Genomic DNA, 288,358 nt, shown 5'->3' on the forward strand with positions numbered 1-288,358 from the left:
ACTTATCCCATGTCCTCAGGAACAGAAGTAACTACTCACAAAGCATAATCATATTCATGACCAGAGAGGCAACGAGTAGCATCAAGGATATGAACATAAACTCTTCCACCAAATAATCCAACTAGCATCAACTACAAAGAGTAATCAACAGTACTAGCAACTTTACAAGTACCAATCGGAGTCGCGAGACGGAGATTGGTTACGAGTGATGAACTAGGGTTTGGAGATGAGATGGTGCTGATGAAGATGTTGATTGCGACGAGTCCCCTCCAATGAGAGGTGTGTTGGTGATGACTATGGCGACGATTTCCCCCTCCGGGAGGGAAGTTTCCCCGTCAGGATTGTCGTGCCAGAGCTCTAGATTGGTTCTGCTCAAGTTCCGCCTTGTGGCGGAGGCGAAACCACGAAAAAGCTCCTCTTTTATTTTTTTTCCTGGACGAAAGCCTTCATATAGAAAAAGAGGGGGGCAAGTTGGCCAGCAGGGTGCCCACAAGCCCCCATGCCGCGGCCTGGGGGGTGGCCGCGCCGTGCAGGCTTGTGGCCACCCCCTGGTGCCCCTGTGGCGCTTCTTCGGCCCAGTATTTTTGATAAATCGGGAAAAAATCCTCGTTGATTTTTACGGCGTTTGGAGTTGCGCATAATAGGTATCTCAACTTTGCTACACTTTCAGGCCAGAATTCTAGTTGCCGGCATTCTCCCTCTTCATGTAAACCTTGCAAAATAAGAGAGAAAAGGCATAAGATTAGTACCATGAAGTGAAATAACAGCCAAAGAAGCGATACATATCAACGTGAAAACATGATGCAAAATGGACGTATCAACTCCCCCAAGCTTGGACCTCGCTTGTCCTGAAGCGAAAGCCGAGCTCAATAAATATGTCCACATGTTTAGGGAGAGAGGTGTCGACAAAACAAGATACAAACATGCATGCATCATGATCATGGCCAGAACAGCAACACCAACATATAATCTCTCATGCTAAAGTGATAATTCCTTCACATAGTAAAGCATGGATCAAGAACCTTACCGAGAAGTAACAACCGATAGCCTTTAGTCATTGAAGCAATTGCAATTTATCACAACATCAGAAAGAGTCAAATAAGAGCTTGTAAAGCAAATCCACATACTCAATCATTCTTTCGTTTTCTACAATTGCGACAACTCACATGGTACTCATGAGATCAAAGTTTCAGCTAGACACAGAGAAATATAGGGGCTTATAGTTTTGCCTCCCAACTGCTCACCTCAAGGGTAATGTCAGCAATAATAATTCATGAATGCTTACCTCCAAGTTGACATATGAATATAGATCTTTCCCAAACATATGACGATAGCCAAGACAAAGGAGAAATAAGGAATTGGCGAAGATCACCATGACTCTTTCAAGGGCAAAAAGTAAAGGTACAAGATAGGCCCTTCCCAGAGGGAAGCATAGGTTGTCATGCGCTTTTGAGGTTTGGATGCGTGTCCTCTTAGTGCGGAGGAACGTCACTTTATATTGCCTCCTGTGATAAAGAACTTTATTATGCAGTCTGTCGCTTTTATGTCTTCCTCATCACAGGTTCGTACAAAGCTTATTTTCCACACACTAATAGATCATACATATTAGAGAGCAATTTTTATTGCTTGCACCGATGACAACTTACTTGAGGGATCTTATTCAATCCATAGGTAGGTATGGTGGACACTCATGGCAAAACTGGTTTGAAGGTTTATGGATGCACAAGTAGTATCTCTACTTGGTGCAAGAGTTTTGTCTAATATGAGGTGGAAGCAATCGTCACATGCTAAGGGATCTCTAATCATATAACATTGTTCGGAGCCAGGCAAACACAATTCATTATGTTGTATTCCTTGTCTAACATCTACTTCTAGGCATGCAATAGTTTAGTGAGTGTTAACAATCATAGATGGTGTCAGAGATGATATATTTATATGTGAATCTCTCCTTCTTTATCACTTCCTATTAATTGCAACAATGACCAAGGTCTACGTTTTCCTACCCTCAACAAGTTTCAATCTTCATTCTTTTTATATGCGAAGCCATCACTTCCCATCAGTTCATTACATGATCTTTCATGCTTTCGTTCTATTCTCACTCTTTTGATCATGACAAGAGGCAAAGCCCTTCAACTAAGACACTCTTTATTATATGGCTCACGAGCAAGAATACATCAGGGGTGACACAAAGCAAAACTCAATACTAAAACACTAAGACTTTTAATCTACTAGAGAAAGAGAAAACTGAAAAGGAAAACTTAAAACAAAGGTAAAGGCAAAGGATGTGATGGTGATACGATACCAGGGAAACTCCCCCAAGCTTGGCACAAGCCAAGGGGATTACCCATACCAATGCTCAATTGTCTTCCTTTGGTGGTGATGGTGGAGGAGTTGTTGAAGCGGTCTTGAGATTGTTTAATTTCCACTTGAGCATGAAATTCTAATCCCTCAGATCATCATTTTCCTCTTCAAGCTTCAACACCCTTTTGCATAATTCCCGCTTACTCTCCTGCAAGAAACGAGAAGGGATAAACAAGGTCTTAGGCTTCTTCCTTGAGTCAGGGAGGCTCGACTTCTTGAACTCCACATGCGTGCGTCCAGGTTGAGGTAGAGGTGCCTCCTCTTCATCGGAACTCGTTTGTTCCTTCCCTTTGGGATCATAATCTTCTTCCTCATCAGAGGTCCAGACATAAGGATCAAAGTCCCCATAGACCTTGGGGTTAGCAAGGTAATTAGCCAGATAGCTCTCCCCCTCTGAATCCTGAGAAGACATCTTGACCTAGATTTCCGGCAACAAACAGGCTCGAAACAAAAAACATAGGAAATCTGCGTGATGCAGGGGTCAGACCAAACAAGAGTATATATAATGATTTTTTCCAGACCAGAAGGAGTACCGTGCACGAAAACGAAGTCCAGGAGGCGCACGAGGTGGCCACAAGCCCTCACGGTGCGGCTTGTCGCCTCCTCGCGCACTTTCCGGACTACTTCCAATTTTTGTATTTTTTCAAATGTTCCAAAACGGAGAAAATTTCCTACTGGAAAAGTTTTGGACTCTGTTTTCTTACCGAATCACATACCTCTTCGTTTTCAGAGTCTGAAACAGGCTGATAAATGTCCCTTAGGTATTCTTCTCGAGTTATGGTATCGATAATATTGCTTTCAACATTTATGGGAGTACCTGAGATATAATGCTTGATTCTCTGCCCATTTACAACTCTCGGACAATTACTTTCCGTGTTGTTGATCTTGATAGCACCGGAACGATATACTTCCTCAACAACATAGGGATCATCCCATTTAGAGAGAAGCTTGCCTGCAAATAATCTTAAACGAGAGTTATATAGCAAGACATAATCACCTACATTGAACTCATGCTTTTGTATCCTCTTATCATGCCACCTCTTAAGTTTCTCTTTGAACAACTTGTCATTCTCATATGCCTGAGTTCTCCATTCATCAAGCGAGCTAATATCAAATAACCTCTTCTCACCGGCAAGTTTGAAATCAAAGTTGAGCTCTTTGATTGCCCAATAAGCTTTATGCTCTAGCTCAAGAGGTAAATGACATGCTTTACCGTACACCTTTTTGTACGGAGACATGCCCATGGGATTCTTATAGGAAGTTCTATAAGCCCACAGTGCATCATCGAGCTTCTTAGACCAATTCTTTCTAGACATGTTGACAGTCTTTTGCAGAATTAGTTTAATCTCTCTATAGCTCTACTTGACCACTAGACTGAGGGTGGTAGGGAGACACAATTCTATGGTTGACATCGTACTTAGCAAGCGTTTTACGGAAAGCACCATGAATGAAGTGTAAACCACCGTCGGTCATTAGATATGTAAGGACTCCAAATCTAGGGAAGATAACTTCTTTCAGCATCTTGATGGAGGTGTTCTGATCAGCACTACTAGTGGGGATAGCTTCTACCCACTTAGTGACGTAATCAACAACAACTAAGGTGTGAGTATGCCCATTGGATTTTGGAAAAGGTCCCATATAATCAAAGCCCCAAACATCAAATGGTTCAATGACAAGTGAATAGTTCATAGGCATTTCCTAACGTTTGCTAATATTACCTATTCTTTGGCATTCGTCACAAGACAAGACAAACTTACGGGCATCCTTGAATAGAGTGGGCCAATAGAAACCTGATTGCAATACCTTGTGTGCAGTTCTATCTCCCGCACGATGTCCTCCCTAGTCCTCGGAGTGACACTTCTGTAGGATATGTCCCTATTCATGTTCAGGTACACCACGTCTAATAACACCATCTACTCCTTCCTTATAAAGGTGAGGATCATCCCAAAAGTAGTGTCTCAAGTCAAAGAAGAATTTCTTCTTTTGCTGGTACGTGAAACTAGGTGGTATATATTTGGCAATGATATAGTTTGCATAATCAGCATACCACGGTGCACTACGTGAAGCATTGATGACATTCAATTGCTCATTGGGAAAGCTATCATCAATAGGTTGTGGGTCATCAAGAACGTTCTCCAACCTAGACAAGTTATCTGCTACTGGGTTATCAGCACCCTTTCTATCGACAACCTGCAAATCAAATTCTTGTAGCAAGAGAACCCATCTGATAAGTCTAGGTTTAGCGTCCTTCTTCTCCATGAGGTACTTGATAGTAGCATGATCAGTGTGAATAGTGAGTTTAGAATCAACTATGTAAGACCTGAACTTTTCACATGCAAACACGACTGCTAAAAATTCGTTCTCCGTAGTAGCATAGTTTCTCTGGGCACTGTCTAGAGTTTTACTAGCGTAGTGAATAACATTCAGCTTCTTGTCAACTCTTTGCCCTAGAACAACACCAACATCATAATCACTAGTGTCTCACATGATCTCAAAAGGTAAGTTCCAATCAGGTGGTTGAACAATAGGTGCCGTTATCAAAGCCCTCTTAAGTATTTCGAAGGCTTCCTCACAATCATCGTCAAATACAAAAGGAATATCCTTTTGCAAGAGAAGAGGCCTAGAAATCTTAGAGAAGTCTTTAATGAACCTTCTATAGAAACCAGCATGACCAAGGAAACTTCTTATACCTTTGATATCTGTGGGGTATGGCATTTTCTCGATTGCATCAACCTTAGCATTATCGACTTCAATACCTCTTTCAGAAATTTTATGTCCTAAGTCGATACCTTCATTAACTATAAAGCGGCACTTCTCCCAATTCAAGACAAGATTGGTGTCTTTACATCTCTGCAAGACTCGATGAAGGTTGCTGAGGCAATCATCAAAAGAAGACCCGTAAACGGAAAAGTCATCCATGAAAACCTCAACAATCTTTTCACAAAAGACAGAGAATATAGCCATCATACATCCTTGAAAGGTGGTTTATTCAATTTCCTAAAATCAATCACCATCCTATAGCCAGTAATAATCCTCTGAGGGATTAATTCATCCTTATCATTAGGGACAACGGTAATGCCTCCCTTCTTAGGGACGCAATGCACCGGACTCACCCAATCGCTATGAGCAACATGATAGATAATACCCGCTTCCAGGAGCTTTAGTATTTCTTTTCTTACTACTTCTTTCATCTTAGGATTCAATCTCCTTTGATGATCAACAACTGGTTTGAAATCGGGATCAGTTTGAATCTTGTGCTGGCATAGAGTAGGACTAATGCCCTTAAGATCATCAATATTATATCCAATAGCAGCAAGGTGCTTCCTCAGAGTTTTTAGTAACTTATTTTCTTCATGCTCTGAGAGGCTAGCACTAATAATAACAGGATATATCTCTTATTCATCACGATAGGCATACTTAAGAGTATCAGGCAACTGTTTAAGCTCGAACACAGGATCACCCTTTGGTGGGGATGGATCCCCAAGCAGTTCAACAGGCAAGTTATTCTTAAGGATAGGATATTGTTCTAAGACAACTCTATCTATTTCATCCCTTTCATCCATATGCATATCATTTTCATGCTCGAGAAAGTATTGCTCTAAGGGATCAGTATGAGGCACGTCAATAGAAGCCAAGGCAATAGTTTCATCCTTACTAGGCAGCTCCTTTTCACGAGGTTGTCTACCAAACTTAGAGAAATTGAACTCATGTGACACACCTTCAAAGCCAACAATGACAGTTTGCTTCTCACAATCAATATAAGCATTGACAGTATTGAGAAAAGGTCTACCAATTTTTTTTTCGAGAAAGCGCAAATGACATTTGCGTTTTTATCATTGACGAGGCAGAGTTTGGGTTACATGTCCTCCTAGGAGGCACGAGTTACAAAGAAAAATAGATAGAATTTACTGGACATCCCAGGTCTGTGGGAGAACTACTCTAAGTCCATGGGCGCCCGCGTTGGCCCAGGCAGTGGCCTCCTCCTTGATGTTGCTGAGTAGTTGCAGCGAGGAAGGCTGGGCCCCTTCGAAGGCGCAAGTGTTGCGGTGTTTCCAGATCATCCATGGCACGAGGAGGGTGGCGGACGCGAGGCCCTTGAGCAGCGATTTTGGCGTATTCTGCCTGTCCTGCAGCCACCAGTCCATGAGTGAGGCCTCATGGTCTGGTGGGGTGGTAGTCATCCTAAGCCAGGCAAGGATCTCATGCCAGGTTTGGCGAGCAAATGGGAATTCTAGCATCACGTGGCGCATCGTTTCTGGGGCTCGATCGCAGAGCAGGCATCGGGGGTGGTGCTGCATTCCGTGGCGCGTGAGGCGCTCCGCAGTCCAGCATCGGTCCTGGCAGGCCAGCCAATGGTAGAATTTGACCTTTCGGGTAGCCCCATTCTTCCATATAAGCTTCCAAGAGGAGCACGTTGTGGAGCCCTGGAATGTTGCTAGGTAGGCAGAATGCGCAGTGTAGATGCCGTTGGACGTCCACTTCCAAGTTAGCCTGTCTCGTTCGGTTGAGAGCGTGACTTGCTGGGCAAGTTGCCAGAGCTGCAAGTATTGGCCTATTTCATGGACGCCTAGAACTCCGAGAATGTCTCGGGCCCAGGAGTTGCCAAGGAGACCCTCAGCAACTGTCCTGATCTTGCGCCGTCTCTTCGGTATGCATCTGTACAGCTGGGGCATTAGTTCGTAGACGGACCTGCCATTAAGCCATCGGTCCTCCTAGAAGCGGGCAGCGTTGCTATTGCCGACGGTCATGAAGGTAGAGGCGAACAAGAGCGCGCGTTCCTCTGAGCAGGACTGCAAGTCCAGGCCATGCCAGGCACGCTCCGGGTCTGTGCGGGCGAACCAGAGCCAGCGGAGGCGAAGGGCAAGGCCGGCGCGCTCCAGGTCTTGCACGCCAAGGCCACCATGCTGCAAAGGCCGGCAGACGCGGCGCCAGTTAACGTGGCATTGTCCGCCATTGGCTGCACGTCGACCAACCCACAAGAATCCACGCTCGATTTTTCGATCTGACGAAGCGTCTTACGCGGCGGCACGTACGCTAGGAGCTGGTGCACGGGGATGGCTCCGAGGACGGATTTGACCAAGGCAAGGCGTCCAGGCTTGTTCATCAGCCCTGTCTTCCAAGTTGGCAGGCGATCGGCGATTCTATCTACTAGGGGCTGAAGCTGGGCGGCCGAGGGACGCCTTAATGTGAGGGGGATCCCGAGGTAGGTGAGTGGGAGCTGGGTGATGGGGCAACCCAGGTTGGCGATGGCGGCAGTGGCTGTGTCATCGTCGCAGTGCAACAGAGTTGTCGTGCTTTTGGTGTAGTTCACCATCAGGCCAGAAGCTGATCCGAACAACTTCAGGATCTCACGTACAGCCCTTGTGTCATGTGCGGAGCAGTGGCAGAAGAGCACAACGTCGTCGACATATAGCGACACCGCGGGGATTGCCCTCGCAGGGTGCAGCCGTGCCAGAACACCAACCTCGATGGCCCTCCGGATTAGTCGTCCGAGTGTGTCTACAGCGAGCACGAACATTTGCGGAGAGAGGGGGTCTCCTTGACGTAGCCCTCGACGGTGCCATATAGGGGGGCCAGGCTCACCGTTCATCAGGACTCGCGTGCTTGCTGATGAGAGGAGGATGGCTATCCACTCCAAGAATCTGCTGCCAAAGCCGTATCCCCACAGGACCTCGAATAGGAAGGGCCAGGACAGGGAGTCGAACGCGAGCACCAGGTCCAGCTTGAGCAGGATCCTCGGTGCTCCGAGCTGGTGTAGCAGCCTCACAGAATGCTTGACAAGGATGAAATTGTCGTGGAGGCTTCGACGAGTGATGAAAGCATTCTGACTCTTGCTGACCAGTCCATCGAGTTTTGGGGCGAGGCGCAGCGAGAGGACCTTGGCGAAGATCTTGGCCACAAGATGGATCAGACTAATGGGCCGGAAATCATTGAGCGTATTGGCGCCAGCTCGCTTAGGCAGCAGGGAGAGCAGAGCTTGGTTCAGGCTAGCAAAGCCCCTGTCTCGTAGCTCAAACAGCGGCTGGAAGACGTCGAGGAAGTCCTGTCTCACCGTGCTCCAAAAGGCCCGCAGGAACTCTGCAGTGAAGCCATCCGGTCCTGGCGCCTTATGCGTAGGCAGGCGCTTAATCGCTGCCGAGATCTTGTCGGCGCTGAAAGGCAGGTCTAGGTCCTCCAGGTCCGTGGGCTCGATCAGCTCCGACAGATCCAAGGTGTGTTCGCGGTCGAGGGCGGTGCCTAGGAGGGCGTCGTAGTGCTCGTAGGCTGCCTGGGCGAGACCTTCCTGCTCGGTGATCAGGTGGCCCTCCACGGCGAGCCCAAGAATGCTGGACTTCTGCCGGCAATAAGAGCACTGCCGATGGAAGAAGGCGGTATTGGCATCACCGTCCTTCAGGTATGCCAAACGGGCACGCTGGCGAGCTAACGTGCGCTCCATAGAGGCAAGTCCGAGGTAGGAGATTTTGAGCTGCTTACGGAGCCACTCCTCATGGGGTGATAGTAGCCTATCCTCTTGCGCCTTCTCGAACCGTGAGATGAGCTCACGAGAGATGGCGAACTTGCTTCTGATGTTCCCAACAGATCGAGAGCTCCAACTAGTCAGCGACCACGCCGTTGCCTGGAGCTGCAGCATCAGACGGTGGAATGGGTTAGCATGGGTGACCGAATTCCAGGCTACGTCGACCGTGTCGTGGAAGCCGTCGAGCCGCAGCCAGAGATCCTCGAAGCGGAAGCGATGTTGAGCGGCACGCACGGGGAAACAGTCCAGCAACAGCGGGCTGTGATCGGAAACGACCGAAGCCAGGCAACGAAGGTGACATGCAGCATGTGCTTCCTCCCAGTCCAAGGTGCATAAGAATCTGTCGAGGTGCACGAGGCTGGGGTGGGGGAACTACTCATTCGACCAAGTGTAGCGGCGCCGTTGAGATATACTTCCTTCAGCGCGAGCTCATTGATCACCCGTCGGAATCTGCCCATCATGCGCCGATGGAGATTGCTGTTATTTTTGTCCTCGTCGCGGTAGATCAGATTAAAGTCACCGCAAAGCATCCATGGCCCAGGGCAGCCGACGCGGATATCACGGTGTTCCTGGAGAAAGGAGATCTTTGCCGCCTCATCCCGCGGGCCGTATACGACCGTCAACCACCAGGGCGTGGCTGTGCCGAGAGCAACCTTAGCGGTGAGTGCGTTCGTAGAGAACGTTGGGTCTGTGATGCTCACAGACCGGCTCTTCCTAGCGAGGAGGATGCCTCCGCGCGTACCTAATGCCGGCAGGTATACGTAATCGTCAAACTCAGAACCCAGCGTATCGAGAAGCACCGACGAGCAAATGAAATCCATTTTTGTTTCCTGGAAGCAGGCAATGGTCGCGCCCGTAGTCTCGATCAACGATCTAACAGCGTAACGTCGAATGCGAGAGTTTAACCCACGGACGTTCCAAACTACAATCTTACGGACGTGATCCATAAACAACGGGATCGACGGTCGGAGATTGCAGCGCGCGGGCTAAGTCTCGCCGGCGCCGGCAGTGGTCGCAGGGGTGCTCATCAGACGGCAAAGTCCCTCCGGTAGCTTTCGATCAATCAGCGCGGCCATAGCCGCGAGTACGTCGAGCGGGATGGGCGCGGCGAAGATGCCATCATATGCGCGCATCTCCGCGGAAGTGATTCGCTGGTCGATGCCAATGATCCCAAGTGTGCGCAAGACCTGCACCTGTGCCGTCCTTTCGGCAGTGGACGGCGCCGCTCGAGGGGATTTGGCAGTGGAGGCAGAGCGGCCGCGGCGAGGGACGGAGAAGCTTAGTGGATGTCGGGTGTGCCTCTTCCCCGGCGTGGGGAGAGAGGCAGCAATTTGTTTCGTGGCGGCAGCAAGGAAGTCCCCAAGGGTCCAGTGCATGTCGGCAGTAATACGTTCTCTAGGGCGACGGAAGGTAACCGGCAGCGAGGCGAAGCGGTTGGGAGCCGAGCGCATGGCAGCGCAGACTTCGGTGGGCCCCCTAGCAGTGAGCTGAGGAGGGGGCGACGATGGTGGAGACGGAATTTGGTCTTGCACCAGTCCAGCAGCTAGCATGGGCCTTGGCGGTGAAGTGGTGGGCTGCAGGGCCGACACGTGGGGGGGAGCAGCTTGCATGGCTGGGGGGGGGGGGGGGCGAAATAACGGCGGGAGAAACGCTTCGCGCGCCCTCCCCCTCCTTGGTCATCGCGGTCCCCGGGGACCGACCCTCAGAAGGCTCCAAAACTTCGGGAGGCTGTGACGCAGCCAAAGCACCAGTTTGCCCCGACCGGGCTGTGCTGTTGGCCGGTGAGGATGGGCCCGCCAGCTGTGAGTCTGGCAGCTCGCTGTCCGAGCCGACAGGGGCCAGATCCCGACGAGGCCTGGGGCTGCATGGGTCAGAGTTGGGCCTGCCAGCGCCGTCATCTCGGGCAGAAGGCGACACCGAATTCAAACTCGGGGTGGCTTCCGTGCCGCTCGCCGCCAATGCCGTGCCGCCAGCTGGCCCGCATCCTGGCGAATCTGTACCTGCTGGCCCTACGTCCCCGATTGCAGCAGTCGTGGGTGTAGGACCGTCTACAGGAGCTTGCTTTACTTTCCTTTTTGCCTTTCCTCTTTTGGCATCCCAACGTAAGTGGCGGGCCCCATCCCGGCCAGGCCATGGCAGCATGCACACGAGGGGACGACGGCCGGCCGGTGGCACCAACTCCGTGCAGGAGCCCCAGGGAGCCATGGCGACACCATCCGCACGCGGAGGTCGATCCTTGGCCTGCCATCCTAGGGAATCGATGGCAGTGTCATCGGCACGGCCCGGGGGTGGCGCGTCAGCATGACGGCGCTTGCGGCCGCGGCGGTGGGAGCGGCCAGGGTCTTGGCCGGCGTCCGGGGTGGTGCCGTTGCTATCCCCTGCGTTGCCGTCCCTATCGCGCCTGGCGGCGATCGCGGCACGGGCATTGGCGCGGTCAATCTCTGAGCGCGCGAGGCAGATGGAGATGGGGTACGACAGGATGCGGACGGTCGGGGCGGAGGAGCCAGCGCCAGGGAGCAGCTCGACGACCTCCAGAGTAGAGGCGCGCCGGATGGCATCAGGATCATGTGTGCAGCCAGCAAGTCGAAACACGTCGAGGTCGGCGCGGGACCGAGTGCGAGGATGGAGCCGCTCAATCCAAACTATCGTGCCGAGGATGTGCTCAGCCGTGGCAACATTCCAGGCATGGGCAGGGATGCCGCGGAGCTCGAGCTCGACACGGTGTTCGAACCCACCTGAGCTGGCATGCGCGAGCTTGCACCACAAGCGCAACGACAGGGTGAACCTTGGGCCATAGACGAGGTGCTCGCCGTTCATGCGGTCCTTGCAGGCTCTAGTGCCGATGATGACGATGAAGTCCTCGGGCTGGTGCGCGTGGATGGAGAAGTCCCCGACTTCGAAGCTGAAGGTGCTGTGGAGCAGGTCGGCGACCTCGGCGACGGAGACCTTCGGCCTGGTGCCCGTGATGGTGATCACCATGGCCCGGGCCAGCACTTCCTCTGCCTCTTCCATCTCAACGGTGCGCGCGAGGATGACCCGCGCTGGGACAGCGGCAGACACCTAGGCAGCCGGAGCTGGGAGCAGAGGCGATGGCGGGGGGGGGGGGGGGGTGGCGAGGGCGGGGCCGGCCGCGGGTGACGTACTGACTGTGAGTGCTTGGGAGAGCGCGACCCATACGCCGGTGGAAGCTCTCGCAGCCGCGGGAGTCAGGGCCGGAGATGAGGCACTTCTGGCAGCGGTTGTCGCTCTTGCAGTCCCGGACCCGGTGACGATGATCTAGGTAGCGGAAGGAGAGCCCAGCGATTGCCTCGGGGGAGGGGCTGCGCGGGCGTTGCAGCGCGGGCTCCGGCTCGGGCGCATGACGGGGGCGGGGACGGTTCTTGCAGCGGGGCTGATGGAAGCCGTCTTCATCCACCACGTCGCCACCAGCAACGCGGTGCACCGCGGAGCGGGGGCCGATGCGGGCCTTAGCCGGAAGCCGCGGCGCCGCCACTACAGGGCCAGGGGAAGGGGGCGCGGGGGCGGTGCTCCAGGAGGTAGACGCGGGGACGGCGCACAGGCCGGCTGGCGGCGTGCGGGCTACCTCGCTGTAGGAGCGCCTAGAGGAGTCGCTGTCAGAGCCGGACCAGCGGCCGTCACCGAAGGAGACGCGGTCCCCGGACATGGCGCACGGCGGAGGGTGGGGGGGGTGGCTGGGGAGGAGGGCCACCAGCGTGGATTCGACGGCGGCGAGGCTGGTGGAGGGCTGGGTCAGGCTAGAGGAGCGGGAGGGAGGTCAACGAAGAGTAGCGGAGTGGAGCCATCGTCTCGGTCTACCAAATATGATGGGAGAAAATCTATCTTGTGCAGTAGCAAGAACAAGGAAATCAGCACGATACTTCGTTTTACCACACAAGACTTCAACATCCCTAACAATTCCCATAGGGCAGATAGTATCTCTATTGGCAAGCTAAATACTGACATCAATAGGTTCTCTCAACTGGTGCAATCTCATCTTTGATTTCATCGTATAAGGATTGAGGTATTGCACTAACACTAGCACCTACGTCACATAAACCATGATAACAATGATCTCCTATCTTAAGAGGAACCACATGCATGCCAACAACAGGCCTATGTTTGTCTCTAACGTGAGGTTTAGAAATTCTAGCAGCATCTTCACAGAAGTGAATATTATGTCCCTCAACATCGTCGGACAGAAGATCTTTGATAATAGCAATGCTAGGTTCAACTCTAATTTTCTCAGGGGGTGTAGGTGTTCTAATGTAGCCTCTACGTATCATATTTAAAGCTTTAGAATGATCCTTTATCCTAACAGGGAAAGGCGGTTTCTCAATGTAAGCACTCGGAATGACAGGATCATTATAGGCAATGACTTTCTCCTCTACTGGAGTGGGTTTAACTACATTGACTTCTAAAGGAGGATGATATTTAAACCACTTCTCTTTGGGGAGATCAATATGAGCAGCAAAGGATTCACACAATGAAGATACTATCTCAGAGTCAAGTCCATACTTAGCGCTAAAGTCACAAAAAGTATTTGTCTCAACAAAGGATTTAACGCAATCAAACATGAAAATCATACCAGACTCCTTACCTTCTTCAAGCTCCCAATCTTCAGAGTTGCGTTTAATTCTCTTCATTAAATTCCATTTGAAGTCAATATCTCTCTTCATAAAAGAACCGATACAAGAAGTGTCAAGCATGGTGCGACCATCATGAGAAAGCCGAGCATAGAAGTTCTGAATGATAATTTCTCTCGAGAGCTCATGGTTGGGGCATGAATATAACATTGATTTAAGCCTCCCCCAAGCTTGAGCGATGCTTTATCTGTCACGAGGCCAAAATTATAAATATAATTCCGATCACGATGTACTAAATGCATAGGATAAAAGTTTTGATGAAATTCCAATTTCAACCGATTGTAGTCCCATGATCCAGTATCATCACATAGGCTATACCATGTCAACACCTTATCCTTCAAAGATAAAGGAAAGACCTTCTTCTTGAACTCATCCTCGGGCACAGCTGCAAGCTTAAATAAACCACAAACTTCATCTACATAGATCAGATGCAAGTCTGGAGGTGATGTTCCATCTCCTGTAAATGGATTAGCCAGCAGTTTCTCAAGCATACCCGAAGGAAATTTAAAGCAAATATTTTAAGTAGGTGCAGCAGGTTGAGGAGAAACTCTTTGTGCTTCCGTTCGAGGTGAAGATACCCCGAACAAGCCCCTCAAAGGATTAGTATCCATAGTGACAAGTGACAATAAATTTCAGCACACTATATGAATGTTTCCTTACCAATTTCCACTTACCAAAGGCGCTTCACTCCCCGGCAACGGCGCCAGAAAAGAGTCTTGATGACCCACAAGTATAGGGGATCAATCGTAGTCCTTTCGATAAGTAAGAGTGTCGAACCCAACGAGGAGTAGAAGGATCTGACAAGTGGTTTTCAGCAAGGAAATATGTGCAAGCACTGAAATTGTCGGTAACAAGTGATTGTGTGGTGAGATGATTCGTAGCAAGCAACAAGTAACAAAAGTATCAACGGTGCAGCAAAGTGGCCCAATCCCTTTTGTAGCAAGGGACAAGCCTGGACAAAGTCTTATAGGAGGAAAAATGCTCCCGAGGACACACGGGAATTTCTGTCATGCTAGTTTCATCATGTTCATATGATTCGCGTTCGTTACTTTGATAGTTTGATATGTGGGTGGACCAGCGCTTGGGTACTGCCCTTACTTGGACAATCATCCCACTTATGATTAATCCCTCTCGCAAGCATCCACAACTACGAAAGAAGAATTAAGACAAAGTCTAACCATAGCATTAAACTAGTGGATCCAAATCAGCCCCTTACGAAGCAACGCATAAACTAGGGTTTAAGCTTCTGTCACTCTAGCAACCCATCATCTACTTACAACTTCCCAATGCCTTCATCTAGGCCCAAATAATGGTGAAGTGTTATGTAGTCGATGTTCACATAACACCACTAGAGGAAAAACAACATACGACATATCAAATTACCGAACGAATACCAAATTCACATGACTACTATTAGCATGACTTATCCCATGTCCTCAGGAACAAAAGTAACTACTCACAAAGCATAATCATATTCATGACCAGAGAGGCAACGAGTAGCATCAAGGATCTGAACATAAACTCTTCCACCAAATAATCCAACTAGCATCAACTACAAAGAGTAATCAACAGTACTAGCAACTTTACAAGTACCAATCGGAGTCGTGAGATGGAGATTGGTTACAAGTGTTGAACTAGGGTTTGGAGATGAGATGGTGCTGATGAAGATGTTGATGGTGACGAGTCCCCTCCGATGAGAGGAGTGTTGGTGATGACGATGGCGACGATTTCCCCCTCCGGGAGGGAAGTTTCCCCGGCAGGATCGTCCTGCAGGAGCTCAAGTTCCGCCTCGTGGCGGCGGCGAAACCACGAAAAAGGTCCTCTTTTATTTTTTTCCTCGACGAAACCCTTCATATAGCAAAAGAGGGGGCAAGTGGGCCAACAGGGTGCCCACAAGCCCCCATGGCGCGGCTTGGGAGGGGGGTGGCCGCGTCCTGCAGGCTTGTGACAACCCCCTGGCGCCCCTCTGGCGCTTCTTCGGCCCAGTATTTTTGATAATTCGGGAAAACAATCCTCGTTCATTTTTACAGCGTTTGGAGTTGCGCAGAATAGGTATCTCAACTTTGCCCCACTTTCAGGCCAGAATTCTAGTTGTCGGCATTCTCCCTCTTCATGTAAACCTTGCAAAATAAGAGAGAAAAGGCATAAGAATAGTACCGTGAAGTGAAATAACAGCCAAAGAAGCAATAAATATTAACATGAAAATATGATGCAAAATGGACGTATCAAATACCTGCGCAAAGATCCACCGGAGGGGGTGTGCCAGTGGGTCGCAAGCCCATGGGCCGTGGCCACCCCCCTTGCCGCGCCATGAGGGCTTGTAGGGCCCACGTGGCACCACCGCCTCCAAACTCAGCTCTATTTAGTCCGTCTCGCCCGGAAAAAAAACAGAGAGAAGGATTCATCGCGTTTTACGATATGGAGGCGCCGCCACCTCCTGTTCTTCATTTGGAGGGAAGATCTGGAGTCCGTTTTGGGCTCCGGAGAGGGGGAATCGTCGCCATCGTCATCATCAACCTTCCTCCATCGCCAATTCCATGATGCTCTTCATCTTCGTGAGTAATCTCATCGTAGGCTTGCTGGACGGTGATTAGTTGGATGAGATCTATCATGTAATCGAGTTAGTTTTGACGGGGATTGATATCTAGTATCCACTATGTTCAGAGATTGATGTTTCTACTACTTTGCCATGCTTAATGCTTGTCACTAGGGCCCGAGTGCCATGATTTTAGATCTGAACCTATTATGTTGTAGCCAATATATGTGTGTTTTAGATCCTATCTTGCAAGTTGTAGTCACCTACTATGTGTTTTGACCCGGCAACCCTGGAGTGACAATAGCCGGAACCACTCCCGGAGATGACCATAGTATGAGGAGTTCATGTATTCACCAAGTGTTAATGCGTTGGTCCGGTTCTTTATTAAAAGGAGAACCTTAATATCCCGTAGTTTCCATTAGGACCAAGCTGCCACGGGAGGGATGGACAATAGATGTCATGCAAGTTGTTTTCCCTAAGCACGTATGACTACATACGGAATACATGCCGACATTAGATTGACGAACGGGAGCTAGTTACTTATCTCTCCGTGTTATAGCTGTTACATGATGAATCACATCCGTCATACTCATCCATCGGCGATCCACTACCTACGATTCTTTTACTACTGGTCCTTGCTACGTTACTTTGTCGCTACTACTGTTGCTACTAATGTTACTCTGCTGCTGCTGTCACTACAACTGTTCCTTGCTACTGCTGGTTCTACTGCTGTTACTTGCTACTTTGTTGTTACTTGTTGCAAGACTTTTCTGGAGCAGTTGCTGGGGAAGAATAGTCCCCCGTCAACGTGCTATTTACTGGCGCCATTGATACAACAAGTTAGGAATAGTCTGCCATCAACAAATCTTTTTCTGGCACCGTTGCTATCATACTACTTTGCTACTGATACTTTGCTTGCAGACACTATTCTTTCAGGTGTGGTTGAAATTGACAAAGTCAGCTGCTAATACTTGAGAATATTCTTTCACTTCCCCTTATGTCGAATCAATAAATTTGGGTTGAATACTCTACCCTCGAAAACTGTTGCTATCCCCTACACTTGTGGGTTATCAAGACTATTTTCTGGCACCGTTTCCGGGGAGGCACAGCTATATTCTCCGAGTCACTTGAGATTGACGTCTGCTGGTCACTATGAAGAATCCGAAAGATCCAAGAACTGAAATCTTGACCTCCACTACGAGGACAGGTAAGGAATTGCCATCTAGCTTTGCACTTGATTCACCTTCAGTTATGAGTAAGTTTGCGACATCACCTCCTGCTAGAAATCTTGATATGTCGCATGTGCTTGATGATGCTACTTCTATTGCCCGTGATGCTTATGATGATACTATGCTTGATACTATGCCTGATGATGCTATGCCTTATACCGCTTTGCCACTAGGTGCATTTCTTGATGCACAAATTGCTAGAGTTGCTGCTAGATGTGATGGTACTTCTGAAACTGATGATACTATTGAAGTAGAACCTGCTATTTTGCCTGCGAGAAGTAGCTCTCCTATGCCTAAATTGCCTGATATGCCTGATACGCGTTATGTTATGGAGGGAGAGATAGCTTAGGATTTTCTTGCGTGTAAGGATAGCTATGATGTTGAGAAATTACTGCGCAAGTGGAAAGAAAAATCTCTGAACGCTAGGATGAAATATGACCCGAAGTTTGCCACTTCGCCTATCTTTGTGACCGATAAGGATTATGAGTTCTTTGTCGACCCTGAGTTAATCATTGTGGTCGAATCTGATCCTTTTCACGGTTATGAGTCTGAAACGGTTGTAGCCCATCTTACCAAACTGCACTATATAGCCACCCTATTCACTAGTGAGGAAAAGATCCGCCACTACTATATCCTCAAGCTGTTTCCTTTCTCGCTAAAGGATGATGCTAAGACCTGGTTCACTTCTCTTGCTCCTGGTTGTGTGCGTAGCCCCCAAGATATGGTCTACCACTTCTCTGAAAAATATTTCCCTGCCCATAAGAAGCAAGCTGCCTTGCAGGAGGGTTCTGAGACAACCAAGAGTAACAAGATCCATAATGGATTAGTGGGGGGAATCAAATTTATCTTGGTTGAAGTGTAGATCAAGGCCCTCTCAACCAAACCCTAGTGTATCAACAAGTTTTGTTGGCTAGGGAGAGAGATTGGACAAAAATGGTGCTTGGAGCAAAAGTGGAGCTTAGGTTTGGGAAAGGCAAGGTACTCGAGCAAGAAGAACCCCTTCATATTGTGGGGGAATGAATTTGCCCGTTACCCACATGCTCTGCCCATACCAGAGCGGTACAACCGCTCATGGGAGCAGTACTACCGACGATAAGAGGTAGTACCACTCCAAAGTGAGCAATACTACCGCTCATGCAGAGGGCATTCGATCCCAGTAGGGGCCGGGCAGGGGGCAGTAGTACTGCCAGAGCAGTACACCCGCTGCCAGTAGTGGTACTACCGCCCATGAGAGGTAGTACCGCCTCCTACAACCGCTCGGGGATCAGCTGCGGTCCCAGCCCAGAAAAACCAAGGACTCCCAATGCGGTAGTAACAAGCGGTACTACCGCCCAACCGGCAATACTATCGGCCAGCACTACCGCAAAGTCCGACAAAAAAAGTGTCGAGACCCATGGGTAGTGGTACTCGCCAGCGGTACTAGCTGGGCAACATCCGCCCTGGAGTAGTACTACTGCCGGCTTGGGCGGTATTATCGACGATAAGAGGTAGTACCGCTCCCAGGAGCTGTACTACCGCATGGATCCTTCTGGGCATGGTTGGGCAAGGGAAGAAGCTCCATTAAGGCTGAAAAGAGGGTGCAAGGGAAAGTGTACGTGATGATTCCACCTAGACCTTTCTGAGGTGGACCCCCTCTTAATAGTATGACTTTACCTACAACTCTAGTCCACCGACAATAAAACATAAGATAGAAAGCTGTCTTCATATCAATACAACGAGGGGCATGAATCGTCTTTGTGCCAAATGGGGAAATACCTGAAAGGCTTAGCACACACGATTAGTCCGCAAAATTATTGTCATCAATCACCAAAACCACTAGTGTAGAAATATGCCCTTACACCAGCTCCATAGGCGTGCTCCGGTGGTGCTTTCCTCTGGCTAATGAGGCTTCCCCTCCAACAGCCCACTAGTAGACAAAGAGACATTAGTCCCGGTTCGTAAGGGCCTTTAGTCCCGGTTAGGCAACGGAGACTAAGGAATCGAGACTAAAGGCCCCCCTTTTTAGTCCCTGTTGTGTTACGAACCGGGACTAAAGGGCTCCATGTGGCCGCTGTGGAGCACTCAGGAAGGAGGACATTTAGTCTCGGTTGGTAACACCAACTCGGACTAAAGGCTGCCACGCATCACACGCTGCCAAGTGCTAGGGTTTAGGGTTTTTTATGAAAGAAGGGATTTACGGTTTAGGAGGGGTCGTGTTTCATTTTGTGTTTCCATTTTATTTTTGTGTTTACCTTTCAATAATTTTTTATTTAAAGTTTTCATGTTTATTTTATGTTTTCCATTCAACTCGACGCTATCATGTATAGCAATGAAGGAACCATTACACAACATCGTCAAAAATATAGAGAAGTGACCTCTTTCATCGTGCTTGGTCGAACAAAATGTTTTTTATATATATTCAACACTACTACATATAGTACACATTCATGCATATATACAATATAATATTTCTTACGACCCCTAATATCTAATTAGAAAAATTCCATACCAATTCCCGATGGTATTCTTCGGTTTTAGATATGACCTCTTGAGGTAAGAATCCCGCCAATTCCTCTTGAATTGCTTGTACCCGACCATTTGGTAGGAGTTCATCCCACATCCGTTTGATCTAATTTAAAGAAAAGGTTAATATATATGAATGAAACACAACACAATTGATGGTAATAAAAATAAATTGTGAATTTTGTTTACATACTCGAAGTTCTTCTAAAATTCTGCCTTCTCACACGTCGTGTGGCGAATGAACTCGCGAACGTACTATCCACATAAATTATTCCTATCTTCATGCCTCAAGCACTTTACGAGAATAGGTTCAATCAAAAATAGTAATCAAGCATGATAATGGTATCGAAACTAGAATCAAAGAGATGCACAGACCTAGCTAGTACTACTTACATTGAGTTGTCAAAATTGAAGCTCCACTTTCCATTCACCCCTAGTCTTCTTGGTAAACTTTTTCCAAACCCTTCCCGGCAAAGAAGTTGAATAAGGGAGTTATTAATTACTTGATATCAAATTAATGGAACTTGCTGATATATTGCAGTAATGATTGAACTTACCTCTCGAGCATTTCACTCAGGTCCACCCACATGTTAGGGTCTATATGTTTTGAGGCCATGACAAGTACTACTCCTTCGTCAACCTGAAAGACTAGCGCAATAAAGTGGAACCTGCGCATGCATAACTCATCAATTACACTTAACATCGAGTAAGCGAAATAGAATGTGTATAAGACAATAACACTCACTTGAAGTTATAAGGAAATAGTATTTCCCTTCTGGTTTGTTGTTCAATTAACAATCTTAGCAAGTTATCATCTGTTTCCTGGGCATTATTTTTTACCGTATATTCATGTATGTTATTTGGGTTAATGAACCCCATGTCATAGATTTGTCCTCTTTGCAGTCGAGAATCTTCATTATGCATGATATAGTGACGATAATTATACATGCAATGAACAAGGTGAGCTAGAGACTTAATTACAGAAATAATACTTACAGATAATACCAATTGACGATTGATTTGTCGATGGCGACTTGATTGTATAATTCAAACAATTCGTCATATTAAATGTACATCTACTCGTCTCCATTGAAGTAATGCTCATCTTTAACTCCCGCAATGAGATAGTTGATACCTTGACCATTTGAGGTTTCCATGTACCACTGATGCAATCTTAACATTTGTGTTGGTAGAAGCGGGACCTCCTCAAGTTTGATGAGAGGCTTCCCGTACTAGTATATATATGCTAACTCAACCACGGGGAACTCTACCTGCTCTCCTAAGTATTGACCAAGAGTAAAACTAAGATCACCGCCTGCTGCCTCTGCATCATAATCATTATCAGCAAACACGTTCAGCGGGGGCACGATTGGTTTTCTGTTCTCTTAGCTGGGGAACTATTTTCCCCCTTGCACTACTACTTCTCGACCGGTGCACATGCTTTCTATGGGGCTTCATAATAGAGCGGTCATAGTCTGATGGCAGCGAAGGCGGTGGTTGCGTAAGGTTTTCCAGAAAGCGCTTCACTTTTGTCTGATCTATTTTCTCTTATGGCTCGGGCCATTTTGGTGCAAGCTGGCGTCTCATATCAGCATCCACATCCACCTTTAGTTCCTCATCATTTAGTTCGTATGGTAACTTGGCAGGAGCCTCCTTGATGTTGTTCCTTATACCTGCTCTGGATTTCTTCGTAGTTGTAGTACTAGCCACCAAAGTGACTGTTCTCTTCTGCTAGTGCCGAGTCGGCGGAGTCTACAGGCGTGGTGCAGAAAGCTGAGGCGACGGCGGTGGTGGAGTGTGCTGACACGACTGAGGCGGCAGAGGCGGCAGAGTCTACTAATGCGGCGTAGACGGTGGAGGCGGCAGAGATAAAGCTCAATAGCCTTGGCGTCCAATGTGATAGAACGATGTGTTCCTTTTTCCATAGAATGGTACTTTTTCTCGCATCTCGCAATTCAGCCTCCTCTTCACCTGTAGGGAAGTTAAGCTCCAGCTACTCAAATCACTTGATAACTTCATCCACCTCAATAACAACATAGCCATCTGGAATCAGAGAGCAATGATAAGTTCCATTACATATAGGAGGTAATGCAAAGCAGGCCGCCACCTTCAAGGATATGTTCATGCATTTAGCACGTAGATCACAATGTTCCGTGTACGTGATGTCATCCATGGGGCAGCGAGGAGTCATGATATCATCTATGGGCCGAAAGAGCTCGTGGACGCCCTATTGCTTTTCTGCTGAGATGGTGGGCCTGTAATATCGAATGTAGCATCTTCGTGTCGTTGGGATGGGTTGATAGCTCGCTGGCTGCTATGCGCCTCTATTTTCTTCAACTCTAACACTAATTTTTATTGTATCTTCTTGTCGGTGAAGGATCGACACCTACGGGGCCTCAAGGGTCCCCTTTTGATGGTTTGGTGGGCAGAGGGATCGCGTCAAGAGCAGAACCAACAGTGAGCGCCCGACAAGGTCATTTCTTCTCAGGTTCGGGCCGCGTGGTGCGTAAAACCCTACTCCTGCATGTGTTTAATTATTCGTTTTAGGTTGTTGTAGACCCGTCCCTCTTACAGCCTTTCGATTGGTCAAAAAGATAAAAGTCCCTACTACTGAGCCTGGGCCTCCTTTTATAGGCGAAGGGGTCACCACAATGGCTCAGTGGGTGAACGGTGGTTCACGAGTGGAACAACGCCGACCGACAGTCACAGTGTTACTACGGTGCATTAAATGCTTCGACACGCTTCCCTAACCTCATCAGGGGGGTTTGGACACGTACCCACACATGGCAACTTCGGGGTGTTGCGCTGGCGTGCGGGTGGACGCCTGGTCCATGCTTCGGCGGTGGCGTGTTCGTCGGTGGAAGCATTCATAGGTCGCGAGGGCACCCTAGGCCTGCGCCTCTCCTCGGGCCTTCTCTTCCTTCCCGACAAGGATTATCTTGCCGGGGGTCTTCTTGTTCATCTTGGCAGGGAGGTGATGGCCTGCCGAGGCCTTGTCAATCATCCTGGCAAGGATGGCTTGCCGGGGCTCAGTCCTTCTTCCCTGCGGTAGGGTCTTGCCGTGGCATTGTCTATCCCCCCGACAAGTAGCTCCTGCCGGTGTCTCTTCTTCCTTCCCAGCAAGCGAGGGCTTGCCGAGGGGCTTGCAATCTGTTCTTGGTGGCTTCCGAGTCTTGCTTCTGCCCTAAGCCCAGCGACGCGCCTTGTCGCTGCAAAGAGGCTGCCGGCGTCCGCGCACTAGTCTGGGCACTAGAGACCCCAGTCTTTAGTGCACCAACAGGAGCCCCCGGGCCTGGTCCACACATGCATGCAAGGCGTTGTTGGGCCAGGCCCAAAGTGGTGAGCGGATTCGCAAGCGCCGGGCTTATCGGAATCGAGCAATTAAAAGCTTTCTTTCGCGCGCATTGAACGCGCGAAGTGGGAGGGTGTGTGGCGTGCGCATGATGGCCCCTTTATTCCCTGAAAACGCCTTTGCCATGTGTAGGACATGCGTAGAGGCGGTCGGGCTAGTGGCGATCGTGGCCTCAAAAGCCGCGGGCGTGGATGGACCCTCCCCTGCATGCATTGGCGCATCAGGCCGGTTATGTGTTCCGCTCATGACTTGAGGGAGATTGGGCGAGAGGGGCGGTGGCTTGTGGAGCAAGGAGGGTGGCCTCTGAGCTCTGCCCTATAAATTGTGGTGTTTGCGTGGAGGTTTTCCCACCCATCTCACCTTCGGAGCCTTCTATGCCTATCGCCTTGTCTTCTCTTGTTCCTTTCAGCCTTGCCAGTGGCACGTGACAGCCCGAGACCGACGCTCCAGAAGATTTCCCTTTTATCCCGTTGCTGTCGTGTGATTATTTTGGTTGTCGCATTCATCATCGCATCATTCACATCATCCGCATTGCATCGGCATCCGGTTGCTGCCAGTTTTCAGAACCTGCATCCGTTATTAGTTGCCGGTTCTCTCCGTGTTCGTCGTTGACCATGTTGAGCCCGACCACACACATATGCGCCCGCGGCACCATGAAAATATTTGTTTTTAAAAGTGTGTATAAAATATTCTTGGAATGGGATGAAACTTGGCGTGTAGTCTTATTTTTATATAGGTAGGCCGCCTGCCAATTTTCGTCTCAATCGGAGTCCGTCTAGTACCCGAACGGTTGACCGTAGCGGCGCCGTCCTTGGTTTGTCGTCTGACGTTTTTCGGTGTTTTTCAATCACGTTGCCGGGTGCCCTATTTCCCCTCTTATCCCCACCTAGCCACTCTACACAACCACTAAGACCTAACCTAGACAGAGCTCGTGACCGGAGCTGCCTGATCGCGATTCTGCGGTCCGAAATTGGACGAAAGCGGCAAACCCTAGCCCCAATTGCCTATATATGGACATTCCCATGTCCAAAAACGGCGTGAACTAATCCCTCCTCAGGTTCCGCGCCGCCCCAACCAGCCAGCCGCCACCTGAACCTGTTCCTTCTCCCACCTCGAGCGGGCCCACCCGAGCCCACCTGAGGCTCGCCCCGGGCCCAAACCGCCGCCGCGAGCCAGCCCCGCACCCAGCTCCTCCTCGAGCAGCTGCTCAAGCGCCCGAGGTGGCCGTAGCCGAATATCTCCTCCACGCCGCCGCCGCACTTCATGCCGCCGCCGGCCGCTGCCTTGTGCCAGCCATCGGACGCCGCAGCGCCGGCCGAAGCCGCAGCTAGCAGCAGCCGCCGCCGACCAAGGATTTGTCGCCCCATGCCGTTTTGCACTGCCGTCGCATGGATCCAGTACGGGCAGACTGGATCAACCCATCCCAGCTGTCCCTGGTGCCTCCCACGCAGGATGCCGTCCCCGTGCGGCTCGCTTTCGTCGGAGGGCACCGCCATGGCCTCCTGTCGAGCGAGGGGACGACCCCGTTGACCAACAACCGAGGCTGGCCCGTCCGCAGCGCCCTTGCCGGCCTCCTCCCACGGGCCACGGTGTGCCAATCCCTGGATCCCCGGTCGAGTCAGCCCCGAGCGACCTGCCTCTCTATCGATGGCCCGAAGGCCCAAGGTGAGGACCCCCTCCCCCCGCCCCCGGCATCCTTATCTCTCGCCCAGGCGAGAAATAATTAAACTGCGCTCCCTACCGTTCCGACCCGAAAGGGAGTTTCGAGCCATTAAATTTTTTTTAGGTTTTACGATTTATTAATTTCAGTAGAATGCTAGATGTTCAAATGCCCGTAGATAATTAACCGTGCGTCGGATCACAATGATTTAAATATGTAACTTAATTAGTTTTTCACGTAGAACATTATTTTGCAACTTGCATGCCTCTTTGAAGTGGTTTGCTTTGCCGTATGCCTAGATTTGCGTGCTGTCCTAATAGGGAATTATTCGGTAGCTATTTTCGTGTGCGTACGGATTGTTCAAATCCAGTAGTTAAAAATGTTGATGTTATTCGGGAACCTTTGCCATGTATTTTAGAGTAGTTGTTTGCATTTTTGCATGTAGATTCCATCGCTTGTTTTATGTGTGGCGCTAGTTTTATTTTTCGAACCCAAATATTATATATTTTCTCAGGGTAGAAAAATCCATAGAATTTAACTGTGCATTTAGTTTTGTGAGATTTTGCCATGTTGACCTCTTGTCTAATTTGTGAGATTTCTTCCGTGCGTGATATGCATGAGTTTTGAACTAGAGATATGCCCTTGGATATGTAGGCTAGCCTCTGGTAATTTTGGTTCCAATAGAAATCCATGTTTAGGTGTTGTTTGCTTGTTGTCAACATGTTAGGAAATAGTGCTGATCTCGAGATGCTGAAATCTGTTATATTTTGTTGTTGTCTTGCCATGAGTTTTTCTAGTGATATAAAGCTCCTTTGAGGTTGGTCCAATGGAGTTAGTTGTAGTCCTTAAGATTATCTAGCACGCTGTAAAATTTCATGTCATTCGGTGCCCTGTAGCATATAGTTTTGCTGCTGTCAATATGCCTTTAGATTGAAAACTTTACTGTCAAAAGTGTTATTTTCACTAAGTCTGAAACTGTGTGTGTGAGGCCATTTTGTGAGTTCTTTTCCTAGTGAGACATGCTGCCACGATAGATGTTATTAGCAGGATGTTGTATTGCATCTTGACTACTTCTGTATCATGCCTTGTTTGAGCATTTTAGATTTATGTAGCTTGTTGTTGTGGGGTGTAGGAAATGCCAAGTTGTTGTTTTTGACAGATTGTACCTAGTTCTTGTTTTGCTTGTAATTGTTGAACTGTTGCTCCGTTTTGATCGTGTCATATATGAAACTTGCCTTAGAATCTCGTCTAGTTTCATATTATCTTGCTACTTGTGTGGTTTGGATGCGTGTGGGTGTCATTGCATACATATTGCATTCATGCATCATATCTTATGGTGATCATATCTTTTGAACCGTACCTCCGTTGGAGATGATCTCTATGTGCAAATTGATTGGAACGACACGTAGAATCACGTGCACATATTTATTTTGCTGTTTAACAAATATTAAAACATGTTAGTTCAGATTTGGACATAATTATAAATTAACGTATGAGGTCAGTTCGGAGATGCTATAAGTCGTTTCTGACCTCATTTAAAAGGCCTCTATAGGTAGCTTATTTATGCTTCACATCTTGCCATGTTTAACCAACATTTAGTATTGCGTGTACTTAATCAGCATAGAATTAAATAATTAAAGATGGAGTTTTGTCGATATGCAACTCGTTGCATATTGAACTTCACTTAATGTGTAGTGGTTGATTGTTTGAATTGCCATGTCATACCTTGCGTAAATGAAACTGTTCTTGCATCATATGTGTTGTGCATCGTGTGGTGAATATCGTTTGTTGATTCTTGTTTCTGGGTTCCTTCTTCTCGATAGAGTTCCGCAAGCGTGTCGGAAAGTGAGGACCCATTCGACTACATCGGTTCGTCTGCTTCCCGGAGTCGTTCTTCTTCCAAGCGGGGTCTCAGGCAAGATGACCATTTCCCCAGATACCATTACTATCATTGCCATGCTAGTTTTTATCGTTTCTATCGTTATGTCAAGCTGCCTACCACCTGTTAAATATCAACCTCTCAACTTTTCCATGAAAACCTTCAACATGTTCACAACCTAGCAAACCACTGATTGGCTATGTTACTGCTTGCTTAACCATTGGTAGCGTTGATAGTTGCAGGTGCAGTTGCTTCCATGTGTTATCATGTGTTCCTTGTTATATCACCATATTAATGCTAGTTGAATTAATGCACCTATATACTTGGTAAAAGGTGGAAGGCTCGGCCTTTCTAGCCTCGTGTTTTGTTCCACCTTCGCCACCCTTAGTTTCAGCTACCGGTGTTATGTTCCATAAATGAGCGCTCCTAACATGCTTGGGGTTGTTATGGGGACCCCCTAGATTCTCGTTTTGGGATAAAGCTCGTCTGGCAAGGCCCAACATTGGTACTATATTTTCCCAACATAATAATTTTGTTACTACTGAAAAACATAGGGAATTAGCGCTACGCGAGGCCTAATTCAACATAATACAGGGAGGGCAAGTGCTGATGGTGCTGGTCCAAAACAACGCCATTTACGGGGCCAACCCGGGGAAACTCGGGTGATGTCTATCAGGCCACTGTACACTGTGCTTATCCGTCGTGTCCTGAGAACGAGATACGCGGCTCCTATCGGGATGGTCGACACGCTGGGCGGCCTTGCTGGACTTGTTTTACCATTAACGAGCGTCTTGTGCGAGGGATTCCAAGGATGCTTTGAGCTAACTCGAGGTTGAGGTTTTCCCAATAGGAATCCGAGGAGATCACAGGTTTCCCTAATCGAGGTCATTCCGTCGCAGTGTGTGATAGTTTGTGATGGACTAGTTGGAGCACCCTTGAAGGGTTAAATCTTTCGGAAAGCCGTGCCCGCGGTTTTGTGGCAACGTGGAAACTTTGTTTAACATCCGGTTCTAGATAACTTGAAGTTAATTTAATTAAAATATGCCAACTGAGTGCGTAACCTTGACTATCTCTTTCGTGAGTTCCTTCTCCGATCGAGGACACAGTGGGGTTATGTCTGACGTAAGTAGGTGTTCAGGATCATTCATTTGATCACCAGTAGTCCACGTCCGCTATGCGTAGATCATCCCCCTCTTTATTCTTGTACTTGTAAGTTAGCCACTAAATATATGCTTAGTTGCTTGTTGAAGCCTCACCACTTCACCATACCTCACCCATTAAGCTTTGCTAGTCTTGATACCTTTGGAAATGAGATTACTAAGTCTCCTGTGGCTCAAAGATTACTACAACACCAGTTGCAGGTACAGGTAAGGATATTAAGACGTGAGAGCGATGATTTTTCATTTGGAGTTTCTTCTTCTTCTTCTTCGTCGATCTAGGATGGGTTCAAGGCCGGCGGCCTGGGATAGCAAGGATGGACGTCGTTCTTTTCTCATTTGTTTTTGTCCGTAGTCCGACCCTGCTCTTCGTCGTGATATTTATTTATTGTACTCATGTGACTCTGATGTAGCTTGTGGCCAGTGTAAGCCAAATCCATATACTCTTCTCTTCAGTACATCACTACTGGAATTCAGAATTTTGCCGTCCGCCTTGCCTTTGCCGTCTGCTAACGCATGGCAAAGGTACTCTTTGCCGTCAGCTATCATAGTGCTGACGGCAAAGAGGTGGCTGATGGCAAAGGTTTAATTTGCCGTTGGCCACCTCTTTGCCGTTCGCTGGCGGACGACAAAGAAGCCCTATGCGGACGGCAAAGGATGGGCGGACGGCAAAGCCCCTCCCCCCAAACGGCCGAAACCCCACCCCAACCCACCCCGCCCCTTCGCCGTCTGCCTGGGACTCCTTTGCCGTCTGCCTGGGCGCACGACGGACGGCAAAGGGGACGGCGGCCCACCAACCACACTAACGGATGCCCCCACCCGATGCCTCCCCCATCCCGCCCCTTTGCCGTCTTCCTGGGACTCCTTTGCCATCTGCCTGGGAGCACGGCGGACGGCAAAGGGGCGGCCCACCAACCACACTAACGCCCGCCCCCTCCAACCGCCGCTTCCCACGTACCCACCCCCACCAGTGCATATGCGCCCCGTGCCGCCTGCCGATGAGCTGCACCGGCCACCCCTAGGTTTCGGCCTCAACCCTCCTCCTCGAATCCCGCCGTCCGGCACGAGGTGCTCTGCGCCGACGTCCCGCTGCTCTGGCCCAAGGAGGCCGCGCCGCGCCGCCCCGTCGTCGCGCTGCTCCGGCCCAAGGAGGCCGCGCCGCGCTGCCCCGTCGTCGCGCTGCTCCGGCCCAAGGAGGCTGCGCTGTGCCGCCCCATCGTCCCGCTGCTGCGGCCCAAGGAGGCCGCGCCGCGCCGCCCCGTCGTCCCGCTGCTCCGGCCCAAGGACGCCGTGCTGCGCCGCCCCGACTCCCCGACGACCGTCACAGCCGTCCTCCTCCTCGACCTGTCGCCGTACGAGCTACTCTTCTTCACCTCTTGTCTTATTATAATCAAATTAGTACAGTTGAAGGATGCGTACTAGCACAAGTTTTTATCAAAAATCAGTAAAAGTTTGAATTTTTCATAGTAAGGCAGCCCCTGCTCTTAAGAATTCATGTCCAAGAGTATTGTACGCTAATGATTTATCTTTTATTCCATTCTCCCATTGGTTGCTACACATATTTGAAAGGAAAATCAATGGTGTTCCTGGATTAACCTCAGATCTACTCCCCGCATCCAGAAATACTTATTGCTTATCGGAGAAATTGATAAAATTAGATGTATCTAGAATTAAAATACATCTAGATACATCCATTGCTCCGACCGGACGGAGATAGTATTAAGTAGTAATGTGTTAGATCGAATCCATACTAAACGATGATGGAGGTGACCATACTATATTCAGTATTTAAAAGGTCCATGTTGTATGGATATGTACTGTATTTGCACAAGCATGTGTTCATACAGAATTCGTGATCAACTTTATTATGCTTTATTCCAGGAGACAATTTACTTTTAGTTCCATCCACTCTATAGTTTATTTACTTCCCTTGCTCTACATTATTCTGGTGTTAACTTCTCCAAATGCATGGTACTACGAAGTGCAGAAAATCCTACACTCCTCAGTTTATCCAGTACCCCCAACCAACTTCATGATTCTTCATTATTTGCTACTATCATGCATTTTTCGACCATAAAATTGAGTGGACTCTTTGGGGAGGCTATTCTTTGAGAAGATCAAAGTACAGCATGGTGACTTGCTTTGTAACATTGCCTGATACCAGATTTTAACCGACCAGAACTTGATTTCCATAGCGTGAGCATACTTGACTCTGATTAACTCCCGCCCTTTCCTAGAGCAAACTCTTATCAACTACTCCCTCCGTCCCAAAATTCTTGTCTTAGCTTTGTCTAGACCCGTGGGAGGGGTTTCCTAGTACGTCCTAGGCTCAGCGCCCCCTCCACCTTCCCTTCACCCACTATTCCTGATCATAAAAAAGTGGTGTCATTAGAAAAGAAAAAGGTTTAGGGTTGAGCACATTATTCTATCTTCGAAGATCGACCCGGTACCCTCCCCAAAAAAGATCGACCCGGTCCGGCTGATTCATGAGCACAGTGACGTGGGAAGCACTATGTTGTGGTGTGTGTGCTTCCACCGGACAAAACAATGAAATTTTGAAACATCCCTGTCAACCATAATATTCTGAACAAAAATACTACTAGTACTACTACTATACGGTGCCATGCGCCAGTCGTGCGAAATTTCTTGGACCAGTAAACTCGTTATCGTTCAACCAAACGCTACCGAAAAGATCCACAGAGAAGTTGATTGAGAAGAAGGAAGAAAGTTGTGCTTGGCATCGACGAAGGAAACGAATCAGGGGGCGTTGTGCGGAGTTGGCTGACCGTGATGTATAGCATGGAGGAGGCGCCGATGGTGAGGTAGCGGCCGAGCCACGAGTCGGCGACGGCGCCGCCGAGCAGCGGTAGCATGGACGCGGCGCCGGACCAGGCGTTGACGGCGGCAGCGGCGGCGGCCGTCCGCTCCCCGAACGAGCCGGTCAGGTAGCTGATGAGGTTGGAGGAGATGCCATAGTACGCGAACCCCCGACCCCCGACGCCACTGACCCTCTCCTTGACCCCCGACCCCCGACGCCACTCACCCTCGACCCCCGACCCCCTACACGACCCCCGACGCCACTGACCCCCAACTCCCGAGCCCCGACACCTCTTCGGCCTCTTGTTGACCGAAAAGACCCCAACCCCCGACGCGAGTGACCCTCAACCCCCGACGACACTGACCCACATAGTTATGAGTTAGGTGACATAGTTATGTTAATTATAAAAACTTCATATTTGTGTTGATCGTGTGAATTTAATTGTGCAGTTGTTCGACGACCTCCACGTGCGTTGGACGAGCTCCGCCCTTGCGTTTGTTGGTGAGCACAAATGACTTCTCCTCCTACCCCCTTAATTTGCTGTGTCCCGGTCTTCGTGCCGATGAAACTTGCTAGCTATAGGTTTCTTCAATCATGAGTATGCGTGACCAGTATGCGTCTCCTGTTCGAAAGGGCGACATCTATAAATATGCATGTCTTTGCATATTTATAACCGCCATCCTTTTGAATTGTCCAACATTATCCATGGACAACCCGAGTATGTGTAGATTGGGTTCGTTTCCCGTATGCTGTGCTCTGGATCCGATGCAGAATTTCGTCAGTGCTTCCCTATTGTTCTCCGGGTACACATCCTCTCTGCTTATTACCGAGACGTGTATCAGGAGAACAGCGGGGAGGTGCTACCAAAATTCTACGTCGCATCTGGAGCAGAGCATGGGAAAACGAACCCAATCTACACATACTCAGGTCGGATCAGGACCTATCTTCACCTATTAGCGAGTAGGTTGCATGGACGTAATAAAACTGACAAACTTGATTAGCGCATGAATATAGATGATGAATTATATATTTATTTCTTGTGCCCCCATAGGTAGCTAGGGAACATGAGTGATCGTGCTTGGATGTACACTGGTCACCCTAGTCAGAAAGACATGACCCATGAATGGTTAACAAAAACCAGGGGGTTTGTGAGAGCCGCATTTGCAAATGGCCAGCAAAAAACATTGTGCCCCTGTCCCAACTGTGACAATTGGAAAAAGCAGACAGAGTTTGAAATGGGTAAACACCTGCAGAAGTGGGGTTTTACGCCTAATTATACAGCTTGGACTTTTCATGGTGAGTCTGACCAACGTGCCAGAGCTGAGGTGATTCGTCGTCGCAACGACGAGCATGGTACCGGGATTGAAGACATGGTGCAAGACTTTGATGATGCTCGGGATTCGGACGATGAGATGGAGGAATCTGCAAAGGCCTTCTATGAAATGTTGGAGTCTTCAAAACATCCTCTCCACAAGCAGACTGAGCTTTGTCAGCTGGATGCCATCGCGCAAGTAATGGCTCTGAAGGCTACAATTGAACCTAGGCAGAGAATGCTACGACGCGATGATGACGATATTTGGACGCTTTCTACCCAAAGGCCATGTACTGCCTGCAAACATGTACCAGTCAGAGAAAATCCTCCGTGTACTTAAGATGCCCTATGAGAAGATACATGCCTATGAGAATGGATGTACCTTATTTAGGCTTAAGTATGCGGCCTTGAACTATTGCCCCATTTGCAATTCTTCCAGGTATATAGTGGTAGACAACGGTATGGGTGAGAAGAATCAGACCAAAATCCCCATTAGTGTTCTTCGGTATCTGCAAATCGTACCAAGACTTCAACGTCTTTTCATGGTCGAAGTGACGGCCAGATAGATGACATGGCACAAATTGGGCAAAAGAACCGAACTAGATGCGAATGGGAACAAGATGCTGGTACATACTTCAGATGGTTTTGCGTGGAGGCACTTCGATGCATTACATAAGGATAAATCGGAAGATCCAAGGCAACCTAGAGTTGCCATGAGCACGAATGTGTTCAATGTGTATGGTATGACGGCAGCACAATACAGTTGTTGGCCTGTATTTGTCATTCCACTAAATTTGCCACCCGGAGAGATTATGAAAATAAAGAACATTTTCCTAACGTTGATAATTCGAGGGCCCAACTATCCGGGGAAGAATATGAATGTGTACATGCAGCCGCTTAAGGATGAGTTGCAAGAAGCCTGGGATAATGGGATCAAGACCTACGACGCGGCTACCAAAACAAATTTCAAAATGCATGTGTGGTACATGTACTCGACGCATGATTATCCGACGTTTGCGCTATTCGCTGGCTGGTGTGTGCATGGAAGGTTCCCGTGCACCACATGCAAGGGAGCTCTTCAGTTCCGTTGGCTGCAGGCTGGTCGCAAGTATTCTTGCTTCGACATGCATAGACAATTCCTCGATCCTGACCATAAGTTCAGAAAAGACAAGAAGAATTTCATCAAAGGTAGAGTTGTCAAAAACATTGCACCAGCTGCGTTGACACGCCAACAGACCCTTGATCAGTTAAACGCTCTCGAGCCAGATCCTTTGCGTCCAGGATACTTCAAAGGGTATAATACGGGACACGCCTGGACTCACAAGTCATGCTTATGGGATCTGCCTTACTTCGAAGACTTCCTTTGCCCACACAACATCGACGTGATGCACACCGAAAAGAATATTGCGGAGGCCATTTTTGGTACATTGTTCGGCATAGAGGGGAAGTCAAAAGATAATCCTAAGGCTAGAATCGACCTGGAGGCTCTATGTGATAGACCGTTGCAAAACTTGCGACAAAGGAAAGGAAAGTAAAGCATAGCGAAGCCAAAGGCATGGTTCAATCTTGAAAGGCCAACTATCAGGGAAATGCTATTGTGGGTGAAAATGCGGTTGATGTTCCCCGATGGGTATGCTGCGAATCTAACGAGGGGAGCGAGTCTTGAGAAATTGAAAATATTTGGTCTCAAGAGTCATGATTGGCACATATGCTATTTCTTCCGTTCTCTTTGTGCGAAAGAACTATCGCCTGGCTTGCTAGATGAAATGGAAGAGTTGGCGCTGGAGTTGATCTGCAAATGAGAAAAGATCTTTCCACCGGGCTTCTTTAAACCAATGCAACATTTGATTTTGAATCTCCCGACCGAGGCAAGAATGGGGGGGCCCGTTCAAAATCGATGGTGCTACTCAACTGAGAGGATGCAGAAGACGCTTCGAGCTAAGTGTAAAAATAAACGTAGAATTGAAGCATCGATGGCTGAGGCATTCATTACTAAGGAGGCGGCAAACTTCGTGACAGCACACTACGAAGCCAAAAATCATCATTTGCATAACCCAAAGCCTCAGTACATTGATGGCGATCCAAAAAAAGTTCGATCCAACCTCAGCCTATTCAAAGGTAAGCTTGCACCATCCGGTGCTTCGAAAGGGAAATCGTTGGATGTCAAAGAATGGCGGACCATTTCATTGGATATCTTCACCAACCTAACAGAAGTGCGGCCGTACATCGAGTAAGTTCTCGGTAAATTATTGTTCCACAACTTCTAATTGCTTTGAACTACTCTTATTACCGGATATTTGATTTAGTCGATACGTCGCCGAATTCTTGGATGGAGCGGTCATCGAAAAGGATTCCGTCGAAGAGTATGAGCTTCTCGCAAAGCATGGAGGCGACTATCCCGGTTTCATCTCTTGGTTCAAACAAAGGGTAATTAATTACCATTAAGGGCCCATTTGATTTCCTGGTCTAATTTGTGGCTAATGCATCCATTCTTTCGTATTAAACTTGTATGCTGATGCAGAGTCTATGGACGCCGAGTTGAAACAAGTCGCTAATGGTTTTGACTATAAGGTCCGTTCATTTGACAAATACAACATCAACGGGTACCACTTTCGTACCTTTGGCAAAGATCTATCTATGCCCGACCTAAAGACTACAAATTGTTCTGTCTCTGCTATCGGCGAAGGAGGTACCGAGTATTATGGAAGAGTTGAAGCAATTTATGAACTTCTATTCTATAGTGAAAACTCACCGCCCGTCGTAGTCTTCAAATGTTATTGGTTTGAGCCGAGGGAGACTAGAAGGACTCATGAACATATAGGACTAGTTGAAATCAACCAAAACACCCACTTAGATGTTCCCGATGTCTATATTACGGCTCAACAGGCGACACAAGTTTTCTATCTACCGTGGACCTGCAAATTGATCCAAATATCAAAGGTTGGGATGTCGTTTATGAAGTGCCTCCACATTTTAGACCACCTACCCTCAATGAAGAGGATTACGAACCTCACATTAACCCAGACACATATGAAGGAGAATTCTTCCAAGAAACACGTATGTCCAAGAAACGTTTCAAGAACCGCTCTACTTCACCCCAGAACATTGAAGTAGACAGCGATAGTGAATCCGTCTTAACCCCTGAGCCCGAACATGAAGAGCTGGAAGAAGAAGAGGTTTCTGCTGCGGATGACCTGTCACTTCTTGACCGATTACATAATGGTGGCCTTCCACATGTTCTTCGTGATAGTGATGATGATGCTGCATTTATTGATGATAGTGATGATCATGATGCATTTATTGACCCCGAAGCATATATAGACGAGCACAATTTTTATTAGTTCATGTGAGGTATTCAACTATTATACTATATATAAATTTTGAGTTCATGTTAGGTATTCAATTTTTATTAATCATGTTGGTATTTATGACGATGATACACTTAAATTATATACATTTTATTACTCATGTTGGTATTTATGTTGTACTAATTTCATTTAGTCTTTGTCATGACATGTGTTGAAAGATGGCGGGAAAGGGTCGAAAGCACTATGCAAGGAGAGTGATCGGATGGGTACTTCCATTCCTGCCTCGCCTCTTCGGAGAGTGTGCTCTCTACTATGCAAGGAGCGCCCCCCCCGTGAGAAGAGGTCGACCCCCCGCGAAGCCGAGAGGTACTAAAGGTACATGTTGTATTCATGTTGGTATTTATGTTGTACTCATGTTGTATGCATATTGGTATTTATATACATTTTATCACTCATGTTGGTATTTATGTTGTGGCTGCCACGCCTTCTAAGGTGGAGGCTACACGGTCTTCGCCACCACCCCAAGCTGATTCACCTAAGCACATGACTTCTAGGGTGGATTCGTCTGAGGTGGAGGCTACACGGTCTCCGGTTCACGAGCCTCGGGTCGACGAGCCTTCGCCCACGAGACTCGTGTCCCAGATGCTTCGTTCCAGGCAACTCCGGAGCAAAGCAGGGATGAGGGTACGTCCCTAGAGACCCAGTGGGATACCTGGGCTGTGCCAAGTGGCCATACTGGTAGCGAAGAGGAGCAGGGCGAGGGGGCTACCGTCTACCAGCGTGGTAGTTCGGGGATCCCGCTCCTGTCGGCAATCCCCAAGCAGAGGTGGTCAATTAGGCCAAATGGGGACAAGTAAGTTAATTTACTCGTATGTAACCTTTTCCCTTCACGTTTTCTCAAATATCTAATGTTTTGGCTTTAATTTGTCATACCGTAGGGGTTGGATTGTTGCCAAGGGTGTCTGCAAGCCCAACAATGTCCTTGGTGTGCTTTGCCGTAAAAACTTCCCAGGGTATGTTACGTTGCCTGGTCGGGAGCGAGAGGTAGGAATGACCTGGGAGCACTACTTGGGTGCCCTGGCCCCGCCGGAGGTGGAGATCGACGGTGTTTTGCACCACACGAGGGCCGACAGGGTGATCCGACAGTTCTGGGTAATTTCTCCTTCACACAATTATAAATCAACCATAGCTAGTTATTTTACTAATCGGTGTTGTCTCGTTTGCATACCTACTACATGTGTGAGGAGGGATACGAGGAGGACGTGGCAAAGGTTATCGAAACGGAATGTTGCTGCCTACTTCAAAACTTTCGGCACGAGGCTCGGGTGCAGGCTGTTCGAGACTACTATGCCACGCGGCGTAGTAGGAAGGACAAGGCGAAGTGCCATGATTCTAAGATGGAGAAGGATCATTACATGAAGGTAATTACATATTATTAAGGCTTTGTAGTTAGTTTCCTTGATTTGGTTCTACGCGCTGAAATTTCTCTTTATTAACTTAGGTGCCCCCGAGATGGTGTGTGGATAAGATGGATTGTTGGGAGGCCTTGGTGGATCAGTGGTGCTCCGAAATGTGGGAGGCCAGTCACAACAACGCGAAGGAGAGGCGTGGCAAAATGGTTGGTGTGCCACACCATCAAGGGAGCGTCAACTTAATCCAATTTCGCGAGAACTGGGTATGTGGTTTGCTTCATGCCTCATGCAATTCATTCTTAATGCTATCTTGAGCCCTTTACGAATACAATTTTCCTCTCTCTCTCTCTTTTAGGCGTGTCACAATAAGACGGAGGTGCCACAGATGTACGACCTGTATGCGATGGCCCATACTGCCTCGTACAAGAAGGTCAAGGCATTCTCTGAGTCTGACCTCGAGCATCTAGAAAACTTCACCAACATCTCCTCCCACCACAAGCTTGTGAAGTACAGAGATCACGGGAAGGCGAGGAAAGGGGAGGACTTTAACCCGAGCGAGGGGCTATTGATCCAGAGCTGGTGATGATAGCTGGCAACGGGAGGCCCCATGACTCGATCGCCATTGGAGACGGCCTTATACGTTGTCCTAGCACTCTTCGGTAGATAAAGGCACGCCAAACGAGCTCCTACCCGGAGATAACACCTCGTCCACGGCCAGTCAAGCTCGCCATCGAGGTTAGTTTAATGGACTCAACTATCTTTCCGCATTATGTTGTGCGTTGGAACCAATACGATTACAATTCTAGCAATGAGTTGTGTTGCAGGCTGCTTTTCTGAAAGAGAGAGAGGCAATGCAGATGGCTATGGCGGAGAAGGATAAGGAGATGAGGGAGCTGGAGGAGAGGACGACTGCATTGGTGGAGGCGGAGAGGGCATGGAATGATGCATCCAACAGGGCCATATACGAGCTCTTCGTGGTAAGTTTCTTCTTCATGTTATTTCAAATCTTGCATTTTAATGTGCATTTCATTAATAAATAAAAAGTTTGACTTGTCGAAACCAAATGTACAGTCTATGTGTGAGAAGAGCGGCCAAGTCCCTCCGCCGATGCCAGTCATTAACATGGCGGGGATGGTGAGTTTAATTTAAGTGCAGTGATCTTAAGAGTGTCCTCATGCTAACGACACATTGCAAACGATATTTGGTGCAGAATATCTCCCGAAACGCATCGCAGGACCCTTCTACAGTGGAGCCTTCTCCAGGGCAATCTTCTCCAGGTGAAATAAGCCAGAGCCACCGTGCTTCATCGCCGTGATGACGATAATTGTGTGTTATTTCTAGTGTTTTAATAAAAATTACATATACTTAGCTAACTTCTCTCCTAAATGACATAATAAGGCTTAGGTAGCTCGAAGATGACCTATTCCCCCTAACTTAGGTATTAAATGGCCTATAATTATCTTAGCTAGATCCAGAATGGCTTAATAAGCATAGTTTGCTCCGGAATGACCTATTTTACCCAAGTTAGTCCGAAATGACCTATAGTTAGCTAGGCTTCCACCTAAATGACATAATTAGCTTAGTTAGCTCCAAAATGGTCTATTTAATAAAACATGACCTATACATAGCTAATTATCCTCGAAATGACATAATTAGATCCAAAAAGGCATTCTTAGCTAATTTATCCCAAAGAAGGGGACAAGAGGAGAAGAAAGAGGAAAAATGAAAGGAAGGAAGAAGAAGAAGAAGAGAAGAAGAAGGAGGAAGGAGAAGGAGAAGGAGAAGGAGGAGAGAAGCTCCTTCTCCTTCTTCTCCTCCTTCTTCTCCTTCTTCTTGTCCTTCTTCTTTTCTTCTTCTTCTCCTCTTCCTTCTCCTTGTCCTCCTCCTTCTCCTCCTCCTCCTCCTTCTTCTTCTTTGTCTTCTCCTTCTTCTTATCTTCTTGTTTATTATCTTCTTGCTTCTTCTCTTTCTTATTCTACGTAGGTTATTTTCCCCAACAAAGACATACTTAGCTAATTATCCTCCAAAATGACATAATTAGCATAGTTAGGTAAAACATCATAAGAACCTTGGTTAGCTCATTAAAATGACTAATTTAGCTCCAAAATGACATAATAAGGTCAAAATGGATTAATAATCATAGTTGGCTACAAAATGACATATTTTATCCAAGTTAGCTCTAGAATGACCTATACTTAGCTAAGTTCTCTCCTAAATGACATAACAAGGCCATGTACCTCCAAGATGACCTATTCCACCTAAATTAGCTATTAAATGGCCTATACTTAGCTAATTTCTCTCCGAAATAACCTATATACTTCTTCATCTAGTATTATTCTTCTAAATTTCTTATTTGTCATTTTGCAGATTACATTCACTTCACGGGAAGCTTGGATTATCTTGACGGAATGCTTGAAGATGATTTCTTGTACCATGGCTTCACGGAAGCTTGTATTGAAACTATTGTAGTATATGGATATATATGAAACTTTGTATGCATGTGGATGAAACTGGTGTAATATATGGTTTGGTATGGATGGAACTTGCATAATATGTATGTACTATGGATGAAAGTTATATTAATATGGTTCTGAGTACGGAAAAAAATTTATTTTTGTCAAATATATATATATATATCCTGATTATTGTGAAAAATGTTGGATATAATAAGAAATAAAATACAAAGGGGCTGGTTCCCACCTTTGCCGTCTGCCCCCACATGGCAAAGGGGGGATGGCAGATGGCAAAGAGGGGAGAGAGAGGGGCTTGGTTCCCCCCTTTGCCGTCTGCCCCCACATGGCAAAGGGGGGATGGCAGACGGCAAAGAGGGGAGAGAGAGGGGCTTGGTTCCCTTCTTTGCCGTCTGCCCCCACATGGCAAAGGGGGGATGGCAGACGTCAAAGAGGGGAGAGAGAGGGGCTTGGTTGCCCTTTGCCGTCTGCCCCCACATGACAAAGGGGGATGGCACACGACAAAGAGGGGAGAGAGAGGGGCTTCATTCCCCCCTTTTCCTTCAGCCCCCTCATGGCAAAGGTGGGAGGGCAAACGACAAAGAGAGGAGGCCTGCCGTTAACACTTAACGGGACCGTTGGTGTATCTGCCGTCCCATTTAATTTGCCGTCTGCCCCCTCATGGCAAAGATTCTTTGCCGTCCGCTTTAAAAAAGCAGACGACAAAGAACCTCTTCACCGGATTTTTTTTGCCGTCCACTTTGCCGTGTGCTGACCGACGGCAAAGCCTTTGCCGTCCGTGGTTCCCCCCTTTGCCGTCAGTCATGGAAGACGAAAAATTTCTGAATTTCAGTAGTGCATGTACTTGTAACGATATCCATTCTTGCGAAACGACGAGATGCACTTATATCCCTGTCGAGGCTCTCACGCCAAAATAAGGATAGGGTCGCATCCTGGGCGTTACAAGTTGATATCAGAGCAGTACTGACCTAGGAGCCCCCTTGATTGATCGAACTTGGCCGAGTCAAGTCTAGTGAAAAACTCCTTTGAGTCTAGTTATATCGGAGGGTAGGATTCTTTTTTCTCCTCTTCTATGCTCTGGTGAGGAATCTTGATGTAATAATTTTAATTCTACTCCTCTTCTCACTCAATTTTTTTGGATCACGCGGATATTTTTGGAATATATATGATGTCGATATGACGGAGTTCTGTCTTGGTGCCTCCTGCCTGACTTGATTTCTTCCAGGGAGTTGAGCTCGAGGGGATTCTTGAGCACATAGTTATCATTCAGATTTCTTTGTATCTCAGGACGAAGGATATTCGAAATTGCTACAATACTAGTAGTAGCGAGAGGAGTCCGTCTTCCCTAGTACTGGTGCAGATAGATCCGGATGTATCGCCACACTTAGTATCGTCGTGATTACGAGGGTCTGAGATAGATGAAGTTCCGAGATTCTGGTTCTGTGTTGACGGATGTGATACACTAGACGGGTTAGTATAGGAGTTGAGTGATATATTACTCCTTGTATCCATGGACCAGATTGCATGATCAGAAATTTCAGAAGTTCTTAGGTGGGAATTCAAGTAGTTACTTATAGGACAATCTTCCAACAAATGCATGATGATAGGTTGGGGTTCGACATCTAGTGGATTCGTTTGTTCACGGTCGTTTTATAGTGTTTCTCATTGTGTCTTAAAGAGCCTTGTAGCTTCCTACGACTCGGGGACGCTTCATATGTCGTGTGCACTGCCATGTACACGATGGCTACTGTAGGATAGAGCCCGTGCGAGCCTCATCCACGAAAATATCGGACTTCTTTCTGGGGCCTCATCCCTTTGTTTTGTTGGAGTATGGTAATTCGAGTTGCTTTGATGTCAAATGGTGATTTCTAATCTTTTCCAAGAGGTGTTCTCATATATTTATGGGAATGCAAATCCTTTGCTCAATCAAATTGTCTTATCAATTCTTGTCAACCGAAGTAATCATGTCAATTCTTTTTCAACCGGTGCGCTTCTCTTCAAGTTATTCAATCTTCTTCAATATTTTGTAAGATCAATCTCTCATTTCTTTCTGGAGGTTATCTCATCTGTGCCAAGTTGTCTTTGTTTTCCCCACCCTCCCGCCCTTTTCTTTAGTGTTTCAATTATCATCCTAGTGCCTTCTTTTCATCAATGCTTCCGCTCTCTTTTCTTCCATATTGTTTCTGGTGATTCTTTGTGAAGATTCTCAGGAGTTTCTAGTTCATCATTTCTTCATTCTTGTTCTTTTTTCCGGTGGATTCAATTCAAGCTTTCAGTGTTCATCATATCCTTTTCTTTTGTTCAATGATTCCTGTGTTGTAAATCCATATTCATGTCTTTCTTGTTTTTCATCTCTCGTTATTCTATCCGGAGTGCTGAAGATGTCTCGGAAGTTGCTTGTTTTCAATCCTCTCAATTATTTCGAGGTGCTAACCTCATCAAGTTTTCTTTATATCGGTGCAATCTCTCTTTTCTAATCAGTTGTTTCAATGGTGGTTTTATTTAGTGGTCCCATAACCCACATGTTTTCCCAGGATCTTACCCCACTCTTGTAATCTTTTTTGGAGATCTCTAATTCTTTTCAACTATGACGTGAGTATGAATTTAATGAGTCATATTCATTCTTAAAGATCAATTTGAATTAATTCTCATATTTGGCTCAACATTTCATTCTTCATTATTCCGGAGTGTCTCAGTTATTCTTGGTGGGGTTCTTCTCATTATTTCAGCTTGGAAAACTGAAGGAGTGTTCTCTTAAATCTTGCTCCATTCTTTTGAAGATTGTCATCTCAGCTTCGTGTTATCTTCTTATTTGTTTCCAATCTTGAGTTCTCCTTCCATATCTATCCGGTGTATTTCTGAGTTGTTTTCATTCTTGATCCTCCGAAGGCCATCATTTCAGAAGTTTTCTTCGTTCTCAACTTTCAGCTTTCGTTCTCAAATTCTCCTCAATTGTTGTCTCTTCATTCGTCTCTCAATTATTCCGGTGCCTCATTCAAGCTTTCTGTTAGGCGGCTCAAGATCTCTTCATTCTTAAGGTGTTTTTCAAGATTCTTGTGGTCGTAGTTGTTATTTGCTTCTTCATTCTATTCTTGCCAGGAGCTAGTTTCTATTTTTTCTAACGGAGGCTTTGTGATGTTGCTCTCTACAATCTATCATTTTGTCTTTTAAGGATCATATTGTTCCCTTTTTCAATTTAGTTAGTTTGTTGTAAATATTCTCAAGATCTTTCCATTTCCTACCGAAGTGCTGCCGAAATTTTCTGTTAATTCTTGCTTGTTTCTCATATCATTCCTCATCTCTTTGCAACCTTCAAGGATCGTTGGTTTCTCTCGTTTGTGAAAAAGCAACTAAGTTTACCTATTGCTCTTTCTCTTCCCCTTTCATTCTTCGATATCGGGTCGAGATCCTCTTCTAGTGTAGGAGAGTTCTGACCGCCCGAGACCGACGCTCCAGAAGATTTACCTTTCATCCCGTTGTTGTCCTGCGATTATTTTGGTTGTCACATTCATCATTGCATCATTTACATCATCCTCATTGCATCGGCATCCCGTAGCCGCTAGTTCTCAAAACCTGCATCCGTTATTAGTTGCCGGTTCTCTCCGTGTTTGTCGTTGACCGTGTTGAGCTCGACCACACACACACACGCCCGCGATATCGTTAAAATATTTGTTTTTATAAGTGTGTATAAAAATACTCTAGGATTGGGATGAAACTTGGACGGGTGCAATCGGATTCCGTCTGGTAGCCGAATGGTCGACCGTAGCGGCACCGTCCTCGGTTTGTCATCTGATTTTTTCAGTGTTTTACAATCACGTTGCCGGGTGCCCTATTTCCCTCTTATCCCTACCTAGACACTCTACACAACCACTAAGACCTAACCTAGCCTGAGCTCGCGATCGGAGCCGCCCGATCGCGATCCCGCGGTCCAAATTTGGACGAAGTGGCAAACCCTAGCCCCAATTGCCTATATATGGACATTCCCACGTCCAAAAACGACCTACCCTAATCCTTCCTCGGTATCCGTGCCGCCCCAACCAGCCAGCCGCCACCTGACCCTGTTCCTCCTCCCACCTCGAGCGGGCCTGCCCAAACCCATTTGAGGCCCACCCCGGGCCCGAACCGCCGCCGCTCGCCGCGAGCCAGCCACGCACCCAGCTCCTCCTCGAGCTGCTGCTAGAGCGCCCGAGGTGGCCGCAGCCGAGCAGCTCCTCCAAGCCGCCGCCACACTTTGTGCTGCCCCCGGCCGCAGCCTCGCGCCAGCCACCGGACCCCGCAGCACCGGCCGAAGCCGCAGCAAGCAGCAGCCGCCGCCGACCAAGGATTCGCCGCCCCGTGTCGTTTTGCGCTCCCGTCGCATGGATCCGGTACGGGCAGACCGGATCTGCCCATCCCGGGTTTCCCTGGTGCCTCCCCCGCAGGATGCCGCCCACGTGTGCCTCGCCTTTGTTGGAGGGCACCGCCATGGCCTCCTATCGAGCGATGGGACGAGCCCTATTGACCAGGAACCGAGGCTGGCCCATCCGCAGCGCGCCAGCCGACCTCCTCCCGCTGGCCACGGCCTACCAATCCCCGGATCCAAAACCCAGTCAGCCCCGAGTGACCTGCCTCTCCACCAACGGCCCGAAGGCCGAAGGTGAGGACCCCCCCACCCCCCCCCCCCCCCCGCAGCCTTATCCCTCGGCCAGGCGAGAAATAATTAAACTGCGCTCCCTGCCATTCCGTCCCGAAAGGGAGTTTTGGCCCATTTGATATTTATTTTTTTAGGTTTTACAATTTATTAATTTCAGGAGAATGCTAGATGTTCAAATGCCCGTAGATAATTAACCATTTGTCGGATCGCAATGATTTAAATATGTAAATTGATTATTTTTTCCGTAGAACATTATTTTGCAACTTGCATGCATGTTTGAAGTGGTTTTCCCTGCCGGATGCCTATATTTGTGTGCTGTCCTAATAGGGAATTATTCCATAGCTATTTTCGTGCGCGTCCGGATTCTTCAAATCCCGTAGTTAAAAATGTTCATGTTGTTCGGACCCTTTGCCATGTATTTTAGAGTAGTTTTCTTTTGCATTTTTGCATGTAGATTCCGTCGCTTGTTTGTTATGTCGTGTTTAGGACATAATCTCGCATATATGTGTGGCGCTAGTTTTATTTTTCGAACCCCACATATTATATATGTTTTCGGGGTATAAAAATCCATAGAATTAAACTGTGCATTTAGTTTTGTATTTTGAGCAAATTAGTGTCCATGATATTTTGCCATCTTGCCCTCTTGTCTATTTTGTGTGATTTATTCCATGCGTGATATGCACGAGTTGTGAACTAGAGATATGCCATTGGATATATAGGCTAGCCTCTGGTAATTTTGGTTGCAATAGAAATCCATGTTTAGGTGTTATTTGCTTGTTGTCAACATGTTATGAAATAGTGCTGATTTGGAGATAATGAAATATTTCCAAGTCTGAAATCTGTAATATTTTGTTTCTGTCTTGCCATGAGTTTTGCTAGTGATCTAAAGCTCCTTTGAGGTTGGTCCAATGGAGTTAGTTGTAGTCCTTAAGATTATCTAGCACTCTATGAATTTTCATGTCATTCGGTGCCCTGTAGCATATAGTTTTGCTGCTGTCAATATACCTTCAGATCGAAAACTGCACTATCAACAATGTTATTTCACTAAGTCTCAAACTGTGTGTGAGATGCCATTTTGTGAGTTATTTTCCTAGTGATCCATGCTGCCATGATAGATGTTATTAGTAGGATGTTGTAGTGCATCTTGAATACTTCTGTCTCATGCCTTGTTTAAACATTTTAGATTTATGGAGCTTGTTGTTTTGGGGTGTAGAAAATGCCATGTTGTTGTTTTTGACAGATTGTACCTAGTTCTTGTTTTGCTTGTAATTGTTGAACCGTTGCTCCATTTTGATCGTGTCATATATGAAACTTTCTTATAATCTCGTTTAGTTTTGTATTGTCTTGCTACTTGTCCGGTTTGGATGCATGTGGCTGACATTGCATACATATTGCATTCATGCATCATATCTTGCGGTGATCATATCTTTTGAACCGTAGCTCCGTTGGTGATGATCTCTATGTGTAAATTGATTGGAACGACGCGTAGAATCACGTGAAGATATTTATCTTTCTGTTTAACAAACAATAAAACATGTTAGTTCAAACATGGACAGAATTATAAATTAACGTATGAGGTCAGTTCGGAGATGCTATAAGTCGTTTCCGACCTCATTTAAAATGGCTAGATAGGTAGCTTATTAACGGTTCACATCTTTCCATGTTTAACCAGCATTTAGTATTGCGTGTACCTAATTGGGATAGAATTAAATAAGTAAAGATGGAGTTTCGTTGATATGCAACTCATTGCATATTGAACTCCACTTAATGTGTAGTGGTTGATTGTGTGAATTGCCATGTCATACCTTGCGTAAATGAAACTGTTCCGCAAGCGTGTCGGAAAATGAGGACCCGTTCGACTACATCGGTTCTTCTGCTTCACGGAGTCGTTCTTCTTCCAAGCGGGATCTCAAGCAAGATGACCATTTCCCCAGATACCATTACTATCATTGCCATGCTAGTTTTTATCATTTCTATCGTTATGTCTCGCTGCCAAGCACCTGTTAAATATCAGCCTCCCAACATTGCCATGAAAACCTTCAACTTGTTCACAACCTAGCAAACCACTGGTTGGCTATGTTACTGATTGCTTAACCATTGGATATCGTTGCTAGTTGCAGGTGCAGTTGCTTCATGTGTTATCATGGGTTCCTTGTTATATCAGCATATTAATGCTAGTTAAACTAATGCACCTATATACTTGGTAAAAGGTGGAAGGCTTGGCCTTTCTAGCCTGGTGTTTTGTTCCACCTTTGTAACCCTTAGTTTTAGCTACCGGTGTTATGTTCCATAAATGAGCACTCCTAACATGCTTGGGGTTGTTATGGGGACCCCCTAGATTCTCGTTTTGGGATAAAGCTCGTCTGGAAAGGCCCAACATTAGTACTGTATTTGCCCAACATAATAATTTTGTTAATACTGAAAAACATAGGGAGTTAGCGCTACGCGAGGAGTAATTCAACATAATACAGGGAGGGCCAGTGCCGATGCAAAACAGAGCCATTTGCGGGGCCAACCCGGGGCAAATTGGGTGATGTCTATCAGGCCACCGTACGCTGTGCTTATCCGTCGTGTCCTGAGAACGAGATACGCGGGTCCTATCGGGATGGTCGACACGCCGGGCGGCCTTGTTGGACTTGTTTTACCTTTAATGAGCGTCTTGTGCGAGGGATTCCAAGGATGCTTTGAGCTAACTCGAGGTTGACGTTTTCCCAATAGGAATCCGAGGAGATCACGGGTTTCCCTGATCGAGGTCATTCCGTCGCAGCGTGTGATAGTTTGTGATGGACTAGTTGGAGCACCACTACAGGGTTATATCTTTCGGAAAGCCGTGCTCGCGGTTATGTGGCAACATGGAAACTTTGTTTAACATCCGGTTCTAGAAAACTTGAAGTTAATTGAATTAAAATATGCCAACTGAGTGTGTAACAGTGACTATCTCTATCATGAGTTCGTTTTCCGATCGAGGACACAACGGGGTTATGTCTGACGTAAGTAGGTGTTCAGGATCATTCATTTGATCACCAATAGTTCACGTCCGCTATGCGTAGATCATCCCCCTCTTTATTCTTGTACTCGTAAGTTGGCCACAATATATATGCTTAGTCGCTTGCTGAAGCCTCACCACTTAACCATACCTCACCCATTAATCTTTGATAGTCTTGATACCTTTGGAAATGAGATTGCTCAGTCCCCCGCGGCTCACAGATTACTACAACACCAGTTGCAGGTACAGGTAAGGATATTAAGACGTGAGCGCGATGATTGTTCGTTTGGAGTTTCTTCTTCTTCGTCATCGATCTACGATGGGTTCCAGGCCGGTGGCGTGGGATAGCAAGGATGGACGTCGTTCTTTTCTCGTTTGTTTTTGTTCGTAGTCGGACCCTGCTCTTCATCGTGATATTTATGTATTATACTTATGTGACTCTGATGTAGCTTGTGGGCAGTGTAAGCCAAATCCATATACTCTTCTCTTCAGTACATGTACTGGTAACGATATCCATTCTTGCGAAACGACGAGATGCACTTCTATCCCTGTCGAGGCCCTCGCGCCAAAATAAGTATAGGGTCGCATCCTGGGCGTTACATGGCACCCGCCCCTAACCATGATTAGGGGACGGGGCCGGCGTCCGTCGGCTGCCAGGGAGGAAAGGGGATCCCGCTTGGATCATGCTACAACTTCAGGGGCCGCAGCCAGCGGCAACCCCGTCGGCGTGGCGGGAGAGGTTCGTGGGGCTGAGGACGTCAGGGACATGGCCAAGGGAGGTGGAGTGCTACATCAGCGCCTCCGCCTTCTCCTGGGCTTGGCGGGCACTCGGACGGGACGGTGCTAGATTCGTCGTGGAGCTGCACGGCATCCTGCGGGGCCACCTGCATCTCCCCTGCCCTTCTGCTAGGGCGATGAAGGGCGCGAGGCCCCTATCTTGTGGTTGCGGGTGCATAGCTGCTCCCACGGCGCTATGCAGGTGCTCGTAGAGTACCCGAAGCGCCACTCTATGCTGCTGAGGCGGGGCTGGAAATCCTTCGCCCACTCCCACAACCTCGAGGATGGGCATATCCTCTGCTTCAAGCTAGCGGAGGAAAATATGCTATCCGTCAAGTTTTACGGGCGCGCAAGTGTCCGTCTCGGCTGGTGCAAAGAGATCTCGAGCTGCGCCGAGTGTTCCTCCTCGAGCGATAGCGACGAGGGGGACAGCGGCGGCAGTGGTGCTCTTAGCAGGTCGGGATCCTAGAGGGTCAAGTCGGAGTACGACTCCCCGAGCTCCGACTAACTGCTGGCCCTACCGTCGAGGCCCTCTCACTCCCTTCCCCCGCCCGACGGGGGTACCTTGCTGGAGCTGGCGTCGGTGCCTCGTGTTTGAGAGGGAGGCACTTCCGCAATCTCTGACTTCTCCATGCCCTCTGCTTGGGCCACCTCACCGGAGCAGGTGTTAGCCCCCCGACTCCAGGAGGAGGCACGCTCGCGGACTCCAGATCCTTCGCCCCTTCCCGTGCCCTGTCCTCTGGTATCCAACCAGAGGGGGTTCAGGTGGTTCTTGCCGGGGCTGATCCCGTTCTCGTCAGCACAGTGCTGGTCCCAAGGAGCCAGCCTCGGCAGCGCCGCAGGCTCCGCCTTTTTGTCTTCTTGAACTTCACTCGTCCGCATAGGTCGTCCCTCGTCAAAAGACAGATTCGTTAGGTTTGGACAACAATAATTTGTAAGTGGTATCAAATGTATCCAGAGAATTGAATTAATAGATCCATCCTTCATTCGACTCTCATTTTGTATGATTATTCCTTTGCACTTTCTGGAAGCTTGTCAGCTTGACTTATCCTGTCGCGAGTACTCCGAGGAGCGGATCCTCAGAAAACTCGGCAAAGGAGGTCGCCACCGGCAAGACTCCTTGCCGCACTCAGTGCAACCATGTAAATCGTCGAGCGCGACTCAAGGCAAAATAAGGTGCTACTAGCCATCCGAAACGTTGAATGAGTTCGAAACGAGACGAGGGCGCTCTTTGGCCGCTCAAGTTGTTGAACAGGCTTGAAACGAAGTCGGAGTGCACTGATCCTAGCAAGGTCCATCTGCGTGCGGGATTTTCATACAAAAGTCGATGCTTCAAAAGGATGCAACTAATCTACCAAGAGTCCGGCAAGAAGTTTGCCTTTGTACTTATGTGCCGCGTCGCGGCATTCCTAGCTGCAACGTGTGAAGGTGCTGTCGGGGAGGAATATCCGTACCCCCGGCAAGCTAATGTTGCCTCCAGCGGCCTCCTTGCCGACGAGGTTTTCGTCGGTGGCCTTTGGCCACTCTCAAGGAAAGAGGCACGCCGGGGCGTATCACTTTCTCATCTTTTTTGCAAGAGATTTGCTGGCGGAGCCCCCGAGCGCATCTTTCCGGCATCACAACGCTCTAAGGAGAAATGCAAGCCGGAGGGCGTGTAAAGGGGCGGTTCGGGGCCTCGAATGCGTCCTCGACGACCATGCAGCACTTCGGAGATGTGCGATTGTCGGAGTAAGCGTCGGAGACGTGGCCGAAGCCCCCGTGTCACGCCCTCGACAACAGCGCGACGTTCCAAGGAGGTGTGTTGGCCAGGCAATGTAGAGCTCGGGGCATCCGCTCCTTCTACCCGTGCTCGCATAACACCTATGGAGGCGCTATGAGCTCTCGCGCGGGCAGAGCATCCACTGCCTCCTCCCACTAAGGAAAGATGCTGCGGTGAACTGAGACCTGTGGAGCCGACGGGCGGCCCGTCGGATCGGGGCGCTGCTGATGCCGACCTGCTTCCGGCGATCCCCTTACGTGGCGCTCCAAAGATGTCGGTGAAGGATCAAAACCTATGGGGGCCTCAAGGGTCCGGTTTTGCTGGTTTGGCGGGGAGAGGGATCGCGGCAAGAGGAGAACCAACAGTCAGGGCTCTGCAAGGTCGTTTTTTACCTAGGTTCAGGCCGTGTGGTGTGTAAAACCCTACTCATGCATGTGTTTATTTATTCGTTTTAGGTTATTGTACCTCCGTCCCTCTTACAGCCTTTCGATTGGTCAAAAAGCCAAAAGTCCCTACTATTGAGCATCGGGCCTCCTTTTATAGGCGAAGGGGTCACCAAAGGGGCCCAGTAGGTGAAAGGTGGTTCACGAGTGGAACAACGTCAACCGATAGTCACAGTGTTACTGCGGTGCATTAAATGCTTCGATAGACTTCCCTGACCTCGTCAGGGGGGTTTGGACATGTACCCACACGTGCCAACTTCGGGGTGTGGTGCTGGCGTGCGGGTGGACGCGTGGTCCATGCATCGGCGGTGGCGTGTTCGTCGATGGAGGCGTTAATAGGTCGTGAGGGTGCCCTCGGCCCGCGCCTATCCTTGGGCCTTCTCTTCCTTCCTGGCAAGGGTTACCTTGCCGGGGCTCTTCTTGTTCCTCTCGGCAGGGAGGTGATGGCCTGCTGAGGCCTTGTCAATCTTCCTGGCAAGGACGGCTTCCGGGGCTCAGTCCTTCTTCCCTGCCGGGAGGGTCTTGCCGTGGCATTGTCTATCCCCCTGGCAGGGAGCTCCTGACGGGGTCTCTTCTTCTTTCCCAGCATGCGAGGGCTTGCCGGGGGGCTTGCAATCTGTTCTTGGTGGCTCCTGAGTGTTGCTTCCACCCAAAGCCCCAGCGACACGCCTTGCCGCTGCAGAGGGGTTTCCGGCGTCTGCGCACTAGTCTCGGGCACTGGAGACCCCCAGTCTTTAGTGCCCCGACACTTCTGCAGCCGGTCTGCATGGTGTTTCTTTTTTCTCCCTCGGCTTCTATAAGTGTTAGTGTAGTCGGGAAACCGAACCTTCCACACAACTCAGCCTGATGTGCCTCATGTTCGTCCACTGTGTTAAGCATTCCCGAGAGCGCGTGTCAGCTCGTCATTCTCTCTGTCGGGATTGAACTTTTCGTCCTACACGTCCTTCATTGCAGCTTTAAGGGCTTTGAGGAGTGTTGCAAGTTGATCTTTTGTAAAAATACACTTCCCTGTTTCTCGGTCCAACTTTCCCCATGCCCGTAGAACCAAGTCTTTTCCCTTTCGGCCCACTCCAATGTCTGTGGATCAATCCCTTTATCAATCAGCTCATTCTCAGTTTTCTCCCACTTAGGCCTGGCACCTTTGCAGCCACCTGACCCCATAACATGGTGATATTATTTCTTTGGAGCATTGTCCTTATTTATTTCTGGCATTTTCTTAGCTTCATCCGATGTCTTGTACTTCACAAATGGTCCCAATGATCTTTTATCTTCTCATATGCTCCGGTGAATGTCGGAGTCTTGTTTTTCAAGACATAATCTTGGTGCAATCTTTTCTTCCAGTTGCAGAATTATGCGACCATCTTCTTAAGAGTCCACGCCTTGACTTTTTGATCTATAACTTTGTTATTGGATCCACTTCTAGTGGTAGGGTCAAATTTGTCATGAGCATATTCCAAAGCATTTCTTTGGATCTATAGTCGAGATAAGTAACTCCATCCACATTTGGCTTGTTCCATTCTCGAATGGTTATCACGATGATGTCCCTAACAATAACCTTGCCCTAACTTACAAATGCTTTTGCGTTCCGCGGGGGACCAATCGATTTGGCATCTTCTACGACTTCTTCGATCTTGAACCTTTCATTATCGCCCAACCATTTTTGTGTCTTGTTTATTTATAGAAGATTGGCTCGATCCACAGGGCTAAAAGTAGAAGGAAGCGTTAATATATGTATATACAAATCAATTAATGCATCTAGTCAGCAGAGGCTTAATTAATATACCTCGTCGGACCTTGTAATAATTAAGGTTCCAACACGGGAGCCGTCATCTTCTCCCTCCATTTCCTCATCGGATCCGTCATCTTCTCCCTCTATTCCCTTACTGGAGTCGTTCATAAACTGTAAGGTGATATCATCTCCGTCGCGGATTATTTCCCCCAACATGTGTTCTTTTTCTTAATCTCTACCATGTTTCATAGTTTCTGAAAAGACTTGAAAGTAATTTCAATAATGTAAACAAATTATTAAAAAAACCAAAATTGCAAATCTATTTGCATCTCAATTAAAAAATCACATTATTAAAGCAAATTCACATAATATCACTAATACATCTCGAATAATCCAGTTGCAACAATATTATCTAACTGGATGTCGACTCGCGGTTCTTGAGGTGGGCGGTGAACACCCAAAAATCGTCGGGGACTCCTACGGCGATCGTTGGGGACTCCTTATCGGCAATCATCGGGGACTCCTCCGGCGATCATTGGGAACTCCTCACGGGAGATTGTCGGGGACCCCTCCGTCAAACGTGGGGGACTCCTGAGCGGCAATCATGAGGGTTCCTCCAGCGATCGTCGGGGACTCGTCACCGGCGATCGTCGGGGACTCCCCCGGCGAGCATCGTCTAAGAGCAATCACAACGTTTTTAACCAAATCATCTTCCCTTCATAGTAACATTGCACATTCATAGTGGCCAAAATAATTACATGATTGGTCCATTAATCTATCCATCTACGAAATACCTAGCACCGTTCATCCATCCATCAAGGAAATTATGTACTAAGAATCTACATACATACATCTTATCCAAATTCCACCATTCCATGTACATGACAAAAAAGAAGATGAACAAACCAAAGGAGGAGGAGAGGAACACCAGGCTCATTGGGGATGGCGTACGAAGAAGGTGGCTAGCGGGATGGGCTTGTTGGGGAGGGGGAAGACTTGGGACCGGCTCCTGTAGGGCAGCGGGCAGTACACTGGTGGACAGAGGGAGGATGAGAGGTACGGGAGACGACACGAATGTGGAGGAGCGCTAGCGCAGGCTCGGGCAGCACGTGGAGGAGAGAGGCGACGATGAGGTGGGCGCGCGCACGCGTGGAGGAGCGACAGCGGGAAAGGAAACGTCAAGGGCATGGTCGGGCGAGGGAATGGAGGAATATTGGGGGAGGGAGAAGGGGGAAGTTCTAATACCGCTAGGCCTTTAGTCTCGGTGGGGGCCACCAACCGGGACTAAAGGTAGGCCTTTAATCCCGATTGGAGCCACCAACCGGAACTAAAGGTATTTTTGGCCGCGGCTAAGAGGACACGAAAGGTTAGGCCTTTAGTTCCAGTTGGAGCCACCAACCAGAACTAAACATCCAAATTATTTTAGTTTTGTTTTGAAGAGATTCAAAAACAGTAGCATAGATGCCTAGTTTTGATTTAATTATTTTTGCTTTTAAAGTTTTTCTTAAATACTTTATGAAAATTTTAGTTGGATAAATTATACTTTCGATTAACTTTATTTTATATCAGAAACAATTTGTACTATTAGTTGAATTTATTTATTTGATCCTATGTTGTATTATTTTGATCATAAATAGAGTTTTATAAAAGTTTTTAGTTGATTCTTTTTGCTATTGAATAATATTATAAAATAATTTTTGTTAACCTAATTGTTTTGTATTTTCTTTTTTCTTAAGTTACTAGTTTAGTATTTTTCTTTGCTGCTAAATTTTATTTAGGACAAAAACTATTATTATTATTTGTAGTTAAGCCCCACACTTTCCTTAGGAGTTTTAATTTGGATATCCTTCAATTTTTGTTTTGCTTTCTATTTGGTGTTTCTTATTATTTTATTTATAGATTTATTCATTGATTGTATTTTGATTGCAAGAATACTTGCTAGATTTAATGCTTGTACGAATGCAATGTTTGATTATATAGATTTTCATCAGAGAGTGACAAATAGTTCTATCAAGTTATTTCTAAGAGTGATATAAATCTTCACCAACTAATAGTAGTGAAGTTCACTTTGGCCATATGTTCGGACCTCTCATTTTAATGCATTTAGTGTGACCTTCTCAACATTTCCTCGTGTAGTGATATTGAATCTTGTAGTGGGTAGAAGCATAAGGTAGGAACCCCCACCATTGTTATTGAGCCCCGGGAACATTATTTTTTATAACTCTATGCTATTCTCACAAGATTCTCTAATTTCTCATCCCTCAACATATCATCATGTAACAACCTGGAACCGATGCTCCAGAAGATTCCCTTTTTATTCCATTATCGTCATGTGATTTATTTGGTTTTTGCATTCATCATCGCATCACGCGCATCATCCGCATTGCATCAGCACTCCATTGCCGTCATTTTCCAAAACTTGCATCTGTTGTTAGTTGCCGATTCTCTTTGTTTTTGTCGTAGACCATTTCAAGGCCAACCACAGATGCACATGCCCACAAGATTGATAAAATATTATTTTTAAAAGTGTGTATAAAATATTCTCGGAATGGGTTGAAAGTTGCATGCGGTCTTGTTATCATGTAGGTACACCGCGTGCCAAATTCCGTTGCATTCTGAGGTCGTTTGATACCCCAAAGGTCAACTATAGCAGCATCGTCCTCGGTTTAATTATCACACGTCTTCGCGCATTTAAAACTCTGTGTCAGGTCGCAAACTTCCCTCTCTTCTGCAGCCGAGACGCTCTACACATACCACACGCCCACCTAGCCTACACCTCTGTTCTGGACCACCCGATCAAAATCTGACGGTCCAAAAAAGGAGCAAAACAACCAACCCTAGCCCCATTGGTCGATAAATAGACACCCCCATATCCATTTCACGCAAACCCTAGCCGTCTCTGGATCTGCGACCGGTCAACCCGTAGCCGCGAGCGCCCTCCACCTCTCTCCCACCTCGAGCCGGCACGTCGAGCCCATCACAGGTCCTCTCCGGCCCGAAGAGCTCAGCCGCCAGCCCGCGCTCCACCCACAGCTAGCCCCGAGCTCCGTGCCTGATGGCCTCGGCCATCCCAGCGTTGCATCCGTACATGTGGTGCGCTTTGCCCTCGTGATATATTCACTGGACCGGCCGTCGCCGCCGCCGAGCACCACATTGGAGGCCAGCCCGCGCCCCTCTCCTTCTCATCCCCCTTCTGCTTCCTCCTCCCTCCCTAATCGCTTTGCCCATCCGTGTCTTCGCGTAGGGACAACCGCTATGGACGCTTCAGGGGAGCTCGCCGTCGCGCTGGAGATGCTCCCTAGACGCCAGGGATGTAAGTATCCGGGTGCCCCCCTCCCCCCCCCCCCCCATATCCACCCTCCCTCGTCCCCTCGCCATGCCAAAGATTCCCTGCTGCGTCCCCGTCGCCAAAAGCCGTCGCCGCCTCTCCTCGCCAAATCGAGAGAGGATGGGCGCTTGCTTCGGTCGCGTTGACCGCTAGCTAGCGCGTGGGCCACACCAGCCCAGCTGAAGCACCCGGGCCCCGCTCCCCTCGATCTAGACATGTGGGCCGTACCTCCAACTAAGTCGGCCAAGGCCGAACCTCACCATCCCCCTCGACCGGGCTGCCTCCTCCTAGGGCCTAGATCCACTTCGGCCAAGTGGCCCGCAGGCGACGACCCAACCGTCTATCCCTCGCCTATTGCATAATATAACTAAACTGTGCTTAGTTGAACTATTTCTCCATTGCATCATATTCGACCCGTTTTACGTTTTTTTCCTGATGCAGTTTTAATCAATTATCGAGGACATCTTAATTATAGAATATTTCTTCATTTTGCATTGCTAATAGCAAATTAACCATGCTTCATATGTAAAAACTTTAGATACGTAAAATGTCCAGAATTTCGTGTAGATTATTACTATCCCACTTTCACACATGGTAAACATATTTAAACTTGTTGTTTGCATTGTTTTGCATGAGCCCATACTTAAAATGATTTAATTCATAACAAAATAACCGTGCCTCGGATCTAAAAACTTCATACATGAAAAATGCTTGCAATTTTGTGTAGCTTCACAATATCCAACTTGCAACCATGTTAATAATGTTCACCTTGTTGTTAGTAATATTTTTTCGTAAATGCAATGTTTAAAATGGTTTGTCTCATAGTTAATTAGCCGTAGCTCCGATTAAAATGATTCCCATATGTAACTTGGCTAGAAAGATGGGTAGAACAACATGGTTGCATTATTTTCCTATTTAACAACTCTAAAATTGTTGTTCGTTGTTCCAGCCTCATTTAACTTGACTGGAATTTCATGTAGTTTCATAATATCTTGTTGCATCCAATTTAGCATGTTTGTGCTGTCATTTGCATGCATTTTGCATTCGTGGCATATCATCTTGTGTTTCTCATATCTTTTAAACCATAGCTCCGTTTTAAATAATCTAAATATGTAAATCGACTAGAATGACGTGTAGAATCATATGGTCCGCTATATTTTGTTATTTAATAAATATAAAATCTGTTTAGTATAGATCTGGACCAATTTCGAAATTAACGTATGTGGTCATTTCAGAAATGCTATTTCTTGTTTACGACCTCATTTAAGATGCCTAGATAGTGCAATTTATTCATTATTCACCTCTTGCCATGTTTAACAACATTTAACATTTTCTTGTACTTAAATAGGAGTGAAGTAAGTAATTTAAATATGGAGTTTCCTCATTATGCAACTCGGTGCATATTGAGCTTCATTTAATGTGGAGGAGTTAAATTTTGTGCTTACCATGTCATGCATAATTAGATGGACATGCATCATAATTGCTTGCACATCATGCCATCATATGATGTGGTATTTTTTCTATGTTGATTGTTGTTTGTGGATTGCTTCTTCTCGATTCGTTCGACTATGTTGGTTCATCTACTTCATAGATTCATTCTTCTTCCAAGAAGGATCACAGGTAAGATGATGATTTCTGTAGATACCACTACTATCATTGCCATGCTAATTGTCTCGTCTCTATTGCTATGTCTCACTGCCCACCACGTGTTATGTTAAGCCTCCCAAACTTGTCGTGAAAAAGCCTCTAACCCCTCCAAATCTCACCAAACCACTATTTGGCTGTGTTATCGCTTCCTCGGTCTTCTTCTAGCATTGCTAGTTGCAGGTGAATATGTTTCGATGTGAAAACATGGGTTCCTTGCTATATCACCATATTATTTCTATTTTATTTAATGCACTTATATACTTGGTAAAAGGTGGAAGGATTGGACTTCTAGCTCGGTGTTTTGTTCCATCTTTGCCGCCCTAGTTACTTGTGTACAAGTGTTAGGTTCCATAATTGAGCGCTCCTAACATGCTTGGGGTTGTTATGGGGACCCCCTTGCCTTTCGTTTTGGGAGAACACTCTTTTGTCAAGGCCCAACATTGGTACTACATTTGCCTAATTACTAATATGAATCCATAGGTACTTTCCGGACCCCGTGGATAACTAATTAACCCCCCGGGCCAGTGCTCCTAATGAGTGTTCATCCAACTTGTGAACCGCCGTTGGCAGCCACGGGCAACTCTGTGATTAGCCTACCAGAAGTTTGGACAATCTGGTTGTGTGCTGATAACGAGATACGCGGCTTCTATCGGGTTCATCGACACGTCGCGCGGCCTTGTTGGATTTGTTTTACCTTTCTCGAACATCTTGTGCGAGGGATTACGAGGATACTTTGGGCCATCTCGAGATTGAAGTTTTCCATCAGAATTTTCAAGGAGACTATAGGTTTTCCGTTGTTGAGTTTATTCCACACAACTTGTGGTAGTTTGTGATGGACTTGTTGGAGCACCCCTCGGGGTTAAATCTTTCAAAGAGTGGTGCCCGCGGTTATGTGGCAACTTGGAAACATGGTTTAACACCCGTTCATAGAAAACTTGGAGTAAACTTAATTAAAATATGCCAACTGTGTGTGTAACCGTGACTGTCTCTACTTGTGAGTTCTCCATCCGAGAGAGGACATGGTGGGGTTATGTCTAACGTAAGTAGGTCTTCAGGATCACTTCGAAATCATTATTAGTTCACTTCCATTATACGTAGATCACCCTGCTCTTATTCTTGTACTTGTAAGTTAGCCACTCAAATAAATGCTAAGTCACTTGCTGCAGCCTCACCACTTAACCATTCCTCACCCATTTAGCTTTGCTAGTCCTGATACCTTTGGAAATTACATTGTTGAGTCCCAGTGGCTAACAGATTACTACAACAATAGTTGCAAGTACAGGTAAAGCGATACTTTGACGTGAGCGCGATGATTGTTATATTTGGAGTTTCTTGTTCCTCTTCTTCATTGATCTAGGATGGGTTCCAGGCCTTCAGCCTGGGATAGTAAGGATGGACGTCATTCTTTTATCATTTGACTTCGTCTGTAGTTGGACCCTGCTATTCTCCATGATAATTGAATGCATTGTTGTATTTAGATGTTCATGTTGTAGTTTGTGGAACGTGTACTTGTAATTATATCCATATATTCATCTCTTCTATACATGTATTTGTAATTATATCCATTCTTTTGAAACGACGAGATGCGCTTCCATCCCTATCGAGGCCCTCACGCCAAAATGAGGATACGATCGCATCTTGGGCGTTACAAGTTGGTATCAGAGCAGTTCCAACCTTGGACCCCCCTTGATTGATCGAACTTGGCCGAGTCGAGTCTAGCGAAAACGATGTTGAGTGTAGGTATATATTAGAGAGTAGGACTTTTTTTACTCCTCTTCTATGCTCTGGTGTGGAATCTTGATGTAAGAATTTTAATTCTACTCCTCTTCACACTCAAAATAAAATTAGGATCACACGTGTATTTTGGATTCTATACAATGTCGATGTGATGGAGTTCTAACTTGGTGCCTCCTGTCTCACTTGATTACTTCTGGGAGTTGAGTTCGAGGGGATTCTCGTCACACTCGCTATCGTCCAGTTTCCTTAGTATCTCAGGATGCAGGATGTATGAAATTGCTTCAATACTCTTTGTGGCGAGAGGAGTTTGGCATTTCCCAATACTGGGGAGAGCATTTAGAAGTACTTCCATAATTGGTATCATTGTGATTACGAGGGTTTGAAGTAGATGAGTTTCCTGGATCTCTGGTTATGTGTTGACGAATGTGATACACTGGATGGGTAGTGTTATTGCTAGGGGTCTAGTGATGAAGTTTACTCTTTGTATGTGTGGAGCCAATTGCAAAACCAGAAAAATTTAGGAGTTCGTAGGTGGGAATGCAAGTTGTTACCTAGGATTATCTTCCAACAGATGCATGATGTGAGGTTGGGGTTCGATATCTAGCGGATTCTTTTGTCCATTGTCTTTCTTACACAGGACAGTCTCGATATATGTCATCAAATATGCTTCCTCAAGACTTGTAGTTGGCTACGCCTAGGGAGCATATTCGAGCGTCATTTCAATATCACAATCCATTGTACGACAGATCCCGTTCGAACCTTACCACGAAAATATCAAACAGAATATGTGTCATCAATTTGTTTCCTGCTTGTTTAGTAAGCCACGTGATTTGTTTTATTGGACTATGGTAATTCGAGTTGCTTCGATGTCAAGTGGTGATTTCATAACTTTTCTAAGTGCTATTCTCATATTTTCATGGAAATGCTAATCCTTTTTCTTAATCAAAATGTCATGTCAATTCTTTCCATCTGAAGTGCTTCTCTTGAAGTTAATTCAATCTTCCCCAATATTTGCAAGATCAGTATCTCATTTCTTTCCAGAGTTCGTCTCGTCTATCCCAAGTTGTCTTTATTTTCCCCACCCTCCCGCCCTTTTTGCTTCAACTATGAATTATCACCACAAGTTACTTTGTTTCATTGATGCTTCCTCTATATTCTCTTCTGTAGTCTATCCGGTGATTCATTGTGAAAATTCGCAGCAGTTTCGAGTTCATCATTAATTCATTCTTATTTCTTCTCTGGCTGATTAAATTCAAGCTTTGGTGTTCATCGTATCCTTTACATTCGTTAAATGTTTTCCCATATTGGAAATTCTTATCCAAGCCTCGATCATTTATTCATCCCTCTCTATTCTATCCATTGTGCACAAGATATTTCAGAAGATTCGTGTTTTCATCAAATCCTTCAATTATCTCTCTTTCTAATCATTCTTTTCAATGGTGTTTCTCTTTTTAGTACGCCCATAACCCACAGGTTTTCCCATGTTCTTACCTGGCTCTTATAATCTTTTCCGGAGATCTGTAAATATTTTCAAGTGCGAAGTAAGTATGGATTCCATCAGTCATATTCCTTCTCCAAGATCGCTTCGAATTATTCCTCATCATTGGCACAACGTTTCGTTATTCATTATTCTAGAGTGTCTCAATAATTCTTGCTAGTGTTTCTTGCCATAATTCTCAGCTTGTAAGACCGAAGAAGTGTTTCTTTTAAATCTTGGCCCATTCTTTGAAGATTCATGTTTCAGCTTGTTGCTATTCTTTGGTTTTGGTCATGGGAAATTCCTTCCATATCTATACGGTGCATTTCAGAGTTGTTTTTATTTCTCGATCCTCCGAAGGCAATGTTTTCTGAGATTTGTTTGTTCTCAGCTTTTAGCTTTTATTTTTAAATTCTTCTCAATTGTGGTCTCTTTGTTCGTATCTCAATTATCCATGTTCTTCATTCAAGTTTTCCTCTCGGTGGATATTGATCTCGTCATTCTCATGTATCTCCATTCATTCTTGGTATCCTCAATCATTTGCGAATTCTCACCGGTGGTTCGTCCAAAGCTTCTTCAAGTTGTAATCGTATCTTTCCTCAATCTTTCACGAAGAATAAGTCGTATGTAAATCTGTTTCTTCTCATCAATTTAACTTGCTGAAGGATAAGCATAACATAATTCTTATTCTTATTTCATGAAAGAGATTTTGATCCTTCTTCCGGAGTTGTTCATGATATCAAATTCTTAGTCACAAGTGCTTCATCTTTTTTTTCCTGAGTTCCAACTTTTTTCTCAAGTATCTCTTTATCAAGCTTCATCTAAATCTTTGCAAAGGTCATAATCTTATTCTTTTAAACCTTCATTTATTTTGATCATTGTTTTGTACATGGAAGTTTTTCATGGTGATTCTTCAAGGTTTCAATTCTTTTTTGAAGCATTCCTTAAGATTCTTGTGGTGGTTCCTCAAGAATCCTTTCTCTTGCATTTCAAAGTGCAATTATTCCTCCATTTTATTCTTTGAGGTGGTGTTATAGCATGCTTGATTTATGAGGAGTCTTGAAGAGAGTTGGTTTCAAGAATGAGATATTTAAACCCACCAATTCTTTGATCATGGGATATTTTAAACCCATGATTTTTTTGATTGAAGTTATCTTGGATTACATTTCACCTAAAGGTTCTCATAAGGATTGTTGACAATATGGTGATTGTTGTTGATCCTCTTGGCGAAAGAAGTTTTGCATATCTTGTTACTCCCAAGCAATCTCCACTACAAGCTTCTTATTTTTGTTGTTGATTTTCCAACAACTATGATCAATTCTTCTTGTCAGGATGCTCTTCAATTCAATTGAGGTAGAATTTTTAATTTTATTCTTTGTCAAATGATATAGTTTCTATTCTTTCTTTAGGAGGCTTTGTGATGCTGCCCTCTGTGACGCCCTCGATTTGATCGTACACTAATCATACACGCAAATGCGTACGACCAAGCTCAAGGACTCACGGGAAGATATCACAACAAAACTCTAGACACAACAAAACATACAAGCTTCATATTACAACCAGGGGACTCAAGGGCTAGAATATAGAAGCTAGATAGACACATGAGTCAGCGGAAGCAACAAATATCTGAGTACAAACATGAATATGAGGTGCCTTAGAAAAGGCTAGGACAAAAGATACAATGTTTGAACCAGGCGAGGCCTCCTGCCTGGGAGCCTCCTAACTACTCCTGATCTTCAGCACCTCCACATCGTAGTAGGCATCGTCAGGGTAGCAGTCGTCGACGGCGGATACACCATCTCCTAGGCTCCACCATCTGGTCGCAGCAACGGATCAAGTGGAAAAAGGGGGAGCAAAGCACTGGTGAGTACTCTTCCAAAGTACTCGCAAGACTGACATCAAAACTATGCTAAGTATGCATCAGTATCAAAGGAAGGGGGTTATATATGGACTGACTGCAGCAATGCGAGAAAGAGAGAGATTGCCTAGTCCTATTGAAGACTAGCATCTTCAGGGGTCTTGCAGCAATAGACGAGAGTAGAAGAGGTAACACAATTAATAGTCATATTGTTGCAGCAATATTAATTAAAGTCACGCCCAGATATTCTTGCTCGACTCCCTGCGAGGAAGCAATCCCGGAGCAAACATTCCAGTTAAGTAACAGTTGTAGTTGTATAAGATAGGGTCACAACTCCAAGTCGTCTTGTAACCGTGGACATGGCTATCCGAATAGTTATTTTTCATCCCTGCATGGGGCACCAAGTTTCCCGTCACGCTCGATAAACTCTGGCCGGACACATTTTCCTGGGTCATGCCCGGCCTCGGAACATCGACATGTCGCAACACCACCTAGACTCAACAAAGAGTCCAGCCCGCAGGTCTAAATCCTAAGCGCGCACGGATCAAGGGCCTATCACCCTTTGCACTCTTGAACGATGTGAGGGCGGCCGAGGTCAGTCCTAGCACCCCTTATTACAAGCGCTATGCCTATCCGGACCACTCGGGCGCGCGCTGCTCCATTGCTGACGTGTGAAAAGATTCCACTGATACCACAAATTTGAGTACCCATAACTTCTCCAAGATAGCGGTTACTTCGAGAAGGTCTGTGACCAACCGAGATCAAATACCCAAATCCATTAACATTTTAATTAATTCATCAACACATCCACGTGGGAATCCACCCGCCTACATTTATTCATCAATGTTCCGAGTAACACGGTCAAGTAACTGTGTGGTTGTAACATCAGGGGGATCCGAGGTATCACCCTTGTTGGATTCCGAGCGATATAAACGTCAAGGTGGACTTAGAGGAATTACCCTTGAGGGTCTCACACTTGAGGGGTTGCACGGTAGAGTCATCATCGAGAGTGGTGAAGGAGGAATCACCCTCGATAACTATGACCGACTAGCTGCACTATAGAGATATCATCATGAGTACTTCGCGAGGTGTCACCCTCGGTGCGTGATAGTAGCCCTACAGCATCGTACAACTAAGGGGGGTGTAAGTGCTGTGTCGGGTCTTGGCTCATCGATCAGGGATCGAGACTTGATCATAAAGCGGGGGCAACTTGACTAAGGGTCAGAGGGGATGACTGAGCCACCTATACTAAACAGTTTAAAGTGTGGTACTGGAAAGTAGTAGTTTGTCAAAATTAGGCTATGTGTCAGATATACACTACAGGAATCAAGAATTTTGCCGTCAGGACTCTACAAACGGCAAACAGGTTATTACAAACGGCAAAAATTTTGCCGCCAGCCCATGACAGCAAAAAATGTCGTCAACCCATGTGCCCGCAAAGCGTACCTTTGTCGTTAGCGCTCGATAGAGCAGACGGCAAAATGTTTGCCGTCAGTGAAATTATGTTGCCGTCAGCTTCTCTCGTAGACGGCAAAAAAATGGTCGGAAGACAGAACGACCTAGCTAACGGGCGACGTTAGGCCTTTTTGCCGTCTTCCTCACCTGTACATGTCAGCAAATATGGCATTTTTTGCCGTCTTCCTAACCTATACATGACAGCAAAATATGGCATATTTTTTGCCGTCTTCTGAACTTGTACAAGACGGCAAACCACATGATGGGGCGCCACATTTGTTTGCCGTCATGAACATGACAACAAAGAGCATAAATAGACAATTTATATAACATAATCCATACAACATAAATATATATAACATGATCCATACATCATATATATATAACATAATCCATACAGCATATATATATAACATAATCCATACACCATATATATATATATATAACATAATCCATACAACATATATATAACATCCATAATCCATACATCATATATATAACAGCCATAATCCATACAGTATATAACACATCCATAATTCATACATCATATAACACATCCATAATCCATACATCATATATATAACATCCATAATCCATGCATCATATATATAATCCATGTCATAATATTTGGCATTACTACATAAAATTTGGCGTTATGATAAATGTCTTCATGTCAATATCGTAGTCCAAAGAACATCCGTATGACAACCTACAAGATGAAGTCATGCACATATCAGATTTTGGCACACAATAAATAAGATTTTCATGTCCATAACAACAAAATAAGGTGCGCTAAATCATGTGTAAATAAGGTGCGCTAAATCAATTTGACAAGAGACTTGCTAGGGACATCTCCTGCATTTCTAGGACACCAAAGGATATAGAGCATTAGAGTTGCAGTCCCGTGTAAAAATTGATGATACAACATCTCGGCAAGCAGGCATAACTTATTTTTATCTTTCCAGTACTTCATGTACGAAAGATCATGTGTTATTTCAAATAAGGCAGCTAGATTACTCATCTAAATAAAAGGCAGGTATTCATGTAAGTATTCTTTGTACAGGGTTTGAAGACATATTACTCATCTAAATAAAAGGCAACTAGATTACTCATCTAAATAAAAGGCAGGTACTCATCTAAATAAAAGGCAAGTATTCATCTAAATAAAAGGATCATGTGTAAGTATTCTTTTTTTATCACAACTAGTTGTTAGTTGTGCTAAATAAAAGACAAAACTTGAGAAAGACATAGGGTGTTATCTTCTCCTGTGAAGAGTGCAAGCATTTTTTTCTTGTCAGAAGATGAATGGTTTACAATTCCACAAGTAACTAACGATGGTTCAGAATTACGACAGTCCACATCCCAGAAATAAGCAAAGAACCAAACTGACAACACCAGCAGATGCTAGATAACACAAGTACTACACCTCCGTCTGGAATTACTTGACGCTCAAACGGATGTATCTAGCACTATATGTTTGAGCGTCGAGTAATTCCGGGCGGAGGGAGTAGATAGATAACTATTAAACAAAGAAGGAACTACCATGAGAGGTAAATATTATGAAGTGAATTGACCTTGAAAATATGAGAGAGAGAGAGAGAGAGCAACCTGGAACACCCATGTTGGGTTGTACGTGATGGTCAAAGGAGTTGTGCGACAAAGTAGGCGACAACATCCAGCTCCACCGGTAGCTAGTCATAAAAAACAATAATTAGGCTAAGAGGTTCATCACAATTACTCATTTTCGTATCAGTAAATTAGGTAAACACCATATGGCAAAAAGACAGGTTAATGATCATTAAAGTCCGGTAAATACACTATCGGAACAGGTCATTGATTTGCATTCGTAAATCGTGAGTCACCCACACCACAACAGACTTGTATGAAGTAAACACAGAAAATGCTGATTAAATAAAATATAGACAGCCCTCTCGAAGTTTAGATTGCACATAACTATTTCAGCAAGTGATCTAGCAGTCTATAGTAACAATTTTCTAATTAGGTAAACTAGTCGCCAACCCGTGCGACCTGCACGGGCTAGTTACTTGGTTTAAATGAGGAACTATATTGGATATACAAAGAGATATTATATATAAATATAGATAAAAGATGGAACCATTTTTTTTTGTATTAGACCCATGTGGTACATAATTCTTTATGATCCATTAGTTCCAAAATTACATAACACACATACTTACATGGCAAAACTATGATTGATGTTGAGAAGTCAAATGCGGAACGTCCATTTTAAGTCCTCCTAGGGAGACTACAGTCTCGATATATTGTTTCAAGGTACTTACTCCCAGAATTACCAAACCCAGTCTGCGTAACTGAACATTCATTTAGGAATTATCAAAAAAAACTTTTGTTGTCTAAAATGAAAATTCACTTTACAAACTAAAAGATAAGTGATACTTAACTGAATAGAATAGTACTCTTTTTGACACCACATCAGGGGAACAATCACTTGAACGACATGATTCTCATTGAATAATCTTGGAATAATTAACTTTGTGTTAACATTCACAAAGTCATAGACATAAAGTAAAAAATAAGAACGCTAAATATAGATTAGGAGAAGACAGGCAATATATATCTTACTTATCGGTGTTTCATATTACATTATTGCCGTGAGAAGTTCAAAAGGGATTAAAATCCCCTCAACTGACCTTAGTTGAAGTCACTAAAAGCATATGCGGTAACCTCTTTCTCAATCATCCAGTACCATCAGACAAGAAAATAGAACACTTGTGCAAATAATAGTGGCAGCGATACAAACTGATGACAATTTAAAAAAAGAATCAAGTGAAAAATAAGCTAAGGCACATGCGATGCGCTTTTTAGGAGGCAAAAATTCTTACTTTATTTGGTAGTAGCAGAATGCATATAAAAATCAACCAAATAGTTTTCTTTTTGTCATGAGATTCTCTTGCAAATCATGTAACGGAAAGACTTGGTTTCCGACTTCTATTTTAACTTCACTGTTATCTTATAATAACCAATTCAACATTTATGATACATGTAACAAACCTACTCAGGACTGAGCGTTTGATGATATCCCTTTTCCAAGAGAAGTAATCTGAAGTCCTGCGGAAATACAGTATGCAAGAATGAGATGTAGAAACAATTCTCAAATCATTAACATTAGCAAGAGCAGCAACCTTAAAAAATGACCCCGTATATAGAGCATCTGGACAGCTCGTTCGACAAGAAACACATATCAAAACAGCGTGCGAGTCATTTAATGGATTATACATCGAGAGTGAACCTTACTTCTAAAACTAACATAAAAAATCACCTTGTTTCCCTTTGCCCTGCATCCATCAATGTCGTCGCTTGACAATCAAATATATCCATTAACTCGATCATACTTTCAGAAATGTATATATCAAGTTTCAAACAACAATCAGTTTCTGAACTTCAAGTAGTGAGATAGGCAATTAGAACAGACACTCGTTCCTTCGCTCGTTCAGCATGAAACACATATAAAAACAGCAAGCAAGCCATTTAATGGATTATACTTCGAGAGTGAGCCTAACTTCTAAAATTAACATTAAAAAATCACTTTCTTTTCCTTTTTTCTGCATCCATCAATGTTGCTTGGCAACCAAAAATATCGATTAACTCATTCATACTTTCAGAACTTCATATCTTAAGTTTCAGACACCTATTAGTTTCTGAACTTCAATTGATGCCATAGAAAATTAGAACACACACTCGTTGTCAGCCAAATTGGATAAACGTTTTCACAAAAATCAAAAATATGTATACATAACATTACATTTACCTATTGAAACTGGTCTTTGGGCTGAATCTTCAAAAAAAGATAACAAAAAACTCCTGTTGGTCCACGCCTGTCTCAAAGTTGTCCAATCTGACGCCTGCATAAATCATGGATTCAGTCTGATAATAGATTACTTATTTGTGAACGTTGTGAGATACGAATAATAGGCTACATATTGTTGGCATGGGACACAACAAAGTGAGATTGTTTACTACGTGCGTGAGCTAGAGTCTACATAAATAATAAACAAGGGGCTTTCTTTTGAAGAACAGGGCATGTGGTGTGGTGCAGAGTAAGAGAGGAGGGAGGAGAGAGTGGTAACCAACCTCACCTCACCTCCATGGCGTCGGTCGGTCTGCACTAGTAGCAAACAACAACAGCAGGGTTGGAGGAGGAGCCTCCCTAGCAAGTTAATGACATCGGTCGGCCGGTCGTACTAGTAGCAGGGTCGTATCAGAGCCTCCACCGTGGTGGTCTTAACTGACTGAATGCGTGAAGAACCCATCGACGACCGGCGCCGCGACTGGAGAAGGCGACGAGGAGGCGGATCCGCACCTGGATGCTGCCGGTGGGTTGGGCGTGAACGCCCGAGGCAGCGGGTGGGTGGCGCTCCTCCATGTCGCGGTACACCTTCCTGTGGTTTTGGGATCCAGCGGCCATGGGGGTGGAGGGAGAGGGGGTGCGGGTCGCTGGCCATGGGGTTGGGAAGAGCTCGACAGTGTCTTTGGCATCGGCCATGGCCGCCGGAGCTCGTCGGAGGCACGCGATGGTGGAGACGAGGTCTCGCCCCAAACCCTAGCCGTGGGGGATGGGTTGGGCGCGGGTGTTGGAGGCGGGGAGGGACAGATCTGGCCGAAAGGATCAACGAAGCATGGCGAGGTGAACTCGGCAGGATCCTCCGTGCCGGCTATGGCCGCTGGAGCTCAGTGTTAAGGTCGGCGGGGGCGCCTAACCCTAGGTCGCAGGAGGGCAGAGAGGAGATGCGGATGCGGGGGATAGGGGCTTCGATGCAGCAGGGTGGGGTTCCTTTTCTTTATTTTCCAATTACTTTGTCGTCATTTGGACTAAGGGCAGACGGCAAAGCCATGGCACCGTTATGTGCCGTTCGCGTGCACACATGGCAAAATATCTTTGTTGTCATCAGTTTTTCTTATACACGGCAAAATATTTCTTTGTTGTCATTAGTATACTTTATAGACGGTAAAATTATATTTTTGCCGTCATCATTAACTTTTTACAAACGACAAAATATATTTGCCGTCATCTGATTTTCTTACGGACGGCAAAATATTTCTTTGCTGTTAGTTATTCTTTGCCTTCAGGTCAGTGACAACAAAATAATCTTTGCTGTCTGCCCCGACGCTTAGCTGACTGCAAATAATTTTTTTGTAGGCAAAATAGTTGATTCCTGTAGTGATAGGAGCTAACTACAATAGTAGCAAAATTGTAATGCAAGCATGAGGGAGAAAGAATAGGCGATATAGGGATGATCAAGGGGGGGAGGTTGCTTGCCTTGTTGCTCTGCAGCAAAGGGCTGGTCGTCAGGAGGGTAGTCGTACCCGGCAGCAACATCAGTCTCGGGGTCTACCGATAAGAAGAGGGGGAAGAAACAATAAATAACAACAACAGGTGTAACACAATGCATGACATGTGATACGTCTCCATCGTATCTACTTTCCCAAACTCTTTTGCCCTTGTTTTGGACTCTAATTTGCATGATTTGAATGGAACTAACCTGAACTGACGCTGTTTTCAGTAGAATTCCCTTGGTGTTGTTTTTTGTGCAGAAATGAAAGTTCTCAGAACGTCCTGAAAATTTACGGAGAATATTTCTGGAAAATATGAAAAATACCTGCGCCAAGATCCACCGGAGGGGATGGGCGAGTGGGCCACAAGCCCTGTAGCTGCCACCCCCTTGGTGGCGGCTAGCAAGCTTGTGGGGCCCACGTGGCTCTGCCGCCCCCAATCTCAGCTCTATAAGTTCACTTTCGTCCCAGAAAAAATCAAGAGAGAAGATTTCGTCGCGTTTGCGATACGGAGGTGCCGCCACATCCTGTTCTTCATCTGGAGGGCAGATCTGGAGTCCGTTTTGGGCTCTGGAGAGGGGAAATCGTCGCCATCGTCATCATCAACCTTCTTCCCTCTCCAACTCCATGAAGCTCTTCGTCGTTCGTGAGTAATCTATTCGTAGGCTCGCTGAGCGGTGATGAGTAGGATGAGATCTATCATGTAATCGAGTTGGAACTTTCTAGGACTGCCAGTGGGAAGCGCTACATCGACAGCGGCGGAGGGGCCTTCAGGCAGCGGTGGCATCTAGCGTAGCAGCGCGTGCCCGAGCATACTAAGGGCACTAGATGCATCTATGCGACGCACCGAAGCGAATGGTGGCACCGGTTGGACCATAAAGTCACCGGAGATGCGCCGGCGTCGAGCTCCGGTGGAACCGAGCACCGGCTCAGGTGGAATCGGGTGCCAGAGTACATGATCGAGCGAGCGAGGAGACGGGAAAGGAGCGGGGCGTCACCATGATCTTATAGGGGTGCAAAGTGGGATCGGGGGAGGCTCGACGGCGACGAATTGCAGTGGTGAAGCTCCAGCATCCCGAGGAGGAAGATGACGGGGATCTCGCGCTGCAGGGGCTCCTGGCTCATGTTATTCAGCGGAGTCGACGCAGTCGACCACGACGGAGCCCGTGGGCACGGTGGAGCTGCGCGGGGAGGCCGGGGGCTATGGCTTGCCGACGGCCATGGCGACGACGGCGCGGGTTTGAGCAATGGAGGAGACAGGGAGTGAGAGAGGGGGAGTGGGGTGCGCTATGGTTCCACGGGCGCGACACGACTTAGTAGCTATTGGAGGAGCAGTACGATGAGTGACACGACGACCGGGGAGGCCGGTGGCGGCCATCGTCCATGTCCACGTCTCCTCCCGTGAGCAGTGGGACGAAGACGGCGGGGGAGGTGGACTGGGCCGGCTCGACCACTTAGGCCCAGCCATAGAGGCCTTTTTCTTTTGTTTTACTTTTCTTTTCTGCTTTTCTTTTTATTTGTTGTGTTATTTATTTATTCTTGTGAGAAGATGCATTTTTAAAATTAGGGGACTTAGCCTAATAATTGTGAGATAATATTTGGCACTGCCATAAAGAGTTCGAAATCTATTTGAACATGTTGAGATTTTTCATAATTCAAGTGGGCATTTAGAATTGCCTCTTGGCTCTGCTTTCAAAGGTGGGGTCCACACCAACATCAAGGTGATGTTGTTTTCCTTAACAACATTTGTTTTAAGAATATCAAAAACTGTGCAACATTTTTCATATGCTGTTTGAGGATTTATTTTATCACATTAAAATCCTAGGGTATTTAATAGTAGAATTTCAAATGCGATATGAGATCCATATTGATCATGCACTGTTTAGCAAAATGATTAGGCACCGATCATGGTCATCACTGTGCTTAATTACATAGATCACTCTAGCAAAAGCTGAGGATGTCACAACTCTCCCATACTAACAAGAATTCTTGTCCCAAGAATTAAGAGGTAGAAGGAAAGAGCTAGGGGTATTCATCACGAAGATGATCCTCACGTTCCCAAGTGGCTTCATCTTCTGAATGATTTGACCACTGCACTTTAAGGAACTTGGTGACTTTGCGACGAGTTTGACGTTTAGCCTGATCAAGAATGCAGATTGGATGCTCTTTATAAGAGAGGTCTTATTGAAACTCAAGCATATCATGATCCACTTCACGAATAGGATCCCTGAAGCAGCGATGGAGCTGAGACACATAGAAGACATCATGAACCTGAGAAAGCTTCACCAGCAGTTCCAATCGATAAGCTACTTTTCCACGCCTGTCGGGAACAGTGAATGGACCAATATAGCGAGGCGCTAACTTGACATTGATCCTAAAACGGTGTGCACCTCTCATTGGTGTGACATGAAGAGAAGCCTTTTCGCCAGGTTGATAGACCATATCTTCATGATGACGGTCATACTAAGTCTTCTGACGAGACTGATGTAATGCCCCAAGAGTGTATCTTTCCCTTTTTGGAACCTTGCCCATGTGGGTCCACCTTCTCATTGACATGACAGGGTTCCATGCTCATGATTTCATGTGATGTCACCTTGTCATTCTTCCTTGCATGCATGCATGCCATATTATTTCATGTCCATGTCCTTGTGTTGTTGCATTGTGTTCTTATGAGGTGATGTGATGCCTTGTGATCTTATGTGGTGGTGTGATCCATGATGGTGTGGTGTGTGATGTGTAGCTTGTGTGGAGAATGCATGTGATAGTAGGAACAACCTTGTGATTTGCATAGGTTTCAAAACCATCTTTCCCCCTCTCTATTTCATCTCAAGGTCAAGTTTCACTTGACCCTTTTCTTTTTTAAAAATGTCCCTGATTTAGCTTATGATTGTGGTGAATTTGTGATGTGTTATTGCTATTTTGAATAGGTGTGGAAATGGTGCAAATAGATACAAAATAGAGTCCAATAGTTCTGTTTTGTAAATATTTAGTTGCCCCAAATATTCTTTTTGCAATTTATTCAAATAGGTCATGATTTATCATGACCAGGGATGTTATAGTTTTATTTTTAGCACTTATACTTTTCTCTGTGCTTTTATTTCTTTCTTTGGTTTATTTCAATGAGAAACAGCCCAGGGTTTTATTTCCTATCTATAATGCGCCACAGGTGGGCTCCCTCCCCCGTGGCGGCCCATCTTACCTCTCCTATCGCTAGAGCCCACCTCCCACGACCTCCTTCTCCTTCAAGCGCCGTTTCCCCCCTCTGAACGCTTTCAGTCAGGCAACAGAGAGAGCGTGTGTGCTGCCGTGAGGGCTCGGACATCGAGGGTCCCCATATAACGTCGTCGTCCGTGCCTCCCCTCTTCCTAGGGTTCCTCCTCTCCCATCCGCCGCCGCCACTCCTTCCTCCTTCCCCATCTCTCTTTCTCCCCCTACAGGTAGGCTCTGTAGTTTGCAGCAAGAGAGAGAGCAGCACCTCGCCGGTGTCTACCCCGCTCCCGTCGGCGTCCAGCGCCGCCGTCAAGTCCAGGGGCACGGAGAGGTGCCCGCTCCCCATTCCCGTCCTCGGTGAGGCCCGGGAGCGTCCTCACCGACGGCTAGCACCTCGCCATTGGCTAGGTCCCGGTGGTCTCCGTTCTTTGCCATTTGGTTCGGGACAGCGACAACTTCTTCCCCTCCAGCCTGCTTCCTCCTCCGATCGGCGATCCTTCTTCCTTCCCTATGTGAGCAGCCTCTCTTCCCTCCTTGCCCTCGAGTAGATCAGCCTAGGGTTCATGGTGTGCTCTGTTCCGAGAGGAGATCTTCATGCTTGTGTTTGTTCTATGTAGTGGTGCTTGTGTAGTTGCATCTCGGTAGTTGCAGTGTGTTACAGAGGAGACCCTCGCAGGAGGTGTTCTTCCTCCCCCTTCCCTGCGGGCGTGGTAGAGGCGCCAGTTGAGAGATCGCTCCGGTGAGAGTCTGTGTTGCCGGCTCGTAGGTGTAGATCAGAGTCTAGTGGTGGCGATAGTATTCCTTGAAGTAGTCCTCTGTTCTGTCAGACTCCCGTGCATAGCGTAGTGGCGCAGGGGTTGTGTGTATTGTGTGCAGGTTGTGGGTTTGAGTCCCAGGGGTTGCACCCCCCCCTTTTTGATTTTTTTCGGTAGCAGTGTAGCAGGCAACGACAGATCAGCTTCGTGTCTCCCCCTGTTCTGTCGAGTACTTGGTGCCTAGCACAGTGGTTTGTTGCAGTGTTGTGGCTCCAGGGGTATAGGGTTCGAACCCTCACCTCATTTATTTTATTTTTTTGTTCTTTTCTTTTGTTTTACTTTCTTCTTTGCATAAGCATGTTTGTATTTTGGCTCTAGCTACTAGGATAATTATGTGGCATTTATTCATGCCCTTAAACAACATGTGTTGTGTGTCTTGCTAGCTTGTAGATTTTATGTGCAAGTGTAGGATTGTAGTGTGTGTATGTGGGATAGTTGCCATGTATGTGTGGTGTATAACTTGTGTGATATACTTGGGATAGTGACATGTGAGGTGTTGATCTTCCTCCTAGTGATGAACTCTTGCACCAAATGTGTGTATTTGTGTGGATGGGTTTCCCCCTCACCACATATCTTGTGTGTGTGTGTGTGTGTCCTAACTAGTGTAAGTGTGTGTGTATATGGGTATGTGTGTACTCATGTGTGTGTGTCTCACCCATGTCATGGCAAGATATGACTTGAGGAGCACATGTTCAAGATAACATGTGTAGTGTACAAGTACTTATGTGAGTGAAGTTAGTAGTGACATCTATTCAGTTATGTAGGTGTTTTATCTATGTAGTTCTTGTCTCATGTGATGGTGTGGTGGTGTGACAAGGCACATGGGCATGAGGTCTACCCCTAATGTGTACCATTGATGTTGTGGTCATGTGCAAGTGCTTGTGTAGGAGTTGTTCTAGTGATTTGCACATGTGGTGATGCACTACTCACTACTTATGATTCCTTGTAGTTTTCCTTTTCTAGTTTGTGCCCTTTTGTTCTATGCAAGTACATAGTTATTATATATGTTTTTTGGGGTAGAATCATCCCAGGAATCCATTGGTGAAGTTATTTTCTAGAGATGACTTATTTCAGATTTGTTCTATGTTTGGAGCTTGGTTCCATGAGATGTGGTGTGCACAAGAGGTTGATTCCTTGTTGTGGCATTAGAGGGTAACCCCCTCTATGGCACCTTGGGTTTGGTTCATTCTTAGGAAGTCATGTGTGCAAGATTAGTGAAAATCTAGGTATGAGAATCTGTTTATATTTTCTTGTTGTGTTGATGAGCTTGTGCAGGTCAATGTGTTGTGATTCAGGCTTAGCTTTCAACTGGGAAGTTGTAGCTTTTATGTTTGTCTACATCTTGGTAAATTGTCATTCCATTTGGAGTCCTGTATATATATTTTTGGGTTCTATCAAAATGCTTCAGAGCATAAACAGATAGTGAGAATCAGGAATTTTCGCGAAGTCCCTGAAATCTGATATTTTTGGCCAAGTTAGCAGCTGTGTAGCTTCCTGTGTGGAACTCCTTTGCATTATATTTTTGCTTGTGCTTGTAGTACTCATGGATAGCTACTTCCACATATCTTATTTAGCATATTTGGGTGGCTGTAGGTGCCTTGCATGTGGCTCTCAAAGTGCTATGATGCTGTTTATGGCAGATTGTGTAGTTTTGGTATTTTGATGTTTGTGAGTGCATAGTTGATGTTGTGGTGATATTCTTCACACCACCCCATCCATGTTGGTTTGTTTTATGTCTTGGAAACCTGGAAATGCCATAGTTATGCCATTGGGGTGTGTTGTGATGAATTTGGCACGTAGCACTTCATTTCTCGTTTCGTTGTTTCCCGTTGATCCGTAGCTCCATTTGTAATGTTCTTTATATGCTTTTGCATCGTTTTCACGTGACGCATATGATCATGTCATTCTCATGCATGTCAAGTTAGCATCTGTCTAGGAGCATGTATTTACTTCTCATGCTTGTGCTAGTGAATGGAATAGAGATGCATGCTCATATTCATCTCATGCATCATGTGCTTGTTGCATCTTGAGGTGGTGTTGTTCATTGGATGTTATTTTTATGTAGGGTAGCACCGGGATCGGATAACGAGTACATGGATTCGGGAGAGTACGTGCAGGACGAACAAGAGCAGTTCCAAGCTGAGGATATCACAGGCAAGATGTTATGACCTTGATTCCATCTCTAGACTTGTTATGCTAGATTACGTTTCCTTGTTATATGCTCGTTGCCTACCACTGAAATAATTGCCTCTTGAATTGCCATGAAACCCAAACACTTATCCCTTCCTAGCAAATCTTGAATGGCTAAGTAGGGTTTGCTCAACTACTAATGTTAGTGTTGCTCAATGCAGGTGCAATTGTCTCATGTGATAACATGAGTTTGATATCATTATGCTAAATCTGCTATTTAATTAATGCACCTATATACTTGGTAAATAATGGAAGGCCTAGCCTTTTGCCGGGTGTATTGTTCCGTTATTGCCGCCATAGTTACCGGCTACCGGTGTTTGATTCCATAATGATCGCTCCTAAGACGTTCGGGGTTGTTATGGGGACCCCCTCGATAAATCGCGTAGTGTTAAGACTTGTCCGACATGAACCAACATTGGTGTTAATTTGCTAATCATTTAATAATAATCTGCATAGGGAATAGCTACCTCGAGGAATTTAATCTACAACCCGGGCCAGTGCTCCTCATGAGTGTTGGTCCAAACTAGAGCAACGTGCGGGGCCATCCCGGGGCAGCTTGGGAGATTTCTCTGGCCACTGTACGCTTCGCTTATCCGGCGTGTCCTGAGACTGAGATATGCGGCTCTTATCAAGGTCGTTGACACGTCGGGAGGTCCTGCTAGTCTTGTCTTACCTTAGTGATATATCTTGCATATAGGAATCCCGGTGAAGCTTTGGTTCTCCCCAGAGTTGAGGTTTTCCTCTATGGAATCCGACAAGATCACGAGATTCGTGATAGAGGAGCCCGTGTACGTTTGTGATGGACTAGTTGGAGCACCCCTGCATGGTTTAATCTTTTGGAAAGCCGTGCCCACGGTTATGTGGCAACTTGGAATATTTGTTAACATCCGGTAATAGATAACTTAAACATAAGCCAATAAAATTGCCAACTTTGTGCGTAACCGTGACTGTCCCCTTCGAAGACCACTCTTCGATCAGGAACACTGTGGGTTTATGGTTGACGGAGGTAGGTGTTCATGATCACTTAGTAATCAACTATTATCGACCGCTAGAATAGACCACCTTCAATTCATGTTCTACGTAAGTTAGCCACCATGTAAAGCTTAGGATGCTGCAACCTAAATACTCCACCTTTCCAACCTAATAACTTGACTAGTTCTAGCACCGAGGTCATAGAATGCTGAGTCCCCGTGGCTCACAGATTCCTTCACAATACCAACAGGTTCAGGTATCCCCGAGACAGGTGATCCCGACGGCACGCAGTTGGCGTGGCAGTATGATGAGGAGAACGACTGTCTGTACGTGAACTATCCAGAAGACTGAGGCGTGGTCGTGATCATGGGCAAGCATGCAGGGTAGCATAGTCATTTCTCGTGTTTTGTAGTCCGTAGCGGAACTATCTTGTTTGGATGCGTGATGTAACTCTGATATATTTATGAGATGACCGTTGAATCCCTTATTGTCATTCCTCTATTATTATGTATGTGCTATTTTACCATCTTTGCGAAACGCTTAGATGCGCTTCTTGCCAATTCGGGGCCTCGTTCCCCAAATCATAGAGGACCGCATCTTAGTCATCACGAGTTGGTAATCACAGCCTTATGATCATAGGAGCCTTTGTGTGATCGTACTTGGCCGAGTCAAGTCTAGTAAAATGTTTTGAGTCTTAGTTATATCGGTGAGTAGGATTCTTTTTTCTCCTCTACCTTGCTCTGGTGAGGTTCCCAACTTAGGAAATCTTAATTCTACTCCTCTTCTCGCTCAAAAAAAAATTTAGGATCACGCGGGTATTTGTGAAATCTATATGATTTCGATGGGACGGAGTTCTGTCTTGGTGCCTCCTGTCTGCCATGATTTCTTCCGGGGAGATGAGCTCCAGGGGATTCTTGCGCACATCGCCATCATTCAGATTTTTGAGTATCTAAGAACGAAGGATGTTCGTAATTGCTTCAATACTGGTAGTGGCGAGATAACCCCGATGTCCCCAGTACTGGTGCAGATTGTCCGGGAGTACTGCCATACTTTGTATCGTTGTGATCACAAGGGTCTGTTGTAGATGAAGGTCCGAGATTCTAGTTATGAGTTGACGGATGTGATACAGTTCACGGGTTAGTATAGGAGTTGTGTGATATTGCTCCTTGTATCCGTGTACCAGATTGCATGACCAGATATTCCAGGAATTCATTGGTGGGATATCAAGTAGTATCTTATAGGACTATCTTCCTACAGATGGATGATGTGAGGTTGGGATTCGATGTTCAGTGGGTATGTTTGTTCACAGTCGTCTTAGAGCGGTTCTCGTTGTGTCTTAAAGAGTCCTTGTAGTTTGCTACGACTCGGGGATACTTCGTAAGTCATGTGCACTACCTTGCACAGGATGTGTACTGTAAATTCGAGCCCGTGCGATCTTATCCACGAAGATATCAGATGAAATATCGATCATATGTTTGTTCCGAGAAGTTCTAGCTCATACTTGTTTGCAGTGGTCTTAATCAGAATTTTGTCGACCGTCACTTTAAGGAAGCATTCTTACTATTTTGTTCGAGTGCAATTGCTATATTCCTGTTCAGATATTCCTGTCATTTTGATTCAGCTTTATCTTCAATTTATTATGTGGGCTAATGTGTTGTCCGTCTTCAGGATGGCTCCACCTACTCGTCAGAACCCAGGGCGTGAGGATGTGCCGCCACCACCTCCTCCTCCGGAGAATCCTCCTCTGCCGCCACCTCCTTCTGCAGAGGCTTGGCAAGCGGTGATGGTTGCTACTAATGCAAACACTCAGATGCTGCTACAGTTGTTGCAGGAGAGGGGTAATCAACAGCAAGGCAATTTCCAGAATTGTGGCAATCAGTTTGCTAACCTGAGTCAGATCCTGTCGAATCAGCCAAGGACTTTCACTTCCTATGACCAGCCGTTTGATGCCGAGGATTGGATCCGTGATATGAACAAGAATTTCGAGTGTAGCAATGTTCGTCCTGAGGATTTCGTCAAATTTGCAACATTCCAGCTGAAGGGGCAAGCTTCTATCTGGTGGCAACAGTTGAACGATTCCAGAGGCGCTAGAGTAATCACTTGGGAGGAGTTCTGCCGTGACTTCAGATCCCACTACATTCCTTCCAGCTTCATGGAGGAAATGCGTGAGAAGTTCAGACGCTTGAAGCAGGGTGGTAACTCCGTGTACAAGTACAACATCGAGTTCCACGAGCTAGCCCGGTACACCTTGCAGGATATCCCTGATCAGTAGAGCAAGATTTATCAGTCCAGAGGTGACTCGAAAGAAAATTTTCAGTTAGCTCTTGCTTTGCACAATCCTGAGGATTTCGCCAAGTTCTACAACTTAGCTCTCATGGCAGAGGCAGCCTTGCTCAGGGTGGAGAATTCTAAGAAGCGCTTCAGAGATTCCAGCTCTTCCTCTACTCAGATGGTTCAGAAGAAACAAAAGTTTTTGGTGTCTCCTCTCCTCCTCGGCACTCGCAGCATCTCAAGCATTCTGGTGGCCGTGGTTCTTCCCACCCACCCAACCCAGTCTTTCAGCAGAGATTACAGCATCAGAAGCAAGGGCCTCCTTAGATTCAGTACCGGCAGCCAGCAGATGTTACGTGTCACCAGTGTGGGCAGAAGGGTCATTATGCCAACAAGTGCACTTCTCAGCTCCGTCTGCCGCCTCCTCCTCCAGGCAAACCTCCAAGTAATGCTCTTGTCAAGTTCAACCCCAGATCAGCTCGAGTCAACATGGTGAATGCAGCTGAAGCAGACAACTCCTCTGATGTGATCATGGGTAACCTTTCAGTCAATGATTTTCCTGCTAAAGTCTTGTTCGATTCTGGTGCTTCGCATTGCTTTATGTCACAGTCATTTTTCATCAAGCATGATTTTCCCTCAACAAGTTTGCATAGACCTTTGGGTGTTGTTTCTCTGGGTGTTCAAATGAGGTCAAATTCTAGAGTTCCTGATGTCAATGTGCACATAGGAAGTTATTCTTTTCTCGCTTCTCCGTATGTCTTGGGCAATTCCGACAATGACTTGATCCTTGGTATGGACTGGTTGGCCATGAACAAGGCATCGATTGATTATGAAGCTAAAGAAATGAAGCTTACCCACTCTTCAGAGGACGTGATTATATTCGCGACGCGCGATGGTACAATCCGTCTGTTCTCTTTGAATGAAAAGGGTGAGATTAATCCTATTTCGCAAGTCCTAGTGGTCTCCGAATATGAAGATGTGTTTCCAGAAGAGCTACCAGGCATGCCTCAGCATCGAGAAGTTGAATTTGTGATTGAGCTTGAACCAGGTACCGAGCTGGTGTGCAAACGACCGTACAAATTGGGTCGATAAGAGTTGAAGGAACTTAAGAGGCAACTCGATGAGAAGGAGCATTTGGGTCTGATCAGACCGAGCTCCTCTCCGTGGGGCTGTGGAGTTCTGTTTGTCAAGAAGAAGGATGGCACGGAACGGCTGTGTGTCGATTGCCGTCCATTGAACAAGAAGACAATGAGGAACAAATATCCACTTCCGAACATAACCGAGTTGTTCGAACAGTTGAAAGGTGCTAAGGTCTTCTCCAAGCTCGATCTCAGAATGGGCTATCATCAAATTTGCATTCGCGAAGAAGATATTCCGAAGACTGCCTTTAGGACTAGTTTTGGATCGTATGAGTATACGGTCATGTCTTTTGGTCTGGCAAATGCTCCTCCGACATTCTGTCGATTGATGAACTACATATTCTCTCCGTTCAAGAATGTCTTTGTCTTGCTCTATCTCGATGAAATTCTGGTCTTTTCTGAAAATGAGGAAGAACATGAAGAACATCTCAGATTGGTGCTTGATAAGCTGAGGGAGTACAAATTGTACGCCAAGTTTTCCAAGTGTGAGTTCTGGCTGAAAGAAGTCGTCTATCTTGGTCACATTATCTCTGCTGAGGGCATCAAAGTTGATCCGTCCAAGGTTCAGACAATTGTTGAATGGGAGCCTCCGCAGAATGTGAAGCAACTTCGAAGCTTTCTCGGGCTCGCAAGCTATTGCAGAAGGTTCGTTGAGAACTTCTCCAAGATTGCGAAGCCACTCTCAAGTCTTCTTAAGAAAGGTGTGAAGTATGCTTGGTCTCCAGAGTGTCAGTTGGCCTTCGACACACTCAAAGAGAACCTCACCTCCACTCCAGTCTTGGTTCCTCCGGATGATTCCAAGCCTTACCAGGTGTTCTGCGACGCTTCTCTCCAGGATCTTGGTGCAGTTCTGATGCAAGAGAAGAAAGTGGTTGCTTATACCTCGCGGCAGTTGAAGCCAGCGGAGAAGAACTATCCTATGCATGATCTTGAGCTAGCAGCTGTGGTACATGCTCTGATGACTTGGAGACACCTCTTGTTGGAACGTAAGGTTGAAGTGTTCACCGATCACAAGAGTCTCAAGTACATCTTCACTGAGCCTAACCTCAATCTTCGGCAAATGCGTTGGGTGGATATGCTCCAAGATTTTAATCCGAGTGTTGAGTACACGCCAGGCAAAGCTAATGTCGCAGATGCCTTGAGCAGGAAGGCGTACTGCAACAGTCTCATTCTGCAACCTCTCCAGCCTGGCCTTTGTGAGTCTTTCAGGAAGCTCAACCTTGAGTTGGTACCTCAGGGATTTCTTGCAAACCTTCAGATCTCTCCTACCTTGGAAGATTAGGTCCGAGCAGCACAACTTCTTGATGCAATGGCGAATAAAGTCAAGATTGGCGTGGCAAAGAGTCTTCCCAAGTATAAGTGCTTCGGTGTTGATTCCAGAGACACGTTGTTCTTTGATGATCGTCTTGTCGTTCCGAAAGGTGATCTCAGAAAGGTAATCATGGAAGAAGCTCAAAACTCTCTGCTCTCTATTCATCCTGGAAGCTCCAAGATGTATCAGAACTTGAAACAGACCTTCTGGTGCACTCGAATGAAGCGTGAGATTGCTCAGTTCGTAAAGGAATGTGATGTATGTCGAAGGGTGAAAGCAGAGCATCAACGTCCAGCAGGTCTTTTGGATCGTTTGCCCATTCCCGAGTGGAAGTTCGATCACATTGAGATGGATTTCGTCACCGGGTTTCCGAAGTCCAAGAAGGGTAATGATGCCATCTTCGTCGTCATCGACAAGTTGAGTAAAGTGGCTCATTTTCTTCCAGTCAAGGAATCCATTTCGGCAGCTCAGCTTGCATACTTGTACACTTTCAGGATTGTGTCTTTGCACGGCGTGCCTATGATGATCTCTTCGGATCACGGAAGTATCTTCACTTCCAAGTTCTGGGACTCTTTTCAGTCTGCGATGGGCACGAAGATACGCTTCAACACAACTTTTCATCCTCACACTAGTGGTCAAGTGGAGCATGTCAATCAAGTTCTTGAGGATATGCTGAGAGCCTGCGTTATCTCTTTTCGTATGAAGTGGGAGGATTGTCTTCCTTTTGTGGAGTTCTCGTATAACAACAGTTATCAACCTAGTTCTCGCAAGGCTTCGTTTGGAATTCTCTATGGCAGGAAGTGTCGTACACCACTCAACTGGTCCGGACCGGCGAGCGTCAGATCCTTGGGAATGATTTGATATAAGAAGTTGAGGAGATGTGTCGGGTCATTCACGACGTCCTCAGAGCAGCTGAGTCCCGTCAGAAGAGCTATTATGATAGCAAGCATCATGACATGTCTTATGAGCTTGATGACTTCGTCTATCTCAAGGTGTCGCCTATGAAGGGTATGCAGCGCTTTGGCATCAAAGGCAAGCTTGCCCCTCGTTTCGTGGGCCCATTCAGAGTTATTGGCAAGAGAGGCGACCTTGCGTACCAACTTAAGCTCCCGTCAAACTTTGCAAATGTGCATGATGTGTTCCATGTTTCTCAGCTCCAAAGGTGCTTCAAGACCCCCGAGCGCACTGTTCATCTTCAAGACATCGACCTTCAGCCTGACCTATCTTATCGTGAGCATCCAGTTACGGTTCTCGAGGCGACTAAGCGCAAGACCCGCAACAAGACTGTCAAATTTCTCAAAGTGCAGTGGTCACACCATTCCAATAAAGAGGCTAGGTGGGAACGCGGGGATCACCTTCGTTCTGAATTTCAGGAGTTCTTTCGGGCGTAGATCTCGGGGCGAGATCTTTTTGTAGTGTGGGAGAGTTTGTAATGCCCCAAGAGTGTATCTTCCCCTTTTTGGAACCTTGCCCATGTGGGTCCACCTTGTCATTGACATGAGAGGGTTCCATCCTCATGATTTCATGTGATGTCACCTTGTTATTCTTCCTTGCATGCATGCATGCCATATTATTTCATGTCCATGTCCTTGTGTTGTTGCATTGTGTTCTTATGAGGTGATGTGATGCCTTCTGATCCTATGTGGTGGTGTGATCCATGATGGTGTGGTGTGTGATGTGTAGCTTGTGTGGAGAATGCATGTGATAGTAGGAACAACCTTGTGATTTGCATAGGTTTCAAAACGATCTTTCCCCCTCTCTATTTCATCTCAAGGTCAAGTTTCACTTGACCCTTTTCTGTTTTAAAAATGTCCCTGATTTAGCTTATGATTGTGGTGAATTTGTGATGTGTTATTACTATTTTGAATAGGTGTGGAAATGGTGCAAATAGATACAAAATAGAGTCCAATAGTTCTGTTTTGTAAATATTTAGTTGCCCCAAATATTGTTTTTGCAATTTATTCAAATAGGTCATGATTTATCATGACGAGGGGTGTTATAGTTTTATTTTTAGCACTTATAGTTTTCTCTGTGCTTTTATTTCTTTCTCTGGTTTATTTCAATTAGAAACAGCCCAGGTATTTTTTTCCTATCTATAATGCGCCACAGGTGGGCTCCCTCCCCCCATGGCGGCCCATCTCACCTCTCCTATCGCCACAGCCTAGCTCCCACGACCTGCTTCTCCTTCAGACACTGTTTCCCCCCTCTGCTCGCTTTCCATCAGGCAACAGAGAGAGCGCGCGTGCCGTCGTGAGGGCTCAGACGTCGAGGGTCCCCATATAACGTCATCATCTCTGCCTCCCCTCTTCCTAGGGTTCCTCCTCTCCCATCCGCCGCCGCCACTCCTTCCTCCTTCCCCATCTCACTTTCTCCCCCCGCAGGTAGGCTCTGTAGTTTGCAGCAGAGAGAGAGAGAGCAGCACCTCGCCGGCGTCTACCCCGCTCCCATGGTGTCGGGCGCCGCCATCATGTCCAGGGGCACGGGAGAGGTGCTCGCTCCCCATTCCCATCCTCGGTGAGGCCGGGGAGCGTCCTCACCGACGGCTAGCACCTCGCCATCGGCTCGGTACCGGTGGTCTCCGTTCTTTCCCCTTTGGTTTGGCACAACGACAGCTTCTTCCCCTCCAGCATGCCTCCTCCTCCGATCAACGATCCTTCTTCCTTCGCAAGGTGAGCAGCCTCTCCTCCCTCCTTCCCCTCGAGTAGATCGATCTAGGGTTCATGGTGTGCTCTGTTCCGAGAGAAATTCATGCCTGTGTTTGTTCTATGTAGTGGTGCTCATGTAGTTGCATCTCGGTAGTTGCAGTGTGTTGCAGAGGAGACCCTCACAGGAGGTGTTCTTCCTCCCCCTTCCCTGCGGGCGTGGTAGAGGCACCAGTTGAGAGATCGCTCCGGTGAGAGTCTCTATCGCCGGCTCACAGGTGTAGAGCAAAGTCTAGTGGTGGCGCTAGTATTCCTTGAAGTAGTCCTCTGTTCTGTCAAACTCTCGTGCATAGCGTAGTGGCGCAGGTGTTGTGTGTATTGTGTGCAGGTTGTGGGTTCAAGTCCCAGGGTTGCACCCCTCCTTTTTTTTCGTTAGCAGTGTAGCAGGCAGCGACAGATCAACTTCGTGGCTCCCCCTGTTCTGTCGAGTACTTGGTGCCTAGCAGAGTGGTGTGTTGCAGTGTTGTGGCTCCAGGGGTACAGGGTTAGAACCCTCACCCCATGTCTTTTTTGTTCTTTTCTTTTGTTTTACTTTCTTGTTTGCATAAGCATGTTTGTATTTTGGCTGTAGCTAAAAGGATAATTATGTGGCATTTATTCATGCTCTTAAACAACATGTGTTGTGTGTCTTGCTAGCTTGTAGTTTTTATGTGCAAGTGTAGGATTGTGTAGTGTGTGTATGTGGGATAGTTGCCATGTATGTGTGATATGCTTGGGCTAGTGACATGTGAGGTGCTGATCTTCCTCCTAGTGATGAACTCTCGCACCAAGTGAGTGTATGTGTGTGGATGGGTTTCCCCCTCACCACATATCTTGTGTGTCTGTGTGTGTCCTAACTAGTGTAAGTGTGTTTGTATATGGGTATGTGTGTGCTCATGTGTGTGTGTCTCACCCATGTCATGGCAAGATATGACTTCAGGAGCACATGTGCATGATAACATGTGTAGTGTAGAAGTACTTATGTGAGTTAAGTTAGTAGTGACATCTATTTAGTTATGTAGGTGTTTTATCTATGTTGTGCTTGTCTCATGTGATGGTGTGGTGGTGTGCCAAGGTACATGGGCATGAGGTCTACCCCTCATGTGCACCATTGATGTTGTGTTCATGTGCAAGTGCTTGTGTAGGAGTTGTTCTAGTGATTTGCACATGTGATGATGCACTATTCACTACTTATGATTCCATGTAGTTTTCCTTTTCTAGTTTGTGCCCTTTTGTTCTATGCAAGTACATATTTATGATATATGTTTTTGGGGTAGAATCATCCCAGGAATCCATTGGTGATGTCATTTTTGCCATTGGAACATTTTCTGGAGATCACTTATTTCATGTTTGTTCTATGTTTGGAGCTTGGTTCCATGAGATGTGGTGTGCACTAGAGGGTAACCCCCTCTATGGAATGTTGGTTTTGTTTCATGCTTAGGAAGTCATATGTGCAAGTTGTGCCCATTCAAAATAGGCATGTGGCTGAAATTCCAGATTAGTGAAAATCTGAGATTTTCACAAAGTCTGAGAATCTATTTATATTTTCTTCTCCTCTTGATGAGCTTGTGCATGTCAATGTGTTGTGATTCAGCCTTAGCTTTCCAATGGGAAGTTGTAGCTTTTATGTTTGTCTAGATCTCTGTAAATTTTCATTCCATTTGGATTCCTATAGATATTGTTTTGGGTGCTGTCAAAATGCTTCAGAGCATAAACAGATAGTGAGAATCTGGAATTTTCACGAAGTCCCTGAAATGTGATATTTTTGGCCAAGTTAGCAGCTGTGTAGCTTCCTGTGTGAAACTCCTTTGCATTATCTTTTTGCTTGTTCTTGTAGTACTCTTGGATAGCTACTGCCACATATCTTATTTGGCATATTTGGGTGGCTGTAGGAGCCTTGCATGTAGCTCTCAAAGTGCTATAATGTTGTTTATGGCAGATTGTGTAGTTTTGGTATTTTGATGTTTGTGAGTGCATAGTTGATGGTGTGGTGATATTCTTTGCACCACCCCTCCATGTTGGTTTGTTTTATGTCTTGGCAACCTGGAAATTCCAGAGTTATGCCATTGGGGTGTGTTGTGATGAATTTGACACGTAGCACTTCATTTCTTGTTTCGTTGTTTCCCGTTGATCCGTAGCTCCGTTTGTAATGTTCTTTATATGCTATTGCATCGTTTTCACGTGAGGCATCGGATCATGTCATTATCCTGCATGTCAAGATAGCTTAGAGTGCATTTCTGTCCAGGAGCATGTATTTACTTCTCATGCTTGTGCTAGTGAATAGAATAGAGATGCATGCTCATATTCATCTCATGCATCATGTGCTTGTTGCATCTTGAGGTGCTGTTGTTCATTGGATGTTATTTTTATGTTGGGTAGCACCGGGATCGGAGAACGAGTACGTGGATTCGGGAGAGTACGTGCAGGACGAACAACAGCAGTTCCAAGCTGAGGATATCACAGGCAAGAAGATATGACCTTGATTCCATCTCTAGACTTGTTATGCTAGATTAAGTTTCCTTGTTATATGCTCGTTGCCTACCAATGAAATAATTTCCTCCTAAATTGCCATGAAACCCAAACACTTATCCCTTCCTAGCAAATCTTGAATGGCTAAGTAGGCTTGGCTCAGCTACTAATGTTAGCGTTGCTAGATGCAGGTGCAATTGGCTCATGTGATAACATGAGTTTGATATCATTATGCTAAATATGTTCTTTAATTAATGCACCTATATAATTGTTAAATAATGGAAGGCCTAGCCTTTTGCCGGGTGTTTTGTTCCGTTATTGCCGCCATAGTTACCGGCTACCGGTGTTTGATTCCATAATGATCGCTCCTAACACGTTCGGGGTTGTTATGGGGACCCCCTCGATAAATCGCGTAGTGTTAAGACTTGTCCGGCAGGACCCAATACTGTTGTTAATTTGCTAATCACTTCATAATAATCTGCATAGGGAATAGCTACCCCGAGGAATTTAATCTACAACCCAGGCCAGTGCTCCTCATGAGTGTTGGTCCAAACTAGAGCACCGTGGGGGCCATCCCGGGTCAACTTGGGAGATTTCTCTGGCCACTATACGCTTCGCTTATCCACGTGTCCTGAGACTAAGGTACGCGGCTCTTATCGGGGTCGTCGACACGTCAGGAGGTCCTGCTAGTCTTGTCTTACCTTAGTGATATATCTTGCGTATAGGAATCCCGGTGAAGCTTTGGTTCTCCTCAGAGTTGAGGTTTTCAACTAAGGAATCCGACGAGATCACGAGATTCGTGATAGAGGATTACTTTATGGCCCATGTACGTTTGTGATGGACTGGTTGGAGCACCCTTGCCGGGTTTAATATTTTGGAAAGTCGTGCCCGTGGTTATGTGGCAACTTGCAATATTTGTTAACATCTGGTAATAGATAACTTAAACATAAGCCAATAAAATTGCCAACTGTGTGCGTAACCATGACTGTCCCCTTCGAAGACCTCTCATCGATCGGGAACACGGTGGGGTTATGGTTGACGGAGGTAGGTGTTCAGGATCACTTAGTGATCAACTATTATCGACCGCTAGAATAGACCACCTTCAATTCATGTTCTACGTAAGTTAGCCACCATGTAAAACTTAGGATGCTGCAACCTAAATACTCCACCTTTCCAACCTAATAACTTGACTAGTTCTGGCACCGAGGTCATAGATTGCTGAGTCCCCGTGGCTCACATATTCCTTCACAATACCAACAGGTTCAGGTACCCCCAAGAAAGGTGATCCCAACGGCACGCAGCTGGCGTGGCGGTACGATGACGAGAACGACTGTGTGTACGTGAACTATCCAGAAGACTGAGGCGTGGTCGTGATCATGGGCAAGCATGCATGGTAGCATAGTCATTTCTCGTGTTTTATAGTCCGTAGCGGAACTACCTTATTTGGATGCGTGATGTAACTCTGATATATTTCTGAGATGACAGTTGAATCCCTTATTGTCATTTCACTATTATTATGTATGTGCTACGTTACCATGTTTGTGAAACGCTTAGATGCGCTTCTTTCCAATTCGGGGCCTCGTTCCCCAAATCGGAAAGGACCGCATCTTAGTCGTTACAAATGAGCAGCCTTCAGATTCTCATGAATAATGCGGACTTGATCTTCAGCATGTTGGATAATATCCGAACTGAATAGTGATCGTTCCCCAGTTTGTGACCCATTCACACGAGTTCGACACCTTCGTCCATACAAGACTTCGAAAGGGGCCAACTTCAGACTAGCTTGATAGCTATTGTTGTAGGAGAACTCGGCATACAGGAGAGATTCCTCCCATTTCTTACCGAAAGAAATGACACAAGATCAAAGCAAGTCCTCGAGAGTTTGGTTCACTCGTTCAACTTGTCCCTCGGATTGAGGATGAAATGCGGTGCTGAAGGACAGATGAGTCCCCATAGCTTTTTGAAAACTTTCCCAAAATTTTGAAGTGAACAAGGTGCCATGGTCCGAGCTGATTACAAATGGAATACCGTGAAGTGAAACAGTTCTAGGCATATAAAGATCTTCCGGTTGACTAGCATTAATTGTTTCCTTGAAGGCCAGAAGCAACTTTGGACAGTCGGTCAATGACGACAACAATGGCATCATTACCTTTCTGAGATCTGGGAAAACCAGTGAAAAGTCCATTTCAACATGGTCCCATTTCCATTCAGGAATAGAGATAGGTTGCAAAGTTCCATCAGGCTTTTGATGTTCTGCTTTGATCCTCCGACAAATATCAGGTTCTTCCACATATCGTGCAATGTGTTGCTTCACATTTGGCCACCAGAATCTTTGTTGGATGTCTTGGTACATCTTGGTACTACCCGGATGTATAGACAACGGGGTATCATGAGCTTCTTTCATCACCTTTTTGGTCGTCCTGGGATTTTCCTTTTTACTTGGGACGAATGGGCAACCCTTGAAGTACAAGGCGCCATCTCAAGCAACAATGAAAAAGGAGGGTTTACCTTCTGTAAGGTAACGTTTAATGCTTTCGACATCATCGTCATAACCTTGCAGAGTCTTGATGGTGCCCACAAGATCTGGTTCGACAACCAGGTTACTGATGGAACCCTGATTTACCACATGATTGTTCATCTTGCGAAACTCTTCAGCAGGGGGAACAAGATAACACTGAGGAACAATATGGAGGTTCAACTTACGGAATTCCTCTTCAAGACGGTCATGAACCTTATGAACCTAGAGGTGGTTGCATTATGAGTTGCGACTCAAGGCATCAGCCATTATGTTAGCCTTGCCGGGGGTATATGGTAAACCACACTCAAAATCTGCTATACGCTCCATTCATCTCTGTTGACGTAGATTCAGATCTGGCTGAGTGAAGAGATACTTCAGACTTTGATGGTCGGTGTAGATGTCACAACAATTACCGAGAAGGTATTGTCACGATTGTTTCAGTGAATGAACAACTGTGGCAAGTTCGAGGTCGTGAACTGGATAGTTCTCTTCATGAGCAGGCAGCTGACGTGAGGCATAAGCAATCACCTTGCGATCCTGCATCAGGATACTACCTATTCCTTGACGAGAAGCATCACAATATATCAGTTTGTCCTCGAAGACTTGGAAACTTTCCTGACATTTATTAGTCCACTCAAACTGAACACCTTTGTGAAGCATATTGGTTAAGGGCTTCGCAATCTTGGAGAAATTCTCGACGAATCGACGACAATAGCGGGCGAGTCCGCCACAACTTCTGACTTGATTGACATTCCTCGGGGGAGTCCAGTCAAGAATAGCTTGAACTCGTTCGGGTTTGACCGCAATACCATCCTTGTAGATCACATGACCAAGGTACATCACTTCGTCAAGGAATAATTCACATTTAGAATACTTCGCATAAAGTTTATGCTCCCGAAGCTAATCCAGCACAAGACGAAGATGTTCGGCATGTTCTTCTTCATTCTTTGAAAACACCAAAATATCATCCAGACATACAACGACAAATTTGTCGAGGTAGTCCATGAATATATAATTCATTAATCGAGAGAAGGTTGTCGGTGCATTGGTTAAGCCGAAGGACATGACGGTGTACTCGTATGATCCATAGCGAGTAACAAATGCGGTCTTTGGAATATCCTCCTTGTGAACACGGATCTGGTGGTATCCCAACCTCAAGTTGAGCTTAGAGAAGACTTAACAACCAGCAAATTGATCATACAGATCATTTATCCGAGGAAGAGGATGTTTGTTTTGAATAGTGACCTGGTTGATAGGACGATAGTCTTGAATGAAACGATTCATTCTATCCTTCTTCTTAACAAAGAGAGAAGGTGCTCCCCGAGCAGAGGAACTTAGACGAATGAAACCAAGGCGAAGGGAATTGTCAATTTATTGCTTAAGTTCAAGAAGTTCATGTGGCGGCATTTTATAAGGACGCTTGTCGATAGGAGTGGTACCGGGTACCAAGTCAATGACAAACTCGATATCTCGAGCAGGGGGAATCCCCGAAATTTCCTCTGGAAAGACATCTTGGAATTCCCGAACAACTAGAATGTTTTCGATCCCTTCAAGAGGTTATGCATTTAATGCCTTCAGGGTATATAGTCGTGCCTCAGCATCTCGGACGAGATGAGGATGGTAGCTTATTAATTCGTTTGAAGGGTATAGGAGGTGGACGGTTTTGGTGGCACAAACGATTGAACCGTATGAGCTTTTAGCCAGTCCATTCCCAGTATAAGGTCAATGTTGGACGAATTCACTTAGATGGGGTTGGCAAGGAATTCTAATCATTCAATTTCAACTGGAATATTGGGGAAAACCATAGAGGTTCGACATTCACCTCCGGGGGTGTTTACCACTATCGTTAGGTTCATCTCTTCGCTTCTAATATCATGCACATATGCAAAATTTTCCGACATGAAGGAATGCGGTGCTCTTGTATCAAACAATACAAAAGCAGGTATTGAGTTAACGAGAAGTGTACCCATCACGGTAGCAGGCTTGACCAGAGCTTGAACCATCTCAATGTTGTTTGCCTAACAACCAACATAAGCAAGCTTGGCATTGTTCTTGCGGTTCTGGTTGTTGCCACTGCTAGTTGAAGGAAATGCCAACAGATTCAGATTTTGCCAGCAGTCACTAGCACGATGACCTGGACGACCACATTTGAAGCACAACCCGTCCTCAGGACAGGAAGGAGGAACTTGAGGTGGTGGAGCTGGAAGCCTCGGCTTCCTAGGTGGTACAGGAGACAGGCGAGGTGCAGCATAGGACGGCCTCGGAGCAGGAGGAGGTGCATGGTACATGTTGTGAGGAATCCAGATCTTCTGCTTCTATGTAGATGGGCCTGAAGATGAACCCATGTCACGGTTGCGCTTGCTGCTATCCTTGTATTCCTGCAGATCAGTCTCAACCTGAATGGCCTTGTTCACCACGGTGGCAAAATCAGCATAATACTGAACAAGGAGCGCCATCTTGATGTCGTGGTGGAGGCCCTCATAGAATTTCTCCTATGTGCATGCATCAGTTGCAATGTCTTCTTCAGCATAGCGGGACAAGTCGAGAAACTCCCGTTGATAAGCATCCACAGTTTTGTTGCCCTGGATAAGGTTGTGGAACTCACTCTTCTTCTGGTCCAGGATTCCCTGAGGAATGTAGCGAGCACGAAAGGCAGCCTTGAACTCCGTCCAAGTGATGACAGTTCCAACTGGGTGAGAGCGCAGATAACTGTCCCACCATTGAGCAGTGGGACCCTTCAGAAAGTAGGCAGCAAAGTTGACATAGCTCTCCAGGGGCACATTGACAGACTCCGGCTCATAAGAAATGTCACGGAGCCAGGCATCAACATCAAGAGGCTGAGTTGAGCTGCGATAGATCGCAAGGTGGAGGCGGCACAAATCTTGCAATGTCACGCCTTGCTGCTGATTGATGTTTGCCTTTGGAACTAATCCATGCGCCCTTGCATAAACTGGCGGTTCAGTTCAAACTGTTGGATCACCCCACCATATATTCAGTAGGCGGGGTGGTGCATCGTTGGCGGGGCCACGCGGGCAGCCAGCTAGTCTAACCATCCTGCTAAATATTTAACAGGGGTAGTTTAGCTTAATGTAATTGCAAAGGCATTGTAGGCATTCATGAAGTAATCAAGCGTGACAAAAGGGAAATGCGATAGATACTTCATAGTAGTGGAGTTCGACATACAAACCCATACATAAATTCGATTACAGACCATCGATTACAAATTCGAAATTTGGCAATAACCTGGATGCATTAGACTATAACCTGAACTCACTAGGCGACACGTAGTGGAGGAGTACCACAATGAGATATAGCGATACAGACACATCAACGTCGGAGAAAACGACCAAACCCAGGTAGCTGACGGTGATAGAAGCTAGGGGCAGGACCGTGCGTCCCGTGGTGACTCATGTGTGGGTACCGCATCCAATCGGGGAGCAGAGATCCAAGTACAGGGGTACTACCTCCAACATCAGTCCACTCTAGACCTGGTGGTAGCTCTGGCCTGCTCGCCTCGAGGATGTTCGCAGGGTGGACCCTCGGGTGGACTGTTGGCTGCAGCTGTGTCAACGCGTCATAAAGACGGGCACGCGTGGCGTACAGCTCCACAGTCAGAGCTCGAAAAGCGTGATCCAGTGCCTCAGTGTACTGCACCAGAACATGTGCGTCGTAGCGACGCGTTACATAGGGGGCACAGACAGCGGCGTAGGACTGGTCATTGCGCTCCCGAACGCGAGCAGTGTAGGCAGTGAGATCAAACCCAGTCTCATCCCCAGCAGGAACATACGGGATGTATCTAAAGGCAGTCCCCTCCAGGTGAGGGTACGCTCCATGGAGACGAGTGATAGCGATATAGGCCGCATCAGGGATGGCCATCTTGATCGACAATCCAATACAGCCGAAGGTGTGGAGCTCACGGTGGAGGTGCCCATCTAATCGAAGATGCGAACCTCAGCCTGTTACTGGTAGTAGTTCAACTCGTGGAAGTCCTTGTACACAGTGTACTCGGGGTACCAGCGATATCCCAGACTGGTCAAGAGGTCGACCAAAATGGCCGGGAACCCAGTCGCCTCAGCAGCCAATGTCAAGCGTACGCCCTGCCTTGTGGGACACATTTGAAAAGGAAGATTCAAGGATGTCAAATGACAGTGTGTGTAACATATTATCAGAAGAACAACAGTAGATAGAACAACCCTCTGGGTTGATATGATTACGAGAACCTAATGTTAGAGTTAGTAAATTCTTTAACCCGAAAGAGAAGAGAGAGTAGAACCCAGAGTATAGAAAAGGAGTAAAAGATACCAATACCACCCAATTGAGATGTGGGCCCGTAAGCCACAACATCAAAGTTAGTAATTTTTTCAACTACTAGACTCAACTTCGGCCAAGGAGTTGGAAAGGGGGCTACCTACACGCAGTCGGCTCTGATACCAACTTGTGACGCCCTCGATTTGATCGTATGCTAATCATATACGCAAATCCGTATGACCAAGCTCAAGGACTGACAAGAAAATATCACAAAACAACTCTAGACACAAATAAAACATACAAGCTTCATATTACAAGCCAGGGGCCTCGAGAGCTGGAATACAGAAGCTCGGTAATCACACGAGTCAGCGGAAGCAACAAATATCTGAGTACAGACATGAACATGAGGTGCCTTAGAGAAGGCTAGCACAAAAGATACAACGATCGAACGAGGCGAGGCCTCCTGCCTGGGAGCCTCCTAACTACTCCTGATCTTCAGCGTCATCCTCGTAGTAGTAGGCACCGCCGGGGTAGCAGTCGTCGGCGGCGGGATACGCCATCCCTAGGCTCCATCATCTGGTCGCAGCAACACATCAAGGGGAAAAAGGGGGAGCGAAGCAACGGTGAGTACTCATCCAAAGTACTCGCAAGACTGACATCAGAACTATGCTAAGTATGCATTAGTATCAAAGGAAGGGGGTTATATGTGGACTGACTACAACAATGCGAGAAAGAGAGAGAAGGCCTAGTCCTATTGAAGACTAGCATCTTCAGGGGTCTTGCAGCAATAGACGAGAGTAGAACAGGTAACACAATTAATAGTCATATTTTTGCAAAAATATTAATTAAAGTCACGCCCATAGATTCTTCCTTGACGCCGTGGGAGGAAGCAATCCCGGAGTAAACATTCCAGATAAGTAACAGTTGTAGTTGTATAAGACCGGGGCAAAACTCCAAGTCATCCTATAACCGTGGACACGGCTATCCGGATAGTTAATTTCCATCTCTGCAGGGGTGCACCAAGTTTCTCGTCATGCTTGATAAACTCTGTCCGGACACACATTCCTGGGTCATGCCCGACCTCGGAACATCGACATGTCGCAGCCCGACCTAGACTCAACAGAGAGGCTAGCCCGTCGGTCTAAATCCTAAGCGCACACGGGTCATGGGCCCATCACCCTTTGCACTCCTACATGATGCGAGGTCGGCCGAGGTCAGTCCTAGCACCCCTTATTACAAGCGTGATGCCTATCCGAACCACTCGAGTGGGCCGCTCCATTGCTGACGCCTGAAGAGATTCGACTAATACCACGACGTCGACTACCATAACTTCTCCCACGTAGCTAGACGGGTAGTTGGAAAAGGTCTCCTACCAACCCAGATCAAATACCCAAATCCATTAACATGTTAATTAATTCATCGACACATCCACGCGGGTATCCACCCGCCTACATTTATTCATCGATGTTCCCAGTAATACGGTCAAGTACCTGTGTGGTTGTAACATCAGGGGGATCCGAGCTATCACCCTCGTTGGATTCCGAACAATGTAACCGTCAAGGTGGACTTAGAGGAATCACCCTCGAGGGTCTCACACTTGAGGGGTTGCATGACAGAGTCATCATAGGGAGTGGTGAAGGAGGAATCACTCTCGATAACCACAACCGATTAGCTGCACTACACATATATCATCATGAGTACTTCGTGAGGTGTCACCCTCGGTACCCGATAGTATCTCTGAAGTGTCATACAACTAAGGGGGGTGTAAGTGTTGTGTCGGTTCTTGGCTCGTCGATAAGGGATCGAGACTTGATGATAAAGCTGGGTCAACTAGACTAAGTAGTTTAAAGTGTGGTACTGGAAAGTAGAGGTTCATCAAAATTAGGCTATTCATCAGATATAAGAGCTAAGTACAACATTAGCAAAATTCTAATGCAAGTATGAGGAAGAAAGAATAGGCCATATAGGGATGATCAAGGGGGGTTTGCTTGCCTTTTTGCTACGCGGCAAAGGGTTGGTCGTCACGAGGGTAGTCGTACCCGGCAGCAGCGTTAGTCTCGGGGTCTACCGGTGAGAAGAGGGGGGAGTAAAAATAAATAACAACAACAGGTGTAACACGATGCATGACATGGCAATATGCAGGAGTAGGCATGAGCTAACGTAGAATCATCCGTCATAGACGGATCGGAAAAATATCAAATGATATTTCCCGGGTCTCTAGCTACTACGAGACAGATGAAATAGAGGGGTAAGTTCCATGTTCATCATGTTATATGCAAGTTACAAATGAACGGATAGCGTACTCAGATTCGTGGGATTTTTTTGAGCAACTTTCGTATATAAATTATTTTCATCTGAGCTAGAGATTAATTTCTATGACTTTTACAAGTTTTAAACATTTTCTGCATTTACATAATTATTATTAATTAGAAAAAGACATTTATGACGTCAGCCCGATATCACAACGACGTCAGCAGTCAACCGAGCTGTCACACGTGAAACCTGACAGCTGGGCCCCACGTGTCATAGACAGTGGGCCTAAACAGAGTTTAAATTAAACCAAACAGGTTAATTAAATGGGTGGGCCACATCTCTCAGTGACAAATTAGTGTTTCAGTTAACTAAATAACTAATTAATAGTTTTAGTTAACTAAAAGGGGCAGGGGCCCACATGTCAGAGATACAGGGGTGTGGGGCCGCACATGTCAGTGACTAGGCACTGTCTAGTTAGCTAGGTTGACCTGGTCAAGACGTCAATGGGGTGCCTATGCCCACGGGCAGGGTCACTGGGGGTGGCTCGAGTCGGGCCAGGTCAGCCCGGCCGGCGATAGGCGTCGGCGACGCTTCAACAAGGACCAGAAATGGCGAGGTGGCCGGAAATGCAGCTCCGGCCACCATTTTGAGGGCCGCGAGCAGCTACGGGAAGCTGGCACCGCCGCCATTCCATTTTGGGCATTGGGGCGATGTGGGACTACTTGTGGCGAGCAAGGAGAGGGGAAAGGAGAGGGCCCTCACTGTGATCCTGTAGGGGTGCAAAGTGGACTCGGGGGAGGCTCGACATCGACGAATTCCAACGGTGAAGCTTTGGCGCCCGAGGAGGAAGACGACGGGGATCTGTTGCTGCAGGGGCTCATGGCTCGCGTTCTTCAGCACAGTCGATGCGGTCGACCACGATGGAGCTCGTGGACAAGGTGGAGCTGCGCGGGGAGGCCGGGGGCTATGGCTAGCTGACGTCCATGGCGACGGCAGCGCGGGTCCGAGCGAGGGAGGAGACAGGGAGTGAGAGAGGGGGAGTGGGGGTGAGCTAGGGTTCTAGGGGCGCGGCGCGGCTTTGTAGCCGCTGGAGGAGCCAACAAATGAGCAACATGACGATCGGGGAGGCCGGTGGCGGCCATCGGCCATAGCCACTTCTCATCCCGTGAGCAGTGGGAGGAAGACGACGGCGGAGGTGGATTGAGCTGGCTCGGCCACTTAGGCCCAGCCAGAGAGGCCTTTTTCTTTTGTTTTATTTTTCTGTGTGCTTTTCTTTTTATTTGTTCTGTTATTTATTTATTCTTGTGAGAAGATGCATTTGTAAAATTTAGGGGCTTAACCTAATAATTGTGAGATAATATTTGGCACTTCCACGAAGAGTTTGAAATTTATTTGAACATGTTGGCATTTTTCATAATTCAAATGAGAATTTAGAATTGCCTCTTGGCTCTGTTTTCAAAGGTGGGGTCCACACCAACATCAAGGTGATGTTGTTTTCCTTAACAACATTTGTTTTAAGAATTTCAACAATTGTGCAGCATGTTTCATATGTTGTTTGAGGATTTATTTTATCACATTAAAATCCAAGTGTATTTTATAGTAGAATTTCAAATGCAATATGAGATCCATATTGATCATACATTATTTAGCAAAATGATTAGGCACTGATCATGGTCATCATTGTGCTTAATTACAATGATCATTGTAGCAAAAGCTGAGGATGTCACATCCTCTTTCATCCATTATCTTGTCTTATAAAGATCATGTTATTCCCTTGCTTGTCCATTTAACAAGTGTGTTGTGTCTTCTTTTCATGTACTTTCCATCTTATCAAGTTTTTGCCTCTATTTCCTACCAAAGTGCTGCCGAAATTTCTTTTGAATTCTTGCTTGTTCCTCGTATCATTCTTCATCTTTTTGCAACCTCAAATATTCGTTGGTTTCACTCGCTTGTCAAAGAAGCAACTAAGTTTTACGTATTCCTCTTTCTCTTCCCCTTCCCATTTTCATTCGTAGATCTTGGGGCGAGATCTCTTGTTAGTGTAGGAGAGTTGTAACAGCCCGGAACCAACGTTCTAGAAGATTCCTTTTTATTCCATTATAGTCGTGTGATTTATTTGGTTGTCGCATTCATAATCGCATCATCCGCATCATCCGCATTGCATAGACACTCCATTGTCTTTATTTGTCAGAACTTGCATTCGTTGTTAGTTGTCGGTTCTCTTCATTTTTTTCGTCGACTGTTTCAAGACCAACCACACATGCACCTTCCCACGATATTGGTAAAATATAATTTTCAAAAGTGTGTATAAAACATTCTCGGAATGGATTGAAAGTTTGCGTGTGATACGTCTCCAACGTATCTATAATTTTTTATGGTTTCATGTTATTATCTTGTCAAACTTTGGATGTTTTGTATCCTTTTATATATTTTTTGGGACTAACTTATTAACTCAGTGCCAAGTGCCAGTTCCTGTTTTTTCCATGTTTTTGACCCTTTTCAGAGGAGGATTTTAAACAGAATCCAAACAGAACGAAACTTCCGAACAGATTTTTTCCGAAACAGAAGAAGATCGGGGAACTTGAGAACCAAGGCAGGGGGGCACCAGGGAACCCACAAGCCCCCTAGCCGCGGCCGGGGGGTGCCTCCCAGGCTTGTGGTCCCCCTGGGCCTCCTCTGCCCAAGGTCTTTCGCCTATATATTCGCAAAAATTCCAGAAAAAACCAGGAGATCATCGAAAGTACTTTTCCGCCGCCGCAAGCTTATGTCTCCGCAAGATCCCATCTGGGGCACGTTCTGGTGCCCTGCCGGAGGGGGGATTCGGATACGGAGGGCTTCTTCATCAACACCATGAGCTCTCCGATGATGCGTGAGTAGTTCACCATAGACCTACCGGTCCATAGCTAGTAGCTAGATGCCTTCTTCTCTCTCTTGGATCTTCAATACAAAGTTCTCCATGATCTTCATGGAGATCTTTCTGATTTAATCTTCTTTTGCGGTGTGTTTGTCGAGATCCGATGAATTGTGGATTTATGATCAAATTATCTATGAATCTTATTTGAGTTTCTTCTGATCTCTCTTATGCATGATTTCATATCCTTCTAATTCTCTTCGAGTTGTGGGTTTTGTTTGGCAGCTTGATCTATGATTCTTGCAATGGGAGAAGTGCTTGGTTTTGGGTTCATACTGTGCGGTGACCTCACCCAATGACAGAAGGGGTAGCGAGGCATGCATCATGTTGTTGCCATCAAGGGTAAAAAGATGTGATTTTCGTCATTGGTTTGAGTTTATCCCTCTACATCACGTCATCTTGCTTAAGGCGTTACCCTATTCATCATGAACTCAATACACTAGATGTATGCTGGACAGCGGTCGATGTGTGGAGTAATAGTAGTAGATGCAGAAAGTATCGATCTACTTGTCTCGGACGTGATGCCTATATTTATGTTCATTGCCTTAGATATCGTCATGACTTTGCGCGGTTCTATCAATTGCTCGACAATAATTTGTTCATCCACCGTAATATTTGCAATTTTGAGAGAAGCCTCTAGTGAACACTATGGCCCCCGGGTCTACTTCACACCTTATTTTCAGCCTTACACTTTTTCTTCGTTGCACTTTCCGCCTTCAGATCTCACTTTGCAATCAATCTTGAAGGGATTGACAACCCCTTTATAGCGTTGGGTGCAAGCTCTTTTGTGTTTGTGCAGGTACTCTGGACTTGTTGAGATTCTCCTACTGGATTGATACCTTGGTTCTCAAACTGAGGGAAATACTTACTGCTCCTGTGCTGCATCGCCCTTTCCTCTTCAAGGAAAAAACCAACGCAAGCTCAAGAGACGACTGAAGATTTCTGTCGCCGTAGCAGAAGAATTTCTGGCGTCGTTGCCGGGGAGGATCAAGTCAAGAACTCATCCAAGTAAGTGTCGCAAACTCATCTCTTGCATTTACTTTTTTGCCTCTCATTTTCCTCTCCCCCACTTCTAAAAAACAAAAATTTACAAAAATATTTGCCTTTTTTGTTCGCCCTTTCTTTCGCTTGCTTTCTGTTTTCTTGTGTTGCCATGTGCCTTCAATATGCTTGCATCTTCGCTTGCTGAAAATCTATTGATATGGATCCTTATCCACTTTCTAATCTCTTTAAGAGATCCAATTATGTTGATCAAATTGCTAGTGAGTTGAGTGCACTTGACTTTCTCTATGGAGTTTTGCTTGAGATGCATGAATCAGAAAATCATGATGAAGAAATTTATGAAGTGATTCATGAGGGCTCCTTGAATGAAAAGCATGATTACAATGATTGCAATGATTTCATTATAAATTCTATTAATGACAATCATGCTAAAAATATGCAAAACCCTAAGCTTGGGGATGCTATTTTTGCTTTGTCCACTACTTGTTGCAATAATCATGATTGGGGTGATGATTTTTCTTATGATCTTGAAAATTTGTTCAACCCTCATGATGATTATGATATTTGCAATAATATTGAAAGTGGGTTTGGAGAAGTCATGACATTAGATGATCACAATCCCACTATTTTTGAAGGGCGTCAACTTTGCATGCATGTGGATCGTGGAAAGAATATCCTTTGTGATATCTATATTGTTGAATTTGATTATGATCCCAGATGTAATTGCTACGAGAGAGGAAAATATTGTGGTAGAAACTTTCATGTTACCAAATTACCTCTCGTTATGTTGAGATTGCTATTGTCTCTTTGTTCTTCCTTGCATTTGATAACTATTGGTTGTCTTTCCAATTTGTTTTCCTATAAAATGCCTATTCATAGGAAATATGTTAGACTTAGATATGTTTGTCACATGTTTCATGATGCTCTCTTCATGTCCAATTGCTATCTTTTATGTGAGCATCATTGAATTTTCAATGCCTAGCTAAGGGCGTTAAACAATAGTGCTTGTTGGGAGGCAACCCAAGGAATTTATCTTTTTCTTTCTGTTTTGTTGCGTCCACACCATCATAGTTCTGTTATGATTGTGTCTTTTGTGTTTCTTTTGTGTTTGAGCCAAGCAAAACCTTTATGACTAGTCTTGGTGATGGTTGTTTGATCCTGTTGGAAAAAGACAGAAACTTTTCGCTCACGAGATTATTTTGCATTTTTATTCAGAAAGAGCTTTTGAGTAGATTCTTTTTGCTACTGGTTGATATGCCTTTTTCCCACACAGTTGTAATGTTTCAGATTTTGTAGGTACCAGAAGTATACAGATTGCAACAGACTGGTCTGTTTTTGACAAATTCTGTTTTTGTTGAGTTGGTTGCTTGTTTTGATGAAACTATGGATAGTATCGGGGGGTCCTAGCCATGGAAAAGTGAGAATACAATAATCTAACACCAATATAAATAGAAATCAAGATTGCTACAGTACCAACAGAGGTGGTAGTTAGTTTTCTTGTGCTAATGTTATCACGAGTTTCTGTTTAAGTTTTGTGTTGTGAAGTTTTCAAGTTTTGGGTGATGTTCTCATGGACAAAGAGATAAGGAGTGGAAAGAGCTCAAGCTTGGGGATGCCCAAGGCATCCCAAGCCAAATTCAAGGACACCAAAAAGCCTAAGCTTGGGGATGCCCCGGGAAGGTATCCCCTCTTTCGTCTTCAATCAATCGGTAACATTTCTTGGAGCTATATTTTTATTCACCACATGATATGTGTTTTTCTTGGAGCCTCTTGTATCGTAGGAGTCTTTTCTTTTTTTCTGCCACAATCATCCTTGCTGCACACCTTTTGAGAGAGACATGCCCTCATCATGATTTTGCTAGAATGCTCATCGTGCTTCACTTAGATCTTTTAGAGCACGGCGGTGCGTGACTTGGTAGTTCGTTTGTGCTATAAAAATAGTCCCAAAGATGATAGGTACCCAAAGAGGATACAAAAACTTCCATATTCATGTGCGTTGAGTAGAAAGAGAAGTTTTGATTCCTCCCAATTAGTTTTGAGACGTGGATTAGGTAATATTAAGAGTTATGTTAGTAGGGTGTTGTGAATCTAGAAATGCTTGTGTTGGAGTAAGTGATTCCCGTAGCATGCACGTATGGTGAACCGCTATGTTAGGAAGTCGGAGCATAATTGATCTATTGATTGTCATCCTTTGTGTTGAGGTTGGGATCGCGCGATGGTTAACACCTACCAACCATTCCCCTAGGAGTATGCGTTTAGCACTTTGTTTCGATTACTAATAAAAACTTTTGCAACAAGTATGTGAGTTCTTCATGACTAATGTGAGTCCATGGTATAGATGCACTTTCACCTTCCACCATTCCTAGCCTCTTGAGTACCGCGCAAGTTTCGCCGGTACACAAACCCACCATATGCCTTCCTCAAAACAGCCACCATACCTACCTACTATGGCATTTTCATAGCCATTCCGAGATAAATTGCCATGCAACTCCCACCGTTCCATCTCATGACTTGTTCCGTCACTCTCATATTGCCATTGCATGATCGTAAGATAGCTAGCGAGATGTTTCAACGTCATACGCCAAGCTAGATCATTGCACATCCCGGTACACTGCCGGAGGCATTTCCTATAGAGTCATCATCGTTCTGAGCTTTGAGCTTTGAGTAAATAAAAGTGTGTTGAACATCATTATTAGAGTATTGTCCCACGTGAGGAAAAAAAGGGAGGCCAAAGAGCCCAAGTAAAAAAAAGAAGAGGCGCAAGTGCCCAAATAAAAAAACAAGAGAGAAAAAGAGAGAAGGAACAATGCTACTATCTTTTTCCACACTTGTGCTTCATAATAGCACCATGTTCTTCATGATTGAGAGCCTCTCGTTTCGTCACCACCATATGCTAGTGGGAATCTTTATTATATAACTTGGCTTGTATATTCCAATGATGGGCTTCTCAAAATTGCCCTAGGTCTTCGTGAGCAAGCAAGTTGGATGCACACTCACTATTTCTCCTTTCGAGCTTTGACATACTTATAGCTCTAGTGCACCTTTGTATGGCAATCCCTACTCATTCACATCGATACCTATTAATGGGCATCTCCATAGCCCTTTGATACGTCGAGTTAATGTGACCATCTCCTCCTTTTTTGTCTCACAACCACCACCACACTCTATTCCACCTACAGTGCTATATCCATGGCTCACGCTCATGTATTGCGTGAGAGTTAAAATAGTTTGAGAAAGTAAGAGTGCGAAAACAATTACTTGGCCAATACCGGGGTTGTGCATGATTTAAATTAGTTGTGTGAGGATGATGGAGCATAGCCAGACTATATGATTTTGTAGGGATAACTTTCCTTGGCCTTGTTATTTTGAAAGTTCATGATTACCTTGCTAGTTTGCTTGAAGTATTGTTGTTTTCTTGTCAATAGCAAACTATTGTTTTGAATCTTACCGATCTGAACATTCATGTCACGTGAAAGAAGTTACAAAGGACAACTATGCTAGGTAGCATTCCACATAAAAAATTCAGTCTTTATCACTTCCCTACTCGAGGACGAGTAGGAGTTAAGCTTGGGGATGCTTGATACGTCTCCAACGTATCTATAATTTTTAATGGTTTCATGCTATTATCTTGTCAAACTTTGGATGTTTTGTATGCCTTTTATATCTTTCTTGGCGTTAACTTATTAACTCAGTGCCAAGTGCCAGTTCCTGTTTTTTTCCGTGTTTTTGACCCTTTTCAGAGGAGGATTTTAAACGGAGTCCGAATGGAACGAAACTTCCAAAAAGATTTTTTCCGAAACAGAAGAAGATCGGGGAACTTGAGAACCAAGGCAGGGGGCTACGAGGGACCCCACAAGCCCCCTAGCCGCGGCCATGGGGGCGCACCTCCCAGGCTTGTGGGCCCCCTGGGCCTCCTCTGCCCAAGGTCTTTCGCCTATATATTCCCAAAAATTTCAGAAAAAATAAGGAGATCATCGAAAGTACTTTTCTGCCGCCGCAAGCTTCTGACTCCGCAAGATCTCATCTGGGGAATGTTCTGGTGCCCTGCCGGAGGGGGGATTCGGATACAGAGGGCTTCTTCATCAACACCATGACCTCTCCGATGATGCGTGAGTAGTTCACCATAGACCTACGGGTCCATAGCTAGTAGCTAGATGGCTTCTTCTCTCTCTTGGTTCTTCAATACAAAGTTCTCCATGATCTTCATGGAGATCTATCCGATGTAATCTTGTTTTGCGGTGTGTTTGCCGAGATCCGATGAATTGTGGATTTATAATCAGATTATCTATGAATCTTATTTTAGTTTCTTCTGATCTGTCTTATGCATGATTTCATATCCTTGTAATTCTCTTCGAGTTGTGGGTTTTGTTTGGCCAGCTTGATCTATGATTCTTGCAATGGGAGAAGTGCTTGGTTTTGGGTTCATACTGTGCGGTGACCTCACCCAGTGATAGAAGGGGTAGCGAGGCACGCCTCGTGTTGTTGCCATCAACGGTAAAAAGATTGGGTTTTCATCATTGGTTTGAGTTTATCCCTCTACATCATGTTATCTTGCTTAAGGCGTTACTCTGTTCGTCATGAACTTAATACACTAGATGCATGCTGGATAGCGGTCGATGTGTGGACTAATAGTAGTAGATGTAGAAAGTATCGGTCTATTTGTCTCGGACGTGATGCCTATATGTATGATCATTGCCTTAGATATCGTCATGACTTTGCGCGGTTCTATCAATTGCTCGACAGTAATTTGTTCACCCACCGTAATATTTGCTATTTTGAGAGAAGCCTCTAGTGAACACTATGGCCCCGGGTCTACTTCACACCGTATTTTCAGCCTTACACTTTTTCTTCGTCACACTTTCCGCCTTTAGATCTCACTTTGCAATCAATCTTGAAGGGATTGACAACCCCTTTATAGCGTTGGGTGCCAACTCTATTGTGTTTGTGCAGGTACTCTAGACTTGACGAGATTCACCTACTGGATTGACACCTTGGTTCTCAAACTGAGGGGAAATACTTACTGCTCCTGTGCTACATTGCCCTTTCCTCTTCAAGGGAAAAACCAACGGAAGCTCAAGAGACGACAAAAGATTTCTGTCGCCGTAGAAGCGTGCGGTCTTGTTATCATGTAGGTAGACCATCTGCCAAATTACATCACATTCGGATGTTGTTTGATAACCCAACGGTCAACTGTAGCGACACCGTCATCGGTTTAATTATCGAACCTTTTCACTGTCTTAAAACTTTGTGTAGGGTCGCAAACTTCCCTCTCTTCTCGCAGCCCACACACTCTACACAACCCACACACCAACCTAGCCTACACCTTTGTTTCGGAACGCCCGATCAAAATTTGACAGTCTAAAAAACAGAGCAAAACGACCTCCCTAGCCTCTTGTGCCTATAAATAGACACCCCACATACATTTGAGGCAAACCCTAGCCTTCTCGGGATCCGCGCCCATTCAACCTGCAACCGCCAGTGCCATCCACCTGTCTGCCACCTCCAGCCGGCCCGTCGAGCCATCACATGCCCTCTCGAGCCCAAAGAGCTCCGATGTCAGCCCACGTTCTGCCCGCAGCTAGCCCTGGGACCCGCACCCGATGGCCTCGGCCCTCCCAGCGCTGCAGCCCCGCATCTCGTGCCACTCACCTCCATGATGTACTCACCGGACCGGCCGCCACCGTCGAGAATCGCACCGGAGGCCAGTCACGCACCCCTCTTCTTCTCTTTCCCTCCTCCTTCCTCCTCACTGCCTAATCTCTTTGTCTTTCTCTGACTTCGCAAAGGGACAACCACCATGGATGCTCTAGTGGAGCTCGCCATTGCGCTCAATATGCTCCCACCGTCAGGGATGGAAGGATATAGGTGCCCCCTCGCACATGTGGCCTCCCTCACCCCCTTGCCTTGCCGGAGATTCCCCGCTGCGTCCCTGCCGCCCAAAGTTGTCGCCACCTCTGCTCGCCAGATTGAGCGCGAGGACAGGCGCTCTCTTCGGTCGCATTGACCAAGAGCTGGCGCCTGGGCCACGCCTACCCAAGTGCAGCACCTCGACCCTGCTCCCCTCGATCCAGCCACGTGGGCCACGCCTCCAACCGAGCCGGCCAAGGCCCAGCTGCACCACCCCCGCTCGACCGGGTCGCCTCCTCCTAGGGCCCATATCCACTTCGGCCAAGTGGCCCGCAGGAGAAGACCCAACTTCTTATCCCTCGCCTAGTGTATAATATAGCTAAATTACACTTAGTTGAACTGTTTGGCCATTGCATCAGATTTGGCCCGTTTTACATTTTTTTCCGGATCGGTTTTAATCACTTATCCAGGACAATTTAGTTACAGAAAATTGCATCATTTTTAATTGCTAATTACTAATTAACCATGCTTCATATGTAAAAAATTTAGATACGTAAAATGTCGAGAATTTCATGTAGCACGTTCACACATGTTAAACATATTTAAACTTGTTGTTTGCATTGTTTTGTGTGAGACCATATTAAAAATGATTTAATTCACAACAAAATAACCGTGCATCAGATTTAAAAAGTTCACACATTAACATTGCTTAGAATTTTGTGTAGCTTGACAATATCCAACTTGCAACCATACTAAGAATGTTTAACTTGGTGTTTGTAATATTTTTTCGTAAATGCCATGTTAGAAACAGTTTATCTCATAATTAATTAAACATAGCTCCAATTAAAATGATTCACATATGTAACTTGGCCAGAAAGATGTGGAGAACAACATGGTGGCATTATTTTCCTATTTAACAATTCTAAAGTTGTGCAATTGGTATAACAGTACCGAAACCTTAATTTGCATATGGGGACTTTCTAGAATTGTTGTTCATTGTTCCGGCCTCATTTAACTTGCGTAGAATTTTATGTAGTTTCATAACATCTTGCTGTATCCAATTTAACACGTTTGTGGCTGTCATTTGCATGCATTTTGCATTCGTGGAATATTATGTTGTGTTGCTCATATCTTGGTAAATCGACTAGAATGACATGTAGAATCACATGGTAAACCTTATTTTGATGTTTAATAAATATAAAATGTGTTTAGTACAGATGTGGAACAATGTTAAAATTAACTTATGGGGTCATTTCGGAAATGCAATATGTTGTTTCGGACGTCATTTAAGATGCCTAGATAGTGTAGTTTATTTATACTTCACTTCTTGCCATGTTTGACAACATGTAACATTGTCGTGTACCTAAATGGGAGTGAACTAAGTAATTCAAATATGTATTTTCGTCATTATGCAACTCATTGCATATTGAGCTTACTTAAATGGACATGCATCATAATTGCTTGCACGTCATGCCATGCATGTGTTGTGGTGTTTATTGTGTGTTGATTGTTGTTTCCAGAGTGCTTCTTCTCGATAGAGTTCCACAAGCATATCAGAGTGTGAGGATTCGTTCGACTATGTTGGTTCATATATTTCCCGGATTCATTCTTCTTCCAAGCGGGATCACAAGCAAGATGATCACTTCTCTAGATACCACTACTATCATTGCCGTGCTAGTTCTCTCATCTCTGTCGCTATGTCTGGCTGCCTACCACCCATTGTGTTAAGCCTCCCAACATTGCCATGAAAAATCCTCAAAGCTCACCACATCCCAACAAATAACTGTTTGGCTATGTTATCGGTTGCTCAGCCTTCTTATAGCATTGCTAGTTGCAGGTGCAGTTGCTTCCATGTGAAAACATGGGTTCCTTTTTATATCACCATATTATTGCTACTTAATTTAATGCACCTATATACATGGTAAAAGGTGGAAGGCTTGGCCTTCTAGCTTGGTGTTTTGTTCCATATTTTCTATCCTAGTTACTAGTGTACCAGTATTATGTTTCATAATTGAGAGCTCCTAACATGCTTGGGGTTGCTACGGGGAGCCCCTTGGCTTTCGTTTTGGGATAAAACTCTTCCGGCAAGGGCCAACATTGGTACTACATTTGCCTAATAACTAATAAAAATGCATAGGGACTTTCTGGATCCCGTGGATAATTAATCAAAACCTCGGGATAGTGTTCTTCATGAGTGTTGGTCCAACCTATCAACCACCGGTGGCCGCCACGGGCAACTCTATGATTGGCCTACCGGAAGTTTGGACAATCTCGTTGTGTCCTGAGAACGAGATACGCGGCTCCTATCGGGTTCGTCAACATGTCGGGAGGCCTTGCTTGATTTGTTTTACCTTTCATGAACGTCTTGTGCGAGGGCTTCCGAGGATACTTTGGGCTATCTCGAGGTTGAGGTTTTCCATCAGAATTTTCGAGGACACTACATGTTTTCCATGGTTGAGTTTATTCCACGCATCTTGTGGCAGTTTGTGATGGACTAGTTGGAGCACCTGTGCAGGGTGAAATCTTTGTGAGAGTTGTGCCCGTGGTTCTGTGTCAACTTAGAAACTTTGTTTAACACCCGGTCATAGCAAAGTTAAAGTAAACTTAATTAAAAAATGCCACTAGTTTGCGTAACCGTAACTATCTCTACATGTGATTTCTGCATCCGAGAGAGGACACAATGGGGTTATGTCTGACGTCAGTAGGTGTTCACGGTAACTTTGAGATCATTATTCATTCACGTCCTTTATGCATAGATCACCCCTCAAATAAATTCTTAGTCACTTGCTGCAGCCTCACCACATAATCATACCTCACCCATTGAGCTTTGCTAGTCTTACTACCTTTGGAAATGAGATTATTGAGTCCCTGTGGCTCACAGATTACTACAACAACAGTTGCAGGTACACGTAAAGAGATACTTTGATGTGAGCGTGATGATTGTTATATTTGAAGTTTCTTTTTCCTCTTCTTCAGCGATCTAGGATGGGTTCCAAGCCGATGGCCTTGGATAGCAAGGATGGATGTCATTCTTTTATCGTTTGCTTTCATCCGTAGTCGAACCCTGCTCTTCTACGTGATCTTTGAATGTATTGTTGTATTGAGATGTTCATGTTGTAGCTTGTGGCGAGTGTAAGCCAATTCCATATACTCATCTCTTCTGTACTGGTGCATCTAATGATATCCATTCTTGTGAAACAATGACATGCGCTTCTATCCCTGTCGAGGCCCTCGCGCCAAAATAAGGATAGGATCGCATCTTTGGCGTTACACATGAACATCCCCTTTTGACCCTTTTCTGAATTTGTGATAAGAGACCATGCTTTTCAGGTGACCTACCAATGGATCCACATATTTGTCTATTACTTGCATATTTCTACAAGGAAAGATTCATACCTTTGCCAAAAATTAAAACATATGCTAATCTTTACTGCTACAACATAAATGGAATTGCAACAAATTGAGGTCTATAGAAAGATTACTATGGAAATTATCTTGTATGTAAACCAACCTCGTAAGATTGCAAAAGTTTCATCACCAATGGTTAGTGTTTTTCCGAGGCGAAACAAACTCGTAATATCTGTATGATCCTTTCCACTTTCAGTTATATCCCGGTGTGCAAATACACCATCAAATATCTTCAGGGTAAGCATTAGAAATGATGGGCCGCTAGAGCTAGGCCGAATAACTTTCTCGCCAGGCTCTTTGTCTCCCAGAAACAGTTTCAATGGTTAAGAGTAGATACTATCACAGAAATGGAAAGAAGTTAATAAATAAAGTAAAGGGAAAGGAATGAACTACTCAAAACAATAACACACATGCATTGCCTTTTCTCCCGTCAAATTCTGAAAGTGAGGCCGAACAATCATCGTGAGCTTGAAATGTTTCTTCGCTTCCTTTTCTTTCTGAGACATGTCATCCTCGTTTGGGACCACCTTTTGTGTACGAGAGTATGGATCATGGTTATTTCTTGAGAATGGCCATCTCTTCATTTCACCGTGCTTGCATGTTAGCTAAATTATGAACCTATTTTTATTCACATTATTAAGTTTGTAGGTTAATACATCGCCTTCATGTAATTGTAGTGATTCTAGATCAAAGCCTTCATGAGAATAGTTGTCTCCCATAACTATGGCTTTCAACTCAGAATCAATGGTGCAAATCATTCGGTTATCTTGTATATGTCGAACAGTTACTTGAGCAACCCTACCATGTGATATATTGTCCTCAGTTTTCACCAGAAAGCAACCATAAGTCCTCATCTGGACTTGGCTCGGCATAAGGGGTCGCCCGATCAAAGAAACCACAGAGTAGCTCCAACTTGATGTCATACAATATTTCCTTCTTATCATCTCCGATGCTTCTTCTATTCATCTATGTCAAGACGTTTAAGCCATGTCTGTATTAACCTTGTTATTTTATATGGAGGAACCAACCGGGACTAACCACATATGATCAACCTTGCAAAATACACAGTGAAATAATTACAAATAAGAAAAATACGTGACTGTTTTTTGACATTTTTTGAATTGTTTATGCTGATTTTCAAAATATGGTCAAAATGGGGGGGGGGCATGACCGGTGATATCTAGGGGTGGAATCTTGCAAAACTTAAGACTGAAATAAGTACAACTAGTGAGGGTGCATGGCCTATGCGTGTCAACCTCAAGCGGCTTATCTGGAATACTCAGAAGACATTCATATTTTGTTAGGACATAATTGCATTTATTAACCCCTGTGTATAATTAAAATACTAAAAGATAGTAATAATTGAAAATTAATAACTTAATAAATTGTTATTCAAAAATCATGTTTCAAATACACAAATGACCTAGCTTTTTTATAGATTCCGACGCTCCGGAGTCCACCTAGGAACACCCAAAACACATATATACCCTAACTCTTACAAATATTCGCTCTGGTTTCTCCGAAGTGGGACTTTCCAGCTATAAGTCTGAAAACTCAATAGATAGAACCCGATGATAGTGAAGCCAGTCACATCCCAGAGTGGGATCTTGGGGTATAAAACCTTTTCTTCACGCGTGTACCTTGCTTATGATTGCGTCGTAACCATGAATAATCTTCATCATTTAACAGGATGCTTGGGTCAATCTTCACTATGAATGGAGGAACTTCATCAAACATTTCATGATCTTCTCACATGTCTATCTTGTCCTCCACTCCCATGATGTTTCTTTTCCCTAAAAGAGTTATGTGGTGCTTTGGCTCATTGTATGATGTATTCGCTTCTTTATCTTTTCTTTTTCTTGGTTTGGTAGGCATGTCCTTCACATAGAAAACATGCGCCATATCACTGGCTATGACGAATGGTTCGTCTGTGTACCCAGGATTGTTGAGATCCATTGTTGTCATTTCGTACTGTGGGTCTACCTTTACCCCGCCTCCTATTAGATTGACCCATTTCCATCGTAACAAAGGGACCTTAAAAGAAGGTCCATAGTCAAGTTCCCATATCTCCTCTATGTAACCATAATTGTGACCTTTTCCCTATTGGTGTTTGTTGCATCAAAGAGGACACCATTGTTTTGCTTGGTGCTCGTTTTCTCTTGGGCGATCATGTAAAACGTATTCCCATCTATCCCATACCCTTGGAAAGTCAACACTGTCGAAGATGGTGTCCTGGCCAAAAAGTACAGTTGATCTCCAATAGTGGTGTTATTCATGAGATGTGTTTGCAACCAACCGTCGAAAGTCTCGATGTGTGCACGTGTAATCCAGTCGTCAGACTGCACCGGGTGTTGGGAGCTTAGAATATTCTTGTGTTCATTGATATACGGGGCCACCAATGTAAAACTTTGTAGAACTATGTAGTGTGCTTGAGTGAAAGAATGCACGCCCCTACATATTATTGCTTTCGGTCCTAGCCTGCCTTTTCCACTTACTTTCTCCTCATGTCTTGATTGAGGAACATTAATCAGTTTAAGGTGAGGAATAAAGCTCACTAGTAGAAAACAAGGCTTTAGTCCCGGTTCGTACGGGCCTTTAGTCTCGGTTGTACAACCGGGACTAAAGCCCCACTCTTTAGTCCCGGTCCTCTTAGGAAACGGGGCCAAAGGGGCTCCATGTGGCTGCTGCGTAGCGCGCATGCCGGAGGACCTTTAGTCCCGGTTGGTAACACCATACGGGACTAAAAGGACACCACGCGTTAGCCGCTACCAAGCACTAGGGTTTAGGGTTTTTTTGAAAGGAAGGGTTTTGGAGGGTTTAGGGGTTTCATTGTTTATTTCCCATTCAAATCAGTGCTAGCTACTAATAGAAATGAAGGAACCGTTACACAACATCATCATGAACATAGAGTACATTGTCATGAATATGGAGAAGTGAACTCTTTCTCCATGCTTGGTCGAACAACAAGTTTTCGTATATATATTCGATGCTACTACATATAGTACACCTTCATGCATATATGAAATATAACATCTCTTACGATTTCTAGTATCTAACTAATTAACAAAATCACATTCCAATTCCATATGGTATTCTCTAGTTTTAGCTATGACCTCTTAAATGAAGAATCCCGGCAATTCCTCTTGAATTGCTCATATGCGATCCTTTGGTAGGAGTTCGTCCCGCTTCGATTGGATCTAATTTAAAGAAGGGGTCTATAAAATAAAACTGATGGTAATAAAATAAAATTGTGAATATTGTTTATGTACTTCAAGTTTTTGTAATAGTCTGCCCGTCTCACAGGCCGTGTGGCGGATGAACTCGCAAACATAGTATCCACATAAATTATTCCCGTCTACCTACCTCAAGCACTTTAAGAGAACATACTTAAATCAAGCATGATAATGGTATCAAAACTAGAATCAAAGAGATGTGCGGACCGAGCTAGTACTACTTACATGGAGTTGTTGAAATCGCAGCTCCTCTTTCCATTCACCCCTAGCCTTCTTGGTGAACTCTTTCCTAACCAAGTGCGACGAAGAAAATGAATAGAAGTGTTATTAATTACTTGATATCAGGAAATGAATGAAAGTTGCCGATATAGTGCGATAATGATTGAAATAACCTCTCGAGCATTTTCTCCAGGTACGGCCACATATCAGGGTCTTTACATTTCGAGTCGATGACAAGTATTTCACCCTCATAAAACTAGATGAATAGGAGAATAAAGTGGAACCTGCGCACGCATAACTCATCAATTAAGACTTAGCATTGAGTAAGCGAAACAGAATGCGTACAAGATAGTATAACACTCACTTGAAGTTGTAAGGAAATAGTATTTCCCTTTTGGTTTGTTGTTCAATTGACGTTGTTAGCAAGATATTCTCTGTATCCTTGGCGTTCTTTTCTACCATCATTTCATGTACATTATTTGGGTTGATGAACCAAGTGTCATAGGTTAGTCATCTTTTGCATTCGAGGATCTTCTTTCTGTATAATATAGTGAGGTTTACTATACATGCAATGAACAAGGTGAACAAGAGACTTAATTACAGAAATGATACTTACAAACCATAGCAACTGGCGATAGATTTGTTTATGGTATCTTGATTGTATAACTGGAATAATTCTTAAAATTCAGTGTAAACCTGCTCGTCTCCATTGATGTAATGCTCATCTTTAACTCCCGCAATGAGATAGTTGACCCCTTGATCATTTGAACTACCATGTACCACTGATGCAATCTTCGCATTTATGTTGGTAGAAGAGGGAGGTCCTCAGGTTTCACGATAGCTTTCCCGTATTAGTATCAGTATGCTAAATTAGCCATGGGGAACTCTACCTCCTCGCCTAAGTATTGACCAGGAGTGAAACCAATATCATGGCCCACTACCTCCGCATCATAATCGTTATTGGTAAACACTTGAGCGGGGGGGGATTAGTTTTTTTGTTCGTGGAGCTGGGGAATTGTTTTCCCACTTGCACTACTACTTCCCGACCGCACATGTTCTCTATGTGAATTAACAATTGAACGGTCATAGTCTAGTAGCAGCGGACGCTACGGTGGTCGTGTAAGGTTTTCCAGATAGATCTTCACTTTTCTCAGATCTCTTTTCTCCTTTTCCTCGCGCCTTGTCGGTGCAAGCTGGTGTTTCACATGGGCATCTACAAGCTTCTTGAGTTCGTCATCACTCAGTTCATATGCTCTAGATTTATTTGCAATTGTAATACTAGCCTCCGAAAGGGCGGTTCTCTTCCATGCACGGTGCTGAGGCGGCGGAGGAGGCGGAGTGTGCTGGTGCGATGGAGTCTACTGCGGGGCCTCCTCCACTTAGTCTCCTGACGTTGCGGTGACTACTCAGACGATGGAATCTGCTAGTGGAGACAGCTGAGGCAGCAGAGATAGAGTTGGATTGCTAATGTGAGGAGTTTGCTGAGGGCCCTCCTCCGGTAGAGTATATTCACACGGCGTCCAATGTGGAAGCATGATGTGTTCCTTTTCCATAGAATGTAGTTTTTGTAGAAGATTCCAGTGCACTCTCCCCTTAACCTGTAGGGAAGTCAAGCTCCAGCTGCTCAGATCCGTCGATAACTTCATCCACCTCGACAACATCATAGCCATTTGGAATCAGAGAGGAATGGTAAGTTCCATCGGGTACAAGAGGTAAGGCAAAGCCGGCCGCCACTTTCACGGATATGTTCATGCATTTTGCATGTGAATCACAATGTTTCCTATGCATGATATCATCCATGGGGTAGCGAGGAGCAATGATATCATCTATGGGCCGAACGATCTCCATGGAAGCCATGCTACTTTTCTGCTGAGATGGTAGGTAGACACTATCGAATGCAGAATCTTCGTGCCGCTGAGATGGGAAGGTAGCGTGATGGATGGTAAGTGCCTCTATTTGACTCTGCTGCAATGCTACTATTTCTTCTATCTTCTGTAGTCGGTGTGCATCCTGTTTCTTTCTTATCCCTCGGCTTCTATATGTGTCACTGTTGTCCAAAAACGCAATCTTTTTTATCCTGGTATGCCTCGTGTTCGTCCACTATGTTTAGCATTCTCGAGGGCGCGCGTCAGCTCATCGATATCTTTGTTGGGATGGAACTTCCTGTCCTGCACGTCCTCCATTGCATCTTTAATGGCTTTGACTGGTGTTAAAAGTTGCTCTTTGTATAAATACACTTCCCTGCTTCTGGGTTCAAGTTTCCCCCATGCCCGTAGAACCAATTCCTTGGACATTCGGTAAACTCCAGTGGCTCCGGATTGATCCCTTTAGCAATCACGTCGTTCTTAATTTCCCCCCACTTAGGCATGCAAGCCTTATAGCCACCTCACCCCATAACATAGTGATATCCCTTCTTTGCATCATTGTTCTTATTTGTTTCTGACCTTTTCTTGGCTACATCTGATTTCTTGTACACCACAAATGTGTCCTAGTGATCTATTAAGTTCTCAAATGCTCCGGTGAATGTTGGAGTATTGTTTCTCTTGATATAATCTTGGTCCAATCTTTTCTTCCAGTTGCAGAATTGTTGGGAGATCTTCATAAGAGCCCATGCCTTGACTTTTTGATCTATAACATTGTTATTTGGATCCACCCCTAGCGGTAGGGTGAAATTTTTCATTGGCGTTTCACAAAGCATTTCTTTGCATCTATCAACCACATAAGTAACTCCAACCGCTTTTGGCCTTTTCCATTCTTGAATGTTGATCGGGATGTTAACCCTAACAACAACTCTGCGCTGAAGTACCAATCGGTTTGCGTTCGGTGTGGAAAGAGTCGGTTTCCCATCTGCAATGACTTCTTCGATCTTGAATCTTTCATTCTCGCCCAACCTTTTTTTGGGCTTCATATCTTTATAGAAGATTGGCTCGATCCGGAGGGCTATATAAAAGAAGAAAGAAGCATTAATATATGTACATAAAAATCAATTAATGCATCTAGTCAGCACAAGCTTAATTAATATACTTTGATGGACTTTGTACTAATAATAAAGGTTCCAACACCAGAGTCGTCATCTTCTCTCTCCAATTCCTCACCGGAGCCATCATCTTCTGTCAGCTCTACTCCCTCACCGGAGTCGTTCAAAAACTATGTGGTGATACCATCATCTTCGCCACGGATTATTTCCCCTGACATCTCTTCTTGTTCTTCGTCTCTTGCTTGTTCCATAGTTTATACAAATATTAAAACATGGCATAAATATAGGAGCAATAGGTTCACGGGAATCATCAAGGAAATATACAACCATGAGATAAGTTGTTTTTAGACTTAATGGAATCATACGCATGTGAGCAATGGATTAGTGGCAAACATGATGTAAAGTTGACAAGTTTTATAAGAGGTAGTTTCACACATAGCAGTTTTTAGCTAGTATAAAACAATAACAGTATCATGGCATGTTTGAAGTCTTCTTACAATGCCTAAACCGGCTCATGTAGGGCAGAGGGGAGGACGCCGGTTGATAGAGGGACTTCTTCGGTGATCGTCAGGGACACCTTTGGCGATCTTCGGGGACTCTCTTCATCAACGATCATCGGGGATGACTCCTCCGGGCGATCGTCGGGGCCTCCTCTGGCGATCGCCGGGGATGACTCCTCCATAGAGCGTCAGGGACAACTCCGGAGATTGTCGAGGACTCCTCACCCACAAAATGCAAAGTTATAGAATAGTAGTTTTATACTTAGTGAAATTTAGCATAGGCATAGAAGAAATGTTTTTCGTAGCACGTTTACAAGTTTGTAGCATCCATTACATCCGCGGGATCACTGGAGATGAGCACGGCGACGAGCTAAGTGGCGGCAGCAGCTCAGGTTCGGTGTTATGGTGCACGGTAGGGTGAATGTGTGGGTGCACTCCCTACAAGTGCACACGTTCATAATTTCATGTTGTTCACATGTCAATTTTTCTTATCCTTGCATTGCATTCATGTATATAAATTCTCTATGAGACATGACAATTCGCGAAACACCCCTACTATTTTTACAATATGGCAACATTGTTTTTGTATGACTTTGCTGGCAAAACTAGATAATGGACCAACAAAACTCAAAATTTTATGTTATCTTTTCATGTAATGAAAAATTCACTTCCCTATTTTTTCTAAAATGATGACAACTAATGACATAGCAAAATTCGTAGATTTTGTAGAATAAATTTTACATGCCAACCTCCAAGGCTTGGGGAGGAGGGCGAGGAGGTCCGACGACGGTCAGCGGACTCGGGGAGCGGGGTGGCGAGGAGGAGCGGGGGTGGTGAGGCTCGGGGAGGAGGGTGAGGAGGTCTGACAACGGTCAGCGGGCTCCAGAATGGCTCAGATGCGACCGAACGATGACAGTGATCTCTGGTAGCCTCACGGCAGCGCGGTGGTTCAACATCGGGGGAGGGAGAAAATGGAGAGGAAGATTGGGGGCGGGAGAAGGCGCGATTAAATACCGCATATATTTAGTCCCGCTTGGTGCCACCAACTGGGACAAAAGGGTATTTAGTCCCGGTTGAAGGCTCCAACCGAGACTAAAGGTGAATCTTTAGTCCTGGTCGGAGCCACTAACCGGGACTAAAGCTAAATTTCAGCAGCACAAAGGACGCGAATGCTTAGGCTTATAGTCCGAGTTGGTGGCACGAACGGGGACGAAAAGCTCACCTTTAATCCCGGTTGTAGCCACCAACCAGGACTAAGTCTTTTTTTCATTTAGCTCTTTTAGTTTTAGACATTTTTAGGATATTTTGGATAGGTGTTTTAATCAAAAACAGATTCCGTTTAGCTCTTTTAGTTTTATACCATTTTCCATTGTTTTAATTATTTTGATTTATGTTTTCTTTTTATTCTTTTGCCAAATTATATTATGTTTCTATTAGTTAATATGAAGAGTTTTAATTTTCATTTTAAAATATTTACAAAGGAAATATTCACCATAAATTCCAAGAAAAATTCTAGTATATCACAAATGCCATATTAGATGATCTTGTCAAATCTCATGTGTTGTAGAACAAGATAACATCATCAAATTCCCTCAAAACCATCTATGTCCATTTTCTAGTTTGAGAAATTCTACATTGTTAAACATGTCCAATTGAGCTCAAACTTGGTACACCTGCTGAAAATGGTCTAAATATTCATCTAGGCCAGTGGTGCATCAAGTAGAACAAATTAGCTTGCTCAAAGTATGCCAAAAATCAATTCTGCCCATCTCTAGGGTTTAACAAAGTTACATTGGAAACTTTCTCCCATTGATATATATTTTTTTACCACATTGCGAGATGGTGAGGAGCATCACCCCCATCAAGTGGCACAAGTTGAAGAACAAGTTAACTTGATCAAAGCTTATCAAGACCATTTCTGCCCATTTTGAGGATTTGAAAAAATTACATTCCAAAATTTCTTTAAATGAGCTACAAATTTGCATACTAGCTTAAATGTATACCAAGCTCATTCTCGTTAAATTCCAAAGCCATTGGACTCCTCCAAGTACGTCTATTCATCATCAAACACCTTCTACCAAAATCTTGTGGTCAATGATTGGGGTACCAAATGGATTCTCCTTTCAACCCAGAATCAAAGGTGCAAATTATTCGATTTTGTTATATATGTCGAACAGTTACATGAACAATCCTACTATCTGATTTTTTGTCCTCAGTTTCACCAGAAAGCATCCATAACTCCTCATCTAGATTTGGCTCAGCATAAGGGGTCCTCCGATCAGAGAAACCATACAGTACCTGCAAGTTTATGTCATACAACATTTCTCTCTTATCATCTCTCATGCTTTTGTTTGGACATAATTACATTGGTTAACTCCTCGGTACAATTAAAATACTAGAAGGAAAGGGGTAGTTGAAAATTCAGAACTTAATAAAGATTCCTAACAACCAAAACCCATACATACCCTAACTCTTACAAAGATTCCCTCTGGTTTGCCTGAAGTGGCACTTTCTAGCTATATGTCTAGAAACTCACTAGGGTGGAAGTGATGACGGTGAAGCCGCCGGTCATAGTTTCCCACAAAATATATCTGTCCCAAGCCACATATGAAAAATTGGTACCACCAACATTTCCTTCTCGGCTATACCAATATTACACTTAGACGGATCCTATGCCAAACCCACCATCTCGGTACAACCAACATTTCTATCGGTGCCACCAAGATTGGGTGACCAACATTCTGTTGAGATAATTTCATGTTTCAAACTTTCCAAGTTTGAAGTTGGTCTCACCGAGTTTGGAAACCAGTTTAGGTTATTGCATCAATACAACCGAGATTCCTATATCGGTCTCACCGAGAATTCAGAAGTTGCCACATTTAGTGCAACTCGGTACCACCGAGATTCTTTTCTGTGTCACCGAGTTGGGAAATAATGTTGTAATGGTTGGATTTTGGGGGATGCCCATATATACCCATCCAGCTACCTCTCATTCGTAGACGAAGCACTCATAACAAACATACACTTGCCAGATCCATTTTTCAGAGAGAGAGCCACCTACTCATGTGTTGAGATCAAGAGATTCCACTCGAACCATTTGAACCTTTATTTCTAGCCTCCCCAAGTTGCTTTCCACAAGATCAATCTCTCCTACTCCTGCCAAATCTGAGAGAGAGTGATTGAGTGTTGAGGAGACTATCTTTAGAAGCACAAGAGAAAGGAGTTCATCGTTCTACCACATATATTACCTTTTGGAGGGTGTTGCCTCCTAGATTGGTTAGGTGTTGCTTGGGAGCGTCCTACATCATGTTGTTGAGTTGAACCAAGATGCTTGTGGCCACTTCTTCATGGACCACTTATGGGTGGAGCTCTCCATGGACCCTCGCAACCGTTCCATGGGTTGAAGTCTCAACTAAAATGGATGTACGATAGCGCCACCTATAGGAACCATCCCAAAAATTGCTGAGTCAACCTCTGCGTTTGATCTTGCTACCTTACCCTCTACTTACACTTGCATGTTTTACTTTTTGGTCTAATACTCTTAGATATGCATGTGTAGGGTGTACTTGACTAATCATAGTTGCTAAAACTGGCCCATACTAAAAATTGGGAAAAGGATAAGTTCTTATCTTGTCAAGTAGTCTAATCACCCCCCCCCCTCTAGACATACTTTTGATCCTACAAGTGGTATCACAGCTTTGGTCTCCATTGCATTAGTTTCAGAACCTAGGAGAGTATGGTGTCTAGTGAGGGAAATTATCACTATAGAGGTCCATATTTCGATGTCACTAATTTTGCTAGTTGGAAGCATAAAATGAAAATGCATATTATTTGTTATAATCCTGCATTTGGGCTGTTGTTCATGTTGGTGTGCAAGGTGATTTCTTCGGAGAAAGTAGAGAACCAGATCGTGATGCCATAGCAGAAGAATTGAAGATGTTGCAATTCAATGCTCAAGCCTGTGACATCCTGTTCAACTGCTTGTGTCCCGAAGAATTCAACAAAAGCAGTCGGCTTGAGAATGCTAAGGAAATTTGGGATACTTTCATTGGTATGCACGAAGGTACCGATTCTATCAGAGAATCTAAGTTGGATGTGCTCCAAAGTCAGCTTGACAAGTTCAAGATGAAGGATGGTGAAGGATTCGCTGAGATGTATTCTAGGCGAGCTCTCATCACAAATGATATTGTTGGCTTAGTAAGCGAAGAGATGACCGACAAATTCATCATCAAGAAGTATTTAGAGCTTTAGATGCGAGATACAACACCGTGGGCACGTTAATCCAAATGATTCCCAACTACAAAGATCTCAATCCTACTTAGGTCATTGGAAGGATTGTTGCTCATGAAATGTCTCTCAAAGTCAAAGATGAGTTGCACAACAGGTCAAGCGGTGCTTACAAAGCTTGAGTCGATGCTCCCGCTACTTCAAGTGACAACCTTGTTACCAATGAAGAGATCAACCTCATGATCAAAAAATTCAACAAGTTCTAGAGAGTAGAGGAAAAGAGAGAAGCTCAATATGAATATATGATGAGAAGCATTCGTCTAGTCGTGACCAAAACTACTAAAACTGTGGAAAGCCCGAACACTTTTCCAATGAGTGCTCAACTCCCAACAAACAAAGGGAAGAGTGTCCTAGAAGATCAAGCTCAAGAGATGAGCCACCTCATAGAGAGACAAGGAGTAGAGAATATCATTATGAACGAAGACACTCCCCGAGAGGTAGATAATCGGAGAAGAAGGACAATTACACCAAGAGAAGTTCAAGAAGAAGACATCAAGCTCATGTTGGTGAATGGGTTTCCGGCTCCGAGTCTAAGAACCACTCTAAAAGAAGTTATCACTCCAACTCTGACTACAGTCAAGATGAAGGTGTTGTCGGAATTGGACTCATTTCTTCCAACTCCAACGACTTATTTGTTTCACCAAATGAATGGATTGGAAACTACTTCATGGCAAAAGGCCCCAAGGTATCACACCCCGAGTATTCTGACTTTGATAGTGACGAGGATGACTTGTTAGGAGAAGATTACTTGCTCTTTGAGAAGCCTAGTGATAATATTGAAAATGAACTTGAAAATATTCATGCTAGTCAAGAGAAATCAAATGATGATGATAAGAAAGAGATTGAACGAGTAACTAAATAATTAAACACTCTTAAGTTAGCTCATGAAACTACTGTAGAAGATCATAGAGATCTAGCAAGAACTCATGATAAGCTACGGTTCGAGAAGCTAAATTTAGAGCAAGAGCATGAGTTCCTAAATGCAACCAATGATGATCTTCGAAAGAAGATTTCCTCGTATCTAGCAAAATGATTACTCTTGTCTACTTTTGTTCCACGAGTTAAACCCAAGAACACTAGTAACAAAGGAAAGAAAGTTTCTTCATCTAGTAACAACAATGCTAAAGCTAAATCGAATGGTGTTGTTGCTAGTAACTCTCTTGATTCCACTAATGATTCTCTTAGCCAAGTTACACTTGAGCAAGAAAATGATTTACTGAAAGGGATTATAGAGAGAGGTGTATTCAAGATTCTTGCCGGAAGTAAGAAATTCGAGGAAAATGAGCACACACAAGGAGGACAACGGAAGAAGCAAGGTGTTGTCTACTTCAGTGTCAGCTGAGATGTTTGGGAAGAAGATCCATATCCCATTCCCGATTTTGTTCCTCAAGAGGATAAGTATGATCCTACTCCGCCCAAGGGAACAAGCTCACAAGATGGCCTTCTACCACAAGACGAGAAGTGAAAGGGAAAGCCTCAAGAGGACATTGACTCATTTGAAGAAGAACCCCAAGCCAAGATTGAGTGGGTTCCCAAGGACACTTCTAGCACTACCTCATCTAGTGCTATCACAACTCCAAGGATTCCCATCAAGGTCATGTGGGTCCACAATAGGAAGTACTAGAAAGTTCTTGAGCGGTGACTCCGCCAATGAAATTCACTTTTATTCATTTTGACAAGAACTACATGCAATCAACCTCAACTATATGCATTAGTTCAAGGAGTCACACATACCCTCCACGTGAGCAAAGGACAAGGTAATTAATGCATCTTTGGACATCACCTCCCATGTATTTGACTGTATGTCCCTAGATATTCTTGTGTTTGTTCCTTTTGCTTTGGGACTAACCCATTAAGATGAGAAGAGTAGGAAACAACAAGGATTGCTCCGAATTCAATATGAACTTCATGAACAATGAGCATCCACCACTACTTCACCTAATTGAAGTATTCCACGACAAAACCCAAGGTTAGTTGATCCCTCTTAGGGGGAATGTCATATCTAGGGGGAGCTTTACTCTAAAACTTGAGTATAAGCGTCTCCTAAATGATGTGAACACATTAATGCATTATGTAAAAGTGGTAACCGCACTTGTGCTTAATCAAAGAGTCTGACCTATGATGAAGTATTCTCATTTGGATCCTAAGTCAATATACTGATATATAGATGACTTTGTCATCGCCAAAGTGCTTGATAGATGCTAGAATGTTTACGCATGTTCACCATATTTTATTTGATGTCTTATTGTGTGAGCATGTTGGTATCCATATTTTTTCTCATTCGAGGATATCCAATTGTTGTTATTTGTCTCTCTATTTATTTTAGCCAATTGGATATACAAGAATGCCTAAGTACCCTTCTCTAGCTATCTATGCTTTCTCGTCTCAAATTCTATTCATGCTACATCAAAAAATTTGAGCAAGCACTTTAGAGACACTCTGTGTGAGGAGCACTCAGAGATCTGTTTCGACAAGGTTTGAATTCCAAAACCTCCCAAAGTGGATCTCGGTGTGACCAACCTCAAAATCTCGGTCACACCAAAGACTAGGGTTGATTTGCTTCATTCATCTTGGTACCACCGATTTTTTCTTTTCGGCCTCATCGAGTTTCCCTGTCAGTTGACAGTTATGGAACTCGGTGGCACCAAAAATCACAACTCGGTGTCACCGACAATGAAGGGATATATATACAGGCGGGCCCGACTGTTGAAAAATTTCTTTCACATGTCGCCTCGCCGCACCCCTTGCTGCTATGGCCTAGTCCCCTGGACATGAAACTTGATCCTCCCGTGCGCCCTTGACATTAGAGTTCTCGCTGTTGGCGTCGTAGTGGATCCAAACCAAGTTATGGTACGGATTCGATCACTTTTTGCGCTCCCCGTCTAATTCTTGCGCAAATTAAGTTCTGCCTATTTCAATCCACGATTGCAAGTATTATATCCAAAAGGAAAATCCTTTAGAACAGCGAGCAATGAAGATTTTAGGTTTAACAGTCTGCTAGATTGAATGTCGGTGTCACCGAGTTGATCAAGTCGGTACTACGATTTGATTTTAGGGTTGCTGAGAATGGTCTCATTGGAACCGAGTTCTTCTTTTTGGTGAAACCGAAAAGGGGTGCCAAGTTCCTGTTAAAGTGATCATGTGTCTTGGTGGCCACAAAATATCTAAGACTCGGTGGAACCGAAATCCAATTTTGCTGAATGTTAAAACTAATTTTTTCATAGTTCAAATTTTACAAAATTTCTACCATTTTGTGATGCTTATCTTTTCTAGCTCTTCTATATCTTTTCACAGGGTTGGCTTGTGTGCTTGTGTGCCAGTCTTCCAGTTTGCCTGTCTGTTTGGTTTGCAAGATGTCAGGTTTCGATGACAGTGAGAACAACTTTAGTGAGCCCCATGATCAGTCTGATTCATGCACTAGTACTGAGAGTATCCCTTCTGATCCAGGTACCCCTAGCTCCCATGGCATGCCCAAGGTAGCTACCAGGTCCAGGAAGAAGTCGAATTCTGATGAAGAAGATTCTGATTTTGTTCCTGATGTTCCTGCTCCCGAGAAGCAGAAAGAGAAGGTTGTTGTCAGGAAGGTAATAAGGAAAGAGTACACCAAACCTTCTAAGGTTAGGCTTACTAAAAAGCCAAGTGTGAAGAGAGCCAGGAAGAGGGTTATTCATGTCATTGGAAGACAATCCTCCATGTATGAAGATCCAGCAGAAACTGTTGATGCTAATGATGAGGAGGAAGAGATACCACCTGAGGCCCCTCCTCCAAAGAAGAAGAAGATTATGGCTGATGCCATGCCCAAGAAATATGCTCCAAAGCCTTTAGCTCCTAAGAAGCATGTAGCTCCCAAGAGGACTACAAAGGACATACCTGCAGATGCTAAAGTGAAAGGCACTGCTTCCAGAGATTTTGCTGCATAGGAAGAAGATGAGGATGCACCTATTCTCATGAAGCTAAGACCTCATCTGCTACTTCACAATGAGGCCCATACAATTGCTGAGACATGAAGAAGAGAAGAGATGCAGGGTTGAGGAAGTGGAGAGGCATCGATATCTATGCTATGAGGAGAAGAATTGTTGTTGATCCCCGGTTTCACACAAGGGAACAACAAGATTTCTATGAGACGGTTCTGTTTGACAAGAGTCTAGCAGTCAGTGACATGAGATATGTCGAGTGGTAATACATCAAAGCCAATGAAGATCTCTTTCCCCATTTGAGAGAAAAATTCAATATTTTTGACATTGAAGAGTTTGTTCGCAGAGAGATGGCTGGATGGAATGATGAGATGATTACGTAATTCTACTGAACAGTTCATTTTTATGCAGATGGCATAGTTATCTGGATGACTGATGGTCATAGATATGAAGCTACAATTGAAGAATGGGCTACTATCATTGGTGATCCAAAGTCACGAGCATAGGAATTGGACGTGTATTCAGATCCTAAGATGAATCACAACTCCATGGCCAACATGTACAAGCCAATGCCCAATGACTATGTGCCATCTCACAAGCTTGGCTTTGTCTATTTCTTGCAAGCAGGAATAACAACTGCTAACACTATCTTGAGACATACATTGATGCCCTAATGAGGTGATGACAAAATGATTAGAGGCTATTCCATCAACATGTTGCATCATCTAGACACCCACACTCGCTTCAAGATCATGGATTTGATTGCTAAGACTGTGAGGAGAGTTAGTGCACACCAAAATGGATCATGCGGATCTGCACCATACATTCCTATGCTCATCAATGCCAAGATTGGAAGGCATGTATATCAGCTTGATCATCCTCATTTGTCACTTCAGCCAGAGTTTGAGGATAATATAGTTGTGATGGATAACACCCATCTGAGCTCAGGTACAGCTTGATAGGCTGCAGAGGCAACAGGTGCAGAAATTGCTAGGAATGCTCCAGCTCCACCACCCCAGCTCAAAACCAGAGATGGGCAGATGTCCTTCTTGGTCAGCACCATCCAAGGGATGGAGAAGAATATATCAGAGATCTAGCTCACCCATAAGAGTTTAGAGAGGATCATGGAGGCAAAATTCCATGACATCGATGTGAAGGTAACGGAGTTGACCACCATTGTTCAGCAACTTCAGCATGAAGTCGACTCAGTGAAGATTCCACGCCCAGACGATGACGATGATGATGATGATTCACCTCTTTGTACTACCACACGATTCATGACCCAGACCAGGTTACCAGCTGTGTCGATACCAGAAGAAAGACCATCTTCATCAACTCAACCTTCAGCTCCTGCCCAACACCTCCAGTGTCTACACCTCCAACGATATATGCCAAAGCCTTCGTCAATGCTCTCTTGTCTACTCCAACTTCTGCTACCAGAGAAGATGGTAACCACACAGACACTTACATTAGACCTTTGAACTTTTTGGTACTTATTGCCAAAGGGGGAGAAGTGTATAGATCATAGGGCTTCGAGAGGGAGAGCATTTGCACTTTATTTTCTCTCATTTGGTTTTCAAAACTTTATTTGGTATTTTGGATGACTTTATCTCTTTAGATGTGTGTTTGGTCATATGCTTTGATTGTTTGATGCTACCACGTTATTACTTTTGAGCTATCTACATCATGATCATTCACTTGCTTGTTGGTGTTGTGTGCATTACTATTCATTCTTATATTTTATGGACACCACCAAGTTGTATACGACATGGAAGAGTAACCCATGATCCTAATCGATTGTGCATTTGCATTCAAACAGAAATTTAAAATATTGAAAAAAATTAGTGGGAGCTCTTACTTTTCACATACCTCTCAAAGCATCGATGCTAATCATTGATTATATATTTTGTCGAAGCTTTGATCTATATGTTGTCATCAATTACCAAAAAGGGGGAGATTGAAAGCACAATTGCTCCCTAAGGTGGTTTTGGTAATTGACTAATGAATTTATTCAAGTACATTTCAGAAAAGTTCAAAGATGCTATGAATATAGGATTGTGCGGAGATGCCCCTTTGATGCAAGGAAGGAATATGATTGTCTAAAGCTTCAAGCAAGAAGACTCTTCATTTTATACTTTGTGAGAAAACACTTTGAGTCCATAGGAAATCCAATACTATTAAAATGGGATGAGGTATTATGATGAATTGGTTGCTCAAGTACTTAGAGATATAGTCACCAAAAATACTCAGGCACTTTCCCACAAAATATATTTTTCCAAAGCTACATATGCAATATCAGTGCCACCAACATTTCCTACTCGGCTATACCGATATTGCACTTAGAAAGATCATATGCCAAACCCACCATCTCGGTACAACCAACATTTCTATCAGTGCCACCGAGATCGGGTGACCAACATTCTATAGACATAATTTCAAGTTTCGGAATTTCCGAGTTTGAAGTCAGTTTCACCGAGTTTGGAATCCAGTCTAGGTCATCGTATCAGTACCATCGAGGTTCCTATATCGGTCTCACCGAGAATTCAAAACTTGCCACATTTCGTGCAACTCGGTACCACCGAGATTCTTTTTGGTGTCACCGAGTTGGGCAATAATGTTGTAATGGTTGGATTTTGGGGGATGCCTATATATACCCCTCCACCTACCTCTCATTCATAGAGGAAGCACTCAGAACACACTTACACTTTTCAGATCCATTTTTCTGAGAGAGAGCCACCTACTCATGTGTTGAGATCAAGAGATTCCATTCCAACCATTTGAACCTTGATTTCTAGCCTCCCCAAGTTGCTTTCCACGAGATAAATCTCTCCTACCCCTGTCAAATCTGAGAGAGAGAGAGAGAGTAATTTAGTGTTGAGGAGACTATCTTTACAAGCGCAAGAGAAAGGAGTTCATCATTCTACCACATCTATTACCTTTTGGAGGGTGGTGCCTCCTAGATTGGTTAGGTGTCGCTTAGGAGCCTCCTACTTCGTTTTGTGGAGTTGAACCAAGATGTTTGTAACGGCAAGCAGATCGCTTACTTCATGAAGATCTAGCATGAGTGAGGCTTGTCTTGTGTGGACGGAAGCCATGGTGGAATAGACAAGGACGCTTCTTCATGGACCCCTTATGGGTGGAGCCCTCAGTGGACTCTCGCAGTCGTTACCCTCCATTGGTTTAAGTTTCCACTAACATGGGCGTACGATAGCGCCACCTATTGGAACCATGCCAAAAATCGCCATGTCAACCTTTGTGTTTGATCTCCCTACCTTACCCTCTACTTACACTTGCATGTTTTACTTTCCACTACAATACTCTTAGCTTTGCATGTGTAGGGTTACTCCAAAACTGGCCCACGCTAAAAATTGGGAAAAGACGAAGTTATTATCTTGTCAAGTAGTCTAATCACCCCCCTCTAGACATACTTTTCATCCCGTACGGTTCTACCTTTACCTCGCCTCCTCTCAGATTGACCCATTTGCGTCGAAACAAAGGGACCTTAAATTCACGGCCATAGTCAAGTTCCCATACCTCCTCTATGTAACCATAATATGTGTCCTTTTCCCTATTGGTGTTAGCTGCATCAAAGCGGACACCACTATTTTAGTTGCTGCTATTTTATTCTTGGGAGGTCGTGTAAAATGTATTCTCATTTATCTCATACCCTTGGAAAGTCATTATAGTTGAAGATGGTGTCCTGGCCAACAAGTACAACTGATCTTGAACAGTTTTGTTATTTATGAGATGTGTTTGCAACCAACCACCGAAAGTCACCGTGTGTGTACGTTTAAACGAGGAGTCAGACTGCTCCGGGTTCTTGGGGCGTACAATATCCATGTGTTCGTCGATATACGGAGCCACCAAGGTGGATTTTTGTCCAACTGTGTAGTGTCTTTGAGTAAAATAATGCCCGTCCATACTTATTACTTCTTTGTTTCCTGGTGTACCTTTTCCACCACGTCTCCCCTCATGCCGCGACTCAGAAACACCAATCGGCTTAAGGTTAGGCAAAAAGTCAACACTAAACTCAATAACCTCCTCTATTCCATGTCCTTTGGAGATGCTTCCTTCTGTCCTAGAATAGTTATGAACACATTTCTTTAAGACTCCCTTGAACCTCTCAAAGGGGAACATATTGTGTAGAAATACATGACCCATAATGGCAATCTCTTCGACTAGGTGAACTAGGATGTGTGGCATAATATTGAAGAAGGATTGTGGGAACACCAACTCGAAACTGACAAGACATTGTACCAAATCATTTTGTAACCTCGGTAGGAGTTCTGGATCGATTACCTTCTAAGAAATTGCATTCAGGAATACACATAGCTTCACAATCGCTAATTGAACATTTTCTGGTAGAAGCCCCCTAAATGCAACCAGAAGCAATTGCTTCATAACCGCGTAGTAGTCATGAGACTTTAGGTTTCAGAATTTCTTCTTTGCTAGATTTATTATTCCCTTTATATGTGACGAGAAGCCACACATGAACTTGATACTGAGGAGGCATTCAAAAAAGATTTGCTTCTCATCATTGGTAAGAGCATAGCTCGAAGGATACTGATACTACTTTGGATGCATGTCGTTCTCCCGTGCTTCCGGTGTATCTTTTGTCTTCCCATACACGTTGAACAAGCCTAGCAGGTTCATGCAAAGATTCTTCGTCACGTGCATCACGTTGATTGCAAAGCGGGCCTCTAGGACTTTCCAATAGGGTAGCTCCAAAAATATAGATTTCTTCTTCCACATGGGTGTGTGTCAGTCAGCGTCATTCAGAATAGATTGTCCGCCAGGGCCCTTTCCCAATATTGCTTTTAAATCCTTGACCTTATCAAATATATCATCACCAGTATGGGTGATAGGCTTCTTCTCATGATCTGCCTCACCTTTGAAGTCCTTTCCTTCCTTTCTTAAGGAATGCCTATTTGGAAGAAATTGATGATGTCCGAGGTACACATTCTTTTACATTTGTCCAAATATACACTTTCACTCTCATCTAAATAGTGCGCGCATGCATTGTATCTCTTTTTTCTATGTCCTAAAAATTTGCTATGAGCAGGCCAATCATTGATGGTTACAAATAGCAACGCTCGTAGGTCAAATTCCTCCCATTTGTGCTCATCCCACACATGTACACCTTTTATATCCAAAAACTGTGAAATTTCTGCAACTAATGGCCTTAGGTACACATCAATCTCGTTGCCTGGTTGCTTCGGGACTTGGATGAGCACTCGCACCATAATGAACTTCCGCTTCATGCACAACCAAGGAGGAAGGTTATAGACACATAGATTCACACGCTAGGTGATATGATTGTTGTTGTACTCCCCAAAAGGATTAATGCCATCTGCACTTATACAAAACCATAGGCTCCTTGCGTCATCTGCAAACTTGGGCCACTTTCTCCCGATTTTCTCCACTACGACCCATGAGCGGGTACTCTCAACATCCCGTCTTTCTTACGGTCTTCTTTGTGCCATCACAACAACTTGGCATACTATTTGTTTGTGAATAGACATTTGAACTTTGGTATTATAGAAGCATATCACATCACCTTGGCAGGAACCCTCTTCCTGGGGCGCTCACCCTCAACGTCGTCACCAGGGTCATCACGTCTAATCTTATATTGCAATGCACCACATATCGGGCATGCATTCAAATTCTCGTACTCCTCACCGCGGTAGAAGATACAGTCATTAGGGCATGCATGTATCTTGTGCACCTCTAATCCTAGTTGGGAGAGAACCTTATTAGTTTCGTACGCACTTTCACGCAATTCATTATCCTTTCGAAGCTTCTTCTTCATTATATTCAGTAACTTCTCAAATAACTTGTCAGACAAACCATTCTCTGCCTTCCATTGCAGCAATTCTAGTCGAGATTTATGTTCCATCTTCGCAATTTGGGTACAACCATTTTTTGTGATCCTCTAACATGCGATCGAACTTCAACTTCTCCTTTTCACTTTTGTATTCTCTATGGGCATCAACCATGACCTGGCAAAGATCATCAGCAGGCACATCTGGTGCCTCTTGATCTTCAATTTCCCCCGTTGCAGTATCACCATATTCACGGAACATATGATACTCTCATCATCCTCTTCTTCTTCGCGCTCTTCCATCATAACCCCTCTTTATCCGTGCTTGGTCCAAACATTATAGCTAGGCATGAAACCCGATGATAGCAGGTGGGTGTTAAGGATTTTTGAGGAAGAGTAATCCCTCGTATTCTCATAAACAACACATCAACCAAACATAAAACCATTCAGACTATTTGCCTTAGCCGCACCCACAAAATTATGCATGCCTATAATGTACTCGGAAGTGCGTCGGTCACTGTACATCCATTGTCGGTTCACCTACATTATATAATTAAGTATACCAAAAACCATTACAGAACATGGTGAATAGAGAAATGACCAAAGTAATACAAGTTCATCAAATTAAAACCAAAGTACAATAGTGTTCAAATGTTATTACTGCAAAATTAAATACATAAAGTTCATACATAGTTATCACAAAACAACATGCAACTATCAAGAGCATCTAAAACATACATTCAAACTAACATACAACTATGTAAAATATTTAAATGAAACAACAAATGCGAGCAAAATCGCAACTAAGGTAAGAGTTGATCTAACAACATAATGATACCAAGCATCTTAATCAATGGCATTTTTTGTAATATTTCTAATCTTCAAGCACATTGCATCCATCTGGATCTTGTGTAGATCGACGACATCGGCAACATGCAACTCCAATTTCATCTTATCTTCTTCAATTATTTTCAATTTTTCTTTCAAATAATTGCTTTTTTAACTTAATTTAACATCTCGACAAGAGGTCGGTTGGAATTTCCGGTTCACATACCTGCTACGTAAAATTATCTATGTCAAGTTGTCATAAACACTATATGAAACAAATAGTTATAAAAGATAATATACCACATTTGAATCATAAACCATACGGGAGTCGACGGGGGAGGGGGGGGGGACATCAAAACCATGACACTATATAATAACAAACAATAATACAACTAAGAAAATTATACAAGTTACTATATCTAAATCACACAAGTAAGATTTTTTTTAAAAGAGATAAGAACAAGAGGCTCACCACGATGGTGCCGGCGACGAGATCGGCGTGGGCGATCGACAGCGGTGTCGATAGGGAAGAGAGCTGGGAGGAAGAACGAAGGAGAAGAAAGAGGAGAAATCGTAAGTGTCGCTCGGTGTAACGCCCAAGATGCGATCCTATCATTATTTTGCCACGAGGGCCTCGACAAGGAAGAAGCGAATCTTATTATTTCACAAGAATGGATATCGTTACAAGTACATGTACTGAAGAGATGCGTATATGGAATTGGCTTACACTAGCCACAAGCTACATCAAGATCACATCAATACAACAACAAAATCAATCATCATGAAGAAGAGTAGGTTCCGGCTACGGGCAAAAACAAACGATAAAGAATGACGTCCATCCTTGCTATCTCAGGCTGCCGGCCTGGAACCATCCTAGATCGATGAAGAAGAAGAAGAAGGAAACTCCAAATAGAACAATCATCACGCTCACGTCAAAGTAACTCTTTACTTGTACGTGCAACTGGTGTTGTAGTAATTTGTGAGCTACAGGGACTTAGCAATCTCATTTCCAAAGGTATCAAGACTAGCAAAGCTTAATGTGTGAGGCATGGTTAAGTGGTGAGGCTGCAGCAAGCGACTAGCATTTATTTGTGGTGGCTAACTTACGAGTAATAGAATAAAAGAGGGGGATGGTCTACGTGTAACAAACGTGACTAATGTTTATCAAATGAATGATCCTGAACACCTACTTACGTCAAACGTAACCCCACCGTGTCCTCTTCCAGATGCAGAACTCACGAGAAGAGACAGTCACAGTTACGCACACATTTGGCATATTTTAATTAAGTTTATTTGATGTTATCTAGAACCGTATGTTAAAGAAAGTTTCCAAGTTTTCCACATAACCGTGGGCACGACTTTCCAAAAGATTTAACCCTGCAGGGGTGCCCCAACTAGTCCATCACAAACTACCACACGCTCCGCTGAATGACCTCGATCAGGGAAAACCCGTGTCGGATTTCGGGCTCCGTAAAACCCTAAATATTCGAACACACGGGCGCGTGCGGAGGCCACTTGACAACCTTTATTCACCTGACTCACTACACGCCCAGGATGGCAGAGTACTCACTTGATGGTGAGGAAGACACAGGACACGGTATTTTACCCAGGTTCGGGCCGCTGAGAAGCATAATACCCTACTCCTGCTTTGGTGGATTGCCTCTCGTGAAGGTTGGTGGATGAACTAGTACAGTGTCCGAGGGCCTCCGGAGGCTGGGTGCCTTCTGTGTGGTGCGAGCGGGCAAATGAATGAATCCCATCCGAGGTCTCGTATCGGATCCCCTTCTACGAAGTAACCTCCCCTCTACATATAGCAGCGCCCCGCCCCCCGGTTCTCTTCCCTGATAGTTCGGCGGGAAGGGATGCCACAACGGCCAATTTTAAGAGGGAACATGGGAATGTGTTTCCCCTATCCAAAAGCAGTCTTCGCCTATAAAGTGCTTGTCTACGCAGCATGGACGGGTCCATGGATGACGTCCGCCCTACTGGCGGGGGGTGGTGGCCTTGTTGCACCAGAATGGAAACCTTCGGGAGGTCCCTTGGAGACCTGCGTGCTTCCTTGTACCCTTTGCGCCAAAGGGGGAACTGCTCCACCTTGATGTCCGTTGCTCGCATGTCCTTCTTCCTCGTCATCCTTGACTCCTGAGACCGGGTCTTGCCTTGGAATCTCCACCGGTCCGGTGGGTTCCTGAGGAGGCCCCATGCGGGTCTTAAAGCTGGTCCTCCATGCGAGGCTTGGCCCCTCGCGAGGGCCTTGCCTTGAGTGGTGCCGGGCCCGTTGGTTTTGGTTGAGCAAGTGGGACAGCCCTCAGTCGCAGGCAGACAAGTCTTGTTGGATTTCGGGCTCCACAAAACACTAAGGATTCGAACACTGGGGCGTGTACGAAGGTCTCTCCCTGCCTTGCCTCACCTAGCCTGCTACCCGATAGAAACAGAGAAGAACTCACTCGATGGTGAGGGAAACACAGCACACAACAGTTTACCCAGGTGCGGGCCACTACGAAGCGTAAAACCCTACTCCTACTTTTGGTGGATTGCCTCTCACGAAGGTGGTGGATGAACCAGTGCAGTGCTCTAAAGCCTCCGGAGGCCAAGCGTCTTGGTGTATTGTTCTACCGTCTGAGTGAACCCCTCTCTCAAATATCCTACTCACTCTATTTATAGTGGAAGCACGGGTCCTCTTCCCTCATAGCTTTGGGGGAAGGGATCCCACAACCGCCAATTCTGAAGGAGAACACGGGAACATGCTCCCCTGCCCAAAGGTGGTCTTCTCCTGCAAAGTAACTGTCCGCGCTCCAGAGACGGGCCCGTGGGTGGCGTTTGCCCTACTAGCGGGCAGCTGCGGCTTTGTTGCACCAGAAGGGAAACCTTTTGGAGATTCCTTTTGAACCCCTATACGCTCCCGCATCCTTTGCACCAAAGGGGAAACTGCCCGTCCTGCCATCTGCTCCTCGCTTGTCCTTTCCTGGTGTCACCCTTGACTCCTGAGGCCCGGCCTTGCCTCAGAATGTTCGCTGCTCCGGAGAGGTCCTGAGGAGGACCCTTGAGCGTCTTGACGCTGCTCCTCCTCGCAAGGCTTGGCCCCTCGCGAGGGTGTTGTCCAGGGAGGTGCCGTTCAGGTCGTCCACGTGTTGATGAAATGGGCCCGCCCTCGGTCGCAGGCATGCATGTGTGGGTACCCCGGTTCCCAGAACGTCCACAGTAGCCCCCAGGCCCGAGGCGTGCCCGAGTTGGCTTCTCGGCGAAGCCTTAAAGGCGGCCCGAAGCATCGCGAGCCCATTTTCCTGCGGGCTTGGCCTTTAAAATGGCGAGCCCATCCTTCTTGCACTGGATCTCTTGACCTGACTCTGTCGCCTGTCTCTACCCCCTATTCATTCCTTCGCTGGCTCTTCCTTTTGTCGGTCCGGCCGCCGGTTCTTCCTCTAATCCAAAGCACGTCACGTCGTCTTTTCTTCGTTCTCTCCGTCATGCCTCACGAAGGGGGAGAATGCGGGGGCTCGCAGGACCCACCTGCCTCGGCTGCGCCCCGGCCCGCGCTGGAACGGTCGGTGGTGGTGAACCTCGAGGGGTTGGAGAAGGTTCGCCTAGTAGTCGCTGCCAACTCCAACAAATGGGGGGCCACCCAGATCTGGCTGGGCTCATGGCCTCGGGGGAAGAGGGTGTCCCCCACGGTTCATCTCCATTTCCACGCCCTCCTTTCAGGTCTACTGCCGCTATTCTCGAGCTTCCTCAACGTAGTGCTTTCGCATTACCAGATCCATGCGCTCCATCTTGACCCCTGCTCTTTGGTCCTCCTCTCTGCCTTCGTGTTCTTGTGCGAGGCTTTTGTCGGCATGACTCCTTCCATGGCATTGCTCCGCCATTTCTTCTCCCTTTAGTTGGTCTCCGATATGTAGTGCTCTGGGTGTGCATCCTTGAGAATTGTCGACGCATCAGCCCTCGGGATCCCATGCATTGAGCTCCTCCCCGAGGTGGAAGGGTTTTGGCGGCATTGGGTGCTGGTTGAGCCTGCCGGGGCTGGAGCTCTATTCCAACCTCCTCCGTCCCTGGCGAGGCCGAACCGGGGGTGGGAGCGTGAAGAGCTCAGTGACCCCCGGCTCGCATCGGTCTTGACCCGGCTGGGAAAATTGAGGCGCGCGGGGGTGTTGATGGAGATGGTGGTGCGTGAGTTCATCTGACGTCGGATTGCTCCCCTTCAACACCACCCCCACTCGATGTGAGCCTACACAGGGCCCTGCAACTCGATGAGGACCCATGTCATCCAATTTTCCCCTGATGTCATGCGTGAGCTGCTTCGCCGGTTGACCGGAGTCAATCCTGACGAGATCCCCCCGAACGGCCTGCCGCAGTACTGCTTTAAGGCCCCGGAATCTGCCGCCACGAAGATGCCGCTCTTCGATGAATGGGGTCTCCTCCCTTAGGGCAAAAAGCGTTTCCCGGAGACCGTGCCCTTCAGGGAACAGCCCTGCGAAGACCCTGATTGTGCGGTTACCTCCGGGATCATGGCGGGCGGTGCGCTGGCGCTCGCCTTCCCGGCTACGGCTCCGCGTCAAGCCGGGATTGGTGGCGACGATTGGTTGGTTGTGGAAAGTGTCGCCCCCACTTCCGAGCCCTTCTCGAGGGCTACCGAATCCCCCCGCCTGGGTGCCCCTGCTGGACGGAAGAGGAGGTTGTCCGAGGGCGGCCGACCCCTCGCGCGAGGAGGTCAGACGAGGAAGAAGTGGATGGCCATTGACGAGTAAGTGCCCGTATTCCTCCTTGTCCTCCTTTATGCGCATTTCTTCTGAGCCTTTGTTCCTGAAGCCCCCTTTCGGCGACCAGGGAGGAGGTTCAGCATCGTCAGCTCCGGAGTTCGTCGGGCCCTCCGTGGCCTCTTCTCTCGCACTCCACGGGGCCCGGTCTCCCAAGCCTCAAGTGCGTGAACCCCCCGCGATCTTCTTCGTTGGAGGCCTCCAGTACTTCGGGGGATGCCTTTCCCCTCTCCTGCGGCCCCTCCAGGGGCCATGTCGCGCCTCCCCCTTGGAACCCTCCAACATGGTGTTGGGGGGCCTCACGGGGCACCCAATGTCGACGAAATCGCCACACGGGAGCCCCCAGCCCCCGGGCCAGGACTTGGGTCGGGCGATCCTTGGGTGCTTCTCTGGTTCGCTGTTCAAGAGACGAGGTCCCCTGCTGGCCTCTGGAGCCACTCGCGGGTTCGCCTGCCGCACCATGGGGCTTGCTTCACACGGCTGCGGATGTGTTTCAACGTCTGGGGGCGGGGCTTGGCAGTCATGAGGCCCGCCGTGAAGGTGAGCGCAAGTATCTTGCATCGGGGTGGCGCCAGCTTGAAGTCGCCGTGAACTTCGACCGTCTGCAGTGGGAGCACGCTTCCGCAGAGGCAGAGGCATCCCTTGCTATGGCGATAGAAGCCCGCGAGTGCGGCCTCGCCGAGGCTCACGAGGCCGATTGTCAACGCAGGGCCTCTGAGGACTGCCTCAAGGAGCTTCGCGCCCTCATCACTCGTCTTGAAGAACAAGCTCCGCCGAGGGCCTCCTTGGGGGCCGTCGGCGGAGTCCTTCCTCGTCGGTCCTCGAGCATCCGCCGGCTAGCTGGTGCTTGCAGAAGTGGAGCAGTGCTTGGAGCAGGAGCGTCTGGAGACGCGGGAGCGCGTGTTGTTGCTTGCCGAGGAGTCCCTTGCCTCCCATGAAGCGAAGCATCAGGAGGAGATAGACAGGGGGTGGCAGAGGCTCAACGTTCCCTTCTCCTTGATTACCGTGCGAAGCTGAGGCTCAAGGAGTCTTGCTTCCTCAAGCGCCTTGGTTTCCTGCAAAATGAGTACAATGCCCTCCGGAGGAGGCTGGATTTGGAAGTGGAAGGCCGATAGGCCGCGCTGGATCCACATGCCATTGTTGAGGGTAAGCTATATAATATCTGCAAACAAGTGTAAGGCGCGTATTCCCTGTTTGGAGAGGCTTCCGAAGAGGCCGCCCGCGCTCGCACCCTCCAACTCGAGCGCTCCAGGATGTTCAGGTCCCTTGAGCAGAGGGCTTCCTGCGCCCTGAGTGACATCTGTGGAGAAGACATCTCCGGCCCCCAGATTCCTGACGACTCCGGGTATCTTGGCTTTTTCTATCGCGCTGTGGAGCATCTCAAAACGAGCGCCGAGAAGGCCCTTGCGCTTGCGTAAGAGAAGAGCCGCGGCCTTTTGGGCCAGGCCGTCTCAGACATCTTCAGCCACCTTCTTCGCCTCGACCCTGATTCAGACTTTGTTTCGGTGATGGATCCGGTGCCAGAGACGATCCGCGCCACCCTGGCAGAATGGGTCGAGGTTCAACTGGAAGACCATGTATCAAGGCTCGCTCCAGAGGGCCGCGGCGTGGGCTCTGATGACGACGCGTACTCATGATCCTCAGCCTTGTTCTCCTGATAGGTTCATGTGACAAGTTTAACATCAGCTAGGTTGTGTCTGGTGGGTACCTTTTAACGTGTTCCCTGGTGTCGAGGTACGCGTTGCGCTTCCATTCTGGCCGCGACTGTCGCCCTCCTGAGATGTCGCCATGCTAATGATTTGTCCTGCGAGCGTGGGCTCGTCCGTGTGTCTCCTTCCTGCTTTTGGGGCAGTTTGAACACCCTTTCGGCACTCTATGTGTGCAGGTCCCGGTCCCACACATCTCCCTGCCGCCGTGCGGTGCAACCTGTTACCAAGGTTACTCCTCACGGGGCAAAGCCCCGGCGCCTCTGAGGGGTCGGGTGGCATTATGACCAGTGAGGCCCCTATGGCATGCTGCTCAGGAGCCCCCTTTGACACTCAACCCACTCTGCGTCGTCAGGCCCCAGTCCCGCACACAAATCCTGCCACCGCGGAGCTCGCGCTTCACAGGGCGGGGTCCCACCACTCCCAGTGCTGACCGTATCATCGGCGATAGTGGCGAGTGGAATTATGACCAGTAAGGCTCCTGAGGCGGAGCCCAGGAGCCCCCTTTGCGGCGCTCGAGCGATTCCGCATTATGCCCCTTTTTGCGATTGCCTCGGGAGAACCAGAGACCTCCCGAGGTTCCCGCGAAATTCCAATCAAAGCAAAAGGGAAAAGAGAACAAGAGTTTGGGGAAATGAGAGAACATAAAAAACGAAATCCCCACCCTTCTTTTATTTTCAAAATGTCAAGGAGGGAAACCTGCGAGCCCTTGACAGCTCAGGATACAGCAGAAAGGGAAAGGCCTTAGAGGGCTGCTACGGCGACAACAGACCTTTCCCGGCAACGGCGCCAGAAATCCTTCTGCTGCTGGCTACGCCTATAGGGACTTCCTTGGCAAATATGTAAAGGATTCCCCCGAGGCCTTGGAGCCTTGCGTTGGTGTTCCCTTGAAGAGGAAAGGGTCATGTAGCATTGCGGCGGTAAGTATTTCCCTCAGTTTGAGAACCAAGGTATCAATCCAGTAGGAGGATCGCATCAAGTGACAAGTAGCTGCACAAACACAAAGAGCTTGCACCCAACGCTAAGAAGGGGTTGTCAATCCCTTATAGATTGTTTGCAAAGTGAGAACTGAAAGCAAAAAGGAAACAAAGCAAAGTAAAAGTAAAAGTGGAGACGATAGTTGTGAATAGACCCGGGGGCCATAGTGTTCACTAGTGGCTTCTCTCATGAAAGCAAGTAGACGGTGGGTGAATGAATTACTGTCGAGCAATTGATAGAACCGCGCAAAGTCATGAGGTTATCTATGGCAATGATCATATCTATAGGCATCACGTCCAAAACAAGTAGACCGATACTTTCTCCATCTACTACTATTACTCCACACGTCGACCGCTATCCAGCATGCATCTAGTGTATTGAGTTCATAAGAACAGAGTAACGCCTTAAGCAAGATGACTTGATGTAGATGAACAATCTCAAATTTATGATGAAAGCCCATCTTGTTACCCTTGATGGCAACAACACGATGCGTGCCTTGCTGCCCCTTCTATCACTGGGAGAGGTCACCACACGGTATGAACCCAAAACCAAGCACTTCTCCCATTGCAAGAATCATAGATCTAGTTGGCCAAACAAAACCCAAGACTCGGAGAGACTTACAAGGAGATCAAATCATGCATGTAAGAAATGAGCAAAGACTGAAATATAATTCATAGATAATCTGATCACAAATCCTAGATTCATCGGATCTCGACAAACACACCGCCAAAGAGGATTACATCGGATAGATCTCCATGAAGATCATGGAGAACTTTGTATTGAAGATCCAAGAGAGAGAAGAAGCCATTTAGCTACTAACTATAGACCCGTAGGTCTGAAGTGGACTACTCACGAGTCATTGGAGAGGCGATGATGTTGATGTAGAAGCCCTCCAGCTCCAAAGTCCCCTCCGGCAGGGCACCGGGAAGGGTCTCCAGATGAGATCTTGCGGAAACGGAAGCTTGCGGCGGCGGAAAAGTGGTTTCGTGGACGCCCTGATTTTTTCTGGGATTTTAGGGAATATATAGGCGAAAGAGCTAGGGCAGGGGAGCGCCAGGGAGGCCACAAGCCTGGTTACCGTGGGGCCCCCCTGGCCGCGACGTCAGGGCTTGTGGGCTCCCTCTGGGCCTCCTGCCTTGGCCCTCAAGTCCCCCGATCTTCTTCTGTTCTGGAAAATTTTATTTCGGGGATTTTATTCCGTTTGGACTCCGTTCGAAAATCAGATCTGAAAAGAGTCAAAAACACAGAAAAAACAGGAATTGGCACTTGGCACTGAATTAATAAGTTAGTCCCAAAAAAGATATAAAAGGTATATAAAACATCCAAAGTTGATAAGATAACAGCATGAAACCATCAAAAATTATAGATACGTTTGAGACATATCAAGCATCCCCAAGCTTAACTCCTGCTCGTCCTCGAGTAGGGAAGTGATAAAGAATGAATTTTTGATGCTTTCATGCTACCTAGCATAGATGTCCTTTGTAACTCCTCTTATGTGACGTGAATGTTCAGATCCATTAGATTCAAAACAATAGTTTGCTATTGACGTGGATACAATAATACTTCAAGCAAACTAGCAAGGTAATCATGAACTTTCAAAATAACAAGGCCAAAAGACAGTTATCCCTACAAAATCGTATAGTCTGGCTATGCTCTATCATCCTTGCACAACGATTTAAATCATGCACAACCTCGGTATTGGCCAAGTAATTGTTTTCACACCTTTACTTTCTCAAACCTTTTCAACTCTCACGCAATACATGAGCGTGAGCCATGGTTTTAGCACTATAAGTGGAATGGAGTGTGGTGGAGGTTGCAAGGCAAACAAGGAGAAGATGGTCACATTGACTAGGCATATCAACGAGCTATGGAGATGCTCATCAATAGATATCAATATGAATGAGTAGGCATTGCCATACAAATGATGCACTAGAGCTAAGAGTATGTCAAAGCTCTTAAAGAAAACTAGTGGGTGTGCATCCAACTTGCTTGCTCACGAAGACCTAAGGCAATTTTGAGGAAGCCTATCATTGGAATATACAAGCCAAGTTATATAATGAAAATTTCCCACTAGCTATATGGTGGTGACAAAACGGGAGACTCTCAATGGTTAAGATCATGGTGCTTAATATGAAGCACAAGTGTGGAAAGGAGCTAGTAGCATTGTCCCTTCTCTCTTTTTCTCTCATTACTTTTTTTGGTGGGCTCTTTGGCCTCTTTTTTTATTATAATTTTTTTGGTGGGCATCTTTGGCCTCTTTTTGTAAATGGGCTTCGCTGGCCTCTTTTATTTCCTCACACGGGACAATGCTCCATCAATGATGATCATCACACTTACAACTCAAAACATAGAGCAATGATGACTCTATATGGAATGCCTTCGGTAGTGTACCGTGACAATGATCTAGCATGGCATAGATATCAATGGAAACATCATGCTAGCTATCTTATGATCATGCAATGGCAATGTAGAAGTGGTGGCACATGTCATGGTGGTAGTTGTATGTCAACATATCTCGGAATAGCTTTGAAAAGGCCATAGTAGGTAGGTATGGTGGCTGTTTTGAGGGAGGCTAATGGTGGGTTATATGCACCGGCGAAAGTTGCACATCACTAAAGAAGATAGTGATGGTGGAAGGTGAAAGTGCATCTAAACCATGGACTCGGCATTAGTCATGAAGAACTCATATACTTGTTGCAAAAGTTTTAGTAGTAATCGAAACAAAGCATTCAACGCATACTCCTAGGGGAAGGGTTGGTAGGTATAAACCATCGCGTGATCCCGACCGCTACACAAAGGATGACAATCAATAGACTAATCATGCTCAGACTTCATCACATAGCGGTTCAACATACGTGCATGCTATGGGAATCACTAACTTCAACACAAGTATTTCTAGAGCCACAACACCTTACTAGTATAACTTCAATATTACCACAACCACAACTCAAAACTAATTGAGATGAATTAAACTTCTCTAACTACTCAATGCAGATGAAGTTGGAATTTTTCATATCCCTTTGGATAACTACCCCTTTTGAGACTACTTTCATAGCATAGATGAACTACCATGCCACGCGCTTCCGTGCTCTAAAATATAGAAGTGAAACACATAGAGCAAAATCAACTAGCTCAAAAGATATAAGTGAAGCACATGTGAGCTGAATTGTCTAACCAAAGGATATAAGTGAAGCTCGACAAAATCACGGTGAGTGCATGTCTCTCTCTCTAGGTGTGCAACAAGGAAGATTGTGACACAACAAAAATAAAATACTCCTACGATACAAGACACTCCAAGCAAAACACATAACATGTGGTGAATAAAAATATAGCCCCAAGTAACGTTACCGATGGATTGAAGACGAAAGAGGGGATGTCTTCCCGGGGCATCCCCAAGCCTAGGCTTTTTCAGCATCCTTGAATCAACTTGGGGTGCCTTGGGCATCCCCAAGCTTGAGCTCTTGCCACTCTTTATCTCTTTGTCCATAAGAACTTCACCCAAAACTTGAAAACTTCACAACACAGAACTTAAACAGAAACTCGTGACAACATTAGTATACGAAAGAAAACCACCATTTCCTTAGGTACTGTAGAAAACTTAAATTCTACTTATGTTAGTGTTGGGTTACTGTATTTTCAATATTCCATGTCTAATACCCCCCGATACTATCCATAGTTTCATCAAAATAAGCAACCAACTCAACAAAAACAGAATGTGTTAACAGCAGACCAGTCTGTAGCAATCTGTATACTTCGTATACTTCTGGTACTTCCAAAATTCTGAAAAATTATGAAAGTCCGAAGAATTTGCGTAGCAATCAGAAGCAAAAAGAATTAACTAAAAAGCTCTCACAGAAAAAAATGAATATTCTTTTCGTGAGCAGAAAGTTTCTGTCTTTTCCAACATGATCAAACGATCATCCCCAAGACTAATCATAACGGTTTCACTTGGCACAAACCCAAAAGAAACACAAAAAACACAATCATGACAGAATTATGAAAGTGTGGAAAACACAAAATAGAAAGAAAAAGGATAGATTCATTGGGTTGCCTCCCAACAAGCGCTATTGTTTAACGCCCTTAGCTAGGCATTGATAATTCAATGATGCTCACACAAAAGACAAGAATTGAAGCACAACGAGAGCATCATGAAGCATGTGAAAATCACATCTAAGTGTAACATACTTCCTATAAATAGGCATTTTATACGAAAACAGATTGTCAAGACAACCAATAGTTACCATATGCAAGGAAGAAGAAAGAGACAATAGCAATCTCCACATAACGAGAGGTAATTTGGTAACATGAAAGTGTCTACCACAATATTTTCCTCTCTCATACCAATTACATATGGGATCAAAATCAAATTCAACAATATAGCTATCACAAAGGATATTATTTTCATGATCCAAATGCATGCAAAGTTGATGCTCTTCAACAATAGTGGGATTATCATCAACGAAAGTCATGACTTCTCCAAACACACTTTCAATAATATTGCAAATTTCATAATCATCATGAGGTTTAAACAAATTTTTAAGATCATAAGAAAAATCATCACCCCATTCATGATCATTGCAACAAGTAGAGGACATAGCAAAACTAGCATCCCCAAGCTTAGGGTTTTGCATATATTTAGCATGATTGTCTCTAATAGGATTTATAGTGAAACCATTGCAATCATGCTTTTCATTCAAGGAGACCTCGTGAATCACTTCATAAATTTCTTCATCAAGATTTTCAGATTCACCCATCTCAAGCAAAACTCCATAGAGAAAGTATAGTGCACTCAACTCACTAGCAATTGGATCCACATAAGTGGATCTCTTAAAGAGATTAGCTAGTGGATGAGGATCCATATCAATAGATTTTCAGCAAGCGAAGATGCGAGCATATTGAAGGCACATAACACACAAGAGAACAGAGAGCCAACGAGAAAAAGGGCAAACGAAAAGGCGAACGAAAAAGGAAAATGAAAACGGCAAAGGAGAAAGGCAAATGAAAACGGCAAATGTGACGTGGGGAAGAGGACAACGAGAGGCAACTGGCAAAAAAGGTAAATGCAAGAGATGAGTTTGTGACACTTACTTGGATAGATCTTCACTTGATCTCTCCCAGGCAACGGCGCCATAAATCCTTCTTCTACGGCGACAACAGACCTTTCCCTACAACGGCGCTAGAAACCCTTCTGCTGCTGGCTACGCCTATAGGGACTTCCTTGGCAAATATGCAAAGGATTCCCCCGAGGCCTTTACGTTGGTGTTCCCTTGAAGAGGAAAGGGTGATGTAGCACTGCGGCGGTTAGTATTTCCCTCAGTTTGAGAACCAAGGTATCAATCCAGTAGGAAGATCGCGTCAAGTCACAAGTACCTGCACAAACACAAAGAGCTTGCACCCAACGCTAAGAAGGGGTTGTCAATCTCTTATATATTGTTTGCAAAGTGAGAACTGAAAGCAAAAAGGAAAGAAAGCAAAGTAAAAGTAAAAGTGGAGACGATAGTTGTGAATAGACCCGGGGGCCGTAGTGTTCACTAGTGGCCTCTCTCATGAAAGCAAGTAGACGGTGGGTGAACGAATTACTGTTGAGCAATTGATAGAACCGCTGAAAGTCATGATGTTATCTATGGCAATGATCATATCTATAGGCATCACGTCTAAAACAAGTAGACCGATACTTTCTGCATCTTTTACTATTACTCCACACGTCGACCGCTATCCAGCATGCATTTAGTGTATTGAGTTCATAAGAACAGAGTAACGCCTTAAGCAGGATGACATGATGTAGAAGGACAATCTCAAATCTATGATGAACGCCCATCTTGTTACCCTTGATGGCAACAACATGATGCGTGCCTTGCTGCCCCTTCTGTCACTGGGAAAGGTCAACGCACAGTATGAACCCAAAACCAAGCACTTCTCCCATTGCAATAATCATAGATCTAGTTGGCCAAACAAAACCCAAGACTCGGAGAGACTTACAAGGATATCAAATCATGCATATAAGAAATCAGCAAAGACACAAATATAATTCATAGATAATCTGATCACAAATCCACAATTCATCGGATCTCGAAAAACACACCGCCAAAGAGGATTACATCGGATAGATGTCCATGAAGATCATGGAGAACTTTGTATTGAAGATCCAAGAGAGAGAAGAAGCCATCTAGCTACTAACTACGGACCCGTAGGTCTGAAGTGGACTACTCACGAGTCATTGGAGAGGCGATGATGTTGATGTAGAAGCCCTCCAACTCCAAAGTCCCCTCCGGCAGGGCACCGAGAAGGGTCTCCAGATGAGATCTCGCGGAAACGGAAGTTTGCAGTGGTGGAAAAGTGGTTTCATGGATGCCCTGATTTTTTCTAGGATTTTAGGGAATATATAGGCGAAAGATCTAGGGCGGGGGAGCGCCAGGGAGGCCACAAGCCTGGTCGCCGCGGGCCCCCCTGGCCGCGGCGTCAGGGCTTGTGGGCTCCCTGTGGGCCTCCTGCCTTGGCCCTCAAGTCCCCCGATCTTCTTCTGGTCTGGAAAATTTTATTTCACGGATTTTATTCCATTTGGACTCCGTTCCTAAATCAGATTTGAAAAGAGTCAAAAACATAGAAAAAACAGGAACTGACACTTGGCATTGAATTAAGAAGTTACTCCCAAAAAATACATAAAAGGTATATAAAACATCCAAAGTTGACAAGATAACAACATGAAACCATCAAACATTATAGATACGTTTGAGATGTATCAAGGGCTTCAACTTAAAACGCAACGAAGAAACGAGAAGAAGCCGCGTCCGGCATCCTAGCTATTCACCGCCTCCGTCTCCCCCCGGCGTTTAGCATAGGGCTTCCACTAGGCGTGGGGTGGACCCCTTACGCATCCTCGGGGGGCCTGGGCGTTTACAGCCTTGGCTCATTATTACGTGAGAGTGTCACGGTGGGTGTATATAGGAGGTCGCGAGGACGTTTTGGCTTCGCGAGTGTCCCTACCCCCGAGTCATTGGTGGACTGAGTTGATTTCATTGCCAGTTACGGTCATGGTCATTGGCGGACTGAGTTGATTGCCTCCATCTTCACCCCACCGCGGAGCATAGGGCTTCCACTATGTGTGGGATGGACCCCTTCCACGTCCCGTCCTCGGGGGGGGGGGTTCTGGACGTATACAGCCTCGGCTCGCTATTACGTGAGAGTGTCACGGGATGAAGTAGGTTCCGGAAAGATTGAAGGACGATGCACAGGCGGTGCAGAGGCGTTGCATGTGGAACTTCCGGAGATGTTGGATGTTCCAGGCGTTCTGGATGGGAACTCCGTCTTGAGTCTCCAGGAGCACGGCGGCAGGCCTGGAGACATGGACAACCTTGAACGGGTCCTCCCACATGGGTGAGAGCTTATGCAAGCCCTCCCTGGATTGAACCCGCTTTAGGACGAGGTCGCCGACTTCAAGGGTCCTGGAGCGGATGTTGCGGGAGTGATGGCATCGTAAGCCCTGCTGGTACCTCGTGGCTCGGAGTGAGGCCCGGCGACATGCCTCCTCTCCAAGCAAGAGGTGTGTCCCCCGCACAGCCTCCTGACGCAACCCATCGAATGCCATGACCCGTGGGGACCGGTGCTTAATCTCATGGGGAAGGACCGCCTCGGCTCCGTAGACGAGGAAGAACGGGGTTTCACCGGTGGGCTTAGTCGTGGTGGTGCAGATGGAACATAGCACCGACGGGAGCATGTCGACCCAACCCCGGCCACAAGCTTCGAGCTTCTTCTTTAAGCTCCTCACCTTGAGGCCCCACAGGACCTCTCCATTGGCGCGCTCCGCCTGGCCATTGCTCCGTGGGTGGGCCACTGATGTGTAGCATACCTGCGTCCCTAGGTTAGCACAGTAAACCTTGAAGAGCTGACTGGTGAAATGCGAACCATTGTCGGTGATGACGCGATTGGGGACACCAAAGCGGCTCACGAGGCCCTTGATGAACTTGACGGCCGGCCTTGCAGGGATGGTGCGCACACGCTCCACCTCCTTACACTAGGTGAATTTGTCGATGGCGACGTAGAGGTAACGGAAGCCGCCTGCCGCCCGCGGGAAGGGCCCCAGTATGTTCAGCCCCCAGACCACGAAGGGCCAAGAAAGCGGAATGGTGTGGAAGCCGTGCACGGGCTGGTGGATCTTCTTGGCGTGGAATTGGCAGGCCTCGCAAGATTGGACCGACTCGGCGGCGTCGTCCAACGCTGTAGGACAGTAGAAGCCTGACCTGAACACCTTACCTGCGAGCATGCGCAAAGAGAAGTGATGCCCGCAATCCCCTCCGTGAATGTCGGCTAGTAGTTCGCGCACGTGCTCCCTTGAAATGCACCGCAGTGCGACGTCGTTCGGGCCCGTGCGGTACAAATGGCCGTCCCGTAAGGAGTAGGCTCAGGCTTGTCGTGCTACGTGCTCCGCGTCCTCCTCCTTCTCTAGCAATGTGTCGTGGAGAAGGTACACGCCGAGTTCTTGCATCCAATCATCGGCCTGCGACTCTAGGGCCAGGAGCAGTCGAGCCCAAGGCATGGCCGTAGTCCGGAGACCAAGAGAGCGGTGCCGGGGGGAGCTCCTCTCCACATGGCATCGAGTCCTCGGGTGACGACGTTGCGGAAGGCTTGAAGTGTCGCTCCTCGAAGATGCCTGGCTCTTGAGCCTCGCGACACGAAGCTCTTTTGATGATGTCGTCCGCCTCCTTGTTCTCGCCACGTGGGACGTGCTGCAGCTCCAGGCCCTTAAAATGTTTCTCAATCTTACATACCTCTTACAGATACACTTCCATGTGCTCGTCCTTGGGTGTGTACTCTTTGTTGGAGAAGTTGACGAGAAGCTCGGAGTCGCCCATCACAGCGAGGCACCGGATCCCCAAGGCCGACGATGATGCCCTCGTACTCCGCAACGTTGTTGGAGACCTTCTCCCCACGCTAGAAGAAGATGTGCACGGCATAGCGGAGCTTGTCTACCGTCGGGGGAGTGAGCACGACTCCAGCCCATGCTCCTCTGCTTTTGAAGGTCCATCGAGGTGCATGGTCCATACCTCGGGTGCCTCCACACAGGGGGCATGGGACTAGCTCCCTTCCAGCGCCCGGTCAGGTGCATCCCTCCACTCCGCCATGAAGTCAGCCAAGGCCGCTCCCTTGATGACCCTGTTCGTGCTGAATTCGCTGTTGAAGGCCTGAAGCTCGATGTTCCATTCGGCAACCCTTCCCGCCGCGTTTGGGTTATGCAGGATCTTGTCCAAGGGGTAGGCGGAGACAACCTTGATTGGGTGCCCCTGATAGTAGTGGCGCAGCTTGCGCGAAGCAACGAGGAGCCCCAGAAGGAGTGTCTCCTGCATGGGATAACGGGAGCGCTCATCCCGCAGCACCGTGCTGACGAAGTATACCGGGCGCTCGACGAGGACGCGCCCCCCCCCCCCGGGGTGTCATGCTCCCCGGCAAGCTTAGGAGGTTCGAGCGTCTCGCGATCCGGAGGAGGGGCCAGGGCCTCAAGAGGGTTGAGCATCTCATGGCCCGACCCCACGGTCTGGGCCTTAGGTCCCACTGCATGCGGGGGAATCGGAGCTCGTGAGTCGTGCGAGCCCCCAGAGTCTGTGGGTGGGGGCCCGTTGGGGCTCCCCGAGGTGGCGCCCTTGCTGGTTCACTCCTCCCTTACTGCCACCAACGCGGCGCTGGCGGAGTGGGGGTGGCAGCAATGTACATAAGTATAGGCTCCCGTGGGCGGGGAGCCACCATCACCGGCGGGCTCGTCAGGTACTGCTTGAGTTCATCGAAGGATGCGTCGGCCTCCAGGGTCCATTCGAAGGGCCCCTTTTTTTCATGATCTTAAAGAAAGGCAGGGCCCGCTCGCCGAGCTTGGAGATGAAACGACCCAAGGAGGTAACACACCCCGCCAACTTCTGCATCTCCTTCAGGCTTGTGGGTGCGCTCATCTTGTTTATAGCGTTGACCGTCACCAGGTTTGCCTCGATCCCCCGGTGCGACACCAGGAAACCGAGCAGTTTGCTTGACGGGACCCCGAAGACGCACTTCTCAGGGTTGACCTTCAGGTTCAGCTCTCTTAGGCTGGCGAAGGTCTCCTCCAGGTCCTCCACTAGGGTCTTTGCGTACCTTGACTTGACCATGATGTCATTGATGTAGGCCTCTGCGTTCCTCCCGTGTTGCGGTCCCAGAGCGATACACATTAACCACTGGAAGGTTGCCCCGGCGTTCCGCAGCCCGAAGGGCATGCACTCGTAGCAGTATACCCCACACAGAGAGTGGAAGGCTTTCTTCTCGACGTCCTCCACCACCATCTTGATCTGGTGGTAACCCGAGAATGCATCCAGGAAGCACAGGAGGTCGCACTCTGCGATGGAGTCCACGATCTGGTCGATGCGTGGTAGCGGGAACGGGTCCAGAGGGCAAGCCTTGTTGAGGCTCGTGAAGTCGACAGACATGCGCTCCTTCCCGCACTTCTTCGGGACGACCACCGGGTTGGCCACACATTCCGGGTAGCACATCTCTCAAATAACCTATGCTTCCTTCAGTTTGCGCATCTCCTGAGCGATGAACGCCTGCTTCTCCGGGGCTTGCGTTCTTGCTTTCTTCTTCACCAGGAGTGCATTCGAGCACACCATGAGGTGCTGCTCAATGACGTCCCTTCGGACCCCCACCAGATCGGAGGCGCTCCAGGTGCACACGCCCTTGTTCGCCCTGAGGAAACCCACCAATGCCTTCTCTTGGCCTTGGGGGAGGTTTGCGCCGATGGTGAAGGTGGGGGCCGAGCTTCCTTCATCCACCGGTACATGCTTTGTTTCTGCCTGGTCTTGGGAGAACAATGGCTTCTTCTTCACGGGCGCGACATCGGGAACGTCCCTAGGGTCTTCTGCGGCGCGCACCGCACCCTTGATGTTGGCACGCGCCACGGCCGCTGCCGTGTGGGAGAGCTCGAGTACCCCTGAGGCATCCTTGATGTCCCCCACGACGGTGAGCACGCCACCTCTCCTGGGCATCTTGACGATGTTGTAGCCTGGATGCGTTGCCGCCATGAACTGCGCAAGGGCAGCGTAGCCGAGTATTGTGTTGTACGGAAGGTGGATGTGGGCGACGTCGAAGTCGATCTGCTCGGTGCGGAAGTTGGAGTGTGCTGAACGTGATCGGGAGGCGAATCCGACCCACAGGGGTGACAGATCTTGCCACCACCCCGGAGAAGGGCTTTGAGGGCGCAAGCCGCTCTCGGGATAACTTCTCCAAGTCGTGGGCCTCCACTCAGATGACACTGAGGCCTGCACCACTGTCAATGAGGGTCTTGGAGACAACCATGCCGAATATAGTCGACGAGCACAACATGGGAAGTGTCCCGGCGGCCGTCGTGGCCTTGGGGTGATCATCGGGGTCGAAGGTGATGTTGACCTCTGGCCACATGCGGAGTTCTGCGGGCTCGGGCCTTGGGTGAGCCGCCCCCTCGCGTTGCAGGAAAGGCTTGACGTGATGGCCGGAGGGTGGCGCCTGTGATCTGCCAAGGATCTAGGCGACCGCAGGGGCGGCCCTACTCACTCGGACGCCGTCCGCCTCCTAGGACCGGCGGCTGTCAGTGGTCGCTTTCCATGGAGTTGCCTAGTCGAGGTCTGGTTCTTGCTATTGGCATGGAGGCTCCGGCACGCACCCCCTACCTAGCGTGCCAAATGTCGGATTTCGGGCTCCGCAAAACCCTAAATATTCAAACACGGGCGTGTGCGGAGGCCACTTGACAGCCTTGGTTCGCCCTACTCGCTACTTGCTCGGGATGGCAGAGCACTCACTCGATGGTGAGGAAGACACAGAACACGGAAGTTTTCCCAGGTTCGGGCTGCTGAGAAGCGTAATGCCCTACTCCTGCTTTGGTGGATTGCCTCTCGTGGAGGTTGGTGGATGAGCTAGCACAATTCTCGAGGCTGGGTGGCCTCTATGGTGCCAGTGGGCAAATGAATGAATCTAATCGGAGGTCTCGGATCGGATCCCCTTCTACGAAGTAACCTCCCCTCTATATATAACGGCGGCCCCGGTCCTCTTCCCTTATCGTTCGGCGGGAAGGGATCCCACAACGGCCAATTTAGCGGGGAACAGGGGAACATGTTTCTCGTGTCCAAAAGCAGTCTCCGCATGTAAAGTGGATGTCAACGCAGTAGGGACGGGTCCATGGATGACGTCCTCCCTGCTGGCAGGCGGTGGTTGCCTTGTTGCACCAGAATGGAAACCTTTGGGAGGTGCCTTGGAGATGTGCGTGCGTCCTTGTCCACTTTGCACCAAAGGGGAAACTGCTCCGCCCTATTGTCCGCTGCTCGCGTGTCCTTCTTCCTTGTCATCCTTGACTCCTGAGGCCGGGTCTTTCCTTGGAATCTCCGCCGCTCCGGAGGGGTCCTGAGGAGGCCCCCTGCGGGTCTTGAAGCTGCTCCTCCTCGCGAGGCTTGGCCCCCGCGAGGGCCTTGCCTTGAGTGGTGTCGGGCCCGTTAGTTTTGGTAGCTGAAGTGGGCTAGCCCTGGGCGGCACGTAGGAAGGTCTAGGTACCCCCATTCCCAGAACGCCGACAACCCGTGATCTCCTCGGGTACCTATTGGAAAACCTCAACCTCGAGATAGCCCAAAGTATTGTCGGAATCCCACACATGAGACACTCGACAAAGGTAAAACAAGTCCAGCAAGGCCGCCCGATGTGCCGACGATCCCGATAGGAGCCGCGTATCTCATTCTCATGGCACAATCGGATGAGCGCAACTTACAGTGGCCTGGTAGAAATTACCCGAGTTGCCCCGGGTTGGCCCCGCACACGACTCTGTTTAGGACCAACACCGTCAACACTGGCCCACCCTGTATTATGTTGAATTACTCCTTGGGTTCATGACGCCCTATGTTTTTCGGTATTATTATGTTGGGAAAATACAGTACCAATGTTGTGCCTTGCTAGACCATTTTTATCCCAAAACAAAAGTCAAGGGGGTCCCCATAACAACCCCAAGCATGTTAGGAGCGCTCATTTATGGAACATAACACCGGTACACTACTGGAATTCATTTATTTGCCGTCAGCCCCTGCTTTGCCGTCAGCCAGCGGACGGCAAAGACCCTATTTGCCGTGAGCCAGCAGAAAACTGATGGCAAAGAGCAGACGGATGGCAAATATATTCTTTGCCATAAGTCTTTTCTTTGCCGTCTGCTGGCGGACGACAAAGAGCAGGAGGGCAGATGGCAAAGAGTCCACCGTACACCCCTCCCACCCCATAACGTGCGCACCCTTTGCCGTCTACCCTCCTTCTCTTTGTCGTCGGGTGCGGACGGCAAAGCGAGCCCCCCCCAACGGCCGTCTCCCCACCCCGTCCCCCCTATCTCCTGCTCTTTGTCGTCGGGGGGCGGACGACAAAGAGAGCCCCCCCTAACGGCCGTCTCCCTCTCCCTCTCACTCTCACTGGCCAGTCTCCTTCGCTCCGACAATTTCTCTCAGCTGCTCATCCCCCGCCCGCCGACCGCCTGCCCTCCCACCGGCCGCCTCCTCCCCCGCCCCCTCCTCCCCTCCCGCGGCACCCCTCCTCCCCGCCCGCCCGCCACCTCCCCTCCCGCCTCCTCCTACCTGCGCCCTCCTCCCCGCGCCCGCCCGCGGCACCCCTCCTCCCCGCCCACCGGCCGCCTCTGCTCCCGCCTGCCGGCTGCCTCCCCTCCCCCCCGCCGGCCGCCTCCCCTCCCGCCTGCCCGCCGCCTCCCCTCCCGCCCCCTCCTCCCCGCGCCCTCCTCCCCGCGCCCTCCTCCCCACACCCTCCTCCCTGCCCACCGGCCGCCTCCCCTCCCGCCTGCCGGCCGCCTCCCCTCCTGCCCGCCGTCCGCCTCCCCTCCCGCCCATCCTCCCTGCCCCCTCCTCCCCGGCTAGGTCAGTTTTTTATTTAATTCGATTTAGTTAGTTGATTTATTTATTTGATTTAGTGGTAGTTGATTTAGTTAGTTGTTTTAATTAGATTTAGTTAGTTGATTTGAATAGTAGGTTTAGTTAAATAGTAGGTTTAGCTAGTTATTTGATTTGGTAATTTAGAGGTAGATTCTATTTTGTTAATTAGTGGTAGGTTCTTTTTTAGTTAATGATTGGTAGATTCTCTTTTTGTTATTTTTTTGCTGTTTAGTGCTATATAGGTTTAGCGATAGGTTTAGTGACAGGTTTAGATTCTACATAATCATAATTGAAATAAGTAGAAAAAAGATGAAGAATAAAAGAAGAATAAGTAGATAAGGGAAGAAGAATAAGAAGATGAGTAGGAGGAGGCGGAGGAGGATAAAAAGAAGAAGAAGAAAAAGAAGAGAGAGGAGAAGAATAAAGAAGACGGAAAAGGAAAAGAAGGAAGAAGAAGAAGAGGGAAATGGAAAAGAAGGAAGAAGAAGAAAAAGAAGAAGAAGAAAAAGAAGAAGAAGAAGAAGAAAAGGAAGGAAGGAAGAAGAAGAAGAAGAAAAGGAAGAGGAGGAAAAAAATATGAAGAAGAAGAAAATGACACCCTGACACCTCGACACCCCGACACGATGCCCGAAACCCCGACACGACATCCTGACGACGCCCTGGCAGAATACGCCGCCCCCGACGCCACTGACCCCCAACCGCCGACCTCCGACACCTCTTGCGCCTCTTGTTGACCGAAAAATCCCCTGACCCCCGACCCTTGACGCCACTGACCCTGGACCCCCGACGACACTGACCCCCGAACACCGACGCCACTAACTCCTGAACCCCGACGGCACCGACACCCGACACCACCGACCCTCGACGGCACTGAGTCCCGACGCCACTAACCCCGACCCCCGACAACTCTTCTGCCTCCGGTTGAACGAGAAGGTGCTTTTCGGTCTTCCACAAACCGACGGGGTCATAGTTTTGTAAATTATGAGTTAGGTCACATATTTTCCGATTATGTTAATTATAAAAACATCATATTTGTGTTGATCGTGTGAATTTCAATGTGCAGTTGTTCGACGACCTCCACGTGCGTTGGACGAGCTCCGTCCTTGCGTTTGTTGGTGAGCACAAATGACTTCTCCTCCTACTCCCTTAATTTGCTCTGTCCCAGTCTTCGTGCCGATGAAACTTGCTAGCTATAGGTTTCTTCAATCATGAGTATGCGTTACCAGTATGCGTCTCCTGTTCGAAAGGGCGACATCTATAAATATGCATTTCTTTGCATATTTAGAACTGCCATCCTTTCAAATTGTCCAACATTATCCATGGACAGCCCGAGTATGTGTGGATTGGGTTTGTTTTCCCGTATGCTGTGCTCCGGATCCGATGCGGAATTTTGTCAGTGCCTCCCCTGTTGTTCTCCGAGTACACATCCTCTCTGCTTATTGCCGAAACGTGTATGAGGAGAACAGCGGGGAGGTGCTGCCAAAATTCTGCGTCGCATCTGGAGCAGAGCATGGGAAAACGAACCCAATCTACACATACTCGGGTGGGATTAGGACCTATCTTTACCTATTAGCGTGTAGGTTGCATGGACGCAATAAAACTTACAAACTTGATTAGCGTATGAATATAGATGATGAATTATATATTTATTTCTTGTGCCCCCATAGGTAGCTAGGCAACATGAGTGATCGTGCTTGGATGTACACTGGTCACCCTAGTCAGAAAGACATGACCCATGAATGGTTAACAAAAACCAGGGGGTTTGTGAGAGCCGCATTTGCAAATGGCCAGCAAAAAACATGATGCCCCTGTCCCAACTGCGACAACTGGAAAATGCAGACAGAGTTTGAAATGGGTAAACACCTGCAGAAGTGGGATTTTACGCCTAATTATACGGTGTGGACTTTTCATGGTGAGTCTGACCAACGTGTCAGAGCTAAGGTGATTCGTCGTCGCACCGACGAGCATGGTACCGGGATTGAAGACATGGTGCAAGACTTTGATGATGCTCGGGATTCGGACGATGAGATGGAGGCCTTCTATGAATTGTTGGAGTCTTCAAAACGTCCTCTCCACGAGCAGACTGAGCTTTGTCAGCTGGATGCCATCGCGCAAGTAATGGCTCTGAAGGCTCAATTCAACCTAGGCAGAGAATGCTACGACGCGATGATGACGATATTTGGATGCTTTCTACCCAAAGGCCATGTACTGCCTGCAAACCTGTACTAGTCACAGAAAATCCTCCGTGTACTTAAGATTCCCTATGAGAAGATACATGCATGTGAGAATGGATGTGCCTTATTTGGGCTTGAGTATGCGGCCTTGAACTATTGCCCCATTTGCAATTCTTCCAGGTATATTGTGGTAGACAACGGCATGGGTGAGAAGAATCAGACCAAAATCCCCATTAGTGTTCTTCGGTACCTGCCAATCGTACCAAGACTTCATCGTCTTTTCATGGTCGAAGAGATGGCCAGACAGATGACATGGCACAAATTGGGCAAAAGAACCGAACTAGATGCGTATGGGAACAAGATGCTGGTACACACTTCCGATGGTTTTGTGTGGATGCACTTCGATGCATTACATAAGGATAAATCGGAAGATCCAAGGCTACCTTGAGTTGCCATCAGCACGGATGGGTTCAATGTGTATGGTATGACGGCAGCACAATACAGTTGTTGGCCTGTATTTGTCATTCCACTAAATTTGCCACCCGGAGAGATTATGAAAAGAAAGAACATTTTCCTGACGTTGATAATTCCAGGGCCCAACTATCCAGGGAAGAATATGAATGTGTACATGCAGCCGCTTAAGGATGAGCTGCAAGAAGCCTGGGATAATGGGATCAAGACCTACGACGCGGCTACCAAAACAAATTTCAAAATGGATGTGTGGTACATGTACTCGACGCATGATTATCCGGCGTTTGCGCTATTCGCTGGCTGGTGTGTGCATGGAAGGTTCCCGTGCACCACATGCAAGGCAGCTCTTCAGTTCCGTTGGCTACAGGCTGGTCGCAAGTATTCTTGCTTCGACATGCATAGACAATTCCTGGATCCTGACCATAAGTTCAGAAAAGACAAGAAGAATTTCATCAAAGGTAGGGTTGTCAAAAACACTGCACCAACTGCGTTGACAGGCCAACAGACCCTTGATCAGTTAAACACTCTCGAGCCTGATCCTTTGCGTCTAGGATACTTCAAAGGGTATAATACGGAACACGCCTGGACTCACAAGTCATGCTTATGGGATCTGCCTTACTTCAAAGACCTCCTTTGCCCACACAACATTGACGTGATGCACACTGAAAATAATATTGCGGAGGCCATTTTTGGTACATTGTTCAGCATAGAGGGGAAGTCAAAAGATAATCCTAAGGCTAGAATCAACCTGGAGGCTCTATGTGATAGACCGTTGCAAAACTTGTGACAACAGAAAGGAAAGCAAAGCATGGCGAAGCCAAAGGCATGTTTCAATCTTGAAAGGCCAGCTATGAGGGAAATGCTATTGTGGGTGAAAATGCGGTTGATGTTCCCCGATGGGTATGCTACGAATCTAAAGAGGGGAGCGAGTCTTGAGAAATTGAAAATATTTGGGCTCAAGAGTCATGATTTGGCACATATGGATTGAGCGGGTAATGCCGGTGATGTTGCGTGGCTTTATCCGTGAGGATGAATGGCTAGTACTAGGAGAGCTGAGCTATTTCTTCCGTTCTCTTTGTGCGAAAGAACTATCGCCTAGTGTGCTAGATGAAATGGAAGAGTTGGCACCAGAGTTGATCTGCAAATTAGAAAAGATCTTTCCACCGGGCTTCTTTAATCCAATGCAACATTTGATTTTGCATCTCCCGACCGAGGCAAGAATGGGGGGCGTTCAAAATGGATGGTGCTACTCAACTGAGAGGATGCAGAAGACGCTTCAAGCTAAGTGTAAAAATAAACATAGAATTGAAGCATCGATGGCCGAGGCATTCATTACTGAGGAGGCGGGAAACTTCGTGACTGCACACTACAAAGCCAAAAATCATCATTTGCATAACCCGAAGCCTCGGTACAATGATGGCGATCGAAAAAAAGTTCGATCCAACCTCAGCCTATTCAAAGGTAAGCTCGCACCATCCGGTGCTTCGAAAGGGAAATTGTTGGATGTCGAAGAATGGCGGACCATTTCATTGTATATCTTCACCAACCTAACAGAAGTGCAGCCATACATCGAGTAAGTTCTCAGTAATTTATTGTTCCGCAACTTCTAATTGCTTTGAACTACTCTTATTCCCGGATATTTGATATAGTCGATAGTCGCCGAATTCTCGGATGGAGCGGTCATCGAAAAGGATTCCATCAAAGAGTATGAGCTTCTCGCAAAGCATGGAGGCGACTATCCCGGTTTCATCTCTTGGTTCAAACAAAGGTTAATTAATTACCATTAAGGGCCCATTTGATTTCTTGGTCAAATTTGCGGCTAATGCATCCATTCTTTCGTATTAAACTTGTAGGCTAATGCAGAGTCTATGGACGCCGAGTTGAGACAAGTCGCTAATGGTTTTGACTATAAGGTCCGTTCATTTGACAAATACAACATCAACGGGTATCACTTTCGTACCTTTGGCAAAGAGCTATCTATGCCCGAACTAAAGACTACAAATTGTTCTGTCTCTGCTATCGGCGAAGGAGACACCAAGTATTATGGAAGAGTTGAAGCAATTTATGAACTTCTATTCTATGGTGAAACCCACCGACCGTCGTAGTCTTCAAATGTTATTGGTTTGAGCCGAGGGAGACTAGAAGGACTCATGAACATATAGGACTAGTCGAAATCAACCAAAACACCCACTTAGATGTTCCCGATGTCTATATTACGGCTCAACAGGTGACACAAGTTTTCTATCTACCGTGGGCCTGCCAAACTGATACAAATCTCAAAGGTTGGGATGTCGTTTATGAAGTGCCACCACATTTTAGACCACCTACCCTCAATGAAGAGGATTACGAACCTCACATTAACCCAGACACATATGAAGGAGAATTCTTCCAAGAAACACGTATGTCCAAGAAACATTTCAAGAACCGCTCTACTTCACCCCAGAACATTGAAGTAGACAGCGATAGTGAATCCGTCTTAACCCTTGAGCCCAAACAGGAAGAGCTGGAAGAAGAAGAGGTTACTGCTGCGGATGACCTGTCACTTCTTGACCGATTACATAATGGTGGCCTTCCACATGTTCTTCGTGATAGTGATGATGATGATGCATTTATTGATGATAGTGATGATCATGATGCATTTATTGGCCCCGAAACATATATAGACGAGCACGATTGTTATTAGTTCATGTCACGTATTCAACTATTATACTATATATAAATTTTGAGTTCATGTTAGGTATTCAATTTTTATTAGTCATGTTGGTATTTATGACGATGATACACTTAAATTATATACATTTTATTACTCATGTTGGTATTTATGTTGTACTAAATTCATTTACTCTTTGTCATGACAGGTGTTGAAAGATGGTGGGAAAGGGTCGAAAGCACTCCGCGGCTCCTTCTTCGTCGACGGGTGATGGGATGGGTACTTCCATTCCTGCCTCGCCTCTTCGGAGAGCGTTGCTCTCTACTCTGCAAGGAGTGGCCCCTGTGAGAGGAGGTCGACCCCCCTCGAAGCCGAGAGGTACTAAAGGTACACGTTGTATTCATGTTGTTATTTATGTTGTACTCATGTTGTATGCATATTGGTATTTATATACATTTTATTACTAATGTTGGTTTTTATGTTGTACTAAAGGTACACATGGCCGCGGGAGAGGTAGGGCGCTGGCTGCCACGCCTTCTGAGGTGGCGGCTACACGGTCTCCGCCACCACCCCAAGCTGATTCACCTGAGCACATGACTTCTAGGGTGGATTCGTCTGAGGTGGAGGCTACACGGTCTCCGGTTCACGAGCCTCGGGTCGACGAGCCTCAGGTCGACGAGCCTTCGACCCACGAGACTCATGTCCTAGAGGCTTCCTTCCAGGCGATTCCGGAGCAAAGCAGGGATGAGGGTACGTCCCAAGAGACCCAGTGGGATGCTCGTAGCGACGAGGAGTTGGGTGATGGGGCTACCGTCTACCAGCGTGGTAGTTCGGGGCTCCCGCTCGTGCCAGCGACCCCCGAGCAGAGGTGGTCGATTAGGCCAAATGGGGACAAGTAAGTTAATTTACTCTTATTTAACCTTTTGCCTTCGCGTTTTCTCAAATATCTAATGTTTTGGCTTTAATTTGTCATACTGTAGGGGTTGGATTGTTGCCAAGGGTGTCCGCAAGCTCAACAGCGTCCTTGGTGTTCTTTGTCGTAAAAACTTCCCAGGGTTTGTTATGTTGCCCGGTCGGGAGCGAGAGGTAGGAATGACTTGGGAGCACTACTTGGGTGCCCCGGCCCCACCGTAGGTGGAGATCGACGGTATTTTGTGCGACACGAGGGCGGACATGGTGATCCGAAAGTTCTGGGTAATTTCTCCTTCACACAATTATAAATCAACCATAGCTATTTATTGTACTAATCGGTGGTGTCTCGTTTGCAGACCTACTACAGGTGTGAGGAGGGATACTAGGAGGACGCGGCAAAGGTTATCGAAACCGAATGTCGCCACCTACTTCAAAACTTTCGGCAACAGGCTCGGGTGCAGGTTGTTCGAGACTACTATGCCACGCGGCGTATTAGGATTGACAAGGCGAAGTGACGTGATGCTAAGATGGAGAAGGAGCATTACATGAAGGTAATTACATATTATTAAGGCTTTGTAGTTAGTTTCCTTGATTTGGTTCTTACGCGCTCAAATTTCTCTTGGTGGATCAGTGGTGCTCCGAAACGTGGGAGGCCAGCCACAACAACACCAAGGAGAGGCGTGGCAAAATTGTTGGCGTGCCACACCATCAAGGGAGTGTCAACTTAATCCAATTTGGCGAGAACTGGGTATGTGGTTTGCTTCATGCCTCATGCAATTGATTCTTAATGCTATCTTGAGTCCTTTACTAATACAATTTTCCTCTCTCTCTCTCTCTCTTTTAGGCGCGTCACAATAAGACGAAGGTGCCATAGATGTACCACCTGTATGCGATGGCCCATACTGCCTCGTACAAGAAGGTCAAGGCATTCTTTGAGTCTGACCTCGAGCATACAGAAAACTTCACCAACATCTCCTCCCACCACAAGCTCCTCAAGTACAGAGATCACGGGAAGGCGAGGAAAGGGGAGGACTTTAACCCGAGCGAGGGGCCTATTGATCCAGAGCTGGTGATGATAGCTGGCAACGGGAGGCCCCATGGCTCGATCTCCATTGGAGACGGCCTTATACGTTGTCCTAGCACTCCCCGGCAGATAAAGGCACGCCAAACGAGCTCTTGTCCGGAGATAACACGTCGTCCACGGCCAGTCGAGCTCGCCATCGAGGTTAGTTTAATGGACTCAACTATCTTTCCGCATTATGTTGTGTGTTGGAACCAATATGATTACATTGCTAACAATGAGTTGTGTTGCAGGGTGCTATTCAGAAAGAGAGAGAGGCAATGCAGGCGGCTATGGCGGAGAAGGATAAGGAAATTAGGGAGCTGGAGGAGAGGACGACTGCAGTGGTGGAGGCGGAGAGGGCATGGAATGATGCGTCTAACATGGCCATATACGAGCTCTTCGTGGTAAGTTTCTTCTTCATGTTATTTCAAATCTTGCATTTGAATGTCCGTTTCATTAATAAATAAAAAGTTTGACTTGTCGAAACCATATGTACAGTCTATGTGCGAGAAGAGCGGCCAAGTCCCTCCGCCGATGCGAGTCATTATCGTGGCGAGGACGGTGAGTTTCATTTCAGTGCAGTCATCTTAAGAGTGTCCTCATGCTAACTACACATTGCAAACGAAGTTTGGTCCAGAATATCTCCCAAAACGCATCGCACGACCCTTCTACAGTCGAGCCTTCTCCAGGGCAGCATTCTCTAGGTGAAACAAGCCAGAGCCATCGTGCTTCACCTCTCTCATGACGATAATGGTATGTTATTTCTAGTGTTTTAATAAAAAATAGCTAGACTTTCATCTAAATGACACAATTAGCTTAGACTCATCCAAGAAAGGCTAAATTGGCTAATTATCCTACGAAATGACATAATTAGCTTAGTTAGCTCCAAAATGGCCTATTTAATAAAAAAATGACCTATAGTTAGCTAAGTTCTCTCCTAAATGTCATAATAAGGCTTACGTAGCTGCAAGATGACCTATTCCCCCTAACTTAGGTATTAAATGGCCTATAATTAGCCTAGCTAGATCCAAAATGGCTTAATAAGCATAGTTTGCTCCGGAATGACCTATTTTACCCAAGTTAGCTCCGAAACGACCTATAGTTAGCTAGGGTTCCACCTAGATGACATAATTAGCTTAGTTAGCTCCTAAATGGTCTTTTAATAAAACATGACCTATACATAGCTAATTATCCTCGAAATGACATAATTAGCTCCAAAAAGGCATCCTTAGGCAATTTAGCCCGAAGAAGGGGACATGAGGAGAAGAAAGAGGAAAAATGAAAGGAAGGAACAAAGAAGAAGAATAGAAGAAGAAGAAGGAGAAGGAGGAGGATAAGAAGAACGAGAAGGAGGAGGAGAAGAAGGAGAAGCAGCTCCTCCTTCTCCTTCTTCTTCCTCCTTCCTCCTTCTCCATCTCGTTCTTCTTTTTCTTCTTCTTCTCCTCTTCCTTCTCCTCCTCCTCCTCCTTCTTTTACTTCTTCTTCTCTTTCCCTTCTTCTACGCAGCTTAGACTCATCCAAGAAAGGCTAAATTGGCTAATTATCCTACGAAATGACATAATTAGCTTAGTTAGCTCCAAAATTACCTATTTAATAAAAAATGACCTATAGTTAGCTAAGTTCTCTACTAAATGACATAATAAGGCTTACGTAGCTGCAAGATGACCTATTCCCCCTAACTTAGGTATTAAATGGCCTATAATTAGCCTAGCTAGATCCAAAATGGCTTAATAAGCATAGTTTGCTCCGGAATGACCTATTTTACCCAAGTTAGCTCCGAAACGACCTATAGTTAGCTAGGGTTCCACCTAGATGACATAATTAGCTTAGTTAGCTCCTAAATGGTTTATTTAGTAAAACATGACCTATACTTAGCTAATTATCCTCGAAATAATATAATTAGCTCCAAAAAGGCATTCTTAGCCGATTTAGCCCGAAGAAGGGGACAAGAGGAGAAGAAAGAGGAAAAATGAAAGGAAGGAAGAAGAAGAAGAAGAGAAGAAGAAGAAGGAGAAGGAGGAGGATTAGAAGAAGGAGAAGGAGCTCCTCCTTCTCCTTCTTCTTCCTCCTTCCTAATTCTCCTTCTCCTTCTTATTTTCTTCTTCTTCTTCTCCTCTTCCTTCTCCTTCTCCTCCTCCTCCTTCTTTTACTTCTTCTTCTCTTTCTCTTCTTCTACGTAGCTTAGACTCATCCAAGAAAGGCTAAATTAGCTAATTATCCTACGAAATAACATAATTAGCTTAGTTAGCCCGAAAATGACCTATTTAATAAAAAATGACCTATAGTTAGATAAGTTGTCTCCTAAATGATATAATAAGGGTTACGTATCTGCAAGATGACCTATTCCCCCTAACTTAGGTATTAAATGGCTTATAATTAGCCTAGCTAGATCCAAAATGGCTTAATAAACATAGTTTGCTCCGGAATGACCTATTTTACCCAAGTAAGCTCCGAAATGACCTACGGTTAGCTAGGGTTCCACCTAGATGACATAATTAGCTTAGTTAGCTCCTAAATGGTCAATTTAATAAAACATGACCTATACTTAGGTAATTATCCTTGAAATGACAGAATTAGCTCCAAAAAGGCATTCTTAGCCAATTTAGCCCGAAGAAAGGGACAAGAAGAGAAGAAAGAGGAAAAATGAAATGAAGGAAGATGAAGAAGAAGAGAAGAAGAAGAAGGAGAAGGAGGAGGATAAGAAGAAGGAGAAGAAGGAGAAGGAGCTCCTCCTTGTCCTTCTGCTTCCTCCTTCTTCCTCATTCTCCTTCTCCTTCTCCTTCTCCTTCTTCTTCTCCTCTTCCTTCTCCTCCTCCTCCTCCTCGTCATCCTTCTTTTACTTCTTCTTCTCTTTCTCTTCTTCTACGTAGCTTAGACACATCCAAGAAAGGCTAAATTGGCTAATTATCCTACGAAATGACATAATTAGCTTAGTTAGCTCAAATATGACCTATTTAATAAAAAATGACCTATAGTTAGTTAAGTTCTCTCCTAAATGACATAATAAGGCTTACGTAGCTGCAAAATGACCTAGTCCCCCAAACTTAGGTATTAAATGGCCTATACTTAGCCTAGCTAGACCCAAAATGGCTTAATAAGCATAGTTTGCTCCGGAATGACCTATTTTTCCCAAGTTAGCTCCGAAATGACCTATAGTTGGCTAGGGTTCCACCTAGATGACATAATTAGCTTAGTTAGCTCCTAAATGGTCTATTTAATAAAACATGACCTATACTTAGCTAATTATCCTCGAAATGACATAATTAGCTCCAAAAAGGCATTCTTAGCAAATTTAGCCCGAAGAATGGGACAAGAGGAGAACAAAGAGGAAAAATGAAAGGAAGGAAGGAAGAAGAAGAAGAGAAGAAGAAGAAGGAGAAGGAGGAGGATAAGAAGAAGGAGAAGAAGGAGGAGAAGAAGGAGAAAGAGCTCCTCCTTCTCCTTCTTCTTCCTCCTTTCTCCTTCTCCTTCTCCTTCTTCTTTTTCTTCTTCTTCTCCTCTTCCTTCTCCTCCTCCTCCTCCTCCTTCTTCTTTTAGTTCTTCTTCTATTTCCCTTCTTCTACGCAGCTTAGACTCATCCAAGAAAGGCTAAATTGGCTAATTATCCTACGAAATGACATAATTACTTAGTTAGCTCCAAAATGACATATTTAATAAAAAATGACCTATAGTTAGCTAAGTTCTCTCCTAAATGACATAATAAGGCTTACGTAGTTGCAAGATGACCTATTCCCCGAACTTAGGTATTAAATGGCCTATAATTAGCCTAGCTAGATCCAAAATGGCTTAATAAGCATAGTTTGCTCAGGAATGACCAATTTTACCCAAGTTAGCTCCGAAACGACCTATAGTAACTAGGGTTCCACCTAGATGACACAATTAGCTTAGTTAGCTCCTAAATGGTCTATTTAATAAAACATGACCTATACTTAGCTAATTATCCTCGAAATAATATAATTAGCTCCAAAAAGGCATTCTTAGCGACTTTAGCCCGAAGAAGGGGACAAGAGGAGACGAAAGAGGAAAAATTAAAGGAAGGAAGAAGAAGAAGAGAAGAAGAAGAAGGAGAAGGAGGAGGATAAGAAGAAGGAGAAGGAGCTCCTCCTTCTCCTTCTTCTTCCTCCTTCTTCCTCCTTCCCCTTCTCCTTCTTCTTTTCTTCTTCTTCTCCTCTTCCTTCTCCTCCTCCTCCTCCTCCTCCTCCTCCTTCTTTTAATTCTTGTTCTCTTTCTCTTCTTCTACGTAGCTTAGACTCATCCAAGAAAGGCTAAATTAGCTAATTGTCCTACCAAATGACATAATTAGCTTAGTTAGCTCCAAAATGAGCTATTTAATAAAAAAATGACCTATAGTTATCTAAGTTCTCTCCTAAATGACATAATAAGGCTTACGTAGCTGCAAGATGACCTATTCCCCCTAACTTAGGTATTAAATGGCCTATAATTAGCCTAGCTAGATCCAAAATGGCTTAATAAGCATAGTTTGCTCCGGAATGACCTATTTTACCCAAGTTAGCTCCGAAACGACCTATAGTTAGCTAGGGTTCCACCTAGATGACATAATTAGCTTAGTTAGCTCCTAAATGGTCTTTTAATAAAACATGACCTATACATAGCTAATTATCCTCGAAATGACATAATTAGCTCCAAAAAGGCATCCTTAGGCAATTTAGCCCGAAGAAGGGGACATGAGGAGAAGAAAGAGGAAAAATGAAAGGAAGGAACAAAGAAGAAGAATAGAAGAAGAAGAAGGAGAAGGAGGAGGATAAGAAGAACGAGAAGGAGGAGGAGAAGAAGGAGAAGCAGCTCCTCCTTCTCCTTCTTCTTCCTCCTTCCTCCTTCTCCATCTCGTTCTTCTTTTTCTTCTTCTTCTCCTCTTCCTTCTCCTCCTCCTCCTCCTTCTTTTACTTCTTCTTCTCTTTCCCTTCTTCTACGCAGCTTAGACTCATCCAAGAAAGGCTAAATTGGCTAATTATCCTACGAAATGACATAATTAGCTTAGTTAGCTCCAAAATTACCTATTTAATAAAAAATGACCTATAGTTAGCTAAGTTCTCTCCTAAATGACATAATAAGGCTTACGTAGCTGCAAGATGACCTATTCCCCCTAACTTAGGTATTAAATGGCCTATAATTAGCCTAGCTAGATCCAAAATGGCTTAATAAGCATAGTTTGCTCCGGAATGACCTATTTTACCCAAGTTAGCTCCGAAACGACCTATAGTTAGCTAGGGTTCCACCTAGATGACATAATTAGCTTAGTTAGCTCCTAAATGGTTTATTTAGTAAAACATGACCTATACTTAGCTAATTATCCTCGAAATAATATAATTAGCTCCAAAAAGGCATTCTTAGCCGATTTAGCCCGAAGAAGGGGACAAGAGGAGAAGAAAGAGGAAAAATGAAAGGAAGGAAGAAGAAGAAGAAGAGAAGAAGAAGAAGGAGAAGGAGGAGGATTAGAAGAAGGAGAAGGAGCTCCTCCTTCTCCTTCTTCTTCCTCCTTCCTAATTCTCCTTCTCCTTCTTATTTTCTTCTTCTTCTTCTCCTCTTCCTTCTCCTTCTCCTCCTCCTCCTTCTTTTACTTCTTCTTCTCTTTCTCTTCTTCTACGTAGCTTAGACTCATCCAAGAAAGGCTAAATTAGCTAATTATCCTACGAAATAACATAATTAGCTTAGTTAGCCCGAAAATGACCTATTTAATAAAAAATGACCTATAGTTAGATAAGTTGTCTCCTAAATGATATAATAAGGGTTACGTATCTGCAAGATGACCTATTCCCCCTAACTTAGGTATTAAATGGCTTATAATTAGCCTAGCTAGATCCAAAATGGCTTAATAAACATAGTTTGCTCCGGAATGACCTATTTTACCCAAGTAAGCTCCGAAATGACCTACGGTTAGCTAGGGTTCCACCTAGATGACATAATTAGCTTAGTTAGCTCCTAAATGGTCAATTTAATAAAACATGACCTATACTTAGGTAATTATCCTTGAAATGACAGAATTAGCTCCAAAAAGGCATTCTTAGCCAATTTAGCCCGAAGAAAGGGACAAGAAGAGAAGAAAGAGGAAAAATGAAAGGAAGGATGATGAAGAAGAAGAGAAGAAGAAGAAGGAGAAGGAGGAGGATAAGAAGAAGGAGAAGAAGGAGAAGGAGCTCCTCCTTGTCCTTCTGCTTCCTCCTTCTTCCTCATTCTCCTTCTCCTTCTCCTTCTCCTTCTTCTTATCCTCTTCCTTCTCCTCCTCCTCCTCCTCGTCATCCTTCTTTTACTTCTTCTTCTCTTTCTCTTCTTCTACGTAGCTTAGACACATCCAAGAAAGGCTAAATTGGCTAATTATCCTACGAAATGACATAATTAGCTTAGTTAGCTCAAATATGACCTATTTAATAAAAAATGACCTATAGTTAGTTAAGTTCTCTCCTAAATGACATAATAAGGCTTACGTAGCTGCAAAATGACCTATTCCCCCAAACTTAGGTATTAAATGGCCTATACTTAGCCTAGCTAGACCCAAAATGGCTTAATAAGCATAGTTTGCTCCGGAATGACCTATTTTTCCCAAGTTAGCTCCGAAATGACCTATAGTTGGCTAGGGTTCCACCTAGATGACATAATTAGCTTAGTTAGCTCCTAAATGGTCTATTTAATAAAACATGACCTAAACTTAGCTAATTATCCTCGAAATGACATAATTAGCTCCAAAAACGCATTCTTAGCAAATTTAGCCCGAAGAAGGGGACAAGAGGAGAACAAAGAGGAAAAATGAAAGGAAGGAAGGAAGAAGAAGAAGAGAAGAAGAAGAAGGAGAAGGAGGAGGATAAGAAGAAGGAGAAGAAGGAGGAGAAGAAGGAGAAAGAGCTCCTCCTTCTCCTTCTTCTTCCTCCTTTCTCCTTCTCCTTCTCCTTCTTCTTTTTCTTCTTCTTCTCCTCTTCCTTCTCCTCCTCCTCCTCCTCCTTCTTCTTTTAGTTCTTCTTCTATTTCCCTTCTTCTACGCAGCTTAGACTCATCCAAGAAAGGCTAAATTGGCTAATTATCCTACGAAATGACATAATTACTTAGTTAGCTCCAAAATGACATATTTAATAAAAAATGACCTATAGTTAGCTAAGTTCTCTCCTAAATGACATAATAAGGCTTACGTAGTTGCAAGATGACCTATTCCCCGAACTTAGGTATTAAATGGCCTATAATTAGCCTAGCTAGATCCAAAATGGCTTAATAAGCATAGTTTGCTCAGGAATGACCAATTTTACCCAAGTTAGCTCCGAAACGACCTATAGTAACTAGGGTTCCACCTAGATGACACAATTAGCTTAGTTAGCTCCTAAATGGTCTATTTAATAAAACATGACCTATACTTAGCTAATTATCCTCGAAATAATATAATTAGCTCCATAAAGGCATTCTTAGCGACTTTAGCCCGAAGAAGGGGACAAGAGGAGACGAAAGAGGAAAAATTAAAGGAAGGAAGAAGAAGAAGAGAAGAAGAAGAAGGAGAAGGAGGAGGATAAGAAGAAGGAGAAGGAGCTCCTCCTTCTCCTTCTTCTTCCTCCTTCTTCCTCCTTCCCCTTCTCCTTCTTCTTTTCTTCTTCTTCTCCTCTTCCTTCTCCTCCTCCTCCTCCTCCTCCTCCTTCTTTTAATTCTTGTTCTCTTTCTCTTCTTCTACGTAGCTTAGACTCATCCAAGAAAGGCTAAATTAGCTAATTGTCCTACCAAATGACATAATTAGCTTAGTTAGCTCCAAAATGACCTATTTAATAAAAAAATGACCTATACTTATCTAAGTTCTCTCCTAAATGACATAATAAGGCTTACGTAGCTGCAAGATGACCTATTCCCCCTAACTTAGGTATTAAATGGCCTATAATTAGCCTAGCTAGATCCAAAATGGCTTAATAAGCATAGTTTGCTCCGGAATGACCTATTTTAACCAAGTTAGCTCCGAAACGACCTATAGTTAGCTTGGGTTCCACCTAGATGACATAATTAGCTTAGTTAGCTCCTAAATGGTCTATTTAATAAAAAATGACCTATACTTAGCTAATTATCCTTGAAATGACATAATTAGCTCCAAAAAGGCATTCTTAGCCAATTTAGCCCGAAGAAGGGGACAAGAAGAGAAGAAAGAGGAAAAATGAAAGGAAGGAAGATGAAGAACAAGAGAAGAATAAGAAGGAGAAGGAGGAGGATAAGAAGAAGGAGAAGAAGGAGAAGGAGCTCCTCCTTCTTCTTCTTCTTGCTCCTTCTTCCTCCTTCTCCTTCTCCTTCTTCTTTTCTTCTTCTTCTCCTCTTCCTTCTCCTCCTCCTCCTCCTCCTCCTTCTTTTACTTCTTCTTCTCTTTCTCTTCTTCTACGTAGCTGAGACTCATCCAAGAAAGGCTAAATTGGCTAATTATAATACGAAATGACATAATTAGCTTAGTTAGCTCCAAAATGACCTATTTAATAAAAAATGACCTATAGTTAGCTAAGTTCTCTCCTAAATGACATAATAAGGCTTAAGTAGCTGCAAGATGACCTATTCCCCCTAACTTAGGTATTAAATGGCCTATAATTAGCCTAGCTAGATCCAAAATGGCTTAATAAGCATAGTTTGCTCCGGAATGACCTATTTTACCCAAGTTAGCTCCGAAACGACATATAGTTATCTAGGGTTCCACCTAGATGACATAGTTAGCTTAGTTAGCTCCTAAATGGTCTATTTAATAAAACATGACCTATATTTAGCTAATTATCCTCGAAATGACATAATTAGCTCCAAAAAGGCATTCTTAGCCAATTTAGCCCGGAGAGGGGGACAAGAGGAGAAGAAAGAGGAAAAATGAAAGGAAGGAAGGAAGAAGAAGAAGAAGAAAAGAAGAACAAGGAGAAGGAGGAGGAGAAGAAGGAGGAGAAGAAGGAGAAGGAGCTCCTCCTTCTCCTTCTTCTTCCTCCTTCCTCCTTCTCCTTCTTCTTTTTCTTCTTCTTCTCCTCTTCCTTCTCCTCCTCCTCCTCCTCCTCCTCCTCCTCCTTCTTATACTTCTTCTTCTCTTTCCCTTCTTCTACGCAGCTTAGACTCATCCAAGAAATGCTAAATTGGCTAATTATCCTACAAAATGACATAATTAGCTTAGTTAGCTCCAAAATGACCAATTTAATAAAAATGACCTATAGTTAGTTAAGTTCTCTACGAAATGACATAATAAGGCTTACGTAGCTCCAAGATGACCTATTCCCCTAACTTAGGTATTAAATGGCCTATAATTAGCCTAGATAGATCCAAAATGGCTTAATAAGCATAGTTTGCTCCGGAATGACCTATTTTACCCAAGTTAGCTCCGAAATGACCTATAGTTAGCTAGGGTTCCACCTAGATGACATAATTAGCTTAGTTAGCTCCTAGATGGTCTATTTAATAAAACATGACCTATACTTAGCTAATTATCCTCTTCCTTCTTTTTCTTCTTCTTCTCCTCTTCCTTCTCCTCCTCCTCCTCCTCCTCCTCCTCCTCCTTCTTATACTTCTTCTTCTCTTTCCCTTCTTCTACGCAGCTTAGACTCATCCAAGAAAGGCTAAATTGGCTAATTATCCTACAAAATGACATAATTAGCTTAGTTAGCTCCAAAATGACCAATTTAATAAAAATGACCTATAGTTAGCTAAGTTCTCTACGAAATGACATAATAAGGCTTACGTAGCTCCAAGATGACCTATTCCCCTAACTTAGGTATTAAATGGCCTATAATTAGCCTAGATAGATCCAAAATGGCTTAATAAGCATAGTTTGCTCCGGAATGACCTATTTTACCCAAGTTAGCTCCGAAATGACCTATAGTTATCTAGGGTTCCACCTAGATGACATAATTAGCTTAGTTAGCTCCGAGATGGTCTATTTAATAAAACATGACCTATACTTAGCTAATTATCCTCGAAATAATATAATTAGCTCCAAAAAGGCATTCTTAGCCAATTTAGCCCGAAGAAGGGGACAAGAGGAGAAGAAAGAGGAAAAATTAAAGGAAGGAAGAAGAAGAAGAAGAGAAGAAGAAGAAGGAGAAGGAGGAGGATAAGAAGAAGGAGAAGGAGCTCCTCCTTCTCCTTCTGCTTCCTCCTTCGCCTTCTCCTTCTTCTTTTCTTCTTCTTCTCCTCCTCCTTCTACTCCTCCTCCTCCTCCTCCTCCTCCTTCTTTTACTTCTTCTTCTCTTTATCTTCTTCTACATAGCTTAGACTGATCCAAGAAAGGCTAAATTAGCTAATTATCCTAAGAAATGACATAATTAGCTTAGTTAGCTCCAAAATGACCTATTTAATAAAAAATGACCTATAGTTAGCTAAGTTTTCACCTAAATGACATAATAAGGCTTACGTAGCTGCAAGATGACCTATTCCCCCTAACTTAGGTATTAAATGGCTTATAATTAGCCTAGCTAGATCCAAAATGGTTTAAAAAGCATAGTTTGCTCTGGAATGACCTATTTTACCCAAGTTAGCTCCGAAACGACCTATAGTTAGCTAGGGTTCCACCTAGATGACATAATTAGCTTAGTTAGCTCCTAAATGGTCTATTCGATAAAAAATGACCTATACTTAGCTAATTATCCTTGAAATGACATAATTAGCTCCAAAAAGGCATTCTTGGCCAATTTAGCCCGAAGAAGGGGACAAGAGCAGAAGAAAGAGGCAAAATGAAAGGAAGGATGATGAAGAAGAAGAGAAGAAGAAGAAGGAGAAGGAGGAGGATAATAAGAAGGAGAAGAAGGAGAAGGAGCTCCTCCTTCTCCTTCTTCTTCCTCCTTCTTCCTCTGCTCCTTATCCTTCTTCTTTTTTCTTCTTCTCCTCTTCCTTCTCCTCCTCCTCCTCCTCCTTCTTTTACTTCTTCTCTTTCTCTTCTTCTACGTAGCTTAGACTCATCCAAGAAAGGGTAAATTGGCTAATTATCCTACGAAATAACATAATTAGCTTAGTTAGCTCCAAAATGACCTATTTAATAAAAAATGACCTATAGTTAGCTAAGTTCTCTCCTAAATGACATAATAAGGCTTACGTAGCTACAAGATGACCTATTCCCCCTAACTTAGGTATTAAATGGCCTATAATTAGCCTAGCTAGATCCAAAATGGCTTAATAAGCATAGTTTGCTCCGGAATGACCTATTTTACCCAAGTTAGCTCCGAAACGACCTATAGTTAGCTAGGGTTCCACCTAGATGACATAATTAGCTTAGTTAGCTCCTAAATGGTCTTTTATTAAAACATGACCTATACTTAGCTAATTATCCTCGAAATGACATAATTAGCTCCAAAAAGGCATTCTTAGCAAATTTAGCCCGAAGAAGGGGACAAGAGGAGAACAAAGAGGAAAAATGAAAGGAAGGAAGGAAGAAGAAGAAGAGAAGAAGAAGAAGGAGAAGGAGGAGGATAAGAAGAAGGAGAAGAAGGAGGAGAAGAAGGAGAAAGAGCTCCTCCTTCTCCTTCTTCTTCCTCCTTTCTCCTTCTCCTTCTCCTTCTTCTTTTTCTTCTTCTTCTCCTCTTCCTTCTCCTCCTCCTCCTCCTCCTTCTTCTTTTAGTTCTTCTTCTATTTCCCTTCTTCTACGCAGCTTAGACTCATCCAAGAAAGGCTAAATTGGCTAATTATCCTACGAAATGACATAATTACTTAGTTAGCTCCAAAATGACATATTTAATAAAAAATGACCTATAGTTAGCTAAGTTCTCTCCTAAATGACATAATAAGGCTTACGTAGCTGCAAGATGACCTATTCCCCCTAACTTAGGTATTAAATGGCCTATAATTAGCCTAGCTAGATCCAAAATGGCTTAATAAGCATAGTTTGCTCCAGAATGACCTATTTTACCCAAGTTAGCTCCGGAACGACCTATAGTTAGCTAGGGTTCCACCTAGATGACACAATTAGCTTAGTTAGCTCCTAAATGGTCTATTTAATAAAACATGACCTGTACTTAGCTAATTATCCTCGAAATAATATAATTAGCTCAAAAAAGGCATTCTTAGCGACTTTAGCCCAAAGAAGGGGACAAGAGGAGACGAAAGAGGAAAAATAAAAAGGAAGGAAGAAGAAGAAGAGAAGAAGAAGAAGGAGAAGGAGGAGGATAAGAAGAAGGAGAAGGAGCTCCTCCTTCTCCTTCTTCTTCCTCCTTCTTCCTCCTTCTCCTTCTCCTTCTTCTTTTCTTCTTCTTCTCCTCTTCCTTCTCCTCCTCCTCCTCCTCCTCCTTCTTTTAATTCTTGTTCTCTTTCTCTTCTTCTACGTAGCTTAGACTCATCCAAGAAAGGCTAAATTAGCTAATTGTCCTACGAAATGACATAATTAGCTTAGTTAGCTCCAAAATGACCTATTTAATAAAAAATGACCTATAGTTAGCTAAGTTCTCTCCTAAATGACATAATAAGGCTTACGTAGCTGCAAGATGACCTATTCCTCCTAACTTAGGTATTAAATGGCCTATAATTAGCCTAGCTAGATCCAAAATGGCTTAATAAGCATAGTTTGCTCCGGAATGACCTATTTTACCCAAGTTAGCTCCGAAATGACCTATAGTTAGCTAGGGTTCCACGTAGATGACATAATTAGCTTAGTTAGCTCCTAAATGGTCTATTTAATAAAAAATGACCTATACTTAGCTAATTATCCTTGAAATGACATAATTAGCTCCAAAAAGGCATTCTTAGCCAATTTAGCCCGAAGAAGGGGACAAGAAGAGAAGAAAGAGGAAAAATGAAAGGAAGGAACATGAAGAATAAGAGAAGAAGAAGAAGGAGAAGGAGGAGGATAAGAAGAAGGAGAAGAAGGAGAAGGAGCTCCTCCTTCTTCTTCTTCCTCCTCCTTCTTCCTCCTTCTCCTTCTCCTTCTTCTTTTCTTCTTCTTCTCCTCTTCCTTCTCCTCCTCCTCCTCCTCCTTGTTGTACTTATTCTTCTCTTTCTCTTCTTCTACGTAGCTTATACTCATCCAAGAAAGGGTAAATTGGCTAATTATAATACGAAATGACATAATTAGCTTAGTTAGCTCCAAAATGACCTATTTAATAAAAAATGACCTATAGTTAGCTAAGTTCTCTCCTAAATGACATAATAAGGCTTACGTAGCTGCAAGATGACCTATTCCCCCTAACTTAGGTATTAAGTGGCCTATAATTAGCCTAGCTAGATCCAAAATGGCTTAATAAGCATAGTTTGCTCCGGAATGACCTATTTTACCCAAGTTAGCTCCGAAACGACCTATAGTTATCTAGGGTTCCACCTAGATGACATAATTAGCTTAGTTAGCTCCTAAATGGTCTATTTAATAAAACATGACCTATATTTATCTAATTATCCTCGAAATGACATAATTAGCTCCAAAAAGGCATTCTTAGCCAATTTAGCCCGGAGAAGGGGACAAGAGGAGAAGAAAGAGGAAAAATGAAAGGAAGGAAGGAAGAAGAAGAAGAAGAAAAGAAGAACAAGGAGAAGGAGGAGGATAAGAAGGAGGAGAAGAAGGAGGAGAAGAAGGAGAAGGAGCTCCTCCTTCTCCTTCTTCTTCCTCCTTCCTCCTTCTCCTTCTTTTTCTTCTTCTTCTCCTCTTCCTTCTCCTCCTCCTCCTCCTGCTCCTCCTCCTCCTTCTTATACTTCTTCTTCTCTTTCCCTTCTTCTACGTAGCTTAGACTCATCCAAGAAAGGCTAAATTGGCTAATTATCCTACAAAATGACATAATTAGCTTTGTTAGCTCCAAAATAACCAATTTAAGAAAAAATGACCTATAGTTAGCTATGTTCTCTCCGAAATGACATAATAAGGCTTACGTAGCTCCAAGATGACCTATTCCCCTAACTTAGGTATTAAATGGCCTATAATTAGCCTAGCAAGATCCAAAATGGCTTAATAAGCATAGTTTGCTCCGGAATGACCTATTTTACCCAAGTTAGCTCCGAAATGACCTATAGTTAGCTAGGGTTCCACCTAGATGACATAATTAGCTTAGTTAGATCCTAGATGGTCTATTTAATAAAACATGACCTATACTTAGCTAATTATCCTCGAAATAATATAATTAGCTCCAAAAAGGCATTCTTAGCCAATTTAGCCCGAAGAAGGGGACAAGAGGAGAAGAAAGAGGAAAAATTAAAGGAAGGAAGAAGAAGAAGAAGAGAAGAAGAAGAAGGAGAAGGAGGAGGATAAGAAAAGGAGAAGGAGCTCCTCCTTCTCCTTCTGCTTAGTCCTTCGCCTTCTCCTTCTTCTTTTCTTCTTCTTCTCCTCCTCCTTCTACTCCTCCTCCTCCTCCTCCTCCTTCTTTTACTTCTTCTTCTCTTTATCTTCTTCTACGTAGCTTAGACTGATCCAAGAAAGGCTAAATTAGCTAATTATCCTACGAAATGACATAATTAGCTTAGTTAGCTCCAAAATGACCTATTTAATAAAAAATGACCTATAGTTAGCTAAGTTTTCTCCTAAATGACATAATAAGGCTTACGTAGCTGTCAGATGACCTATTCCCCCTAACTTAGGTATTAAATGGCCTATAATTAGCCTAGCTAGATCCAAAATGGTTTAATAAGCATAGTTTGCTCTCGAATGACCTATTTTACCCAAGTTAGCTCCGAAATGACCTATAGTTAGCTAGGGTTCCACCTAGATGACATAATTAGCTTAGTTAGCTCCTAAATGGTCTATTCGATAAAAAATGACCTATACTTAGCTAATTATCCTTGAAATGACATAATTAGCTCCAAAAAGGCATTCTTAGCCAATTTAGCCCGAAGAAAGGGACAAGAGCAGAAGAAAGAGGAAAAATGAAAGGAAGGAAGATGAAGAAGAAGAGAAGAAGAAGAAGGAGAAGGAGGAGGATAAGAAGAAGGAGAAGAAGGAGAAGGAGCTCCTCCTTCTCCTTCTTCTTCCTCCTTCTTCCTCTGCTTCTTCTCCTTCTTCTTTTTTCTTCTTCTCCTCTTCCTTCTCCTCCTCCTCCTCCTCCTTCTTTTACTTCTTCTCTTTCTCTTCTTCTACGTAGCTTAGACTCATCCAAGAAAGGGTAAATTGGCTAATTATCCTACGAAATGACATAATTAGCTTAGCTAGCTCCAAAATGACCTATTTAATAAAAAATGACCTATAGTTAGCTAAGTTCTCTCCTAAATGACATAATAAGGGTTACGTAGCTAGAAGATGACCTATTCCCCCTAACTTAGGTATTAAATGGCCTATAATTAGCCTAGCTAGATCCAAAATGGCTTAATAAGCATAGTTTGCTCCGCAATGACCTATTTTACCCAAGTTAGCTCCGAAACGACCTATAGTTAGCTAGGGTTCCACCTAGATGACATAATTAGCTTAGTTAGCTCCTAAATGGTCTTTTATTAAAACATGACCTATACTTAGCTAATTATCCTCGAAATGACATAATTAGCTCCAAAAAGGCAACCTTAGGCAATTTAGCCCGAAGAAGGGGACATGAGGAGAAGAAAGAGGAAAAATGAAAGGAAGGAAGAAAGAAGAAGAATAGAAGAAGAAGAAGGAGAAGGAGGAGGATATGAAGAACGAGAAGGAGGAGGAGAAGAAGGAGAAGGAGCTCCTCCTTCTCCTTCTTCTTCCTCCTTCCTCCTTCTCCATCTCCTTCTTCTTTTTCTTCTTCTTCTCCTCTTCCTTCTCCTCCTTGTCCTCCTCCTCCTCCTCCTCCTTCTTTTACTTCTTCTTCTCTTTCCCTTCTTCTACGCAGCTTAGACTCATCCAAGAAACGCTAAATTGGCTAATTATCCTAAATGGTCTTTTAATAAAACATGACCTATACTTAGCTAATTATCCTTGAAATGACATAATTAGCTCCAAAAAGGCATCCTTATGCAATTTAGCCCGAAGAAGGGGACATGAGGAGAAGAAAGAGGAAAAATGAAAGGAAGGAAGAAAGAAGAAGAATAGAAGAAGAAGAAGGAGAAGGAGGAGGAAAAGAAGAACGAGAAGGAGGAGGAGAAGAAGGAGAAGGAGCTCCTCCTTCTCCTTCTTCTTCCTCCTTCCTCCTTCTCCATCTCCTTCTTCTTTTTCTTCTTCTTCTCCTCTTCCTTCTCCTCCTCCTCCTCCTCCTCCTCCTTCTTTTACTTCTTCTTCTCTTTCCCTTCTTCTACGTAGCTTAGACTCATCCAAGAAAGGCTAAATTGGCTAATTATCCTACGAAATGACATAATTACTTAGTTAGCTCCAAAATGACATATTTAATAAAAAATGACCTATAGTTAGCTAAGTTCTCTCCTAAATGACATAATAAGGATTACGTAGTTGCAAGATGACCTATTCCCCGAACTTAGGTATTAAATGGCCTATAATTAGCCTAGCTAGATCCAAAATGGCTTAATAAGCATAGTTTGCTCAGGAATGACCAATTTTACCCAAGTTAGCTCCGAAACGACCTATAGTTAGCTAGGGTTCCACCTAGATAACACAATTAGCTTAGTTAGCTCCTGAATGGTCTATTTAACAAAACATGACCTGTACTTAGCTAATTATCCTCGAAATAATATAATTAGCTCAAAAAGAAGGCATTCTTAGCGACTTTAGCCCAAAGAAGGGGACAAGAGGAGACGAAAGACGAAAAATTAAAGGAAGGATGAAGAAGAAGAGAAGAAGAAGAAGGAGAAGGAGGAGGATAAGAAGAAGGAGAAGGAGCTCCACCTTCTCCTTCTTCTTCCTCCTTCTTCCTCCTTCTCCTTCTCCTTCTTCTTTTCTTCTTCTTCTCCTCTTCCTTCTCCTCCTCCTCCTCCTCCTCCTCCTTCTTTTAATTCTTGTTCTCTTTCTCCTCTTCTACGTAGCTTAGACTCATCCAAGAAAGGCTAAATTAGCTAATTGTCCTACGAAATGACATAATTAGCTTAGTTAGCTCCAAAATGACCTATTTAATTAAAATTGACCTATAGTTAGCTAAGTTCTCTCCTAAATGACATAATAAGGCTTATGTAGCTGCAAGATGACCTATTCCCCCTAACTTAGGTATTAAATGGCCTATAATTAGCCTAGCTAGATCCAAAATGGTTTAATAAGCATAGTTTGCTCCGGAATGACCTATTTTACCCAAGTTAGCTCCGAAACGACCTATAGTTAGCTAGGGTTCCACCTAGATGACATAATTAGCTTAGTTAGCTCCTAAATGGTCTATTTAATAAAAAATGACCTATACTTAGCTAATTATCCTTGAAATGACATAATTAGCTCCAAAAAGGCATTCTTAGCCAATTTAGCCCGAAGAAGGGGACAAGAAGAGAAGAAAGAGGAAAAATGAAAGGAAGGAAGATGAAGAAGAAGAGAAGAAGAAGAAGGAGAAGGAGGAGGATAAGAAGAAGGAGAAGGAGCTCCTCCTTCTTCTTCTTCTTCCTCCTTCTTCCTCCTTCTCCTTCTCCTTCTTCTTTTCTTCTTCTTCTCCTCTTCCTTCTCCTCCTCCTCCTCCTCCTTGTTGTACTTCTTCTTCTCTTTCTCTTCTTCTACGTAGCTGAGACTCATCCAAGAAAGGCTAAATTGGCTAATTATAATACGAAATGACATAATTAGCTTAGTTAGCTCCAAAATGACTTAGTTAATAAAAAATGACCTATAGTTAGCTAAGTTCTCTCCTAAATGACATAATAAGGCTTACGTAGCTGCAAGATGACCTATTCCCCCTAACTTAGGTATTAAATGGCCTATAATTAGCCTAGCTAGATCCAAAATGGCTTAATAAGCATACTTTGCTCCGGAATGAACTATTTTACCCAAGTTAGCTCCGAAACGACATATAGTTATCTAGGGTTCCACCTAGATGACATAATTAGCTTAGTTAGCTCCTAAATGGTCTATTTAATAAAACGTGACCTATATTTAGCTAATTATCCTCGAAATGACATAATTAGCTCCAAAAAGGCATTCTTAGCCAATTTAGCCCGGAGAAGGGGACAAGAGGAGAAGAAAGAGGAAAAATGAAAGGAAGGAAGGAATAAGAAGAAGAACAAAAGAAGAACAAGGAGAAGGAGGAGGATAAGAAGGAGGAGAAGAAGGAGGAGTAGAAGGAGAAGGAGCTCCTCCTTCTCCTTCTTCTTCCTCCTTCCTCCTTCTCCTTCTTCTTTTTCTTCTTCTTCTCCTCTTCCTTCTACTACTCCTCCTCCTCCTCCTCCTCCTCCTCTTTCTTATACTTCTTCTTCTCTTTCCCTTCTTCTATGCAGCTTAGACTCATCCAAGAAAGGCTAAATTGGCTAATTATCCTACAAAATGACATAATTAGCTTTGTTAGCTCCAAAATGACCAAGTTAATAAAAAATGACCTATAGTAAGCTAAGTTCTCTCCGAAATGACATAATAAGGCTTACGTAGCTCCAAGATGACCTATTCCCCTAACTTAGGTATTAAATGGCCTATAATTAGCCTAGCTAGATCCAAAATGGCTTAATAAGCATAGTTTGCTCCGGAATGACCTATTTTACCCAAGTTAGCTCCGAAATGACCTATAGTTAGCTAGGGTTCCACCTAGATGACATAATTAGTTTAGTTAGCTCCTAGATGGTCTATTTAATAAAACATGACCTATACTTAGCTAATTATCCTCGAAATAATATAATTAGCTCCAAAAAGGCATTCTTAGCCAATTTAGCCCGAAGAAGGGGACAAGAGGAGAAGAAAGAGGAAAAATTAAAGGAAGGAAGAAGAAGAAGAAGAGAAGAAGAAGAAGGAGAAGGAGGAGGATAAGAAGAAGGAGAAGGAGCTCCTCCTTCTCCTTCTGCTTCCTCCTTCGCCTTCTCCTTCTTCTTTTCTTCTTCTTCTCCTCCTCCTTCTACTCCTCCTCCCCCTCCTCCTCCTCCTTCTTTTACTTCTTCTTCTCTTTATCTTCTTCTACGTAGCTTAGACTGATCCAAGAAAGGCTAAATTAGCTAATTATCCTACGAAATGACATAATTAGCTTAGTTAGCTCCAAAATGACCTATTTAATAAAAAATGACCTATAGTTAGCTAAGTTTTCTCCTAAATGACATAATAAGGCTTACGTAGCTGCAAGATGACCTATTCCCCCTAACTTTGGTATTAAATGGCCTATAATTAGCCTAGCTAGATCCAAAATGGCTTAATAAGCATAGTTTGCTCCGGAATGACCTATTTTACTCAAGTTCACTCCGACCTATAGTTAGCTAGGGTTCCACCTAGATGACATAATTAGCTTAGTTAGCTCCTAAATGGTCTTTTAATAAAACATGACCTATACTTAGCTAATTATCCTCGAAATGACATAATTAGCTCCAAAAAGGCATCCTTAGGTAATTTAGCCCGAAGAAGGGGACATGAGGAGAAGAAAGAGGAAAAATGAAAGGAAGGAAGAAAGAAGAAGAATAGAAGAAGAAGAAGGAGAAGGAGGAGGAAAATAAGAACGAGAAGGAGGAGGAGAAGAAGGAGAAGGAGCTCCTCCTTCTCCTTCTTCTTCCTCCTTCCTCCTTCTCCATCTCCTTCTTCTTTTTCTTCTTCTTCTCCACTTCCTTCTCCTCCTCCTCCTCCTCTTCCTTCTTTTACTTCTTCTTCTCTTTCCCTTCTTTTACGCAGCTTAGACTCATCCAAGAAAGGCTAAATTGGCTAATTATCCTATGAAATGACATAATTAGCTTAGTTAGCTCCAAAATGACCTATTTAATAAAAAATGACCTATAGTTAGCTAAGTTCTCTCCTAAATGACATAATAAGTCTTATGTAGCTGCAAGATAACCTATTCCCCCTAACTTAGGTATTAAATGGCCTATAATTAGCCTAGCTAGATCCAAAATGGCTTAATAAGCATAGTTTGCTCCGGAATGACCTATTTTACCCAAGTTAGCTCCGAAACGACCTATAGTTAGCTAGGGTTCCACCTAGATGACATAATTAGCTTAGTTAGCTCCTAAATGGTCTATTCGATAAAAAATGACATATACTTAGCTAATTATCCTTGAAATGACATAATTAGCTCCAAAAAGGCATTCTTAGCCAATTTAGCCGAAGAAGGGGACAAGAGCAGAAGAAAGAGGAAAAATGAAAGGAAGGAAGATGAAGAAGAAGAGAAGAAGAAGAAGGAGAAGGAGGAGGATAAGAAGAAGGAGAAGAAGGAGAAGGAGCTCCTCCTTCTCCTTCTTCTTCCTCCTTCTTCCTCTGCTCCTTCTCCTTCTTCTTTTTTCTTCTTCTCCTCTTCCTTCTCCTCCTCCTCCTCCTCCTTCTTTTACTTCTTCTCTTTCTCTTCTTCTACGTAGCTTAGACTCATCCAAGAAAGGGTAAATTGGCTAACTATCCTACGAAATGACATAATTAGCTTAGTTAGCTCCAAAATGACCTATTTAATAAAAAATGACCTATAGTTAGCTAAGTTCTCTCCTAAATGACATAATAAGGCTTACGTAGCTACAAGATGACCTATTCCCCCTAACTTAGGTATTAAATGGCCTATAATTAGCCTAGCTAGATCCAAAATGGCTTAATAAGCATAGTTTGCTCCGGAATGACCTATTTTACCCAAGTTAGCTCCGAAACGACCGATAGTTAGCTAGGGTTCCACCTAGATGACATAATTAGCTTAGTTAGCTCCTAAATGGTCTTTTATTAAAACATGACCTATACTTAGCTAATTATCCTCGAAATGACATAATTAGCTCCAAAAAGGCAACCTTAGGCAATTTAGCCCGAAGAAGGGGACATGAGGAGAAGAAAGAGGAAAAATGAAAGGAAGGAAGAAAGAAGAAGAATTGAAGAAGAAGAAGGAGAAGGAGGAGGATAAGAAGAACGAGAAGGAGGAGGAGAAGAAGGAGAAGGAGCTCCTCCTTCTGCTTCTTCTTCCTCCTTCCTCCTTCTCCATCTCCTTCTTCTTTTTCTTCTTCTTCTCCTCTTCCTTCTCCTCCTCGTCCTCCTCCTCCTCCTCCTTCTTTTACTTCTTCTTCTCTTTCCCTTCTTCTACGCAGCTTAGACTCATCCAAGAAAGGCTAAATTGGCTAATTATCCTACGAAATGACATAATTAGCTTAGTTAGCTCCAAAATGACCTATTTAATAAAAAATGACCTATAGTTAGCTAAGTTCTCTCCTAAATGACATAATAAGGCTTACGTAGCTGCAAGAGGACCTATTCCCCCTAACTTAGGTATTAAATGGCCTATAATTAGCCTAGCTAGATCTAAAATGGCTTAATAAGCATAGTTTGCTCCAGAATGACCTATTTTACCCAAGTTCGCTCCGACCTATAGTTAGCTAGGGTTCCACCTAGATGACATAATTAGCTTAGTTAGCTCCTAAATGGTCTTTTAATAAAACATGACCTATACTTAGCTAATTATCCTCGAAATGACATAATTAGCTCCAAAAAGGCATCCTTAGGCAATTTAGCCCGAAGAAGGGGACATGAGGAGAAGAAAGAGGAAAAATGAAAGGAAGGAAGAAAGAAGAAGAATAGAAGAAGAAGAAGGAGAAGGAGGAGGAAAATAAGAACGAGAAGGAGGAGGAGAAGAAGGAGAAGGATCTCCTCCTTCTCCTTCTTCTTCCTCCTTCCTCCTTCTTCTTTTTCTTCTTCTTCTCCTCTTCCTTCTCCTCCTCCTCCTCCTCTTCCTTCTTTTACTTCTTCTTCTCTTTCCCTTCTTCTACGCAGCTTAGACTCATCCAAGAAAGGCTAAATTGGCTAATTATCCTACGAAATGACATAATTAGCTTAGTTAGCTCCAAAATGACCTATTTAATAAAAAATGACCTATAGTTAGCTAAGTTCTCTCCTAAATGACATAATAAGTCTTACGTAGCTGCAAGATAACCTATTCCCCCTAACTTAGGTATTAAATGGCCTATAATTAGCCTAGCTAGATCCAAAATGGCTTAATAAGCATAGTTTGCTCCGGAATGACCTATTTTACCCAAGTTAGCTCCGAAACGACCTATAGTTAGCTAGGGTTCCACCTAGATGACATAATTAGCTTAGTTAGCTCCTAAATTGTCTATTTAATAAAACATGACCTATACTTAGCTAATTATCCTCGAAATAATATAATTAGCACCAAAAAGGCATTCTTAGCCGATTTAGCCCGAAGAAGGGGACAAGAGGAGAAGAAAGAGGAAAAATGAAAGGAAGGAAGAAGAAGAAGAAGAGAAGAAGAAGAAGGAGAAGGAGGAGGATAAGAAGAAGGAGAAGGAGCTCCTCCTTCTCCTTCTTCTTCCTCCTTCTTCCTAATTCTCCTTCTCCTTCTTATTTTCTTCTTCTTCTTCTTCTCCTCTTCCTTCTCCTCCTCCTCCTCCTCCTTCTTTTACTTCTTCTTCTCTTTCTCTTCTTCTACGTAGCTTAGATTCATCCAAGAAAGGCTAAATTAGCTAATTATCCTACGAAATGACATAATTAGCTTAGTTAGCTCGAAAATGACCTATTTAATAAAAAATGGCCTATAGTTAGCTAAGTTCTCTCCTAAATGACATAATAAGGGTTACGTATCTGCAAGATGACCTATTCCCCCTAACTTAGGTATTAAATGGCCTATAATTAGCCTAGCTAGATCCAAAATGGCTTAATAAGCATAGTTTGCTCTGGAATGACCTATTTTACCCAAGTTAGCTCCGAAACGACCTACAGTTAGCTAGGGTTCCACCTAGATGACATAATTAGCTTAGTTAGCTCCTAAATGGTCTATTTAATAAAACATGACCTATACTTAGCTAATTATCCTTGAAATGACAGAATTAGCTCCAAAAAGGCATTCTTAGCCAATTTAGCCCGAAGAAAGGGACAAGAAGAGAAGAAATAGGAAAAATGAAAGGAAGGAAGATGAGGAAGAAGAGAAGAAGAAGAAGGAGAAGGAGGAGGATAAGAAGAAGGAGAAGAAGGTGAAGGAGCTCCTCCTTGTCCTTCTGCTTCCTCCTTCTTCCTCATTCTCCTTCTCCTTCTCCTTTTCCTTCTTCTTCTCCTCTTCCTTCTCCTCCTCCTCCTCCTCCTCATCCTTCTTTTACTTCTTCTTCTCTTTCTCTTCTCCTACGTAGCTTAGACTCATCCAAGAAAGGCTAAATTGGCTAATTATCCTAGGAAATGACATAATTAGCTTAGTTAGCTCCAATATGACCTATTTAATAAAAAATGACCTATAGTTAGTTAAGTTCTCTCCTAAATGACATAATAAGGCTTACGTAGCTGCAAAATGACCTATTCCCCCAAACTTAGGTATTAAATGGCCTATACTTAGCCTAGCTAGACCCAAAATGGCTTAATAAGCATAGTTTGCTCCGGAATGACCTATTTTACCCAAGTTAGCTCCGAAATGACCTATAGTTAGCTTGGGTTCCACCTATATGACATAATTAGCTTAGTTAGCTCCAAAATGACCTATTTAATAAAAAATGACCTATAGTTAGCTAAGTTCTCTCCTAAATGACATAATAAGGCTTACGTAGGTGCAAGATGACCTATTCCCCCAAACTTAGGTATTAAATGGCCTATAATTAGCCTAGCTAGATCCAAAATGGTTTAATAAGCATAGTTTGCTCCGGAATGACCAATTTTACCCAAGTTAGCTCCGAAACAACCTATAGTTAGCTAGGGTTCCACCTGGATGACATAATTAGCTTAGTTAGCTCCTAAATGGTCTATTCGATAAAAAATGACCTATACTTAGCAAATTATCCTTGAAATGACATAAATAGCTCCAAAAAGGCATTCTTAGCCAATTTAGCCCGAAGAAGGGGACAAGAGCAGAAGAAAGAGGAAAATGAAAGGAAGGAAGATGAAGAAGAAGAGAAGAAGAAGAAGGAGAAGGAGGAGGATAAGCAGAAGGAGAAGAAGGAGAAGGAGCTCCTCCTTCTCCTTCTTCTTCCTCCTTCTTCCTGTGCTCCTTCTCCTTCTTCTTTTTTCTTCTTCTCCTCTTCCTTCTCCTCCTCCTCCTCCTCCTTATTTTACTTCTCTCTTTCTCTTCTTCTACGTAGCTTAGACTCATCCAACAAAGGGTAAATTGGCTAATTATCCTACGAAATGACATAATTAGCTTAGTTAGCTCCAAAATGACCTATTTAATAAAAAATGACCTATAGTTAGCTAAGTTCTCTCCTAAATGACATAATAAGGCTTACATAGCCGCAAGATGACCTATTCCCCCTAACTTACGTATTAAATGGCCTATAATTAGCCTAGCTAGATCCAAAATGGCTTAATAAGCATAGTTTGCTCCGGAATGACCTATTTTACACAAGTTAGCTCCGAAACGACATATAGTTAGCTAGGGTTCCACCTAGATGACATAATTAGCTTAGTTAGCTCCTAAATGGCATATTTAATGAAACATGACCTATACTTAGCTAATTGTCCTCGAAATGACATAATTAGCTCCAAAAACGCATTCTTATCCAATTTAGCCTGAAGAAGGGGACAAGAGGAGAAGAAAGAGGAAAAATGAAAGGAAAGAAGAAGAAGAAGAAGAGAAGAAGAAGAAGGAGAAGGAGGAGGATAAGAAGAAGGAGGAGAAGAAGGAGAAGGAGCTCCTCCTTCTTCTTCTTCTTCCTCCTTCTTCCTCCTTCTCCTTCTCCTTCTTCTTTTCTTCTTCTTCTCCCCTTCCTTCTCCTTCTCCTCCTCTTCCTTCTTTTACTTCTTCTTCTCTTTCTCTTCTTCTACATAGCTTAGACTGATCCAAGAAAGGCTAAATTGGCTAATTATCCTACGAAATGACATAATTAGCTGAGTTAGCTCCAAAATGACCTATTTAATAAAAAATGACCTATAGTTAGCTAAGTTCTCTCCTAAATGACATAATAAGGCTTACGTAGCTGCAAGATGACGTATTCCCCCTAACTTAGGTATTAAATGGCCTATAATTAGCCTAGCTACATCCAAAATGGCTTAATAAGCATAGTTTGCTCCGGAATAACCTATTTTACCCAAGTTAGCTCCGAAACGACCTATAGTTAGCTAGGGTTCCACCTAAATGACATAATTAGCTTAGTTAGCTCCTAAATGGTCTATACTTAGCTAAATTCTCTCTGAAATAACCTATATATACACTTCTTCATCTAGTATTATTCTTCTAACTTTCTTATTTGTCATTTTGCAAATTACCTTCACTTCACGGGAAGCTTGGATTATATCGATGGAATGCTTGAAGATGATTTCTTATACCATGGCTTGTATTGAAACTATTGTACCACATGGATATATATGAAACTTTGTACGCATGTGAATTGAACTAGTGTAATATATGGTTTGGTACACATGCAACTTGCATAATATGTATGCACTATGGATGATAGTTATTTTAATATGGTTATGAGTACGGAAAGAAATTTATTTATGTCAAATATATATATATATATGTGTATGTATATATATCCTGATTATTGTGAAAAATGCTGGATATAATAAAAAATAAATTAAAAAGGGGCTGGTTCCCCCCTTTGCCGTCTGCCCCCACATGGCAATGTTGGGGAACGTCGCATGGGAAACAAAAATTTTCCTACGCACACGAAGACCTATCATGGTGATGTCCATCTACGAGAGGGGATGAGTGATCTACGTACCCTTGTAGATCGTACAGCAGAAGCGTTAGAGAACGCGGTTGATATAGTGGAACGTCCTCACGTCCCTCGATCCGCCCCGCGAACAATCCCGCGATCAGTCCCACGATCTAGTACCGAACGGACGGCACCTCCGCGTTCAGCACACGTACAGCTCGACGATGATCTCGGCCTTCTTGATCCAGCAAGAGAGACGGAGAGGTAGAAGAGTTCTCCGGCAGCGTGACGACGCTCCGGAGGTTGGTGATGATCTTGTCTCAGCAGGGCTCCGCCCGAGCTCCGCAGAAACACGATCTAGAGGAAAAACTATGGAGGTATGTGGTCGGGCAGCCGTGAGAAAGTCGTCTCAAATCTGCCCTAAAAGCCCCATATATATAGGAGGAGGGAGGGGGACCTTGCCTTGGGGTCCAAGGGACTCCCAAGGGGTCGGCCGAGCCAAGGGGGGGAGGACTCCCCCCCCAAACCGAGTTGGACTTGGTTTGGTGGGAGGAGTCCCCCTCCCTTCCCACTTCTTCCCTCTTTTTTTTTCTTTTCCTTTGATTTTCTTATCTTGGCGCATAGGCTCCCTTGGGGCTGTCCCACCAGCCCACTAAGGGCTGGTGTGTCCCCCAAAAGCCTATGGGCTTCCCCGGAGTGGGTTGCCCCCCTCCGGTGAACTCCTGGAACCCATTCGTCATTCCCGGTACATTCCCGGTAACTCCGAAATCCTTCCGGTAATCAAATGAGGTCATCCTATATATCAATCTTCGTTTCTGGACCATTCCGGAAACCCTCGTGACGTCCGTGATCTCATCCGGGACTCCGAACAACATTCGGTAACCAACCATATAACTCAAATACGCATAAAACAACGTCGAACCTTAAGTGTGCAGACCCTGTGGGTTCGAGAACTAGGTAGACATGACCCGAGAGACTCCTCGGTCAATATCCAATAGCGGGACCTGGATGCCCGTATTGGATCCTACATATTCTACGAAGATCTTATCGTTTGAACCTCAGTGCCAAGGATTCGTATAATCCCGTATGTCATTCCCTTTGTCCTTCGGTATGTTACTTGCCCGAGATTCGATCGTCAGTATCCGCATACCTATTTTAATCTCGTTTACCGGCAAGTCTCTTTACTCGTTCCATAATACAAGATCCCGCAACTTACACTAAGTTACATTGCTTGCAAGGCTTGTGTGTGATGTTGTATTACCGAGTGGGCCCCGAGATACCTCTCCGTCACATGGAGTGACAAATCCCAGTCTTGATCCATACTAACTCAACTAACACCTTCGGAGATACCTGTAGAGCATCTTTATAGTCACCCAGTTACGTTGCGACGTTTGATACACACAAAGCATTCCTCCGGTGTCAGTGAGTTATATGATCTTATGGTCATAGGAATAAATACTTGACACACAGAAAACAGTAGCAACAAAATGACACGATCAACATGCTACGTCTATTAGTTTGGGTCTAGTCCATCACGTGATTCTCCCAATGACGTGATCCAGTTATCAAGCAACAACACCTTGTTCATAATCAGAAGACACTGACTATCATCGATCAACTGGCTAGCCAACTAGAGGCATGCTAGGGACGGTGTTTTGTCTATGTATCCACACATGTAAATGAGTCTTCATTCAATACAATTATAGCATGGATAATAAACTATTATCTTGATACAGGAATTATAATAATAACTATACATTTATTATTGCCTCTAGGGCATAATTCCAACAGTCTCCCACTTGCACTAGAGTCAATAATCTAGCCCTCACATCACTATGTGATTTACATTGTAATAAATCTAACACCCATACAGTTCTGGTGTCGATCATGTTTTGGCCGTGGAAGAGGTTTAGTCAGCGGGTCTGCCACATTCAGATCCGTGTGCACTTTGCATATATTCACGTCCTCCTCCTCGACGTAGTCGCGGATGAGGTTGAAGCGTCGCTTGATGTGTCTGGTCTTCTTGTGAAACCTTGGTTCCTTTGCTAAGGCAATGGCACCAGTGTTGTCACAGAACAAGGTTATTGGATCCAGTGCACTTGGCACCACTCCAAGATCCGTCATGAACTGCTTCATCCAGACACCCTCCTTAGCCGCCTCTGAGGCAGCCATGTACTCCGCTTCACATGTAGAATCTGCTACGACGCTTTGCTTGGAACTGCACCAGCTTACTGCACCCCCATTAAGAATAAATACGTATCCGGTTTGCGACTTAGAGTCGTCCGGATCTGTGTCAAAGCTTGCATCAACGTAACCTTTTACGGCGAGCTCTTCGTTACCTCCATACACGAGAAACATCTCCTTAGTCCTTTTCAGGTACTTTAGGATATTCTTGACCACTGTCCAGTGATCCACTCCTGGATTACTCTGGAACCTGCCTGCCATACTTATGGCCAGGCTAACATCCGGTCTAGTGCACAACATTGCATACATGATAGAGCCTATGGCTGAAGCATAGGGGACGGAGCGCATATGCTCTCTATCTTCATCAGTTGCTGGGCACTGAGTCTTCCTCAATCTTGTACCTTGTAACACTGGCAAGAACCCTTTCTTGGACTGTTCCATTTTGAACCTCTTCAAAACTTTATCAAGGTATGTGCTTTGTGAAAGTCCTATCAGGCGTTTTGATCTATCCCTATAGATCTTAATGCCTAGAATGTAAGCAGCTTCTCCTAGGTCCTTCATAGAGAAACTTTTATTCAAGTAACCTTTTATGCTCTCCAAGAGCTCCACGTTGTTTCCAATCAGTAATATGTCATCCACATATAGTATTAGAAAAGCCACAGAGCTCCCACTCACTTTCTTGTAAATACAAGATTCTCCAACCACTTGTATAAACCCAAATGCTTTGATCACCTCATCAAAGCGTTTGTTCCAACTCCGAGATGCTTGCACCAGTCCATAAATGGATCGCTGGAGCTTGCACACCTTGTCAGCATTTTTAGGATCGACAAAACCTTCGGGTTGCATCATATACAATTATTCCTTAAGGAAACCGTTAAGGAACGCCGTTTTGACATCCATCTGCCAGATTTCATAATCGAAAAATGCAGCTATTGGTAACATGATTCTGACGGACTTAAGCATTGCTACGGGAGAGAAAGTCTCATCGTAGTCAATTCCTGGAACTTGTGAAAAACCCTTTGCCACAAGTCGAGCTTTATAAACGGTCACATTACCGTCAGCGTCCGTCTTTTTCTTAAAGATCCATTTGTTCTGAATAGCCTTGCGGCCCTCAGGTAGTATCTCCAAAGTCCACACTTTGTTCTCATACATGGATCCTATCTCGGATTTCATGGCTTCTAGCCATTTGTTGGAATCTGTGCCCACCATTGCTTCTTCATAATTTGCAGGTTCATTGTTGTCTAACAACATGATTGATAAGACGGGATTACCGTACCACTCTGGAGCAGCGCGTGATCTCGTCGACCTGGGTGGTTCAACAGAAACTTGAACTGGAGTTTCATGATCATCATCATTAACTTCCTCCTCAACCGGCGTTGCAACGACAGAGGTTTCCCCTTGCCCTGCGCCACCATCCAGAGGGATGAGAGGTTCGACAACCTCGTCAAGTTCTATCTTCCTCCCACTCAATTCTCTCGAGAGAAACTCCTTCTCGAGAAAAGTTCCGTTCTTAGCAACAAACACTTTGCCTTCGGATTTGAGATAGAAGGTGTACCCAACTGTCTCTTTTGGGTAACCTATGAAGACGCATTTTTCCGCTTTGGGTTCCAGCTTTTCAGGCTGAAGCTTTTTGACATAAGCATCACATCCCCAAACTTTAAGAAATGACAACTTTGGTCTTTTGCCATACCACAGTTCGTATGGTGTCGTCTCAACGGATTTTGATGGTGCCCTATTTAAAGTGAATGCAGCTGTTTCTAATGCATAACCCCAAAATGATAACGGCAAATCAGTAAGAGACATCATAGATCGCACCATCTCTAACAAAGTACGATTACGACGTTCGGACACACCATTACGCTGTGGTGTTCTAGGCGGTGTTATCTGTGAAACAATTACACATTGTCTTAAGTGAGTACCAAACTCGAAACTCAGATATTCACCCCCACGATCAGACCGTAGGAACTTGATCTTCTTGTTACAATGATTTTCTACTTCACTCTGAAATTGCTTGAACTTTTCAAATGTTTCAGACTTGTGCTTCATCAAGTAGACATAACCATATCTACTCAAATCGTCAGTGAAGGTGAGAAAATAACGATATCCGCCGCGTGCCTGCACGCTCATTGGACCACACACATCGGTATGTATGATTTCCAACAAGTCACTTGCACGCTCCATTGTTCCGGAGAACGGAGTCTTAGTCATCTTGCCCATGAGGCATGGTTCGCACGTGTCAAGTGAATCAAAGTCAAGTGACTCCAAAAGTCCATCAGCATGGAGTTTCTTCATGCGCTTTACACCAATATGACCCAAGCGGCAGTGCCACAAAAATATGGCGCTATCATTGTTTACTCTAACTCTTTTGGTCTCAATGTTATGTATATGCGTATCGCTATCGAGATTCAATATGAACAATCCTCTCACATTCGGTGCATGACCATAAAAGATGTTACTCATAGAAATAGAACAACCATTATTCTCAGACTTAAAAGAGTAACCGTCTCGCAATAAACAAGATCCAGATATAATGTTCATGCTCAACGCAGGCACTAAATAACAATGATTTAAGTTCATCACTAATCCCGATGGTAGTTGAAGTGACACGGTGCCAACGGTGATTGCATCAACCTTGGAACCGTTTCCTACGCGCATCGTCACTTCGTCTTTCGCCAGCCTTCGTCTATTCCGTAGTTCCTGCTTCGAGTTGCAAATGTGAGCAACAGAACCGGTATCGAATACCCAGGCACTACTACGAGAGCCGGTTAAGTACACATCAATAACATGTATATCAAATATACCTGATTTTTCTTTGCTCGCCTTCTTATCTGCCAGATACTTGGGGCAATTGCGCTTCCAGTGACCCATACCCTTGCAATAGAAGCACTCTGTTTCAGGCTTAGGTCCAGCCTTGGGTTTCTTCGGCGGATTGGCAATAGGCTTGCCGCTCTTCTTCGAATTGCCCTTCTTGCCTTTGCCGTTTCTCTTGAAACTAGTGGTCTTGCTCACCATCAACACTTGATGCTCTTTACGGAGTTCAGACTCTGCGACTTTCAGCATCGCAAACAACTCGCCGGGAGACTTGTTCATCCCTTGCATGTTGTAGTTCAACACAAAGCCTTTATAGCTTGGCGGCAGTGATTGAAGGATTCTGTCAGTGATAGCTTCTTGCGGGAGTTCAATCCCCAGTTCAGCTAGACGGTTTGAGTACCCAGACATTTTGAGCACATGTTCACTGACAGACGAGTTTTCCTCCATCTTGCAAGCATAGAATTTATCGAAGGTCTCATACCTCTCGATCCGGGCGTTCTTCTGAAAGATAAAATTCAACTCCTGGAACATCTCAAATGCTCCATGACGCTCAAAGCGACGTTGAAGTCCCGGTTCCAAGCCATACAAGACTGCACATTGAACTATTGAGTAGTCCTCCTTACGCGCTAACCAAGCGTTCTTAACATCCTGATCAGCCGTAGCGGGTGGTTCATCTCCTAGCGCAGCATTAAGGACATAATCCTTCTTTCTAGCTTGTAAGATTAGCTTAAGATTACGAGCCCAGTCTACAAAGTTGCTTCCATCATATTTCAACTTAGCTTTCTCTAGGAACGTATTAAAATTCAGGATGACACTTGCGTGAGCCATGATCTACAACACAAATATATTCAAAATGGGCTTAGACTATGTTCAAGATAATTAGAGTTCAACTTAATCAAATTATATGCTAAACTACCACTCAAAAAGTACATCTCTCTAGTCATTTGAGTGGTTCATGATCCACTTACACTATCCCAAGTCCGATCATCACGTGAGTCGAGAGTAGTTTCAGTGGTAAGCATCCCTATGCTAATCATATCAACTATATGATTCATGATCGACCTTTCGGTCTCATGTGTTCCGAGGCCATGTCTGCACATGCTAGGCTCGTCAAGCTTAACCCGAGTGTTCCGCGTGCGCAACTGTTTTGCACCCGTTGTATGTGAACGTTGAGTCTATCACACCCGATCATCACGTGGTGTCTCGAAAAGACGAACTGTAGCAACGGTGCACAGTCGGGGAGAACACAATTTCGTCTTGAAATTTTAGTGAGAGATCACCTCATAATGCTACCGTCGTTCTAAGCAAAATAAGGTGCACAAAAGGATTAACATCACATGCAATTCATAAGTGACATGATATGTCCATCATCATGTGCTTCTTGATCTCCATCACCAAAGCACCGGCACGATCTTCTTGTCACCGGCGCCACACCATGATCATCCATCAACGTGTTGCCATTGGGGTTGTCATGCTACTTATGCTATTACTACTAAAGCTACATCCTAGCAAAATAGTAAACGCATCTGCAAGCACAAATATGTTAGTATAAAGACAACCCTATGGCTCCTGCCGGTTGCCGTACCATCGACATGCAAGTCGATATTTCTATTACAACATGATCATCTCATACATCCAATATATCACATCACATCATTGGCCATATCACATCACAATCATACCCTGCAAAAACAAGTTAGACGTCCTCTAATTTTGTTGTTGCATGTTTTACGTGGTGACCAAGGGTATCTAGTAGGATCGCATCTTACTTACGCAAACACCACAACGGAGATATATGAGTTGCTATTTAACCTCATCCAAGGACCTCCTCGGTCAAATCCGATTCAACTAAAGTTGGAGAAACCGTCACTTGCCAGTCATCTTTGAGCAAAGGGGGTTACTCGTAACGATGAAACCAATCTCTCGTAAGCGTACGAGTAATGTCGGTCCAAGCCGCTTCAATCCAACAATACCGCGGAATCAAGAAAAGACTAAGGAGGGCAGCAAAACGCACATCACCGCCCACAAAACCTTTTGTGTTCTACTCGAGAAGACATCTACGCATGAACCTAGCTCATGATGCCACTGTTGGGGAACGTCGCATGGGAAACAAAAAATTTCCTACGCGCACGAAGACCTATCATGGTGATGTCCATCTACGAGAGGGGATGAGTGATCTACGTACCCTTGTAGATCGTACAGCAGAAGCGTTAGAGAACGCGGTTGATGTAGTGGAACGTCCTCACGTCCCTCGATCCGCCCCGCGAACAATCCCGCGATCAGTCCCACGATCTAGTACCGAACGGACGGCACCTCCGCGTTCAGCACACGTACAGCTCGACGATGATCTCGGCCTTCTTGATCCAGCAAGAGAGACGGAGAGGTAGAAGAGTTCTCCGGCAGCGTGACGACGCTCCGGAGGTTGGTGATGATCTTGTCTCAGCAGGGCTCCGCCCGAGCTCCGCAGAAACACGATCTAGAGGAAAAACTATGGAGGTATGTGGTCAGGCAGCCGTGAGAAAGTCGTCTCAAATCTGCCCTAAAAGCCCCATATATATAGGAGGAGGGAGGGGGACCTTGCCTTGGGGTCCAAGGGACTCCCAAGGGGTCGGCCGAGCCAAGGGGGGGAGGACTCCCCCCCTAAACCGAGTTGGACTTGGTTTGGTGGGAGGAGTCCCCCTCCCTTCCCACTTCTTCCCTCTTTTTTTTTCTTTTCCTTTGATTTTCTTATCTTGGCGCATAGGCTCCCTTGGGGCTGTCCCACCAGCCCACTAAGGGCTGGTGTGTCCCCCAAAATCCAATGGGCTTCCCCGGAGTGGGTTGCCCCCTCCGGTGAACTCCCGGAACCCATTCGTCATTCCCGGTACATTCCCGGTAACTCCGAAAACCTTCCGGTAATCAAATGAGGTCATCCTATATTCAATCTTCGTTTCCGGACCATTCCGGAAACCCTCGTGACGTCCGTGATCTCATCCGGGACTCCGAACAACATTCGGTAACCAACCATATAACTCAAATACGCATAAAACAACGTCAAACCTTAAGTGTGCAGACCCTGCGGGTTCGAGAACTATGTAGACATGACCCGAGAGACTCCTCGGTTAATATCCAATAGCGGGACCTGGATGCCCATATTGGATCCTACGTATTCTATGAAGATCTTATCGTTTGAACCTCAGTGCCAAGGATTCGTATAATCCCGTATGTCATTCCCTTTGTCCTTCGGTATGTTACTTGCCCGAGATTCGATCGTCAGTATCCGCATACCTATTTCAATCTCGTTTACCGGCAAGTCTCTTTACTCGTTCCGTAATACAAGATCCCGCATCTTACACTAAGTTACATTTCTTGCAAGGCTTGTGTGTGATGTTGTATTACCGAGTGGGCCCCGAGATACCTCTCCGTCACACGGAGTGACAAATCCCTGTCTTGGTCCATACTAACTCAACTAACACCTTCGGAGAAACCTGTAGAGCATCTTTATAGTCACCCAGTTACGTTGCGAGATTTGATACACACAAAGCATTCCTCCGGTGTCAGTGAGTTATATGATCTCATGGTCATAGGAATAAATACTTGACACCTAGAAAACAGTAGCAACAAAATGACACGATCAACATGCTACGTCTATTAGTTTGGGTCTAGTCCATCACGTGATTCTCCCAATGACGTGATCCAGTTATCAAGCAACAACACCTTGTTCATAATCACAAGACACTGACTATCATCGATCAACTGGCTAGGCAACTAGAGGCATGCCAGGGACGGTGTTTTGTCTATGTATCCACACATGTAAATGAGTCTTCATTCAATACAATTATAGCATGGATAATAAACTATTATCTTGATACAGGAATTATAATAATAACTATACATTTATTATTGCCTCTAGGGCATAATTCTAACAGGCAAAGGGGGGATGGGAGACGGCAAAGGGGGGGGGAATCTGCCCCCTCTCTCTCCCCTCTTTGTCGTCTGCCCCCACATGGAAAAGGGGTGTAGGCAGACGGCAAAGAGGAGAATCTGCCCCCCACATGGAAAAGGGGGGGTGGGCAGACGGCAAAGGGGGGAATCAGCCCCCTCTCTCTCCCCTCTTTGTCGTCTGCCCCCACATGGCAAAGGGGGGATGGCAGACGGCAAAGAGAGGAGGCTTGCCGTTAACACTTAACGGGGTCGTTGCACTATCTGCTGTCCCATTTAGTTTGCCGTCTGCCCCCTCATGGCAAAGATTCTTTGTCGTCCGTTTTACAAAAGCAGACGGCAGATAACCTCTTCACCGGATTTTTTTTACCATCTAGTTTGCCGTCTGCTGACCGACGGCAAAGCCATGGGCGTCCGTGGTTCCCCCCTTTGCCGTCTGCCATGGCAGACGGCAAATTTCCGAATTTTTGTAGTGGTAGCCGAAACTAAGCCGGCAATGGTGGAACAAAACACAACGCTAGAAGGCCAAGCCTTCCACCTTTTACCAAGTATATCGGTGCATTAAATTAATTAGCAATAATGAGGTGATATAACAAGGAATCCGTGTTTCACATCGAAGCAACTGCACCTGCAACTAGCAATACTAACAAAAGGCTGAACACGCAGTAACATAGCCAAACATTGGTTTGGTGGGTTGTGGAAAGGTTAGAGGTTTTCATGGCAATGTTCGGAGGTTGACATTTAAGTGGTAGGCAGCGAGACATATCGAAAGAAACGAGACAACTAGCATGGAATTGATAGTAGCGGTATCTAAGGAAATGGTCATCTTGCCTGTGATCCCGCTTGGAAGAAGAACGAATCCAGGAAGCAGACAAACCGACGTAGTCGAACTGATCCTCACACTCCGAAGCGGTTCGGAACTCTATCGAGAAGAAACAATCCGGAACAACAATCAACACATGATAACACCACAACAAATGCACGACGTGATGCACAAGACATATGATGCATGTCCAATTTAATTATATATGGTACGTCATGGCAATTCACAACATCAAACACTACACATTAAGTGAAGCTCAATATGCGACGAGTTGCATATTGACGAAACTCTACATACAAATTATTTAGTTCACTCCCGTATAGGTACACAACAATATTAAAATGTTGTTAACATGGCAAGAGGTGAAGCATGTGATTCTACATGTCATTCTAGTCGGTTTACACATATAGAACATTTGAACGGAGCTACCATAAAAAGATACGTGCAACACAAGATATTATGCCATGAATGCAACATGCATGCAAATGGCAGCCACGACACGTTCTAGTTCCGATAACTCGATGAGATATGGTGCAAATGAATTGGATGTGTGTGCGTGTCATACCAAAGAATGATGGGGTCAACCCGGTTACCAGGTTTCCATGTGCCGGAGGCATGAATATGGGGTACGTGCAACTAACATGACATCTACGAAACGACCAACTCGCATCTCATACAACAATGTAGGCAAGGGGGATTTGAACCCTGGACCTCATGGTTGTAAACTATGCAACGCTAGTCAACTATTACGACCATGAAACGCTAGTCAACTATCCGAGTATTTGCTCGTGAACCTTGCAAGGATTCTACGCAGATGAAGTACTAGTTAGACATGATACAAGAAAAAAATATTAATGGCACGCACGAGACTCGAACAACAGAACTCTGAGTTAGAAGCGAGCGGTCCCAGCAAACTCGGTTGTGCTTGCTTGCATGATACGCTAGCAGTTTAGGGTTATACATATGAATAAAGCACGGGTCTTCTTCTCCAAACGCACGCACACAATCAACAACAGAGCAAACATGGCGGAAGTGTCGGCTATGGACCTGCTGCGTGCCGAAATTGGTCGAGGATGGCACGGTGGAGGGGGGTCGAGGTCTACTAGGACCATGGCGGCACCGGGCCACGGCGGGGCTGTTAGCAGAGGTCCCAACGTCACAGCGATCTGTCGTGTACTTTCCGACGGAACAATGAACTAGGCTGGAGACATACGTAGCAATAGTTAACAAGCATGCTAGCACCCTGGTGGATGGATCTTTCGAGTCTACCTAGCTAGTGTAAGTAGCTGTAAGACAATACAGCGAGTTGGCCAATAGGCTCGTATCGAGCCTGGATGATTTTATTGCTTTGATCTTGGTGGTGTTACAACGTAGGCTACAACAGTATATAAAGAAGCAATCTAGCCTGTCATACAATACGACTCGGTGACTGATTCCAGTCCGTACCGGACACAGACTCGTGGTTAATTCCAACAATCACCCCCTAAACACGATGTCTCACTTCACAGCTTGAACGCCGATCCTTCTCCGCATCTCTGTAAACTTCTGTCGTCCCAAAGATTTGGTCAGGATATCTGCAAGCTGGTTGTCGGTGCAAACATAGTTGACTTCAATCTTGCCTTCTTCCACGCACTGCCATATGTAGTGATACCTTATATCTATGTGCTTGGTCCTGTCATGATGCACTGGACTCTTACACAGGGCAATCGCAGACTTGTTGTCAACATTGAGCACCACTCTTTCTGGTTCTTTATATGTGAGGTTGCCGAGTAGCCTTTCTGGCCACACACCTTGACCCGCTGCGGTTGCAGCTGCTATATACTCTGCTTCGCAGGACGATAATGCGATCACCTTCTGCTTTTGTGATAGCCAAGTTACTATGCTCCTGCCCAAGAAATATGCCAGACCCGAGGTACTTTTACGGTCAGCCACATCTCCTGCCAGGTCACTATCACTGTACCCAAGTAGCTCCACCATCTCCTTCTTTTTCTCTCTCAAATAGACACAACCGAAGTTTGTTATCCCTTTGATGTACGTGACTATATGTTTGACACCTGCCCAATGTTCAGTCGTGGGTGCCTCCATGAAGCGACTCACTATGCCAACGGAATAGGCCAAGTCCGGTCGTGTATTCACAAGATACCTTAGGCTTCCGACCACACTTCTATAATCCGTTGCATCAACCGCAGGGGCTTCAGTCCTTTTGCTAAGTTTAAGCCGAGGCTCCATTGGAGCAAAAGTTGGTTTGCAATCCTCCATGCTACAACTTTCAAGTATCTTCTTTGCATATGCCTCTTCACATAGTGTGATCCCATTAGACTTTTGTTGTACCTCGATCCCGAGGTAGTATGTCAAGAGCCCTAGATCACTCATCTTGAATAGCTCCTTCATTCGTAGCTTGAATCTTGCAATGTCCTCTTCGTCTGCTCCAGTTATCAAGAGATCATCAACATAGATGCCCACTAGGAGACTATCCTTGCCTTTACCTCGCTTGTACATAGCATGTTTGAGTGGACTTTTCTCAAAACCAAGAGAAATCAATGTACGGTCAAGCTTGATGTTCCATGCCCGAGGAGCTTGATGTAGCCCGTACAATGCCTTGTGTAGCTTCAACACCTTGTGTTCTTCTCCTTCTTTGATGTACCCTGGTAGTTGCTTCACGTATACTTCTTCTTCCAACTCCCCGTTCAAAAACACGGATTTCACATCCATGTGATGTGGCCTCCAAGATTCTTGAGCCGCGAGAGCTATAACTAGCCTCACCGATTCCATCCTTGTGACTGGAGCGAACACTTCCTCGAAGTCCACACCTTGCTCTTGCATGAATCCTTTAGCTACGAGCCAAGCTTTATGCTTGACCAAGTTTCCTTTGGCATCCTTCTTGACTTTGTACACCCACTTGAGCCCTATGGATTTGTGACCGTTGGGAAGATCAGCGAGCTCCCATACTTTGTTGTCTCGTATTGATCCCAACTCTTCATCCATGGCACGACACCAACACTCCTCAGTATTTGCTTCTTCAAATTTCGTCGGTTCCTCGAGCTAAGCAAACATTGTTGTCTTCTTCTTATAACTCTGACAGGATTAATAGTACGAAGTGCTTCATCCAGATATAAATCCACCACTGATCGAAGACGAACTGGTGTCGGCGGACGTTCCCTTGTCTCTTGTACTGTCGAAGACGAGGAATTTTCATCTTGTGGAGTTGCCAAACTCCTGTTTTCTGGCGATCCAGGTTCTCCAGAATCAGTTGCACGTACATGTGAACCTTCAAGTCCACGTGCATGCCTTCCTGTCTCACAGCTAGCTTGAGTTGGAGCCATATGCTGTCCATGCCCAGGTTGTGGACTTCCAGGCGCAGCTCCCAGGCTGCTCCCCTGTGGTACGCAGTCACTTGGTCGAGCGCTTTGAGCATTGCTTGGTGTGCTGCACCAGCCATCGCATGCCTCGTCAGCTGCGTCCTGCTGCGTGCCTTGGCAAACCTCTGTCCCTGCTTTATCTGACGCGTTCGGCTGCGCTCCATTATCCGGAGAATCACTCGGTGTTGTTGTAGTCTCCGATTGATTATCGGCATGCTCGTATTCATTGTAAATAACGTGAAAGATTTCATCAAAGATCGGGTATATCGGCTCGCTAGAGTTCCAATTCCATGACCTTGCTTCTTCAAAGACCACGTCACACGTCACAACCACCTTATTGGTAGAGGGCTTGCACGCACGGTACGACTTCGAGCCCGCTTCATAGCCAACCAATATCATTGGAGTACTCCGATCCGCCAACTTACTTGTATGCCCGGCCACCGTCTTCACATGTGCCACGCACCCGAAAGTACGATGATGATCAACCGCGGGCTTATGTCCGTACCACACTCTTGGTTGGAGCCCGGTTCAGCAAATAAACAGCCGTATTGACCGCCTCACCCCAAAACTTGCCCGGAATCCCTTTGCTCTTCATCATTCTTCGTGCCATCGCCACCACGGTTTTATTCCTCCGTTCCACAACACCGTTTTGTTGCGGTGAATATGGCGTCGTAAGATACCGCTTGATCCCATGTGCTTCGCAAAATTCCGTGAATTCACGAGACTTGAACTCACCCACCCCCCCGATCGGTGCGGAGGGCCTTCCGTTTGGCTTCGGATTCTACCTCGGCCGCCATCTCTACTTTCTTGAAGGCTTGCAAAGCTTGGTCCTTTGTCTTCAACAACACAATCCACATGTATCTGCTGAAGTCGTCGACGATGAGTAAGAAGTATTTGTTCCCAGCTGGGGTAGCCGGTGTAATGGGTCCGCACAAGTCTCCATGGACCAACTCAAGAGCTTTACTTGCTCTAAAGTTTCCCTCTCTCGGGAACGAGGCCCGCCTTTGTTTCCCAACAAGGCAACCGTCGCACACTTGCTCAACATGATCAATGCACGGTAGTCCACGTACCATCTCCTTTTGTTCAAGTTGCCGAATAGCCTGGAAATTTAGATGACCGTAGCGCGCGTGCCACTTCCATGCCGAGTCCTCCATGCTTGACTAGAGACATACTGGATCCACACGATCCAAGTTGAGGATGTAGAGTCTGTTCGGTGACCTCTACACCTTCATGATCAAAATCCTCTGACGGTCATACCCCCATTAATAGCCATCTTTGAGCACAATCTTGCAACCACGCTCCTTGAGCTGGCCAAGACTTATGATGTTGCTCTTTAGCTTGGGAATATAGTACACATCTGTGAGTACCTTGTGACCACCATTCTTCAGCTCTAACAGGACAGTACCTCACCCTATGATGTCAACGGTCCGCCCGTCACCGAACCGAACCGTGCATCCAACCGAGAGATTTAGCTCAGAAAACTGGTGCTTGTCACCGGTCATATGGTTGCTTGCTCCCGTGTCGAGGTACCACACGTGCCTCGCCGTGTTCACCCTCTTCTTGTCATGAAGGTAAACCTTCTCTTCGTCGAGCGTGACAACCTCGGTAGCCGGTGCCTTCGAAGCTGGGCCATCCTCGTCCATAAGCTCGCATACTTCGACCATGAGCATCATATCGCTATCATCGCCTCCCTTGGCCATGAGAGCTCTTTCCTTCGGTAGACTCTTGCAATCAGACTTGAAGTGACCGAGGATTCCACAGTTGTGACACCTTACTTTTTTATGTCAAATTTTCTCCTTGGTTTTCTAGCCTTTTCTTCCTATCCAGCGAGGTCCTTTTTCGCCGGGCTTTGCTTCTCCTTTGCTTTACTGCCGCTTGTGGATCCACCTTGCTTTCCTTTCGATAGGGCCATCCATTGCGCCATTGTAAGCATGAGATGCTCACTCTCCTTCGAATCGATGAAGCTGAGACGAATTCTCTCGTCGTGGGCCTTGAACCTTCCGACGAGATCCTCGACCGTGAGAGTGTTCAGGTCAAGACATTGCTTGATCGACGTGACAATTTGGATGTAGCTTGCGAGCGCGGCACACAAAAATCATCGGACGATCGCAACTTCTTCTAGGGTTGAACCATGGCCGCGTATGTCGTTGACGAGGGTCTTGCGACGGGTGGCAAACTGATCAACCATTTCGCTTTCCTCCATCTTCAGGCACTCGTAGCTTCTCATCAGGGACTGAAGGTGTGCTTCCTTGACACGGTCATGACCCTGGTGCAGGATCTTGATGGTCTACCATGCCTCCTTCGCCGTTTTCTTTCTGACGAGGTGTTGCAGCACATCCTTCGGCATGGCGGAGTAGATCGCCATTAATGCCTGACGATCCGTCCGATACTTTGCCGCGCCCTTCGCGTACCCGGCGCTGCCGGGATCGGCAGCTTCCCAGAACTCCGCTCCCTCCATCGCGACCTCCATGTTCAACGCCCATAGTGCGTAGTCCTCTCGATCCAGCCGGGGGAATTGCAACCCCCCAACCATCGGCATCGGTGCTTTAGCTCCCGCCACAACGTTCTCCTTGCTCGGGTTTGACATGATCCTTCGATTGCTTTCCGAAGATCATGACAATAAACCAAGCTCTAGATACCAATTGTTGGCAGAGGTCCAAACGTCACAGCGATCTATCGTGTACTTTTCAACGGAACAACGAACTAGGCTGGAGACATACGTAGCAATAGTTAACAAGCAGGCTAGCACCCTAGTGGATGGATCTTTCGAGTCTAGCTAGCTAGCGTAAGTCGCTGTAAGACAATACGCCGAGTTGGCTAACAGGCTCGTATCGAGCTTGGGTGATTTTATTGCTTTGATCTTGGTGGTGTTACAACGTAGGCTATAGTAGTATATAAAGAAGCAATCTAGCCTATCATACAATACGACTCGGCGAATGATTCCAGTCCGTACCGGACACAGACTCATGGTTAATTCCAACAGGGGCGACGCGGTTGCCGACGACATGGAGAGGCAGGGCGGAGCTTCGGTGCTCGGGCTGGTCTATGCTGAGGAACGACGCGGGAGCGGCAAGAACGGGTCCAAGGGGGCGCGGGCTTGTCAGATCTGGGCTCGGACGAGGCTTCGACGGCTGCGTCTACTTGAAGCTTGGACTGCCATCAATGGGTGTTCCCTGCGGGAGAGGCACGGTAACATAAGCAAGAGAGGGAGTTCGAGAGAAGAGGATGCGGGGAAGCAGAAATATGGCCAAGGCACGACGACCTCGAGCTGCCGGTCGTCAGGGATGAGAGGTCCCGCCGGTTCGGGTGGCTATAGGTTCGGGCAGCGGAGGCCTCGCTCCCGATCCAATCGATGCAAAGGTGCGGGCTTGTGACTTGTGAGGTGTCTTCGGGCGCGGGATGTTGGACGCTTGCTGCGGTTGGTCAGGTTGGAACTAGCAGCGGCGGACGCGTCCAGTAGCTGCAGGGGGCTTGATCAGCTCGATGGATGGATTGGCCAGGGCTAATCCCAAGATAAGAGAAGATCCGTCGCCGTTGGCTAGGTCTTCAAAACAAGGGAGGTGGGTGGCAACGGTGACTGCGGGAAAAGATCCCTTGGAGTTAGGGTTTGTCCGTAATTAGGCACGGGGTTGTATAAATAAGGAAGAGAAACGTTTCTGGCCGATGCGCCGGCCGTATCATTCGACCGACCGCACGCGACCCGCGCGCTGAGCGCTGACTGTACATGCGACATTTTTCCGTCTAAAATGTTGCAACCAGCGTCATATTTGCTACAAGCGTTTTTATTTTCTACATTTGTTCTGTAAAAAAATTGCATATACGTTTGGTTGCAACTCCAGTTCGTTTGATTTTTCGTTACAATCGATGTTTTTTACTTTTGCTACAACCGTGTTAATTTTTGCTACAACCGGCATCATTTTTTGCTGCAACCGTTCACTAAAAAAGTTCCATACACGTTCACGTAGATATTTTTACAACCGGCGTTTGACTTTTCCTACCACGCACCATCAGCTTTGATTTTTTGCTACGATCACGTAGATATATTTTTTTGCTACAAATTTTGTTTTTTGTTGCAACCGTTGAAAGCTTGCTGCATCGCGTCGAATTTTTGTTGCATCGGGGGGGGGGGGATGTTGCATGAAGTTCCAATAGTGCATACGCGCGGGGGTCGCTGGATCGTGCGGTTTGCGCGCGGCCAGCCGAAAGTTTCGGCCGGCGTGCCGGCGCAGAGCACTGCCCAATAAGGAAGGGATAGGTTAAGGGTTTTGCCCCGATTAGAGTCGTTTGATCATGATCGAACGGCTCCAATCGTAGTGTTATATTAGGTGGGTTGTGGGCTGTGTAGAGTGGGAGTTGCCTTAGATGAGAGGGAGATTGGCATCCCATGACAAAGATTTTAAACACCGAAAACGTTCGATAAATAGCCAATGAGGGTGCCGCTATGGTCAACCGTTCGGGTATCAAACGGACTCTGATTGCGATAAAATTTGGCAAGCGGCCTACCTTCACTAAATTAAGACGGCACGCCAAGTTTCAACCCAATCCAAAAAAGTTTTATACACACTTTAAAAAAAACAATATTTAAACAATGTCGGGGGTGCGTGCGTGTGTGCTTGGTCTCTCAACGGTCAACGACAAAACAGAAAGAATCGGCAACAAATAGTGGATTCATGTTTTGAAAACAGACGACAACGGAGTGCCGATGCAATGTGGATGATGCGAATGATGAATGCGACAAACAAATAAATAACATGGCAACAACGGAACAAAAGGGAAATTTTCAGGAACGTCGGTTCCAGGTTGTTACACTCGGGCACCTCATATCAATGACATCATGCTCTCCCACATTTCATCGCACACCTCTTGTGCATAGGAAAGAAAACAAACAAGCACACACCTCTCTCCTTCTCTGAGGTTGGTGTCCAAAACCAGGATGTAACATAGGACTTTAGTCCCGGTTGCAGACACCAACCGAGACTAAAGGGTGTGGGACCTCCCGCAACCCCTTTAGTCCCCGTTGGTGTCTCCAACCGGGACTTAATTTCCCATTCGAACTGGAATTGAAGCCTGCCGAGCCCCATCCGGCATCCCCACTACTCGAACCAGGACTAATGCTTTCATTAGTCCCGATTCATAACGTGACCGGGACTATTGCTCCGATTTGGCTGGATCCAAAGCCTTGTTTTCTACTACTGTAAGTCAACACAAAACTCAATAACCTCCTCTAGTCCAAGGCCCCTGGATATGCTTCCTTATGGCCTAGCACAATTATGAACATATTTCTTTAAGACTCCCATAAACCTTTCAAAGGGGAACATATTGTGTAGAAATACATGACCCAAAATGGCAATCTCTTCGGCTAGGTCAACTAGGACGAGCGTCATAATATTGAAGAAGGATGGCGTGACCACCAACTCAAAACTGACAAGACATTGGACCAAATCATTATGTAAACTTGGTAGGATTTTTGGATTGATTACCTTCTCAGAAGTTGCACTAAGTAAAACACATAGCTTCACAATCTCTAATCGAACTTTTTCTGGTAGAAGCCCCCTAAGTGCAACGGGAAGCAATTGCCTCATAATCACGGGTAGTCACGAGACTTTAGGTTTTGGTAATTTTTATCTGCCATATTTATTATTACCTTTATATTCGACGAGAAGCCAGATGGGACCTTGATACTGTTGAGGCATTCAAAAAATATTTCCTTCTCTATTTTGGTAAGAGTGTAGGTGGCAGGACATTGATACTGCTTTTCATGCATGTTGTATTGTTCGGTCATATGTTGCTGGTCCTCTCGTGCCTGCAGTGTATCTTTTGTCTTCCCATACACGCCCAAGAAGTTTAGCACGTTCACGCAAAGATTCTTCGTCACGTGCATCACGTCGATTCGAGAGCGGACCTCTAGGACTTCCCAATAGGGTAGCTCCCAAAATATAGATTTCTTCTTCCACATGCGTGCGTATTTGTTAGGTCATTCAGAATAGATTGTCTCCCAGGACCCTTTCCAAAATTACTTTTAAATCCTTGACCATATCAAATATATCATCACCAGTATGGTGGATGGGCTTCTTCCGGTCATCTACCTCACCTTTGAAATGCTTGCATTTCTTTCTTAAGGGATGCGTGATCGGTAGAAATCGACGATGTCCCAGGTACACATTCTTCTTATATTTATCCAAATATACACTTTGAGTTTGATCTAAACAGTGTGTCCATGCATTGTATCCCTTGTTTGTCTGTCCTCAAAGGTAACTAAGAGTAGGACAATCATTGATGATTACAAATAGCAACGCTCATAGGTCAAATTTCTCATGGTTGTGCTCATCCCAACCACGTACATCTTTTATATCCCACAACTATAAAATTTCTTAAACTAATGGCCCTAGGTACACATCAATGTTGTTGTCGGGTTGCTTAGGGACTTGGAGGAGCACTGGCATCATAATGAACTTCCCCTTCATGCACAACCAAGGAGGAAGGTTATAGATACATAGAGTCATATGCCAGGTGCTATGCTTGCAGCTCTGCTCCCCAAAAGGATTCATGCCATCTGTATTTAAGGAAAACCATAAGTTCCTTGCGTCAACTTCAAAGTCCGGGGGACTCTCTATCGAATTTTCTCCACTGCGGCCCATCAGCGCATACTCTCAACATCCCGTCTTTCTTACGGTCTTCTTTGTGTCATCCCAACAACTTGGCATGCTCCTTTTCTGAGCATACATTTCAACCGTGGTATTTTAGGAGCATACAACATCACCTTGGCAGGAACTCACTTCATGGGGCGCTCGTCCTCAACATCACAAGGGTCATCTCATTTGATCTTATACCGCAATGCACCGCATATCGGGCATGCATTCAAATTCTCATACTCCTCACTGCGGTAGAGGTTGCAGTCTTTAGGGCATGCATGTATCTTCTACACCTCTAATCCTATTGGGCATTGTCGGTGTTCTAGGAATGAGGGTACCCAGACCTGTCTACCTGTGGCCCAGGGCTGGCCCACTTCATCGACCTAAAACCAATGGGCCCGGCACCACCCAAGACAAGGCCCTCTCGAGGGGCCAAGCCTCGCAAGAGGGAGTGGCATCTGGACATGCATGGGACCTCATCAGGACCCCTCCTGAGGGGCGTATAATCCGAGCCGAGGACCGGCCTGAGGAGTCAAGGATGACGCAAGGGAAGGACAGGCAAGCATCAAACATCAGGATGGAGCAGTTTCCCCTTTTGTGCAAAGGAGGAAAGGACGAACGCAGGTTCCCAAGGCATCTCCTAAAGGTCTCCAATCTCGTGCAATAAGACCCAGGCCGCTCGCCGGTAGGACGGATGTAATCCCTCAGCCAGCCCCTGCAGTGCTGGCAGCTACTTTGCACGCAAAGACCACTTTTGGACAGGGAAGCATGTTCCCATGACCCCCTTCGAAATTGGCCATTGTGGAATCCCTTCCCGCCAAAACGTTAAGGGAAGAGGATCGGGGCCGCCACTTTAAATAGAGTATTGGTTTCTTCGTAGAGGGGGACCCGATCCGGTATCCGAACCATTAATTCACCCAATAGCTCCACGCAAGGTCACATAGCCTCCGGAGGCTCCTAAGCATTGTACTAGTTCATCCACCAACCTCCGCAAGAGGCAATCCACCAAAGCAGGAGTAGGGTTTTACACTTTGCAGCGGCCCAAACCTGGGTAAATTGTTGCATTTTGTGTCTTCCTCACCATCGAGTGAGTTTCCTGTGCTATCCATCGAGTAGCGAGCTGGGTGAGGTAGAGCCGAGAGAGATCTTCGTACACACCCGTGTGTTCGAACATTTAGGCTTTTGCGGAGCCCGGAATCCGACATTTGGCGCGCCAGGTAGGGGGGCGTGTTAAGGTCTTCTCCGAGTTCATCTTCCCTAGGCCTGCTCCTCCAATGGCCGGCGCCCAACCATTTTCTTCGAGCCTCATTGAGATAGCCTCCAACCGACACATCACTGCGACCGGAAGCACGCATACCAGCGTTGTGGTACCAGGCGGCTCGTACCAGGTCCTCAACATCGTCATCGCAACCACCCACGCCACCCAGGCGGACGGCGGCTGGGAGGGGCCCCCAGCACCCACGATGTGTCGCATCAACCATGGGAGATCTCGGCGCGCATGACGCGTTGCAGATGGCGAGCGAGATGCTCCGCCAACGACCTATGCAAGGGGGGCTTCGACGCCTGGGTGGACCACATCATGGAGCTAATCGCCATCGCCTAGAAGGCCATCCAACCCCACTCTTCTTCAAGGCCGCGGGTGTCAGGCGATGGGGGCTTTCACCTCATGCCGGCCCCCGGGGCTGCAAGCAATGGGGCCCCTCCTATGCTGGGTGGGGCCGAGAGAGCCGCGCCCCGTGCAGCCCTCCTTCTCCTCCAGGTTCCGGTAGCTGGCCCCGAGGTGCATCACGCTGACAACCACCAGGGGCGCGAGGAGAACGGAGGGGCGATCGATGCGCACACCGGTGCGCATCACGAAGACCAAGTCGGCCCCCACAGTCCGGAGCGGCCAGACAGGAGCGCTCCCTCCGGCGCATCCAGCAGAAGGCGGAGGCATCGGCGCGGGCGAACTACGACAACGGAGACGCGTCGGGGCACCAAGGGGGGAGTCAGCACCGAGCGGCGCCGGGACCAACCAACGGCAACAACAGGAACAAGCGACTTCGTGTGGAGGCTTATCGCAGGAAGATCTTCGAGCAGCACGGCCGAGGGGATCCCCCTCCACCGCTGAGAGGGACCGCCACCATCGCTCTATTGAACGGCTTTCGAGGACGATCGAAGGCCTACATTGAGTTGTATGTGCTGGAGTATGTGGCATCACCTGACCCTCCCGACGAGGAAGAGCCTCAAGCGTCCCCCGGGGCGCCTATCTTCCTCACGAGTGAGGAATACTTTGGGGCCCCTCCTTGAGCCGGGCCCAATAGGCGCGGGCAGGGAGGCGCCCCCGAGCCACGGGGCGTGGCGCCAGCCGCCTTCCCCGCTGAGGAACTACAAAGGGCTGAACCCGAGGTCTCAGGAGGACGAGTCAGATGCAGCGACGAGACACAAGTGGGACGGGACACCTGCGGTAGCCATGGAGCTGAAGGAGGCGCCGAGGGCCGGGGCTCGCGAGGCGCCCCTCATACACGGAGAAGCTATGCAAGGTAATTTTTTGGGTTCACTGCTCTAGGGAGTGCGTGCTGTCCGCACGGACTTCAGGTGTTCGCAGCATTCCCCTGCATATTCTATCATTTACTCATGTTTCTATAACTCGTGCTACACCCGTTCGGTGACCTGACACCTTGCCTTGCTTGCATCTTCGGGTGATCTAGTCCCGTCGCTGAGGGGCTCCGGCCGGCGCGCCTTGCCCCGAGTGGCTCCCCAGGGCCACAATCAACGGGATAAAATTAGATACACTTGAACATTAAAAGGGGGCTCCTGAGCATCTCGCCTCAGGAGCCTTATCAGTCACAGGGCCACCTGCCGCCCTTGATACCGTCCACGGTCATCCGGTCATTATCAGGGGTGGTAGGGCTTGACCCCGTAGATGAGATCGTCCATTCGGTCGCAAGCGGCGGCGGTTGGGAAATGTGCGGGACCAGGTCCTAGCGACGCAAAGTCGCTTGAGCATCAAAAGGGGGCTCCTGAGCACCGCGCCTCAGGAGCCTTACCGGTCACATGGCCACCTGCTGCCTTTGATATCGTCCGCGGACATCGGTAGTTATAAGGGGTGGCAGGGCTTAACCCCGTGGCTACATCTGTTCATTCGGTCCCATGCAATGGCGGTTGAGAAATATGCGGATCTGGATCCTAGCGACGCAGAGCAGCTCGAACGTTAAAGGGGGCTTCTCAGCATCGCACCTCAGGAGCCTTACCGGTCACAAAGAGACTCGACCACCCTAGTGTCGTCTAGGTTCAGTCGGATCGGGGGGTGTCGGGACCTTTCCTCGTGAGGCGCCTCACGAAGGCAGGGAAATGTGTGGGATTGGGACCTGTCGACGTAGAGCCAGAAAAGCCGTCAACCGGCCTCAGGAGAAAGAGCGTGAAAGACCTGCATAAACCCGTCGCATCTCTTCATCGTCCTTCAATCCTTATGGAACCTACTTCATCCCTTGACACTCTCACGTAATAACGAGCTGAGGCTGTATACACCCAGGGGCCCTCGAGGACGCGGAAGGGATCCACCCCACGCCTAGTGGAAGCCCTATGCTCCGTGCTGGGGAGAAGCTCAGTCCACCAATGACTTGGGGGTACGGACACTTACGAGGCCAAAGCATCCTCGCGACCTCCCATATACACCCCCCCTGACACTCTCACGTAATAACGAGTCGAGGCTGTATATGCCCAGGGCCCCACAAGGATGCGGAAGGGGTCCATCCCATGCCTAGTGGAAGACCTATGCTCCACACTGGGTGCAAACAGGGGCAATCAACTTTGTCCACCAATGAATATGACCACGGCTGGCAAGGAAACCCATATAGTCCACCAATAAATATGCCAGCCTGAGTGTCGGATGCGGCGTTTGCTTGCTCTTCCTGGATTTCGAACTATCTTCTGTCGGACTTACATCTGCCAATTTCCAAAGTTGATGTTTGAAAAACAAAGGGGGCGTGGAACTTTCTCTTGCGATTTCTCGTATTCACCGGTTTTGAAGCCTCTTTTATCGATAACACTCTCTGAGGAGCTAAGCGCTCCGCACCGTGCCTAGGGAGCAAGGAGTGAAAGCAAGGACTTGTCGTCCCAGGGGCGAACATTTTCGGCGATCAACCCCCGCTCGGGGGTCCGGATCGAAGCAAAATATAACCACAAAGATTCTCAGGAGGCCTCGGGGCGTCCTGAGGCGATGACCAAAGAAACGAGGAGAGGAATCGCTCAAGCACCAAGGGGGGATCTTGAGCATCGAGCCTCCGGAGCCTCACCGGTCAAAGGAGCGGGGCCAGGACCCACAAACACGGAAGGCCGAAAGGGTGAGGAGTGAGAGCGATGGTGCATGGCCGCTGGACACGTGTGCCGCATGGCCCTCACGCAAATAGCCCGCGATGCTTCAGGACACCCTCAAGGCTTCGCCAAGAAGACAACCCGGGCGCGCCTTGCGCCTGGGGCTACTGTCGGTGTTCTCAGAATGGGGTACCCAGACCTACCTGCATGCGGCCCAGGGGTAGCCCACTTCATCGACCTAAAACCAACTGGCCTGGCACCACCCAAGACCAGGCCCTCGCTAGGGGCCAAACCTCGCGAGGAGGAATGGCATCAGGACCTGCAGGGGCCTCATCAGAACCCCTTCGGAGCAGCGGATATCCGAGGCGAGGCTCGGCCTCAGGAGTCAAGGATGACGCAAGGGAAGGACAGGCGAGCATGAGACAGCACGACGGGGCATTTTCCCCTTTTGTGCAAAGAAGGGAAGGACGAACGCAGGTTCTCAAGGCATCTCCTAAAGGTTTCCATTCTGGTGCAACAAGACCTTGGCCGCCCGCCGGTAGGACGGACGTCATCCCTAAGCCAGCTCGTGCAGCGCTGGCAAGTACTTTGCAGGCGAAGACCACTTTTGGATAGGGGAAGCATGTTCCTGTGTCCCCCTTCAAAATTGGACGTTGTGGGATCCCTTCCCACCGAAAAAATAAGGGAAGAGGACCGAAGCCGCCACTATAAATAGAGGATAGGTTGCTTCGTAGAGTGGGACCCAATCCCGGATCCGAACCATTCATTTACCCACTAGCTCCATGCAAGGTCACCCAGCCTCCGGAGGCACCTAAGAACTGTACTAGTTCATCCACCAACCTCCGCGAGAGGCAATCCACCAAAGCAGGAGTAGGGTTTTATGCTACGCAACGGCCCAAACCTGGGTAAATTGTTGTGTTCTGTGTCTTCCTCACCATCGAGTGAGTTTCCTGTGTTGTCCGTCGAGTAGCGAGTAGGGTGAGGTAGAGCCGAGAGAGATCTTCGTACCTGCCCCTGTGTTCGAACCTTTAGGGTTTTGTGGAGCCCGGAATCCGACAGGCATAGAACCTTCTTTTCTTCGTACATACTGTCACACAAATTTTTATCCTTTGGAATCTTCTTCTTCGTCATTTTCAGTAACTTGTCAAATCCATTGTCGGTTACACCATTCTCTGCCTACCAATGTAGTAATTCCAGTGTGGTACCTAGCTTTGTGTTGCCTTCTTCACAACTTTGGTACAACAATTTTTTGTGACACTCTAACATGCGCTGCAACTTCGACTTCTCCTTTTCACTTTCACATTCTCTTTGTGCATCAACAATGACCCGGCGAAGATCATTAGCGGGCACATCTCGTGCCACTTGATCTCCAGCTTCCCCCGTTGTAGTATCACTATATTCAGGGAAAATAGGATAGTTTCATCATCCTCTTCTTCTTCATTGTCTTCCATCATAAACCCTCTTTCTCCATGCTTGGTCCAACAATTATAGATGGGCATGAATACGGATTGAAGTAGCTGGGTGTGATGGATTTTCGAGGTACAGTAAGACTTCTTATTCCGACCGGAAACACATGGACAACACATAAAACCATTCATATTTTTGGCCTGAGCCACATAGATAAAATTATGCGGGCCCATAATGTACTCGACAGTGCGCCGGTCACCTACATCCATTGCCGCTCCATCTACATTATATAATTAAGTATATCAAAAACCATTACACAACATCATGAATAGAGAAATTACCAAATTACTACAAGTTCATCATGTTAAAACCAAAGTATAATAGTGATCAAATGTCATTACTACAAAAATAAATACATAAAGTTCGTACATAGTTCTCATAAAACAACATACAACTATCTAGAGCATCTAAAACATACATTGAAACTAACATACAACTATGTAAAACATTTAAATGCAACAAAAATGAGAGCTAAACCGCAACTAAGGTAACAATTGATCCAATAGCATAATGATACCAAGCCTCTTTATCAGTGGCATATTTTCTAATATTTCTAATTTTCAAGCGCATGGCGTCCATCTGGATCTTGTGTAGATCGATGACATCAGCGACATGCGACTCCAATTTAATATTCTCTTCTTCAATTCTTTTTAGTTTCATTCCAAATAATTGTTTTCTTTTTCAACTAAATTTAACATGTCGACAAGATGGTCGGTTAGAATTTCTGGTTCACATACCTCCTACATAAAAATATCTATATCAAGTTGGTTGGCATAATTGTCATGAACACTAAATGGAACAAATAGTTATAAAAGATAATATAACTCATTTGAATCATAGAGTGGACGAGAGCCGACGGGGGCGGTTATGAAAACCTTGGCACTATATAATAACAAACAATAATACAAGTAAATATCTAAATCATAAAATTAAGATTTGTTTTTAAAGATAAGAACAAGAGACTCACCACGATGGTGTCGGCGACAAGATCGACGCAAGCGATCAACGACGATGAGGACCGGGATGGGGACGGGACATCACCCTACACATGTGCAAAATAAGAAGTTAATTTGACCTCAAATTGCATCTAAATCAGATAGACTCCCACATACACTCTTCCACTAAAACCAACAAAGCACTCTACTTCTAGATAATGAAATGAGTTAAACTAGCAATGAGAGATGAAAGAATGAAGTAGCTAACCTTTTAGAACACTTGAATAGTGGCGCACCGCCAAATCTATATAAATCTTGGGAAAATGGAGCTTAGAGGTCGAGCTTGGAGGAAGAACATATGAGAAGAAAGAGGAGAAAGCTGAAGTGTGGGTCGGGCGCCTCATATCATGTTTGTTTTGTGTGAACTCAAGTGGCATCATGGTGTCATGCATTTCATAAAGCACCTCTTGTGCATAGGAAGGGAAAATAAACTAGCACACATACCTCACCTTCTATGAGGAAAAAAATAGAGGAGAGGGTGTGCTAGCGCGAGGATATATATAGGCAAATTTTTAGTGTCGGTTGGTGTCTAAAACCGGGACTGAAGACACAGCTTGAATCCCAGTTGGAGACACCAATCACGACTAAAGGGTATCGCGCGTTCTCCAATCCCTTTAGTGCCGGTTGGTGTGTGCAATCGGGACTAAAGGTCCCATTCGAACCGGGACTGATGCCTACCAAGCCCCGTCCAACGTCCTAGCCGCTTGAACCGGGACTAATGCTCACATTAGTCCCTGTTCTTAACGTGGCCCTAACTATTGCACCGATTCAGCTAGAACGAAATCCTTGTTTTCTACTTGTGGTCCTAGGTGTGACGATGACTACACCGGAGACAATCAAGGCAGTGGTATGTGGTCCTCGAAGGACACAGTCCTCGCCATGGGTGCACCTCCAAGGAGGAGGTAGCTCCAGGGGAGTGGACCTCCAGGAGGCGTAGCAGGATGCTGGTGGCGTATCGTCACTGTGAAGGCACCAGGGGGCACAATAATGCCAAGATCTCACACTAGCACGCCCCGATCTCTGCCACTCCGCTGCTTCACGTGCGTAAGAATGCCCCTCCCCTGCTGGCTATTGTCTAAGACCAAGACCTTGTTGGACGCGGTTTTTCTCCTGCGCTTTCCATGCGCAGTGGCAATCCATTCCACCCACCCACTCATGGGGATATGTGTTGCATGCAGGTCAGTACAGTCGGGCCCAACACTTGTCACTGTTTCTCCTCGTATTACCCTCTATAATGATTTTTCACTCTGTCCTCTCCCACAGTATTCCATATGTGTTGATGGGCCCCACCTCCCACCCGCTGACCTGTCCCCCACCACCCTTTATCACTATCTCTCTCTCTCTCGTTCTTCTCTATCCAACCAGAAGAAGAACACCACTTCGATCAGCTCGTACTCCCCATCCTCCTAATCTGATCTCCAAGTTGGGAACTCCAAACACACCCCTCCCCCCCTTTTATTTATCTCTTGTGTTTTGTATTATTATTTTTCCATCATCATTGATTCAGAACTTTTACACAGCCTGTTCGCCGTTCGGATGTTGAACTTGGCGGGGATGAACAGCGAGAGGAAATTTTGGATCTAAATTTCCATGGTATAGATACAGCCTCTGACCACAAAAGCCATGACGGACTTAATCCAGCAAGAAAGGTTGCTTTCATATGTGCAGCCAGTGGTAGGAAGTTACTCGGATGCCCTCACTATGTGAGAATTTATCGTCTTTTTTTATTTTACTTCTGATTTAATCCGTGTCCCGAGATTTTAAAAGCACTAATAACAAAAAAATGTTACATACTCAGGGGAACGAGAGATGCAGCCCGTTGAAGTGGATTGACGAACCATGGGGCCTATTCTTTCACGCTCAATGACGCACCTATGGGATCAAGATATTCTGTACTTCAATAGATCAGATGCGTTGGAGACCAGGAAGAAAGAAATGGACCATGTTTACTTAGAGCTCTGGACTGAGAGAAGCAATATGGAGACTGAGCACAAGCAGGTGATCAGCAATCTCAAGAACATTATAGTGGACACTGAAATTAAGATGGCCGGGAGGTTGGATTTTCACACTAAGCTGTGTGTGGCCTCTATTTCTTCAGTTCTTACTCTAGCAGTAGTCCTGGCTTATGTGTTGTCTCCTTAGTAATGTAGTGTTAGTAGTAAGTGTGTACCTAATGCATTAAGCTGCTTCTGCAAATTGTATGATGATTATACGGTCACCCTCAACTTTAGCTGAAAATGTGATGGTATGTTTGAGTGTGGAATTGGGAATTCTAGTTGATGTTTTGTATCAATTATTTAGTATGAACTTATTCGTACATGTCGTTCCTTTTCCAATATCTTTAAATTCGCAACCCGCGGCGTGCTTGAGCCTTAGATTTCAAGTATATATATTTGAAAGCTTAGAATCTTCTGAAGGTCTTAACGACATGTGTTTTAAATTACCACGGGTAGTATTGTCATTGTTTATCATGATATATATGCACATTTCATACACGTGTCACCAGACCCATCTTGCAAAAAAAAAGCATATTTGCGGTACATTTTTTTATTAACCCCTTCATGTTACTTATCATGGTTTTCCCAATGGTGTGGGTGTTGTTCATGTTTGTTAATGCACTCGATATTGTGTTCTCATTTAAGAACAAAATGCTTCATTTTTTATTATCCAACCACGTTATGTCAGGTCCAGTTCAATCGTATATATCGGTTTTCCTTGACTCTCGTGTAAGATATAATCCATGACATGGCTCATGTTTATTAGGCAAAAAAGATTGTGGTACGTACCGAGACTCCTCCAAAATAAGGTATTTACTCAGATTCCCCATGTTATATATACTCTAATTATCAAATGTTACATTTTCATCATGACCATGGTATTTAGTCAAAAGACACTAATATACAATCCTCTTACCATTGTAAGCATTCTGTTTTTTTGTTTTCGTTGTACGATTTATTGAAGGAAGTCATTCTTAACCTGATGACAGATTATAAAAAAATAGGCGATCAACATAATTCATAACTTAACACGTTAACACTAGCAAGGCCAAATAATTCTAAGTACATCATAGTAGTCAAAATTAAATGGTTTGAAAGTTCTAGTATTGGTCTCGCAATTCCAAACCCGGGGACTTTAAATCAGTCATCTAGTTCTATCAAAAGATGTTCTTCAAACTTCTGTTCATCTGCTTGTCCTTCTTTGCAACGAGGCAATCCTAGTACCTCTTAGGAAGATGCCCAATATTTTCTTCAGTACCAAGCAGATCAACAAGCAGGTTCATCCTAGCATGCATAACACTGCCCCCTGCACAACGCAATGTGTTTTATTTGGTATGCCACTACAGTGATAGTTCAATTTGTTTTATAATCGTATCCATCATTTAGAATGCTTACCGGGTTCATGTCCCTTTTTAGGTTTGTTCCCATCTAGTTCCTTGAAAAGTGAGTATCATATATTCCAATGTCTCCATGCACATTTCAATGGAAATTTATGTGACCAAACTCTTATTTGAATACCAGTTGATATAGAACATTATTACTCATATGGAAATGAAAACGTCATTCCTTCTTCCATATTCCTCTAACCAGGCTCTTTGGAAAGCAGGTATTCCACAACTCATGTTTGGCTCCCATCTAGCGAAGAGTAACTTTATTCATAGCTCAATAGCCTTGTGAAGTTCATCTGCCACCTTCGTGTGCCTTAGCTGAATTTCCTTGTGAGACTCTTCCCCATTGTTAATTGATGGGTCAAGGACAAAAATCTTTGCCCTTGGGAAGTCCCAAATGTATGTAGACCATTTAAAGTCGAATTTCACCGGTAGAAAAATCTGTTTTTTTTATGATAAATAGTAGACATACGATGAGGTTAGGTACACAAAATCAAAGTATCATAGAAGTTGTTTACTTTGTTTGTTCATCAAAATGTCACCTCCGTACACTTGTTAACCTCATAAGTTATATGAGGACCTAGGAACATTTCCTTTATATATCTTAGTTTCGATATGTCATCTTCCCTGCTCACATGGTTCTGCAAAAAGGTGTTTTAATAGATAAATAGATACATGGCCGAGTTGAAATCAAAATTTTCTTATTCAGCAATCAGTTAATAAGATGTTCCCCACCACACAATCTGGCTCTAATAAAGAGAGGCAATTTCCTATGCATTGGGGTAGCTACACACCCTGTGGCATAAGTGCCTTTTTAAATATATGCGTTGTTGGGTTTCCATGGCATTGGCCCAAGTGCATGTTTGTTGTATATAAATGATGTTTCTCACTTCTCTCGGTCTTTTTGCTTTCCTTTTTAGCATAATTGCTTGTTTGCTTGCTCGACTGGTCCAAAGTTATGATATTTTCATTATAGAATTATTTTTCATAGTAAAAAATAATTTACCAACATAATTGGAGATACAAATTCGGTTCGTGTGTAGCTACCACCATGGCTAGCAAATTATTTCTGCTCTAAGAAATGTCTCCTCCATCCTTCCCCTTTGGCAGCAGCGAACACAATATGCATTTTTTGGTACCTCCGCATCGTCAAAGCCATAAGCACATTATCCACCTCGCCACTGTCATGGAGCATATCACGTAGTTGTTGTTTGATGATGTCCATGTATTTTGGGTTTGAGCTAATAATCCACATGCCGCACAATTTCAAATACATAACATTTCAGGGTCAACAAATGACTGTATTGTAAATTCATTGACATGTGAAGCAAAAATAAAAGATGTTTGGCTTTCTTGTTAAGTCCTTACTCTTTTAGCTTGTCCGTGTTCTCCCTATAGAACAACTTGTGTATTTGCATCACATTTGTTGGTGCCCTAGTGGGAGGGTCATAACCCATTACAAACGGAGATCTTGCATATTTCCCTGGCTTCACAATTCTTTTTGGTTGAGGTTGTGTGCTAAAAGCTCCTTGTGACATATTCACGTTCCAGTTTATAGATCCCTCCACAATCTCCTCCCTAATGTCAAGCTCGAGAATACACATGTGGCGGTGTTGGCGAACAGGAGATGTTCCTGAAGTTGAACCTGCAGCAAGCTAGTTTGGCGTTGTAATGCTGACAAGCTGCATCCCCGAACCTATGCAAAAAAATCAAAGGTTAGAATGAAAATGAACAACCTCATGGAATTATTTTAAACTCCCAACGATGAGTGTGTCTTGTTAGATGGTGGCCCTTACCTTTGAAATATTCTCCCTTGGTTCCTAATGAACAAGGCATTGTGTTTGCCAACGCAACGAACAACTCTGAAACAATATAGCAATACATGTATTATTCTGATACTCATACTTTTTTGTAGTTCAATAGGTCTGGTTGATGATTATGTAGTTTAAACTCATACGTATTAACGACGAAGCTATCGTGAATGCACTCATCAAGTTTGTCTTCCTGAAACTGGATAGTGCAACTTTGAACTTGCTATGCATATCTGGAGAATCAATTGTTCCACCTACACCTACAACAACTTGATCTCTCGCAGGGACTATTGACAATTGATTTTCTTCTATACCGTTCATCTCCTTTTCTTCAACCTCAAGAGGTCCATGGCCTTGTTGCACAGAACACATAACTTTCTTTTGCTTGGCACCACCAGCTGATGACATTGTCAGGTTGTTTCATGTTTGAACATCGAATGGTGTTGTCTCTTTTCCAATATTCTCATTGTGTGCCATACTGAATTCATTTGCTACTTCAAGAAGGTCATCTATTGCTTTATGTGCTGCTTCTTGAGCACCTTCAGATTCTTCAGAGATGTCCACCATAGCCCTCTTTGGTGTGTGCCTCTTTCATGTCATAATTTTTTTCTTTTCACACCTAATATACTTCTCGCCTGAGTATGAACATTAGCAAAAGCTCCCTCTACTTACTCTATGCTAAGAGGAGTTTCTTGGTCTTCTTGAATGCTAGCTGACAATTTGTGAAAAAGTTCAATAGAACGTGAACGCGCATATTCTGATAAATTCATGAAGTTATATAATGCTTGGATTTTACAATACCTGAGTTGGTTGTATATTTGTTTCTCTTCTTTATTTCCTTCATTGCGTCAGTTATCTGGTTTATGTCAGAGATTATCCTAGAGCTCTATTCAAATATCACGTCCTTAGTGTTGTTGCCAATATCATCCCATCCCATTGCGTGCTTCTTGTTCAACCTTGCACCCTTCGTTGATACCTCTTGAACAACGGTCTGGCACTTGTTACAAAACTGCTCCACTTTGTTGATGATAAGGCCAACAAACTGCATTAACATCAAATCCATGTTAGCGGTCATTACAGTAATCCTTTGAACAATGAGAGGTCCTTTTTATATGCACTTACTTATGTGCACACTTTGTCAACTGTCGTTCATTTTGTGTTGCAACCAATGTCATATTCATCAATGGTTTGTGGTGTTGATTTGTTGATTTGGTTGCGGTTGTAGCATACCATTCCCGTTTTCCTTGGCTGCAAAACATTACTTTTAATGACTACCTAGAGGTATATCCCTATGTCTATGTTATTATTTGAAGCAGTCATTATGAGTCATACCACATTAGTAAATGTCTTAATTAGATCTTGTAAATAACTATTGTTTGTTATTGTTAACAATTAGTTTTTAAACGCACATTTGTGTTAGAAGTATTATGAAAAATAAAATGGGGAGAGTTCCATACATGTGAACTTCCAAAAAACAATCCATAATTTGGTGTTTAGTTGACCTAGTCTAGCCGTTGTATTTTCGGGACAGATCGTAGCAATAGCTAAAGACACATAACTTAAACATTTTAGACAACACTCCTACAATCATATTATTTTTGCACACTAATATGTTCCACATATTTTACTTACTAGAAGGTGTCCACATACTACAATCTCTGAATCTTTCCTAGTAGACGTATCTTCATCAATAATTTCTGCAATAGTCTTTTGGTTGTATTTGTTGCACCTTGGGAACACATTGGGGGCCACGTTTTTATCCCCTTGGTTGAGGTTGTCAAGATAGAAAACTTGGTTCACAAAACAAATGCATGAATGATATGTTCAAACATAACTGTAAGTACAAAATTGCATCCGCTCAAACGTGCAAGAAGAATGTGCATCCAGAGAGATTTGACTTGATTTTCGCACCTAGCAGTTCCGACTTCACCCTACCAGCTGAGGAAAGCAACTCTTCTCGAATGTATCTCCCCCAATTGAACATTTGAATCAGATTCGGTATGTGGAGGGCATTCCAGTAGTCCGTCATGAAGTAGTTGTGCTTCAAAGGAGGGGCTAGGAGAAAGGTCATCGCGCATATTGCAAACGCAAGCTTGAATTCCCCGATTCATCCTTTGAAATAGGTCTTCCATATTCTAGCTACATTGTACAGACTATTGGCGTTATTTTTGTCTCTCCAATGTTGGTACCTAAGATTTCCCGTACAACATCACCCACATGCGGCGGTCCATTCCTCGCAATAGGAGATCCGACGGATGGCACCCGAAGTACCTCGCCGACGTCTTCGGCATCGAAAGGTAAGTCCCTCGTTGCATCAATTATCACAGTGGATGCCTTCTCATTGATATTGCTCATCAGCCACATTGATTGTTGCTTGTTCGACCTTGTTATCACTCGTAAATGAAGTAGTCCTTTGAACTCCATCTCACATACCAGACCCCTCCTTTGTTCAGACAAACGATCAACCAGGCCCTTCATCTTCTTGATGCTGCTCCTTGAATTTATTGGGTTTTGTGATGCCTTCCTCTTTCCCTTTTTATCTTCCTCCGACTCTGAATCTTCCTCAGCATCCAAATTATATGTAGGATACACATCAAAACCTCCTGTTGAGTCCTCATCGGTTAGCTGGTAATCGCCTGACGATGACCCACTTACCATTTCGTGTGGTTCAGTCATAAACAACCCAAATTATCATGTGAAAAGATTTAGCATGAAGGACAAACATTCTGATGCATTGTATTGATAGATAGTAAATTGCACCTAGGTGTTGTTTTACAAGAGCTCTTTATATATGTTTATGGGTGTTGTTAGATTTGAACATCAAACTAGCATAATACTATTACCATGTGCACGAGAAATAGTTCTAGTCATGGTATTACAGACCTAATACATAAGAAAAGAGATTTGATTTTATATTCTAACTTTCCACCTCTCTTCAAAGGAAAAAAGATAATGTTAATTACTGCAAGAATCATCTACAAATATTATCCATGGACATATATCAGTTAGTTAATTTGGGTTCAAGAAGTATAACATCTGTGCAATTCATTAGGTATCTCAACTATTATTCTTAAAATCACATGAAAATGCGATGGACAATTATCAAGTATAAATAAATAGCTATGGATATAGGTAGGTCAAGGAAACAAGAGCCGAACATATCTATAGAGAGGAGTGTTTAGACTGCTAAACTTATCCTATGAAAATAGCAAATCCAGAACCATTCCCGATCAACTCATGAAAACAAATCGTCCAACCAAGATAAAGTGAATACTTGGAACGGAAAATGTATTAATTTTCTCTAAGTAGAAAGGATGTAGCAGTGGGAGATCCTATTTCTTCATCCTTTTGGATAAGTATCAATGAGCAGGAGCTGTGAGTAGAACCCTTTTGAATGGACTGGCTCTCTCCCAGCTCGCCCCTTTCAACAAATGATGTGTTGTAGGGGTCTAGAAAGAAGTCACGAATTTTTTGGTGCCCTACAGACAACCACCCGGCCCTAGCTTGCAGGGTTATTTTGAAACATAGGCACAAAATTCTTAGTTTAAGAGAACTTTACCCCTCACTAGTCACGCATAAGTACCACCTGTTCGATTCAAGCTATGAGGTCGCTGCTTTTCATGTTGTCATGCTTAATCCATCTAATATTTGGTGCTTTTTTGTTAATTTTTGGTTAGCTGGTTCAACGATTCCCACTAGTCAACCCTTGCTGTTAACATGTATAGTTCCGTGGAAACAACACAGAAGTGCATGGAGTCAAGTGATCCGGTGCGTATGTAAATACTCCCCTCACATGGCGCGCCTTACGCACCCACAGCTACCCCCCTCGGATTCGTACTCTTCTAATAGGTTCCCGAATTATAACAGATGATGTCTCCATGGCATTTTTCCTCATACAAAATGCTACACTCATGATTGAACGAAAACAAAGTCATGCATTACTAGCACAAACATAAAATTGTCAGCCAAATAGGAGTTCCTAGTGGCAGAAATAATAAAACGACGACAGAAGAGCTGCATACTAGCTAAAAAACTTACTTAATAGTAGTGGAAGGAAACAACTAAACAAGATAGATATAGTGACACTCTCTAGTCTTACTAAGTACCAGGTTGGAAGTGCCAACAAAAGTACCCATCTTGCACAAGCAAACCCAACAAACTAGTCATTTTCCACCCCAGGCCAGCGCGAATGCGATCATCGCGGCCACTGGTGCGGTTGGCGCCAGTGCAAGCTGGAGCACCTTGTTCATACTCTATAGCTTCCTTATCTCCCTATCATGGTCAGAAAGTTCTTCTATGAACTCCTCTTTGTCCTCTCTCAGCTCCTGCAGCTTCACCCGTTCAACATGGACTCGCTTCTGGATGTATTCCTCCAGTGCATCCTCACATACATAGACCTCACATGCTCTGCTATGAACCTATGTAAAATATCAAAGAACAAAAACAAAGCAAACTTTACTCAGTGTCGATACTCAAATGAAACAGTTTTCATTTCTCTTTTTACTATATTATCTTACCCCATAACTCTAGGAGCTGAAGTGGAACTTGTATTTCCTCGACACGGTAGAGCCAGGGTTCCTAGCACATGGCATGCCGCATGCGCATCTAAGGATTGGATCAATTGTTGTCATCCTTGTCCTAAGTGCTTTGGTTCTTGGATGAGAAGTGTTGTGCCTATTCACTAACCCGTTGCCCATATGTATAGCCGTGGGATTAAATGAGTTCAGCTATATCAAACCAAAAATAGTACAGAAAATTTAGGTGATACTAAAGAGTGCATTATACTCGCCCGGGCCATACGTCGAGCCGGCCGAACAGTGTGGTGGTCTCGTATTTATCCGGGCCATACGGCGCGGCGGTCGAATAGACTTCTTGACTGGTCACATCACCTTTATGCTGCACCATTCGGAGAGAAAGGTGGGCACGGGCGCCCGAGCCAGTTGATATGGCTTTGTACTGTGCATAGTAATACACGGGAGGGCATGGGCTTGTGGACAGGAAGGCATGGCCTCCTGATCGTTGTACTACTCCTCTCAAAAAGTACGCATGCCTCCCATTTGTTAACAGGGCCACCCCTTCTGTAATGCCCAAGATGCAATCCTATCCTTATTTTGGCACGAGGGCCTCGACAGGGATAGAAGCGCATCTCGTCATTTCGCAAGAATGGATATCGTTACAAGTACATGTACAGAAGAGATGAGTATATGGAATTAGCTTACACTCGCCACAAGCTACATCATGAACAACACATACAACATATACATTCAATCACCATGAAGAAGAGCAGGGTCCGACTACGGACGAAAACAAACGATAAAAGAAAGACATCCATCCTTGCTATCCTAGGCTGCCGGCCTGGAACCCATCCTAGATCGATGAAGAAGAAGAATAAGAAACTCCAAATAGAACAATCATCGCTCTCACGTCAAAGTATCACTTTAGATGTACCTGCAAGTGTTTTTGTAGTAATCTGCAAGACACAGGGACTCAGCAATCTCATTTCCAAAGGTATCAAGACTTGCAAAGCTTAATGGGTGAGGTATGGTTAAGTGGTGAGGCTGCAGCAAGCAACTAAGAATTTATTTAAGGTGGCTTACTTACGAGTACAAGAATAAGAGGGGGATGATCTACACACAAATGAACGTGAACTAGAATGATCACGAAGTGATCCTCAAAACCTACTTATGTCAAACATGACGCCACCATGTCCTCTTCTCGATACAGAACTCACGAGAAGAGACATTCACGGTTACGCACACAATTGGCATATTATAATCAAGTTTACTTTAAGTTATCTAGAACAGGATGTTAAAAAAGTTTCCAAGTTTTCCACATAACCGCGTGCACGGCTTTCCGAAAGATTAAACCCTACAATGGTGCTCCAACTAGTCCATCACAAACTACAAACCCCGTGGTCTCCTTGGGTTCCTATTGGAAAACCTCAACCTCGAGATAGTCCAAATTGTCCTCGGAATCACTCGCACTAGATATTTCGTAAAAGATAAAACAAATCCAGCAAGGCCGCCCGACGTGTCGTCGATCCTGATAGGAGCCACATATCTCGTTCTTAGGACACGACGGATTGTCTAAACTTCCGGTAGGCCAATCATAGAGTTTCCCCTGGTAGCCACCTGCGATTGACAGGTTGGACCAACACTCATGAGGAGCACTGGCCCGGGGATTGATCCAATGGTCCAGATTTGGACCTCGCGTAGGATTTCGAGGGAGAGAGGAGGTGGAGCTAGCAGGTGGGATTTTTGAGGGGGTGGATGCACTTTTGACTAGGGAGAAACCCTAGTGGAGTGAAAGGCTCTCACCATGGGATGGGTTTATAAATAGGGTTTGGTCTATGGTGGTTTGGGCATCGTCCATCCGATCGAGATCCGATGACCACGAACGGAGGAAGGGGCTAGGTGGGTCTAGTGGGCTGTGTAGATGGGCTATGAGGGGATGATAGGGATGTTGGAAGCCCCTGACAGTACTTTTAAAACACCGAAATGTCCGACAATTAAACCGGCTACAGTGCCGCTATATATTTTACGGTTTGGGTATAAAACGAACCCGATTGCGGCGAAATTTGGCAAGCGGCTTACCTACATTAAAATAAGAGCGAACGCCAAGTTTCAACCCAATCCGATAATATTTTATACACACTTTTGAAATCAATATTTTCATGACGTCGTGGCACGTGTGTGTGTGGTTGGTCTCTAAACGGTCAACGACAAAACAGAGAGAACCGGCATCTAATAACAGATGTAAGTTTTGAAAACTGGTGACAACGGAGTGTTGATGCAATGTAGATGATGCGCATGATGCGATGATGAATGCGACAAACAAAATAATCACCCGACAGCAACATAATAAAAGGGGAATCTTCTGGAGCATTGGATCCACGCTGTTACACTTTCCCTCCCACCACACGTACTTATAGTGTTGTGTTGGGTGAACTCCATTGGCAGCCATCAAATATTTTCAATGCTAATCATCCATGTCAATGTTAGATGTTACAATTAGTGCTCTAAAACGTCCAAGACAGGTGTCATTGAAATGCTATCGCCTAAAGTGAAAAACACATGCCACTGGCTGCCATGGTATTCAGATAACGCCTCCCTCAGTTGAGTTATTGCAAGCTCCAGCACACACGTAAAATCAACATAAAAAATGAGGTGCGACACCTTTATGTAGACTAGTACATGTAAGCTTTATATTACTGAGACACCCTACCTCCTCCTCCTACACTCAAACGTCATGGATCAAAACATCGTGCGACCCATGGTCTATTCACGAGCGAAGCCATGATGGCTTTCTCATCACGCCCCACTGCATCAACCGTCATACAAGTGAGTTTTGCCAACGGCCTATGCATTTTGGCATGCTAGAATCCTTTTATTTGATCTTAACCTAGATCATTTGTGCAGACGCATCCGGCCACGCTCACGCTTGTCACAATTAATCACCTTTATGATGGATTCCTCGCTGACATCGAGTGTTACCCTATCTTAATTGAAGGGGAGCATGTGTCATCAGTGGGACAAATACATACCATCACTTTGCATCTCGAACCTAACAATTTTTGACCTTAATGTTTCCTTTCATTTGTCAAGGACATATTGATAGGAACTGTTTCACACTCCTCTGTTCGAATGGATCGTTGGTCTTTCGAGCTCCATGATGCCACTCGCATGATCAACGTATCATACTCGTAACAATTAAATAAAAAATACAGCTCATTACCCACAAAACCAATGGTTGCCAATCTTATATATATATTATTGTCATTTTGTCATGCTAGAAACACGTGCTGATTCAAAACTTGCTTGGTCAACAAGGTACATGTATCCTAAATGCTTGATATTAATCCAAAAGGGAATGCTAATTTCTGAATATTAGTGTTCCTTATATACGTAGCAATGGTGCTTACGTTCAGTTATTTGGCAAACCTGGGATGAACGAATATTTCCTACAGATTAAAGCTTTCAAGATCGGGTTATACTAAAACCATGTGTTCTTTTTACTATATTGAGCATAATGTATAGCAGTACAACATTGTTTATGTATAAGTACTCTGTTTGAAAAAATCAGGCCCATCGTAAACTACAATGACACAACTCATCAGTACATGTTTTGTATATATTGCACATTAGGCATTCGTAAGAAAAACGCTTTGAAGCTGAATTTTACATTATTTATTGATTTCCGCATACATAACATGTACATCTATTCTCACACATATTCAAATTCATAGGCAAACTTAAAACCAGTCTCGACCACATCAACTATGTTCCCCAAGGGGCCGGCAATCGCACACTCTAAGGTACCAACGCAGTTTCCAACAAAGGACAAGATATTCTCCATACTCCTTGAACTGGCGTATAGATTAGCCCCCTCTCTAGTAAATACAAAGTCCCTCCCTCTTATCCTTAGATGACCGCACTATGATTCATTCAGTTCCTATGATTGAGTAAATTGCATGTTTGATTCAATGCATTATGTTGCATAGAAAAATAAGTCAAAATACAAGAAAGAATGTCAACGATAATTTAACCCTTTTTGTAATTCAGAGATATAGCGCATGGCGTCAGCTTGAATTGATTCACGATGCATTGGACATCAGTGAGAACGAAATAATGTAAACATTTTACGTTACGAAAACAATATTTTCTCAGTCGTTCGTTGTTATTTTTTGACGACAACAATGAAACAAAATTAATATTCATTTTATGCCAACCCGCACGCAAGTCATCTAGGAGCATATTTATCTCGGCATGATCTACACAACAGTCGACGACAACCACTACAAGTCCTCAATATGAAACTACAGATGCTCCAGTTGCTGGATTAAATAGTTTTATTATGGAATGCATTCGAAGATTTAATTGTTAATTTCGGCCAAGTTTTTATGTGCCGCATTAGATGTGGTTGTAATAATTAGTTTGCAACTGGTTTTCCCGTTTGACAAGTGTGTTAGATTTACTTTGTTATGACGCACCACCCTGCCCCATCATACTGCCCTCCATCCCCAATTGAAGGCCTTTCCCCCAATAAACATCAATCTTCCTTTTGTTCGTCCACCTAACATTGAGATGGACCAGCCAGATTTTTCTTCTCTCTTAGATAACGACATTTTGAGCAAGATTTTCGTGAGGCTTGGTTACACTAGATCTCTTGTTTGTAGTTCCGTAGTCATCCCTAGATGGCTCGAGATTTTTGGTTCCAAGCAGTTTGCCATGGAGTACTCTCGCCGGAATGCTCCGCTAGTACTCGGATTCATTGCTTCATTCGAGCGACACTTTGAGCTACAAGTGCGTCTTGTGGGTGTTGTGGATCAATCTCCCGATCCTTGTCAAACTACACTCCTTGCAAGGATATGTCCCCCATGGGCAAGGACAACATCCTCTCATCTGGAGGAGGTGAGTTACTTGCCCTTGTTAGAGGCCTCGCAGGGGGTTCTTCTCTGTTTGTCCAACTCCTCCATTCTCTAGGACATTCTTAGCCACTAGAATGCCCCGGGTCCCTCTTGTTTCGCCTCAGCACGCACCAAATTTGTATGGGTAGTTTGGGGTCATTTATATTGATGAGGGGCCTAAGTATTCATTCTTTGTTAAGCAAGCAACATGCCTCTTCACACGTTCTTACTCTAGTGTGAGTTTCGGTTCAGTTTCAGATTTATATATCCATGTTTGTGTCTTAAAATACAATGAATGGTGTCGCTTTGTTTCCTTGTCACTACGAACTCTTCCCGGTAGTGATGGTCCTTCGTTCCATTGAGATCCATACTGTCTCCTAGTGGATACTAATTTATACATGATGTATGTGGTAGGATTTGTTGTCTACTTCAACATAGAGAAATATGTGTTCTGTACAATCCAGCTCCCTATAACTGCCACTTCATGCTTTGATTACCATATCTCTAGGAGCAGGTTTGGTATCTTGTCATTTGTTCACTCTGAAAATATATCACTTCGCACATGGATTCTATCATCACTAAACCATGCTCAAAAAACTTGGTATCGTGTGTGGGAGATCGATTTGTTCTCATCCTTTTCAAGCCACGCTGAGCACCCGATGTGGCGTCAATTCTTCTTTGGTTATGATTTAGACGACGGGCTTCCTTCTATTCATATTAGGGCATCCAACATGGATTCTTCCTTTGTGTTAGTGAAGTTCAGTTTTCACTATTCCATGTTTGTTCTGGAGATCAAAAGCGGCAATGCACAAGAGGTGTCGTTCCTTGACGGAGATGGTCCTCTAAGGTCTATTTTTGTTCTTACAGAGCATTGTCCACCATTTGTTCATTTCATGCTCATGATGCACACTAGCATTATGTGAACCTTGGTTTATCATCATTGTATTTATCTTGTATTGCGATTTTTATGTAATGACTCGATATTTTTTTAATGGACGATTATTGTTCAAATCACTTGTTCATCCCAATTAAATTGATCATATGTGTTCGTGTTTATGTAATGGAAGATTGTTACTCACCTATATTTGTTTTTAAATTTTGTAATTGTGTGAATGCACGCACCACATTATTTAGTCCTCTTTGGATGTGATTCACAAAATATAGAATATAGAAGAACCATATGACGAATTGATCACAAGAAACAAGTCAACCCGGTAGTGAACTTCACCAATAACTACGCTACAACCTAGAAGTTGCGACATGATATAACAAGTGCCACACTTTCCATAGAAAAAGTTCCACTCCCAGAATTATTTTCATGTGCAGTTGGAGCCATACGTCCTTCATGCGTCATAAAGCTAAATGCCACACACATGTGTTCGAAGCTCTCAAGATGTCTTGTACAACGGTAAACTTATACGTATCGGATGAATTTTTCAACATGAAGCCTTTGTTGGGCCAAACGAGCTCCGAATCAATTTTTTCATCTCACGATATTCCAGACTAACCACCTTTTCATACAAATCACTGTGAACACGCATTGCTTCGTAATACACATATCAACATACATGGATTTAGGTAAATTCACCATAATCACACTAACGGCGTAGAATAGAAAAATATTGCACAGAGAAATTTGTACAAATTAATTACTTTGCTATATTAGCTAATACACGCTAGAGCATTTGAAGCATGCAAATACATGAATGTTACTAATAGCTGTTATTTCGAGGACAATTGACAAATGGACATTTCTATTTTATTCTAAGAACAATTGTCATCTATCTCAACTCATAAAATACAATAATAATATCATATAAAATCATGCTCATATAAGGGTGATGTGCTTACCAACCTAATGCAGTCGTATATGCTGGACATTTAACTTATTGTGATCCTATAACCACAATTATGCATGTAGATATGCATCGTGTCCCCCGGCCTCACAACATAATCAACGAGAAACTACTTCCATCTGTCCCTCCCCCATATTTGTAGATAACCTCGTATTGTAGTGCCTCGCGAGTAATAAAGTTAGATATCCAGGTCTTGATGTCTTCTTTTGTCCCATTTTATTCAACATGATGGATGTATGATTCTACGATGTGTCGAATTCTATAGGAAACAAACTGTACGACCTCAATGTCGAATTATGGAGGATGGTATCTTAGAAGACTACGTATGTGCACCCATCGTGTGCGATGTGGATTGAATGGATGATTCAAGCAATACTAGGTGTAGTTTTTGAGGAAGAGAATTACCTCCGCATCGTCCTCCATAATTGTCAACCGAAGGTATGGAATTCTGAGATCCACTATTGCTCTACAGCGGAGAGTGGAGGGGGGAACCAGTGAATGACATGGGGTGAATCTTTGTAATACTAAACACTAAAAGGATGGCCATCCTCAGCAATACGGCAGTTGCCTTCCATCCAATGATAGGTGGACCCATGTGGCAACAAGGGCCACATGTTAGTACCCCACCCTCCCTATCTCTACAACTGTCCGGTCACGAGAATGCAAGCCCAAATGGGCCTCTCAACCCGGCCTGAAACGCCGAGGATGACGGGCAAATTCGTTTCGGGAATATCCTCAGGTTTTTTAGAATATTTGATAATTTATACGACGAAGAGGGGGTGGAGGGGATCTCTCTTAAAGTTCTTCTGGATCTATCTCTCAGGAGCATAGCATGCACGAAAAAAGTTGTCATCATGAAAGATAATATTTTGGTAAGTGTGTTTGCACACGAACACGTTACCGTGTACCCTCCACGCCGGGGGTGATACACCGCAAGCAATCCGGCAGTCGCTTTTGTAGACCCCAAATACCATATGCCCTAGAGGGACCCCGTCAGAACGTACGGCGGCTATGGGCTGCCCTAGGTCGGCCTGACCGCCCCTAGGGCCTCGTGGATCGCTGCCCTCCAAACATAGAACGAACCAAGAACGAGAATAAGATACAAGGGTAGGAGATAAAATTAGATGAACACGAAAAGTAGTAGATAGATTTGTTCGATTGTGTGTTGTTTCAATCGGCCATCACCTCCAATATATAGAAGAGGCGGTTGTATTTTCAGTACAATAAAAGGACTCATATAGGCTTTCCTTACAAGAAAATACACCAAAACCACGTCCTAGAGTGCCGAACAGCTCGCTAGACCCATCACACAACTGTATGATCCCTTGCGCGACCTTTCAAACAGTTGTTTGATCCCTCGCGCCATCCATCACACAGTTGTGTCATCCCTCGCGCCATATGTTGCTTTGTGGTAGGGCTGCACTCCGATGGCTTTAACTTTTGCATACAATCTCGGATCGACATGATTTTTATATCAAAATCGATCATTTACAGTAGACGAAGACAATTCTTGTTGAACATTTTTCTATGTCGGGATTTCTTGCAGGCTTAATCGGCCGAACAATATTCTGAATATGAAATCTCAGCACTTTGAACACAGTTTCATCCTTCGAGATGAGATTGGACAACGATGGCCCAAACTTCAAAAATGATCATATCAACACCACGAAACGTTTTTATGTGGAGAACTTCCTTATTTGAAGCCATCTTAATTATGTTTTCTTGCATGCCAAAATCTGGTGTCAACAAAGTCCTGCGTGCCTTAAATGCGCCACACGCTTGAGTAGAGTTCTTAATTTGTTATGGGTGACAGTAAAGATCTTCCGGATCGATCTCTTAAGTGCACCATTTGCACAAACAAAGTTTTCATAATAAGGGATAAAAAAGTTGATAGAGTCCTTCTTGCCCAATATATTAAGTGTGCCACACTATTGAGCAAAGTTACTAAATTGATACACAAAGTGTTGGTGAAGTGTGCTTGAGGGTCAACAATGAAGGGGAAACACAAGAACAAGAGATAAGACCCATAGGGGAAGAAGACCCTCTTAAATACCCCCTGGATAGCACCCGTTATACCCACTAGTCGTGCTCAAGTGTGGTACTACAGCTTGGGTGATGTTTCTATCACATCGTAATGCTGGAAGCATGCTTCCATTGACCAAGTTATTTTCAAACCATCAAAATCATGCCTCCTTCCAATGATGCCCAACCTTGGTAGTCGTGCATCCTTTTGATGTTGTCCATGCTTCTTGGTGGTCTAGCTCCATATCAAAGTCCTACAAAGGTTGCAATGAAACACCAATAGCATATATATAAAGTTCTATGGTCGGGATCATTGTGTTGTTTAAATAAATGCAACCATTCTTCACTTTTATGGACTTAAGTACTCGACGCATCGAATCAAAATTCTTAAATTGGGGGTCTAGCCTCATTCTAAATTCTGACAAAGGCCGCACTGAAACTGTAATAATGTCTATCAAGGATCCGTGTACTTTTCAGATAAAATATTGAAAAAGTCCTTTGTACCCGACATATTAAGTGTGCCACATACTTGAACAAAGTTCCTAAGTTGTTTTCTATGGTTCTAAAGTTCTTAGTGATTGATCTTTCAAGTGCACAATGCGCATGAACAAAAAAAATCATCATAGGAGATAAAAATTTGATACGTCCTTTGTATCATATACCTCAAGTGTGCGACGTGCTTCATCAAAGTTCTCAAATTGTTATGGATGAGGGTAAAGATCTTCCGGATCAATATCTCAAGTGGGCTATGTACATGAACAAATATTTCATCATAAGATATGAAAATATGATAAGTCCTTCTTGTCCGATACTTTAAGTGCGTCACACGCTTAGCAAAGTTATTATATTGTAATGGATGATGGTAAAGTTCTTCCGGGTCGATTTCCCCAATGCACTACATGCACGAACAAAGTTTCCATCATAAGAGATAAAAACACCAACGAGATCTTGGAGCCTGATACATTAGGTGTGGCACACACCCGAGCAAAGTTCCTAAATTGTTAGATGCATGAACAAAATTTTCATCATAAGAGAAAAAGTGATAAGTGTGTTGTGCCCTATACCAAAAATTTAAATTGTCATTGATGGCGCTAATGTTCTTCCGAATCGATCACTCAAGTGCAAAATGTACACGACCAAAGTTTTCATCATGAGAGATTAAAAGGTTGATAAATCCTTCCTGCCATATACATTAGGTGCGCCACACGCTTTAGGAAAGTTCTTCAATTTTTATGGATGATTGTAAAGTTCTTTTGGATCGATTTCTTAAGTGTGTTATGCAATAGGTGCATGAACGTGCACCAACAAAGTTTTTAAATTGACATGCATGCCCATGAACACCTTCGGTTGGTCCATTAACAACCTATCTTGTTGCTCAATCCCATAATATCCAGCCATACAGTATTGAAGCGCAAACAGTGAAAGGATATCTCAGGAGTCTTAGTTCTTGGGGTCGAACATTAGAGGACCCCAATTGAGTATATAAAGTGCACATCAAAGGCTATACAAAACATAGTTTCTATTGATGATATTCGAGACTGACCACCATTGTATATATGAACTTATCAATGGTCTTGGCCTTCGTGTCGCTGAGACCACGCTATGGTTCGTAATGAACATATCAAAATACAGGTTGTTAAGTAAATCCAGCATAATAACACGAACGAGCGTAGAATAAAACATTATTGCACATAGAAAGCTGTACAATGTAATTAATTTCGCGTTCTCATATAATGTTTTATAACCATGTATGTCGCCTTAATATACTTTGCTATGTCAGCTAATACATGCTAGAGCGTTTGAAGCATGCAATAAATGAGTGTTACTAATTTGTTATGGATGATCGTAACATTTTTGTGAATCAATTTCTCAAGTTGGCAGCGTGCGCGAACAAAGTTTTCACTATATGAGATAAATTTTGATAAGTCCTTCGTGCCGTATACCTTAAGTGCGCCACACACGTGAGCAAAGTTTTTAAATTGCTATGGATGATGTAAAGTTCTTAGGAATCAATCTCTCAAGTGGGCAGTGTGCACGAACAATGTTCTAATTATAAGAGATAAAGTTTTGTTAAGTCCTTCGTGTCATATACCTTAATTGTGCCACATGCTTGAGCAAAGTTCTTAATTTTTTATGGATAAAGGTAAAGTTCCTCTAAATTCATCTCTCAAGTGTGCAGCGTGCATGAACAAAGTTTTCAGCATCAGAGTTACAATTTTAATTATCCATCGTGCCCTATACCTTAAGTGCACCATACGCCTGGGTACATTTCTAAAATAGTTATGGATGACGATAGTTATTCCGGATCAATCACTCAAGTGCGCAGCACGCATGAACAATGTTTCCATCACAAGAGATAAAAAATTATATGTCCTTCGTGTCATATACCTTAAGTGCGTCACACGCTTGAACAAAGTTCTTAGGTAGTTATGAATGAATGTAAAGTTCTTTCAGATCGATCTCTCAAGGGCGCAGTAGGCACGAACAAAGTTGTCATCATGAAAGATAATATTTTGAGAAGTTTTGCGTGCCTTATGCCTTAAGTGCGCCACACGCTTGAGCAAAGTTCTTAAATTGTTATGGATGACGATAAAGTTCTTCTGGATCGATCTCATAAGTGCACAACATGCATGAACAACATTTTCATGATAAGGGATAAAACAAGTTGATATAGTTCTTGCCAAATATATTAAGTGCACCACACGGTTGAGCAAAGTTCCTAAATTGATCTAAATGTCAGTGAAGTTCTTGTTAATAGTCATTCTAATTTGATACACTAAGTGTTGGTCAAGTGTCCATGAGGGTCAACAGTGAAGGGGAAACACAAGATCAGGAGATAATAACCATTGGGGAAGAAGACCCTCTTAAATAGCCCCGCTTCATAATGTAACTGTTATGCCCACTGGCCGTTCTCAAGTGTGGTACTACCGCTTGGGTGATGTTTCTATCACACCGCAATGTTGGAAGCAAGCTTCCGTTGACCAAGTTATTTTTAAACCATCAAAATCATGTGTCCTTCCATTGATATCCAACCATGGTAGTCGTGCATCCTTTTGATGCTGGCCATGCTTCTTGGTGGTCTAGCTCCATATCAAAGTCCTACAAAGGTTGCAATGAAACACCAATAACATAGATATTAAGTTCTATGGTCAGGATCATTGTGTAATTTAAATAAATGCAACAATTAATTCTTCAGGTTTGAGGACTTAAGTGCGAGACGCATTGAATCAAAATGCTTGAATCGGGGGTCTAGCCTCATTCTAAATTCCAACAAAGGTTGCACTTAAACTGTAGTAACATCTATATTGAGTGTTACTATCAAGGATCTCGTGTAATTGTAGATAAAAATGTTGATAAAGTACTTTGTGCGTGACATATTAATTGTGGCTGATGCTTGAACAAAATTCCTAAGTTGTTGTGGATGGTTCTAAAGTTCTTATTGATTGATCTTTCAAGTGCACATTTCGCAAGAACGGTAAAGTTCTTCCGGATCAATCTCTCAAGTGCGCTACATGCATGAACAAAGGTTTCATCATAAGATATGAAAAGCTGATAAGTCCTTCTTGACCGATACCTTAAGTGCGCCACACGCTTAGCAAAGCTATTATACTGTTATTGATGATGGTAAAGTTCTTCGGATCAATTTCCCCAGTGCGCTACATGCACAAACAAAGTTTTCATCATAAGAGATAAAAAACGATCAGTCTATTGACCCTGATAGATTAAATGCAGCACACGCTCGAGGAAAGTTCCTAAATTGTTACAGATCACGGTAAAGTTCTTCGAGGTCAATCTCTCAAGCGCATAACATGCATGAACAAAAATTTCGTCATAATAGAAAAAATGGTAAGTATGATGTGCCCTATACCCTAAGTGTGCTACATTCTTTAGCAAGTTGTTAAATTGTTAGGGATGGTGGTAATGTTCTTCTGAATCGATCATTCGAGTGCAAAACGTACATGACCAAAGTTTTATTCATATGAGATAAAGAAGTTGATTAGTCCTTCGTGCCATAAACATTACGTGTGATACACGCTTTAGCAAAGTTCTTAAAATGTGATGGACGATGGTAAAGAACTTCGGGATCGATTTCTTAAGTGCGCTATGCAATAGGTGCATGAACATGCATGAACTAAGTTTTAAATTGGCATGCATGCCCTTTAACACCTTCGGGATTGATCCATTAACTACCCATCTTGTTGCTCAATCCCATAATATCCAACCATAAAGAATTAAAGCACAAATAGTGAAAGGATATCTAAGGAGTCTTAGTTCTTCACGGTCGACCATCAGAGGACCCCAACTTAGTATATAAAGTGCACATCGACGGCTGTACAGAACATAATTTTTGTTGATGATATTCCAGACTGGCCACCATTGTATACATGAACTTATCAATGGTCTTGGCCTTCCTCCCACCGAGACCAGTCTATGATTCGTAGTGCACATATCAAAATACTAGTAGTTAGGTAAATTGAACATAATCACACTAATGAGCATAGAATAAAACATTATTGCATAGAGAAAGTTGTCCAAAGTAATTACTTTTGCATTCTCATATAATGTTTTGTAACCATGTTTGTCGGATTAATATACTTTGCTATCTTAGATAATACATGCTAGAGCCTTTGAAGCATGCAATACATGAATGTTACTAATTTGTTATGGATGATGGTAAAGTTCTTCTGAATCAATATCTCAAGTTGGCAGCATGCACGAACAAAGTTTTGACTATATGAGATAAATTTTGATAACTCCTTTGTGTAGTATACCTTAAGTGCACCCCACACGTGAGCAAAGTTTTTAAATTGTTATGGATGGTGTGAAGTTCTTCGGAATCAATCTCTCAAGTGGGCAACATGCACGAACAAAGTTCTCATTACAAGAGATAAAGTTTTGATAAGTCCTTCATGCCATATACCTTAATTGTGCCACATGCTTGAGCAAAGTTCTTAAATATTTATGGACGACGACAAAGTTCCTCTGAATACATTACTTAAATGTGCAGCGTGCATGAACAAAGTTTTCACCATAAGAGTTACAATTTTGATAAGTTTGTCGTGCCCTATACCTTAAGTGCACCATACCCTTTGGCAAATTTCTAAAATATCTATGGACGGCGATAAATTATTACAGATCAATAATTCAAGTGCGCAGCACGCACGAACAATGTTTCCATCACAAGAGATAAAACATTTGTGAGTCATTCGTGTCATATACCTTAAGTATGCCACACACTTGAACAAAGTTCTTAGGTAGTTATGGATGACTATAAAGTTCTTTCAGGTTGATCTCTCAAGGGTGCAGCATGCATGAACAAAGTTGTCATCATGAAAGATAATTTTTTTATAAGTGTCGTGTGCCTTATGCCTAAAGTGCACCACACGCTTGAGCAGAGTTCTTAAATTGTTACGGATGATGGTAAAGTTCCTCCGGATCGATCTTTTAAGTGCACAATATGCATTAACAAGTTTTCATGATAAGGGATAAAAAGTTGATAGAGTCCTTCTTGCGCAATATGTTAAGTGCCCCACACGGTTGAGCAAAGTTCCTAAATTGATCGGTGAAGTTCTTGTTAATAATAGTTCTGATTTGATACACTAAGTGTTGTGCAAGTGTGCATGAGGGTCAACAATGAAGGGGAAACACAAGATCGAGTGATAAGAGCCCCCCCCCCCCAGAATGCAACCTTTGTAGGACTTTAATATGAAGCTAGACCACCAAGAAGCATGGCCACCGTTGAAAGGAAGCACGACTACCATTGTTGGACATCACAATATATTAATTGCAAGACATGGTTGATCGAAGTTCCTAAATTAATAAGAATGACGATGAAGTTCTTGCTAATAGTCATTCTGATCTGATACACTAAGTGTTCGTCAATTGTACATGAGGATCAATAATGAAGGGGGAACACAAGATCAAGAGATAAGAACCATTGGGGAAGAAGACCCTCTTAAATAGCTCCCCGGAATCCAACCAATATGCCACTAGTCGTGCTCAAGTGTGGTACTACAACTTGGGGGTGTTTCTATCACACCGCAATGTTGGAATCATGGTTTCGTTGACCAAATTATTTTCAAACCATCAATATCGTGCATCCTTCCAATGATGTCAAACCATGGTAGTCGTGCTTCCTTTCAATGCTTCCCATGCTACTTGGTGGTCTAGCACCATATCAAAGTCCTACAAAGCTTGCAATGAAACACCAACAATATATATATATAGATATATATATATATATATATATATATATATATATATAGTTCTGTGGTCGATATCATTGCGTAGTTTAAATAAATGCAAAAATCTTTCAGGTTTGAGGACTTAAGTACCCGACGCATTGAATCAAAATTCTTAAATTGGGGGTCTATCCTCATTCTAAATTCCAACAAAGTTTGTAGTGAAACTGTAATAATGTCTATATTGAGTGTTTCTATCAAGGATCTTGTGTACTTTTGAGATAAAATGTTGATAAAGTCCTTTGTGCCTGACATATTAAGTGTGCCACATGGTTGAATAAAGTTCCTAACTTGTTGTGGATGGTTCTAAAGTTCTTATTGATTGATATTTCAAGTGCACAAGCGTAGGAAGGAAAAAATTCATCATAAGAGATAAAAATTCGATACGCCCTTTGTGCCATATACCTTAAGTGTGCTACGTGCTCTAGCAAAGTTATTAAATTGTTATGGAAGAGGGTGAAGTTCTTCCAGATCAAACTCTCAAGTGTGCTACGTGCATGAACAAAGGTTTCACAATAAGATATGAAAAGTTTATAAGTCCTTCTTGTCCAATACCTTAAGTGCGCCCCACGCTTAGCAAAGTTATTATATTGTTATGGATGATGGTAAAGTCCTTCCGGATCAATTTCCCTAGTGTGCTATGTGCACGAACAAAGTTTTCATCATAAGCGATAAAAAACCGATGAGTCCTTATAGCCTGATACATTAAGTGTGGCACACGCTCGAGCAAAGTTTTCATTATATGAGATATTTTTTTATAAGTCCTTCGTGCCATATACCTTATGTGCGCCACACATGTGAGCAAAGTTTTAAAATTGTTAGGAATGATGTAAAGTTCTTTTGAATCAATCTCTCAAGAGGGCACGGTGCACGAACAAACTTTTCATTATAATAGATAAAGTTTTGATAAGTCCTTCTTGCCCTATATCTTAATTGTGCCACATGCTTGAGAAAATTTCTTAAATTTCTATGGATGACGGTAAAGTTCCTCCGAATTCGTCTCTCAAGCGTGCAACGTGCATTAACAAAGTTTTCATCATAAGAGTTACAATTTTGATAAGTATGTCATCCCTATACCTTAAATGCACCATACGCTTGGGCAAAGTTCTTAAATAGTTACGGATGACGGTAATGTTCTTCCGGATCAATCACTCAAGTGCGCAGCACGCACGAACAATGTTTCAATCACGGGAGATTAAAAAAGTAATATGTCCTTCATGTCATATACCTTAAGTGTGCCACACGCTTGAACAAAGTTCTTGAATTGTTATGGATGTCTATATAGTTCTTGCAAATCGATCCCTCAAAGGCGCAGCGGGCACAAACAAAGTTGTCATCATGAAAGATAGAATTTTGATAAGTGCTTCGTGCCTTATTCCTTAAGTGTGCCACGGGCTTGAGCAAAGTTCTTAAATTGTTATGGATGATGGTAAAATTCTTCCGGATAGATCTCTTAAGTGCACAACATGCATGAACAAAGTTTTCATGATAAGGGATAAAAAGGTTGATAGAGTCCTTCATACCCCATGTATTAAGTGCACCCACAGTTGCACAAAGTTTGTAAATTGATATGAATGATAGTGATGTTATTGTTAATAGTTATTCTAATTTGATACACTAACTGTTGGTCAAGTGTGAATGAGGGTCAACAATGAAGGGGAAACACAAGATCAAGAGATAAGAACCATTGGGGAAGAATACACTCTTAAATATGGTACATTAAGTCGTGCTCAAGTGTGGTACTACAAATCGTGTTCAGTGTGGTACTACAGCCTGGAGGATGTTTATATCACACGGCAATTTTGGAAGCATGCTTCCGTTGAAAAAATTATTTTCAAACCATCAATATCATGCGTCCTTACAATGATGTCCAACCATGGTAGTCGTGGTTCCTTTAAATGCTAGCCATTCTTCTTGGTTGTCTAGCTCCATATCAAAGTCCTACAAAGGTTGCAATGAAACAACTATAACATATATATAAAGTTATATGGTCGGGATCATTGTGTAGTTTAAATAAATGCAACAATCCTTCAGGTTTGAGGACATAAGTACCGACGCATTGAATCAAAATGCTTGTATCGGGGGATAGCCTCATTGCAAATTACTTCAATTCTTGCGGATGAGAAAAGTTATTCCCAATCCAAATAATTAGCAAGAGTTGAGAGATATTTTTTGATAATTCCTTTGTGCCATATAACTTTAGTGCGCCACACACTTGATCAAAGTTTTTAATTTGTTATAGATGATGGTAAAGTTCATCTGAATCAATCTCTGGAGTTGGCAGCATGCAGGAACAAAGTTTTCGTTATAAGAGATAAATTTTGATAAGTCCTTCGTTCCATATACCTTAAGTGGGCAACACACCTAAGCAAAAAAATAAATTGTTATGTATGATGTAAAGTTCTTCTCAATCAATGGCTATTAATAGTACAAAATTATTTCCTTTATTAATCTCTTCTTAGAACGCAAAGCATGTTGAGACGGCTTAATAAGATATTAAAAGGACAAAAAACAATTCCAACAACATTAAGAAGTGTGATTGGTGGTTAAAGGCTCAAGATCAGAAGTACGATTCGCAAGAATACGGATCAAACCTTTTAGAAGAATATAATGAATAACAATAAAAGTTATGCTTGACCGGTCTCTAAAGTGGGAGGTATGCATGAACAAATTTGTTGCTTAAAAGTATTGTATTATATATGTCATTCATGCGCCAGAAAGCTAAATGTCACACGGATTTGTTCTGAGCTCTCGAGATGTTGCGTACGACGGTAAACTTCATAAGACCTGAACAGTTAAGTGTGCAGTGTGCATGGTGTAGGTTCCTTTTCAGAGATAATTTTATTATATACGTCATTTGTTCCATGTATGTTAAATGCCACACAAGCTTGGTCTAATATGTCAATATGTTAAAAATGTCAGTGAAGTTCTTCCAAAAGGACCTATGGAGCGTGTAGCGTGCATGCACAAAGTTTTCATTCGTGGGTATTTTCATTATACGTCATATGTGCCATACACCTTAATGACGATGTGCTTGGTCAAAGCTCGCTAGTTTTACACGGACGGTGGTATCAACTTGCTAGATTTGTTTCATATATGCCCAGAAGCTAATGTCTGATAATTCAATCTTGATATACATCAGGAATATTGGCAACAATGCGTCGATACCACAAGTGTGTTATGCTAATGATTTTTCCTCGATATCAAACTTTCATAATGGAGTAGAATAAATGTTTGATTCACAAACATAGCTAATACAACTACGATCTTACACCAAAAGGGGTAAATGCTGCAATGTCATACATTGTTTGGGACATTGAGCCGATGTCTCGTATTTGTTTTACTTTGTCATCTAAACCACGATTCGAATCCAGAGCTGCCTTGTGTCCTAATGTGACCAAGTAAGCCACACTTACCACACTTGGGATCCTTCCTTTGCTTCTTGTTTGATCCATCGTTTTCTAGGCATTTACCAGAGTTTTGTCCCTTTCCCCGACAAGTTTTGCAGAACTTTGTTCTTGGCTTACAAACTTCATATCCTGGTCTAGATATTGCATTGGTTGGTCGGCCCCGATCTCTCTTGCGATACTCTCATAGATGATTTGAGCCGAGTGTCACCGTTAAAATTATGTTGGACATCAATGTTTTCTTTTTCTAGAACATCCTCAACTCCTTTGTCGTCTTGCTCCTTTGTCGTTTCTTTGAGGCCACCCCTTGTATCAGATAATCTTGATATTGCAAACGTGAATGCCTCAGGGTTCTGTCACCCATCTTTACAATATCAAGAGTTGTCGTGTAAAGTGTTGTATGCGTGAATGTAGTTGAATCAAGGATAGGGGTGCTCCCCTTGTAAATTTTTAAATGCTCAGGTAGATCTTCACATGCATTTTTAGTCCACGTACTCAATGATGTGCGCTTCTGGTATCTTCATGAACTTAAGGTGTGCCATGACCTAAAGAAGTTAGTACACAAGTTATAAAAAATCAAGTGAGTAATTTTGCAACAAGAAGTATGGCAAAACACATGCTTATTTTTACAAGTTTCTGTATTCTGGTCAAATAATATTTATTACCCGTAAGACATGGCAGCAAAGCAAACCCATATACTCGTACATACCACACTTGCATTGGACCAGATTGTCAGGTTGACTCACTTTGACGTTGAAAGAAGTCTTGGACCAACTTTCTCTATGCTCTCCATAAAGGTTTGTCATGCAGTATGTATCATTGACGACGAAAGTGTTCTCGACGTAGTAGGATGCATATTTAAAACATGCTTCTTGGAAGAGCTTGAACAATGCCGATGTGTAAACCTTCCCGGCGTGTCTCTACATAGGCAAACCTGTTTTTAGCACTGTGTTGGCCTGTTTTAGGAAATAATAATGTTTGTTAGGTTTGCTTATATTCCACACCTAATACAGGAGCTCAAAAGAAATTTCTTATTAGATATTTGAAGCTTACCAAGTGGCTCTTCTTTTCAGCAAAATTCTCTTGTAAATCACGGTAAAACTGAAGTTTTGGTAATGCTTGACGAACATGTGCATTAATGCTCCAGCAGGTACAAAATTCGTAAACATATGGTTTGCCCTCTCTTACCTCTCGGTGTTGGTCTTCCTTGTGCAAAATACACCTGCAAAATATGTCAAAGGAGAGATTCATCATATAATCACTATGGCAAACACATATTATCTAAACCTGACAGTGCCATTTTGATCCATGATTTATTTTCATTCCATGATTTATTTTCATTATTCAAGTTGCGCACCATATGTTGTTCGCTTGTTTTGGGTATGAGAAAAACAAATCAGTAAGAATGAAACATAATATGTATATACGTATTTTTTTTACCGGCTACTGTAGGGAAACACCCCATAGTTTTTAGTTTCATTGATCAATATGTACAATAATTACAGTCAATGGAAAAGAATGTACAGGGGTGGGGCAGATATTACAAACCTCAAGGAGGTAAAAAGGAAATCCATCTCAAGAGGGCCTCCCTCAGCCTAGGTTTAATTCTGTAAGCTAGGAGGGACAAATCATAAATAAAACCAGACCTCCATCTCCTGAAGCTAGGCTGCTCATTCCTGAAGACCTTGGCATTCCTGATAGTCCAAATGTTCCAGCATGCAGTGAAGACTGTCTCTGGGAAAAAGGGGTGGGAAAAGTCCTTCCTTGCTGCAAGAGTGGTAGTGTACATGTCGGATCCCTGCGATGAGATCTAGAGATAGGTCCATATCCTAGTGCTAAAAGAGCAGCTGAAGAAAAGGTGGTCTGTGTCCTCCTTGACCTGAGCATGACAGAGAACACAGAGGTTGGATTCAGAGAATTTCCAATGCATGTGTTCAAGCATGTCCTGTGTATTGCGTCTGTCCATAATCAGCATCCAGGCAAACATCTTGATTTTGATTGTACAACAACTCTTCCAAATCCAGCAGAGTAGAGGATTAGGGACAATAGACTTGTTCACATGGTTGTAATATTTTTTAGCAGAATAGGATTTACTATCAGGACCCCAAAGCCAAATATCTTTGGTGTTTGGGTCTCTATGAAGGTTTTGGACTAGACAGCTGACTATTTGGAACTCCTGATGAGCTCTATCTGATAGTGGTAGATGAAAGAGATTCATCATGCTGTCAGTGTGGGCAGCTTGGAAGACTTCCTCAGCAGTACAAAAAGAGTCCACGGCAAAAGAGAATAATCTTTGAAACCTTTGTGCCAGGGGTGATAGAACCATCTACAACCCAGGGATCAGACCAGAACAAGAATGTGTCACCTCTGTTGGGCACAACATAGGAAACAACTCTGAAGTTGTCCATTTTTTTGCAAATATCCTTCCACCTCAAAGAGCCACAGAGAGAAGTCCCCTGAGGGACAATGTTGTGGTAATAAGTATCCCAGATTAGCTTCACCCAAGGAACATCAGCCTTGTTAAGAAATTTATCTACATGCTTGAGCAGGAGAGCTTCATTCTGAATAGCCAAATTCATAATGCCCAACCCCCCCCCCCCCCCTCATCTTAGGCCTGCACACCAGGTCTCATGCAGCAAGAGAAGGGGCACTATCCTGACCATTTTTTCTCCACAGACATTGCCTCTGAATCCTTTCCAATTGCTTAAGACTGCCAGGGGGATATCCAGACTGCACATAAAAAATAGTGGAATAGAAGACAAAGCAGAGTTGAGATATTGAAGCCTTCCCCCATGAGCTAGAAAAGAGGAGCTGGCAGAGAGCTTCCTCTCCATACTGTCCACCAAGGGCATGAGGTTAATGATTCTGGGTTTAGTTATACCAACAGGTAGTCCTAGATAGGTGAAAGGAAGAGATCCAGTCTTACAACCTATTGCATCAGCCAAGAGGTGAAGATGATGTTGATTAATGTTTACTGGTAGCAGGGCAGATTTGTGGTAATTCACTGACCTCTGGACTGTGAGAAGAGCAATAGCTTTGCCTTGAGCTCGAGAAGTTGTGATTTATCAACAGGCATGATGATAAGTGTATCATCATCATATTGGACAATTGGAAAGTCCTTGTCATGAGAAGGAATTGGGAGTTGCAAAATGTAGCAACTTATTAACCATGGTCTGGAGGAAATCTGCAGCTATTGCAAAGAGAAGAGGGGACAAAGGATCCCCGTGCCTGACCCCTCTACTACACATGAATTTTTTCCCAGGAACTCCATTAACAAGGATGGAGGAAGATCCAGTGCTAAGCAGCTGCTGAACCCAAAGAAGCCACTTGGCAGGAAAGCCTTTGTGCTGCAGGATTTGAAGAATAAACTCATGTTCTATAGAGTCAAATGCATTTTCAAAATATAGCTTTAGTATGACAATAGGCCTTTTAGACTGATGACATTGATGCAAGTATTCAAGTGTCCAACCCACACAGTCCTGAATGGTCCTAGACTTAATGAACCCATACTGGTTCTTATGAATGCATTTCATAATCTAGAGCTGAAGTCTATTTGCAATCATTTTGGATAGAAATTTGAGCCCCATACCAGTGAGGGAGTGTTGGAATTATGCCCTAGAGGCAATAATAAATATAGTTATTATTATAATTCCTCTTTCAAGATAATCGTTTATTATCCATGCTATAATTGTATTGAATGAAGACTTATATACATGTGTGGATACATAGACAAAACACTGTCCCTAGCGAGCCTCTAGTTGGCTAGCCAGTTGATCAAAGATAGTCAGGTTCTTCTGATTATGAACAAGGTGTTGTTGCTTGATAACTGGATCACGTCATTAGGAGAATCACGTGACGGACTAGACCCAAACTAATAGACGTAGCATATTGATAGTGTCATTTTGTTGCTACTGTTTTCTACGTGTCAAGTATTTGATCCTATGACCATGAGATCATATAACTCACTGACACCGGAGGAATGCTTTGTGTGTATCAAACGTCGCAACGTAACTGGGTGACTATAAAGATGCTCTACAGGTATCTGTGAAGGTGTTCGTTGAGTTAGTATGGATCGAGACTGGGATTTGTCACTCCGTGTGACGGAGAGGTGTCTCGGGGCCCACTCGGTAATACAACATCACACACAATCCTTGCAAGCAATGTGACTTAGTGTAAGTTGCGGGATCTTGTATTACGGAACGAGTAAAGAGACTTGTCGGTAAATGAGATAGAAATAGGTATGCGGATACTGACGATCGAATCTCGGGCAAGTAACATACCGAAAGATAAAGGGAATGACATACGGGATTATATGAGTCCTTGGCACTGAGGTTCAAACGTAAGATCTTCGTAGAATATGTAGGATCCAATATGGGCATCCAGGTCCCGCTATTGGATATTGACCAAGGAGTCTCTCGGGTCATGTCTACATAGTTCTCGAACCCGCAGGGTCTGCACACTTAAGGTTCGACGTTGTTTTATGTGTATTTGAGTTATATGGTTGGTTACCGAATGTTGTTCGGAGTCCCGGATGAGATCACGGACATCACAAGGGTTTCCGGAATGGTCCGGAAACGAAGATTGATATATAGGATGACCTCATTTGATTACCGGAAGGTTTTCGGAGTTACCGGGAATGTACCGGGAATGACGAATGGGTTCCGAGTGTTCACCGGGGGGCAACCCACCCCGGGGAAGCCCATAGGCCTTGGGGGTGGCGCACCAGCCCTTAGTGGGCTGATGGGACAGCCCAAGAAGGCCCTATGCGCCATAGGAAGAAAATCAAAGAGAAAAGAGAAAAAAAGGAGGAGGTGGGAAAAGGGGGAAGGACTCCTCCTTCCAAACCTAGTTGGACTCGGTTTGGAAGGGGAGGGTTGCCCCCCTTGGCTTGGCCGAACCCCTTGGGGGTCCTTGGACACCAAGGCAAGGCTCCCCCTCTTCCCCCTATATATACGAGGTTTTAGGGCTGATTTGAGAGAACTTTGCCACGGCAGCCCGACCACATATCTCCACGGTTTTACCTCTAGATCGTGTTTCTGCGGAGCTCGGGTGGAGCCCTGCTCAGATTAGATCACCACCAACCTCCGGAGCGCCGTCACGCTGCCGGAGAACTCATCTACCTCTTCGTCTCTCTTGCTAGATCAAGAAGGCCGAGATCATCATCGAGCTGTACGTGTGCTGAACGCGGAGGTGCCGTCCGTTCGGCACTAGATCGTGGGACTGATCGCGGGACGGTTCGTGGGGCGGATCGAGGGACGTGAGGACATTCCACTACATCAACCGCGTTCACTAACGCTTCTGCTGTGCGGTCTACAAGGGTACATAGATCGAATACCACCTGTCTTAGATGGACATCACCATGATAGGTCTTCGTGCGCGTAGGAAAATTTTTGTTTCCCATGCGACGTTCCCCAACAGTAGCATCAGAACTAGGTTCATGCGTAGATGTCTTCTCGAGTAGAACACAAAAGTTTTTGTGGGAGGTGATGTGTGTTTTGCTGCCCTCCGTAGTCTTTTCTTGATTCCGCGGTATTGTTGGATTGAAGCGGCTTGGACCGACATTACTCGTACGCTTACGAGAGACTGGTTTCATCGCTACGAGTAACCCCGTTGCTCAAAGATGACTGGCAAGTGTCAGTTTCTCCAACTTTAGTTGAATCGGATTTGACCGAGGAGGTCCTTGTATAAGGTTAAATAGCAATTCATATATCTCCGTTGTGGTGTTTGCGTAAGTAAGATGCGATCCTACTAGATACCCATGGTCACCACGTAAAACATGCAACAACAAAATTAGAGGACGTCTAACTTGTTTTTGTAGGGTATGCTTGTGATGTGATATGGCCAATGATGTGATGTGATATATTGGATGTATGAGATGATCATGTTGTAATAGATAATATCGACTTGCACGTCGATGGTACGACAACCGGCAGGAGCCATAGGGTTGTCTTTACACTAACGTTTGTGCTTGCAGATGCGTTTACTATTTTGCTAGGATGTAGCTTTAGTAGTAATAGCATGAGTAGCACGACAACCCCGATGGCGACACGTTGATGGAGATCATTGTGTGGCGCTAGTGACAAGAAGATCGTGCCGGTGCTTTGGTGATGGAGATCAAGGAGCACGTGATGATGGCCATATCATGTCACTTATGAATTGCATGTGATGTTAATCCTTTTATGCACCTTATTTTTCTTAGAACGACGATAGCATTGTAAGGTGATCTCTCACTAAAATTTCAAGATGAAATTGTGTTCTCCCCGACTATGCACCGTTGCTACAATTCGTCGTTTTGAGACACCACGTGATGATCGGGTGTGATAGACTCAACGTTCACATACAACGGGTGCAAAACAGTTGCACACGCGGAACACTCGGGTTAAGCTTGATGAGCCTAGCATGTGCAGACATGGCCTCGGAACACATGAGACCGAAAGGTCGATCATGAATCATATAGATGATATGATTAGCATAGGGATGCTTACCACTGAAACTATACTCAACTCACGTGATGATCGGACTTGAGCTAGTGTAAGTGGATCATGAACCACTCAAATGACTAGAGAGATGTACTTTTTGAGTGGGAGTTTAGCGAGTAATTTGATTAAGTTAAACTCTAATTATCTTGAACATAGTCTAAGTCCACTTTGAACATATTTGTGTTGTAGATCATGGCTCACGCGACAGTCACCCTGAATTTTAATACGTTCCTAGAGAAAGCTAAGTTGAAAGATGCTGGAAGCAACTTTGTAGACTGGGCTCGTAATCTTCAGCTAATCTTACAAGCTGGGAAGAAGGATTATGTCCTTAATGCTGTGCTAGGAGATGAACCACCCGCTACGGCTGACCAGGATGTTAAGAACGCTTGGTTAACACGTAAGGAGGACTACTCAGTAGTTCAATGTGCAATCTTGTATGGCTTAGAACCGGGACTTCAACGTCGCTTTGAGCGTCATGGAGCATTTGAGATGTTCCAGGAGTTGAAGTTCATCTTTCAGAAGAACGCCCGGATCGAGAGGTATGAGACCTCCGATAAATTCTATGCGTGCAAGATGGAGGAGAACTCGTCTGTCAGTGAACATGTGCTCAAAATGTCTGGGTACTCAAACCGTCTAGCTGAGCTGGGGATTGAACTCCCGCAAGAGGCTATCACTGATAGAATCCTTCAATCACTGCCGCCAAGCTATAAAGGCTTTGTGTTGAACTACAACATGCAAGGGATGAACAAGTCACCCGGCGAGTTGTTAGCGATGCCGAAAGTCACAGAGTCTGAACTCCGTAAAGAGCATCAAGTGTTGATGGTGAATAAGACCACTAGTTTCAAGAGAAACGGCAAAGGCAAGAAGGGTAATTCAAAGAAGACCGGCAAGCCTGTTGCCAATCCGACGAAGAAACCCAAAGCTGGACCTAAGCCTGAAACAGAGTGTTACTATTGCAAGGGTATGGGTCACTGGAAGCGCAACTGCCCCAAGTATCTGGCTGATAAGAAGGCGGCCAAATAAAAATCAGGTATATTTGATATACATGTTATTGATGTGTACTTAACCGGCTCTCGTAGTAGTGCCTGGGTATTCGATACCGGTTCTGTTGCTCATATTTGCAACTCAAACAGGAACTCGGAATAGACGAAGGCTGGCGAAAGATGAAGTGACGATGCGCGTAGGAAATGGTTCCAAGGTTGATGCAATCGCCGTCGGCACAGTTTCACTTCAGTTACCATCAGGATTAGTTATGAACTTGAATCATTGTTATTTAGTGCCTGCGTTGAGCATGAACATTATATCTGGATCTTGTTTATTGCGAGACGGCTACTCTTTTAAGTCAGAGAATAATGGTTGTTCTATTTCTATGAGTAACATATTTTATGGTCATGCACCCAATGTGAGAGGATTGTTCATATAGAATCTTGATACTTATACACACATACATAACATTGAGACCAAAAGAGTTAGAGTTAACAATGATAGCGCCATATTTTTATGGCACTGCCGCTTAGGTCATATTGGTGTAAAGCGCATGAAGAAACTCCATGCCGATGGACTTTTGGAGTCACTTGACTTTGATTCACTTGACACGTGCGAACCATGCCTCAAGGGCAAGATGACTAAAACTCCGTTCTCCGGAACAATGGAGCGTGCAAGTGACTTGTTGGAAATCATACATACCGATGTGTGCGGTCCGATGAGCGTAGAGGCACGCCGCGGATATCGTTATTTTCTCACCTTCACTGACGATTTGAGTAGATATGGTTATGTCTACTTAATGGAGCACAAGTCTGAAACATTTGAAAAGTTCAAGGAATTTCAGAGTGAAGTTGAAAATCATCGTAACAAGAAGATCAAGTTCCTACGGTTTGATCGTGGCGGTGAATATCTAAGTTTCGAGTTTGGTGCTCACTTAAGACAATGTGGAATTGTTTCATAGTTGACACCGCCTGGAACACCACAGCGTAATGGTGTGTCCGAACATCGTAATCGTACTTCATTAGAGATGGTGCGATCTATGATGTCTCTTACAGATTTGCCATTATCGTTTTGGGGTTATGCATTAGAAACAACTGCATTCACTTTAAATAGGGCACCATCAAAATCCGTTGAGACGACACCATACGAACTGTGGTATGGCAAAAGGCGAAAGTTGTTGTTTCTTAAAGTTTGGGGATGTGATTCTTATGTCAAAAAGCTTCAGCTTGAAAAGCTGGAACCCAATGCAGAAAAGTGCATCTTCATAGGTTACCCAAAAGAGACAGTTGGGTACACCTTCTATCTCAAATCCGAGGGCAAAGTGTTTGTTGCTAAAAACGGAGCTTTTCTCGAGAAGGAGTTTCTCTCGAGAGAATTGAGTGGGAGGAAGATAGAACTTGATGAGGTTGTCGAACCTCTCATCCCTCTAGATGGTGGCGCAGGGCAAGGGGAAACATCTGTCATTGCAACGCCGGTTGAGGAGGAAGTTAATGATGATGATCATGAAACTTCGGTTCAAATTCTTGTCGAACCACGCAGGTCGACGAGACCACGTGCTGCTCCAGAGTGGTACGGTAATCCCGTTTTGTCAATAATGTTGTTAGACAACAATGAACCTCCAAGTTATGAAGAAGCAATGGTGGGCCCAGATTCCAACAAATGGCTAGAAGCCATGAAGTCTGAGATAGGATCCATGTATGAGAACAAAGCATGGACTTTGGAAGTACTACCCGAGGGCCGCAAGGCTATTCAGAACAAATGGATCTTTAAGAGTAAGACGGACGCTGACGGCAATGTGACCGTTTATAAAGCTTGACTTATGGTAGAGGGTTTTTCACAAGTTCAAGGAGTTGACTAAGATGAAACATTCTCACCCGTAGCGATGCTTAAGTCCGTCAGTATCATATTAGCAATAGCTGCATTTTTTGATTATGAAATCTGGCAGATGGATGTCAAAACGGCGTTCCTTAACGGTTTCCTTAAGGAAGAGTTGTATATGATGCAACCCGAAGGTTTTGTCGATCCTAAGAATGCTAACAAGGTGTGCAAGCTCCAGCGATCCATTTATGGACTGGTGCAAGCATCTCGGAGTTGGAACAAACGCTTTGATGAGGTGATCAAAGCATTTGGGTTTATACAAGTGGTTGGAGAATCTTGTATTTACAAGAAAGTGAGTGGGAGCTCTGTGGAATTTCTAATATTATATGTGGATGACATATTGCTGATTGGAAACAGCGTAGAGTTTTTGGAGAGCATAAAGGATTACTTGAATAAAAGTTTATCTATGAAGGACCTAGGAGAAGCTGTTTACATTCTAGGCATTAAGATCTACAGGGATAGATCAAAACGCCTGATAGGACTTTCACAAAGCACATACCTTGATAAAGTTTTGAAGAGGTTCAAAATGGAACAGTCCAAGAAAGGGTTCTTGCCAGTTTTACAAGGTACGAGATTGAGGAAGACTCAGTGCCCAGCAACTGATGAGGATAGAGAGCATATGAGCACCGTCCCCTATGCTTCAGCCATAGGTTCTATCATGTATGCAATGCTGTGCACTAGACCGGACGTTAGCCTGGCCATAAGTATGGCAGGTAGGTTCCAGAGTAATCCAGGAGTGGATCACTGGACGGCGGTCAAGAATATCCCGAAGTACCTGAAAAGGACTTGGAGATGTTTCTCGTGTATGGAGGTGACGAAGAGCTCGCCGTAAAAGGTTACGTCGATGCAAGCTTTGACACAGATCCGAACGACTCTAAGCCGCAGACCGGATACGTATTTATTCTTAATGGGGGTGCGGTAAGCTGGTGCAGTTCCAAGCAGAGCGTCGTAGCAGATTCTACATGTAAAGCGGAGTACATGGATGCCTCGGAGGTGGCTAAGGAGGGTGTCTCGATGAAGCAGTTCATGACGGATCTTGGAGTAGTGCCAAGCGCACTGAATCCAATAACCTTGTTCTATGACAACACGGGTGCCATTGCCCTAGCAAAGGAACCACGGTTTCACAAGAAGTCCAGACACATCAAACGACGCTTCAACCTCGTCCGCGACTACGTCGAAGGGGAGGATGTAAATATATGCAAAGTGCACACGGATCTAAATGTAGCACACCCGCTAACTAAACCTCTTCCACGGGCAAAGCATGATCAACACCAGAACTGTATGGGTGTTAGATTTATTACAATGTAATTCACATGATGATGTGAGGGCTAGATTATTGACTCTAGTGCAAGTGGGAGACTCCTGGAATTATGCCCTAGAGGCAATAATAAATATAGTTATTATTATAATTCCTGTATCAAGATAATCATTTATTATCCATGCTATAATTGTATTGAATGAAGACTTATATACATGTGTGGATACATAGACAAAACACTGTCCCTAGCGAGCCTCTAGTTGGCTAGCTAGTTGATCAAAGATAGTCAGGGTCTTCTGATTATGAACAAGGTGTTGTTGCTTGATAACTGGATCACTTCATTAGGAGAATCACGTGATGGACTAGACCCAAACTAATAGACGTAGCATATTGATAGTGTCATTTTGTTGCTACTGTTTTCTACGTGTCAAGTATATGTTCCTATGACCATGAGATCATATAACTCACTGTCACCGGAGGAATGCTTTGTGTGTATCAAACGTCGCAACGTAACTGGGTGACTATAAAGATGCTCTACAGGTATCTCCGAAGGTGTTCGTTGAGTTAGTATGGATCGAGACTGGGATTTGTCACTCCGTGTGACGGAGAGGTATCTCGGGGCCCACTCGGTAATACAACATCACAGACAAGCCTTGCAAGCAATGTGACTTAGTGTAAGTTGCGGGATCTTGTATTACAGAACGATTAAAGAGACTTGCCGGTAAACGAGATTGAAATAGGTATGCGGATACTGACGATCGAATCTCGGGCAAGTAACATACCGAAGGACAAAGGGAATGACATACGGGATTATATGAATCCTTGGCACTGAGGTTCAAACGATAAGATCTTCGTAGAATATGTAGGATCCAATATGGGCATCCAGGTCCCGCTATTGCATATTGACCGAGGAGTCTCTCGGGTCATGTCTACATAGTTCTCGAACCCGCAGGGTCTGCACACTTAAGGTTCGACGTTGTTTTATGTGTATTTGAGTTATATGGTTGGTTACCGAATGTTGTTCGGAGTCCCAGATGAGATCACGGACGTCACGAGGGTTTTCGAAATGGTCTGTAAACGAAGATTGATATATAGGACGACCTCATTTGATTACCGGAAGGTTTTCGGAGTTACCGGGAATGTACCGGGAATGACGAATGGGTTCCGGGTGTTCACCGGGGGGCAACCCACCCCGGGGAAGCCCATAGGCCTTGGGGGTGGCACACCAGCCCTTAGTGGGCTCGTGGGACAGCCCAAGAAGGCCCTATGCGCCATAGGAGGAAAATCAAAGAGAAAATAAAAAAAAGGAGGAGGTGGGAAAAGGGGGACGGACTCCTCCTTCCAAACCTAGTTGGACTCGGTTTGGAAGGGGAGGGTTGCCCCCCTTGGCTCGGCCGAACCCCTTGGGGGTCCTTGGACCCCAAGGCAAGGCTCCCCCTCTTCCCCCTATATATAGGGAGGTTTTAGGGCTGATTTAAGACAACTTTGCCACGGCAGACCGACCACATATCTCCACGGTTTTACCTCTAGATCGCGTTTCTGCGGAGCTGGGGCGGAGCCCTGCTCAGATTAGATCCCCACCAACCTCCGGAGCGCCGTCACGCTGCCGGAGAAATCATCTACCTCTTCGTCTCTCTTGCTGGATCAAGAAGGCCGAGATCATCGTCGAGTTGTACGTGTGCTGAACGCGGAGGTGCCGTCCGTTCGACACTAGATTGTGGGACTGATCGCGGGACGGTTCGCGGGGCGGATCGAGGGACGTGAGGACGTTCCACTACATCAACCGCGTTCACTAACGCTTCTGTTATGCGGTCTACAAGGGTACATAGATCGAATACCCCCTCTCGTAGATGGACATCACCATGATAGGTCTTCGTGCCCGTAGGAAAATTTTTGTTTCCCCTGCGACGTTCCCCAACAGGGAAATAGGCCTGAAATCACCCACTTGCTCAGGAGATCTCTTCTTTGGCACAAGGGTGATGTAAGAGGAGTTCATGTTTTCCAGCTGGGCTGATCCAGCATGAAATGCAGCAGCAAGTTGGTAGAACTCTAGGGAGATGATGTACCATCACTTTTTGAAAAAGTGTTCATTAAAACCATCAAGGCCACGGGCTTTGTCAATTGGCATTTCTTTGATAGTTTTGTCCATTTCCTCTTTGGTAAAAGGTTCAGTCAGAATTGATAGTCCTTCTACTTTGTGAATGACAGCCTAGAGATCAAAAACTAGATTGATGCCATGTGAGGTGCCCATCCTCTCTTTGAAAGAAGACCAGAAGCAAGCAACAATCTGTTCATGTTCAGTGATGACTGAGCCATCAGGCAGGGAAAGAGATGAGATGGAGTTTTTCCAATATCTCTCAGTGGCATTGCATGGAAAAATTTGTTGTTCTCCTCCCCCACCTTAATATGTCTGATTGTGGCTCTCTTTTTCTAGTACATAAACTGCAAGTGTAACAAATGCTCCAAGTGCAACTTAACAATTATCCTGAAGTTTGCTTCTGGTTTGTATAGTGATCTGAGCTCCTCCAGATCATCAAGACAGAGTATTACCTTATTGCATTTGTCAATAACAGCTTTTAGTTTGGACAGGCTTGTTTGCCATTTCCTAAGAGCATGTCTTAGATGCTTGAACTTGTCCATGATGATAGCTGATATATGTCCCTTTATGGAAGGAACATTCCATGAGTTTGCAACACATTCCACGAAGCCCTCCATTTCTACCCAATAGTTTTCAAACCTAGAAAGGTTACTTTCGGGAGTGGTTGTTTTAACTGAGACCACACATGGGACATGGTCAGAAGCAGACTTAGCTAGAGGAGTCACTTGGGTCAATGGATAGGAAGATATCCAATTAGCAGAGGTAAAGAACCAATCAAGCTATTCAAACAGTGGAGAGTCTTGCATGTTGGACCAGGTAAAAGATCTTCCCTTGAGGGGCAGTTCCAAGAGGACAAGGTGCCCAATAATCTCATTGAAAATGAACATATCATTGACATCAGCTCCTGGTAAGTTTCTATTGGTAGGAGAACGAATGAAATTAAAGTCCCCAAGCAGCAACCAGTTATCCATTATTGGTATTTGGAGGTGATATAACCAGCTGACAAATTCGTCCCTGGGCTCACCCTGACAAGGGCCATAAACATTGACAAGAGTCCAGGATTCAGAAGTGTGATTGGAGATGAAGGACACAACCACCCCAATTGGCTGCACTGTTACCAGAGTACCAGACAGCACTGAGGAATTCCAGAGAGTAATCAAGCCACCCGAAGCACCCCTCGAGGGGGTATAAGCAAACTTATCAAAATGTTTGGGACAAAATTTTCTGACAGACCTGAAGTCGATATTTTTCATTTTAGTTTCTTGCAGACAGACAACTGTTGCAAGGCTCTCGTCAATTTTATTGCGCACTGCTCGTTGCCGTGAGTCTGAATTCAGGCCCCGTAGATTCCAGCATAGGACACGCCAACTTCTAGTAGAACGACTATCCATGGAAAAGTAATATAGTAGCAAAAACACAGTTACGTAGCAACTCCTGCAACCAAGATCCAGCAAAGTACCACATCAAGCAAAAGAGCCCATAACATGTCTCAGGAAAACAGGAAAATAGATACATTAATAACATTTGTTCAATCACCAGAGGATGTAGGCTTGGAGCTCGTCGGATCCTCCATAAGACGATCCACAGTCAGCTTGTCAGGGTTGATGCCAAGACTTTGGCCAACAACCTGAATCACCCGGACAGGAGTTGTAGGTGGGAGAGCTTCATATTGCTGCGCCTGATCCACCGGGTCCTCCAATGGCTTGGCCCCTGGCTTCCTCTTCTTTGGCACCGGTAGTGGCAACTCCTGCAACACAGGCTTAAAACCATCTCTCTTAATTGAATCTCTGGTACAACGACACACTGAGGAGTCAACTATTGGAGTCGCCTTCTTGCGAGCAGCCCTCTTTGGAGCAACAGGGGAGGCAAACACCTCACCACCTATCAGTGCAGCAGCGGATTTGGAGGGGACTGTAGGGGTGTCGTCCAAGTAGATGATGGATGGTTCAGCCTGCACCTCATCAAAAGCGAAGGACCAGGATCGCTTGGGCAAAACAATTGGTAGCATGGGAGGCAAATGCAGGTGATGAAGAACATGCAAGGAGGATATCTCCCCCTTAATCTTGTCAAAAGCATGAGACCATGCCAGAGCAAGGGGAATAACAGGCCCAAGCATGACGCGTGCTGCACCAACAATCAGAGTGTCAGAACGTACCGGAGGCTATTGGTAGGGGACAATCGCCAAGGGGTTGTTCTCCTCCCGGGCTTCCTCAATTGAAGCATCATCAGCAGCCCCAAAACCTCCCTCATGTTGTACCTGAGGATCAGCAGGCTGTGCAACAAACCCCTCAGGTGCAGCATCAGCGTTGTGGGCCTCTGGACCAGCACCTTCTGCAGCCGCAGGAGCCACCATATTGTCTTATGGTACAAGGAAAACCTCCTGAACAGAGTCAGAGGAGGAGGGTTGATCGATTACCATCGATTCTTGATCCTGCACTGGGGCAGCAGGCTCATCTGTAGGGACTTCAGGCTGCCATCCCCAGCCGCCATCATTTGTAGGTGCCTCTGGCATTGGCGGCGGCGGTGGTGGCGGTACTGGTACAACATTCCATCCAAGCGCAGGGAACGGCGGGAGAGCAAACATCAGATTATCATTGATCAACTGTCCAAGGAGATGGTGGGGGTTGCCATCCAAAGGCATGTGATCCTTTCCATTTGGCATTTGCTCAGCAAAGCCAGCCCCCAGAATAAACACCGGAGCAGTCCAAGAAACCCTCCCACCCCCCCACGCAGCATATTCTGAAAAGGTAACGCTTCGAGAAACCATGATGTCATCAGGGAAAGAGGCAAATATGATCGAGCGTGCAAGAAAAGGGTCACCACTGACCCAATGATGGAATTCTCCGAAGGTGTTGACTGCCGCACGAAGATCATTTGTGTTGCGGTAATCCAGTGGGACCCCCAAGAACATCAGGCAGCCTTGGCGAAAGCCAGCAGCTCCCCTAAAACCAACTCCGGCGTTGTGACGCATACATCGAACAAAATAATCGTTCCCCAATTCTTGAGGAACCATCTGGACTGCGGCGAAGCTTTCACCCGCATCACGGAGCTCTAACAGACCCACCCCCTCAATCCTTGGTTGGGCCGAACATATATGAAAACCCCTATCAGTCAAGAGCTCAATGACTTGCTGTCGTACCTCAGCAATCTGGTCCATCGGCGGAGCAGGCATGACTTCAACAATCACGTATTGCTCGAAGCGGCGGGCAATGGGCATCGTCGGCGTGATGAAGGAGCGGGGCAGTCGGTCTGGTCCGTCGTTGATGATGTGGTGCCCTGCAGGCAGAAAGCGTGTAGGATCAAGCTCAAAGTTCGCCATGTCCAGCAGAGAAGCAGGAGGGTCATGTGTCAATGGTGGTGGCTCCGATGGCGTTCTGGGAGATGATGGAGGTGATGGGGGCGATGTGACAGGGAGCAACTGCTCGATAAGCTTCGCGGTTTCCCCTAAATCAGTAGCAATTCCCGAGATATCAGCGGCTGGGTAGGTGGTGGGGCTCTTGCGTTTCCAAGTGAGACAATTATCATGCCTAAAAGCATCGCAGCTAGATTTGGTACGGCCCACGATACTGCAAGAGGAGCACATCAACGTGAGAGAGTTCGGGCAGGCCGAAGCAAAGTGGCCACGTTCAGAACAGTTTGAGCATGATAAAATTTCGTCCACCATCTCATTAATAAAGTCGTCGAACTGTTGCTGGGCCTCCCGCAACGAGGGCAGGCTAGCAGTATCATTGAAATCCTCTGGCCCAGTGGAGAAAAAAGGCTCAGGTGCACAAGATAAATCAGCTGGAGCAGTTTCAAACGGACCCATAGAATCGTCTACCCTGGAAGGATATCCCGTATCAGTCGTGAGAATCCGTGTAATATCGCTATTTGAATTTCTGCCAGGAATCACGGAATGGATACCCGACGGATTGAGATGTGAGGCGTCGCCGACGTCCACTGGAGCTCTGCCGGTGGCGGGGCACTGATAATAACACGCTCACGAGGAGGCAATGAATATCCGGCATCTTGTAGTGTAGTAAGCTCATCATTTGTGACAGGGCAGCGATACCCTTTGCAAACCTCGTATTGCTGAAGAGTTGCAAAAGACAACTTCTTAAGAACCGAAGAACTCGATTTAGAACATGATTTCCTAGGTATGGAATGCATTGCCATCAGACCTAAAGAAGCCCTCCTCTTAGAGGGACTAACCAAAATCCATTCTGCATCACATTGTTTCTTCCAAAGAGAGAATTCACGATGCCAATTAGGTCCACCATTGCCCCAAATATGAAAAAAGCACTTGAAACTAGAGCACTTAAAAGAACGTAGATCAAGAATATGAAAGCCAACTTGCTTCGAGGAAACCATGAAAGAGAAGATCGAATCAGTGACTTTTGATACCATAAGCTCCACAGCAGAACCACCAATGGCCTCCTCTAGGGCCGCCGCAACTGAATCCTCCGAGAGCCTGAATGCATGGCGACCAAACGAGACCACCATGATGAACGGCCGACGTCGAGGGAGAGGATGTACCGGGAGTCCATAGTGATAAAACACTTCATCCGCAAAAGAAGCCCCATGGGAAAAATCCAGATCCAACGTGGATCCACCCATGCAAGCCGTAAAACCACACCAGCGTGGTCGAGAGAGTGCACCTGTGATGTTGGCCGGAGTGGAATAGGTATCCACCGGCTAGAAGGCCAGATCGCCATGGAGTCGCCGGAGAGGGAGGTGGGAGGTGGGAGTCGCCATTTTCAATGATTATATGTATATACGTATTCCCTGGTTGCACAATATATATAAATTGTATTCATTAAAGTTGGTAGTGTAATTTCGAAGAAAAATGTGTTTTGGCAAATCATGTGGACAAAAGCGACTTCACTCATGTATGTATTCCTGGGTTGCACTAGTTCACTGATTTACTAATACAAAGTGTCAAAATCGACACAAGGAGAAGTATATATCATAATTTAAATCATTATCTAATGCCGTATAATATACATGGTGCTGCATTATATATCAAAAGGCTGAATTACCAGGTGGCTGAATTAAACATGTGAAGAGTTAATCCACATGACGGTTATGCTTTATTATACATGTCTGCTCACACAAACAACATTGAAATTTCTAGACTTTTCCATGTGATCTACGCAAGAGTTTATGTGCAAAATATGGCTTTGCCCATTTCATTCTCAACTCGTAGATCTGTGTCATTATTGGATGATCCTGCAAACTATACTTATGAATTAAATTTCCCCAAGCTGCTTCGAGCTCTTTGACAGTGAGCACGTATTCTGAAATCTTGTATAGTTCATCCCTAAAATCTCTATTCATTATGTAGACTGGGCCAAGGAACTCCTTTGCACGACGCAGCACGTGCCATTTGCATCAACGGTGTTTCCTTTCAGGTAGCACTTTAGTGATAGCCAACTCCATTGCACGACATTGGTATGTTTCAATAGATCCGGTCAGTACTTGGAAAAAATTATGGATTATGAAATATTTTTTGTTTGATCACTCATGGAGATATATACGGGTCAATATAGTAATCGGTGCTTTGCCTCCCATCAACGACCCAAAATCCTTGAATACCCAATCGAATGTTTCCTCCTTCTCATTCCTCATCATAACACCTCCTAAAATAATACTTCAGAAATGATTGTTTACCCCCACAAAAAGACCGAATGGCATGTCGTACTGATTAGTACGATATGTCGTGTCGAATGCAATTGCATCACCAAACATTTTATATTGGTATCTTCTCTTTCCATTCGTCCACATAATGGCATGTATCTTGCTATCCCTGTCAACAAGAAGGCTGTCAGCAAACATAGGGTCATTCTTCTTTAGATCTCAGAACAAATCAACGGTTTTCCTCATGTCATCATCTGTAGTCTCTTGGTTCATCCTTTTGCACATGTACTCGAGTGATCTCTTGTTGAATGGTACGTTCTCCATTGATCCAAAGAAGCTTGCGATGACACAAAAAACCTTTGTTAAGCCAATGTTGTTGCTCCTCAAGTGCTTCACTATATCTTTGATGTATGTGTCAATGTTCCTGTGTGATGGCCAATGTAGTTTCTCTCCACAGGATGTTGACAAATGATGGTTGTGTTCAGGTCTGAAGTCATGAATATACCATCCATCGTCGTTTGTGCGGTGTACTCTGATCAAGGCTTGGCAGTTGCACGCCAGCGACTTGGTGTTTTCCTTCTTTGGCCCTCCCTGAAATATGAACAAGAAACGCATATTAGTACCTGTGGAGAGTATGGCATAAGAGTGACTCGGGAGTTATATTGATGTTGTCCATACTGACCGCACAACCACAAACGATGTCTTGAACTATTCTGCTCTTTGTGCATTTGTCCTAGATTGACCATATCTGATGCCAAAACCAATCTCCCAAGAATACAGATTGTGAAACTCAGATGCCTGTGCTAGAGAGTCGAACTCTCTACCAATCTCAAGATCAAATGCATGTGCTAGTGAGTCGAACTCTCGTCCAATCTCAAAAGCAACCACTTGTCCAGACTTTCGGTCGACATAGCTGCATATTTCTTTCTCAAGCGTGCAGACCCTTCTCCATTTTGGATCTCGATGATCTGGTATTTTCCCAAGTCATTTCCTGCACACAATATTGACAAGATTTCAGGATCTCGATAACACAATACATGCCATGCTATTTTCTGAATTTTCAAAATCTGCCACACTGTCATGCTATTCACTGCTCTATTAGTATAGAGTGTCGAATTGTTCAGAGCAGAAACTAGCATTGTCCATCAAAGTGCCATGAAAATCACTCGACTAGGCAAAATGATGTTGTAGCAAAGTAATGCCTCTATGTGCTCTTATGTGTATAATAGTCTTATTTAATACCATCCAGTCTATACATTTCTGAAAGTGAAAATGTTGAAATTAATGATGGGCCTTAGGCCCATTAGAGAATTTCAGAAAAATCTCCAAGGGCCCATGTAGGTGGTGGGATGACAAGGTGGTGGGAAGTTTAGTCCCACCCCGCTAGTGGAGGAGAAGTTGGACCCCTCTATAAGGGTCTCTCTTCCACAAGCTATTGGAGAGTGAGAAGAGAAGGTGCCCTCGTGCACTCCTCCTCCGCCGCCCGCCTCGCCACGCCACGCCTCGCCTCGTCACGACGCGCTGCGCCGCGGGAATGAGTCGAGCTGAGCTCATACCTACGCGCTTATTTTTGCCGGTCAAGAACGGAGAATATGTAACGGACACGGCACGATCCGAGACGTCGGATCGTGGGTTGTTACCGACTCGGACGTGGCTTCGACCCACGTCTCTCCACATAGCCGCCTTTATAAGCAGGCTATCGCCTACCCTAGCCGTCACGAGAATCAGATCACATCTGTCTCACGCGTTCGTTCTTTTGCTGCTGCTGCCGCCGGCGACTCCGTCCCGTTTACCGCATACACGGTCGACGGGAGAGCAGGCCTCGGAAACCCCGCCTCTCCGGCTCCTGTACGGGAGAGGGGCGATTAGGTTTTTGGGGAGCGATCACGCGACTGCTCGCCTCCGTCCATCTGCTTCGTCTACGTCCGCGTCGCCCTCGTCATCGCCATGTCTTCACCAAGCGAAGCTGACCGTCTCGTCCGCGAGAAGGTCGAAGCCGAGAAGAAGGCGGCAGAGGATGTTATCGCCCCACCACTGCTGCTATGGCCAATTGGCCGATCGGAGGGTATGATATGTTTATCTCTCTCCTGTTTCAGTCTGCACTAGTAGTACTGCCTATATGCGTAGATGTTTCTGCTATATGCGTAGTACTTGCTAGTATACTCCGTGATGAGTATGTCATGAACCTAGTCAATGCCATGTTAGTAATTATTTCATGGATTAATCTACTCGGAAAATTGCCTTTTTACTCAACAGAAAATACTTAGCATGTATCAATTAATTTTAAGCCTGATACTAACTTGAATCCTAATGTAGCATTAAAATATCCAGCATCGGGAGGCAATATTCAGTATCATAATATATGACGCAATAGGGAGGCAAAAGCATAGGTTCCAGTTTTGCATGTGTTGAATTGTGATCCAAATTCTATCGTATTGGACTAGACGTAGTACAAACGGTGTGGGCCTTTGCGTTGGTACAGACGCGTACGAGTACAACTCGTTTACTTGTCCTCCAAAGACTCTCATGTATTGCCCCTCATATATACTCCGTGTAGTCGCACCTAAAGACGCCCAGTCGTTTCGTGCTTGTAATACTCCACCCTCATAGTGATTGCGCCTTCGTGCATTCATGATTTTCTCCCACAAGGATTTCGAAAAACCTAATTTGTGTAGGAATTTTTCGAATAATGGTTTTGCTGCTGCACTGAAACCGGATAACTTTACCGGTACTTTTTTCAAGCGTTGGCAAACGAGAACCACCTTATGGCTCACGGCTATGAACGTGTTCTGGGTAGCCGGTGTCACTCCTACGGAAACTATCACTCCTGAACAGGAGAAGATGTTTAAGGAGGCCACCGTCCTATTCCTTGGAGCAGTCATTAGCGTGATCGGAGATAAGCTGGTTGATGCATATTTACATATGCATGTTGCCAAGGACTTGTGGGAGGCGCTCGAATCTAAATTCGGGGCCACCGATGCTGGGAGTGAGATGTATGTTATGGAGCAGTTCCACGATTACAAGATGGTTGACAACCATTTTGTATTGGAACAGGCTCATGAGATAATATGCATCGCTAAGGAACTTGAGGTTCTTAAGTGCAATTTGCTGGGCAAGTTTGTCGCGGGCTGTATAATTGCTAAGCTCCCTAATTCCTGGAGGAACTTTTCTACTACTCTGAAACATCAGAGGCGTAAGTTCTCAGTAGAGGACATCATCGGCCATCTAAGTGTTGAGAAGAACTCGAGAGCAAAGGACTCCAATGGAAAAGCTGTGGAAAGCTCTTGTGCTGCCAATATGGTACATCAGAGGAACCTCAATTCTCAGAAGCCCAAGGGAAAGAATTCTGTCCAACGGAATACCGACTTCAAGAAGAAGGGAAAGAAGCCCTTCAAGAAGAATAAGAAGGGAGATGGCTGCTATACTTGTGGTTCAGAGGAACATTGGGCGAACAAATGCCCAAACAAGTACAATAAGCCGGCGGAGGACTCCAAGTCTGCCAATATGATTGTGGGCAACAATGAAAGTGGTGCATCTGGGTACGGTAATTTACTTACTGTATTTACAGTTTGTCAGTCCACCGATTGGTGGGTGGACACGGGTGCAAATATTCATGTGTGTGCTGACTTATCATTGTTCTCTTCTTATCAGGCCACCGGTCGCGGGTCCGTATTGATGGGGAATGGCGCGAGTGCTTCTGTTCTTGGTGTTGGCACGGTCGATCTGAAGTTTACTTCGGGAAGGATCGTGCAGCTGAAGAACGTGCAGCATGTCCCCGCCATCAAGAAGAATCTTGTTAGTGGCTCCCTTCTGTGTAGAGAAGGGTTTAAGTTGGTATTCGAGTCTAATAAAGTAGTAGTTACGAAATATGGACTTTTCGTTGGAAAAGGTTATGAATGTGGAGGTATGTTCCGCCTTTCTCTTGCAGATTTTTGTAATAAAGTCGTGAACAATATTCATACTAGTGTTAATGAATCTGAAGTTTGGCATTCACGTCTTTGTCACATAAGTTTTGCTGTTATGTCGCAGCTAGCAAAACTGAATTTAATCCCAACTTTCACTTTAGCCAAAGGTTCTAAGTGACATTTGTGTGTGCAAGCAAAGCAACCTCGCAAGCCTCACAAGGCTGCAGAGGAGAGACACTTGGCACCATTAGAACTCATACATTCTGATCTTTGTGAGATGAATGGTGTGTTGACTAAAGGTGGAAAGAAATACTTCATGACATTGATAGATGATTCCGCTAGATATTGCTATGTGTATCTGTTAAATACTAAATATGAGGCTCTACACTACTTTAAAATCTATAAGGCAGAAGTTGAGAATCAACTTGAAAAGAAAATTAAACGAGTCCGGTCTGATTGTGGTGGAGAGTACTTCTCAAACGAATTTGATTCATTTTGTGCGGAACACGGCATTATTCATGAGAGGACGCCACCCTATTCAACCCAGTCAAACGGGGTTGCCGAGCGGAAAAACCGTACTCTAACTGATTTGGTTAACGCCATGCTAGATACATCGGGTTTATCCAAGGCATGGTGGGGGGAGGCTATATTGACCGCGTGTCATGTCCTGAATAAAGTTCCTACAAAATATAATGAAGTCACTCCTTATGAGGAGTGGTCGAAGAGAAGGACGACGCTCTCGTACTTACGTACTTGGGGCTGCTTGGCGAAAGTCAATGTACCGATCCCCAAGAAGCGTAAGCTTGGATCAAAGACCGTGGACTGCATTAATTTGGGATACACTAAGAATAGCGTAGGCTATAGATTTCTAGTAGTGAAATCTGAGGTACCTGACGTGAAGGTCGGTACAATAATGGAGTCGAGGGATGCTACATTCTTTGAGGATATATTTCCCATGAGAGATATGCAAAGCACTTCTAGACAGGAATCTGAGATAACTCGTGAGCCTGGCATTCCTATGGAATACTATGAACAAACAGATGATGAAAATCCTGAGGAGGATGATGAGGAAGCCCGTGGTAGGGGCAAGAGACAAAGGACTGCAAAGACCTTTGGTGATGATTTCTTCGTATAGCTCGTGGATGATAATCCCACTTCTATTTCAGAAGCGTATGCTTCTCCGGATGCTGATTACTGGAAAGCTGCGGTCCGTAGCGACATGGATTCCATCATGGCTAACGGGACATGGGAAATCACTGATCGTCCCTATGGTTGCAAACCATTGGGATGCAAGTGGGTGTTCAAAAAGAAGCTTAGGCCCGATCGTACGATTGAAAAGTACAAGGCTAGGCTTGTGGCCAAGGGCTATGCCCAGAAAGAAGAAGAAGATTTCTTCGATACTTATTCACCTGTGGCTAGACTGACCACCATTTGAGTACTACTCTCATTGGCGGCCTCTCATGGTCTTCTCGTTGATCAAATGGACGTTAAGATGGCTTTCCTGAATGGAGAGCTAAATGAGGAAATCTATATGCAACAGCCAGATGGCTTTGTGATAGAAGGTCAAGAAGGAAAGGTGTGTAAGTTGCTGAAATCTTTATATGGTCTGAGACAAGCACCTAAGCAATGGCATGAGAAGTTTAATACAACTCAGACATCTGTTGGCTTCGTTGTTAATGAAGCTGACAAATGTGTATACTATTGCCATGGTGGGGGCGAAGGAGTTATATTGTGCTTGTATGTTGATGACATACTGATATTTGGAACCAACCTCAAAGTAATTGAGGAGGTTAAGTCTTTTTTGTCTCAAAACTTTGAGATGAAGGACCTTGGGGTGGTTGATGTTATCTTGAACATCAAGCTGTTGAGAGATGATGAGCGTGGGATTACACTTCTGCAATCCCACTATGTTGAGAAGATTTTGAGTCGCTTTGGATATTCAGACTGCAAAATTTCTCAAACACCATATGATCCTAGTGTGCTTATTAGAAAGTTTAAAGGCACAGCTATAGATCAATTGAGATTCTCTCAAATTATCGGTTCGCTTATGTACCTAGCTAGCGCAACGAGGTCTGACATCGCATTTGCTGTGAGCAAACTTAGCCGGTTTATTGCAAACCCGGGCGAAGTTCATTGGCGTGCTGTTCAAAGAATTTTGCGCTACTGGAAAGGTACTATCAACCACGGGCTTCACTATACGGGATACCCATCGGTACTTGAAGGGTATAGTGATGCGAATTGGATCTCTGATGTTGATGAGATAAATGCCACTACTGGGTATATGTTTACTCTTGGGGGTGGTGCTGTTTCCTAGAAGTCTTGCAAGCAAACGATCTTAACGAGATCGAAAATGGAAGCAGAACTAACAGCATTAGACACATCTGGTGTCCAAGCATAATTTCTTCGAGATCTTTTGATGGACTTACCTGTGGTTGAGAAGCCTGTTCCGGCTATCCTTATGAACTGCGATAATCAAACAGTTATTGTTAAAGTGAAGAGTTCAAAGGACAATATGAAGTCCAACAAACATATAAGAATGAGACTGAAGTCTGTCAGACGTTTGAGAAACTCCGGAGTGATAGCGTTGGATTACATCCAAACGGCTAAGAATCTGGCAGATCCCTTTACTAAAGGGCTATCACGTGTTGTGATAGATAGTGCGTCAAGGGAGATGGGTATGAGACCCACATGAGTTGCCATGGTAGTAACCCAACCTATATGATCGGAGATCCCGTGAAGTAGGACCTGGGAAAACAAGCCAGTGGTGAACTGAGGAGAGTAACTTTACTAACCCACTCCGTTGGAGATGCAATACTCTCGGATACTGTATGGTAGGACGACTACTGTCTTAATGTGTTCTAAAGCTTATATGTAAGCAAGATGCTGTCCTACAGAGCGATCTTTGGAGGAACACACCTATATGAGCTTGACTGCTGGTCACAGTCTATGAGATTTGGGTGATCTCTAGTAAACTCATGAATATGCCAGGAGTGTGACTAATATGCTCCACCCGAGGGGTCACCTTCGGCAGCCTAGTACTAGTAAGACTTGTGGTGAAGCTCCTTTATGCCAAACTGACAATTCAAGCCATAGTCCATTGTTCAGCTGTAAAGGAGTGTAGCTGCTTGCTCTAGGAGAAGCTCAACCTTAATAGGTCTTCACTGAAATGCTGGTATATTAAAACAGTGATTGGAACGAGGGAACACGATGTTCCCTTGAGATCTGGTGGGGGATTGTTGAAATTAGTGATGGGCCTTAGGCCCATTAGAGAATTTCAGAAAAATCTCCAAGGGCCCATGTAGGTGGTGGCATGACAAGGTGGTGGGAAGTTTAGTCCCACCCCGCTAGTGGAGGAGAAGTTGGACCCCTTTATAAGAGTCTCTCTTCCACATGCTATTGGAGAGTGAGAAGAGAAGGTGCACCCGCGCACAACTCCTCCGCCACCCGCCTCGCCACACCACCCCTCGTCACCATGCGACGCGGGTTGCGGGAATGAGTCGAGCCGAGCTCATACCTACGCGCTTATTTTTGCCGGTGAGGAACGGAGAATACGTAATGGACATGGCACGATCCGAGACGTTGGATCGTGGGCTGTTATCGACTCGGACGTGGGTTCGACCCACGTCTCTCCACATAGCCGCCTTTATAAGCAGGCTATCGCCTACCCTAGCCGTCACGAGAATCAAATCACATCTGCCTCACGCGTTCGTTCCTTTTGCTACTGCTGCCGCCGGTGACTCCGTCCCGTTTACCGCGTACACGGTCGACACGAGAGCAGGCCTCCGAAACCCCGCCTCTCCGGTTCCTGTACGGGAGAGGGGCGGTTAGATTTTTGGGGAGTGATCACGCGACTGCTCGCCTCCGTCCATCTGCTTCGTCTACGTCTGCGTCGCCCTCGTCATCGCCATGTCTTCACCAAGCGAAGCTGACCGTCTCGTCCGCGAGAAGGCCGAAGCCGAGAAGAAGGCGGCAGAGGATGCTGCCGCCGCCACCGCTGCTGCTATGGCCAATTGGCTGATCGGAGGGTATGATAAGTTTATCTCTCTCCTGTTTCTGTCTGCACTAGTAGTATTGCCTATATGCGTAGATGTTTTTGCTATATGCGTAGTACTTGCTAGTATACTTCGTGATCAGTATGTCATGAACCTAGTCAATGCCATGTTAGTAATTATTTCATGGATTAATCTACTCGGAAAATTACCTTTTTACTCAACAGAAAATACTTAGCATGTATCAATTAATTTTAAGCCTGATACTAACTTGACTCCTAATGTAGCATTAAAATATCCAGCATCGGGAGGCAATATTCAGTATCATAATATATGACGCAATAGGGAAGCAAAAGCATAGGTTCCAGTTTTGCATGTGTTGAATTGTGATCCAAATTCTATCGTATTGGACTAGACATAGTACAAACGGTGTGGGCCTTTGCATTGGTACCGACGCGTACGAGTACAACTCGTTTACTTGTCCTCCATAGACTCTCATGTATTGCCCCTCATATATACTCCGCGTAGTTGCACCTAAAGACGCCCTGTCGTCTCGTGCTTGTAATACTCCATCCTGATAGTGATTGCGCCTTCGTGCATTCGTGATTTTTCCCCCACAAGGATTTCCATGTAAAAATCTCGTTTTATCTAACAAGTGATATACAAAGCTGAGGTTCTACATATACGTGACCGAGACGAGAGCTAGGGTTTCGGCGTCGCGTGCGGTGTCGCCGACACACGATCCGGTGATCCGACACCAGATCGAGCAAGACACCAAGTCCTACTGAAGTTCTGTTCGTACGCACGCACGCGTACAAATCACGCCGAGCCGCTGTAGCTGCTTTCTCCTGTCGCGTCGCTATTGCCGCGCTTGTCCGCTGCGTCGACTTGTCCAATCTGCCGATCTAGCTGAGTGCTGGAGGCCGCCGCTGCTAAAACTGTTGGTCCGCTGTGCTGCTGCTTTTGCGACTGTTCCAAGTCAGAATTGATCCATCAATCCATCCATCATCACGTGAAGGCTAAGGCTGACTGCTAGTTTAGTTACTTTTTTTGGTCTTTGCCAACTTCAATTACTACAACCACATCCGAAGCTACCAGGTGCTATCCTTCTTAGTATTTTTCTCGGCATATTAATTCTGTCAAAAAAATTTCTACCGGCGTGTACTACTTTGTATACACAGATTTATCTATTGATGGCATCTATGAAGTACGATCTTCTGCTGCTGGACCGTGACACAAGGTTTATCCTATGACAAGTCAAGATGCGGGCGTTGTTAGCGCAGGCCGACTATGATGATGCACTCGATAGTTTTGGGAAGAATAGAATTGAGGATTGGACTGCTGATGAGAAAAGAAGGGATTGTAAGGCTTTGTCAAAAATTCAACTCCATTTGCATAATAATATTTTGCAGGAAGTTTTGAGCGAGAAAACTGCCGCCGCTCTATGGTTAAAGCTGGAAGGGATCTGCATGACAAAAGATCTCACCAGCAAGATGCATCTCGAGCAAAAATTATTCATGCACGGGTTACCTGAGGGGGGTTTTGAATCATATTTTAGAATTTAAAGAGATCATATCCAATCTAGCTGCAATGGAGGTTACGTATGATGAAGAAGATACTGCTTTAATGTTACTTTGTTCGCTGCCAAGTTCTTATACCAATTTTCGAGACACCATATTATACAGTTGTGATACTCTCACGCTTAATGAAGTTTATGAAGCTTTGAACTCTAAGGATAAGAGGAAATTAATGGTGCCTCATGATGGTTCGAGTTCATCCCAAGCCGAGGGATTATCTGTTCGTGGGAGGACAAAGGAGAAGAACTCACATAATGGAAACCGTGGCAAAAGTAAGAACGGCCAGAGGGGCCAGTCGCAATCCAAAGACAAGAAGCACTCTTGCAGGTATTGCAAGAGAGACGGGCATGACATCTCAGAATGTTTCAAGTTGCAGAACAAGGAAAAGACGAATGGTACGTATAAACCGAAAAGTAACAAACAAGGTGAAAATTCTGCTAATGTTGCTCGTGATGATACTTCCGATGATGCTCTCGTTGTTATTGCTGGATGTACTGAGACCAATGATGAGTGGGTACTTGACACTACATGTACTTTTCATATGTGCTCGCATAGAGATTGGTTTACTACTTTTGATTCTACTACTGCTGTTGGTTCCGTTCTGGGTTTTGATAATTCACCATGCAAGATTGAAGGAATAGGTTCCATTCGAATCAAGATGTTTGATGGGACAATCAGAACTTTGACAGATGTTCGGTATATTCCGAAGATGAAGAGAAATCTTATCTCTGTGAGTGCCCTTGATGCAAAGGGGTACAAGTATTCAGGTGGAGATAGCGTTTTGAAGGTCACCAAAGGTTCTCTCATTGTGATGAAAGGTGACTTAAGTTCGACCAATGGTCTTTATTACCTTCAAGGTTCTACCGTTTCAGGTAATGCTACTCCGGTTATTTCAAAGAATTCTGGTTGTGATGCTTCTAACCTTTGGCATATGCGTCTGGGACATATGAGTGCACTTGGTTTGGCAGAGTTAAATAAGAGAGGTCTTCTTAAAGGATATCAAACTGGTAAATTGAAATTCTGTGAGCATTTTATCTTCGACGAGCACAAGAGGGTGAAGTTCAACACTTCCACTCATACAACTGAAGGTATTCTTGATTATGTGCATTCTGATTTATGGGGACCATCTCGCAAAAAGTCACTAGACGGTGCTAGTTACATGTTGACTATTATTGATGATTATTCGAGAAAGGTTTGGCCTTATTTCTTGAAGCATAAATGGCAGGCTTTCTCAGCTTTTAAGGAGTGTGAGATTATGATTGAGAGACAAACTGAAAAGAAGGTAAAAATACTTCGCACTGATAATGGTATGGAATTCTGTTCTGAGCAATTTGGGAATTATTGCAAGTCTGAAGGCATTGTCACACACCACACCATTCCTTATACTCCTCAACAAAACAGTGTTGCTGAGCGTATGAACATGACCATTATTTCCAGAGCCCGTTGCATGTTGTTCAATGTAAGTTTGCATAGGCGTTTTTGGGCTGAGGCCGCTTCCACTGCTTGTTATCTCATCAACCGTTCACCATCTATTCCTCTTATTAAGATAACTCCAATTGAGGTATGGTCTGGTTCACCTACTGATTATTCACAGTTGAGAGTTTTTGGTTGCACTGCTTATGCTCATGTTGATAATGGAAAGTTGGAGCCTAGGAGTAATGCCCCAAGAGTGTAGCATACCATATTTGAAACCTTTTCTATGTGGGTCCAACTTGTCATTGATATCAGAGCTCAATGCATATGATTTCATGTGTGTCACCTTGTCTTGTTCTTCCATTGCATGCATGCATTCCATCCATTCCATGCTTGGTATTGTTGTTCTTGTGATGGATGTTGTGGTGTGATGTCATGTGATATATGTGTGATAAGTGCAATGATGTGGATGTAGTTTGAGAGTAGGAGTAACCATGTTGTTTTGCACAAGGGTTTTAAAAACTTCCCCATCTCTTTTATCTCAAGCCCAAAAGTTACTTGATCCTTTCCTGTTTTATAAATACCTATGTTTTAGCATGTATTATTGGTGTTTGTGAGGATGTGTTTTGCTGATTTGAAAATATGTTTTAAAGGTGCTAATATTCACAAAACAGGTCCTATAAATTCTGTTTTGTTAATATTTATTTGCTCCAAATATTTCTTTTCCAATTTATTTAAATAGGTCATAAATCCTTATGACCTCGGGCATTTTTGTTTTGTTTTTAACCCAAACAGATTTGACTTTGCTTTATTTTCTTTCTCTGGTTATTTTGTAATTGGAAACCCGAGGGATTTAAATTTTCTTTTATCTCGCGCCAACTAGTGGGCCTCCTCCCACTAGCAGGCCCAACTCCCTTCCTTCTCCTGTAGACGTCGTTCCCTATTCTCCTTCCTCTGCAAGATTTCTTCAGAGACAGAGGCAGAACGACGGCAGCAGATGCCGTCACGGACGTCGAGGCGCGTCCCTCAACTCTCCTCCTCCATATAATCCACCCCTTGGCATCCGTGCAGCTTCGGGTTCCCCTCTCGCGCCGCCACCTCCATCCCATCTCCTTCTCCCTCTCTGTTGACGACACCAGGTGACGGGATCGACCTCCACCGCCATGGCCGCAAGCTGAGAAGCTCCTCACCGTCGCGCCCGTACACCTACGGCCCCTCCAACACCTCGGCGAGCACGCGGGATCTACCAGGAGCCCATTCCCGCGGCTACTTCGACGAGATCGACCATGCTTCCACTAACTCGACGACGGCGGCCTTCCTTCTGACAGCCGAGACCGATGCTCGAGAAGATTCCCCCTTTATTCCATTTCCGTCGTGTGGCTATTTTATTTTGTTGGCTGCATCGTCATTTAGTTTGCATCATGGCATCATGCATGTCATCTTGCATCGTCTGTCGCTTGTGGTGTTTTGAGTGTGTGTGCTTCGAGTGCTCACCGAGTCTTAGGGCGATAGGAACTCCCCTCCTCTCTTCCCTTTGATTTTGTTTTGCGGTTGTGTAAAATTTTTTTAACCCTTTTAAAAAAATGCGTCTTCTTTTAAAAACCCTTTTATTAAATCTGGGGGCCACCCCTTGGGTTTCCTTTATTTTTCCCTTTTGTTTATTTTTCTAAAACGTCTCATTTTCTTTTCTCCTTTAAAGAGCTCTTATTTTATTCTTTAAAGAAAAAAGGGTTTTATTTTAATTCTTAAAGAGGTTTCATTTTTATTTTATTTTAAATGCCCAAACTATTTCATACTTGCGATATAAATTTTCAAAGGAGCAAAGGCATTTTTTTATCTTTGTTAAAAGATTTTCTTTGTTTAAAAGATTCTGTTTTAAAAGTTAAAAAACACAAAAGAGAGGGAGGGAGAGAGGGCCAGCCTCCCGAGCCGGCCGAGGCCCAGCCGACTCCCTCCCCAGCCCTAGCGACGCTACGCCTCATCCCTCGTCCCCCTCGCGCACCTCTCTCTCCTGCCCCGCCGCCAGTTCCTCTCTCCCGATCCCGTCCGAGCAGCCCTGCCAGCGCCAAGCCCCCTGCTCGTCGGCCTCCCTTGGCCGACCTCACCGGCCTCCCGGGCGCCCCCTCGCCGCCAGCAGCCCCACGCCGGCCTCAGCTGGTCGCCTCCCCACGCTGCGCCGCCCCCTAGCTCGCCGGCGTGCCAGGGCCCCTCGGCCTCGCCCTCGCCATGGCCGCGCCGCCGCCTCCAGCAGCCCCTCCGCCGGCGCCGCCCTGCCGTGGCCTCTCTCGTGCTCCCTCCTCCCCTGCCGGCTTGCCCCCGCGCCGCCTCCCGTGCCTTGGCCCCGTGCCCCGTCCGCAGTCGTCGCGTCGCCGCTGTCCTGCCCGACCTCGCCTCTTGCCGTGCTCGCCGGTGCGCCGCCCTGCGCGATGTGCTGCCTGCCGTGGTGATGCTGCTGCTGTCCTGAGGTGCCCTGCCCGATTTGCTGCTGTATGCTGATGCCTGCGCCGCTGCCGATGGCCGTTGGGCCGCGTGTTCTATCTGCCTGGTGTTGCCGATCAGATGCTATTGCTACTGCTGTTGCGTGGCATGCTGCCGCTGTAGCTATGGCTACTTCCACGACGTCCACGACGACTGTTGTTCTGCTTCACCGATCCAAACCGTTCCGATATGCACGCTTCAAAGGTATACCGATGAAAGGTTGTCGTGACCGTGTGCATGTGATGCATGAGATGTATGTATGTTTGCGCCGTATATTTGCCCGTTGCACGTTGTCTTCTTTTCGTCGTGCCCCGACACATGGGAACCCGGTAAGCGGGATCACCCCATTGTTTATTTAGCGTTCCCGCACACGCTCCCTATTCGTTGGCACGAAATCTCGTTGAGTATCGGCATAGGGACGTTGCCGTGGCTTCGTTTCCGTCTTGCCGCCATGATTTCCTCTCGCTCGCCATGGCGACACTTGTTTCTTTCTCTTCTTTCCCGTGGTGTTTTGAGCTCGCATGCATGACGCATTCATGGCATATGTCATGTGTTGCATGCCTCTTGTGTCGTAGCGTCCGTTCTAAGCCCCTCGTGTTAACCGACTAGGATGACTTGTAGGATCACCACTTCACCCCTTGCCATGTTAACAACAATTTAATATTGCCGTGTAAATAATCGGGAGTGAATTAAATAATTAATCATGGAGTTTCGTCGATATGCAACCCGTTGCATATCGAGCTTCACTGAATGTGTAGAGTTTGTGTGAGGTGAATTGCCATGCCATCCCTTGCATCATTGAACTGATCATGCATCATAGTAGGTTGTGCATCATGTGGTGAATATCTATGTTGATGTTTGTTTCCGGTTTGCTCCGTGTCGATAGAGTTCCGCAAGCGTGTCGGAATGTGAGGACCCGTTCGACTACGAGCGGGATCTCAGGCAAGATGACCATTTCCCCAGATACCATTACTATCATTGCCATGCTAGTTTTATCGCTTCTATCGATTATGTCTGGTTGCCTACCACATGTTAAAATTTCAGCCTCTCAACAAAGCAATGATTACCTTCAACCTGTTCGACCTAGCAAACCACTGATTGGCTATGTTATTGCTTGATTAACCTTGTTGTTAGTGTTGCTAGTTGCAGGTGCAGATGCTTCCATGTGATAACATGGGTTCCTTGTCATATCACCATACTTAATTCCTATTTAATTTAATGCACCTATATACTTGGTAAAAGGTGGAAGGCTCGGCCTTTCTAGCCTGGTGTTCCGTTTCACCTTTGCCCCCCTTAGTTTCGGCTACCGGTGTTATGTTCCATAATTGAGCGCTCCTAACACGATCGGGGTTGTTATGGGGACCCCCTTGATAATTCGTTTTAGATTAAAGCTGGTCTGGCACAGCCCAACTTTGGTACTACATTTGCCTAATAACTAATGAACTGCATAGGGAGTAATTAACCCGAGGAAATTTAATCAACCCCTGGGCCAGTGCTCCTCATGACTGTTGGTCCAAATTGGCAGACTACGGGGCCACCGCGGGGCAACCCGAGGTTTGGTATCTCCTAGTGTGACCCATCCATCGTGTCCTGAGAACGAGGTACACGACTCCTATCGGGATCGTCGACACGTCAGGCGGCCTTGCTGGATTAGTTTTACCTTTGACGAAATATCTTGTGCATCGGGATTCCGGTGATGCTTTGGGTAATCTCAGAGTTGAGGTTTTCCACTACGAAATCCGACGAGATCGCAAGCTTCGTGATTGAGGATTTCTATGCGGCTTTTGGTAATTTGTGATGGACTAGTTGGAGCACCCCTACAGGGTTAAATATTTTCGGAAAGCCATGCCCGCGGTTATGTGGCAACGTGGAAACTTTGTTTAACACTGGTTCTAGATAACTTGAAGTTAATGTAATTAAAATATGCCAACTGTGTGCGTAATCGTGACTGTCTCTTTCGTGAGTTCTTTCCCGATCGAGGACACGGTGGGGTTATGTCTGACGTAGGTAGGTGTTCAGGATCATTTTTTTGATCATTAGTAGTTCACGTCCGTTATGCGTAGATCTTCCCCCCTCTTATTTCTTGTACTCGTAAGTTAGCCACAAAATATATGCTTAGCCGCTGCTGCAACCTCACCACTTAGCCATGCCTCACCCACTAAGCTTTGATAGTCTTGATACCTTTGGAAATGAGATTGCTGAGTCCCCTTTGGCTCACAGTTTACTACAACACCAGTTGCAGGTACAGGTAAAGGTTAGTCGACGCAAGCATGTTGATTGTTCATTTGGAGTTGCTTCTTCTTCTTCTTATTCATAGATCTAGGATGGGTTCTAGGCCGGCAGCCTGGGATAGCAAGGATGGACGTCGTTCTTCTTTTCTCGTTTGTTTTCGTCCGTAGTCGGACCCTGCTCTTACTCTTGATGATTATGTAATGTACTGATGTGACTCTGATGTAGCTTGTGGCGAGTGTAAGCCAATTCTATATATATCTCTTCTTTTCAGTACATGTACTTGTAACGATATCCATTCTTGCGACACGACGAGATGCGCTTCTATCCCTGACGAGGCCTTCGTGCCAAATTGAGGATAGGGTCGCATCTTGGGCGTGACATTCCTCCCCGACGATCTTCCTGGAGCGGCTTCTTCCCCTTCTTCCTGTACTTCCTCTCCGGCCCACGCGACCACCTCGTCGAGTAGGTGAGGTAGATCCATATCCCCTTCTTCCCTGTCCCAGATCGCGAGCAGTAGGCCATAGGTTCGACGCTGTTCCTTCTCTGTCGCTGGAGCCGCCGTGTCTCGTCGAGCTGTCGGTGTAGGTCCTCTCGAGTAGTGCTAGTAGTTGAAATGGAACCGTGGGAGCAAGGGCTTCCTTCCATCGAGTAGTTGTAGCTTGATTTAAAGTGTATCGCCGGCGAGCATCGTCCCTTGTTCCGGCAACCGTCGGGCAGAGGATTAGCACGAGGGGGTCCTCAAGAGAGATTACACCCCTCCCCTGTTAAGATCCCAACGAGCAGCAGAGTGGTAGTGGTAGTTTTGGTGTAGTGGCAGGTCGGGGGTTCGATTCCCCTCGGCGCACCTTTTGTTTTGTGATTTTTTTCGGCACAGTAGTTATCGCAGAGAGCATTCCCTACTCTCTTCCCTGTTTCTGTCGAACCAGAGCACCTCAGCCCAGTGGTGTTGTTCCTGTGTTGTGACCATGAGGTCTAGGCTTCAATTCCATCCCCATCCTTTTTATTTTTCTTTTGCTTTTCTTGCTGTTTTGCACTTGGTTGCTTGTGTAGTTTCCGTGTAGGTGTTAGACCACCTTGTGGTATTATTTTAGCTCACAAACAGTATGTGTTGCTATTATTTTTTTTTGCTAGCAAGTAATGAATGCATGGGTAGGTTGTGTGCATATATGTGTGTGTAAGTATCATGTGTGTGTGTGTGCACTTTGTGTGGGGTATGGCACCAACTGGTGATGCTTATGTTGTGTGTGGGTGTGTGTGTGTGAAACATATGTGCATGATGAGAGTTGAGCTCATGCACTAATTGTGCAAGAGTGTGGTGTATGTGTGTGTGTGGGTTTCCCCCCCCCCCCCACATACCTTGTGTGTGTGCATTTGTAGATGATCATGTGTTGTTGTTGTTGTTGTGTGTGTGTGTGTGTGCATGTGTGTGTGTCACACACATGCCCAAGATATGTAGAGCCTTTGATGAGCACATGTGCTAGCTTGTGTGTGTAGGTGTTGGAATCATTATGTGAGTGTAGTTAGTGTATGTTCAAACTAGCATGTGTAGGACTTGCTATGTGTTGTGCTTGATGCATGTGAGTGTGTGGTGGTGTGCTAAGGCACATGAGCATGAGGGATAACCCTCATGTGCACCATTGTAGTGTTGATAGTGTGCAAGAGGATGTGTAGGTGTTGTTCTAGTGAATACCACATGTGTTGATGCACTATTCACTATATGTGATTCCATGTAGGTTTTCTTTTCAAGTTGTGCCCAATTATTCTATGCAAGTGCCTATGTGTTATATATGTTTTTGGGGTAGAATCATCCCAGGAATACATTGGTGAAGTTAGTTTTGCCTTTGGAACACTTTCTGGGAATGTCATATTTCAGATTTGTTCAATGTTTGGAGCTTGGTTCCATGAGATGTGGTGAGCCCAAGAGGTTGATACCTTCTTGTGGCATTAGAGGGTGACCCCCCTCTATGGCATGTTGGTTTTGTTTCATGCTTAGTAATTCAGGTTTGCAAGTTGTGCCTAGTCAAAGTAGGCATGTGGCTGAAATTCCAGTTTAGTGAAAATCTGTGATTTTCACTAAGTCTGAGAATCTGCTTATATTTTCTTCTCCTGTTGTTGTGCTTGTAGGAGTCCATGTGTTGGGAATCAGCCTTGGATATCAACTGGAAAGTTGTAGCTTTTGTTTTTCTCTAGCCCTTTGTCAATTTTCATTCCATTTGGAGTCATGTAGATATTGTTTTGGGTGTTGTCAAATGCTTCACAGCATAAACAACTAGTGAGAATCTGGAATTTTCACTAAGTCCCTAAAAACTTATATTTTTGTACAATTTAGCAGTTGTGTAACTTTCTGTGTGTACCACCTTTGAATTAGCTTGTTGCTCATGCATGTAGTACTCCTGGATAGCTTCTGCCACATATCTTATTTGGCATATTTGGGTGGCTGTAGGTGCTTTGCATGTAGCTCTCAAACTGCTATGATGCTGTTTATGGCAAATTGTATTGTTTTGATGTTTTGATGCTTGTGAGTGCATAGTTGATGGTGTGGTGATATTCCTTGCACCACCCCATCCATACTTGGTTGTTTTGTGAAATGGCAACCTGGGAATACCAGAGATATGCCATTGGAGTGTGTTGTGATGGATTTGATACGTAGCACTTCATTTCTTGTTTCGTTGTTTCCCGTTGATCCATAGCTCCGTTTGTAACGTTATTTATATGGTTTTGCATCGTTTTCGCGTGACGCATCTGTTCATGTCATCCTCATGCATGTCAAGATAGCTTAGAGTGCAGTTCTGTCCAGGAACTTGTATTTACTTCTCATGCTTGTTCTAGTGACTAGAATAGAGATGCATGTTCATTTTCATCTCATGCATCATGTGTTTGTTGCATCTTGTTGTGTTGTTGTTCATTGAATGCTATTTTCATGTTGGGTAGCAACAGGATCGGAGAACGAGTACGTGGGTCCAAGAGAGTACGTGCAGGACGAACAAGAGCAGTTCCAAGCTGAGGACATCACATGCAAGATGATATGACCTTGATTCCATCTCTAGACTTGTTATGCTCGATTACGTTTCCTTTGTCATATGCTCGCTGCCTACCACTGAAATAATAGCCTCCTAAAATTGCCATAAAACCCAAACACTTATCCCTTCCTAGCAAATCTTGAATGGCTAAGTAGGCGTTGCTAAGCTTCTAATGTTAGCGTTGCTAGTTGCAGGTGCAAGTGTCTCATGTGATAACATGAGTTTGATATCATTATGTTAAATCTGTAATTTAAATAATGCACCTATATACTGGGCAAATAACGGAAGGTCTAGCCTTCGCTGGTTGTTTTGTTCCGTTATTGCCGCCATAGTTTCCGGCTACCGGTGTTTGATTCCATAACTGTTCGCACCTAACACGTTCGGAGTTGTTATGGGGACCCCCTTGATAAATCGTGTAGTGTTAAGGCTTGTCCGGCAGGACCCAACATTGGTTTTAATTTGATAATCATTTAATAATAATCTGCATAGGGAATAGCTACCCCGAGGAATTTAATCAACAACTCGGGACAATGCTCCTCATGAGTGTTGGTCCACCCACCTAGCAGTCGGCAATACCACCTCGGGGAAACTGGAGGTTTGGTCATTGTCCACTATGCATAGACGGTGTTGTCGTGAGACTGAGATACGCGTCTCTTATCAGGGTCGTCGACACACCGGGAGGTCCTGCTAGTCTTGTCTTACCTTAGCGATATATCTTGCGTATAGGAATCCCGGTGAAGCTTTGGTTCTCCCCAGAGTTGAGGTTTTCCTCTAAGGAATCCGACGAGATCACGAGATTCGTGATAGAGGATTACTTTGCGGCCCATGACCGTTTGTGATGGACTAGTTGGAGCACCCCTGCAGGGTTTAATCTTTCGGAAAGCCGTGCACGCGGTTATGTGGCAACTTGGAATATTTGTTAACATCCGGTTATAGATAACTTGAACATAATCTAATAAAATTGCCAACTGTGTGCGTAACTATGACTGTCCCCTTTGGAGACCTCTCTTCGATCGGGAACACGGTGGGGTTATGATTGATGTAAGTAGGTGATCAGGATCACTTAGTGGTCAGCTAATCATTGATCGCTAGTATAGACCACCTTCAATACATGTTCTACGTAAGTTAGCCACCATATATGCTTAGGATGTTGCAACCTAAATACTCCACCTTCCTTACCTAATAACTTGACTAGTTCTGGCACCGAGGTCATAGATTGCTGAGTCCCCGTGGCTCACGGTTTCCTTCAAAACACCAATAGGTTCATGTACCCCCGAGACAGGTGATCCCGACGGCACGCAACTGGTGTGGCAGTACGATGAGGAGAACGCCCGCCGGTACGTGAACTATCTAGAAGACTGAGGCGTGGTCGTGATCGTGGGCAAGCATGTAGGGTAGCATAGTCATTTCTCATGTTTTGTAGTCCGTAGCGGAACTACCTTATTTGGATGTGTGTTGTAACTGTGATATATTTATGAGATGGCAGTTGAATCCCTTATTGTCATTCTATTATTATTATGTATGTGCTATGTTACCGTGCTTGCGAAACACTTAGATGCGCTTCTTTCCAATTCGGGGCCTTCTTCCCTAAATCGGAAAGGACCGCACCTTAGTCGTTACAAGTTGGTAATCAGAGCCTTACGACCATATGAGCCTTTGTGTGATCGTACTTGGCCGAGTCGAGTCTAGTAAAATGTTTTGAGTCTTAGTTATATCGGAGAGTAGGATTCATTTTTCTCCTCTTCCGTGCTCTGGTGAGGTTCCCGACTTAGGAAATCTTAGTTCTAATCCTCTTCTCACTCAAAATTTATTTAGGATCACGCGCGTATTTGTGAAATCTATATGATTTTGATGTGACGGAGTTCTGTCTTGGTGCCTCCTGTGTGCCTTGATATCTTCCGGGGAGTTGAGCTCCAGGGGATTCTTGCGCACATCACTATCATTCAGATTTCTGAGTATCTAAGAACGAAGGATGTTCGTAATTGCTTCAATACTAGTAGTGGCGAGATAACCCCGATGTCCCCAGTACTGGTGCAGATTGTTCGGGAGTACTGTCATACTTAGTATCGTTCTGATCACGAGGGCCTGTTGTAGATGAAGGTCTGATATTCTGGTTATGTGTTGACGGATTTGATATAGGTGACGGGTTAGTATAGGAGTTGTGTGATTATTACTCCTTATAGCCGTGTACCAGATTGCATGACTTAAAGGACAATCTTTCTACACATGCATGATGTGAGGTTGGGATTCGATATTCAGTGGGTTTGTTTGTTCATGGTCGTCTGGCAATGGTTCTCATTGTGTCTTAAAGAGTCCTTGTAGCTCGCTATGACTCGGGGATACTTCGTAAGTCATGTGCACTACCTTGCACAGGATGGCTACAGTAAATTCGAGCCCGTGCGATCTTATCCACGAAGATGTCGGATGAAATCTCGATCATATGTTTGTTTCGAGCAGTTCTAGCTCATACTTGTTTGCAGGTGGTCTTAATTAGAATTTTGTCGTCCTTCACTTTGAGGAAGCATTCTTACTATTTTGTCCGAGTGAAATTGCTAATATTTCTGTTCAGATATTCCTGCCATTTTTGATTCAGCTATACCTTCAATTTATTCTGTGGGCTAATGTGTTGTCCGTCTTCAGGATGGCTCCACCAACTCATCAGAATCCAGGGTGTGAGGATGTGCCGCCACCACCTCCTCCTCCGGAGAATCCTCCTCCTTCGTCGCCTCCTCCTGCAGAGGCTTGGCAAGAGGTGATGGCTGCTACAAATGCAAACACTCAGATGTTGCTACAGTTGTTGCAAGAGAGGGCTAATCACCAGCAAGGCAATTTCCAGCATGGTGGCAATCAGTTTGCTAATCTGAGTCAGTTCCTGTCAAATCAACCGAAGACTTTCACTTCCTGTGACCAACCGTTTGATGCCGAGTACTGGATCCGTGACATGAACAAGCACTTTGAATGCAGCAATGTTTGTCTTGAGGATTTCGTCAAGTTTGCTACATTCCACCTGAAGGGGCAATCATCTATCTAGTGGCAACAATTGAAGGATTCTAGAGGTGCTAGAGTGATCACTTGGGATGAGTTCTACCGTGACTTCAGATCCCACTATATTCCGTCCAGCTTCGTGGAGGAAATGCATGAGAAGTTCAGGCGCTTGAAGCAAGGTGGTAAATCCGTGTATAAGTACAACGTCGAGTTCCACGAGCTAGCCCGATACGCGTTGCAGGATATCCCTGATCAGAAGAGCAAGATTTATCATTTCAGAGCTGGTTTGAACGAAGATTTGCAGTTGGCTCTCGCTTTGCACGATCCTCAGGAGTTCGATAAGTTCTACAACTTAGCTCTCAGGGCTGAGGCAGCTTTGCTCAGGGTGAAGAATTCTAAGAAGCGCTTCACAGATTCCAGCTCCTCTTCGTCTACTCAGGTGGATGAGAAGCAACAGAAGTTTTGGGTGTCTCCTTCTCCTTGGCACACACAGCAGTTCAAGCATTCTGGTGGCCGTAGTTCTTCCCACCCACCCAACCCAGTCTTTTAGCAGAGATTCCAGCATCAGAAGCAAGGGCCTCCTCAGACTCAGTACCGTCACCCAGCAGATGTTACTTGTCACAAGTGTGGGCAGAAAGGTCACTATGCCAACAAGTGCACTTCTCAGCTCCGTCTTCCGCCTCCTCCTCCAGGCAAACCTCCAAGCAATGCTCTCGTGAATCAACCCCAGGTCAGCTCGAGTCAACATGGTGAATGCGGCTGAGGCAGAAAACTCATCAGATGTGATCATGGGTAACCTCCTCGTCAATGATATTCCTGCTAAAGTGTTATTTGATACTGGTGCATCGCATTCGTTTATCTCAAGGCCATTCTCATTTAAGCATGGGTTCTCTACTCGTGATTTGCCTAAGCCTCTATCAATTGTGTCTCCCGGCAAGATCATGAATTCCCACATGGTGGTTCCGAATGTTTCTGTCAAGATGGGTAGTTATTCTTTTCTGGCGTCTCCTATTGTCTTGGGCAATTCCGACATTGATTTGATCCTTGGTATGGACTGGTTGGCCGTGAACAAGGCATCGATTGATTGTGAAACTAAGGAAGTGAAGCTTACTCACTCTTCGGAGGTGAAAGGATCGATATGGTTGGCTAGAGGGGGGGTGAATAGACAACGACCACTTTTTAATTAATCTTAACAAGTTAAGGTAAACACTATACGGGTTCAAAAATAATATGACAAAGAGGTGATCCCTATAGATGCTACCAACAAGACCTATTAAGGCAAGTAAGATATAGTTACAAGTAAAAGCAAATACAAAGTAAAGGGTAGAGATAACCACAAGTGGAACCGATGGAGACGAGGATCTGTTACCGAAGTTCCTTCCCTTTAACAGGAAGTACGTCTCCGTTGGAGCGGTGTGGAGGCACAATGCTCCCCAAAAAGCCACTAAGGCCACCGTATTCTCCTCACGCCCTCGCACGATGCAAGGTACCGTGATTCCACTATAGGTGCCCTTGAAGGCGGCGACCGAACATTTACAAACAAGATTGGGGCAACTCCACACAAAGCTTGGAGGCTCCCAACAAGACCACGAAGGTTCACCACAATGGAATATGGCTTCGAGGTGACCTCAACCGTCTAGGATGCTCAAACACCCAAGAGTAACAAGATCCGCAAGGGATAGGTGGGGGAATCAACTTTTCTCTTGGTGGAAGTGTGGATCTAGGCCTTCTCAACCAATCCCTAAAGAATCAACAAGTTTGATTGGGTAGGGAGAGAGATCGGGCACTTTTAAGCTTGAGGAGCAACAATGGAGCTTAGAGAGGTAAGAGATGGGGTTCCTCTGCTAGAAGAACCCTTTATATAGTGGGGGGGAAATTCAAACCGTTTTCCCACTCTCTGCCCGAGATCCAGCGGTACTACCGCTGGGAAGGAGCGATACTACCGCTGCCTGGCGGTACTACCGCTGGATGCAGCGGTACTACCGCTGGGGCTTCCAGCGGTACTACCGCCCGCATGAGCGGTACTACCGCGGGCCCCTTGGTAGTGCATAAGCACTACTACCGCCGGGAAAGTCTTCGCAAAAGGGTCCGTCCACGAACTACCGCTAGGTAGGTGGAACAAGGCACCTGGAGCGGTACTACCGCTGACCAGGGGGCGGTACTACCGCTGGCTAGCGGTACTACCGCTGTCAAGTGGCGGTACTACCGCCAGCCAGCGGTACTACCGCTGGCACCAGCGGTACTACCGCTGGGGACCATTTTGCGGAGATGCTCAAGACGAATTAGGCGAGGGCTGCTCCAAACAAGGAAGGGGAGAATTGTGATGAGTGCATGTGTAAAGATAGACTCCACCCAAACCATTCCACTACGGATCCCCTCTTAATAGTACGGCTTTCCTATGACTCAAATAAAGAGAATCGTAGAGAGCGCCGTGTTTCCGTTCCAGAAGATAGGAAACGAGTTGCCTTGTGCCGTTGACGAGTGTTACCTGAAACCTTGACACACACGATTAGTCCTGTACGGTACTGTCATCAATCACCAAAATTACTTAGGCATAAACTATGCCTCAACAATCTCCCCCTTTTTGGTGGATTGATGACAATACCGGATTTGCACAGATAATAATATGAGAATAAAAAGAAAGAGATATATGACATATGACTCACAGCATATGATGGAAATAAATCTAATCTCACATAAGAAAGATCATGTCTCACACAAGATAGCAAACGAATCAAACCGAGTTCAAAGCAAACCATACGAGATAAAGCAAAGCAATGCAAAGTTCGAAGTGAAAGCAAATCCTAGACTCTCTCCCCCTTTGGCACAAGACACCAAAAAGGGGCACACCTAATGCCACAGGTAACTACTCCTCGTCTTCAGGATCACCAGACTCGTCTGTCCCTTCCTGGTCGGTCTGCTCCTCCTCTGCTGCATCATCGCCAGACCACTGGTACCCCTGAGCATGCATCCAAGTGGCCTCCGGAGTGATGTCGTCCTCGGAGCCGCTGGAGATGTCCACATCCAAGGTCCTGAGAACACGTTTATGCCTCTGACGGCTCTGCTTCTGAGCCACATGTGTCTGGTACTGTCCCTTGGCCTGCATGCAGAAAAGTGTCTTCATCTTGTCCTGTAGTTTGATAGCCCAAGATGGCATGGCAGATGAGCGGGGCTGAGAGGCAGGTCCTCTGCCAGCAGCGGTCTCTCTATCAGTGTCCATGTGCTGAGAAGATGAAGATGGGTTGGCCCACTTGTCCTTGACGCGCAGCCTGATTGGGTCATGCACAATGTAATCAGATTGTGCGTAGAGCACCTCATCCGGAAAAGCCTGTTCCCACTTATGGCAAATGTATGCAAACAGGTAAGGCCCATAGATAGGAACCTTACGATTGATGATGCAGTTCCAGAGCTCTGTGAACATCACATCTGCAATATCCAGCTGAGCAGACTCCTGAGACATAGCATCCTCACACAGTAACAGCATCTCAGCCAAGTAGCCATGTACCTCATCGAAGTTACCAATCCGAGGAAAAAGAGTGTTGCGAAGAATCCGATGCATGATGTCCAGGTGCTTGGGAAGCACCCCCTTCCTCAGATACAGTGACTGCAGTCTGTCCTTTGCGGAGGCCCTATTGGTGGGGGCGGCAGCATGTGGACGCAGCCCAAGAGGAGTGTCAGCACCCTGAAAGTCAATGTGAAGGAACTGCATGAACTCAGTCCAGGAACCAGTCATCTTTTTTGACCCAGTCATCCAGATCATGGAACGCTGATCATCAGGTGAGAAATGGACTGTGACATAAAACTGGGCCACTGCAGTGGGATCAAAGTCCGTCTTGAAGGTAATGATGTCTTTGATGCCCAGTTTGTCAACCAGAGAGAGGGCATCACCAAAGTACTCCATGTGCCGCTGAAGATGTGCCAGATCAATGCACTGAACAGAGACATGGTTCTTCTTGAAGGAAGCAATAACATCCCGATATATCCTGCACTGGTCCTTTACCCAGACATTTTCAACCCCATCAATCACTTCCCTCTCCTTGAGATAGGGGTTCTTGGTGCGGAATTGCAGAAAGTCCTTGGAGGACATAGAACGGATATTGACCCTCTTCTCCTTGTGAGCGACCTTCTTGAAGGTCTTCTTCTTGGGAGGCAGACCAGACGTGGCAGACCCCTCGGGCACCTCTGTGTTGTGAAACTGTTTGGATGCCGTGTCCCGTGAGGGGTTCGAGCGGCGAGCAGAGCCACCTGTGACACAGACCACAAAGAGAAAAAGAGGCGACAAGAAAAGTCAAGGCAATGAATCTTGAAAACGCAAAAAAAGGAAACAGGCATTGCTAAGCAAAAGAAAAATACACCGTGAATGCTCCTGGCGGTAGTACTGCAGGGGCCTGGCGGTAGTACCGCCAGTCCTGGTGGTAGTACCGCCAGTCTTGGCGGTAGTACCGCTGGGGGTCATAGCGGTAGTACCGCTACCCCTGGCGGTAGTACCGCTGGGAGTTTGACTTTCAGATCTAGACATATAAAACTCGTTTTCGAGGGCATGGACTGAATATGAACATTAAGACGTACACCCCAGCCCTACTGTCAAGAGGAACACATAGTAACACGAGGTACAAACATGCCTAGGCAAGAGAGAGCACGTTTTAGATCTAATCCAAAAGTTCAAATATTCGATCTAAGACGATGAAATCCTAAACCATGGCAGCAATCATAACAACAAACCATTGGACCTATACTCCCCTCAAAAATTTCCTTCATGCCATCCAATAACTAGCCATAGGATCAACAAGATGAATCCAATCCCCAATGCTCCTAACCCTAGAACACGAAGAACAACCAAATAGAAGAAGGGAGGAGCTTTTGTTACCGGGATTCATGGCTTTGGAGGAGGAAGAAGAAGTGAAGCATCCCTTCCACACCAACGGGGAGAAAGAGCTCCACAAAGTGAGATCCAATCGGGGGGTTTTCGGTCTAGAGGAGGGAGGAGCCGCGAGGAAGAAGAAACAGATGGGAAAATCGGGCTCCCCCTCCCTTTATATAGCCCAAGGGGTACGGACAGCGGTAGTACCGCTGGGGTGCAGCGGTAGTACCGCTGGGGTCCTGGCGGTAGTACCGCTCCCCCTTGAAACCCTAGAAATTTTCTAGCCGGTCGTGGTAGATTTTGAATCCTGGCGGTAGTACCGCCAGGTATGGCGGTAGTACCGCTGGGGTCCTGGCGGTAGTACCGCTATCCCTGGCGGTAGTACCGCTATCCCTGGCGGTAGTACCGCTGGGGTCCTGGCGGTAGTACCGCTACCCCTGGCGGTAGTACCGCTGGGGTCCTGGCAGTAGTACCGCTACCCTGGCGGTAGTACCGCTGTACATGTTTCAACACGGCTAAGGAAAGCGGGAAAACTTGGGCACATGACAAGTGAGAAAAAATGGATGACTTCCAAGAAAAAGTACTGACTTGTCATTGTATATCCTCTCCTTTATACGCAAGAGAGGATGGAGGGGCGGTGGCCGAGGCCACCTATGTTTGAGACATTGGTATGACACCGCGAAGAATTATCCTTGGGTTCATGACCAATGCTCGCCTTTGAAGCACAAGTGCCATTTGACAATGGCTAAAGTGAAAGACTAGATTGATTTACGCATAATGGGGGGCGGGAGAGTTCATTTGAGAGAACAACACTCCCCCTATGTCCATGCCTACATCTAGACCAAGATGAAATGTAAAGTGAGGTGCAACATGCCTAGTTTCAATCCACATTACTTGAATCAATGATATTTAGCTCATGCCTTAACTCCCAGAACCTTGCTTCATCTAGTGGCTTGGTGCAAATATCTGCAAGTTGCTCTTCAGTGTGAATGAAGTGAACCTCAATATCACCTAGCTTGATATGTTCACGGATGAAGTGATGACGAATATCAATATGTTTGGTTTTTCTATGTTGCACTGGGTTGAGGGAAATCTTGATGGCGCTTTGATTGTCACATAGAAGAGGCACTTTGTCACAAGTGACACCATAATCCTTTAAAGTTTGCCTCATCCATAGCAATTGTGCACAACAACTTGCAGCTGCCACATACTCAGCTTCGGTGGATGATAAGGAGACACAGTTCTGCTTCTTTGAAGACCAACTTACCAAAGAGCGACCAAGGAATTGGCACCCTCCAGATGTTGACTTCCTCTCCACACAATCTCCAGCCCAATCTGAGTCAGAATAGCCAACTAGATTGAAGTTTGCTCCTTTGGGATACCAGAGGCCAAAGTTTGGGGTATGAGCCAAATATCGAAAGATTCGTTTGACAGCCATGTAATGACTTTCTTTTGGTGCGGATTGAAACCGTGCACATATCCCTACACTCAACATAATATCCGGTCTAGATGCACAAAGGTAAAGGAGGGATCCAATCATGGAGCGGTATACCTTTTGATCCACTGCTTTACCATTGGGATCACTGTCAAGCTTGCATCTGGTTGGCATGGGGAACTTGACCGGTTTGACATCTTCGAGCTCGAACCGTTTGAGCATGTCTTGAGTGTACTTGGCTTGTTTGATGAATGTCCCTTCTAGACCTTGTTTAATCTCGAATCCGAGGAAAAACTTCAACTCTCCCATCATGGACATCTCAAACTTCTCAGTCATTAGCACAGCAAATTCTTCATTGAATGAAATGTTAGGAGAGCCAAAGATAATATCATCAACATATAGTTGGCATATGAACAAATCCCCTTAAACCCTCTTAGTAAAAAGAGTGGGATCAATCTTCCCAATTTCAAACCCGCGATCTTGTAACAACTCAGTAAGGTACTCATACCACGCGCGTGGGGCTTGTTTAAGGCCATAGAGTGCCTTATTGAGTTTGTACACATGATTGGGGAGCTTGGGATGTTCGAATCCCGGGGGTTGTTTGACATATACCAACTCATTCAAAGGACCATTAAGAAATGCACTTTTCACATCCATTTGTTGTAATTTGAAGTTATGATGAGAAGCAAATGCAAGTAACATGCGAATAGATTCTAGACGAGCAATAGGGGCAAAGGGTTCACCGTAGTCGATACCCTCGACTTGGGAGTAGCCTTGAGCCACCAATCTTGCCTTGTTTCGAATCACAATTCCATTTGCATCTTGCTTGTTCTTAAATATCCATTTGGTCCCAATGACATTATGTTCCTTCGTTGGTCGAGGCACTAAATCCCATACTTGGTTGCGCTCGAAGTTCTTAAGTTCTTCGTGCATGGCCATAAGCCAATCCTCATCATCGAGCGCTTCCTGTACCTGTTGAGGTTCACAATACGAGACAAACGCGTGATGCTCACAATAATTCGAAAGCTGTTGACGAGTAGATACTCCCTTTTTTAAACTGCCAAGAACATTCTTCATAAGGTGTGATTTGACTCTCAGTTTGTTCGCATTCTTGGCTGCTCGACGCTCCAAGAGTTCTTCATTAGATAACGGAGGTGCGTCGCCTTGTGTCACTTGTTTGCTCTTCCGTCTTGAGCCGGTTGTTGGAGCTCCAGACGGGAATTGTGAGGCAGTCTCCTGATCATCTTGTCCTTCGACTTGAGAAAGTTCACTGGTTTGGTCTTGTATTAGTGGTTGCTCTTGATCTTGATCTCGTGTTGGTTCAAGGTCTTGGGATAGTGCTTGAGTGGGCATATCACCATTGTTAGGCAATTGATCTTGACCGAGAGCTTGATCAACTTGTTGAGAGTCTTCTCTTTGTTCATCGGAAGCATGTGGGGCTTGTGGGGGTGATGGCTCCACTTGAGTAGAGCATTGTCCTTCTCCTTCGGCCACAAGGGGTTCCTCAATGGGGAGTATTTGACCAATCCCCATTCTTCTTATGGCTTCGGGAGGAATTTCATCACCTATATCACAAAGACCACTTTGCTCCACTTGGGAGCCATTATTTTCGTCAAACTCCACGTTACACGTCTCCTCAATTAGTCCGGTGGACTTGTTGAGGACACGGTAGGCATGAGAGTTTGTAGCATAACCAACAAAGATACCCTCATGTGCTCTAGAATCAAATTTAGCTAACCGAGCTCCCTTTTTAAGAATGAAACACTTACAACCGAATACCCGGAAGTACTTGAGATTGGGTTTGTTTCCAGTTAGAATCTCATACGGAGTCTTGTTCAAGCCTTTGCGGATGTAGAGCCGATTGGACGCATGGCATGCTGTGTTGATGGCCTCTGCCCAGAAGTTGTATGGAGATTTGAATTCTGCCATCATTGTTCTTGCAGCGTCTATCAAGGTCCGGTTCTTCCTTTCTGCCACGCTGTTTTGCTGAGGGGTATATGGTGCAGAATATTGGTGCTTTATTCCCTCATCACCTAGAAACTCATCTAGGGTGTAGTTCTTGAACTCGGTGCCGTTGTCACTCCTAATCATCAAGATCCTTGCTTCATGTTGACGTTGCGCTTCATTGGCAAAGTTGATGACCATTTGTTGAGTTTCACTCTTCCTTTTGAAGAAATATACCCAGGTATATCTTGAGTAATCGTCAACAATGACTAAGCAATACTTTCTACCTCCAAGACTATCAAATGTTGGAGGACCAAACAGATCCATGTGAAGAAGTTCCAATGGCCTCTTAGTGTAGATAAGAGTTATTGGACGATGAGCAGTTTCATGAATCTTTCCTTCAATGCAAGCACTGCAAAAACGATCTTTAGCAAAGCTCACATTTGTTAGTCCACGAACATGGTCCCCTATCAGAAGACTTTGCAAAGATCTCATATTGACATGAGCTAAACGGCGATGCTAAAGCCAGCCCACGTCAACTTTAGCCATTAAACATGTCGCAGTCTTAGTGGGTCGCTTTGAAAAGTTTACCACATAGAGACCATTTTCAACATGTCCAACATAGGCTACTTTAAGAGTCTTGCTCCTTAGGAGGACCACAGTGTCAATATTAAAGAATGTGGAAAAACCCATGATTGCAAGTTGACGAACGGAAAGTAAATTGTAGGCAAGAGACTCAACAAGCATGACCTTCTCAATAGACAAATCTTGAGAGACGACCACCTTACCAAATCCCAATACCTTTGACGAGGATGCATCGGCGAATTGGACATGGGTGGGCATATATGGAGAAGGATGCACATCCACCACTAAGTCCTTGCTTCCGGTCATATGATTTGTTGCTCCACTATCGAGCAACCATGACACCCCACCGGAAGCAAACTCCTGCAATAGATCAAGGCTTGGTTTTAGGTACCCATTTCTTAATGGGTCCTTTCATGTTAGAGACAAGGGTCTTAGGAACCCAGATAGCCCATTCAATATCTTCATCGTAGGAACCAATAAATCTGGCATAAACATGCCCATCACTAGCACAACATAACACATATGAGGAATTGAGTTTGCCGGCTGTGTTAGTAGGAGCGGCTTTGCCCTTCTTGAGGTTCCCATAGTCCACCTTGTTCTTGTTCACCTTCTGAGTCCCCTCACCCTCCTTGACAAAGATGTCCATGAGGGTGAGAGATCGTTTGTTCTTGTTCTTCCTTTTACCTTTTGACTTGGAAGTAAGTCCAGGTCCTTCCTTTCCTACAACACCCTTTTGAGTGCTCAAGAGATCGTTCAGACTCTTCTCACCTTGTCTACATGACACAAGGTCCTTCTCAAGTTTCTCCTTTAACTTGGCATTTTCCTCCACAAGATGAACATGCTCACAACTGGGGTTAGTTGCACAAGTATTATCAATTAACACAAAGGGAGGACAAGTAGAGATCTCCTTGGTAAGCTTTGCTTGGAGTTGATCATGGGACTCTTTCAGAGCGAAATGAGCACCTTTCAAGGCTTTGTGGGCCTTGTCAAGTATGTCAAACTCTTCTTTGAGTCTGTCACGGCCAACCTCAAGAGCATACTTTTCAGATTTAAGCATGCGAGTAAGAACAACATCATGATCCAGTTTCTTTTGCATTTTAGTGCAGTCATCGTTATATGACTCCTCAAGAGCCAAACGAAGAGTGCGCTCTTCTTCTAGAGTACTAGATAATTCGGCAATTTCATCGGCATAGTCACGGCTATGTCCATGAAGCTCGGAGATGGTCTCCTCATGAGACTCAATGAGGTCAGTGGCCTCACCCAGTTGTTCCAAGAGGGCAACAAAATGCTTCTTGGTTTCTCCCTTAATAGTGCATAGAAACTTATCAAGATCATGCTCATTAAGTTCTCCAACATCACTATTTTCTACACAATTTAACAATGAAGGAGCAGAAGCAATGTTGGTATTAATGATAGGAGTTACCTGATTGGTACCTTTTGCCATGAGGCACTTGGTGATGTGGTTCTCGTTGGGGGCGTTGAAGAGAGACACCTTCTAGGAAGGGGTAGTGGCTATAGCAACAGTTGTCGTTGCCACTGTGTCATCATCATCATCATCATCCGAAGGATACTCCTCCAGGGCCACCATTCCTTTAGGGTGAGGTTTCTTCACAAAGTTGTTCTTGATTGGAAATGATTTGGTTTTGTCTTTGCGAATGAGCTTGCCTCCGTTGTCTTCTCTCTTCTCATAGGGG

This window comes from Hordeum vulgare, chromosome 4H (assembly GCF_904849725.1).
Source record: "Hordeum vulgare subsp. vulgare chromosome 4H, MorexV3_pseudomolecules_assembly, whole genome shotgun sequence".
In the NCBI taxonomy this organism is placed as follows: domain Eukaryota; kingdom Viridiplantae; phylum Streptophyta; class Magnoliopsida; order Poales; family Poaceae; genus Hordeum; species Hordeum vulgare.